The sequence below is a fragment of the Homo sapiens genome, chromosome 2 (assembly GCF_000001405.40).
Source record: "Homo sapiens chromosome 2, GRCh38.p14 Primary Assembly".
Taxonomy (NCBI): Eukaryota; Metazoa; Chordata; class Mammalia; order Primates; family Hominidae; genus Homo; species Homo sapiens.
In genome coordinates, this window is record NC_000002.12 from 164,382,667 (window position 1) to 164,653,271 (window position 270,605).

General features: G+C 37.0%; 1 protein-coding gene and 1 pseudogene across 6 annotated transcripts, besides 4 other annotated features; one reads left to right on the plus strand and one right to left on the minus strand.

Annotated features, from left to right (window-relative positions):
* Positions 75,958 to 76,825: an enhancer, noted in NCBI's record as "OCT4-NANOG-H3K27ac hESC enhancer chr2:165315134-165316001 (GRCh37/hg19 assembly coordinates)". NCBI's record gives its function as "activates a minimal SCP1, AML or CMV promoter by ChIP-STARR-seq in naive and primed H9 embryonic stem cells {active_cell/tissue: H9 hESC(naive and primed)}" and the evidence as "EXISTENCE:reporter gene assay evidence [ECO:0000049][PMID:30033119]".
* Positions 76,826 to 77,692: an enhancer, noted in NCBI's record as "OCT4-NANOG-H3K27ac hESC enhancer chr2:165316002-165316868 (GRCh37/hg19 assembly coordinates)". NCBI's record gives its function as "activates a minimal SCP1, AML or CMV promoter by ChIP-STARR-seq in naive H9 embryonic stem cells {active_cell/tissue: H9 hESC(naive)}" and the evidence as "EXISTENCE:reporter gene assay evidence [ECO:0000049][PMID:30033119]".
* GRB14 (growth factor receptor bound protein 14) lies at positions 109,751 to 238,816 on the minus strand. 6 transcript variants are annotated; one of them, NM_004490.3, is made up of 14 exons: positions 238,453 to 238,816; positions 237,021 to 237,153; positions 164,994 to 165,150; positions 144,348 to 144,469; positions 142,338 to 142,412; positions 139,314 to 139,451; positions 126,076 to 126,186; positions 125,789 to 125,884; positions 119,589 to 119,669; positions 114,708 to 114,824; positions 114,545 to 114,617; positions 114,342 to 114,429; positions 111,765 to 111,858; positions 109,751 to 110,516 (listed from the first exon to the last, which is right to left on the minus strand). In NM_004490.3, the coding sequence occupies exons 1-14, from the start codon at positions 238,641 to 238,643 to the stop codon at positions 110,370 to 110,372; spliced, it is 1,623 nt and encodes a 540-aa protein (NP_004481.2). In that variant the 5' UTR covers positions 238,644 to 238,816; the 3' UTR covers positions 109,751 to 110,369. The 6 variants fall into 6 exon arrangements, 5 of the variants coding, with proteins under 5 accessions (NP_004481.2, NP_001290351.1, XP_047299969.1 ...); NM_001303422.2 differs by lacking the exons at positions 237,021 to 237,153; positions 238,453 to 238,816 and adding an exon at positions 185,649 to 185,829; XM_047444013.1 differs by lacking the exons at positions 237,021 to 237,153; positions 238,453 to 238,816 and adding an exon at positions 157,100 to 157,231 and having other exon boundaries at positions 164,994 to 165,075.
* Positions 131,566 to 132,765: an enhancer, noted in NCBI's record as "BRD4-independent group 4 enhancer chr2:165370742-165371941 (GRCh37/hg19 assembly coordinates)". NCBI's record gives its function as "activates an origin of replication core promoter dependent on BRD2, P300/CBP, MED14 and CDK7 cofactors, and independent of BRD4, by STARR-seq in HCT116 cells {active_cell/tissue: HCT116}" and the evidence as "EXISTENCE:reporter gene assay evidence [ECO:0000049][PMID:35650434]".
* Positions 131,853 to 132,147: an enhancer, noted in NCBI's record as "tiled region #9133; HepG2 Activating DNase unmatched - State 1:Tss, and K562 Activating non-DNase unmatched - State 24:Quies". NCBI's record gives its function as "activates a minimal TATA promoter and a strong SV40 promoter by Sharpr-MPRA in HepG2 cells, with weaker activity in K562 cells {active_cell/tissue: HepG2 | K562}" and the evidence as "EXISTENCE:reporter gene assay evidence [ECO:0000049][PMID:27701403]".
* On the plus strand, positions 191,075 to 191,354 carry EIF3EP3 (EIF3E pseudogene 3; annotated as a pseudogene).

A 270,605-nucleotide genomic window follows, 5' to 3' on the forward strand; every position in this document is an offset into this window, starting at 1 on the left:
TTTGAAGATCTCACTTACATATAGGGCCAATTCATTTATTGATGTGAATCAAAGAGAGTAGAACAGGGAATAATCCCAAAGTCCCTTTGGGCTATGAAGTAAGTGGGTTTGGATATTTCCTTTTTTATATAGGAATTTTGTTTTTATATCCCTACTCTTGACAAACTCAAAAAGGAAAAAAAAATTGGTTTCATAATTCCTCAGACATATCTATTTCCTCTTTGTCAACAATACCATTGTGGACTCTGTACAAAATGAAATAGATTCAATTCAGAAAATGCTTATAAGCTATTCAGTTTTCCCAGTTGGTCCCATTGCTTGACACCTTCTTGAAATTATCTGTGCTGGGAATAATTAACTCTCATTCAAGCTGATGTTTTGTATGACTCTTTATCTTTCTATGTATATATCACAGGCACAAAGATCTCCGACAACATTTAAGCTTATAAATATATCGTATTTACTATGTCTCTCATTTTATCTTTGATGCAGAACCCATAATCCATTAATTCTTCCTAATTAATCTGTGGTTAGTCTCTATCCTTTTCCTATAGTATGTACAGTAACATTTTTTTCAGATATTTCAGACCCCACTCTCCGCTACATCCTACAGGTAAAGGAATTTCTTTGCCAAGCATTTTGATTCTGTTATTTCACTTCCCTAGGCCACTCTGGGGCTGTCCACCCTCTGAAATTCAAACTGAAATTTCAAAGGAAAGTGCTGTTTTTAAGTAGCACTCTTTAGAAAAGACTTTTGCAGTCTTCTCAAGAAAGTTAGCTCCTGCAAACTTGCTGAAATCATTTATTATCTCCAATAGGTGTTTTTTAAAAACTTAGGATTTTTTATATTCCAAACCAAATCTATACATAGATATAGATTTGTTTCTGCCTATTTAATCTGGATGGGCTTTTTTTCCTTGCCTAATTGCTCTGGCTACAATTTTCCCTACAAAAATGCTGAATCGAAGCAGTGAGAGAATACATACTTTTCTTGTTCTTGATTTTAGAAGTGTATATTTCAGTTACCACTAACATGATGTTAGCTGTGGACTTTTCATGAATATCTTTTATCAGATTGGCAAAGTTTCCTTCTATTATATCTCTATAAATCACCAACAATCTAAGAATAAAATTAAGAAAATAGATCCTTTTACAACAGCACCAAAAATAATAAAATACTTAGGAATAAATTTAACTAAGTATAATGAAATATGATTCAACCATAAAAAAGAATAAAATCATAGTGTTCTGCAGAACTGGAGGCCATTATCCTAAACAGAAAGTCAATACTATAATACATGTTCTCGCTTACAAGTGGCAGCTAAATTATGTGTACACATGGACACAGAATGTGGAATATAGTCACTGGAAATTCAGAAGGATAGGAGAGTAGAAGCTGGGGTGAGGAAAGAGAAATTATGGGTACAATATATATTATTTGGGTGATGGTTACACTAAAAGCTCAGACTTCACCACTACGCAATATATCCATGTAACAAACCAGCACTTGTACCCCTTTGATTTATACCAAAAAAGAAATATAAGAAAGTGTAAGACTTGTACCTTGAGAACATTGAATGAAATTAATAAACACTTAAATAAGTAGAAAGACACAAAAGAAAAAAGTTAGCTTCTTATTGCTCATTGCCATCACCATACCTTTTACACATCTCTATTTTATAACACTTTCCACTCAGAAGAGCATTGGTTCATTATTTGATGCCTCATTAAGCTGTCAGCTCCTTGAATAGAGGAATCATGGTTTATATATCTTATAAATCCAGAACCTAGTATTTTGCTTGGTGTGAAGTGGCACCCACTAAATGTTTGATCAATAAATAAATGAAGACTCTATTAATTGCCATCACCATATTTTTACATATGACAACTTTCCTTTCAATCCTATCCAATGAGTCCTGTATAAAAGACTCCACAAATTCAAATTTAAATTATCCTGCCTCCAGGTTATGGCAAAACATTCCCTCATTGAGAATGCAGAATTGCAAAGTGACTTGTAGAGTTACTCAAAATAAAAATCTTTCTAAAAGTGATTCCCATTCTCTTAACAGAGAAAATCAGAGAATCTAACTTCAATGACCTTCCCCTCCTATGTCAAGTCTGGCCCTTTCAAAGTGCTAATCAATATTAAGCTTATCTCTTTCAGAAATATTTTTATTTTAACTAACTCTACAAGTCACTTTGCAATTCTGGTTGAGGATAATCATGATGGCAAAGAATACTATTAATTAAGAGTCTACTATGCTAATCTCTTTATGTCAATTATCTCTTGTCTTTGCAACAGTTTTAAAATTTATGTAATGAATGTAATATAATCCCCCATTTTACAGATAAACAAACTCAAGCTGAAAACAGAATAAATAATCTGTTAGTCCCACTTTTTTTGTTACTGACAAGGACACAGTCTTGTATTAAAGAAACAGCAAGCACTTTAGAGTTTGTTACATCTCCTCTCAAATTCTACCTTGACCATTCATGACCTATAGGACTACTTAACCAGTCTGACCATCAGTTTGCTAACTTACAAAAAGAGGATAAGAAGCCCAAGAATTCAGTTTCCTTTTTTGTCATCCCCAACCATATTTTATTCTACATGCTAGCTATCAGTAAATGGCTTTGATCACAGGGATATTTGTAATAGTTGCTGTATTTTCTCTACATGAACAATACAAATGAAGAAAGCGGATATTGTGATTCTTTATCACCCCAAAATACTTACCAAGTTATTTTATATTTACCATTGTTCTGTATAAGCGCTGCATTATTTAAGATTTTTAAAAACTAATGAACTGTTGCAATTTCTAGTTAATCATGCAGCAACTAGGTAGACCTACTACTGCCACTTCAAAAAAATAAGCTAAGAAAAATATAACTGTACTACATTAAAAATGAGAGACTTTCCAGATAGAAAAGTAAGAAAAAAAATAGTTTAGAAATCATAACATTATTTCCATTTCATCAGGGGAGGCTTTACCAGGATAACAGCATTTAAAATAATTTTCTAATGGAATCTTTTAGTATATACCTGAATGGTCGTTTCTCGTCCTCAAAATCACAAGGGGAGATTTGACAACCTCAGTTTCTTAATGTAGCTATTTGAAACACTCCTTCATCACAGCCCTATCTCCATGCTTAGTTAATGCCCTCTGCAACCTTAAAATGGGAACCAAATGTCTCCTGTCAAGAAAGAGCCTTAGCACATAGTAATATAACCAAATGTTACAATTTATCTTTTGACTGCTCTGGAATTTTCCTGTCAGGGTGCTATTTCTAACTGATTTGGTGACATTCCCTGGTTTTTGCTTCCGACACAGTCAGAAGGGGCTCCTGAAAATTATTGATCAGCTGTGGCCCTGCAGTGAGAGTCTGAATGCCATTCAGTAACATCCCTTGCCAAGAAAGAGCGATATGCTGCAAGTTGTCGTGAAATTCCCACCATGCTGGTTTCCTTTAGGTTCATTGATGCCTCAAAAGGAAGCCTGAAAAGCAGAGAGACGACTGATGTGGATGGCAAGAGAAGGAAACGCATGTGGGATTTAAAGGTAACATCAAGAAACATTTGTTAAAAAACATAAAACTCTCTCGGGTGCATGGAGGCACCCTCTCTAGCACTGCTGTTTCAACACCGGCGCTCTGCAGTCCTTTATTCTCTGGTCTTCTCAAAGGGCTACTGAGCCATAAGCAATAACACAACAGGGAGTACTTATGTCAGCCCCCACACACATTTCTGTGAACTGAAATATGAGGTGTGGCTAAGTAGACCTCACTGTTGCCGGGGTCTACATATTTTATCTGCACACTCACTCCCTAGAATGGCTCTCCTATTACAGCCCTGATTGTAGCTAAAAACAATAAATGAAAATATGCTGAAAGATGACAGTCTAAAGTCATAATGGAAATTACAGGCACATAAAGTAGCACCGAGGTGCCTGGATGGCCATTTGACTAGGAGTACAGATGCCCTATCCAGATGAACCAGAACAGCCCGCGGCTCCCGCTTTGTAGCTGTAAAAGGTGCACTCAGCACATTGAAACCTGGAAACCTCGAGACTTGGTTTTCCTGGTAGCAACACCATGCCACTTCTTTAACTTGTACTCATAAAGTTCCTCGGACACTGTCCACCACAAATAAAAGCCACTCCAAGCTGAGGGTCACGCCCACGCTAGCATGACACAAATAGCTGAATATGTCTCATGTGGGACCTACTGCATCAAATAACACTGGTGGGACTGAGAATGTTGAATTCTCTCCTCTCTCCGAATAGGCTGTATGTCCAAGTCATTTCTGAGCCCTGTCATGGAAACTCAGTGGAAGAATGACTGTAATATTCTTAGAAAGAATAGCCCTGTTCTAAAATGTAGGAATTAGTATTCTATGACCAAAAAAAAGTGATTCCATAGTCAATACATTTGGAGAGTTCTTTGCCACATCCTGAAGATATGCAGTAATAAAGTATTGGAATGTATTTTTTATGAAATGCCATTTCATGTACTATTCCATGAAACATAGTTTGGAAATCACTACTTTAGTCATCTGAAATGACAGGTCTGATAGGTCTCAGGAAATTCTTGTGCCCCTCTTCTTTTTAATCTAAATTTTCCTTATTTTATCTTCATTATCTAACAGAAATACTAAGTCCAAACTCAGGTTATTCCAAATAAAATTGAGAAGCAATATGTTACAAGATAGTTATAGAGGTTCTACATAGGGCTGCCCTTAATTACTCTAGAAACCAAATAATTTAAAGATCTCTTAGAACTTGAAAAAAAAACTAAATCCTTATGCTAGAGAGCAAAGCTAATTCACCTTCACTAACTATTATTTTTATTTTGAGAATTATAGAATTTTTGGATGGTGATAAACATTTTTAAATTTTACTGCAGTTTCAAGACCAGCCTGGGCAACACAACCAGACCCCATTTCTAAAAATAAAAAAAAGCTAGCTGGGCAAAGTGGCATACACCTGTAGTCCCAGCTACTTGGGAGGCTAAGGCATGAGAATTGCTTAAGCCTAGGAGTTGGAGGATACATTGAGCCATAATCGTACCACTGTACTCCAACCTGGGCAATAGAGTGAAGCCCGACTCTAAACAAGAAAAATGAAAATTTTATCACTGTTGTAAAGGGGCCATGTGTAGTTAACACTATTGCAGTATTAACTACTACGCAAATTTATACCCCCAAATTCTGCCCCACCTTCACCAACATCAGTACCTCTGTTTGGAATGTCTGAAGCAAAACAAGCACTGCATTCAGCAAACTGCTCTTGCCATATAAGGATAATACTTTCCTACCCACTAATTCATTCAATTTCTTCTATTGTGGTTACTTTGCAGTGCATTGATCTCTAGATACCTGGATTTAAAACTTTCTTTGTGCCTTTTAGCAGCAATTGATGAATTTAAAATGCCATGAGAGTTTAGTTTCTATACTGAAACTAAAGAAATTCTTCACTCTTTTCCTCTCTTATTGCACTTTTTTTAATCTTCCTTTTGTCCTCTATCTCCTGCTTATCCCTCTCACCTTCTCTCCACCAGCCTCACTCTCTTGATCCATCAGACACAGCCCAGCCATCTGATAGCTATACCTTAAAGTAATTTTGGACAGAAGCAAAAGGCCCTGGAATCCTTAGTAATCCGCTTCAGATCCAGCTACTGAGCACTAGTTAGGCTCCTGAACAGCCAACCATCTTTTCGGGCAACTACCTTGGAAGTTGAAAACCTGTTAGAGCATCTGTGGAATAACATGAGCCCTGAAACAAAGTCATACAAATAAAAGAAAATGTGCTTTAGGTGTTACTTTAAGGCACCACTGAAACAATTGAAAGGAAGACAGGCTCTAGGTGATCTCTATTGATGGACCTCAAAGTGGCTTAGAAGCAGTCTGGTCATTTTGCCTGCATTTCCGGTGTCATTAGGCCTCTGCCCTGAAAACCAAGGAGCTTATTTAACTGCACAGAGCTTCCTGTCTGAGAATGAATAGCAAACCTGAGAGAATGCATATTTGAGAGTGACTCATGGGGCAAGCAACACATGCACAGAGCATTCCAGCCCAGCAACGCCTTCTACTTTGTTTAAGGGGAAGTTAGCTGTGCAGACATGCTTGCTATAGCTGCTTCCATCCTGCTTTCTGCCCCCAACTTCCACAAAAGCCCTCTCTGCACTCCTCCCTGGAAAAAAGAATGCTATGCTCTTACCTCTGCCCACCCACCTTTGACTCACTGTTCCCTGATTAGCTTTCCCTCACTAATTCGTCTACTTCTTTACTCTCTCCCCTACACCTGCTTCCTGACTATATTGCATCAAGCCAAAATATTTGACAAGGATCTGCAAATATGCAAAATTAATAATTCTGCTAAGCCCAGTTTAGAATTACATCTCTGTCGTTGAGATCATGTCAGAAATTATTCCAATGTTTCAACAATTTCATTTTTGCCCAGTGCAAGGAATATTTTTAAGCAGATAATTTTGTTTCTGCACCAGACTGCCAATATTAACAACTTCAAATGCACAAAATGTAATGCATTCCCAGGAAATCATGTAACATCATCCATTGCCTCTTCTTAACATAAGCCTCTCTTTTGTATCTCATCTCCTTTCTATTCATCACTTTACACTCCTCCATGACTCCCTTGCATCGCCATTTAGTTTCCAAGCCCCTCCCTCCCTCCCTCTCCTCTCCTCTCCTCTCCTCTCCCTTTCTAGTCTTCCCCAACTGAAAGAAATACCTCATCTGGCCATTTCTGGTCACCTTGCTACAACCTAACAAGGCAAGCCATCTTTCCTTTCCCATTTCCACCCTATTCTTCACCCCAGCTCATCCTCTGGTCCCAGGACAACTAAGCTGTGCAAGATTGGGACAAGGATCAGGAGCAGGAAATTTAACAATGGCAGAGCTGTGACAAGTTAATTCAACTCCTGCTGTTAAATTAACCAGCGTTCCAGCCGAGTTAACGCGTCACCCAGTTTCAAAAGGTTAAGCTCCAAGCTTAATCTTATTCATCATTATGAACTCTTCAAATTGGCTGAAATATTTAAAATTCAGTGAAATGAAAGGACCGCAGGAAACATTTAAGAGCCAACTACCCGGTCTTCAAAAAATGGAGAAATAATCTACAAAGATTAGGAAAAGAAGGCTTCAGAATGGGTGAATGGAGACACTTGAGAACCAGGTTAGAGTGAATAATAAAAGGACATTGAGGACAAGGGCATCTTATCTTCCCACTATCATGAAGAGATTCAGGCGTTAGGAAGAAATTTAATGGAGCACCCTGAAAATGCTTGTCCTATCTCATCATAAGCAACAGACCAAAACTGAATGCTAATGAAAAGGGCATGTACAATAATACCCACTGAGCTCTCTGTTTCTCTTTGGATTTCGGACACAGATGGGAGGTGGGTCACAGTGTACCCCTCCACTTATCACTGACTGGGAGGGAGATCTCAGCCCCCTGTGTGCTCTCTACTCAGGCTTCTGTGACAGTGTAGAGGCCATGTGAATTTTCAGAGAAGGAGCTGTGCAGTGGAAAATAACACTAGGAGCACTGAGCCTAGCATTTCTTATTTAGCACAATGTTTAGTACACAATAGGGCTTAATAAACGTTAGTTCTATTATTATTATTACTTTTACTATACACCTTTGATCTCAAACGTCTGCAAACTTTTGAACAGAATAACAACTGAGATAGAGGGAACTGATATTCCACATGCATCCCTTCCCCTTCCTCAATCTCTCGCCCCACATGGAAGCATATGGAGCTGTCTGAAATGTTCTTTCAGGTACGCATGAGCTCAAGCTACCAACTCTGCTACCCAGTACTTTTCACACAAATAGCTGCATTCTTCCCAAACTAGTCCTCATGTCTACATTTCTTTTTTACTCCTGCTTGCCACTTCATACGTGTTCTTACAATTTCCTTCATGCTTTGCCTCTTCTCAGAAGGTTTTTGTATTTGGAACATCTGTAATTACACCTCAGCTTCTTGAAAGAGGTATTTTTAAAAATTATAATTACATTGCTTTGTTGATTGTATATTTGGTCTGTTTTTTGCATATTTTATTAGATTATAGGTATCTACAGGGCATAGATCAAGCCTACTTTTAATATACACTCTGTATGCCTAGAACAATCATGTGCACCTCTTGAGTTCCTTATGTCGGTGAGCATCTATATAACCTCCATCTTAATTTTGTACATATTTACTTCTTTTCTCTCTCTTTTGTATACAGACACGCACATGCACATGCGCGAGATAGTCCTTTTCAGTTCATATGCTACCTTTAATTGTTCTGTTCTAATTACATTGGCAAAAATCCCCAATCCCCTGTTAAAGACTAGTGAAGATGGGAAGCATCTTGCCTTGACTTTGGCAGGTATACTTCTACTATCTCCCCACTAAGTAAGATGCTGAGTGTAACTGATTGCATTTTCCAGTAATTCTTATAGCACTATCTCCCATCCCAAATTTAGCTATGCAGTATGACCTTGTTACTCTCCCATCAAGGGATGGAGGCTAATTCCCTTCTCCCTGAATCTGGATCAGCCTAAGCAACTCAATTAAAACCAACAGGACACGACAAAAGTGAAGTTATGTGTGACTTTCGAGGCTATGTCAAAGGAAGCCTTCTGTCTGTTGAAAAGTTAGCTCTCCAGATATTCCTTCTCAGCATGCACCCTGTCACCACTCAGTCACCATGCTCTGAGAGGCCCAAACCAAACAGAGGCCACACATAGGTGTTCTGATCTGCGGTCCCAAGTGAGCTCAGTCTATAGGTCATCTCAGTCCAAATGCCAACCATGTAATGGAGGAAGCCCAAGAAAATTCCAGTGCCCAGCCTTTGAGTCATCCACAGCCATTTAGTCCCCAGATGAGACCCAGACATCAAGCTGCTGAGACAAGCCATCACCCTGACCCTGGTCAGAATCCTGGTCCACTCTCTTGGCTCTTTTGAAGAGGGTCAAAACAGAGGATGAAAAAGAGAAAGTCTCAAAGGAGAAGAAAGTCTCAAAGCCACAGAAGAGGAGAAAAGGAAAGAGGAGAAGCAAGAAGCCAAAGGGATCAAGGAGAAGATCAAGTTGGCCTGAGCAGACCTCTCCTGATTCATGGCTTCTTGCCAAGTCTCCCACCTTTTTCCCCTAACCCTTCAGATTTTATATTTTCTATTTATCTATTTTATATTTATATAAAAATTTATCAAATATAAGTATTCCCAGGGACTAAACAGAAACCAAGGCCCTGAGCCCATGGCAGCTATGCTGGGTGAGCTCTTCTAGGAGCTGCATTGCCACCCATCCCTCCCCAGTTTTTAACTTTGAACCATAAAAGGTGCCAAGTCTGGGTGGAAGTAATACTTTTATGCAACCATAAGACAAAATCCTGAAATGCCATGGGCCGCTTAGTAGCTTTGGAAAGGTGCCCTTATTGAGCATTCTAAAAGGGTTGGCTGGGTCTTTAAGGACCCACTGTTCTTCTCAGTCTCCTAAGGTTAACATCGCCCATTTTTAGGTTGGTTCTGTTTTCATAGCTCCCACTGGTCTCAAGTGAGCTAGGGAATTCACTCTGCCTGCCCTCTCTCTGTCTTGCCCCAGTTCTGAAGGGGTAGGGTGGTAGTCTAGTTTCCTTTTGAGATATTATTTTCATTTTTGTTTGACTCTTTGTGATAAAATGGTACATTTCCATACCTTCTTAAAAAAATCCTCATCTGCAGGATCTGTGAGTATAACATAGTTGCTTTACACAACTAATAGTGATGTTTGTTAATAAGTGTTTTTATTAGGAATTGTTACATTTTGTCAAATGACTTTTGAGCATCTGTGGAGATATTTTATTTTTTCTTTAAACATATTAATATGTTGATTTATATTGATAGATTTATTAATTGATATTACATGTAAAACAGCTTGACATTAATGAAATTAATCTTACTTGGCCATGATATATTGTTAAATATACTATTGGATTTGACTTGCTAGTATTTAAGATGTTTGCATTAATATTTATAGGTGATATTGGTCTTTGGCTTCCTTTTTTGAAATCTTTACCAGATTTAAATACCAGTTATACTGGCCTCATGTAAAGAATTTAGAAATTTTTCTCCTTCTCTGAGCTCTGGAATAGTTTAAGCAGCACTGGGATCATCTTATCTTTGAGGGTTGTACAAATATATAAGCCTGATGCTTTTCTCTGGGGGATTCATTGATTAACTATCTATTTCTTTTATAAAAAGTATGACCTTAATATTTTCTGCCTCTATTGGGGTCAATTTTGATAAATTATACTTTGCTAGGAAATTAGCCATTTTAGCAAGGTTGTCAAATTCATATGCACAGGATTGAGCAGCATTATCTCCCTTTTTAAATACATACCTTGTTCGAATGATGTTTCATGGTCATTTCTTGTATCATATATTAGTCCTTCTTGACTAATTTGCTAGCAATTTGCTTCTTTTGCTGATTTTTAAAAGCACTTTACTTGTTTAGTTCTACTGGGTTTTGTTTCCTGTTTTCTGCTTAATAAATGTTGGGTTTTGTCATTATTATTTCCCATCTGCTTTTTGAAATTTTAACTTGTTGCTGTATTCCTACATTTCTGAGTCAAATATTTCTTTTATTTTCATTTTTATTGACCTGATTATGTAATTCTTCCCACCACTGCTTTAATGTTATTCCAGAGATTCCATTATACAGTGTTTCCATTATCATTATTTTGGGATGGTTTTTGTTTCCATTTTGACCCAAGAATTTAATAAGGAGTTTGATATCTTTTAGATAAGAAGGGCCTCTAAAGATTTTTTTGATTAAATGCCTATTTTTACTGCATTTGACTATAGAATGTTGTTCATGTTATTTTTCTTCCATAGAACGGAGCTTTTAAAATGAATTGGTATAAGTCAGATTTGTTATATAGTTAAGATTCATGTGCAAAGTGAGGCACTTTAGTGCAAAGCCTACTTGGAACCCACAGCCAGAGCACTGAGTAGAGTTAGATGAGGACCTGAGATAATTAAAAGTTGGACACAAGGTGTTCAATACACAAGGTGCTTCTTTGCCAATATTATTTATTTTTATTGTTTCTGAGTCACTTTGTTTCAGATATGTCACATGCATATTGCAGAGGTGGGTATTGCTTTGTAAGCCTTTACAAATCTTTTTCAATACATGATTGATGCCATTTACATGTAATAATATGACTGATGTATTTGGTCTCAGCTCTTATATATACATAGATACATATATATGTATAATTTACTGTATTATATTTGTGTGTTTTTCACTGTTTTATTTTTATTTTTTGCATTCTTTTGATAGGAAGATTTTTATTTTTTTCTAGTGATTACTTTTGTACTAATACTCTTGTGTATTATTTTTAATCCTCCTTTTCCTTAAGCTTTTCTTATGTGATTTCTTAGCTTGAAAAAATAATTTTTGACTCCAAAATACGTGATAAGTTCATGGGCTTTCCATAGTTTTCTTTTCTCTTTCTCCCATCTCCTCTTGTTTTCTTTCTTTCTTCTTTCTTTTTTTTTTTTTTTTTTTTTTTTTTTTTTGATGGAGTCTTGCTCTGTCACCCAGGCTGGAGTGCAGTGGTGTGATCTTGGCTCACTGCAACTTCTGCCTCCCAGGTTCAAGCGATTCTCCTGCCTCTCAGCCTCCCAAGTAGCTGGGATCACAGGCCTGAGCCACCATGCCCAGCTAATTTTTGTATTTTCGGTAGAGACAGGTTTTTACCATATTAGCCAGGCTGGTCTCAAACTCCTGACCTCTAGTGATCCACCCGCCTCGGCCTCCCAAGGTGTCTCATTTTCTTCTATTTTGTCAAGCACATATAGAAATCACATGAACCTTTTCCATATTTATACTCACCCAAATGTTCTGAATTCTCACTACCAGTCCATTTGCCAAAAATTTCTCCAGCATCTGAAGGTGTGATGTAATATGCTCCATAGTGGATTCTTCAAGGAGGGCTTGGAGGTGTGCTATTTTTTGAGTTCTTGCTGTGTTGAACTGCTTTTCTTTAGCTTAATTCTTAGAAGACAGCTTGACTGGATATAAAAAGCTTTGTCATTCTATCCTTGATTTTCTTGAAAACAGTGCTTCATTATTGTCTTAATTTGTATGTTGATGTCAATAATTCTCATACCAACTTTAGTTTCCTTTCCTTTTTAAGTGGCTTTTTTAAAATTTAAACGTCTGAAGAAATATTTTTCTTTATCTCTAAAGTCCAGCAGTTTTACTAGGATGTATTTCAAAGTAAATTTTTGTCAGTACATGGAAGGCTTTCAGTACTGTATGTACAATCAAGTCTTCTTTTATTTTAGAAATGTTTTTTAGATTGTCATTTTAAGTATTAGTTCTGTTCCAATATTTTGTTTTGGTTCTTCTTGGATTCCAATCATATCAATCTTTATCTCTCTGCTCTTTTTTCATCTTTCTTTATTAATGTTATTCTTTTGCTATTTCTTCATATGTATTTTTTGTATCTTTCACTATTATCAAACATATCTACTTTCCTGTGGGCACCTTGTAATTAATCTTTATTATGGTATAACTATCTTTTTCCTCAGTTATTCATTACTACTAGTTCAGTTAGCTTTTATTTTACATCAGTCTGGTATTCGTGGTTTTCACAATTGGTCTAATTCACAGTGGAGCATTTTCTTGTCTCCATTAGCTCTTTATCTTAAAATGCTTTCACAACCAGGCTTCCAATTAATACCTCCCACTTCTATGATGTTGCTCTGTCTCCCAGATGTAGTGTCTTTCCAAGATTGCTCCTCTAGTCCAATACACTTTCCGAGTCTCTTCTCTTAAATTAACATGCCAGTTATCAGGCATCTTCACAATCTTTGCCCATTGAAAGTTTGACTAGCTTCTTCTAGGTTAAACCCTAGTTGATGTGATTGGAATTGTATTCCCAATAGGAACATTCCTCACTCTTCATTCTTCTGTTGACAATTTACTAGGTTCTCAAACAATTTAGAGCTTGATTCTGCTTATTTTGTATGTTTTTTGGGTATAATATTTTTTCAGTTCTCTCCAGGATAAACTGAGTTTCTTTAGGCTAATTCTCTGATTCTTAGTTTACTCACTTTATGTGAATTGTAGTTTGTAGGCAACTGTCTCCTAGTTTTGTCTAGCCATGGTGTTGGATAATGTTATTTACTCTCATTTATCTGCATGCTTTTTGGAGGCCGTGTGGAAAAATTTGACTGTAGGATTCAGCCATTATTTTAGTAAGAATCATAACATATCACATAATATACATATTTAAGTAGAATATAGTCCATTTAAAAATCCTTTATTGGGAGAATAACTATTTGAATATTAAGTGGTTTACATTTTGACCTATAAAAGGGAGTCAAAAATCTAACATCTTGCAATACTTTGAAAAAAAGTGTGAGCAGCAAATTAGCTTAACATAATCACATTTTTCCATAAATCAACTGACAAATTAATAAGTAAAAATGTGTGAAATTTAAAAATAATGACAATATTTTAATTTCATAAAAACCAATAAATCAAAATGGTATAGTATTATTATTTAATGGATTATACATAGTTTCTATTGGTACTAAAGGATTTATATTAGACATATAGTAAAAATTTCAGGTCGGGCGCAGTGGCTCACGCCTGTAATCCCAGCACTTTGGGAGGCCGAGGCAGGCGGATCACGAGGTCAGGAAATCGAGACCATCCTGGCTAACATGGTGAAACCCCGTCTCTACTAAAAATACAAAAAAATTAGCCTGGTGAGGTGGCATGCACCTGTAGTCCCAGCTGCTGGGGAGGCTGAGGCAGGAGAATGGCGTGAACACGGGAGGCGGAGCTTGCAGTGAGCCCAGATCACGCCACTGCACTCCAGCCTGGGTGACAGAGCAAGACTCCATCTCAAAAAAAAAAAAAAAAAAAAAAAAAAAAAAAAAAAAATTCAGCCACCACACAGAATATGTGATAATTAGTCTATTCACCACGAATGCATTGACTATACACTATATTTTGATAAGGTGTCTAAATATTGAATACATAATATCTAAATAAAGATTACATTGAAGACCAAACAACACTATTTGTTTTTCTTTTTATCTTCTCTAAAACATAGGCTAAACAAAGTGATAGGTTTCTGACACTTCCTCATTAGTGTTGTAGAAGACTTGACACCCAATTTTCACCCCAAGATCTGTCCCTTTCCCCACCCTAACTTTATAAGACAAACTTTGGCTGCACTCTGCTCCATCATTTCCAAGCCTCTGCATTTGCAATTCCTACTTCTCTGGAATTTTCTTTCATTCTTACTTTCCTGGTAAGTACTCACCCACACAATTTTTGTTGACATTTTTTCTTGATGTGTTACATGTCTGCTTCCAAAAGCTTTAAGGTTTTGCTTCTCTAAGAGACTTTTGAGATGAATTGAATTATTATAAAATTTTGATTAATGTAAGTTTATACTGCCCCCCTCACAAAATGCACTCTCCTAAGAATTATTATTTAGGCAGACCATCATATGTAAATGTAGCATGTAAATTGTAATTGATGTATTTATGCAAATTATGTCAGATAGCAGCGTTAGGATCTGTTTAATAATAAACAATTTTCCTTTTTTTATGCAATATTGAAGAAAAATACTCTAATAGAGAAAAAGCCATGATTATATGGATAGCCATGAGTCCCTGAGACTTTTAAAAACTTCATAAGCTTAAAGTACAGTTGGCGTGAGGTCACAGAGATATCATCAGCAGTTTGCTACAAACCTGTAGCTTATGGCATCACATTCTACAGTGGCCAACACTAAACATTAATTTATGAAGTATTTAAATATTATCCATACAATAGAATAGAAGCTATTCTTTAACATGCTGAGAAAGAACCTTACCCATCCCTTGAACTAAGTTTTGCTACCTCCTACAACTCTTCCTTCCTCCACCCCTACCCTACTCCCACCAAATAACTCAAGGGCCCAGTGTGTTGAGAGGCGTCTCTCAATTTCAGGTCGTTCTTGTTCTGATAGTGTCATAGAGCTAGCATGCATTGCAACCTCCTCCCTCAATGTGTGTCTCATAGGCACTTCTCTTTATATTGCTTTCACCATCAGCTCACATGTGGTTCCTTTACTAGAATGGTTCCCAACCACATCTCAACAATTTTATATCAGGTATTATATAAACATGGAATAAATAAACATACAGTAGTGTAGAAACGAATAGAGGACACTGACCAAACATTTCTAAATAGAGATTAGCTACTAGGAGGCTTATAGGCATAATACTGAGCCTGTCAATAAACACTTTAAAATGCTTCAAACCAAGAAGGAGATTAATCATCAATGAATCTGAGATCTTAGGGCAATAATGTAACTCAGGAGACTATCTTGCTTTCAAACAGGTAAGTACTAGTTTCCCCATTTTACAAATGTGTCCCTGGAACCTCAGAAAAAGTAAATAAAATGCCCAAAGCCCCACAGGTTATAACAGTAGTGGCAAAAGAAAACAGTTGTTTGTCTTCTGTGTCCTTTTACAATGCTATCACCACTTTATTGCAATGGCTTAGTTTAGAGATTTAGTTCTGTACACATAATCTTTTAATAAATTATAAAATAGTAACATTAACTGAATTGTGAGTAATGTGATGGGAAAAAGTAAAATACAGCAAATAAAAGCCATTTTATCAAATCATACTAAAGATCTACAGATCATACTAATGAAAAAAATTTTAATGTAAGCTTATTATGTACAAAGTGCAAATATTATGTAATAAAATCACTTATAAAGTTCATTAAGGAACAAGTAAGAGACAGATGATTCAACAGTGTGGGCAGAAAGCTAATATTTGAACAAAATATTACTGTATAATACCTGATGATTGTTTTTTAATTAATGTAGTAAAACTCGGTATTTGAAATATAAAGCATATTAACTCATCATATAAATACCTGAAAGCCCAAGAAGTTAGGATATTTTTATTTTGAAACATTTGAAGAAAGTCTTCAAAGAAAGCTATCAACAAAGCCAAAAGGTGATTTGAACAACAGTTGGCTAAATTAAGGCATTATGACTCCAAATGTAGTTAGAAAATAACATTTTTTTTATTCTCAATGATTTAAAAGGTACAACAAGCACAAAGCCTTCTATAATTGGCAATAATTCAATCATAATGTACAATTTCATGGAAAGAATTGTCATTACAATAAGATCTGCTTTATTGTTTTGGAACTAAATGCTAACAGGCATTATATTTAATGAGTAAAATGTATTTAAATTATAGATAAATAATATCAAGTCAAATAATACTATTGTTTTTGTGGGTTTCTTAATGTCAAAACAAACCAGAGAGAATTTTTAAGTATTATTTTTGAAAACTTCTAAAGACTTTGAATTTTTATTTATTTCTGAATATTTTACATAATTAAAAAATGCAGTTAAATACAAGTTTATTGCAGACATAACAAAATTAAAGACAGGACAATCCAGAGGAAAAAAAAGTCTATTTCATTCCATATAATGCAACCTCTAGCAAATGAAAACAATGAACTTTGTCTTGGGACTACTATAATCATTTACATAAGTGATTCTTAGAATTACTGGTAAATAAAAAAAGAACTTATCAAAACAAATGACTCTCTACTGAATATATCCATGAAACCATGCACTGAGGAGTGCTTCTTTTGAAAAAAAATATATAAGGCCATATTTAAAAACAAAAAAGAAGCCATGCTTGTAACTCTCATTTTTAATACTATAGTGGAAACTCATGATTTACAGCATAATTAAGAAGTTTATTGTTGACACTATGTGCAAAGCTCACATTTCTTCCATTCAGATTGATGTCACTTAAGCAGGCACTACTGATACATTTTAGTAATCTGCAAGAAAATATTTGAGGTCTACAACTAGATAAAAGCTCACTATAGAAGAAGGAGAAACGTACTGAAATTAAATAACATTTCAAGCAGAATCCACAGGATGTTCAACTAATACAGCATTAAATTCAAAATGATATGGGTGCATCAAACCCTGGAAGGGTTTATGTTATGGTGCTTAAATATCACCTTGAAGCAGTTTTCTATTATCACTTATGTGTACATTTTCAATTTGAGCATGATAGCATTTCCTGAGCTTCCTTTCATACCACCTCAGTGAGATTCTATCCACTCACAAACACTAACTAAGCACTCTGGTAGACCTGTTTCCTATTCTAGAAAAGTTCGCCTGAATGTTGTAAACCTGCAAACTCACCTTTTTCTTCAATGTTCTTGTTTAATCTTGTAAGTACTCATTTCTATGTATCGCACATTTGGCAAATTTGACCACATAGCCTATTAGATCTCGTAGTTTTTAAACACAGAAATTGCAAATAGTTTTTGAATATGATAAAGCTCTCTGCAAAACTGAACCAAGGCTTGATACTGTAGCTATTCTGTGAGAATATAAGAGTCATGGATTAGGCTCCCTGGACAGCTGATTGAGCGTTGCTAGGCATGGTCTGACCTTGTTGCTTAAGTTCTCACATAACAGATTTATAGCCAGTGATTGAGCTCCTATCTGATACCTCTAGTTCCCACAAAGAAAAAAATACCTGTCTTTGAAGACCAGTTTTGTTTTGGAGAACATTTGACTTTAAGACTTTATTCAGAGTTGCTCTTCAAGGCTTCTATTCCCCTAATATTACCAAGGATACTGCTCTCCAAATGCTTTTTCCTTTGTATCAGAATCAAAAAGCAAAGTGAGCAGTCTGTAACTAGACCTAGAGTTAGGCAAGAATTCATAAGACATAAAGCCAGGAGTTCCACATAAAATTCTGTGCCTGAAAAATCACGGTGAATATTTGGGGGGTCTACTTCTATGTCCTACATTGTTATATTGCTCCATGTTTATAATTTTGCCAATACCATGTTGTATTGATTACTTTGCTTTACAGCAAATACTGAAATTGGTAAGTGTCATTTTTGTGCTTCAGTATTTCATCAGCTATTCTGGGTCTTTTGTCTTTACACATGAAATTAAAAGTCAGTTTGTTGATATCTACAAAATATCATCCTTGGAATATTATGGGGATTTTGATGACCCTACAAATCAAGTTTTGAAGAATGACATCTTAACAATATTGAGTCTTCTAACCTCTGAACATGGAATATCTTTCCATTTTTTAGACCTTCTTGATACATTGCTTTGTATACGTGCATATCAAGGATACTTCTGTGATACAAACTAAAAGTGTTTTGTAGTTTTCTACATACAAGCCTTGTTATAGTATAGTATAGCCAAAGTTATCCTAAGCAAAAGAACAAACCTGGAGGAATCATAGTACCTGACTTAAAATTATACTGTAGAGCTATAGTAACCAAAACAACACGGTACTGACATGAAAGCAGATACACAGACCAATGGAACAGAATACAGAACCCAGAAACAAATTGACACCTACAGTGAACTCATTTTCGACTAAAGTTCCAAGAACATATACTGGTGAAAATACAGTCTCTTCAATAAATGTTGCTGAGAAAACTAAATATTCATATGCAGAAGAATAAAACTAGATATCTGGATCTTGCTATATACAAAAATCAAAATAGAATGGATTAAAGTCTTAAATCTAAGACCTCAAACTATGAATCTACTACAATAAAACATTAAGGAAAATCCCCAGGACATTTGTCTGGGCAAAGATTTCTTGAGCAATACCCTAGAAGCACAGGCAACTACAGGAAAAAATGAACAAATGGGATCACATCAAGTTAAAAAGCTTCTACACAGCAGGCCAGGCACGGTGGCTCATGACTGTAATCCCAGCACTTTGGGAGGCCAAGGTAGGCAGATCGCTTGAGCTTGGGAGTTCGAGACCAGTCTGGGCAACATGGTAAGACTCCATCTCTACTAAAAATACAAAAAATTAGCCAGGTGTGGTGGTGCACGCCAGTGATCCCAGCTACTTGGAAGGCTGAAGTGGGAGGATCTTTTGAATCCACGAGGCAGATGATGCAGTGAACTGAAATCACACCACTGTACTCCAACCTCGGTGACAGAGTGAGACCCATCAAAAAAGTGAAGAGACAATCCACAGAATCAGAGAAAATATTTGCAAACTACCCACCTGACAAGGCATTAATAACCAGAATATGTAAGGAGCTCAGACAACTCTATAGGAAAAAAGCTAATAATCTGATCAAAAAATGAGCAAAAGATTTGAATAGACATTTCTTAAAAGAAGACATGCAGGCAAGCTGGCATATGAAAAGGTCCTCAACATCATCATTGATCATCAGACAAATGCAAATCAAAACTACAATGAAATACCATCTCACCCAAGTTAAAATGGCTTATATCCAAAAGACAAGCAATAATTAATGATGGCCAGAATGTAGAGAAAATGGAACCCTTGTACACTCTTAGTGGGAATGTACATTAGTACAACCACTATGGAGAACAATTTGGAGGCACTTTAAAACACTAAAAACTGAGCTACCATATGATCCAGCAATCCCACTGCTGGGTATATAGCCAAAAGAAAGGAAATCAGTATATCAAAGGAATATCCATACTCCTATGTTTGTTGAAGCTCTGTTTACAATAGCTAAGATTTGGAAGCAACCTAAGTGTCTATCAACTGATAAATGAGTAAAGAAAATGTGGTAGATATACAAAATGCTGAACTATTCAGCCATAAAAATAAATGAAATTCAGTCATCTGCAACAACATTGATGGAACTGGAGATCATTACGTTAAATACAGTAAGTCAGGCACAGAAAGACAAACATCACACGTTCTCACTTATCTGTGGGATCTAAAAATCAAAACAATTTAACTCATGGACAGAGAGTAGAAGGATGGTTACCAGAGACTGGGAAGAGTAGTGGAGGGCTGGGAGGTAGGTTAGGATCATTAATGAGTACAAAAAAAAATAGTTAGAATGAATAAATACAACCTACTATTTGATAGCACAACAGGGTGACTATAATCAATAATAACTTACTTGTACATTTTAAAATAACTTAAAGAGTGTAATTAGATTGTTTGCAACTCAAGGGATAAATGCTTGAGGCAATGGATACCCCATTCTCCATCATGGCTTATTTCACACTGCATGGTTGTATCGAAACATCTCCTATATCCTATAAAAACATAAACCTACTATGCACCCACAAAAATTAAAAGTAAAATAAATTCTTTTGAAAAATCTCAGATGAATTAAGCCATATAGCCATCTCTGCTTAGGCACCAGTCAAAAGTGTGTGAAGTCATCTTAACCCTTCAGACCATCCTTCCACCAGCTGAATCCTGCCAAATGGCATCATTCAACATCATGCAGAGCAAAAGCATGGGCTAGCTGAGCCTTGCCCAAATTACTAACTCACAAAATTATGAGATATAATACATTTTTTTTTGTTTTCTGTTGTTTTTTGTTGCTGTTGTTTTGCTTTAGGCTTTAAGTTCTGGGGGAATTTGCTACGTAGCAATAGATAACTGGGACAGAGTTTGGCACCTAGATGTGTGGTGTTGTGATAACCAATAATATAAAAGCTATAGTATTGGCTGGTATGAAGTGGAGAGCAGGAACTGCAAAGAACTATCCATGAAACCTTAAATGGCCTCAGGGAGGCTATTAGGGCACCAAGGACAATGAGGAAAATGCTATTGGAGGCTAGTGAAAAGGGCCGCTGAGTTATATACAGACAGAACAGTTAGCAAAACTGTTGCCTGAAGCAATATGGAAAATAGAATTGCAGCCTAATAGTCTCAAAAATCTTGCTAAGGAATCCATAGGCACAGATTCTTCTAGCTCCCTATGACAAAATGAAAGATGGGAGAAACAAACTAAAGAAGAAATCTCTCAGTTTTCTAGCATAATTTGGAGGAAATACTAAGAGCTCAGGACAGTCTTTCCAAGCCAACAAAAACTGTTAAAAGTAAGAAATAGCCTCATAGAAAAGATCAAATCTAGGTCCTTCTTAGAAAGCAAGGTCTGAGGGTAAAGATGAAGTAAAGGATGAAAGTGTGAAACCTTTTTTTAAGACCTCAGAGAGATGTAAGGTGGTGTTTTATGAACACTTTCAGCTGGACAAAATAACTTCTAAGGATAAAAATCCTTCTTAGGCAAGCCCTGTAGACTCTCTTCTTTAAAAATATTGGGCTTCAGAGAATCTTGGAGGCATTGTCTTAGCCTCACAGAGTACCCTATGTATACAAAAGCCTATTTTGAAGATGTTTGTGGGTGTGGTGTTATCTATTGGTATGAATTATAAATTAATATACATGAAATCTACAAAGTTTTTTAAAAATTGTATCAGTTGGACAGAAAAATACAGTGATATTACAGAATACAAAAGGTATTTGGGTTCCTAATTTTCTTTAGGCAAAAAAGAAAGCTGAGAAACTATTCAGCTAGAAACATATGCTGTTTCTTACAGAAAGGAAAGATGAGTTCAATGTCAGAACAAAGTGCTCAGAGGGAGAAGCAAATAGGCACAGAGAATTATTTCCATGGAACAGTACTGAGTTCTAATTTTTTTTTAAATGACAACATCTGTTTGATTGAATTTCAGAATTGCTATGGACCAGAGATTGCCGTATGCCTCCTGCTTTCCCCCTTTTTGAACAGGATAGTCTATTGCTGTCATCCTATGCCTATCTCACCATTATATATTGTGTGTGGGAAACAGATAACTTATCTTTGGTTCACAAGTTAACATCAAGAGAAAGTATAAATGAAGGAGCCTAATATACAACTGAACTTGTTTTAAAGGAATGAGATCTTAGACTTCATGATAATATTACAATAGGATAAGAGTTTGTGGGATTTGGAAGAAGTGAGTGTATTTTCCATGTGGAAGAAATATAAGCAATTTATGCCTCAAAGCAAACCATGATGGACTAAAAATACTCAGATACAAATTTAAAAACTATAACAAGGCTTGTATGTAGAAAACTACAAAACACTTTTAGTTTGTATCACAGAAGTATGCTTGATATGCATGTATACACAGAAATGTATCAAGAAGATCTAAAAAAATGGAAAGATATTCCACGTTCAGAGGTTAGAAGACTCAATATTGTTAAGATGTCATTCTTCAAAACTTGATTTGTAGGGTCATCAAAATCCCCGTAATATTCCAAGGATGATATTTTGTAGATATCAATAAACTGACTTTTAATTTCATATGTAAAGACAAAAGACCGAGAATAGCTAATAAAATACCGAAGCAAAAAAAATGACACTTACCAATTTCAATATTTACTGTAAAGCAAAGTAATCAATACAACATGGTATTGGCAAAATTATAAACATAGAGCAATATAACAGAATGTAGGACATAGAAGTAGACCCCCCAAATATAGTCAACTGATTTTTTATAAAGGCTCAACAACAGTTCAATGAAGAAATGATAGACTTTTCAACAAATTATACTGAAAGAATTAGACATCCATACGCAAAAAAATGAATTCAGACACAGACCTTACACTAAAGCTAACTCAAAATGGATTTTACAGCTAAATGTAAAGTGAAAGACAAACAACCAAAAACCTACAAGAAGAAAGCATAGGAGAAAATTTATGTGACCTTAGTTTGGTGATAAGTTCATAGCCACTATGCCAAAATCATGACCTATGAAGGAAAAATATTGATAAATTCGACTTAATTAAATGAAAATCTTCTACTCTACAAAGACAGTGTTAAGAGGAATATAAAGCAAGCCATGGCTGGGAGAAAATATTTGTAAAATACTTATCTAATGAAGGAATTGTATCCAAAATATTAAAGAACCCTTAAAACCCAACAATAAGAACACAAACAACCCAATTAAAAATGAGCAAAATATCTGGACAGATACTTGCCAAAGGAGATATACAGATGGCAAAGAAGCATATGAAAAGATGCTCAACATGATTTCTCATTAGGAAAATGCAAATTAAAACAACCGTGAGATACCACTGTATACCTTGTAGAATGACTAACCTCCAATGATCTGAAAATAGCAATTAATATTTAGGGTGCAGACCTACAGGCACTCTTATTCATTGTTGGTGGGGAGACAAAGTGGCACAGCCACTTTGGAAGACAGAGTGGCAGTTTCTGACAAAGTTAACCATAGTTTTATCACATGTTCCAGCAATCATGCCCCTAGGTATTTACCCAACTAATTTGAAAACTTACATTCACACAAAAATATGCATGTAAACATTTGTAGCAAGTTTATTTACAATTATCCAATTGGAAGCAACCAATAGGGGACCTTCAATAAGGGAATGGATAAACAATTTTTATATATCCATACAATGGAATACTATTGCTGTCATTCAAATGTTTGTGTCTGCACAAAAGTCATATGTTGAAATCCTAACCCCAAAGTGATGGTATTAGAAGATGGGGCCTTTGAAAGGTAATTAGGTCATGAAAATGAAGCTCTTAAGAATAGGACTGATGCACTTATAAAAGAGGTCTGAGAGAGCTCCTTGCTCCTTCTGCCATGTGAGGTTCTAATGAAAAGATGGCCATCTAGGAAGCAGACACTTGCAAGAAATCGAATCTGCTGGCACCTTGATCTTAAAATTTCCAGACACCAGAACTTTGAGAAAAAAATTTCTGTTGTGTATAAGTCACCCAGTTAATGACATTTCATTACAGCAGTGTTAACATACTAAGACAACTATCCAGTGATAAGGAATGTGCTCTCAAGCCATACAGAGACATGGGTTAATCTTAAATGTGTGTTGCTAAGTGAAAGAAGCCAGACTGAAAAAAACTACATACTATATGATTCCAACTATATGGCAATCTGGCAAAAAAAAAAAAAAAATGTAAGGTAGAAAACTGATCCACTGATCACTGTACCAGGGTTTGGGGATAGAGGGTTATATAGGGGAAACTCAGGGGATATTTTTGGGTAGCAAACCTCTTCTGTATAAAACAGTAAGGGTGGATACATGACACAATGCAATTTTCAAAACTAAAAGAACTTTATAGCACAAAGAGTGAAGCTTAACATATGCAAATTAAAAAATAAGAGGTCACAGGGCTCCAAGATGGAATGGAGAATGTGACAAACAATCTAATTAGATTACACATATATGAAACAAACTCACTTGAAGGGATGAGGGAGAACTGTTCTGGCCTCAGTAACTTTGAAATAAGTGGAATCTGTAAGACAAATGGCAGAAGGAACCATGCATAAGCACTGTACTTTAGCTGACAAAGTTGTTTCTCTATGGGTAACAATTCTAAAACTACTACACAATCATACAGCAATTAAACACATAAGTAAATGAATGGCAGAAAGAACCATGCATAAGCACTGTACTTTAGCTGACAAAGTTGTTTCTCTAGGGGTAACAATTCTAAAACTACTACACAATCACACAGCAATTAAACACATGAGTAAATGAATGGCAGGAAATAGTAGCCACTTTTCTTATTGCTGGAGTAGAAGATCACAGATAGCAAGGGGAGGGAGCTAAAATGAACAGTCTAGAAATGGATTACAGTTGAAGACATCAGTATGCAAACTCATGTTTAGCTTAATAAAGACACAGATGCTTACATATAAAAATATTTATAGATATGTGTACACACGTATATGTCTCTTTGCTCTGTCAGCTGGGAGGGCCTGACAGCAATAATGCCACTATAGCAACAAACATACTTAGCTCCCAGATCTTGATTTCAAAAATGATTCTCTAGTAAAAGGAACCTGGGATTCTTAGAGAAATGGCTGAATTTAGGACTGGGACGTCCCAAATTCTGGAGAATCCTGTGGTGAACTAAAGTAAGAAAGTACTGAAAACAAATAAACAAACAAAGGGATCCCACAATATTAGGTATGTCAAAGGGTACAGAAGCCAACTGGAAGAGTTCTCAATGGCCAAAGCTGGAACAATTTGAGAAACAAAATAAACAAATTAGTATTTAATTATTAATGAAATTATAAAATAAATATCCATAAATCCATACTGATATTGATAAATAACTTTATAAATGAATAAATAGAGGAGAACATCTTGTGCAGAAAATTCTAAACAATTTATATAAATACGCTGCTGTTAAGGAGATAAAGCATACTTCAAATCAGGTAATCAAGGTTAACATCAGTAGTGGTAAGTCATTATTACATCACAGTACCTACTCTTGATATACATCAAGGTATGTATGGTACATACCTATCATATACCCCTGATGTGATAAAAATGGCCCTTCACCTCTGTGTATTCCTACTAAAAACACATTTCTTCAATCTAACCATGAGAAAAACATCAGATACATTCCAGTTATGACATATTCTACAAAACATACAATGTGTACTCCTCAAACCTGTCAAGGTCATTGAAAACAGAAAAGTCTGGGCAACTGTCATTTATAGCCAAGAGAAGCCTAAGGAGACATGATTGCTAAATGTTATATAATTTCCTGAATGGGATCCTATAACCAGAAAAATGAAGATTAAGAGAAAGCTGAACAAATCTGAATAAAGTATGTACATTATTTAATACCAATTTAACAATGCTATTTCATTAATTGGGACAAATATACCATACTAATGTCAAATGCTAATAATGGGAAAAACTGAGTGTGGAGTATATAGGAACTCTCTGTACTATGCTTTCAATGATTCAGTAAATCTAAAACTGCTTTAAAATAAAAAGTGTATTTGGCCAGGCGTGGTGGCTCTTGCCTGTAATCCCAGCACTTTGCGAGGCTGCGGCAGGCGGATCACGAGGTCAGGAAATCAAGACCATCCTGGCCAATATGGTGAAAGCCCATCTCTACTAAAATACAAAAAATCAGTCAGGCGTGGTGGTGAGCACCTGTAGTCCCAGCTACTCGGGAGGCTGAGGCAGGGGAATTGCGTGAACCAGGGAGGCAGAGATTGTAGTGAGCTGAGATCACACCACTGCACTCCAGCCTGGCGGCAGAGCAAGACTCCGTCTAAAAAATAATAATAATAAATAAATAAATAATAAAAAGTAAGTTTAAAAAAAGAGCAAGTGTGGAGAACTTACAATATGCAAATTGAAGCTAATGTAGACTATAAAGCTGTATTAATCAAGACAGTGTGATGTTGGAAGTAAGACACATAGAACAATTGAACAAAACAGGGAGTCTAGAAATATACTCACACTAACATAGTCCATTGATTTTTCAGCAAAGGTGATAAGGTAATTCAATGAGAAAAAAGTAATTCAATGAGAAAAAAATCTGTCAACGAATGGTGATGAAAAAATTGGATATCTATGTGCACAAAAACGAACCTCTTGTCTCACACCTCACAAAAAAGTTAACCTGAAATGGATCATAGACCTAAACACATAATTTTAAATTAGAATTTAAATTACTAAAATTCTAAGATACAATACAGAAAAATATTTTAAGTGTGCATAGAAAAGTGGATTGATACTCATAAATACCTCTATATATAGAGAGAGATTTAGAGAAAGAGAAATAAAATGTCACAAAATGGTAACAATTGAAGAATTTATGTGAAAAATGTATCAGTATTATTTTCACTATTCCTGAAACATTTTGTAATCTGATAATTTTAAAAATTAAAAGTTTTGGGAAAGAAGATAATAGAGTCAAATAAAAACTAAAAATGGAAATACTGCATTAGAGGACTGCTCCAAATGCCTTGAAATAATTAAATTGGACTATATTATTCTGGTTATAGCAACAAATGGCTTTAAAATAAAATAAAAGGCAGTGGTAAACAGTGACAAAGACACAAGAGATTCACGTAAGATGAAGACAATAAAAATTCATTGATGTTAGCTACATGAAAGACATCAGTGACTTAAATGAAAGTAGTTTCAATGGGGTACTAGGAATGGGAACCAAATTTCAGTAGAGTGAGGGTCAAATAAGCACTGAAATAAAACACAGCCTTGTAATAAACTTTTTTTGAGAAGATAAATGAAACTGCTTCCTTTATAACAGGACAGAAATAGAAGGAAATGGATGCAAAAGTAAGTAGGGTTTTACACTGTGGTGGGAACATCACAGATTTTGGCATCTCTTGGTTTCCATATTGTCAATTAATAATGAAGTGAATAAAGGTCTACATCGGAAATTTAATCCGGGGAAATTAAGAGACTTTCAGAGTTGGAAAGTTAGCTTCTTAGAGCATCATAGTAGGATTTCCGTGCTATTGTGGAACTCCATTTAGAAATGAATTTGTATTCATACAATATTCATGGCTGTACATAAATTATTGTTAATTAGGTAGCAGCATTATATTCTTTGCATTTATCTAAGAGAAATTAAAACTGTTCACTCAAAAAACTGTAAAGAAATCATTACAGTAGCTTTATTTCTAATTACTAAAACTTAGAAAGAACTCAAATGTCCTTCAACAGGTCACTGAGATATATCCATACAATGCAATACTACTCGACATCAAAGAGATAAAACACACTAATGATAGGTGCAGCAACATGGACTCTCAGACGCACTATGCTAAGTGGAAGAGGCCATATCTAAAAGGATGGATAATTATGATTCAATTTATATCATATTCAGGAAAAGGTAAATCTATAGCCTGGTAGTTTCTTAGGTCCCCGTGGTGAGGGGGAGTAGACTACAAAGGGATGCAAAGGAATTGTTGTACTGATGGATTTATTTTATATTTTTATTGTGGTAGTGGTTACATGACTCTGTGTTAGTTATATCTCATACAGCTGTACCGTAAGAAGGAAAAATGTTAATATATGTAAATTAGGCCTTCATAATTATTTTTAATTTAGTTGATAACAGGTAAGTGTGGCGGCTTAGACTTCTAACTTTGACTGAGTCAAACAATTATTTGAAGCATGATGAAAGTGGTCTTAACAGTTTCTCAAAGTAGAAATTCCCAAACGGTCTTCTAAGAATAAGTTACAGGTGGACCAGAGATGCTGCTCTCTTTTAATTGCAAGGGCAGGGAACAGGCCCTAGGCCCCAGAGCTCCTAAACTAGGCATTTCGGCTGGAAGCAGCTTCAACCATTTACCCCATTGAGCTGTAAACATGTTATTGTCTGTGTTAGTGTTATGTGAGAAGCATGGAAACCACTGTCGTAGAAGGAGATTGGCCCTTCTTAGAAGGAGATAGTGCTGTAGTTCTTACTACTTCGCTCATTCCTGCAAGAGCTTCAGAGAGAGTAGCACTGCAGTGATTAGGGCATGCTTCCTGCTCCAGGCTGTTACTGGAAAGGTAGTCTAGACAACAGAAGAAAACACAATTGCTATTGTCTATAAAAACTACAGTAAGACAAAAAAACTGAAGCCAAATCTATGGTTAAAGAAAATTAAGAATCCTAAAATGCTCTCATTATTTAATAAGGAAGAATAAAACTCAATGAACTTAACATGTCATTGAATAGCCTGGGGTGAAAAGTTGAAGAACAAAATAAATTTAATTTTAAAAATAAACAAGTGAAAGTAATAAATTAAGGGCATGAAATAATACATTTTTAAAAAGGAAGTTTGATATTGAAGATTCTGCTCACGCACACAAATAAATATGCAAGTATTAAAAAATTCCAAAGAAAAATCAGAAAATGAATTAACTTACAGTTACAGCAATAACTAAAAATATAAAATTTTCAATAAAAACAATAGGCTTCTAAGAAGACAAAAAATTACCAAATTGATTTTGTAAAAAATTACTAAAATTGATTCAGAAAACCTGAATAAACCATTAACCCATAAAGAAATGGGAAAAGGTATCAAATATTAAACTTAACTTCTCCATGCTATATATACTTTTCAAGAACATAAAAAAATTACATCAGGTCTATCTAGTGATAAATGGTAACTTTCTTTTTCTTTTCCATATATCCTAAATATTATAAGCAATATGCATCACTTTTGTAATTAGAAAGAAAACACTAAATTTTATTTTTAAAACAAATAGTCCCAACCAAGCTTCTGTTACTATTATCAATTAGTTACGGATTTGGCCTTTGCAATCCTGCCACCTCAACACAAGTTTTAAAAAATTATCTTCATTCTTCTAAAAAGTATTTAAGTTTTGCATCTTCTCAGTGAATATATGTCACAACTGATTAAGGAAAGTATACTTGCTTGGGAGTAGAGAACTAGTTTAAGAACATTTTAAACTGATCAATCTTCCAGAAGCCTGAATGATCATATGTGAACATGAATCATAGGAATTGTCAAATGAATCTGTTAAAAAACCTGCCTCCAAGTTCTCCCTCATCACTTAACCGTTTTATGAAAAGAAGAAATGTCAGATGACTTGAAGTGTTGAAATATAAACTCCCTCTGAAATCTAAGTTGTATTTTTGTCCATCCTAAATAGTTTCCCACATTTGTGACAAATAGGAAATTCATTTACTCTCTAAACATAATGAAAGTTTAAAGGAAAGGTGCTGCCGTATTTGCCCCATATATGCTGGCAGACAAGCCTCTAGTTGTCATCGATGGAAGACACAGGAATATACATGGCAGAAAAAAATACTCTTGTAAGGATTTGAACAGTATTGCAAAATAACAATGAGGGAGGTGAGAAGTCACTTGCTTAGCAGAGGAAAAAGCCAGGAAGAAAAATACAATAGCATGAAAAAAAAGAAAATGATGGAATCACCTAAAAGCACTCTCACTTTTTATTTCCTTTCTTCTCTATTAAAAATTTAAAAACTGAAAGATTTCAAAATTACCTAAGACAACAAACGCATTTGATTCAAGATAGACTCTAAAGATACCTGCAGCCATTGAAAAAGTGGAGGTGAGAACCATAACAAACAATGTGAGGAAGTAATAACAAGAGAACTCCTTAGATCTTTAGCAAATGTGAATAAAGTAAGAGATACATACTAGGGAATGAAGAAGCTTCAGGGGCATGAGGAATTTCAGTATCCATATACTATTCACTGAATAAGTATTGCCCATATGTTCTTTAGGTAAACTAAGTTCCTTTTCTATAAGAGAAAAGTAATGCCAATGGGGAATATGTAACTCATGGCTGCACATTTTTCAAATATCTCTAGATTTTTTAAGAGTTGGGGTTGGAATTCAGGGAATTAACAAAAGAAAAGGTAGCTAACTCTGTTCCTTGAAATTATGATTGGATTAATAATGGAGTAATGGACTAATAATTATGGCATTTGATTTTTATCACATATTGTATTGTGTACTATATATGCATTGTTTAAAAACATTAAGAGGAAAATGTATTAGAATAACATGGGGAAAACAAAAAGCAACAGAATAGCCAGCGATTACACACAGAAGGAGGCCATTTAAAAGTGGCTGTGTCCATAAATTTTCAGATAAGACCCATATGGGATGAAATTTAGTCATATTCTATTTCAGAATAATGATAAAATTCAAAATATGTGAGCAATGTATGAGAAATCACAGAATGCAAAGAAGTATCAAACAACGGAAATTGGCAGGTTTCTAATTTTTAAATCAGGGCAACATATGGGCTTATTCACTCACCAAATATTTACTCAGCACATGATACATATTACTTCATATATGTGGCAAAGAAAAATAAAGTTTATTCTCTTATCATTTGACAGTAGGTACCATGGTTCAGAGAAAATAACACAATTCATTAGGGTTGGTGTATTACTCTGTTCTCACGCTGCTATGAAGAAATACATGAGACTGGGTAATTTATAAGGAAAGAGGTTTAATTGACTCAGTTCCACATTGCTAGGGAGGCCTCAGGAAACTTACAATCATGGTGGAAGGCAAAGCAGAAGCAGGAACCTTCTACAGAGTGTGGAGGGATGGAGTGAGTACAAGCAGGGGAAATACCAGATGCTTGTAAAACTGTCAGATCTAGTAAGAACTCATTCACCATCATGAGAACAGCATGGGAGAAACAGCCCCCAATATTCAATTACCTCCACCTGGTCCCACCCTTGACACCTGAAGATTGTGGGGATTATAATTCAAGGTGAGACTTGGGTGGGGACACAGAGCCAAACCATATCATTCCACCCTGGGCCCCTTCCAAATCTCATGTCCCTTTCACATTTCAAAACCAATTATGCCTTCTCAACAATTACCCAAAGTCTTAATTCATTCCAGCATTAACCCAAAAGTCCAAGTTCAAAGAATCATCTGAAAAAGGCAAGTCCCTTCTGCCTATGAGCCTGAAAAATCAAAAGTAAGTTAGTTACTTCCTAGATATAATGAGGGTACAGGCATTGGGTAAATACAACCATTCCAAATGGAAGAAATTGGCCAAAACAAAGGGGCTACAGGCCCCATGCAAGTCTGAAATTCAGTGGGGCAGTCAAATCTTAAATCTCCAAAATGATTTCCTTTGACTCTATGTCTCACATCCAGGTGATGCTGATGCAAGAGGTGGACTCCCATGGCCTTGGGCAGCTCCACTCCTGTGGCTTTGCAGGGTACAGCCCTGTTCCTGGCTGTTTTCATGGGCTGGTATTGAGCGTCTGTGGCTTTTCCAGGTTCAGGATGCAAGCTGTCAGTGGATTTAACATTCTGGCATCTGGAAGACAGTGGCCCTATTCTCACAGCTTCACTAGGCAGTGCCCCAGTGGGGACTCTGTATGGGGGCTCCAATCCCACATTTCCCTTCCACACTGCCCTAACGTAGGGTCTCCATAAGGGCTCCACTACTGCAACAAACTTCTGCCTGCACATCCAGGCATTTTCATACATCCTCTGAAATCGAGGCAGAAGTTCCCAAACCTCAATTCTTGACTTCTGTGCACTCGCAGTTCCAAAGCCATGTGTAAACTGCCAAGGCTTGGGGCTTGCACCCTCTGAAGCAGTGGCCTGAGCTGTACCTTGGCTCCTTTTAGCCACAGCTGGGATGCAGGGCACCAGTTCTTGAGACTGCTCATGCACAGAGCAGCAGGGTCCTGGACCTGGCTCACAAAACCATTTTTTCCTCCTAGGCCTGTGATGGAAGGGGCTGCCATGAAGCTCTCTGACATTCCCTGGAGACATTTTCCCCATTGTCTTGGTGATTAATATTTGGCTTCTTGTTACTTATGCAAATTTCTGCAGCTGGCTTGAATTTTTCCCCAGAAAATGAGTTTTTCTTTTCTACTGCCTCATCAAGCTGCAAATTTTCCAAACATGTATGTTCTGCTTCTTTTTTAAACTAAGTTCCAATTTCAAACCATTACTCTCCAGTTCAAAGTTCCACAGATCTCTAGGGCAGGGGAAAAATGCCACTTCTCTCTTTTCTAGAGAATAGCAAGAGTGACCTCTTTTCCACTCCCCAAAATGTTCCTCATCTCCATCTGAGACCACCTCAGCCTGGACTTCTTTGTCCATATCACTATCAGTATTTTGGTCAAAATCATTCAACAAGTCTCTAGGAAATTCCAAACTTTCCCACATTTTCCTCTCTTCTCTGAGTCCTCCAAACTGTTCCAACCTCTGCCCGTTACCCAGTTCCAAAGTCACCTCCACATTTCAAGGTATCTTATATCAATACCCCACTCTTGTTACCGATTTACTGTATTAGTTCATTTTCACATTGCTATGAAGAAATACGCAAGACCGGGTAACTTATAAAGGAAAGAAGTTTAATTGACTCATAGTTCTGCATTGCTAAGGAAGCCTCAAGAAACTTATAATCATGCAGAAGGCAAAGGGGAAGGAAGAACCTTCTTCACAGGGCAGCAGGACAGAGTGAGTGCAAGCAGGGGAAATGCCAGACACCTATAAAACCATCAGATCTCGTGAGAACTCAGTATCACAAGAGCAGCATGGGGGAAACCATCCCTATGATTCAGTTACCTCCACCTGGTCCCACCCTTGACATGTGGGAATTATGGGGATTACAATTTGAGGTAAGATTTGGGTGGGGACACAGAGCCAACCAAAACAGTTGGCAATAAAATATTAGAATTTATCTTAGTATTTTTAACCTTAAGATAAAAAGACATGAAGCTACATGAATATTTAATATACAAATTGGCAAAGACATCCACATTGAGCCCAAATGTGAGACCATCAAACATGCTGTATAGTTTATTGGAGCATCCTAATGGAACAGTAGGAGTTCAATAAGACAGGTGGCCTTTGCTCATATTTGAACTATTGTAATTTAAGCACACCAGTTAAGTCGATTTACAGAGTACATTGTGTAGTTTTAATGAAATTCACCCTCACAAAATGAACAAGAAATTTAAAAAGACTCCCGCAAAGGAGCCACAGATCAAAGGCAATTCTATTAACATACATACAACTGAACAATTAGAAAATGGCAGTGCTAGGATCTCTATTCTTACTTGAGCACATTTCTCATCAGACTCTTATGAGTTAAAGATCAATGATAGTCTCATCAGATCTAATGCAGTCAGGAGACTTTCACTAAAATACTAAAAATAGAAGTAACATTAATATTGACTAAAATATAATTACTAAAATCTAATGAGAAAAAAAGTTTTTCACACTGAAAAGATAAATAATGTTGCATTCTACTTATCTTTATACTTTTTCAATTCCTATAATTGGTCAAGTTTTATAGTACATCTGTCATATTTGTATTATGTTTATATTTTAGTACAAGTACATAATTAGACATATATTGGAGTGCAAATGCATAAAAATATTTTACTGAAAGGGGTGCACTATCAAAAACATTTGGAAATCATTAATCTGGAAGACATGCATTCTCTAAATAAAAGTTCTACGAGGCTAACGTCAATAATCAGGAACATGCTGAAAGAGATTTTATAAAGAAATATAAATATAATTTTTAAAGTGTAATGATTAGAAACCAACATGACTTAAAAAAATAAGGCATGCAATTGACCTCATTTGTCTTTTTAATAATGTTACTCTGACATTAATATAATGGAGTAAATACTACTATTTTGAATTGAGCAAAGTACTCAGAAAATATCAGAATGTGAATAAAATAGTAGAACTTAGATGGCACACTCTAGGAGGAATAGTAAATATTATAGACAACCAGAACAATCTTTCCAGCTCACATCCTTTAGTACCACCAGTTCAAAGTCCTTTGATCACTCTGATAACGAGTCCTAATGTCCGTTGATCTATCACCCTTCACTGATTTCCCAGCCCCTGATGCCTTCACTACCCTCTTTAGCCACTTTAAATTCCATGGTCCTGTCATTATAACCATTGTCTTACACAGGGTCTTAGTTAGCTCCCTTGCATTTCCATTGAATTTCTACCCTCTACATCTAAGTCTATGCTTGAATCTAAACATGAATGCAACTAAACTAGTCATAACCATACTCTCTAGTATAACTTTAAGTTCAGGAAGAAGTAACTCTCAATACCACCAAGGATTATGTGATATTTCCCTGGACTGTTCACACCTTCACTCTCCTAAACAATTGTCTCACACTTTTTTGTCTTTTTAAGACATCAACACTTTCTCTTGTCCTCAGTACATTCTAATGGTCTTGCTTCCAATTTCACTGAAAAAAATGAAGTCATCACAGCCAACCACCTGCATCTATGTCCATAAACTCTATCCACCCTTCTGTACCCTTCTATTAACATGGAGAATAGCCCAGTTTCCTAGCTGTGACCTGTCAGGATAGAAAGGGTCTGAGATTTGACTCTACTTCCAACCTAAAAAGTTAGCTTACCACATTTTTGTGGATAACACCAAAAGCCATGACACTCCTGGGTTGTATACAGAGGGCAGTTTACTACTCACAGAAATTGTAGTAGCTAGAGTGTCATCATTTGCTTGTGATGGTTCCTATGAGGGTTGATTTTATGTGTCAACTTGAGGAGGCCACAGGTGCCCAGCTATTTGGTCAAACATTCTTTCTTGATGTGTCTGTAAGGAGGTTAATATTTGAATCTGTAGACTGAGTAAAGCAGATTTTCCTTCCTAATGTAGGTGGGCCTCATCAAATCCATTGAATGCCTGTGCCTGAATAGAATAAAGTGCTGAAGAAGAAAGAGTTCTCTCTATGCCGACTGCCGTTGGACTTCTCCTGCCTTTGGACTACAACTATACTATCAGCTCCCCTTGGTGTCTAGTTTGCCAACTACAGATCTTAGACTTCTCAACCTCCATAATTGTGTGAGCCAATTCCTCAGAATAATTTTATTCTTATAGATCATATATAACACAATATGTAATATATATGTGTATGTGTATAAAATCTCCTATTGGTTCTGATCCTCTGGAGAACCCGAATACAGTTCCCTCGACCTCAATTCTCACAGGGCAATGTAATGAGGACCAAGTGAAATCTGCATATGCAGCGGGTTGCATTACAGATAACAAAATTTGAGCTTAAGGAATTTGAATATTTTATAACAGGACATAAGCAACCTCATCTGATTTTTCCTTAGAGGAAAACATTATCTTTATTACATTTGGTAGTAAGCAAACCTGCTTTCTCTCCAAATGGAGATAGATAATATCTCTAACTTCCCAGGCTCTTTACTGTACAAACATCCTTAAAAAGAGAGTCTAGAACAAAAAGGCAATAAGTGACATTGTTCACAGAACATGTAAAGACATAATAATTTCATGGAGAATTGTCTCCTAACGTGGCCAACCCCTCCACTCATTGTACACTTTAGCCCATACCTTCTTGTCTACATTGCACTAGCTTTGGTCTGTTCTCAACAGAGCAGCCAAAATGATCCTGTTCTAAGGTAAAACATATCACGTCATTGCTTCTTGAATATGTTGCTTTAGCGATTTTCCCATCTCTCCTCTAAGTAACTGTTTTTCCTTCTCTATTGGCCCCTTCCCATGTACATAAATTTCTCTCATCTTAAAAACAAAACAGACACAGTTTCAGCTCGTAATTACTATCTCCATTTGTCTCCTATTCTTTACAGCAAATCTTGTGAGAAAAAAACAAACATAACAACAACAAAACTGCTTCTATTCATTGCACCTTAGTTGTCTTCTCCAATTGTCTCCACAACTCATTCTAATTAGACTTCTCCCTCCCATCACTCCAGCAGCCCTCCTCATATCAAGATCAATGTCTTAGTCCATTTGGGCTGCTATAGCAAAGTACTATAGGCTAAGTAGCCTATAAACAACAGAAATTTATTCTCACAGTTCTGGAGGCTAAGAAGTCCAAGATTAAGGTACCAGCACATTTGGTGTCTCAAAGGGCTACTTCCCAGTTCATAGAACAATGCCTTTTCCCTGTATCCTCACATGGTGGAAGGTGCTAGCTAGCTTTCTGGGATCTCTTTAAAAGGGCACTCATTCCAATCGTAAGGGCTCCTCCTTCATGACTTAATCACCTTCCAAAAGGGCCCACGTCCTAATGCCATCACCTCAGGGGTTAGGATTTCAACAAATGAGTTTTGCAGAGAAATAAACATCATTAAAGCCATAGCAATCACCAATGACTTACATGTTGCTAAATCCAATGGTCAGTTATTAATTCCCATCTTGACCTATCAGCAGCATTTGAGACAGTTGTGTTTCCTCTCCTTTTTCACCATGTTATTCACCTGGTTTTCAGGAAACCACTTTCAACACATTTCCCACTGACCTGACTACTCCTTCTCAGTCTCCTTTACCAGTTCCACCTCATCTCCCCAACCTTTAAATGTTGAAACGCCCCAGGGTTCAGTCCTTGTATTACTGCTATATTCTATCTCCACTCATTCTCTTGATAATTCATCTAGTTTTATTATTTTTAAATAGCATCTGTTGTACTATATGCTGTTGACTCTCGAAGTTATGTTTCTGACCTGTACCTTTCCTGGAACTCTAGACTTACATGTCCAACTGCCTAGTCAACATTTTCTCCTGGGAGAATCACTTGATCTCTCAAATACATAAGCTCCTGATATTTCCTCCTTACCTCACTCCTTTTGTAGTCTTCCCCATTTAGGTAAATGGAAACTCCATGCCTTTAGTTTTGGCTCAGGCCAAAAATTCTAAAGTCATTCACGACTTCTCTAATATTCTGCATCCTATTCTTTAACTAATCCTGCCTGCTCTCTACCTTTAAAAACATCCAAAAGAGAACAAATTTTCATTACTTGCCTGCTACATCCTAGTCAAAGTCACCCAAAGCTGCAATAGCAGCTTCCCTTGCTCCCAACCCACCTCCCATTGCCCCGAAAACCTGATTTCCTTCCTTTTGTTTATGGTCAGCTTTGGTCTGTTCTCAAGAGAGCAGCCAAAATGATCCTGTTCTAAGTCGCATCATGTCATTTCTCTATGCAAAATTCTCCAGGGTTTTTCCAAAGTAAGAGCTCAAATTTCTTGCAGTGACATGCAAAACCAGCTTTTTTTCTCTGATCTCATCCTAACCTCCTCTTTGCTAATTCCACTTTAGTTACACTATCTTCTTTTTGTCCCTTGAACATACCAGGCATATTTTGCCCTCAAGACTTATCCCATTCTTCTACCTGGAATGATCAACTCCAAAAAACTAAATGGCTCACTATTTTATTACCTTTACCTGGTGAAACTTTACTTGCTTACCCCGTGTAAAATTCAAGCACCTTTCCTCTTCCCCTAGATTTCCTGTCTCCCTTTCCTTTACATGTTTTCTGTAACATGTATTCATTAATATTCTATAAATCTTCTTTATTTATCCTGCTTATTGCCTACCACTCCCACACTAGAATGTCAGCTTTATAAGAGCAGAAACCTGTGCCTGTTTTTTTCATTGCGCTATGCTCAACACCTACAATAGCACTTGGAATATGGTTGGTACTCAATATTCATTTGTAGAGTGGATTAATAAACCATTCAGTGAGGAGAAGTTTAACAAACAGAGATGAATTAGATTTAGATGCAAAAATTATGGATAACCTGAAGGACATTATGCTAAGTGAGATAACACACTCACAGGACAAATACTGCATGATTCCATGTATATGAAGTATCTAAAATAGTCAAACTCACAGAAGTAGAGAGGAGAATGGTGGTTGTTAGGAGCTGGGGGAAAGGGGAATTGAGGAATTGCTGCTTAATGGGTATAAAGTTTCAGTTATGCAAGCTGAATAAATTCTAGAGATCTGCTAGACCAATTGTCCCCAACCTTTTTGGCACCATGGACTGGTTTCATGGAAGACAATTTTTCCATGGACTGGGAGGTTGAGGGAATGGTTTCAGGATGAAACTCTTCCACCTCAGATCATCAGGCATTAGTTAGATTCTCATAAGGAGCAGGCAACCTGCAACCTAAATCCCTCGCATGTGCAATTCGCAATAGGGTTCGTGTGCTCCTATGAGAGTCTGATGCTGCTGCTGATCTGACAGGAGGTAGAACTCAGGTGGTAATGTTTGCTTGTCCTTGCTCACCTCCGGCTGTGCGGCCTGGTTCCTAACAGGCCACAAACCTGGGGGTTGGGGAGCCCTGTGCTATACAACATAGTGCCTATAATTAACAATGATGTCATTCATTTTAAAAATATATTAAGAAGGTAGATTTCATGTTAAGAAGTGTTCTCACCACAAAAGAAAGATCAGCTACAAGGGAATTCTTGGAACTGATAGATGTGTTTATTACTTTGTGTCGCCATGGTTACAAGCTCACCAAATTGTAAACATTACATATGTACAGTTTTTAAAATATATCAAATGTATGTATTTCAATAAGGCTGTTTTAACAAATCAATTCTAAAAATAAAGAAGGGGGAACTTGATTTAGCTATTCTCTTGGAATTTCCCACACATATCTTGTTATTTGGACTCAGTGCCTTTGCATATGCTTTCTCTCATGCCTTACATTCCCTTCCCCACACCATTCACTGCAGGTGTCAATTGCTCAGTGAAGTCTCTCTTGTTACAAGACGTCTCCTTATAAATCTATTAAATCCTCTTCTACCCTGCCTGTGTAGTATGCTCATATTTCTATTTTCACCTGTGTTATACCATGTGGTAATTATTTGCTCTGAGTCTCCTTATAAGTTATGCATTTCTACATGTTAATTAAGACCCATGTTTGTGATATTCTGTCTTTCACACACGCACATCCATGGTATATCTATTTTTTTCAAATGTAACTCAATTTCTGTTTTTTTAAAAAATATAGAATGATCTAATTTTCCAAAAGCTTTAGTATAAGCCAAAGTTTTCATTAGTAGATATACATTATTTGGACTGTGAAAAGTGAATCCCAAAATTTTGCTGAAAACATGGCCACAGAGGGTGTGAGCTTCCCATCACTGGATGTAATTAGGTGGAGCCTAGAGACCAGTGCTCAGGGATCCTTGGAAAAGAGATTCTTCAATCAAAAAGGAAGTTAAATTTGTGGAACCCTCCGGGCCCACAGAATTCTGGTTACCTCATTCCCTGATTTTTCTGCTTTTGTTTGCAATTTATGTTAGCCTGAGTTTTTTAGCATACTATACTATCCTAATTTATTACAATTTGGATACAATGTATAGATAAATAAAAATTTGATCTAAATGTACAGTGAATACATTTGCTCAAGTATCTGAATGATTTTGTAGGCAAAATATATTTTAGATATAAAACTGTCAATCTATTTTCATGTCAAATGTTACTTTTTATTTTAGTGAGTTTAGCCTTCATGTTATAAACAATATTTTGCAATTCTAAAATATTATTACTAGGAATATTATTCTTTTGCTCTTATTCCTCATTTCTTTTCTTTCACCCTCCCCTCTTTTAAATTTTAAATGTGAATGCTTCCTGTATTTCTGTGGTTTTTTAATGATTTTAAGATGTTTGGAATTTAGGAGCATCATTTAATATTGAGTGTTTTCTTTAGAAAAAGTGTATTTAATCATTTCAGTGTTAATGCTTCAATAGTAGCAAGTTTAAAATATCTTAGGGAATACTAAAGACATAAAAAACAAACTTCTACTGATGCTTAATCACTCATGATATTTTACCAAGTAGTTATCATATTTCCTCACTTAATCTTAAAAACAATACCAAATGTAGAAAAGATAGATATTATTATCTTCATCCTATAATGAATATTCTAGCACATAATCATACAGCAAGTCATGGCAGGCATAGCAGTAGAATTTTTTCCTGATTCTAGCCCAGAGTTCTGTACATTTCAATCTGTATGTTTAACTTCCAGAGGCTGCTTGATGAGTGGATACATTTTTTAGAATTTTTTTTGTTTAAAACAGAAACATTCAATTTTATTTTTTTCAAACCAAGCAAAAATATACTTCATGTTTTTGAAGTTGAAATTTTTAAATTTATTATTTATCCAAAAAAATCTGACTAGATGCTTACAATAAATATCCTGTACTTGAAATGCAGTACTCCACTATATATTTCTTTCCTTTAAGTCTCCCTCACCTGCCCGTCATCTCTAGAAAGATGCCCTCACATAGGAATTCCCATCTGTCAGGAGACATTTCCCTCTCCCAACTTTAAAAGAAATAGATGTAATTTAAAATAATTCAAATTCCAAAAAGCACATTTAGCTTATTGGCCAAATATTTTGGCTTTTTATTATGCAAAAGTGCAATGCCTTGTTTCTTTTAACATAAAATAAGTCAAGTTACTTTCTGCACATTAGTCACTATTATCAACAAATGCACAAAAATTCACAATAACTAGAAGTTGCTAGCACAATAAGTATTCTCCGAGGAGTCACTTTTGAAGTCCAGAAACCTGCAGAAACTGAGAAAATGTTCCTTAAAAGAACATGTCTTGTGAGTTCAGATTCCATTTGCTATGTCTGTGATAAGTCCATACCTTTTTTACTAAGATACTTGCATCACACTAGTAATATATTTTCTTTGTTAATGTCACAGTAGGAATAAAAATGGTGACAGTGAAAATAAAGATTTTGAACCTGATATCTGTATATATTGCCATTCAGTAAATCAAAATATCCCATGGCATATAAGCAATTATTTGAGGAAATTAGTATAGGAAATTTGAATTAGCCTTAGTAACTTCGTAAGGATATACAGAAGTTGACAAACATATTTTACTATTTGTATTTAGGTGCAAAAGTGATTGCGGTTCTTGCCATTATTTTCAGTGGCAAAAATCGCAATTGCTTTTGCATCAACTTGATACAATATATAAATCTTTATTTTATATATATATATATCATTCTACTAATCAGTAATATATATGTATATATGTACATATATATGTGTGTGTATATATATATTTCTCCTAATCAATAAAATCTATCCACTGTCAAGAACACATAATGTTCCTCAGCTTTTCCTTCTTTATTTTGAGTCTACATAATAAAAATTATCCAGCAGGAAAATAGCAGTTTCCAAGAAAACAAAAATGTTAACCAATTGGTACATATCTTAATTCCTGCTATGTTAGCCCTTGGCCTCTGGGAGATAGATGAAGAGATAAATGTACATCAAAAACTGCCTCTTATTGGGAAAGTTTCTACTAAGATGTCCAATAGTTGCAACAAGTGATTAATCAGTTTCCTAAATGGTATCGACTCTCCACAGGACAAGCCAGGTTGGAGCATATTACATAAATTATCAAGACATTACTAAATTGTCCAAACAAAGTCTTCATATCTTGAACCTGAAGGAGCAGTCAAGGATATATGTACTGCTGACCAGTACCTACATAGCACGATCTGCTTTAATGATACGAATTACCAAATATTCTAGATCACCTCCAAAGATTATTTCAAAAAAATCTTGCCCTGATCCTCTCATCCCATGTTGTCATAGATTCATATCCAGAATAAAATTCAATCCATCCAATGGGCAACCCATCCAAATAGGCCATGTTAGACATTTTAGAGGCCCTACAGATCCCGAAGATAGGAAGGGAAGAAAGAAGGAACAGAGGGAGGAAGGAAATGGCTGACAACAATCTTCCAACACTTCTATATGCCTGTCTAGAAAGATTATACGCATGACAAGAATCGAGCTTGGGTATTCCTAAACTGAATTGTAATTTAAAAAATAGCATGTTCATCTAAGTAAGGTCTTATATGAAAAAATGCAACTCAAGAAAATGTCCTTCCTATAAGCTTTTATATACAGAGGTATATATATAGCTATACATATATATGTGTATATATAAATATATATGCATAATCTTAAGTATCCACATATGATATTTAAATATTTATATATAATGTTAAAATATCAAGTTTCAAAAACCTGTACCACACAATTGTCTCAAAATCTTCTGAGAAATTCTACGTGCTTGCCTATTTAAAAAATAATTTTGTTCGAACTTCTTTGAGCTTAAAAACCTTCTTCCCGAAATTTTCACTAAGCACAGAACATGTGTAAGTCATGTACACAATATAAATTAGATGGAAATAGGCATATGGCAAGTTTATATATTTCATAAAGCATAATATATATAGTACATACCTTTCAATTCCTCAGGTAACCACAGAAAAGAAATCTAGATTATCAAAGTGATATTTTTATGTTGTTTATGTCTCAGTAATGATGATGGAAACTGAGAAAGACAGGACTCATTCCTTGGATGTTTAAATCAACCGAAACATTCTATTTTCATGGTGTATTGTGGCACAAGTGAGGATATATCCTTAGCTTCGTATGTTTTGCTAATTTCCCTAGGCTTATTTCTTTCTGTTTTTTTTTCTTACACTTCCTTTGCACTTGCTCTCTCTCCGTCTCCCTTTCCCTCTCCCGCTCCCTCTCTCTCCTTTTCCCTCTCTTCTAATTAGGCCACTTCTTTCTTCTATCATTCTTGCTCTAAATATACTTGCTAAGTCTATTGCTGCTATTGCCTCTTTTCCACGTTATCTTTTTTTAGGCACAATGCCAGTGCCATTTTTCTCGTGATTTGTGAAAGTCTTTCTTTCCTCTGTCCCTGCCCAGGCCTCCTACCCCCTGCCTAAGCTTTTCCTTTTTCCTCTATTATCTAGTATGCTCTCTGTTATATTTCTAGCCCTTAAAGTTCACAGGGCTCGTGAGAAAAGAAAACTACAGCTGTGGTGAAACAACAGAGGTTTGTCCAAAAACTATCCTTGATTATTTGGATCTGGTTTACCGTGTTGCTTCTAAACAATAGCTTAATTGCATGTCTTGAAAAAACCTGCAAAAATCAAGCAAAAGCCCTAGAGAAAGTGCTTGCTGTAATATGTTTGCTCTCAAGTTTTAGAACCCTCTAATTTGCCCCCATTTCTCCATCCATAGGATAAAACAAAGTATATTTACATTTTCTCTTGTTTACAAGGGAAGTAGAACAAAAAAAGCTTCCATTCCCCCGATTATAATGAACTCTCAATACTAATATGACACACAATATATGCCATCTCAATAAGAAATATACATTTAATTTGGATAGGATGTTTGCAGTTTTATCCAGAACACTAGGAAAAAGGTGATTAAGTACCTGATGCCTGAACTCTTAATGACATGCAGAGAATCTCATGAGCTGAAGAAATTCCCAGAGGAAAACTGGAATATAATAGCCAGTTTGGGTTTCTACATGTGGATCACTTCTTTGCTTACATATGCAATGATTTGGAAGTCTTTAATTGTATCAGTGTTGTGTTTTGTTTTACTATAACAACCTTTTAAGTTTATTTTTATTGCCGGTTTAGTTCCTAAAAGCATTCCCCTTACTCCATAGGCACAAGATGCCAGGTGAATTTGCTTCACTACTGATCAGCATTTTTATTTTCATTTCACTGATAAATACTTTCTTACATGCTTTGAAAAAAGGATAAATATATTTAAAATCTTAATAGGGAAATTGATCATTGCAAACATAATTGGATCCCTTGACCTTCTTTCTTTGGTCCACATGCATCTGCAGTAGTGTACTGAGCTGCAGACCTATGGAGGGAAAAAAAAATCTTTCTGATTATAACTGGAAACATTTTTAAGTTCTATATTTTCAGAATCAAAATTACAAAAAATGATAGCACTGGGAATAGCAAATTAAGTTCTCTATAAGCTACCGCCAGAAGTTAACAATACAGAGATAGTTAACGCAACTGAACTTCTCAACAAAATCCTTTCGCAAAACCACACCTGACTTAGTCTCACGGGAAAGAAAGGAAGTAGAAAATATATGGATTCTAAATAGATTGTTAGGAAATCAAAGATGAACGGAATAGACAAAAAAATAGAGAAAAAGCAAAAACCAAGGATGCCACTATATAATTAACACTGATGTGTAATCATGAATACAGTATAGATAGAAATTCATACTCTTGAGTCTTTTAAAGAGAAATACTGCTGTGATAAGAGAAAAGGAAGCATTAACACTGACCAGCTTTTGAACAGTGATATTTCGTCCTATGAAGTTCTGTGAAAATTGCACTTTACCAGTAATATTTAATTGTAGCATAAAACTTAAACACCATTTACTTGATATAAAATCGGGATAGTATGTAAATTAAGTAAGTTTCAATTCATGTCTTCTTACTCACATCTGTTGGCAGTTTAAATAGTTTTAGTGTCATTAATTGTTATAAAAGTGCAAGATTTGCTGTATGCTTGCCACTTAGGACCAAAGGCACAAAAGTCTAATTGAACTAAGTAATTAGTAATTTGTCATTTCCTATTGTCAGCAATTACTTTCCATTAGAAATCCTCACTGAAAATTCTAATTTGAAGTGAGGTTTGCATTTTATTGCTGTCCATCCAAATTAGTTTAAAATTGACAGCTACATTTTCATTTAAAATTTTAAAGATATTAAATATGCTTGAAGAAACTGGAGCATACGCAGATCTACATAAGCGCAGGCGCGTGCACACTCACACGTACACATGGGTGTGTGTGTGCATGCACACACTCACATTCATTCAAAGGAAAAGACGGTGAACACCAAAGGAGGTGCCTTTTATTTCCCCAAAGGTGAGTTGCTGTGCAAATGTCACATCATCGTTGCTTCTATAAAATTCTAGGTTTCTGATTTTTACATTTGCACACAGACCCCTGAAGTGGTGCTCTCACCTGAACACAGATGGACAAGGAAACAGCACACTATTAGACTTCTTTCTGGGGTTCCAAGCTCCCTCTGGGATATGGCTGTTGGATGGTTTTTTATTTCGCTCTTTCTTCACGCTCCACTAGCCAATCAACACCTTTCCTCTCCTAAGTTCTGAGTACTGTAAAAAGCTAAGGGGGAACTTAGATCAGCCCTTCAAAATAATACTAAGGAGGTGATTTATAATTAGCATGGATCCACTGATCTACTTTAAACTAAGGGCAACTCAGTGAGTCAAGCTTATACTTAGCTCCCTTTGTAAAAGTCAGAGCACCACATGTTGTCCCAACTAGGTATTCTTCCTCTTTTAAAACTTAACAAGTCTGTTTCCCTTAAAGTAAAGCTGGGTTTCTTTAACAACTAAACTAGCTTTCCAATTTTCAAAATTAAAAATGTAGAATTAAACTTCACACATTTTTCTCTCTACCCCATTGTTTAAATCCTAAAACCGTATGACAAATCTTTAGCTGGAAGATTTCAGTTAATATACATGTACACAAATGTCCAGTTTCTTAGAAGAGACTAACAAAAATTGCTTGGGGAAAAGCATACTCATATTTATTATGATAAAGTTGGCAATGTCCATAAATAACAGATCTGATTTATTAACCTAGAGTTAGAATTACATTAAAGGGCAAAATACAATGAAATTTTACAATTACATGTCTAATAATTGAAGAACTAATAGGGTGGTGTTTAATGCATCTCTATATTAATTTAAATGATATGGTTTACTAATTTTTTTCCTAAGTTGTATAAATGCTAAAATTGGCTTGTAACACTGGAAATGGTAATGAATTTCTCTTATTTTTTAAATGACATTCTAATCATTACTCTAAATTAATATACTTTTACAGAATAAATTTTCTACAGTTACCCCTTTGGTAACTAACTACATATAGCACACATCTGTAACACTTAAGTGAACATTAATTAGTGCTAATTTACAATCAAATTCCAATGGAGAAGCAAATTACGCTTTCTTGAACATCAAAAGTCTTTATCATGACCATTATAATGAAGAATGCCAGAACATCTTAATTATTTCTGCTTATAAATAATGTTTTCCACAAACCTTAAAAATGCGGAGTACTTCAGAAAGAGAAAAAAAGCTAGTCTCATTATTATTTAGTTTCTACTTAGTGCTAATCCAGTTCATTTCATTGAGTATCTTTCTCTTTCCTTCATTATAATAGAAAAAAAGATCGCCTGAAAATTCACGAGTAAACTTTTTCCATTGGGCATACTGTTTGCAATCTTTTGAAATAGCTTTAAGTATTATGACACTGCTGCAAGACTTTGCTACATAAATCTAAGATTGTCCATAATATTCAAGTTTTATGTGAACCAAAAATTAAAGTGTAAAATATTTGCTTCCTTACATGTATCACATTTAAATAGATTCATAGTTCTAAAGTAATATGCTTCACAGAAGAAAAATAAGTAACTGACACATAGAAACTCTCATTTGGCTCATTCCAAAAATGTGAGTAATTGCCAATAAGGCACTGAAAAGAAGAGAGAATTAAATTAAAAGTTCAATAAACACTGATCAATATGCTTGTAAATACCAAGTCTATAAAATGATCTTCCCTTTAAATGTAGTTATACCACAGGTACATGTTCTGTATTTTGGAATTTGGCTGATCATTTTAAAATCTACTTAAATTTGTTTCTAATAGAAACATTCCAGAAATCTAGAAAGGCTGCCCAAGAAGATTTCTTTTTAAAAAAAGAAAGAAAAAGAAAACAGCAGCCTGGATTCTCTAGCTATCGCTATCTCCTGGTTTAGCATTAGCTCACAATCAGCTGAATAAAGAAGTCATCCCTGTCTAAGATGTAAATAAATCACAAGCCTCAGTTACTTTACCACTAGCTGTTTGTCATTCAGGAAAATAATGGTTAATCAATGTCTAATCAATGAAGATGTGTAACATATTAGTTTGCAGTCCTTCATCATCCTATTTTCTTCAATTGCCTGGGGGTTTGTGTTCAGTACTTACAGAATCGATTACAATTGAGAATGATCATTCAGCTCATGTTGAGAGCTGTCAGCTGTGCTTTCCACAGGGCAGCTTTACTCTTGTGTTTAATATGAGATGCTAATATTTAGCTGCATCCGACAACCTAGGTTCCATGGTGGAACATTTTATGAGAAGTGCTTAAGTAACTAATTGTATCACTACATGTCACTTAATGAAACTAAACTTCTCCTGACTTCACAATAATCATAAGCATTACTGGCTTGCTGTGGAAAATTAAAGAGAAATAGCTGCCTGCTTGAGTCTGATCATGCCTGCAGGGAAGGTCTAAGAAAGGCAACTACCAATGACGCCTTTATAAATAACTGCAGGGGGTGGACGGGGGTGATGATTCTACAATTTCATATAAAACAACATTTATAAGGATGCTGTATCCTCATGTGCAAGCATCCCTGGATGCCCACAATACCTCACAAATACCATGAGAAAAGTTGGACTGCAGACTCTTGATACATTTCCTTTAAGAAACAACCTTTTCTGACTCTGCGCATTTAAATTCCAAATAAAATGTTAATTGCCTGACAAGCCCGTTTTCCTTGTCATTTATAAAAATGTATACATCCTGAATAAAAAGTGGGAGAATACTTAAAAGAGTAGGAGAAGAATCTTGATTTTAACAACAAATAATTGTCACGCTACGGAGTTCTTGGCTTTAATTGCTGTTTTTGTGATTTGTTTTGGAAGTTGGGCTGATGACAATCACAGAGCCCAGTGTTAAAAACTAATAATGATATAGTATTTCATTCGAAACATTTTTGGATCTTGATAGTATTGATTTGAAAGAACAAGTTTAGGCCACTCATTGTTAGTATTAGTTCCAAGAGCACCCTCTAGTGCCCACAGCTTTGAAGAACCCTGTGGAAGGCAGAAAAGTCATTTGTATGCAGCTCAAGCTCATTGACACTTGCTTTATAGGCCAATATTAAGAACCTTTAAAAAGTATATCTGTCATCAAAAGTGACCTAAATGTGCTCTTAAACTTAAAAATGTTTTAATATTATTCTGTGATCAAGCATACTGAAGAAATTTAAAATGATCTAAGATTTTCTTTAAGTTATAATAGTGCATTAACTTTATTAGAGTATTGCTTCAGTAATACATTGTCAAATTTTATGGATATTTCAGGAGATGTGTTAATTGTATAAATTGCTGGGATAACTGAGAAAAACTTAACTAATGACAACACCTTAAAGAAAAAGGTTACTTCACACCCAAAGCCATAATGTACAATGAAAGATTGAATTTACATTGTTTCCAGTAACAGTGAAAAAGAAAAAAAAAAAAACTTTATCTCTGAATTCAAATTTTTAATTAATCTTATTTGTTTTAATCAATACCAGTTGTAAAGGTGAGCAAAAAAGACCCCATCAAATGATTAAATGATCACTTTTGTTTGCTCTCAGTTTTAACTCCCTTCATCTCACAAATAAATCACATAATAAACCTGCGTACAATGGGCCTGCTGAAAAAATGAAAGAGTATCTGTAAAACACTGGTTTTGTTTATATTTTGAAATAGAATTTCATGGTTGTAAATAACAAATACAGGAAAGACGTGTGTATTCAATTTTAAATCACAGATACATCTTTCCAGGTTGGTGTACTAAAGATGTAGTAGAGGAATTCAAAATTATGGATTTATAGTAATGCAATCATAAATGGCATTTATAGAAACAAACTACTTAGTTAACCTGACCTAAAAAACAAAAATCTCAGGCTTTAAGTACATCAAAACTGCCAAACCAACATAGTTTGTGCTTAAGCACACAATAAGGAAAGACTGAAGACAAAATTGCTAGAGGCACCGAATTCCAGAGAAATTCCCAACCCACAAAATTGCTATAATTTTATCAAAATATACATGATAGTGTTTTCCTCTTTTACACCCACATTTCTTATGGAGAAACAGTTTATACATTTACATTCTGAGATGTTTCAGCAAACTCTGTTAGATTATTTCTTATGTATCTTTCTAGTGACAAATAGAATGTTTGGAAAGAAAATAAAGCTAACACGTGCACAATACCTCATAGGTAAGTCTCCAGATTGGGCATTAAAGTATGTGTTACCTCACATAGAATCAGATCAAGCTCTGAATTAAACGTGGTCAACATTTTCTAGAAGTTACTTTTTTTTCCTATCACTCACTTTGCTCAGAATATGGGAAAACCTGTTAGCCGGATGTCTTACAAGCTGGGTTCGCATATCTGTGCAAATATTTATAGTCTTCTTAAATTACCTTTTTACCATCAGCAGTTCCTAAATCAAGCACATACACTATAAAAGGCAAACCAACAAAGAAGTATGTAAAAGATCTTCATCTACCTCTGCACGGCTACCAGGGGAGGTGAGCTTGCCCCACGAATGCCTACACTTTGATAGGAGAACTGTGATAACGATGAAAAGTTAATAGATTTTTATCTATATGAACGTGATGATCATAGACCTTGTTATTTTTATTATTTTTAAGAAGGGAATTGGTGCTGCATGAATATGAAGGCATATATTCACAGAATTTCTTAGATTTATAGGTACAGGAGCTACAAAGACTTCTCTTCTTTCTGAGGTAGATAAATTGAGTTCCATGCAGTTTACTACGTAGGGGTCTTTCAAATGAGACCACAAAACCTCAAATCCTTCCTCTTCTGTGTGGACATTAAAGATCTCATAGCAATTTTCATAAGAGTAGGGGTTTGTCACCATGCCACTGGGCAAATTCCTAGGACTTACCTTAAAGTCAAGCAGCCAGCTTCTCTCCACAGGATTTTAGTGTATTAGATACCTTGAAAAGTTCAGTATATTTACTCAATTTATTTAAAATGTTCTCCTAATGGTTCTGAAATATATTTTTAAGCAAAAAGGAACCAAAGGTCTCCTTAGGTGAAGTTACAGTAATGTTTGTTACATGAAATCAAACTTCCTTCCAAAATATTTGATTAGTCCCTTTTGAACACAAATGCCTACAGTATTAATTTTATTTTAAAAACAAAAACAACCAACATATAATAAAAAAATCTTATAATCCATGATCCATGCTTTCTGATACAGGTAATGTAAAATAAATGATATAATCTACAAAACAATGACAAATGAAAGACTTGGAAAAGGTTATGGTTTGACAAGGTAACATTTTTGAAATCTGGACACGAATCAAATTGATGTAACTATTGGTGATGCAACACTCTCTGACACTAAAGTCTTTACCACTGTCTAAAACATATAGAAGAGCCTATTGTGATTGCTTAATGTCAGCTTTTGTTCATAAGCTCTTTCATAAAATTGAAACCAGGAAAATGATTTAAAGCAGTTCAATTTGTCTATTTACCTTAATCTTTAACTATTCCCATATGTCCGGCTACATGATGTATGACTCTTCATAAACCAATTTTTCAAAGATATACACGACAGAAAAAAGTCAGGCTCCTAACCTTTTATGTGCTTAACTTTTACAGAGCTCTAGAAAACAAAATGCTTTTAGGTTTCAGAAAAGGGAAAAAAACGAGAGAGAAAGATTATTTTCTTTTTCTCTCTTGTTAGTAAATATTTGCATCAGTGAAAGTAGAGCATGCACTAATTTCTAGGTATGTGAAAAGTTCTTCTGGATGTCTCATTCACAGGCATCAATGTAAAGGTCTTTGTTTACAAGTACTACGTAATAAATGAGGATACATAAATTAAGATCATTAAACCCTTACAGGTCCCATAGTTGAGGTAGGAATATTGTGCTAGGTATAATATCACTTAGCAAGGGGGAGGAGAAAAAAAGAAACGCAGATTAGGGATTCCTCAGCACAACCTGAATCATAATCACAGTAGAACTGATTTAGCTTCAGTCTTAGTAAAAAGCAATAATCATAACAATAATTTAGTCAGAATTGAAATAGAATGTTCTGATTATTTTTAAAATACCACAAGATCATATAAAATTTTAATTTATGTACATGTCTTTGTAAAGATAAAAACAAAGGGAAAAAGTAGCATTTTGTTCATTCATGTAAAAAAATATTTGCTGGGCACCTATTTTGTGCTCGTTGCTGGATAAACAACTATGAACAGGACAAATTCACAGCCCTGGCCTCCTGGAACCTACTTAGTTGTAAACCAGAGAACCCCCTTAAGGAATATTACTATCAGGTTATGATTATGCGACAGTGTAGGAGTGAAATTTTTCTACTACTTTTAGTCCTCATACCCCCTTCAGCTCAGTCCTTATGCAAAATTTGCATCAGGTCAGTCTTTATGCAAACTTTGTTCTATAGGCTGTGTTATTTTCAATATACACTGTAATTTCTCAGGTGGTTTGTCCAAATTAAAAAATGTAGTCGTCTCTCATTAAAAAAGGGGACAAAACATTAAAATTCTTATAATGTAGAATGCAGAACAGAGAAAGAGAGTTAGCATTTGTTACACATCTAACTATGTGCCTAGCCCAAATCCAGGCACCTTGAATATATTACATAAAGATGTTTTCATAAGATGCAAGTATAAACATTTGTACTGTGAATATTTACATCTTTCATAAGATTAAGATCAGCTAAATCACTTTATAGATTAGTATAGTCTTTATCTTAAAATAGAAGAAATTCCAATAGAAAAACCAATGAATCATTACAATTAACTCTTATTTCAGTATGTGGATTGGTTAACTTGTATTATACCACCATTTCTCCATCTGTAATTAGCACTTTCCTTACGCAGATTTTGTGAAGAGGTCTTAATGAACCACTGTATTAATTGATAAGCCATAAGATTTAATGCAACTTCCCAAAGTACTTTATATGCTGAAAAAGGTAAGCCTGTCAACCAATACAGAAAAAAATTAGCATTCAAGTTATTATCATTATTAAGCACTTTCAAAATCTAACATAAAAATTGCATTATAAAAATCAATGAGATATTGTCTAAAGCTCATTAGAAAATTTTATTCACAGCACCAACATCACAGGATGATTTTATGATTTGTCTATGCCATTTGACCAAATAACCATAAATGCCAAACCAAGATTTTAGTACCAGCTTCTAAAGTGTGTGAAATTTATGTCTTGTTTATTTATTTACTATCCCCAAGTGAAACACTGAAAGTATATCTTTACACCTATGTATGTATACACAGACATTATTTACATATATTTACTGTAATTCATTCAAGTTTACTTGCAGTTCATAAAAAACAAATGTAGCTATTTTCATAATTTTGAAAATGAGAAACCTACAACTTCCAAAATAGGTGCTAAGATTCATCTGATGTAGTATTATTTTAATGTACATTCTCAATTTATTAAAGCTCTGCAAAGGAACTCTGAGTAAATGAAGATAACAAGACATTTTTGTAAACCTAAGTATATTCCAATTTCTGGTTTTTTTTCTACTAGTAGGAATTCTAATTCCTAATCTTACTCCAACTTCAGATTAACAAAAAAATTGTCATCTTAAAGCAATTTGGAATAACTACATGAATGAAACCAGTTAACAATTAGAAAATGTAAAATTGATATGTGTTTAGATAAAAAGATACTGGCAATTCTCAGAATGTAGGAAAAAGGAAACACATTTGTGTGACATTAGGTAAATGGCTCTAATCTGTTTACTTAGATACCTTGCTACTTATCTTGTTCTACTTATCAGTTTTCACTGATGAAATATAGGAAAAAATGTAATAGAAATCAGATAGACATCACAAAGGTGTGTGTTTATGTGTGACTATTTGTTGCTTGATAATCAGATTTTAAAAGGGTGAAATAGATGAACTATACATATAAAAATAGAAATATTTGTATGTAACTTTAAATTTTTAAAATTATTTTATTAAATTATTTTTAAAGTAAAATAATTTTAGATACATTTAAAATACAAATGATTAGATTTTGCTATTCTGCTCATTTGAACTAATAAATTTAAAACTATTTCAACAAAAAAACTCATTTAAAATCGATTTTTTTTAAATTCCTAGCTTTTTTTCTTAATGGCTCTGTTTGAAACTTCAAGTATGCTTGAGAAACTAACTGTGGATCATATATACAATGTAGGGTCAATGCTGTATTGAATTTCCAGACCATTTTCAGACTACCTTCTGGCAGTGGAAGCATTTTGACCACTGACACTCCCTATGGGTATATCTGACTATCCTGGTACAATGCACCATTCCCCATTATTGAATCTACAACAAACTGCTGTAGGTTATTCATTGATTGAGTGTTTAAGTATATTCTTTAGGAGCAAATAGAGAACTAATCTGTAAGCAATCACATAAAATAATGAAAAAAAAAAAACAGCAGAATTCCCGCGTCAAAGATGCTTCAAGCTATAGCACTTAATTATGTGCATTCTTTGATTATATTGTGTCACATTCAATAAAGATATACAGGAATTGTATTTCGTTATATCACCCTAGATTCTTCTCAGTGCTTCATTGTACCATGCAAGGGAATTAAGAAAGCATCTGCCAAACCAACCACACCAATTTAAAGCACAATTACTCTCTTTTTATACTTATATTTTTGGGGGGGAGGCCTGGATCAATCACAATATTCACCAGAATGTTTATTTAACCAATAAAGATACAGGCAGTGATTCTATATTTTCCAATACATGTAAAACTAAATATCAGGTAAACTGTTTCCAGCCTTGACATAAACGTACATAGGTGCTTGAGTCTTCATTCATCTTATCTAGACTGTATTTTAAGAATAAGCTTAACGACCCCTCACACAGTCTTCTTAAACAATGCAGAACCTGAGAGTGTGTGGTGGCATGTGTGAGAGAGCAGACAGCTCTACATCCCTTCACAGGGTCCCTCTGTGTGTATTTAGGACAGCTTTCTAACATGAAATCAGCTCAGCTGCAGTGTCGATTTCAGAGGGTTCTGAGAGAGACAGAAAGGGAGAATGCTTCAACTCCTTAAAATGCATTTGCTATTTCTCTTCTCTGAAAGCCTGAAAGTATTTTCTGATTTTTGCAAAGAAATTACTTTTGAGAATGTCTGCCATACCAAACTGATTTCTTCTAGTTTGCGTTAGCTTGGTGGGTTTTGAATATTTTAACAAACACACATTTAGAAATGTTTAAGAACAGAGGATAACACATAATACGTGCACACTTTAAAAAATATATAAAATATGTATACCTTAATACTTGGCATTTTCAAAAAAGAAAGGAAGAAAAATGGGGTGAAAATATTTTTTTACAATCATATGTCACATAATGCTTTATCTTATTTTTTAAGTGTATTTTTAGTTGCCTAGGTCTTCTTTGTTTTGTTGTGTTCTACTGTAAGCAAAGTACTCATTAAAGCCACCATCTGTGTAAAAGAGGGAAGAGAAGCTCAAAGTGTTAATATCAATAAACATAAAAATCAAAATTTTATCTAGATTATTTTTCTGAAATGCAACTGTAGCACTGCTTTGATGTCCATGCTTTTTATTTACTGAGTTATTTTCATTTTAATGGCAGCATAGAAGGCATATGGAAGAAGATGTCACTTTGCAGCCTTACTAATATAAGAGTTCAGTGAAACCTGGAGTTTATTCCAGCTAATGAAATGCTTCAGTATTTTGAGAGATTGCTAAATGTGGAAGTAGTTTATTTCTAATAAAACATTTCAGTAATATTGTTCTTCAAGTGGAAAATAACCAGAGAATAGAAAACAATTTTAAAATACAAGCTAACCAACAACGAAGAAAAGGAAATGCCACGGTCAATGTCACACTGCTACTCACCTCTCTGATCAAGTTTGTGGAGTTCTTACAGTGTAACAATTAACGATCCAAGTGAGTTAATCTATGTGATTATGCTGTAGGGACTTGAATGAGTAAAAAATGTGGCTCATTCACAAAGGACTTCACACTACAGAACAAGAACATAGAAAGAAAGTCAGTTCCTTATAAAATAGTAAAGAAAATATACTTATGATGTGAGAGGTTAAAAAAATGATTTCATACTATTTACTAGCAATCTTCCCTCAAAGTTATGGACAGTTTTTAAAGTCTTTTTTTAAAAAAGTGAGGAGTAAGTGTAGTGCAAGTATTTTTTACAATCCTTTTTACAATGAATATGTAAAGTTTAATTTTATTCTTTGGTAAGTTATTCTTCTGGTTGTTTAGGTTTTATAATGATACTGACAGTACTTTCAACGAGCTCAAGCTTTTACTTATATATCATACTTTTATGGATTTATTACTACATATATTATATTATTAAAAATGCATATATTTAAGCAAGATACTCAGAAAGGCATTGGGGCACTCTCCAATAATTTTTAATAGAGTCATTTTGATTCCTCCAAGGAAATGTCTTTCTTCAATTTAAGAAAGACTCTTTCTCTGCTAAAGGTTAATACATAAAGAAATGTCCATTATCAAACAAAATTTTAAAAATTCAAGTTACCAAGGAATCCCAACTAACATTGTCTTACCAGAAATTTTTGTTAAAACTATACTTATACACTCATAACACTGGATTATTATCTTTTATATATAGAGAGAGAGAGCGCCCTTAGACTATGACAGTTTTAAAGACTTGAATCATTATTTCATTCAGATCCTAATTCAGAGAGGAATATGTAGGAAATTTCCAATCAGTATTTGTGGATGAAGAAAAAAATGGAAGGAAAGAAAAAAAAGAAATATCAAAGAAAGGATGGGTAGACTTGAATAAGGGAGCTAAGTAACAGGAAAACCCAAAAGAAAAGTAGTAGTATAAAATGTATAAAAATATTAAGTTAAACAGCCTTTACTATCAGATGTGGAACAACATTAATCCATAATTAAGTAAAACAAATGTTAATATAGTTGCTGGGCTGATAATTTATCCATGATTAAAAATTTCAGCGTCTAATTTGTTGTTAAATAAGGTCACCTTACTTCATTATAATTCCCCGAGGAAACATTTTAGGAAGGTAAGTTTATGTTTTTGTTTCTAATAAAGAGATTGCATTCCACCTCTCCCTGCCTCAGTTCTGAACCACATTGTCATAATTAAGATTTCCTCTGCAACAAACTCCCATAAACCATAAACAAATCACCCCCTGGGAAACCACTGGACAGTAGCAGCCACCAGCAACACACCTAGGCTCAAAATCCTGTGATATGGTTTTGCTGTGTCCCCACCCAACCTGTAGTTCCCATAATCCCCATGTGCCCTGGAAGGGGCACTGTAGGGGGCAATTTAATCATGGAGGCAGTTACTCTCATGCTGTTCTCATGATAGTGAGTGAGTTCTCATGAGATCTCATAGTTTTATAAGGGACTTTTTCTCCTTTTGCTGTGTCTTCTCTTTCCTGCCATCATGTGAAGAATAATGTGCTTGCTTCTCCTTCCATGATTGTAAGTTTCCTGAGGCCTCCCCAGCCATGAGGAACTGTGAGTCAATTAAACCTCTTTCCTTTATAAATTACCCAGTCTCAAGTATGTGTTTATTAGCAGGGTGAGAACAGACTAACACATCCTGTCACATGGGGAGATTCTACTAGCAAGAGTCTCAGACTGACCTCAAGTCTGACAGAGAGAGTTGCAAACATCACCAATTTCTGCTAACAGAGTCTATCTACAACAAAAGAACAATCCTCACATATGTACAATATGGAAAGGATTACTCCTGATGACCTCAAGAAATATATTCTTTTTCATGCATTCATTTTTGAACTACAAAGATTAGCAGGGTCTTCCTAAAGTTCCTTTGAAATTTTAAAATTCTTAAACATCATTCAGTTGGAAATGGAAGTTCTATGTACTAAACTTTTCTGGTAATAAGCAATATATTTTCTTCTCAAAGCTAACAGGGATTTTAACTCTACCAACCATAGGACATGGTTTACATTATGATTTACAGCAACCATCTTTCATTTGGCATAGGTTCTGAATGCATTGCCTGAATTTGCATGATACAGCTCTCTTGAGCTTTAGAAGTTAATAGATAATGAATTCCAGTGTACTGTTATGCAGTGAACCTATTATTGTAAAAAGTAAAGACACTACAATTATAGAAAATAAAGGCTTGGAAAACAATTTGGGGATAATTCTACAAACTCAGAGAAGGAAGAAAAGACACCTAACATGTTTACTTCTATGAAAAAAGCAGAGTGGAATTTAATTGTATATCTGAAAAGGGAGGAAGACTATTTAATTTCTCTTGAATCTGCCTATTAGCAAATTTTAAAACAAATTGGATAATTTATAATATAAAATCATTTATTAACCTCTATTATTTATGTAAGTCGATTATATTTGCCTTGAGAACTGGGCATCTTTTCTTTCTCAGTATAAGGGCCTAATGCCATGTACATACACACAATATATCTTGCTGAATTTGTTGCATTTGTTTGAGTAGAATGAGACATTGTATAGCTTTCATCTAGTTCACAAATGATGATAATGCTAGCTAAAAAGAGTGAACAAGATTTTGAGAATCTGTTTGTGAAAAGAGAGAGATTGAAAGAAAATGATTAGCCAGTTAAGCCTTAAGCTTAGCTGAGAGAACCTCAGTAAAAGGTTTATTTGGTATTGACATATACATGTATTTCCCTCTCAGCTGGAATGACTCCAGAAGGGTTGTCATGGTTGGTTGAGTAAATAATACATGCTTTAAAAACAATTATAAATCTGTATTCACCTGATGGACTTTGTATTCATTCCAGTCAATTGGGCATATAATACTCGTTTAAAAAATAAGTACATATAATGCATTAAAAACTGCTTAAACGCCCATTTAACCGGAGGGGCCAAAACAGCTCTAAAATGGAGCATGTGATTAATGCTAATGGAAGTTATGCATATGTAATGAAAGGAGAACCCCAAACCCTTTTAAAGAGGGCTATGACAGGAGAATGACAGCTGGGAAACACCACAATTTGCAGCTTCTATTGCTTTGTAAAGCAGTCTCTGCCCTCATAGCAACCAACAACTCCCAGAGTGGTGAATCTTGGGGTTCAAGGCAATAAATGTACTGATATTTAAGGTAAAACAATGCTAAGGGGAATGGCAGTAACAGCCTGATGATAAATAATGCAGCGCTGTAATTGGATTGCATCTCCGTACTTAAACAGCTATTCACTGATGATGGCTCCCATCCCACTCAAAGGTCTTACCCAAGATTCCTTCTTTATAATATCAAACACAAGAAGGACATATTTTATGTTTTTAATGAGTGCAATTCGGAAATAATCTCACAATGTTTTAGGTTCACAATATTTTCCTTTTATAAAGGATGAAGGAAATAAGCAACAGTTGGCATAAAGAATAGAATTCTGGCTTATTTCTCTTTTGATCAGAGTTTCAAGAAAGTATTTTTCAATTAGTCACATGGAGGGTAAGATTTGGGAAGCAAATAAAGGTCTGCCTGTCAACAAAATTGTTTCTCCATTAACCCTTCTCCCAGCCCCCACCTCCACCAAAAAAAAAAAAAAGTTTGAAATTATCAATAGAAGTGCTTTGTAGGGGGTTGGGTTCAGATGATAGAAACTCACTGCTGAAAATGCAAATACATACATTACCTGGACAAAATATGCATCAATTCATTAGTGCTCCCCAGCCCATAAATTAACTTCGCAGGTGAACTCTTCACGACCTAGGGAAACTGGTCCTGTATGACAACAAGGCATAGCAAAGAGCAGTTCCATTGGGACAAAAGGAACAAGGAACATATATTGTACTTTGAAGTAACACAAAAGAATAGACTGTAAGCAATCAATGGGAAGAAGGAAAGCACTGGGCTGTGTCAAGGAGTCCTGAAAACAGACCTCCATGGTCCCACCCATTACTTTGCTGATCTCTTGCAAAGTAATATCACACTGGTAACTACTAGAGTTCCACCTCAAGTCTCAGTCTCTTTTCCATTTCCAATATTAATTGCAGTAGTTTGAATGTTGCTATGGTGTGAGTATCTTGAGGGCAGGGACTTTGATGTGTAGAGCATCTTAGATATTAGTAGTAGTAGTAGTAGTAGTATATCGGTATTATTAGTATTGCCAAGAAGAATTATCTGAAATGTACGAGATGCTCACTATGTATCTGTTGAATGAATGGAGTGAATAAATAAGTAAATATAATAAAGCTTTCCATAAGCACAGGATTAGAACTTAATTTCAAAGTCAAATGATGAGCTGGCTTCCTACTTCATCTTCTAAGGTAGAATGAAGACAATTTCACCTCTAAATAGATGATTTGACTAAGTAAAACCTTCCACATACAAAAAGGGAAATATGTAGTAGAAAATGAGTAAACCAGCTAGCAGCAAGAAGGGAAAAGAGAAGACCAAAAAGAAACAAAAAACCCTAAGAATGTCTTAAAGTGCCATTGACAGAACAGAGAAATGACCCATAAAACAAAAGTCTCTTAGATTTCCTTGAATCCAGGTCTATTCTCTGCAAAGAGTGGCATAGTATGTTTACTAGTTTTGTATTCCCATGAGATAAATGCTGCCTTCCTAACTGTCAAATACAGTCTTAAAATAAATCCCTATAACCTGACCCTGGGCAAACTCAAAGTCTCAATCCTCTGAGAGTCACAAAATACTGAGTCCCATGCGGAAGGCAGAAGTGTTTCCTTCCAAACTCTTTGCACACGTTATCACCTAGGTACAGTGCAGCCTTGAAGAATCTCACCACTTCTGCCTCTTTCTCTATAGTCATCTAAAGGTAGGCCCCAAAATGTGAGTTGGTGGTGGGTTGGAAAGGTGATTCCATTTTATCTCCCATCCTCCACTATGCTCCCTACATCATACACCAAATCTCTCCTCTCTAGTGATCAAATAAAACTCTCAAATGAAAGGAAACAAACCAATACTGTGGAAGTGGATGGCGAGGGGAAGCACAGTCATCTAAGAGTAACCTGCCAAAAATTCCTATTCTACATATGTCATTTCATGTAGTTCTCACCACCTCCCTAAGAAGGTATCTTCATCTTTGATATGTGGAAACTGAGGCTAACTTGAGAGATTAAGTAACTTGCCCAAGAATGTATTATCTCCCATGAGTTAGCACTAGAAGCCCAAGGTTCAACCACGAAGACATAGCCCTTGCCTTCATGAAGCATATTAGGTAGAGAAATGGAAAAATAAACAAGAAAAATTAAATATACTATAGAAGCACCTAAGGGAACTTCTAATGCACACCTGGAGAGGCAGATAAAGTGTTGGCTACTTTGAGATCTAAAAGATCAACTGGATTAAGCGCCAAGAAAAGAGGCAGTGAAGACAGTCCATGTGGAAGAAATGATATCTACAAAAGAGTAGATACATACAACCTAGAAAAACTGCAAGGGTGAAAAGTTGCAAAAAGTGCTACTGAAGAAATCAATAGAGACAAGCTCTTGCAGGACCTTGTAGGTCACAAAGAGGAATTTGGACCCTATCCTGGGAACAATGTAAAACTGTTAAAGGGGTTGAACAGGGGTGAGATACGCTTATATTTGTGTTTTGGGAAGACTTCTCTGGCCACAGTGTGAAACAAATGGATTTTTAAAGAGAAAGGAAAATAATTTAGGTTGAATTAAATAAATTGTCAATATCTGAGTATTTTTGTCTGACAACATTGACAATTTCATATGGTTCAGCCTAATGGTTACACAGCTGTTGTTTACACTAAAGCAATGGTAGGGAGAATAAAAAGATGTAGATGCCTTTCATACCTTCTGTAGCTATTTATGAGAAGACAGATAGCACTCAAAGATTGATTGAATATGCTAAGGGAGGCAAAACGGAGCACCAAGAATGACCCCCCAAAAAGCTTCTAAATAGAGCAACTGAATAGATAATGATGTCAACCATCTATGTAGAAAAAGAGGTGAAAGAATTAGGAGGAGAACATAAACAAGTCAACTCGTTGGAGGAGGTTACGTATCCCAAGAACTCTCCATACAAAGAGTAGAAAAAAATGCCTTAAAATGAAAATTCTGAATTAACAAAATAAAACTGAGTTTAAAATGGGTAATATTGTTAAAGGGTCTATCAATGCTTATATTAATAAATAAAACCCTTAAGCTAAATTGCCAATCTCCATCTTTCCATAAAATAGGTATCCTTCTTAACTGAAAAAAAATAGGCTTTTATTTTTGCATGGATTCATAATCTGACCTTCTCCAGATTGTCAAAGCCTAAGAAATAGCTTCAAGACTATAGATTAACCTTTATAGGGTGTACTTGACATGAATTTTTAAGAGATATAGTGTCTTCAACTAAATGATCTCAATCCAAATTTAAGATTCAATCAGCATTAATGGTGGTATTAGAAATGATAACTTCAATTATAAGCATAATGCATTTTCCTTTGGGATATTAATTTATGTAGAGTACTCAGAGTTTGCCCTGGTATAGTCATACTTCAAACCTCCTTGTGACCAAGAAAAGGCATTTGTGCTAGTTTGATTAGCTAGTTTGATTATACTAGATAAAATATAATATTTTCGATGATTAATTTAGATAATAGCAAATGTTTAAAAAATAATGTTACATAACTCATTTTCCAGAAATTTGTTTTTCTAATTATCTGAGAAAAAGGGTATAGGTTGAAATTAAAACAGATAAGATATGGAATTCATAAAAGTAATCTGTGATTTGGTCCTCACGTGAATTTTATATTCTACTCAATCTATAACTTTAAAAGGAATAGCTATAAGAATATTGTGCTACATGAGAATAAAATAAGCAATTTCCCTCAGTATTCTTTTTCATCATTTCACTTTTTGAAAGAAAAAAGTTCTCTAAGGAGATATGTGACTTTAAATCTATAAAGTAACTTTTAAGGTTGTTGACAGCTATTTTTAAAATGAGAACATTAAGCATTCTCTTGAAAATGAAAGTGAAAGTATCTATAACATCAAAATTATCTTAAGCTGAAAACTCAAATGTAAAATCTTCTTCTCTTGGTAATTTAGAAAAAATCTATATTATTAAAAGAAATTTCCCTGGGGACTTTGTCAAGGTATACTCTAGAGTACAGTATATAGTATACAATAAAATATATGGATTGATATCCATATATAATATCTCTAAAAACACATTAAATTAACATAATTAAAAGTTATTTTAAAACTTTAGAGCCTAGAGTGTTAATAATTACATGTGCTAACCGATTTTTATATGCCATGCGAAATATATCTGTTGCCCTAGGTACTTAGATGTAGGTATAATTATAATTCCCATTTTACAGATGAATAAGCAAAGCTTGAGGTTTAAGTTACTCATCTGAGTTCTCCCAGCTAAGGAGTGGCAAACACCACTTGCATGCCTCTAAAGCATGAGCTTAACTCTAGCATGCTATGTATTAACTCTCTAGGAAGATGTAAGGTGACCTCCCTCTTATCATTATATTTATTTTAGATTAGTGTGTCTTTTCATTAGTAACATTTAACTAATGGGGAAGAAAGTGGTACTCAACGGTGAAAATAGGCTACACTTCTGGCTTGATCACTGAGTTTATACCAATTGGATCTTTTTTTTTTTGAGTCGGAATCTTGCTCTGTCACCGGGCCGGAGTGCAATGGTGCAATCTCTGCTCGCTGCAACCTCCGCCTCCCAGGTTCAAGCGATCCTCCTGCCTCAGCCTCCCAAGTAACTGGGACTACAAGCGCATGCCACCATGCCCAGCTAATTTCTGTATTTTTAGTAGAGATGGGTTTCACCATGTTGGCCAGATTGCTCTCGATCTCCTGACCTTGTGATCTGCCTGCCTTGGCTCCAAAAGTGCTGGGATTACAGGCATGAGCCACCGCACCCGTCCTGCATCATTTATCCATTCAGTTTTTCTATCTGCAAAATGAGAATTAAACTGGATTAAACAGGTGTACCATTCTAAGTACTGGTATTTCTGATGTTGGTATTGATGGTTATGTGGAGTCATCATATAATTTTAAGCATTTAAATTAAAAGCCCCTCATTAAAACTTATTTTAAATAGTTCAATATAATATTCATACATCCAAAACACTTTGGTGGGTACTTTGAGAAAAACAGAAATCAAAGGCAGTCTATGCTTTCCATGATATAACAATCTACTTGGAAAGATACAAAACACATGCAATCAGCATAAAACTGCTAAGCAAAATACACAAACCAGTACAAAACAATGTAGTAAAAAATATCCACCCAAGAAATGAAGGCTAAGGAATAAAGCAACAGGTGCAGCTTGGAAAGAGAATGTGAAGGATGTGTTTTAACCCAAAGAATTAAGAAAGTGATGAAAATGATGCTCAAAACGAAAAGGTAAGTAAGCATAAAAATTTGTATTTGGGGCTAAGAAAAGTGTACAAGAAACAAGAGCTGGAAAGTGGAGCGAGGGAAATTGACAGATGGCCTGGAAGATCACACAGCAGATTTAAATGAAATAAAAACAACTTTGTTTTGACTTGGTTCTTCAACTTACTTTTATAATTCAGGGAAACAAAAATTCTAATCTAATATACCATTTGCCCAAAGTGTTTGCAATGAGCACCTGTCAAATTAATGTTTTTATAAGTTACTCTATGAATTTTACTCTACAATTAAATAGGAGGACCAAATCCAAATATTTCCAATACAAGTTGAAAGGTGGGTTTTCTTAGCCCAAAGATTTCTTTAAAAAACAAATATATATATATATATATATATATATATATATATATATATATACACACACACAAAAGCTTTTAAACAAAATCTACATATGTATAAATGTATCTTTTGATGTTTAGAGCTTAAAATACACATTTTTCTCCAGCTCTCTTCAATGTGGTCTTAATGCTAGTTTTATCTTTTGTTTTAATTTAATCCCCCTTGTGTAACTTTTAATGCTTCTTGCAAAATTCAACAATTCAATCTGGAGCCAAAGAAATAAAACCTTGATGACTCTTAAAGAGTTTTAAGATTAATTCAGGAAGAAATTACCTTGGTTAGTCATGCCTATTCTTATTAGTATCCTGAAGTTTGCTTTTGCTGAAGAAGTGGTGAGAGTTTGATGTGAAGCCAGGACTTAGTGCACGATGCACATTTGGTTTCTAATCACTGAATGCAAGAAGATAGAATAGCATTTGGAAGGATGATATTATTGTACATGCTATCAAATAATAGCAAATGAGATAAGACATTAATGTGCATGATAAACAGAAATGAATATCATTCTTCCTGGTTAGATTATGTCAACGAAACAAGTGAATATTCTATGGTTCAGAAACAATATAAGTAAATTTTTAATGGAAGCCTACATATAACTGTCATAAATGTCTTTGTGAGTCAGGATATCGTGAGCAACTACTCAACATCAAGACATCTATTACGTTGGGGAACTTGTAATTGTTCTTCCAGAATATGCTATGAACACTGCCGTGTTTATCAATTAATCATGCAGTTACTGTTATGCAAACCCTCTGCCAGGTGAGCTGTGAGTGCATCTGCATACTGCACATGAACTAAGAATGAGAACACACACAAAAAATGGTCTTTTTCTTAACCTGCTTCCTCTTGTTCAAAGCAAAAGGCACCCAAGCCAGTTGAAACTCTGAATTAAGAATATTCACATGTGTATGGAGAGAGTGATTGGCATCACCTAATATCTGCTTTATTTAGTATCAAATAAAAAATACTTCTCATATTTTTATAAATGGGTAAAAAAAAAAAACCCAAATATCTATTTAGCAATCATTATATGCTAGATACTATGCCGAGTGCTTTGCATAGAACTTCATTATTCCCACCTTAAAACTATTGTAGTTGTTTTCAGCGATGTCCATATTGCCCACTGGGGATATTCGGCAATGTCTGGAGTCATGTTTTGTTTTGTTTTGGTTGTGAGAACTTGTGGGCAATGGTTGTTCTATTGACAATTGAGAGGTAGAAGCCAGGGATGCTGATAAACATTCTTCAATGCACAGGACAGCCCCTACATTGAATTGGGGGCTTTTAAATTATCCAGTCCAACAGGTCAATAGTGCTGAGGTTGAGAAATCCTGCCCTATTTTAATCTTGGTTTAACAGATGAGAAAAACGAGGTTTAAAGTAGTTAAGTAAACTGCTCAAGGTCACAAGGCTAATGAGTGGCTGAGTTGGGACTCAAACCCAGCACAGTCCAACTGCAAAAGCCCAGATCCTTGCCACTATCTCACACTCCGGCTGCTTTGCACCTCAGTGTAAAATCATTTGCTTCACTGTACACATTTCATAGCACTGCAAACCTGGTGCCTTGAATCAGAGGCCCTCCATTTTGGTGTAGGTAGAGCTGCTCTCTACCTCTTTGATCTTCACGAGTCATTCAAATTCTTATCAGTAAGCAAGGAACCTACAGCTAGAGGTTTCCTATTTCTTCTTTCTATGATTCCAACCATGAGCCATCTAGAAAGGTTACCTGATTGCCTCTCCGTTTCTCCACCAGGTGTTAGCTTAGGCCTCCCTAAGGCTTTGCCCTTATTCTGTTCTCTGCTCTTAGCAAGCAGCAAAGGAGTCCCCAGAGTCGCCTCCTGCGGACTTTTCCATCTGCTCTGTGGAATAGAATCCTGCCTTCAGTTGTGCCAGGGGTGACTTTTTCTTCCTCCAGGGAACAACCCGAACTCCTCTGGGGCAGTAAGGGGGATTTGGCACTGCCCTTTCCCTCCAACTGTCTGTGGAGTATCAGTTATTCTGCAGGGAAGCCACTAAGAGTTCACTCTCTCCTACTCTGTAGTAGTAAAGATTCCTAGGGGAGGGGATCCACAGCCTGACCTCCAAACCAAATAACTGAGGACTCAATGTATGTTGCTCAGTTACCTGTGTGCACCCTGGGGACGAATCTAAAACAGCCCAACCAGCGTTAGCTGGCAGGTAGCTTTGGGGGATTCTCATGACCCCAAAATAGCCATTTGGCTAAACCACAGCATAAGGAGCTGTAATTTGTTTCTAAATATAGACTTGAAATAAAAGAACCAGTATTTTCTATTACATGCCCTTTTAAGGGACCAGACTTCTTTCTGTAGAAAATGGGATAGAGAACATGCAAGAATTGCAGTAAGATATCAAGCAGAACCCAACCCACTAATGAGGACTCCATTGCCTCCTTTTATTGCCAGAAAAGGATTTCTGGCTCTTGAAACCTGCCTATGCGATCCAGAGGTGATTTCCCAGTTGGAATATATCACTCTCACACAAAGATCTCAGTTTTGCAAATAATAGTAGATAGGCAGAACATAGATTCGTCATCATAACCAGGTAATTGAAACTCACATCAGGGCCGGGCGCGGTGGCTCAAGCCTGTAATCCTAGCTCTTTGGGAGACCGAGGCGGGCGGATCACGAGGTCAGGAGTTCAAGACCATCCTGGCCAACATGGTGAAACCCCGTCTCTACTAAAAATACAAAAAAATTAGCCGGGCGTGGTGACGGGCGCCTGTAGTCCCAGCTACTCGGGAGGCTGAGGCAGGAGAATGGCGTGAACCTGGGAGGCGGAGCTTGCAGTGAGCCGAGATGGTGCCACTGCACTCCAGCCTGGGCGACAAAGCCAGACTCCGCCTTAAAAAAAAAAAAAAAAGAAAAGAAAGAAACTCACATCAGAATCTAAACTTTAGTAATTTCTTCTTAACCTTCCTCTCCAAGGCATCTCTCAGTTGTGCCCATAAAGATCAAAATTACTCAATGCCAGCTACTTTTCCCTTATCTCCCCTAGACCAGCTTCTCCCTGCTGATGGTTCCAGTCATGATTAAATTCCACGTAGCAGAATGAGAGAGAAACAAGAACACTACAATATCAAGAAACTTGAAATATCTTGTGAATAAGTACAAATAATCTGCATTTTAACTACCCGTGTCATGAAATTGGGCTTACCTTACTCCTACCCCCACCCAATTCTGCCTGGCTTGGCACAGTTTCTGCTTCAGTCCCTTCTGGGGGAAGCAAGGGATTGCTTGTTGGAAAGGTCAGCACAGTTCAGAAATACGGGCATACTCCCCATCAGAAAAACAATCAAAGATGATGAGGTGATAAGAACCCCATTTCTGGCCCTGTTGCTTATGGCACTTGAAGCAATGACATTCTCTGCATCCCACAGTCCGGAAGGTAGTTGGTGCTGAGTGTAGCACAACTGGTTAGACTTAAAGTGGCCTTCCCATAATCTGAAAGCAAACCAAGGGTCTTATCACAGTATCTTTCTACTCTTTGAGATTTGAATACTGTAGAAATGGAATCAGCTGCTTCTAATGGAGATTTAACCTAATTTGATTTTAAATCATTATCTGTTTTCTGGTCACCCCTATCCAACATCCTACCTGAATACACACACACAAAAAAACATGCACACACATACACACTGTTTATTCCATGTATTTCCAAAGATTTAAGCGGGATGAAAGTGAGAGAGCTAAGCCAGGCTAGAGCTAGGGCAGCTGAAGCTGTCACGGAGCTCTCTCCCCCTGACATATAAGTCTGCCAAATTGAACAGCCAACTAGCAATCATTTATCTTTTCCCTCATCTCCTCAGAGCAGAAGCTGATGTTCAGGGTAGTTTTAGAATATGGACAGGGGTCTCCACGGCCAAGAAAAGACATCTGACGCTTCCCCCTCCCCTTCCCCAAGCCCTGCTCAGCGGATGTAACTCCTCTAAGGCTTGGATGCAGGTCTCCAGAGGTGAAAGGAGCATGGACCAGCCCACTATGCTGCCTTGCCCACAGCATAGTATAATATTAATTAGTCACCTTCCTTATTATTCAGTCAAAATATGCCAGACTGAAATAAATTACATTCTTAGCACATATTTCACACCCCTGGATCAAGTCTTGCAAGGTTTTTCTTTTATTATTTATAAGATCATGTGCTGTCTTCCTGCAGAAAATGAGATGGTCTGCATGAGGAAAAAGGTAAAAGAAATGCAGAGAAATGAAACAATCAGATATTCCCTAATGATATTTAAAAATAGAAAATTTGCTACTGTTACATACAGCATGTTCCATCTTTTGAGATTTAATGGCTCTCTTGTGGTTTAATGGAGAATTACTTTCAGTAATTGATTATTAAAATTTAAAATTGCTAACCATCTTCATTATTAGATGAGCGAACATGTTATCCTTGTAATTAAAAAAGCCTGAGACTCACTTTCATCCTGTTGACAGAGCGGGCAGACTGTCTCCACACTCAGACTTGATGGTTTCAGGCTTCTTGTTTGACAAAAATAGCCAGCCAGTCATTTGATGATGAAAATGCAGAACATCCACAGAGACTCAGCAGAAAATATAATGAACAAAAATAAAATAATAAAAAGCCCTACAAGCAAATTAAAGTTTTCAGTCCCGACTCATTAAATGCTATGCATCACTTATGTGATATTTCAATGTGCCGGTGCTCAGGTAACACAGGGCGCTGTCAGATTTTTCTCCAGCCTCAATCAACGTGCCGTTTAAAAGCAGCACAATCTCCCAGCACTTTGGGAGGCCGAGGCGGGCAGATCACGAGGTCAAGAGATCGAGACCATCCTGGCCAACATGGTGAAACCCCGTCTCTACTAAAAATACAAAAATTAGCTGGGCGTGGTGGCACGTGCCTGTAGTCCCAGCTACTGGGGAGGCTGAGGCAGGAGAATAGCTTGAACCCGGGAGGTGGAGGTTGCAGTGAGCTGAGACCATGCTACTGCACTGCAGCCTGGCGACAGAGTGAGACTCCGTCTCAAAAAAAAAAGAAAAAGAAAACAGCACAATCTTTCCTCCTCCAACTGCAACAGCATTTCCCCTTTGACATTTAACCTCAGATATTTACCATTATAAATTTTTGGTTTTGGCAACATATTACACGAAGTGGACACTGGAAAAATCCAGTGTGGTTCCCTGTTCTCTTGAATGTGTATAGGATGTCTCCAGCTTCTTGTATGGAGGGCTCCAAGGAGTAAGCCCCTGCCAAGTGAAAAGAGCCCTTCCTCAAAATCCCTCACCGTGTCCACATACTGAGAGATGCAGCTTTATCAGTCAGTTATCCACACACCAGGGGTGAGGGATTTGTCTGTGTGGGATCTTGCATTTCCTTGAACGTTTTCATCATATTAGAGTGTTCATTTTGTGAAGGCAGTACTCAGTGCTTTCCAAAAGGAAATTTTGTAACTGTCAATGAAAAGAGCCTATCAAAAGGGACATTTTTCACAACTCAAGTATTAGACAGATGTCAGCCTTCAGGAAAGGAAAATCCTGCAGACTCGAGGAGTACAAACATAAATGAAGCAAAGATTTTTGTACATGAAGATTTCTTCTAAATATTAAGGAAAGCCATCTGTGTATCAGCATTCCCACAAAATCTCAATAGTTTAGCTCATAAAATCTCTGCTCAAATGTCAATTTTTAAAAATTGACTAATCAATGACTTGCCAATATTTCCTTAGGATCTAGATTCTCAAGGATGTCCTCTCTAATTTAGCCCAGCCGACCTTCATTATTCCTTAATGCAAATTAGCACCCTACACTTTGTACACATTCATAGACTATGATGTCACTGGGCAGAATTTAGATCATGCTATAAAACTGTTCTTATGTATTCGTCCTTGTGTTTGCCTTCCCAATTAGATTACATGACCCGCAAGGGTAAGAGCAATTCCTTTTATTTCTTTTTCTATTTTACCTTACCTACAGCCTCTCACCCAATGTCAAGTTCAACAGACATCAGGCCTACCACCATCTTGTTTGCTTAGGGAGTTAGATATGGAGGTTTGACAAGGAGCTGAACTCTTCTATTCTAGTTAAATATAATGTTGAATTTCAGTTATACATAAATATAACCTTGAATTTAGGACGCATAGAGACTGGATTAGCCTTTCTGAAGCATGGAAAAATTTTCGTAATCCTCCCAAGGATGGTATATAACTAATCCCTTTCTAGCTACATATAAGTAAATGTGTTACATACAATGAGCATTGGGGCTTAATTATCAGAATTTCTTGAGAGTCTCATCTAGATTGTTCTTTCAGATTACTTTCAACAATCTCATAAAATCATTAACAGATAGGAAAATGTCTTTCCTCTTTCATGGTCTTTCTGGCTTTGGTGATGTGGCAACCTTCATCCAGGAATATAAAATGCCAACCTATTTTTAAGGTCATCTCATAGGGCACTACTCGCCATAGTCACTTGCCTATATCCAAATATCATGGTACTTTACCTGTTTTAATGAATCATCTTTCTACCCTCTATCAGGTACCACTAATAAATTATATGTGTGCTGACAATATAATTCACATATGAACAATTTTCTACCTCTCCCAGCACCTAATTGGGTGATTTTAATGTGTAAGAGATTGCAGTACATATTAACTAAATTAGTAAATGAATGCATGAATGAAATTAAAAGAATGGCTGAGTCTTAGATTTTTTTCCCATTTCTAAGTTTCCTTTCTAAATTTAAATATGAATGAAAATAATTACTCAATACAGGTTTACTGAGTAAGAATTTAAGAAACATTTCTTACTCATCCAGGCATCAAAAACATATCTGAAGACAAATTCTTCATATTCTCATCTCAGTTGATAAAAATTCCATAGTTTTAACTTCTCAAGCCATAACCTCTGTGTCATCTTGGGCTTCTCTCTTTCTCTCATATTCCAATTTATCAACAAATTATGTTAGCTCTTTTGTCAAAGTGGATCCAGACCACTTATCAACACCTCTACCATTACCACTTTGTTCCAAGATATCATCCTCCTTCCCCGGGATTATTCTTATTGTCTCTTAGCTGCACTCCCCATTTATTGCCAGAAATATCCTATTGCAACAACACTTGGAAGTCATTCCTCTGGCAAAACCCAAATGAGTCCACATTTCATTAATGCCCTACAAAGTCCTACAAAACCTGCCTTCCCCTCCTCATCTTCAACCATCCTCTCCTACTTTTTCTCTCTCTCTCTGACACCAGGAATACTGGCCTTTTTGCTATTCCTGCAACCAGATACTCTCCTGCCTCAAAAAATACTTTTAGGCTTCTGCACTTGCTCTTCCCTCAGCCTGATGCTCTTGACCAACATAGATGGGAATAAAGTCTTGCTCCCTCAACTTTCTTTACATTACTATTCTGATATCACCTCATTATTCAGACCTTCAGAGATGTAGAAATTTATTTTTCTCCAACTAACTTAAACTAGTTAATTTATCAAGGCAGTTTTAAAATGATCCTATTTTTCTCCAAGGAATAGGGCTCAGGTGGTAAGGTAGAAAGGAAAGGGGAAGAAAAAGTTAAAAGAAAGAAAAAACTTTCATTTACTACTTCTTTGTAGTCAGATAAATCAGACCAAAAACAAGATTCATTGAGCAGCCAAAGATTTCCCCCCAAGCTTTTGTTTTTATGTTTTTTTTACTGGTTGTTCCCACACATTATAATGTCTTGGCAGCAACACAGATAACAGCCTGTTGGCATTGAAACAATTTCTGGAAAATTTTCGAGTTTTCTGAAATTCTGACAACCTAACATGTTATGCGAGCTGATCCCAACTAATTTTTGTGGTTGAAGCAATAACTTTGCAGTAGGAACTTTCCCTGATGAGAGATTTCATATAAAAAAAAACTCTGAAAATTGGAGCTGAATGTAACATTGGCCGATTCACTTTCTCATTTTACAGATGAAGACTCAAAGACCCAGGGAGATTAAATGATTTGCCCAAGGCACGTGGATTGTTACCAGCAGAGCTGGGAATAAAATTCAAGCTCCTTGGCTCCCAATTCACTGTTCCTTCTGCTTTGCTGTGTGATGTGCCCTGTTCATGATTGTGCCATTTAACTACTCACAGTGAAAATCCCACCGATGTCAGCCCTACTCTCTGGGAATTTGTAATCCAAAATGTGAAGCCAAATGGATAACATGAAAATAATCATAATCATAATTATGATGAAATATATCTTCCAGCTTCCAATCCTCAAAGTATTTTCATATCTATCTCTTCATTTTATCCTCAAAAGAATACTCTACAAATTATATAATGTGAAACATTGCATAAATATTAATAGGTAATATTTAAGTAATCCAATGTGCTCTCTGGGGGATGATCAGGGAAGAAAAGCCACTACGGTTCTTTACATGTGTGAATGAGATGGCTCTCTCACCACCTATGCTAGATTCCTCTAAATTGGTTTGATGGACCAACATTTACATAAGTATATATGTTTATACATTTATATGTAATTTTATATATCTGTACATATAGATAATTTCTGTTCTCTGTTATCATATTCATAATTGGAATCCACTAATGCTCTTCACTATATTCTATGTGTCAGCACAGACGAAAGCCATCTCAGGTCTCTGGAAATGGCAGAGAGTGAATAATTAAGATCAGGCATCAAGACATTGACGTGTCATTCTCTGATAACATGGACAGACGGGATGCCAATATTACTTTCTAAATATGCCACCGAGGGAGGTATTTCCTAGATCCTTAATAAAATTGGCCCCCATACATAATGGATACTACCAGTCAGTACCTATTTTCCACTGCATAGTTTATGTCAAAATTATGAAGGGAAAAAAGAAGAAAAGGATATTGTCCATTTGCTTATGGGGTAGACAACTGTCTTTTGTGAAATGTGAATGGTGTCAGCAAGGCCTCTGGCCAACAGTATATCCCCCTCAATACCTGTCATACTGCCTGAAATCCCAACCTTATTGACTCCAGTCCTTTGTGTCTTGAATCTTTTTTAGGCCCTGAGCAAACCCATTAAAATGCATATACCCCTAAAAGGAACACAGTCTTCTCACAGATCAGGCCCTTAATTAATGGAACCCAGGATAAATCAGGGATAAGGAGAGTGATAGTAAAGGAGCTTTTTTAAAACAATGGAGGGGCCGGATGCAGTGGCTCATGCCTGTAATCCAAGCACTCTGGGAGGCCAAGGCAGGAGGATCTCTTGAGCCTGGGAATTCACGACCAGCCTGGCCAACCCAGGGAGAACCCTGTCTCCATGAAAAGATAAGAAATTAGACTGTCATGGTGGTGGGTGCCTGAGCTCCCAGCTACTCAGGGTGTTGAAGCAGGAGAATTGCTTTGGCCTAGGAGTTTGAGGCTGCAGTGAACTATGCTCACGCCACTGCACTCCAGCCTAAGCAATAGAGTGAGACCCTGTTTCAAAAATAAAAAAAAAAGAAAATTAAAGCTAGTTTACCCTTGCTGGTTAGGGGTAGGTTCTGATTCTTTTTCTATTAGACTTCCTATTTGGATCCCACATACCTACCAACAAGTTTTAAGAGCCAATTATGCAATTACATATATCCCTATTTTTTTTCTTATAAAAGTCAAATGTTATGATAGGCTCACCAACTGGGAAAACCTAACTCTAGCTGACCCAGTATCATTAATGCTCAAATTCTAAAATCTACCAGGTTTAACTAACATATGAGAGCTTAGACAGTAGCCAATTAAATCATCTAGTATGAGATTAAGAAGATAAAGTGGAAAAAGCAGCACTACTGTAGGAGAACTTCCTGAGCGGGAAGTGGCAGCAAAGTGATCACAAGAACTGCTATGACCACCAGCCATCCCACACTATCCAACCAAACTCCACATGCCTCCCGAGGCCATGGTCTGAGGGGTTTGTGCAAGAGGACTGCGGAAGACAGAGGGATACCAGCAGCCTACTCTGCATGCCAAGGAAAAGCCAAGGATAGACTTTTGCACGTTTAATCGTATTTCTTCATTTGTCCACCAGTAAATGTGAAGGAAAAAGTTGTCCCAGATCCTCCATAGGAAATTCTTACTTATAATTGGATTAAACCTTAAGTTTGAGAACGACTCACAGTATTGCAGAGGAAGAGGGAAAAGGTAATAAAAATTCAAAATGCAATGAAGCCTAATATGTACTCTTTCTTGCAAAACCCCCTTAGTCGTACTGAACTGTGATGCATCCCAGGAAGTAGCAGCTCCTTCGGAGAAAGGATATTCTATGCCCCCAAAGAGGACAGTGCTAACACCAGGGACAGATTCTACAAACCTCAGTAGACAGAGTGAGGAAAGGCTCTATTCGCTCACTGGAATTTCCTGGTACTTCCATAAATGTCAATAAACACTGGTCTAAGGGGCATATGATGTTCCAATATATTTTGACATAAAAGCTGTAACCAGGAGAGTCTTAAAATAAAAGTACTGGAGGGAAATGTATGAGTCAGTTGGGGAAGTCTAAGCCATTCTCAAAGGCAGCATATGACTGCAGAGGGGGGCTACAGTCTCCCGAAGCCAATTGAATAATCTGTTTCATTGACACAATTATTAAATCATTGATTAGTGTGCTGAGTGGTTGGTATTGGTTGTCTTTATTACAGGTGAATTGCAGCTATTGCCAGCTGTTTCTGTGGCAAGTTCTTCAGCTGCAGAAAAGCTGGCATTGTGCCCAGATGCAGCCTGGGAGTCCCACCGCTTCAAAGTGCTTTTTTTTTCCCCCAGCGAGTGCTTCTCCCTGTCATTACATGGTTTCCCTGTGCTCTCATCATTACAATAGAATCCATAAAACCAAACACAGAAACAAAGGGATAACTTATTGGCAACTAATGAAACACAGAGAGATTGTTCAAGCAGTGTAAATGCGAAAGGGCTTTAAACCAGTTTAAACAATCTACGTGTATTCCATCGCCCCATTGTTAACACAGGCGTGAAGGCAAGTGTCTCAGCTTCATAAAAATTACACCATCGTTGCCTTAAAGATCTGCTCTCTTGTTGCCTCTGCCTCTGGCGCTCTTTTTAGAGGGCTGGTTTGCTTTTTGTCCACTTATTCAAATTCTGCCCATTGATCAAGACTGGTTCATCTTCCAAGTTTTCTGAGAAATTGTCCATGAACACTGCAGACTCCACTGAGCTTTCCTTGCTTTTCTTTTCTCCAATAACTTAGGTGTGTGCCACTTATTTAGCCAGCCAGAGATAAGGCAAGTATAGGCAATATTGAGAATCCATGAAACAGCACAAGTGGACCAAGGCACCTTCCTCTGATCCCAGAGGTGCTCTGAGAAACATTCTCAACCAACTTTCCAAGTAGAGCCCCATCAATGACTCAGCTTTGACAGATGGCATGGGATGAAATGTGTGTGTCATCCCAAGTGCTGTGGGAATGAGACAGGTCTTGGTGTCGGATCAACCAGGATTCAAACTTCAGATCAACAGTTTACTAGATATGCCACTATGGTTTTTGTGTGTTTCCTTTTTTAATTCCCTTGACTCAGGATTTTAATCTACAGAACAAAAATGAGGCCACCTACCTCAGAGAGTGAAGACTGCCCAGTTCCTGGTACACAGAAAGCATCTAATATATGAATATTTCTCATCCCCTGGGCCCCTACTAAGAGTGCTTATTGTTGAAGTCTTACCTGCCCAAGCAAATTATAAGTTTCTGGAGGATAAGGCTACAGAAGGTGATTCATGCTAAGGCTAAAATTGTATGCATCTAATGCAACATTTGTAACCTTTTTCCTGAAACACTAGGTATAAACTGAAAGAAACTTAGGTGATGTTATGAATAGAAATAGGGGATTAATGAGCTAACACTTTAAGGTAGTTGATTCCAGCAATATGCTCATTCTCTATAGATGCTATGATATTAAAAAAATTATAGAATAAAATAAAGCCCTGCCCATTTGTGGCCCAAATATATAACAGCCTTAATAATCTGCTTAATAATCTGTCTGAAAGGATTCTGATCCATTTTTTTACTGTCTGTAGGGTCTGCTCAAGTCTAGAGATAAACATTCTGATTTGGTCAGGCACAGCTTTGACAAACGCCAAGTGTGAACCACAGCTGCCATATTAGTTTGATGTGTTTGTGCCAAATTGTGTTTGAGAAGCATTTTGAAAGAGGATTGGAGTTAGCACAGATAACACGTTATTTTCCTTGGTAACCTATCATGAATATTGAATTGCACCTCTAACCTGAGCCAGAGGGGTTTTTGAATGCTTTCATGCTCCCCACAACTCTCTCAGTGTGCTACTAGACAGGCAGGTGACTATATGTAGTCTAAAATATAGTAGACATCAATTTCTTGAATTCAAACATTTCCTTCAAAATCAAGCTTGTGATGCAAATAAAATTCAAACTTTCCAAGTTAGGTTTCCTTTGTTTCATTTCTACATATGGTAAATGCAAAACTTCCAGTCACTAGGAAATAGATTAAATAATCATAGAATCATAGAATTTTCAGTGCTGGAAGGGACCTTAGAGATCATCTAGTCCAACCCCCTCATTTTAACAGATGAGGAGACTGATGTCTGTGGAGGATTATAGCCTCAGGGGGAAACCAGAGTTCATTAACTCATCTCTGGAAAGACTTGGTTTTTTTTTTTTTCTTTTTTTTTTTGGTTAGAATAAATGATTAAATCATTCCAATTTCATGCTATCTCCTTTATTCAGAAAGTTTACATTTGCTTTCTCCTTTTGTCCATGTAACCATGACAATAGTGGGGAATAATAGAGCTATCAGTATAAAAATAGCCTCATTAGCATCAACAAGGGGCTCGCCAATCAGCTTGGACCTATTACAGGACTGATAACTACCTCCCCTGCCTTCCAGTTTGCAACAAACACACTCTCTGGACTCCTCCCACAGGCTGGCTCTTTCCTCTTCTGAAGCTGTGTCCCTCACAGTTTGACAGCTGGGATTTACAAGTGGAATCATACCTGAGAAAGCCCTGTTCTCAAGCAGGATCAGCTGGATCTGCCCTGAGATTTCCAACCTGCCTCTGCTTTCCAGAACCCCTATTTGTCAGGCCTCTGAGCCCAAGCCAAGCCATCGCATCCCCTGTGACCTGCACGTATACGCCCAGATGGCCTGAAGTAACTAAAGAATCACAAAAGAAGTGAATATGCCCTGCCCCACCTTAACTGATGACATTCCACCACAAAAGAAGTGTAAATGGGCGGTCCTTGCCTTAACTGATGACATTACCTTGTGAAAGTCCTTTTCCTGGCTCATCCTAGCTCAAAAAGCACCCCCACTGAGCACCCTGTGACCCCCACTCCTGCCCACTGAGCACCTTGCAACCCCCACTCCTACCCGCCAGAGAACAAACCCTCTTTGACCGTAATTTTCCTTTACCTACCCAAATCCTATAAAACGGCCCCACCCTTATCTCCCTTCGCTGACTCTCTTTTCGGACTCAGCCCGCCTGCACCCAGGTGAAATAAACAGCCATGTTGCTCACACAAAGCCTGTTTGGTGGTCTCTTCACACGGACGCGCATGAAATTTGCTGCCGTGACTCGGATCAGGGGACCTCCCTTGGGAGATCAATCCCCTGTCCTCCTGCTTTTTGCTCCATGAGAAAGATCCACCTACGACCTCAGGTCCTCAGACTGACCAGCCCAAGAAACATCTCACCAATTTCAAATCCGCTATGCGGCCTCTTTTTACTCTCTTCTCCAACCTCCCTCACTATCCCTCAACCTCTTTCTCCTTTCAATCTTGGCGCCACACTTCAATCTCTCCCTTCTCTTAATTTCAATTCCTTTCATTTTCTGGTAGAGACAAAAGAGACATGTTTTATCCATGAACCCAAAACTCCGGCGCCGGTCACGGACTGGGAAGGCAGCCTTCCCTTGGTGTTTAATCATTGCAGGGACGCCTCTCTGATTCTACACTCACGTTTCAAGGGTGTCAGACCACGCAGGGACGTCTGCCTTGGTCCTTCACCCTTAGTGGCAAGTCCCGCTTTCCTGGGGCAGGGGCAAGTACCCCTCAACCCCTTCTCCTTCACCCTTAGCGGCAAGTCCCGCTATCCTAGGGGGCAAGAACCCCCCAATCGCTTATTTCCGCACCCCAACCTCTTATCTCTGTGTTCCAATCCCTTATTTCCGCACCCTGACCTCTTATCTCTGTGCCCCAATCCCTTATTTCCATGCCTCAACCCCTTCTCTGCTTTTCTGGAGGGCAAGAACCCCCCATCCCTTCTCCGTGTCTCTACTCTTTTCTCTGGGCTTGCCTCCTTCACTATGGGTAAGCTTCCACCTTCCATTCCTCCTTCTTCTCCCTTAGCCTGTGTTCTCAAAAACTTAAAACCTCTTCAACTCACACCTAACCTAAAACCTAAATGCCTTTTCTTCTGCAATGCCGCTTGACCCCAATACAAACTCAAGAGTAGTTCCAAATAGCCAGAAAACGGCACTTTCAATTTTTCCATCCTACAAGATCTAAATAATTCTTGTCGTAAAATGGGCAAATGGTCTGAGGTGCCTGACTTCCAGGCATTCTTTTACACATCAGTCCCTTCCTAGTCTCTGTGCCCAGTGCAACTTCTCCCAAATCTTCCTTCTTTCCCTCCCGCCTGTCCCCTCAGTGCCAACCCCAAGCGTCGCTGAGTCTTTCTAATCTTCCTTTTCTACAGACCCATCTGACCTCTCCCCTCCTCCACAGGCCGAGCTAGGTCCTAATTCTTCCTCAGCCTCCACTCCTCCACCCTATAATCTTTTTATCGCCTCCCCTCCTCACACCTGCTCCGGCTTACAGTTTCATTCCGTGAGTAGCCCTCCCCCTCCCGCCCAGCAATTTATTCTTAAAAAGGTGGCTGGAGCTAAAGGCATAGTCAAGGTTAATGCTTCTTTTTCTTTATTCCAAATCAGATAGCGTTTAGGCTCTTTTTTATCAAATATAAAAATCCAGCCCAGTTCATGACTCATTTGGCAGCAACCCTGAGACACTTTACAGCCCTAGACCCTAAAAGGTCAAAAGGCCATCTTATTCTCAAAATACATTTTATTACCCAATCTGCTCCCGACATTAAAACTCCAAAAATTAAATTCTGGCCCTCAAACCCCACAACAGGACTTAATTAACCTCACCTTCAAGGTGTACAATAATAGAAAAAAGTTGCAATTCCTTGCCTCCACTGTGAGACAAACCCCAGCCACATCTCCAGCACACAAGAACTTCCAAACGCCTGAACCGCAGCGGCCAGGAGTTCCTCCAGAACCTCCTCCCACAGGAGCTTGCTACATATGCCGGAAATCTGGCCACTGGGCCAAAGAATGCCCGCAGCCCAAGATTCCTCCTAAGCCGCATCCCACCTGTGCGGGACCCCACTGAAAATCGGACTGTTCAACTCACCTGGCAGCCACTCCCAGAGGCCCTGGAACTCTGGCCCAAGGCTCTCTGACTGACTCCTTCCCAGATCTTCTCGGCTTAGCGGCTGAAGACTGACACTGCCCGATCGCCTCGGAAGCCCCCAGACCATCACGGACGCCGAGCTTCGGGTAACTCTCACAGTGGAAGGTAAGCCCGTCCCCTTCTTAATCAATATGGAGGCTACCCACTCCACATTACCTTCTTTTCAAGGGCCTGTTTCCCTTGCCTCCATAACTGTTGTGGGTATTGACAACCAGGCTTCTAAACCTCTTAAAACTCCCCAACTCTGGTGCCAACTTAGACAATACTCTTTTAAGCACTCTTTTTAGTTATCCCCACCTGCCCAGTTCCCTTATTAGGCTGAGACACTTTAACTAAATTATCTGCTTCCCTGAATATTCCTGGACTACAGCTATATCTCATTGCTGCCCTTCTTCCCAATCCAAAGCCTCCTTTGCGTCCTCCTCTTGCATCCCCCCACCTTAACCCACAAGTATAAGATACCTCTACTCCCTCCTTGGCGACCAATCATGCACCCCTTACCATCTCATTAAAACCTAATCACCCTTACCCTACTCAACGCCAATATCCCATCCCGCAGCATGCTTTGAAAGGATTAAAGCCTGTTATCACTCACCTGCTACAGCATGGCCTTTTAAAGCCTATAAACTCTCCTTACAATTCCCCCATTTTACCTGTCCTAAAACCAGACAAGCCTTACAAGTTAGTTCAGGATCTGCGCCTTATCAACCAAATTGTTTTGCCTATCCACCCTGTGGTGCCCAACCTGTACACTCTTTTGTCCTCAATACCTTACTCCACAACTCACTATTCCATGCTTGATCTTAAAGATGTTTTTTGCACTATTCCCCTGCACCCCTCGTCCCAGCCTCTCTTTGCTTTCACTTAGACTGACCCTGACACCCATTAGGCTCAGCAAATTACCTAGGCTGTACTGCTGCAAAGCTTCACAGACAGCCCCCATTACTTCAATCAAGCCCAAATTTCTTCCTCATCTGTTACCTATCTCGGCATAATTCTCATAAAAACACACGTGCTCTCCCTGCCAATCATGTCCGACTGATCTCTCAAACCCCAGCACCTTCTACAAAACAACAACTCCTTTCCTTCCTAGGCATGGTTAGCGTGGTTAGAATTCTTACACAAGAGCCAGGACCACACCCTGTAGCCTTTCTGTCCAAACAACTTGACCTTACTGTTTTAGCCTAGCCCTCATGTCTGCGTGCAGCGGCTGCCGCTGCTTTAATACTTTTAGAGGCCCTCAGAATCACAAACTATGCTCAACTCACTCTCTACAGTTCTCATAACTTCCAAAATCTATTTTCTTCCTCATACCTGACACATAGACTTTCTGCTTTCCGGCTCCTTCAGCTGTACTCACTCTTTGTTGAGTCTCCCACAATTACCGTTGTTCCTGGCCCAGACTTCAATCTGACCTCCCACATTATTCCTGATACCACACCTGACCCCCATGACTGTATCTCTCTGATCCACCTGACATTCACCCCATTTCCCCAAATTTCCTTCTTTCCTGTTCCTCACCCTGATCACGCTTGATTTATTGATGGCGGTTCCACCAGGCCTAATCGCCACACACCAGCAAAGGCAGGTTATACTATAATACAAGCCACTAGCCCGCCTCTTAGAACCTCTCATTTCCTTTCCATCATGGAAATCTATCCTCAAGGAAATAACTTCTCAGTGTTCCATCTGCTATTCTACTACTCCTCAGGGATTATTCAGGCCCCCTCCCTTCCCCACAACAGTGGGTGTGGTTGGTCTTTTTAATTTCAGCCATTTTAAGAGTGATGTAATGGTATCTCATTGTGATTTTATTGTTTATTTCCCTAATGGCTATCATATACTTCTTCCCAATCCTTATATCCTCTTCGATAAAGTGGCTATTCACATTTTTTGCTCTGCTTTCTTATTGAATTCACAAGCAGGTCTGACTGCAAACCCCCCATGCCCTAAAATGTGCAGTTCTTGCTGCTTATTCAGAAAATAAAAGCGATATATTGCATGTGCAATTAATAGCAAGTTCTCTTTACTTCATGAGTGTATCCTCTGAAGGGGCTGCCCTGTTCAAGCACATGGTCTCCCCTTCATGCAGCTCAACAAAATGTATCCTACTCTAAAATGAATCCTTGTCAGAGTTTACTCTTCAGGGCATGAGCAGACAGGAAAAGCTTGCTTTTCCCTGATAGTAAAATTTAAAGACATGAAATCACGGATGAAAATAAGTGGAGATAAGGTGAACTCAGATAAGTAAGATGGAGCAATGAGACAGAGAGCCACTAAAGGATGCCGTGTATAGCTGTGAAATTTGTTCATTGCACAGGGTAAGTGGCTGAAGGAGCAAGTGGAGTTTGTACCTAGACTCCATTTACTACTCCCAGGCTTATCCCCTTGCCCAGGGCTTCACTGACAGAGGGCGCTTAAAAAAAAAAATTGCACAAAGCTACAACATGAACTAGGGGTGGCCTCGATGAACAGATTTCCTTTGTTTGTCTTTTGTTCTTTTACTATCTTCCAAACTCATAGCATCACATTACCATGCTGGATTCTGCATTATTCATGTCAAATAATCTGCTAAATAATGTGTCCTAGAAGGCATGATATGAACCAAGGTAGCTCACATAAAAAAAGAAAAAATAATGGCATAAATGATAAATGAAATACAGATTCTTAAAGAAATTTTATGGTATTTAATTAATCTACCAGTTTTACTAAGTTGCTTTCAAGTGAAATGGCTCTTTACCAGTGCCTTTTGAAAAGGTTAGAAGTGAATTCCCTGAGCTACAATCATTAGCATATAGATGTCTCTAAGTGTTAATTTCTGTTTTCACTGAATGAATGTAATTTAAAATGAGGCTCTTTCAAATCAGTTAACTTCGGCCATTTGAGAAAGATAAGAAAAATGGACTCAAGCATGAACCCCCAGCAGAACCTGCTTCTTCGGGATAAGTACTATATGCCACAGTCACGCACTACTTTGGGAAATTACAGATCTTTTCAGAAAGAGAAAGAGAGTTTGAGGTGAGCAGGTTAAAAGGACCCAAAACATTTGCTTTCGATTTAGCTAATCATGAAAAGGAAATTGAAATTGAATGAAGAAATCAATTTTGAAAAATATGGCAGTTCTGTCCCCACAGAAAAGCCCAGTAATATTGTAGATCAAATCCTGCAACAATAACTTTCTGTTTTTGCACAACGCTTGCCATGTAGAGGTTACTCAATACACTTTTGCAGAGCTGTGTTATGTAAATAGAAAGATGAGTCTAATAGTGATCATTAAAGACAGCTAAAATTTTACTCATACTCTCTTTACAACCTGTCTTTGTTTGTGATGCTATAAGGAAACATCTGAGACTGAGTAATTTATGAAAAATAGAAATTTATTTCTCAAAGTTCTGGAGCCTGAGAAGTCCAAGATCAAGGTGCTGGCAGGTCTAGTGTCTCTTGCAAAGACCCTTTCCTCATAGATGGGGCCACCTAGGGAGCCCTTACATGGTGGAAGGGCTCAAAAGGGCAAAAAAAGGATAAATGCTGTGATGTCACATGGGAGAAGAACCTAGGCTAGTCCTTCCAGCCCTTTCATAAGGGACTAATCTATTCATGAGGGCCTAGCAACTTCATCAATTCCCAAAAGACCCCAACTCTTTTCTTTTTTAACTTGTGTTGAAGTGTGGGATACACGTGGGATACACGTGCAGGTTTGTTACAAGGTAAATATGTCATGGGGGTTTGTTGTGTAGATTATTTCATCACCCAGGTATTAAGCCTAGTACCCATTAGTTATTTTTCCTGATCCTCTCCCTTCTGCCACCTTCCACCCTCCAGTAGGCCTCAGTGTGTGTTGTTCCCCTCTATGTGTCCATGTGTTCTCATCATTTAGCTCCCACTTATAAGTGAGAATATGCAGCATTTGGTTTTCTCTTTCTGTATTAGTTTACTAAGGATAATGGCCTCCAGCTCCATCCATGTCCCTGCAAAGGACATGATCTTGTTCTTTTTATGACTTCATAGTATTCCTTGGTGTATATGTACCCCATTTTCTTTATCCAAGACCCCAAATCTTAATACTGCCACAGAGGATATTAAGTTTCAACATATGAATTTTGGGACACACTTTCAGACCATAGCACAATTCCTTCTCTTTACTTCTGAAGTAACCCTTTAATAATACAAATCAGAACCCGTCAATCCCATGCTTATAATACTTCAACAACTTCTTCTTGTCATTCTTTGGATAAAATTTAGGATAAAATTCAAAGTCCTAAGCATGGCCACAAGTCCAACATGTTCTGCCACATTGACCTCCTCTCACCCCCATCCCCACTAGGCTCAGCTATACTGACTTCGCACAGTCTTACACACACAGCTCTGTCCTGCCTCGAGCCCTGATTTTTGATGCTCTGTGAATGCGAGGCTCTTCCTGCAGCTCTCCTATGGGCAGCTCACGCTCATCCCTCATGCTTCAGGTCCGATGTCACCTTCCCTAAGGAAGTCTGTCCTCATCAGCATACCTAAAGTGATCCGCACCATGCCACTGGTTCTAAATCTCACCACTATCTTTCTATCATAGTACTTATCAAAATCTGACATTATCATTCTTATTTAACATCTACCTTTCTCATGAATGTAAGGGCATTGTGAGAACACAGAACTTCTTTCTTGTTTATAGCAATATCCCTGGTACCTAGCACAATAGGCACAGTGCCTGTTCCTTTGTAGGAGACTGAAAAATATTTTCTGATATAATCAATAAGTGAATGGTGAACAGGTGGATTTGCCAGCTCCACTCTAGATGTTTTTCAATGGTATATAGACCCAAAGATACATAAGCCCATTGATTATACAGAATGGATTAAATCAGAGCATGAAATCACTGCCTTCAAAATACTACTTTAAAAAGCCAAATCGTGTCTATGTTCCCCCATAGCACTTATAGCACCCAGTAGCACAACAGCACTTAACACATGGTGCTGGACTGTCTACCACATTCATGTTATACTTATCTGCTTATAGGACAACTCTAATGTCCTAAACTGTAAGATGAGTCAGGAAACAGATAACGACTTTTTTTTTTTTTTTTTTTTTTTGAGACAGAGTTTCGCTCTTGTTGCCCAGGCTGGAGTGCAGTAGCGCAATCTTGGCTCACTGCAACCTCTGCCTCCCGGGTTTAAGCGATTCTCCTGCCTCAGCCTCCCAAGTAGCTGGGATTACAGGCATCCACCACCACACCTGGCTAATTTTTTGTATTTTTAGTAGAGATTGGGTTTCACCATGTTGGCCAGGCTGGTCTCGAACTCCTGATCTCAGGCAATCTGCCCGCCTCAGCCTCCCAAAGTGCTGGGATTACAGGCGTGAGCCACTGCACCTGGCCAAGACCGCATCTTGTTCAACTTTTTATCCCCTAAGTTCCCTTGAACATAACAAATACATAGTAAACATTCAATTTGTTCCTACCTTCTCTAGAATTCAGACACACTGCCAGGTGAAGTCCTTCTCTAAATTGGCTTCACACTCACAATTCTGCCATAGCAAAGAGAAAAAGTCAGGGCCATTAATTGTTGGATCCTCATGAACATAAGAAGCTCTTGGCTTAGGGCTCCAATCATGTGACTAACTCATGGAACTATCCATTTATTTGCCCATTCTTCAGTCAACAAATGCTACTGAATACCTACTCAAGGCAGATTAGGGTCCCACTTAGAGCTCACATCCTAGTAGAGAAGAAAGACCATAAGCAAGTATAAACAAACTAACGAAAACCTATAATTGAAATTGCAAAGTGTTTTATGAAAGTATGAATAGAGCTAATGATAAAGAATAGAAGGTGTAGGGGTTACGTGGCCAGGAAAGGCCTCTCTGAGATGGTATTTAAAAAGAGACCTTAAATATGAGAAGGAGACTGGGCATGGTGGCTCACAATTGCAACCCTAGCACTTTGGGAGGCTGAGGCTGGTGGATCACCTAAGGTCAGGAATTTGAGACCAGCCTGACCAACATGGTAAAACCCCATGTCTGCTAAATTCAAAAAATTAGCTGAGTGTGGTGGTGCATTCCTATAATCCCAGCTACCTGGGAAGCTGAGGCAGGAGTATCACTTGAACCCAGGTGGCAGAGGTTGCAGTGAGCCAAGATTGTGCCATTGCACTCCAGCCTGGGCAACAAGAGCAAAACTGTCTCAAAAAAAAAAATGAGAAAGAGCTATTTATCCGTAAATCTGTGGGAAAGTATGTGGCAGGAACAGCATGTGTGGCAACCCCCAGGTGGAAAGACACTAGGTACATTGAGAGACTTTAAGAGGCCCTGGGTCTGGGAGCATGCATAGAGAGGAGAGAAATGCATGGCAATGCAAAAGGGAGCAGAGCTTGGATCATAGAGGATGTTGTAGGTTGTAGCACTAACTTTCTTTGTATTCATAATGCAATGAAAGTCCAATGATGGTGTTTAAACAGAGGCATGACAGGCTGTATTCTCATTTTTAGAGATTATCCTGGTCGATATGTGGAGAATAGATTGGTCATGGAAATTCACAAGTGTCTCTCTGCCACATGCTACTTTATATTGTGCCTGAGAAAAACTTTTCTTAGCTAATGGGACCTCCTCTAATCATCTCAGAAGACTCCATTGGGGTGCCTCACTTATCTGGGTATCTGATCACAGTGTCATGCTCATCATAACTTCAGAGTGAATAGGGCCGTTGACGCTGCAATATACTGGTGTATGTACATACTGCTGACTCCCTTGTGCTTTGACATTGGATCTATAATGGGTTTCCTCCTGAGGGGCTTTATTCTTTTGAGAGAAGGTCATTTCTTCATGCTTATTTGTCTGCTTCATGCTATTTGCTTGTTTGTCTACATAAGCTCCAGTGTTACAACTATAAGGCCATATTTTTAAATGCAGACATTTCAGATACTATGATTCCTTCCTCCCACTGCGGTTTTCTCAGCCAGCAATCCCTATCCTTATCAACAAAGACAGTGTGAGGGTCACACTTCTGCACACACAGACATACACAGGAGGGCCTATGGATGAAGAAAGCCAAGAGTTTTGTAGTTTTGTTTTCCTTTTTTCAAGGGCAAAAGTAGAATAAAACCTTGCAGGTCATGCAGCAACTTAGTGGCTCAGATCGCTACAATAGCTCCTTCCATCTGCTTTAGGAGCTGTTTAAAAGACTTGATGCTTCAATGCCCATCCTTCTTCAGTTCAGGAAATACCCATGCATAAAAAACATATCCATTCCCTATGCTCTAAATGATATCCTAGGTAGCCTGAGTTGATGTGTCAACTAAGATGGCAGAGGGAGGACCGTAAACTGCAAGATAGCATAGCTAAATGAGGGGTATTTCTCTATATTGAAAGTTAATCTTCAGAGTTCATGAAACATATGTGTCACTAGTTAGTAAATTCAGAATACAAGCTGGTTTATCTATGTCCCTTATAGCCCTATTTGTGCAAAAAAAAAAAAAAATGCATCTACCACTATGACAGTACTCAACTTAGAGAATACAGATAATTATAATAGCTAATTTACATTGAACAATTATGTATTGTAATGCATTTAATCCTTCTAATATAACATTCTGAAGAAGCAAATATTATCTCCATTTTACAGATGATAAAAACAGAGCTTCAATAGGTCAAGTAATTTGCCAAGGCCACACTTTGAATAAGTGACAGACCTGGGATTCAAATCCAGGTCTGTCCAATCCCAGGTCCAAACTCTTAATCCTATATAATGCTGATTTTTGCTGTCAAGATACTCACAGTAGGAGAGATAATAATGAAATCTATTAATATTCACCATGGAAAGTGCTATGTATGTAGCAAAGTCTTGTGGATACTCAGAAAACAGACTCCCTGAGTGGGAGAAGAGTTGCAAAAACAAGTGAAGTTTGGGTTGAATCCTGTGTGGTGCCAGTCTAACACAGAAGTCAAGATATCCTGCCCTGAAGATATACTTTAGGTTTTAATCTGGTAATCTGGCTTCGCCTTCTTTAACAAATTACATAATATTTCAGTGTTTCAGTTTTTCCATCGATCAAATGGTGTTACATATTTTGGCAGATCGATATGACGATTTAATGAGTTAAGTCATGTCATGGGCTTAAAACAGTGCTTGGTAGATAGTAAACATGCAATAAATGTCACTAATTCTTGCTTTTAGCAAAGAAAATTTAGGAGGTTATCAGGGTTGATTAGATGGTGGCAGGAATGGCATTCTAAGCTGAAGAAACATTTTCAAAAGCTAGTAAGCAAGAGAGTGTGACAAAGTCAAAGAGTTTTCAGACATTCTGTAGGTTGGAGTTTTTGGGTTTTCATACATAGAGGAAGGAGGTATCATCATATGACAGGAGAAGGAAGCAGCACCTTGACATTAAAATGATCTTGTATGTAACCTTTGAATTAGAGAATATTTCTTACTTGGTTCTTATCAATAAAATTGCAGAATTTGATGAAATGACCATATAGCCCCTTGCAGTTCTAATAATTACCAAAGTCTACAATTCCTATCCTCTCCATTGTCAATTTCTTGCAGAATTTATGCTTGGGTCTTTTAAATCTAACTGTTCACTTGCCATTCTTATTACAGAATCCCTAATCAGTTGATGTAAATAGTTGACTTAAATTTAATGCCATCATTTTTAGTAGGGATAATATCCCCGTAAGTAGACAATCTTGAAATTCTGATGATTTTTGTATTTTTGTCAAATATCTGGTAATTAAATATGTTTTCATTTAAACAAGTCTGAAAAAACGTAAGTGTTCTTCAGAAATGATAATAAAGAGAAACACTAGCGACACAAAATATTAACATTAGTTAATGCCAAACAGTAATATTTATCTAACAAATAAGTGCAGTGTGCTTGACATTTTTCCTGTTATCAATTTGTTTTATTTAGGATTTTTGTTTCACTTATGGCAGCACAAGTATATTTAAATAGTAAGTTTGCCTTTTACCTAAAATGTTCACAGTCATCATAAAATTATATACGTCTTGTTTTAATAGCTTGTTGACACATCTGTTAGAGATGAATCCAGCACCCATATCCATACAAAGCCCACTATTAGGGAAATCACTTGTTTCCAACCAGCCCAATCACTGCAAAAATAGGAATTGCCATTGTACTGTATCTACTGTGCAATGTTATTTATGAAGTGCTGCAGTGGAGCACAGCAATGCCATTCATCAGTATCCAATCAACAACAAAGCTGGCAGGGAAGTGGGGTGTACAAGAATGCATTGGCACAGATCATTTAAACCAGGAGATTCTAGAGCTTGAACTTGGCAATAGTTATTGCAACTAATTTATTTGTTATTTGCGGGAAAGGGTTACTACTTTGAAACACACTTGAAAAGTTTCCAATTTCAGGACACGGAAGGGTCCAAAACGCAACTAGCATTCTTGTGTGATTTCCTCCCAGCACTCCCTTCCCCCATCCACACACCTCATGTCATTTCATTCTCTGCCATGGTTACATTTTTTTTTTTTTTTTTTTTGCTCATTCCCTATTTCTGTTTTTAAAATTGAATCCTCTCCAAATTCTTTTCCTTTTTTAAACACCACCTGCTCTTCTTTCTAAAGTACCTCCAACACAGGTTCACATTTCTTGAGAGTGCCATTAGATTCGGAAGTGATACATACATGCTGTTTGTTGCTTAGCATTAAAGGCTAGAGTATGGATCAAGTCTTTATTCACATATATTAGTACTATGTAGATGAGTCAAAATGCCATGATCATTTATAAATACAATGCAATTCAAATCCAAAGCACAATAGGATTTTTCATACACCTTGACAAACTGATTCTTAGCTCTATATAGAAGAACAAAGCTCTAAGACTAGTCAAACATTTTTCAAAGTACAAGCAGCAAAGAGGTCTTGCTTCACTAGCAATGAAGATTTGTATGTAAAGCCATGGTAGTTAATACAATGTGGCTATAGAACACAAAAAGACAAATTGATCAATGGAACTAAATAAGAATCTCAGAAATAGAAGTACGCATAGAGGTAAACTTGTTAAATAATAAAAGAGGCATTGAAAATATGTTAACAAACTATTCAAAAATGGCACTGAGATGTTAGCTTCTGATACTAAATAATAATAATAATAATAATAAAACTCAACAGTATACACATACATAAATTCCAAGAGGATTAAAGCTTACATATAAAAAGACAAAAATGGCCGGGCGTGGTCACTCACACCTGTAATCTCAGCACTTTGGGAGGCTGAGGCGGGCGGATCATGAGGTCAGGAGATTGAGACCATCCTGGCTAACACGGTGAAACCACGTCCCTACTAAAAATACAAAAAATTAGCTGGGTATGGTGGCGGGCACCTGTAGTCCCAGCTACTTGGGAGGCTGAGGTAAGAGAATGGCGTGAACCTGGGAGGCGGAGCTCGCAGTGAGCCAAGATCATCGCGACACTGCACTCCAGCCTGGGCGACAGAGTGAGACTCTGTCTCAAAAAAAAAAAAAAAGACAAAAATGTAAAATGTTTGTGGCCTTCGGATGTCAAACACTTATAAGTTATGAAGGAATGGATGATTTAATTTGGCCAGATCAAAATTAAAGCCTCTGAACGAAAGATACTATAAACAATGTTTAAGGACAAGCCCTACCCTGAGAGAAGACATTTGAAACACATATGACCAGGAATTAGAATTTTAAAAAATTGTTTAAACTCCTCTAAGTGATGATACAAATACGACCAAATAGTAAAATGTGCAAAAAATTTGAACAAATACCAGAAGAGGAAACTTGAATTTTTAATTAACACAATCCCATGAAAATAAATTCACATCCATTAATATTATTAAAATACTATTTCATAACAATCCAACTGGCAAAAAAAAAAAAAATGTCTGTAACAGTAGGTGTTGATGAGGATTTAGGTAATCCCCATACCTAAGTTCTCATACCCCTGCTGGTAGGGGTGTAAAGTATTAGGACCAACTACAAAAGCATTTTGGCAGTACATGTAATACAGAAAATTTACAAAATCTACAATCCAGCAATTCAACTCCTAGGTAGATAGTCTAACAACACAAACAAAAACAACATAAACAACACAAGCAAAAACTCTCATAAGAAGGTACAACTTAGAATATTTTTGCAGAATTATTTGTAATAATGCAAACTTCATAAAACACAAATAAAAACATACAGGAAATAAACTTCGATATAACCTTAAAAAGCAGCAAAAGTGAAATATGCACACACACACACACACACACATAGCTAGATAGAATTATAGAACAATACAGAGATAGATACCAATATGGATAGACTTCAAAAATACATTTTTTTTGTTTTTAAAGCAAGTTATAGAACAATATGTATAGGATAATAACACTAATTTTTTTTCAAATACACAGAAAATAACATATATCATTTATGGGTAGTTACATAAGTAGTAGAAATATAAAAATAGACATAAAATTTGTGAATGTTATTACCTTTGGAAAGGAAAGAAGGGAGAAGGCTATAAAGTTTTATTTCTTTAAAAAAACAGCATGAAGTAAATGTGACAAAATATTATTTATTAATTTTGGAGAGTGTGTAAAATGTCTGCTGTGGAAAATAAAGCAGAGGGGAGGAAGTATGTAATATTTCTGCCTGTTACATACTCAGGAAGTTAAGGTCTTATCTCATTTATCACATGTTTTACCTTTCTGAACTAGAGCTATGGTTATTTTTCACATTAACACTTGAATAAATTTAACTTTAAAAAATATCTACCCTTTAAGAAGCAACTGATTTCTGAGCTTAGATGCACATGAGCTAATGGAGAAGGTTTAGGTGTTCAGGAAGCACTAGTCTTTATTGGAACCACAGACAAAAATAAGTACGGGCTTTCACTCTGAATTACCTTCCCCTATCAGTCAGCTGTAGGGCTACAATATTCCGCCAACAGTTATTTCCTTGGGTAACAACATGGCTTCTCATCGCCTCTTTCCTACCACCAAGGGGTATCTGTATCTATGCATATTTTCGTATAAGTGAGATTTTTAAACACCTTTCTAATCTAGTAGAAGAGCTAAGATGAAAACAGTTTTGATAGGAAGAGTGAGAGTGGAAAATATCCTGTGTAAAGACGTTTATTAATTTGGTTGGACTAGGTTTTGGTTGGCAGAAAAGAACCCTAAAACAACTCCAAAAATCCAATTGGTTTAACATAAAAACGTTTCTTTCTCAATCATATAATATGTACAAAGCGGACTGGTGGAGGGCTCTTTTACACCCAAGAACCCAGGTGATAGAGGCTTACCATCCTATACTATCAGCTATACTATCTGGAAGATGTCATCTTCTCAGCAGCACCTTTGTCGGGTCAAGAGCAACTGGAAAAAAGCACACAAGCTTTTCACCACCATACTTTGTCTTTTGGCCAGAAAAAGTTCCAGGGCCCTTTCACCCGGGGATCTGTCTTCCATATGCCTGACATTAGAGAAAATTGAATGTTAGTGACCACTAGTAATATCTACCAAGATGTAGAACTGGGGTGCAGCCAGGTGTCCTAGAGAGGAAACCTGGAGAAGATAGCAAGTTTAAGGCTAAAAGAAAAGATTGACAAGGTACAGAAGGAGCAAACTATCAAAGCTTTGCCTTAGAGTGTCAATAGATTCAAATATTTGATTAACATACAGAAATTAGGGGGAAAATAACTTTAATGCTTTTAGTGTAGAGATTGTAGTATGTGCAAGATGCCCTGAATAAGAAATACAGAACTTGCATATTTCAGGTCTTCATTTTTTCAAAAACTCAAACCAGTTATCTTTTATTTTGCTGGTGACTGTAATTGTCAATTAGGTGCTAGGTCTTTTGTAATTTGAAATGTTTATGAGAAAAGACAAAAATCAAAGAAGGAGTATTTGTTCTCATTCTTTCACCTCTTTTTGTAGGATCCAGTATAAGACAATAAAAATTTGTTCATGTCCCACATACACTTTGTACAGACTTATTAGAAAACCTCTTGAGAGGATTATATTGTTTATCTTCAGTGATGCCAGGGTTTGTGCAATTACGCCTAAAATTAATCTTATTAGGATGATTCTCTTTACCAAATTCATTTATTATACTGTAACATCCATAATATATTTGATTCTCTTCTAGCTTAGCTAAATTTTAATTATCTCTACTGGCAGTTGTCTACGTGAAGTTGCACACTAGGTATTCTTAAATCCAACGCAATTTAATGCCAAAATGTATCCATGTTCTGTAACAAGAAATTCTAAATAAATCTAACAGAGCTTGTCTGCTTCCTTTATCTTTTGTGAAAACTACTGGTAGTTGCAAACATAATGTAATCTATCCTCAAGCATAACATTTAATTATTGGCTCATAATTTTATTAACTTCAATGCAGCAACTATAATGAGTTTGTGTTCAGTTTTGCATTCAGAATCAAGATCTAGGGATTAAATAATCTTCTTATATTCTTATTTGTCACTAAAATCCAAAAGCACTATATCAATTTGATAAGATGTAAAACCTCAAGAAAAGTGCTGTGGTCAGCTGGATCTACAGTTTTAATTTTGATAGCAGAGATAATTTGATAAACTTTTTTAGGAATTTTTTTCTTACAGTTAATTTAGACATACTGTACTTATTTCCCCACTCCTTTCCCCTTTTTTGGTAAAGAAAGAAAACATAGTCAGGAAGCATTTTTTCCCCTAGAACAAGAGCAGCAGGGCCTTTTAAAGGATCTTCATTATTTTATGGGGTAAATATTCACAGCTCTCAAATTTATTGGTACAGCTGTCAACATGTATATTCAGTTTGATAATAATGTTCCCGCTTAACGAGGCCTCTTGGAATTATTTATTATTAAATTTCATTACTTTCTGCAAATGTTCATGCTGATTAAGCCCACCCTTTCAGGCTCTACCACACTTAGACCAATCACAGTGTGATGAGATGGTGAAATTTAAGCTAACTTGCTTTCCACAGGACTTGTCTTGTCAAATCTTTAAATATAATTTAATGAAATGTCTGTTGATGTAACAATGGTAAGTGGAAAAACTCATTTATAAAATCAACCAACCATACCTGAAGTACATTTGCACTCCTTGACATGACAAGAATTATTTAAACATTTTGGACTGCCTTTGTGTGAAAAGAATTGCCACGTATAGTATTTGCCAAATATTCTGAACATTGTACTCTGCAATGAACGTGGCACATCTTTCCTGGAAAATGTTACTCCCAAAACTCAGATCTCTAATAAAAAATGCCTTCAAAAGCACCAAGTGGTATAGAAATATAATCATTATCATCTTTATAGATATTGACAGAATAGATCTTGTCCAAATTCTTGGTTATTTTGCAAGGTGATAGGGGCGTAATAAAAATATATTATCAGTATTGCCATAGGAAGGAATCAAGAGAGTAATTCCATACATAAAATAGAGAAGGCCTGTGAATGGAATATACATACACAAATGTATATATGTGTGTATGCATATACATATACATATATATACACACAGAGAGACATATACGCACACGTACATATAATTTTCAACATGGAATATGAAAATCTTAAGATTTTCTGAACTTAGTAGGTAAAAGAAGTGCAGAGATACGAAAAACGGTACAGGCTAACTAAACTAAAACCTTCATGGGCAAGCTATGGGATAAGAACATCTCATTTTGAAAATAAAGGCAGCTAAAAGCACGTTAGATTTCCCCATTTGAGATGCTTCCATTATTTCTATGAGTTGCGTCACTGCACTAACCGCGTTTTTATACTTATCTGTCAATGGGTTTGTTCTCACTTTCTGTGAGATCTTTGAGGACAAGGACCTTATTCATTATACGTTTCATTTCCTTAGTACCTAGAACAGTTTCTAAGACATAATAGACAACCAATAAATGTTAGACTGATGAATTGAAGGTAGAAAAAACAATCATGGCCAAAAACAACTTTGGAAATCTCCTTACATATAAACTGGTTTAAAATTATTTTCATATTCCTAAAAAAATAAAGAAAATAAAAGAAAAAGAAAGTACTGGCAAAGATGGAGAGAAAAAAATAGGCAAAATTATTTCTAAAATACTATAGAAGGATTATTTTATCTTCTGTCTTTCTTATATGGTTTGGTTCAAAATGTATCTATTATTCAAATCAGCATATATTTCAGCATCTAGAGGATAGAAAGTAACATATAAAATACATTCCCTGCTCAAGAAGACCTTATAATCTGTTTCAAACACATGCTAATTCGAAAGAGACCACTTCAACCTATCCTCAGAAATGTAAAATTTTGAGAGAACTGTTTGCCATGTGAATCTTTTTTTTCTTCTCTTGGAAGGTTTTATGGAAAGCATATATTTTAAGTTACGCTTTGAAGCATAGCAAGATTTGAATAAGTGAAGGAGGACTTGGGTGAGAAAAAAAGTCTACTTTTAGGGGGAGTAGATGTGAAAGGGGACCATGAAATCCTCCAGAATCAATGCAGTAATCAGCAGTAACAGAACCCAGAGAGGTGTTAGCGACCACAGAGTCATGTTTAGAGAAATTTAAAAGGTAGGATGCTGAAAGATTATGAAAAAAATGATGATAAGGAGATGATAATTAACAAATTGATTTAAAAGTTGCTTATACAGTAGCAGTCATTTATCCTTTAATGAAAATTTATTGAATGATTATTATGTTCCCAAAGAGAAAGGGAAAAAGAAAAGGATTTTAAAAATAGTATGTATTGATCTATTTTGTTCCAGGTTCTAGGCCTTGTGTTTTGCATGTATTCTGTCAATCTTTATGACAGTTCCTTTTGTTAAAGGAAACTGAAGAGCAGAGGAGTTATTTATTTGTCCCAAAGTCACAGAGTTGGTAAGTGAGCTTGAACCCCCAGTCCTTCCCTACCTAAAATTATGGTCTTTTCATTCCACCTCCTTCATGCAGACTCTTTCCCATGGGTCCCTTCCAAATGAAATGTCTGCAACAGAGTTCCTATACAAATAACTTTTGGTCTAGATTTTATAAGCTATCTAACTAGATAGATGATAGAAAAATAATAGATTATAGGTTAGATACATGAAAGACAGATGATAGGTAGATAGATGATAGATAGATAGATAGATAGATAGATAGATAGATAGATTGATAGATAATAGCTAGATGCATATTGTTAGAAATCACCATTAAACACTTCAAAACAGCACATGTGAGCGACAGCAAAATAAAACCGCTTTATCGAAACCTTAGAAACAAACAAACCCTGAAATATGAAGGAATAGAAAACAAGTTATCCCATCAACATATTTATTCTACAAAACCAGAACCATCGTTTCTTAAGCATTTAACCTATTTTAAATCATTTCAAAGTTGCTATTTTATTTATTCACAATGTTTACCCACAGATATAATTGGGTCATGCTGAGTTTGGGATGATATTCAAGCACATAGTTAATGATAACCCAGCAAAAACTGTAGTTATGGAAGCAATCTTTGGAAAAATGTCTCCAACAGGAGTGGGATTGATAATCCACTTCAAACCATGAGTATCCAGGGCCTAACATGAGAAGGGTTGGTCAATCGTAGAATTAAGTCCAGATTCCTGTAATGGCCTTGAGGCTACTATTTATATTCACCATGGCTTTTCATCTCTAAGTTAAGATTGAAAATATCATCTTCAGTTTCTTGTCTTCTATGATAATGCTTCAAACCTTAACTTATAAACATTAATGTTCTACATGGCTCTGACTCCACAGTCTCCAAAGTGTAAGTAACTGGATTCAGTCCCAGGGGTCAGCACAGACAGAGCCCACTTCAAAGAGTCCTGGAAGAGGCTTCGCAGATACCTCTTGTTCAGGAGCGTTGGACTTTGACATCAATGACACTCATGTTAAGGCATGTACTGTTGGTCAATGTACTACCTATGGGGTATATTCAGTGCAATGCCTGGGCCTTAGAAAGTATGGCAACAGCATTATCTATTGAAAAGAACCCTTTTGAAAAATATCTTAGGCATTTGAGTTAGACATCCCATGATTTAAAAGCAAGCTTCAGCACTTTACTTCTCTGTTCTCTGTGACATCAGAATAGCAGAACTTTCCTTATGGGATTTTTTCAATGATTAAAAAAGGTAAATTGTGCAAAGAGCCTAGGGTGGTGTCTGACATTCAGCAGAGTTCCCAAAATAATAGTTATTTCTGCTATGGGTATTTTTTGGTTTGCCTTTTAATACAGGGGGGAAAAAAAGGAAGAAGAAGAAGTATAAAGCATTTAAATGTCTTTTCCACTGTTACACAATGGAAAGACCTGGACAGACTCCAGACTCATGTTCATAACAGAGAAGAATCCACGATTTGGAGAAAAATGCATTTTAAAACTTAGAATTTGGGGGTCAGAGCTGCTTTGGGCAATTTTATAATTAACTAAAAGTAGCTTTGTTGTAAGCCAAAGGATCTCAACAGCAGTCCCTATTTGATCTGGACATCTATGCTTCACTGCTTACACTTCACAACAAACCTTCAAATGGCAAAATTCACTGAAGTAATTAAAATTTTTAATTGGAGAGAAAAGTATACAATTCACAAAATGTATTTAATTAGCCCTCAGACAACTCACTGATCCAATATATAATTTCCAAAACAGTTGTACAAGTCTATAACATGAAATTTGCTGAAAAGGGAGCCACATTTTTAAAACAAAGCAGCTATTACTATCTTTTAGGGTAAATGTTTCTTAATCGAATGATAATCTTACTTCTTAGCATTTAACCCCATTCCCTTTAAATATCTCACTTCTTTCTTAAATGCTTTCAAACTTGTTTTTTATTAATTATACAAATCATTTGTATTAAAAGGCAATGTAGTAGTTTCAAGAAGTAGCTTCACAGACTATCTGCATATTTAATCAACTGCCTCTAAATTTTTAATCATTTGAGTCCAGGTTCTTGTCTTGAAGCTTAACTTGATAACAAACCTACCCACTGGTAGAACTAATTGGTACAGAATCAGTCAATAATTTATAAGGAAAAGAAAAAAAAGATTGTATGTTAAGAAGGTATAAGACCACCAGCCAGATATTCCTGAGAAGTAACAGCAAAAACAACACTTGCTTCTACAAATCCGTGGCGCACTGGTGACATCCACTGGCTGTTCCTTAGCATTATTCTGATACTTTGGATTTTTAGTTCAAGACTTGTGAAAAAGAATCAGTAGGTTTTACATATTTGTGCCTTTCCTTAATGTTAACTTCAGTTGGATTAATCTATATGTCTGTTACACTTAGTGCATCCTGTGTCTAACATTTTAAACCTTGAAATTCATTGATACATGAGAATCACTTCACGTATTCAGAGTTAAAGTGACTTCAATAAACCTTGTTACCATTGTGGGTTTGAAAGAACACAAACCAAACTATAGTGAGAAGAGAAAGCATCATCACTGGTTACATGATCAGTGGAAATTAATACTGTCATTTTACACTAACAGGAATTTGGCAAATTGCCTTGCTACTATAATTGTGAAAACAGTGAAGCATTTGGAAAGGACTAGTACTAGGCAGTAATAGTCAGGTGGACTAAGATGGTGTTTCTCAAAGTTTAATAAGTATTATAAACATCTGGAATGTCTATTACAAATGCAGAATTCTGGGTCCCTTTACAGACCTGCACCAGAATCTTTGAGAGAAGTTTTTGATGCATTTGGCAACAAGGGGAAGAGCTTCAACTTTATCAGAGGGACAAACTCTTCAGAAAGAATGCCTTTTGTATGAAATTTTATATTCTTAAAACTTCATCATCAAATCAATTAAAACTTATTTACAAAAGGAAAAATCATTTCTCCAAATCTTCCAGACCATGCATTTAAGATAGAAATAATTTATGATTCTTTATAAATAAAAATCAGATGCCCGGAAAAACTAAGATCAAATGGATAGGGGATAACTAGTATTAAATGCTCGTAGACAATACATAATTTATTCTCATTATACATATTGGTGCATTAGCAGTACTGTGTTATTTGCAGGTGGCAAAATTACAGATGTCTTGGCTTTTTGCGGTTTTTTTTGTTTTTTGTTTTGCTAGTGTTGCCTAATTTTTCTACAATGAAGATGTGTTACTTACATGATTTTTTAAGTGTAAATAAACATACCCTACAAGTTCTGAGGAAATAGTGCTTGTGCAGATAGCACTCAATGATGCATTCAGCATTCTTGCTAATATTTAACCAGTCATCATCATCATCATCATTACCATCATCATCATATCGTCATGATCATCTCTCTAAATCCCACAACCAAGCTTTCGATCAACCAGAAGCTCCATGGATAATTTGAGTTACTGCAGAAAGTTTGGGTATTTGCTTGGAACTACAATGTAATAGCCTTAAGTTAATAATTGTGACATGGAGTGAAAGACAATTTTGAAAAACACCAAGAAGGTAAGAGATACAAGGGCAAGAAAACACAAAGGCTAAGCTATTTTCTACAAGAAACCAAGAAAAGGGTATTACAAGGGTGGGTTATAAAATGGTAAGAGTAGGAGAGGTAGCATCCAGCACTTAGGGGAAAAACTATTTTTTTTTTTTTCTGGAGGGGCTGACAATTAACCAGGTAGATAGCAATTCTAGGTAAGTTATTTCCTTTTACTGTAGTAAAATGTTACTATATTTCACTTAACAGCAACAGGGAAGTAATGTTCTTTCAGGAAATATACTCAAACAACCTTCAGACTCCCAAGGCCCTGTGTAGGATTCATGTATGTCTAGAATAATGCCACTGGAAGAAGACTGGGGAGTTTGAAGCTGAAACCACTTTGTGATCTTTACCAGTCCTTCAGGATGAAAAGCTGGGAGCTAGCCTAGCCTCAGAAGATAAAAACAGGTCTCTTTTATTGAAAATTCTCTAGTTCCTTTGAGTTACAAAGACCACAGCCTAGGGAGAGAGCCTAAATTTAGACTTCTCTTGTTTCCTTAAGGAATAGGCAGGAATCTGCCAAGGTGTGTGTTCATTGTCCATTGAGAACTAACAGGAAATAATGAACCCACATGTTTTGACAGAGGAGTAGCATGCTCAGATTGAAATACTAGATTAGATAGAAAACATAACTAACAATTCAAATGTGTATTGTATTAGAAAAGAATGCCAGCTCACATTAAGAAATGGCAAACATAGTCAAATTTAGGAAAGTGGAGAGTGTAAGATGGCTAAATAATATTCCCTTGCCTTTTTTCTCTAGAATGAAAAGGAAATTATTTGTATTCCTGATTATAAATAGTATGCTCAATCATAAAATGTTACATAGAAAAAAAGATAAAGCAAATTATAAAGTCACCCCAACACCTCACTAATTTTATATCATAGGGAGAGCAGAGTCAACTACTTTTATCATTTTTGTGAACATCCTCCTAGCATACGTGTACACAAGAAATACTTGTTCTCAAAAACTGTATAAATTTTTCCATATCAGTGTGTACAGATATATGATCATCCATCTGGTTATGACAAATCCCTATTGATAACTACTTGTTATTTATAATTTTTCACTATTATAAATGATGTTGTCTATCCTTGCCCACTTCCAAACCATTATGCACAAAACTTCAAAGTGACGTTGCCCAAATGTAAATCTCAATTTATCTTTTCTGTTTGATTGTGTATAAGCCATCACTGGCTTTCCATGGCCCTTGGGATAAAATCCAAACTCCTTTTCCTGTCCTAACAGGGGTCTGTGTGGTTTGAATGTTACTAGTATCTTCACCGTCATCTGTACCACCCCCTTCTTACCCACCATCCCCAATCATCCTGGTCTCCCATGTGTTATTTTTGCCTTTGGGACTTTTGCACACGCTCTTTCCACTGCCTGAAAAGCTCTTTGCCATCATGGCTCTCACATGGTTAGAACCTTTTAACTGTGTCTCCACATAAATGGAAGTCTTCTCTGGACCTCTTGTTTAATATACATTGCCCATTCTATTATGTCTGTTAGTACTTCCTTATAAGTAACTTGGAACTATTTTTAAATTTGTTTTTATGGGTTTTTTTGTCTGTATCATTTACCAAGATATAAAATCAGTGATCATGTCTTGCATGTACCTGAGTTTTTCCCAGTCAAACATGTACTGGGCATTAAGAAAATATCTACTGCATGAACAAACAAGTAAATAAATTGAGAAATACATCATGATACATTACCTAATGAATTTTCTCCTGAGAACAAATTTCTAGAAATAGATTTTGGGACTGGGTGCGGTGGCTCATGCCTGTAATCCCAGCACTTTGGGAGGCCAAGGCGGGCAGATCACGAGGTCAGGAGTTCGAGACCAGCCTGGCCAACATGGTGAAACCCCATCCCCGCTAAAAATACAAAAATTAGCCGAGTGTGGTGGTGGACACCTATAATCCCAGCTACTCGGGAGGCTGGGGCAGGAGAATTGCTTGAACCTGGGAGGTAGAGGTTGCAGTGACCAAGGTCACGCCACTGCACTCCAGCCTGGGAAGAGCAAGATTCTGTCTCAAAAATAATAATAATAATAAATAAAAAAAATAAAAAAAGATTTCTAGCAAAAGGAGAATTTACCTTATCTCGTTACTATTAATATTGCCTAACTGTTCTCCCTAAAATGCGTAACACTTGAAATTCTCACCAATGACATGGTGGGAATGTTTAATTTTCCCCCCACACCCTTAACAATACTTAGTAACAATGTATTAGGCCAAAATAACTGATTTAAATTTTAGTTGTTGGATATTAATGAGGCTAAACATCTTTTTATATATTTACTTGTGATATTTACTTCTTTTGAAATAGCCAGTTCATTTCTTTGCCTTCTTTCTACTGGAATGCATGTTTTGCTTACTGATATGTAAGGCAGTTGCATAACAAAAATATTAACCTTATTTATTGTTAATAATGTTATAAATATTTCATCCAAATTTTTGTTTTGTCATTAAGTCTTATTTATTGTGGTATTCTTTTTTGTATGTATATATTATGGTATGGTGTGTCTGTGTCCCAATCCAAATTTCATCTTGAATTGTAACCCCCATAATTCCCATGTGTTGTAGGAGGGACCAGGGTGGGGAGGAGGTAATTGATGGTGATCTGAATAAGTCTCATGAGATATGATGGTTTTATAAAGGGGAGTTCCCCTGCACACACTCTCTTGCCTGTCACCATGTAAGATGTCTCTTTGCTCTTCCTTCGCCTTCTGCCATGATTGTGAGGCCTCCCCAGCCATACGGAACTGTGAGTCCATTAAACCTCTTTCCTTATAAATTACCCAGTCTTGCTATGTCTTTATTAGCAGCGTGAGAACAGACTAATACAATATTTTAATTTTGTATTTAATTGTGTATGTTTCAATACTTTGTCTCTAGCTTTAATATCATGATTAAATACAACCACATTTTTAAAAAATATGCATCCATTATTTTTCTAGTTCTTTATGACTTCATATACCATGTATTATTTTTGACCTATCTGAAATTTATTATGGCATAAAGAGTGAAGTAGAGTTAGGAAATGATAGTTGTCCCAACAAAACTTAAAAATCAACTATTTCTTTATTGATATTAAATTCCATGTAAATTCCTGATTCTTTTACTGGTTTCTCTTTTTTTTTTTTTTTTTCCATTTGAAAGAGATGAATTTGCTCAATGACACTTGAGTGTAACAGTGTTCACCTTTATAGAAATTCAAGGCATGGTCCCAGACAATGAGGGCTGTGACTTGATCTTGCACTTTGGTGATCAGCACCATTTGATCCTTTTGCTAAAAAAAAAAAACAAAAAAACAAAAAAACAAACAAAAAACACTGATGTCAAATGAGTCTTCTGCCATCGGATCACACTTGATGTTCTAAAGAGTCTACTTCTGAATACAAGTTCTGCCACAGAAGCCTTGTCTCTGCTCTAAAATATAAAATGCTTAGTCTTGTCTTCTGGGCATCCTCGAATCATCCACTCAACAACAGAGCTGTATATAAGAGGGGCACAGATTTCTGATCCTCATGGAAAGCTCCTAACAACCATCTGTTTCTTAATTTCAGCTGAACTAGACTACTCTCTCTTCTGGTTGAGCCACTTCCATTTCTTACAGTGTAGTAATACACTTTCTCCTCTTTGGATAATCTACCTTTCAATATCCATAATCCTAAATAACAAGAATTTACCATCTCTTTCGAGACTGGTAGGAGACAAATGTATATGGGTAGCTCAGATGTTTATAATCACAAAGTTGGTCTATGCTTCCTGAAGTCAGGGTAGAAGAAGGATGAGATTTCTTCTTCTCTGGAGAGTCCTCAGCAGTTACAACAAAAACAAGTCCTGTTAGCTCAATTAAACAATGATCATATCAGTGTCTTTATTTAAACACTGTTTTAATCACTCTTATTTTACAATACATTTTAATATGTGTTGTAGTAACACCCCATTATTTTCTAAATGTTCTTGGATATACTTGTATGTTTATTCTTGTGGACAAAGTTAGAACCATTGCATTAAGGGAATAAATATACTAGTCATTGTTAACAAGGGTTGTATTGAATTTATTGGTTTTGTGAGTATTGAGACTCCAGCTATTTTTAAAAGCACAATGGGGAAGACACTGTGCCACTGGTCCAGGAAAACAATGGAAACTTCTTAGGTGTTTTCTACTGAATTTAATGTAACTGTTATCTTTAAATGAGTTTTAGTTCAATATAAATTTTCAATAAAGGAAGATAAAGTAAGAGGATACAGTAGTCTCTCTTATCTGTGAGGGATAAGTTCCAAGATCCCTAGTGGAGGCCTGAAACTGTGGATGGTACCAAACCTTATACATATTATGTTTTTTCTTATACATACATACCTATGATAAAATTTAATTTACAAATTAGGCACACTAAGAGATTAAGAGATTAATAGCAATAATTAATAAAATGGAACAATTGTAATTGTATACTATAATAAAATAGGTAGATATGGTGTCTAAAAATATTTTATTGTACTATATTCACCCTTCTTCTTGTGATAAGATAATAAAATGCTTACATAATGAAGTGAGATGAAGGATGTAGGCATTGTGGTGTAAATAAACAATTCCAGAAATCAGCAACTCCTAAGTTTTAAACTGCACACTCTTCTGAGTAGCATGATGAAATCTCACACTGTCCCACTCCCTCACACCCCATACACAAATCACCCCTTTGTTCAGCATCTCCACACTGTACATTCATTACCCACTTGTTAGTCACCAAGTAGCTGTCTCAGTTATCAGATCAACTGTCGTGATATCCCAGTGTTTGTGTTCAAGTAAGCCTTATTTTATGTAATAATGGCCCCAAAATGCAAGAGTTATGATGAAATATTTTTAGACTGCAGTTGGCCATGGAAAACTGAAACCATGGAAATGAAAACCATGAATGAGAGGGGACTATTACTGTATATTTGAATTCAAATTTTAATCTTACAATGTCTGAAATCGTATGTATGTGTATATATATATGTTTTCCACTGTTACAAAAGTGAAAAACTTTTTCACTATCACAAATCTGTGGAGGAAGTGATCAACATCACTTTACCCTCAGATTTTAACCTTCTTTTTTTTTTAAACTACATTATATTTCTTCCTTTTTTGTTAAGCTTCTAATTTACATTTCCAAAGGATTGGTGTCACTTCCTCATATATTGATTCATTTGACAAATCTCTATTAAGCACTTACTATTAACCTTAGGCACTCGACTAAATTCTGAGGCTATAACTATGAACAAGATACTCCTTCCTTGCCAGGAGTTTACGCTTAGTAGGAAAAACAAAAATTAACACGAATTTCATACAGTGTGATAAGTATTACAATGGAAAAGCTGAAAGAATCTATAGTATGGCAAGTTAAACTAGCCTATAGTCAAGGGAATTGTCCTGAAGGAAGTGGTGTATTTCACGAGCTTTTGAAAAGGAAAAGAGTTGATAGAACTGGAGACAAGGAAAAGGGATATGTTGGAGATAAAGGGAACAGTATGTGCCAACCCTAGGAAGAATAGACTTTATCCAAAGGCACTGGGAAGTCATTGAAGCTTTTAGGTAAAAGAGTACTGTGATCAAATAAGTGGAAAGATCACTTTGTCTTAGACTGGAGGAGGGAGGGTAGGTGTGGAGAAAGACCAGGGGATGAAAGACCATTCAAGAGTCTTCTGTAGTAGTGGAGGAAAGAAAGTGGCCCAGATTTGTGTAATGGCAATAGAGGTGGAGGGCAGCCCACAAATATAACAATGATATATATAGAACTCAGTATTATTTGGATGTGGAAGATGACAGTCTCTTGATACCTTTCAAGGTTCTATTTGGGGAAACTGAATGGTCATTCTCTGTTTACTGAAGCTCTGGAGGTCAGTTTTAAAGGGAAGACAGAGATCCATGGAAATGTAGAGTTTGATGTAACCATAAGATGTACAAATGGAGATGTTGGCAAATGCCTGAGTACCTGGATCTAAAGTTCAGGAAGGAGGCAGAGATTTAAAAGTCACTTAGTATGTGAAGCCATGAGAATAAAGGAAAGAGTCTATAGGGATGGAGAAAAATAAAAAAATAAAAAGGAATTGAGTGTATGACCTAGCTAAGCATTGCAACATTTAAAGGGAGTAAAAAGGAAGATGAGTATGGAAAAGACACCAAGAAGAGGTACCCAGACGGACAAGAAAAATATAAGCACTCTTTTGACATGGAAATCAAGGGAATAAAGTAATTCGAGGAGGGAGTGATCAAAGCACCAAAGTTGCTGAAAAAGCAAATAAGAAAAGTCTGAAGTTATCAGTTTCAGTGAGGTTGAAGAGACATCAATGATTTTGAGTAATAGGAAGTAAAGAAGGGGTGATGTGCAAGAAGGTAGATTATGAGTGAGAAAAGCAGAGAGTGAGTTAGAATTTTTGCTAAGGCAATGAAGTGTTCTTTTTTAAAAAATGATTATTATAAAAAGTGCAACTTACATGTTAGCTGAGGGCAGCTTGGTTTTTGGTTTTTGTAAAATGAAAGTATGTCCACTTGGAAGGCCGATGATGTCCAATTCAAAGTTTCTGACAGTTGGTTGGATTTTCTATTTCTGCTAAACTTGTATTTGCCTGTATTCTACCTTTACATGCCACCTAAATTTTGGTGTGGAGTATGGCCCTTTCTTTCCCTGGACTTTCTGTAACACCACTCCTCCAGGTCAGTTGTATGTGCGGGAGCTTTCTTTCAGGATTGGAAGGATGAAGGGTGGCTAAATTGTAGAACCACATAGTAAACATCATTAATACTGTGTATTCAATACCTATGTTCTTAAGAGTCTTTTTGCCACCTGGTCTCTTTACTTTCTCAATGACCATCTTTCTCCTCAGGTTCCTGCCTCCCACCATCTAATTAGGCCTCTTGACTATTCTCTAACTGCCCCACTTCTTCACTTCTGGGCCCTAATTCTTACTGTCCTGTACAAAATAAAATTCTCTGTGTTTAACTATTTTCTTCAGCATGGATCCTTAAAGGCTCACTTTCCTGTATAAAAAGGTTCTGAATGAAGACTTTTTTTCTCTAAAAATTTCAATGACATCTGTTAAAATTATTGTTTTTTGTTGTTGTTGTTGTTTTTTACCACCATAAATATCAACCCTCCTAGTTTCTCTGGCCCTAAACCTACAAATCATATTTTACTCCTCTCTTTGCTCCCTCTTATCCCTCTCAACCAATTGCTTATGACATCAGTGATGATTAACCCTCCATAAAAATCCCTGTTTCATGCCCATGGCTTTAGAACAGGCTCTCCTGATTATTGTCAAGACTATTACAACCACTCTTTGCTGTGCCACCCTCCTTTGATTCTTTTCTTCATCTTTAATCATCTTATCCACAGTTGCTCGTACAACTCCAGAAATTATCAGCCTACTTCTACCCTCTAGATTGAAGAATAAATTCACTCATTTGTTTGATAAACAATTGTTGAGAACTTATAATGTGCAGGGTAGAGATTAAAAGGTAAATAAAGTTCATTCCAGGTAGAAATTTAATGGGGTAAAGCATTGAGGTACCTGGCTATGCTTTTCCTTAACTAAAATATAAACTGCTTTGCCTAGCATTGAAGTTCCCCCTAATGCCGCAGCCACTTGCTTTTCTAGTCCTATTTGCCACGACTTTCCTCTGTTATAATGAACTGTATATTGAAGTCACAATGAAGTTATCATTTGCAGAAAAACTCTTAAATTCAGTATGTGTCCTTTCCACGCTGCCTGGCATTGCCCCTCTCCCTTTGATGAGACCATACAGTCCTTTCTCCAAGGCTTTGTAAATTGAACTCCTACAGGCCTTCCGGGAACCCACTTTATTCCTCCCATCTTTCAGCAAGTGTAAGCAATGTCTCTCTCCTATTGTATTTATAGTATAACACTTACCCATCCTAACTTCTAGGATAGATACTTGTGTATCTATACTGTATTATTCAATTTTGCATCTCTAAAAGTTCCTTCTACATAATAGGTACTCAATACATCCTGAAGTGAACTTAACAAGCATACAAGACAAGAACATTCAGCTCCTAATCAGATTGCTAACCACAAAAGAGCTTCTGAGGGGGGCAGGGTATACTGAGTGTATAATCAGCCAGAAGAAGGATACATTCATTTAGCTAAAGTCTATTAATTTTTCAGAGATGCACCAATCACCTAGGAAGAGCTTTTTTTCATATTCCCCCACCCAGCCATGCACCATCCCATGCCCTGTACTGTCCAGGCATGAACTCTAAAGCAGGTTTTCAACCTTCTGTATTCCCCATCCTATCAATCACTGTAATTTGGGGAGAGGGGACAGGATGAATGTGAGAATCACAAATCACACTTAATCTTTTTAATCAGCAGGTTTAAAATCACAAATAACACTTAATCTTTTTAATCAGCATGGTGATCTGTATGATCTTGTACAGACGGGCACAATATGGTTTTCCACACAGTCCCTACTGATGGACTGGGCAGCACCCTATTGTGGAACACATGGTTACTTCCATAAAAGCATCCTTATAGAAAGAATTGAAATAAGGGCAGAGGCAAATATGTAATGTACAATATATTGTTCCTGGCAGGAAGAAGAGGTAGCAATGCAATGGCACTCAGTGGAAAGAGCAATGTCCCTGGGAGGTAGAGGACCTAAATGTATGATCGCTAATGTAATAGACGTATATACCAATGAAGATCTAAGCCAATGATTTGACTGGCAAGACAACTTAATAAGTGGTGGTTATGATGGTGGTGGTAGTGATCCCGTCTAGAGATGAAGAAATTGGTTTGACCAAGGCTACATAGCTGCTATATAATGACTTGGAATTTGAATCTACAAGGTATAATACCAGAGCTATAATCTTAACTCTAGTTTCTAAAGTTTTGTGTATTGTGTGATGTTGAATTATTCACACTTACAAAGTATATTAACATGGCAAAGAACTAATCACATGATATCCCAATCGCAGGCAAGTACTTATGCCGGTTAAATTCAGCTGGGCAGATCTCTGCAATGAGCTCTTAGCTGAATATCGTTATGTGCTCAGCCAAGATGTCTACGCAAATAATGTGTCGTGACCTGAGGAGTATGAGATTAGCAACGTTACAAGCAGTGCCCCAGTTATGAGCACTGCGGCTCATATCACCACACATTCCTGTGAATGTCACAGACAGTCAAGCGTGGGAGCCAGGACTGGGCTGCAGTGATGCATCCCACAAGATATAGGCATGGAGGTTTCGTTGAGTGAATTTTCAATGCTACAATAATCTTGTAACAACAAGGTCCTTGAAACAAGTACCCTGAATCTCAAGCAAACTACTTTGTGCCCCACAGGTATTGTAACACCAGGAATCACCCACTCTGTTCTCTAAAGAACTCAAGATGGAAAACTGGAGGTCTTATATGGGCAAAATCAACACAGCCAGGGACACAGCAGGTCACAATATGGCAGCATTTCTACCTTCTGAGAAGGAGGTCCATAGGCTTCACCTGGCTGCTGAATGGATCCAAGACACCATCAAGCTTAAAAGTGGCTGGCAATATAGAGAGCATTTTAGATGGTGGAGCCAGGTTGAAACACCAAGCTGTAACCATTACCCACGACAAACATTTCCTCTTCAGAGAAGTTATGATCCAGGAAATAATCCGACATCACCACCAGAATACAACTACCATGTGTAGAGTTGTCATGATCGGTGTTCAAAAACCAGAGACCATATGAGGCTCTGATTAACTGATGTCACCCACTGTAAAACAGCTAAAACAAAAACATCCATCTAATCTCCTCAAATCAGTCAGGGCTTATACTGTTATCCACATGAAACAAGTAATTGTTCTGAATTGAAGCACTACTAATAGTTTTTATCCTGTAAAAACAATATTTACTAGAGAGTCTACTGTGCTAGCTTCTTTCTGGGAGAGTGAAGCATATTACCTCCAACATGAACAGAAATGGAAGAAAACAGAGACCATTTGTCTTCATCCCTATCCCAAATGGTGCAAGATAACAGAACATGGCTAAATCAAAATGGAAAGTAATCCAAAGGTAATTCACATTTTACTAGGGAATGCACTTTAATACTGTAGTAACCGTGAATGTGTCTGAAATTCTCAGATTTCATGTCATATTAGATTTACACACAGACACACACACACACACACACATACACACACACCCAAGACCCATTTTCAGAAGGAAACAAGAAAATAATGATTTCCCTTTGTCAACCTTTCCTCAATAATGTTTCTTCACTCATACTTTAAGATCAAATTAAGCAATTACATACAAAATCTGAGCCCCTCAATAATACACTTAGATTATGAAGTTAGAGACACAAACAAAGATAAGCACAAATTGGCCAATTTGTAAGAGTTTGGTATTCAAGATAGTACATTTTCTGATATTGTCTGTTTAAACTGGGTACAACCTGAGAAAATGTATTCAAATTCAAAACACAAAGTCTTTTTAAAAATCAAAATTAAATCAGAAATACTCAGGGCCATTCTGAGAGGTTGAAAAAGGCAAGTGTGTTTACTCATGCTGTTCTACTTAGAAGTCCTGTGTGCCTTCCAAGCCTTTGCGGAAACCAGACCAGTATTTTATAACATCAGATTAATGTTCTAAGTTTCAGTGTTTTAGCAATTAGGCTTGCATTAGCTAAAAGTAAGTTAAATCTTTAAAAATTCAATAAATAATTCTTTTTCAGTTATTATTTTATTAGCATTTCATGAATGCTTTCATATACTTTGTCACCAAAAAATATACAGCTTTCATTTAAAACTAAAGTATGCATTTATGAATATTGCTTTAAAAATCTTTCTCGCAATGTTGTCATAAAGGTCAGTTAGAGGAGATGGCCAATAGTTAGTATAATTGTAATGTTTATTTGATGTTTTGTTCCTCATTTTTTAGGAACAAGTAAAATCCTTCCTACAAAAAAATGGGAACAAAAGAATCACAGAATCTAAAAACTATTCCCAGATGGTCTCGAAGAAGTGATAAGGAAGGTTAGTATTTCAAGTTTCAAAATCTTTGGCTTCCTTCTTGATATTGCCTGGTAAGAAACTGAAAAGGGGGAAGGCAAAGAGAAAAAAACAAGGATTTCACTATTAGTATCCTTATAGATTGTGAATCTTTGATTTCACCTATATTGATTTGGTTAATGATCTATTAGTGAAAAGAGCTAAAGAGTGTTCTGAAAGTTAGAGAATGGAGCAAGTGTGAAATGTTAAAGTAACAATGTCACATTGTCATAGATTATATACCATGAGAAGGTGTATGCAAATTACATATATCTCTTCTACATTTCAATTACTTCTTTAAAAACAAGTAGTATTAGCCAATCATTAAATGAATGGAAGAAAATACAATGAAAAACATGCCACTAATGGGTACAATACCAGTATAAATTTTATAATTAACTATTTAATAATATTTTTAAATTACCTGGAAAAAATCAACATATTTCAAAATGGTTTAAAGCTACTATCTCAAAATATGATTTCATTTTAAGATGATCATAAACCCGGAAAATATATAATTCAAAATAGTTTTTAGTTTCATTAACAGGTTGTGGATAGTTTCTTTTAATTGATAAGTTATTATCATATTTCTTAACATTAAAAAATAGTATAATTGAAATTTAGTGCACAAATAATTATTCCTGACTCCCAATTTATTTCATATTTTGTGTTTCAGAATTCTGATGTTGCTATATGGTAAATAAGGGAGACATGTTTTAAATATGCATATTTGAAGAAAATATTATAGCAATGTAAAAATCACACAAGAACACACCAAGTCATTTTTTTCCTAAGGTTTAATTTTAACTAATGAATTTTAAATGATGAATGTAAAGTCAATCCAAGTCTTTGCTTATTTGCAATGCACAAACTATTTTTTTGTAACTTGCAGGTGAAATACATTCTTTTCACATGGTAATGTTTTCGCCCTTATTTATGGTCTTTTATTATTTTTCTTGAGTCCTTTTCCTTCAATAGTTTAATAAGTCACTTCTGGCTTGTCTAGAGAGCAATCCTAGCACAATAATGTTTCAACTTGCAAGGAAGAACGCCCTTATTGAGTTGATAGAACTCCACCAGCTGTATTAGATCTGTAAATCTTGTGTGGCCATCATCCAGTGTGTGGAACATTTCACCGTCATCTTCTACCTGCAAAAAGAAAAGCAACAAATAAGTAAAGAGGATAAATTACACAGAAGGACAATCATATTCGATTGCAAACTATCTCCACATGCCAAAACTGCCAAGTTTATAAAACTAAAAGACAGTGAAAAGAATGTTACGGCATATCTACTTGTTTTTTTTAACATCACTTGCATTTAAAAGAAATATCAGCTGATCCCTGAGAAGCACTGCTACTCTACTTCATCTAGTTCTAATTCTCCCAGCATTCTGTTAGTAAAGACAGTATGAATATTTTGAATCAATGAAAGAAATCTACAATATTCAGAGTAAAAGTAAATGAAGATTTTAATGCTCCCACTTGAGAAATTAATTTCCTTTTCTAAATGTTGTCTACTTAGCCACAAAAATGAATATTTACATAATTTTATGAGATTTATTCTGAAGTAATCACATATTATGCTAATGGAATGTCATTCTGTCAGTTTTCTTTTTTTTAAATCAGTGAAGTCTTCTGGTACTAAACAATTCGTATTTGCTGGGGACATTGATCACAAAATAAAAGAAGTAGGGAGGATATTTTATATAGCCTTTGGATAACTCCAAAAAGAGGCAATTCAAAAGGACGCACTAGTAATTTAGCAATACTATGGAATACCTTTCCAAAAAGACTGAATCTTCACTCCCCACCATTCAGTTCCAATATACTATACACATCACATACATACATGCACACCCACACAGACACACAGCAGAAGAGGCAACAGAAATCCCAAAGCAAGTTGTGTGTCACAGAGAAGCCGAATCACAGAACTTTTAAAAATGTGTTCAGAAGTCTTCACCAGTTCCATAGAATCTCTGTTTCTAGCCATAGCCATTAAAAACAAAACAAAACAAAAAAAACATTTTTGAGAGAAGAGAGGAGAAAAGGCTTTAAAGTAATGTTTTCTAAAGAGCCGTTAGTGGAATTCAGGAGAAAGAAGCTTTAGTGCCCTTTTAACAATAGGTGGCATGGGGTCTATACAATATTGCTAAATCATATTTCATAGAAAAAGGAAAATTTAATTTTTACAATTCCTGTATTTCTTATATTAATTCAGGCTCATAAAATCATTTCTGCCAAAGTTAACTCTAGTCAAAGCACAAGCTGCCAAATTATATTTAATAAAAAGACCAAAAGAAAACCAAAGTTTCCAAAAGCTTATGCATTAAGATCAAAAGCTTATGCATTAAGGTCATTTCTAATACACAAATGTGAAATCACGAATTACTTACTGGTATAATTTGAAAGTGCTTTATTTTTTGTCCATGACTCATTGACAGTACGAAAGTTTTGGGGTTACTCTGACTATCCCGTACCAAGAAAACTCTAAAGAGAGAGAAGGAATTTCAATGTTTCTATATTTACTCATGGATTTCATAGAACTATAGCATTAATAAATCCAAGAAGTGTATGCATAAATGTAGCTGGGGACTCCTTTACTATGTATTCAATGGGTGGGATTATCCAACTTGGCAATCAATATGGTATAATATAATCTGCACTATAAAGCTGTCATCACTGCTACTGTAATTTTAATAGGCTAAATACACAACCCATTAGTCAGATTGTTTGTTTGATCACAATAAACAATACACTGTTATGTCTGCATCAACAATTGGTGCTACGTTCTCTTTGCACTGGGAAACTGGGTATTCACATGTAACTGTTTTGCCTAAAGATTAAGGCATTTTCATACTGTTATTTTACCTTCTGGGTCATGTTAAGTTTTGAAAGAAGGTAAGAATTTAGAATGAATTTTTTTTTTTCTTTTGAAACAGGGTCTCGCTCTGTCACCCAGGCTGGAGTGCTCTCGGCTCACTGCAATCTCCGCCTCCAGGGTTCAAGCAATTCTCCCACCTCAGCCTCCCAGGTAATTGGGACTACAGGCACATGCCACCAAGCCCAGCTAATTTTTGCATTTTTAGCAGAGACAGGGTTTCACCATATTGGCTGGGCTGGTTTCGAACTCCAGACCTCAAGTGATCCGCCTGCCTCGGCCTCCCATAGTGCTGAGATTACAGGCATGAGCCACCACGCCTGGCCTGAAATTTTATTTTATTATAACCCCCTCTTCTATACTGGATACCCTTTCTTTTGATTCTGGTTTCAACTGTTCATACACAATAGCAAGAAAGAAATCAATATATTGTTTTAAAAAAATCTTGAAATTATTTATTAAATATTTAAGCAAAATGCTTTAAGTAAAAAAAATCATCCAAAAAACACATACTTTAACCTTGAAGAATGCAGCAGAAAAGCCTCTATAATGTCAGGCTAGAAAAACAAGACATGGCCTCTAACAGCCTAAGAGAAAAATGCTGCCAGAAGTGGATTCTTATTCACTGGCAGTGCAATGCAAAACCAGTTTTGTATTAACTGCTGGTAAATACACCGTGTAAATGATCCCCACTGGTGAATCCAATATGAATCTCACTGTGCCTGGGCAAAGAGGCAGCCAAATTTAAAGCATCACAGATGTCTGACGAGTTTATCCATTTCATTTGTGCTGTGTGAGATTCCGACATTACATCACTGGGAAATGGGACAAAAGGGCGTTTCACTGGTAAATCAAGCTGTAATTCTTTTCCCATTCCCAAGTAGATCACCACTACCACCTAGTGGATCACTTGGCACCATCACATCTCTCCAAAAGAATACCAAAAATACTAAAAATAAGATAGTATCTTTTTTTATACGATCATTTCATTCACTTTATAAATACTGGGCTCAGAAATAAAGAAAATTACAATCTTTCAAAACATTTTAATAATTCTTTGTGACTCATTTATTTTCTTGGTTTCATCAGATTGTAATTCTACTGATTGTTCAAATTTATTTCCAAAAAGACTGCATTCCATGCAAAGAAACGTATTAAAATATCTTATTTACAGTCTGGGGAAATGCTGACTTCCTATTAATAATCTTCCATGTGAAGAAGCATTGTTATCCAAATTTCAGTATTAAATCACCTTGAAATCTTGTCATGATAATGACATGATTAGCCAACTTTTGAAGATAAAAGATCCCATCACCACTTGTTTAAATTGATAATGATTTCATTACTCATCTAAACCACAATACAACCTCCCTCATTTGTACTGCATTTGGAAAGGGAATTCAGCCAGTATTATAGAAAGTATCTGAAACACTGAGTAATTTGAGAAAAATAAAATTCTTCACATTATAAATCTTTCATAATACATTTTATATTTCTCTTTTGTATTCCATGGTACCCCACTAAAAGACAACATGAGAAACAGTTGAAAGGTACTCTTTTCACGGATCTATATTACTTTAAGATGTTAAAATTTAGAGAAAGGACAATAGGGATGTAAACACACAAAAAAATAAGTGTTCAAAACACTTAAGAAACAGCTTTTTACTTAATACATGTTGCATCATACCTAAAAAAATACATTTGACATAATGTCATAATATAAACCATACTTCGAAATCATATGTTCAAATCAAAATATTGACACTTAAAAAGAAGTTCATTTTCCCCCATCAATTGATATCTGAGATGCTAGAATCAGGACATAATGGGTAATATTAGTGATCACTGGTTAAGAACAAGATACTCTATTCCGTTATTTGTCCATTTATATACAAATACCAGACACACACTATGTACCAGGTATAATATAGATACTGTTAGAATACAGTGATGACCTCATTTATAGAACAATGTCACTTCTGTTTTATGATAAGCCCAAATCAAGAACTCTTTGTGGCTATGGAATAAATAATTTCTGCTTATAGGAGAAATCCAATTCACAAGTACTCAAAATTAAAAATACCAAACTTACCCATCCACAAGTCCTTGCTGAATAATCAATCGCTGAGCCTCATCTCTAGAAATTTTGTGGTGAAACCATGGCTGGGACCGGTGGATAGCTAAAGAAATAGGATGGATGAATGCAAAGCTTTGTTTGAGATGACTGCAATTTCATTACATGTCCTTTCCATGTCTATCCGTCTACTCAGTGGCAATGACTATGAACAGACATACCCATGTTTGTGGCAGAGCTCTGTGAAGAGGCAGTGGGGCTACCGTGAGTGCCCAGGCGTAAACATCCTTTTTTCTGAGCAAGGAAGGAGAAAACAAATCTCAAGTTTTTAGGTGAAACAAACTGAAATCATAAATATTTTGAAGCATGTGAAGCTACTTGTACCCTCCAAGCGAGTCCTTCTTCAACCGCAACTGAAAGGGCTTCAGTGGGATTTTCTATAACTCTGCTTTTCTGGCCTGAGAAGTCCATTGCTACCAGGGAATTCTCTGATATACTTCTCTGGAAAAAAGAAACACATTTGAGTTATGAAAATTTCTTTGAAAGTTATCTTTCAAATAAATTGAAAGTGTTTTTCAATTTCAGTGTTTTTCTCTCAGTGTTTTTCTGGCAGTACATTTCCATTCTAGAAGGTGGTGCCTGAAGGGGCTAGCAGAATATTTAAAGTGAAAATACATATTCAAGATATAAAGGTGCTAAAAATATTTTTGTTAAAAAAGCTAAATAGTAATTTGTTAAGGTAATTGAAGAGTTGAATAAACAGATTAAAAGCTTTTAAAGTATGTCTTTCTTCTAAAACAAACTTATCTTTTCACGTTCTCTAGTAAAATGGGAAAACTTCCATTTAGAAAGGAATAGCTCTTCCTCTGGTTAAAAAGATACATTGTTTCTGAATTGATGTCTCCATTAAGCTTTGAGATCCGTCAGTCATCAATTAAATGTCAAATCCATCTACTTATGAAGCAACTAGTTTTTAAGATTCAAGATACCCAAAAGTTATAACTTAGATTGACATATATCTCTTGAGAAATAATACTCATTATTTTTAATGAGTTTTATAATGGAGCAAACTAGAATATGTATTTTAAAAGTTTATCACATCAACTTTCATCTTACTTAGAAAATAAAATTTAGTGAAAGAATAATCCTGATAATTCCATAACCTTAAAATTTCCATGATTTAACATATGAATACATTTTCATCTTGTGAGAATACACTTGGCCACATGAGGGCTGCAAAAATAAGCCTGAATAAGAACTGATAGAAGGCAACTTTAAAGAAACTTAGTTTAAACAAATGATAAAGTCATTGTTTTTGCTAACTACTTCTTGTATTTATATTCTTTGAGTTGAAAGTAAAATATGCAAAACCCGATCTTCTTTTTCTTTTTTGTTTGTTTGGGGCTCTACTTTACAACCATCTTTTAACAAATATGCCACCCCACAACAAGTCATGAATCCTAAGAAAGACCATTGTCAAAATCTCTAGTCAAGAATCCCACTCAGTTCATAAGTTCATACAACATCAAGAAGGAATTAAAATTCTCCAAAAGAAAAATTTTAAAACACCCATGGAAAATAACAGTTATTTTCTACTAATTAATAGAAGAGCAAAACCCAAAGTGGTGTTATAATAGTAAACTACTAGCCAGCCTGCATCTGGGGCCCCCTGGCTTAAAAGCATTTTATCTCTCTTTATGTAGATTCAGCTATACCTGGCTTGGTTGCATAGACTATAGTCAAATGTAGGCTTCAAACAAAACCTTATCCACAGATAACTATAGGACTCCTTTATCACTGCTTCAACATATCCCACTTTATTAGCATTTGTAATTTTCTCTTCAAACTATGCTGTAGTGGCCTACAATCTTATTATGGTTCATCTATATTTCTAAAGATCTGGCATGCAATCTTTCATTTGTTACAGGAGCCTTTATAACTGACAGCTGCTCTTTCCACACAGATGCTGTCTCTGTAATCTCTATTTGCTGTCACACCTTAGTTTGCCCTTCTCACCCCGTGATCTTCTGTGCAGGTCTGTAGACCAGTCAGATATACTTGTGCTTTGCTGACATTAATGAAAAGCATCCACCTGCCCAAACCACAGAGTAAGCTTCCTCAATCATAATAGCTTTATCCTTATAATATCTCTCCGTTTACATGCCAAGGTAGGTTCTGTAATCTCAACTCCCTGGCAACATAAAAATACCATTATATTAAGAAAAAAATAATCAGCTGTCCTATTTTTCTCCCTCTAGTATAGCAGGCCAGGAAATAAAACAAGATCCTGTGTTCCCTATTTACTTGACATACATAAGAAGACGACACTACAAATAAGGAACGTTTTCATTTGCTACATTAACTAGATTAACGGAAAACACAGGACTATAGCAAATGTCTTCTACTGAATGGCAGGTGGTAGATAGAAAATTAATAGTTTACCATTGGTGGACAAAAAAATGGAAGTAAAGCAGAGTCTGACAAACTCAAAAGGTCATTTTCAGATCAATTTCTTTCACATAGAAAAGCAATGTTGATAACATTCAGAATTGGTTATATTTCTCCAACACTTCTCCCCTTTTCTAGCTCTTCCTTCTTAGGAGATGAACAGAGAAGGCCCTAAAAAAGGGGTCCATGATTTTAATGGCATGACTTTCTTTCTTTTTAAGAAAAAAAATAGGTCTGGGTATACCCTGGATTATCCAGCCCATACTTTGAGATCACATCTACTAATTCTTAGTGAGGCTGCACATAAAATGGTTTTTCAGGAAGTTTGGCTAGGTGACAACCAGTATCATCCCATTTGAAGGATTTAGATAAACTTACAGTGCCATCATTAGCAAAAGGGCACACAATTTCTTCAGATATTTTTCTCTCATTTGCTTTATACAAAGCTACAGACATCAGAAATGTAATGGTTTCTAGATTATACAACCATCACCCTCATTTTACACTGCAGGATACCAGTGACTTGACCAAAGTCACACAGGCAGCTTATGGTAAAAGCAGTAACAGATATGTCTGTTGTAGGGTTCTTTTATGTTCCATAGAGTGGGAAATACAGTGGAGGAATTGCAGTTTAGAATGTCTATCCTCAGGTCAAAAGTGAAGCATAAAAAGAGCTTGAGTAGACTCGCCTTCCCCAACCCTCCGTCCCCTCACTCCAGCCAGGGCAATATTGATAAATGCTCCTTTAAATGAATCCTTTGTTTTCCCTAAAAAGGACCAAATATATTTGGCTTCCTGAAATGTCTGCTGCTGATTGATTCTCACTTCAAAGGCTGATGGGGTGGCTGTTACATCCTTTATATAGCTAAGATGTTCATTATGGTTTGAGAATTTTTTTTCTCATTTCCTTTCTCAAAATGTATACCTGGAAAAGTTAGGAAAAGAAAGAAAATAATATTGTTCCTTTAAAAATATAACTAAAGTTTTATACTACAATATATACTAAAAACTTATATGTTAATCGCTGAAAATAGTCCCCGGATGAAAAGCAACAAAGGCTGGTAAAGAGTACTGGCATCTTTTAGGCCCCTGATTCTTCCCAAATAATCTGGAAAAGTGAGATTTTATAGAGACACCAAAGTCAACACAACTACTTCCCAAAACAGATTCTAAGTTTCCTTCATGTAAATTAATAATATTAAAGATGTAATTCTCACATACTACTGTATCTGATTAGGACAAGTGCTAGACAGGATGGTTCTTTACCACACAGGCACCTGCATCCTCCAACTGCTATTCCCAACCAAACTCACTCAAGGAGTATCTCTTCCTTTACCTGGCACTGAACAAGGAAAGCTACACTAAACTGTTATCCACATCTAGATCAATAGCAGCATCACCTTCAATGGAAAAAGACAAGGGTAATACCATACATGTATGCTGACAGTGATGAGAATAGGAAGAACTTCATTTATAACCATTTTTCCTATGATTAAGAGGACATTAAATAATTGCCTCCAAATATTTGGCTGCTATTAACATGTTCATCCTAATAATTTTGGACTCTAAAAGAAATTTGGAGGAGTTTAGGAAAGGATTAATATAATAAAATTCATTATTATTTTTATATACATATGAATTGAAAGATAAGAGTAAGCTGAAAAAATGTAAAAACATTCATCTTAACATGATTGCTTTTATAAAAATTCACTGTGCCCCTTAGTTTCTTATTTTAGGGCTTAAAAGTAATACCATACAAAGATGGAAAGTTATTCTTCCATAAGTTAAAGTGACGTAACTACAAAATTGGAGTTCTTTTTCTATATAGTCTATCAGGTTTCATAATCAACATTATTTCATGCTTCATTCCTAGAACTGAGCATTTCATCTACTACATTACATGTGGGATAAATGCACCTTCCCTGGTCACATACATGAAGAGCATATTTTTAACCTAAGTGAAAATGTAGATTAAAAAAATGCACATTAACTGATTTGTAACACATGTGCATACATCTGAATTCCTAATATACCCTATCTTAAGGAGTGCAGCAAAAATAGCAGAACATAAATCTTAAGTTCAGAAATACATTTCTTATGTTAATGCACACAAAATTAAAATTAGATCCTAAAGAAGGAAAAAGATGTGTCTGTGTGTGTCTGCAAATAAATATCCAAGTTACATTTAGTATAAGTCTGAAAAGCAGTGCTAGAGTTAATGTAACACACGACCTATATTTTGGCTTGCAGTTTTTGGGTTTCCTGGAAAGCAGTCTGCTTTTAAAGGACCTGGAACTTAAAAAAATTATTGTTAGCCAGAATGCAAAAGAGCTCACATGTGTATACTGTAGCTTTTAAAATTCAAATCACTGGCATCTTTATACTAGATTGTGACAATCCCAGAATCGGTATTAAAATAAAATATGAAACCACAATCAAAACCAATAATTAACAAAACACAATCTACAATGCCAAGGAATATGTTCTATAAATTATATTTTTAAGATCTAATCTTCAAATGTTGTAATGACACAGAAAGACACATAATTGTTTCAAATATTTAAAACTTTAACATATACTATTATATATTTTATTAAATACTTTATGTATAATGATATGATTTTATCACATAGATTGCAAGCAAATAAAATCCAAAAATAAAAAATTCAATGTAACATTATACTAGAATGGTGCCAAAGAGTTACTTTACCAACAGAAAATAACATAAATTATTATAAGATACTGTTATGTAGTGTAATTTAAATTAATATAATGTGAATGTAAAATAAAACACAGGCTCAAAAATTTGGTCCTTACCATAGGTGATATGCTCTGTGAACTGCAGCCACTTCTACCTTGATATGGATGCATATAATTCTGGTACAGCTGCATGCCATACTGCAGAATAAATAAATAAAACACATTCCCACCACTTTTACTACTCTGATAATCTATGAAAATCAACACTTTCATCAATTATACAATATAAATATAAAAACAATTAAAGCAAACAAGTAAAGCAACCAAAATTTTGAAAGATGAACTTTTAGTGCCCTGCAACAATACATTTAAAAAGACAATTGAAGTCTTTTACTTAGACCTACAACTTAAGGTCCAGCTCACCAGTACAGACTTCAGGAGCTGACATATCTACTCATTATTCTTAGCACCAAATTGTACCACAACTATCTGGAGTAGTACACTGCCTCATGATAAAAAAAAAAAAACTCACTTGGGAAGGGCGATGTGCTTTCTGGTACAAAGATTCCAAAAACTTCACACACATCCTAAGCAACACTGTGCAAAATTTATTGTACCTCTCTGATGAATGACTAATGATTTACTTTCCCTCTGGTAAATCCATAAACATGGGCCTATGTTGAAAATTATTGACAATATAGCATCCTTATATCAAAACTATTAATGCCATTATTAATTTTTTACTTCAAATTCCTGGAAACCAAAATAGTGAGGAATCAAGCTGATTTCAAATGAAAGCTTTCAAGGTACAATATAAGTGGTAGAAGATAAGAATTTCAGTGTCTTCACTTTCAGGAGGCAGCATCATATGGATTGAGCTGGCAGGACAGAATTGGAAAACCGGTCTGGATTATAACTGGATTATTAGTTTGAAAAACAGTAAGAATGCCAACTGCCAAAACCAAACTTGTCCTGGAGGTTTCCACATCTGAATTTGGAAGCTAACCTCCTTTAGGTTTAAGCTACTTTGTTAAAAAAAAAAAAAAAAAAGAAAAGAAAAATAAAACAATGGAATAAACAGCCTTTTTTCCCCTAGATTCTGCAATTCTGTCCATTTCATAGAGCCATAATGAACTTAAAAGTTAGGTTTTATATAAAAGAGATTAAATAGACACCATGGAATCAAATCTTACCTGAAGGATAAATTCTATTTAAACATTCCAGCAGAGCTGTTTTTCTACTAAAGAAAAATAGTCATTCCCTTAAAAGCAATTCTAGCACAATGGGTATATTTGGTAATTAGGCAAAAAAAAAAAAAAAAAAAAAAAAAAAAAAAAAATCAGAGGAGGTCTAAAGGAGTCACTGTTTTCAAGATTTTGCTTTTAACATGAATGCAAACCCACATTCATTTAAAATTCTCTGTGTTGACTTCTTATCCAATTATTTCCCAACTTCTAAAAATTATTTTTTAATTTAAGGTTTGATTGACATTAATGGGACCTAATGAAATTTATTTCAAATCAACTCTAAGCCTACAATAGCTTTAAAAAGAAGGCAAAGGAGCTTAATTCCTAGTCAAATTCATTTTGGAGAATATATAATAACCTCAAACCAACACTTTCACAAGAAACATGCTGTTTGGCCACCTTTTATTAATCTGCATTGAAAAGCCAGCTGCCTACTAATAAGTCTGTTTTCTTCAAAGATATATTGTCCCTGGTACCTGCAGTGTTAGGTAGTTGCCTCTGTGCTTCTGAAGGTCTTTAGTAGGCATTTAACTCTGGACAAGAGGTAGGGCGGGGGTCACCTTAACATTTCCCCATCCTATGGAGGGGCAGATAAGGGACCAAAATATGTTAGAGAGGACCTTGCAGAGTTCTAATTGAAGGGAAGGAAAAGAGACAACATGTAACTAGGACATTACATGTGAGAAAATCTCCCATTTTCTAAGTCTCAGATATTCTATAATTCTATATGTAATTAGAATTTATCCAAAGAGAAAAAGAGAGTCTCCATCTGATCCATATGAAGACTTTACATATATATAAAAGAAAAGGACGTAAGAATAAAACAAGTGGCCAAATTCTTGGTGGGAGGCTGTTTCTAACAAGTGGTGTGTGATGAAAAAAGAGGGCACTCTCGGTTTAGCCAAGATAATATCTCCTTGTTCATTCCCGCTAAGTACAATGGTAAACGCTGGAAATAACACAGTAGACAACAAAAGAAAACAAAGTAGGTGTTAAAGACACTTCTACCATCAGGTGATCCCAGCTGCACCAGCCAGGGGGATCCAACAGGAGGAGCCCTGCTGACAAGAAGTTGCCAGGGAAGCCAACTCACTCCACCATTAGAATGCCACAAGCGTGTCTGTGTTGTGAGACCTGGAGCAAGCCCTGGCTTCCTGTGATCTGGGTATTTTACAGTGTAAAAGAGATCATATCATGTCTCTTTCCTGTTTGGGTTCTCACAGGTTCCAGATAAAGGGCCTCACAGATGCCTCCTTCCCTCTTCAGCCTCATCTGGAAAAGCTTCGCCATTATTGAAATGAACAGGAAACATGGATGTGGTAGGTAGAATAATGGTCCCCCAAAGATGTCCACATCCTCATCTCCAGAGCCTATGTTAAGCTACATGGAAAAAGGGAATTAAGGTTGTCAATCAGCTGATTGTAAGGTGGGGTGATGGTCCTGGATTATCCATGTGGGCCCACTGTAATCACAAGGGGCCTTAATAAGTGGAAGGGAGAGGCAGAAGAGGCAGTACCAGGGAGATGGCAGTGTGAGAAATACTTGCTGTGACAGTGTTGGCTTTGAAGATGTTGAAAGGGCCCCCAGACAAGACGTCTGGGTGGATTTTAAAGGCTGCCAAAAGGCAAGGTAACTGGATTCTCCTCTAGAGCCTTCAGTAAGAAATGCAGCTCTGCCAACACCTTGACTTAATCCAGTAAGACTCATTTCAGGCTTCTGAACTAAAGAACAATAAATTTATGTTGCTTTAAGTCACTACCCTGGTGGTAATTTGTTACAGCAGTCATAGAAAACCAACACAATGACGCATCTTTGAACTGGGAATCTGATTGAAAGATGCCTTAAGAACAGTAAGATGAGAAAAAATAGTGAGAAGGGAACATTATTCCAGAAAATAAGCCTCATTGAAATGGAAGAATTAAAGAAAGCTTTTAGTGTATTTCACCCATTTTTAGATGTGCATTTCGAAATTTAACATCTATAAATTCAACTGCATCCTATAATCTATAACATCTTACATTCACTATGGACCCAGTGATTTGTCATTGCCCGAAACCTTTGGTGGGATCAAGAAATCACCAGCATCAAACCTTGCACACGCAATATCAGTGGAACACAGCCCCATGCCATATCCTGTGGAAAATACAGGTATCTGTGACTCTGAGATGAAAATGATTCAGAAAAGCCAGGCTTAGAATAAGAAGAAGTTTTAAAGATACCTCAATTAATGTATTCTACTTATATATTTTATTTTATATTTATGTGTGTATATACTTAATGCATATATATGTGTATGTGTAAAATACATTTATGTCCATATGTATATACATCTGAGTGTATACAAACAAAAGTGATTAAATTACAAAAATCTAGGTTCAAATAAACCTAACAAAACTATCTGAATAAATAAAACAAAAATTGTAAGTGATATGAAAGCATCATATCATCATTTTATTGGCATCATTTTTTTTCCTTTTAATGCTAATAAAAATAGTGATGTCTCCTGGTAAAAACCAATGGCTTCTTAGATTAAGTGAAATGCTGATTAAAGGAAGTGGGCTTACCACCTGCTTCTGTTTTGGGTGTCAAACTTTAAGCCCAAGTTAGAAGGGAGGAAGATGGGTTAACAAGGTTGAAGAACATCCTCTTTGCAGCCTAGCCTGATTTCCAGTTTTGAAAAACAGAGAAAACCAAAAACCACAAGAAATTTTCTCTACCATAACTCTTGATGGAGTAGAGCCTTCCAAAGAGTACCAGCCTCTTTATCTGTAAAACTGGAGGGCTGGACAAAGTTAGTAGTTCTTATTCAGAATCCTTAAGGATGGGGCGGGGACCACATGTAAATTCAGAAAGCTTCTCAGGTGACTTTAACAGCAGAATATTTGAAAAACAAGCAAACCTCTCATAAAGAAGTAAACATGGTGGCTATCTGCCAAAACAGCAAAAGAATGTAAATTTCAGTTAAACAAAAAGCTTCATTTAAATCATTTGTTAAAACTTTCTTCCAATACCACTTCACATCCACTAGAATGACCATAATTGACAAGAACAAGAACCAAAAAAAGTAAATAACAAGTATTGACAAATATATGAAGAAATTGGAACTCTCATGCATTACTGGTAGGAATGCAAAATGGTTCAGCCACTGTGGAAAAACATTTTGGCAATTTCTCAAAAAATTAAATGTACAATTACCATACAATAAGCAATTTCATTACAACATGTATTCCCCCAAAATCGAAAACCTGTACTCAAACAAATACATATACACATATTCATAGCAGCACTATTCACAATAGCCAAAGGTAGAAACAACCTAAATGTCCATCAGTGAAAAAATGGATAAACTGTGTTTATCCAACATATAGATAGATATAGAGAGCTATATATACAATGGAATAGTACACAGCCATAAAAAGGAATAAAGAGCTAACATATGCTTCAATGTTGGTGAACCACAAAACACTATGCTAAGTAAAAGTCAGAAACAAAAGGTCACATACTGTATGATTCCATTTATATGAAATACCTACAATAGGTAAATCCACACAGACAGAGGCAAATTGGTGATTGCTAGGGTGTGGGAGTAGCTGCTTAATGGGTATGGAGTTTGCTTTTGAGGTGATTAAAATGTCTTGGAACTGAATGCACTAAACGCCACTGAATTATTCACATTAACAATAGTTTGATTAATTTTATATTTTGTGAATTTTACCTCAATTTAAAAATTGTAAGAATACAAAATAAAACTTTCTTCTAAACCTGGTATGATAATGATTCTGATTATTACTATTCTGTCCTTCTTTACCCTGATATCTCTTAAGTTGGATGCTAGGAAAAAGTCAACAGAGAGCAGAAGAGGTAAAAATGGCAAAGGCAGAAGAAAAAAAGTACACCTGGAAAATATACAAACTGCAAATCAATTGAAAAGTTTACTTCATCCCCTTCTTCAGGGTAAATGAAATGGGGGAACCTAAGGACTTCACAGTGCTCCAGCTTCTCTGATTTTCATTTCTAACTATATTGAAAAGCTAGTTTTAGTACACGCATTGTTAATAATCTAAATCTTCCTGTGGTAAGAAAAGGATTATATATATCTAATACACATATAATATGCATAATCAATATATTGGCAAATTATATTAGTGCCTAGGCATAAATTATAAAGAGTACCTTAGAAAATGTTAATGCTCTTATTTTAAACCAAAAATTTAATAATAACAATAAATTATGTATTTTGTTGGCTTCAGCAGCAGCAATACTAACTAATGTGGACGGGCACTTTCCCTGGATTGTATCTTTTCAACAACAAAATTTTGTAATTTCCTCCCTAACTGTGACTACCAAATCAGTATCTTTAAAAGGAAATAGTTGATAAGTATACAGTTTAAGTTTTGCTCAATTTTCTGGCAAACAGTTTTTGAAAATAAATATGCTTTCTATACATTCTGGAAGACATCAGTTCTGCTTTTATTTCCTATGAGAGTCTACCTTTAGAATATTGTTACTCATTTCAAAATTGCTCAGCAGCAACAAATTATGCTTACGGAAGTTGTAATTTCTACTTAGCACGAGAGTAGATGTTTAAAAAATATATTCATAGTAAAATTGTACAATAATTTGAGTCATGCTTATTAAACTAGAAAGCAATTTATAAAACACGAATCGAACACAAAACAGTTACATTAAATATCTCAAGGGTGGGCACATTTTAAAATACACTTTACCTTGGATTGTTGGCAACGTTTTAAGAGTGCAGACTTAGTCATGTATAGGAGACATTTCATTCAGTTACACTGGCTATGTAATACCTTCACAAAAGTGAAAATCAGAACATTTCTAGAAATGGAATACTTACTCCACACACAAAACAGAAATGTATTAGGTTATTCCACTCTACTCCGAAAATGTTTATCATTTAGAATTTTAAAAACATACACATTTGGTGGTTATTTTTCTTCTTTCTCATGTAGCCACCCAGTGAGACTTCACGTTCTGAAATACAGATATTTTCTAACTTTTATGGTACTCACAGCAGTTAATAGAAATTCATGCCTCCGGCGAGATTACCTTAAGCAATCTAATCGCGGTCACCCAGCACGTCCTACTCTGCTCTTCTTCTGCACAGAGCATTTTCAGGTCTCGGGGCCCTCCCGCTTTGTTAGGCTAGAAGGCCACAGCACATTGTTTATCGTTAATGCATATCTTGAAGGTAACACCTGTTGAAATAAAAGCCACTAAAATTCTCCTATATATAAGAGAAAGCTGTCTCTTTTCAAAAGCAATTAAAGGAAACTCAAGCTTACCTAAAAGGCTGAGGCTTGCTTTATTCATCTATCAAAATATTAAGCCTGTACCTTAAAGCAGAATCCATAGTTAGTCGGTGCTCCATGTTTTTTTTTGCCTGCCAGTGACACATAAATATCACTATTGCCAAATTCGCTGAAAAACTGCAAATGCCGCGGTTCCTTAAAAAAAAAAGTATTGACATGGATACATATTTTTGCATTATCTTTTTTGTGTGTTTATATTATATAATTTATACCTTGGGCAAAAACTTATGACCAACAGAAGTTCAATATGATGCCACAAAAATAAAAGGAGAAAAAAAATCTAAGCTGCCATATCTTTAATTAACCAGGAGCTGGATACAATTTTATTTAATTTGAGAAGTGAAAATTTTGTTTATAATTTAATTTCCAATAATATAAATAAATTCCTGTTTTAAACTTCCGATTCTCTTTAACCACCATTTCAAGGAATCTGAGAGAGAAAAAAGTTAGCAAAGATTGGCTTTTGGAAACGTATTCCTCATCCAGCTTTCAAATAATGGTAGCTCAACAAAGGGGAGAAGGTTGGTTTGAGCTTCCATAGCAGTTAGAGAAGATAAATGAGAACAAGACAATGATTCCTGCTTCATTCACACACAGTCATCCCTCACATTTGTGTACAGTGGAACACACCACAGGAAGCAGCGACTCTAACTTTACAAAAGGAAAGAAAGAAAGTCTGTACAGATAGATGAGTTCAGGGAAATTAGCTGGCAGAGGAATGTTTCTGATTTTCAACGCAAAGTGGAATCATGAACAGCTATTTCTTCTCTGGGAAATCCATGAGATTTAAAACTGGTCATGGGAAATCACTAGGTCATATTATTCTGTGATAGGTTAATAACTTGGAGAAGTGCTTAATTCTGAGGTTGAATGTATAATCAAATCTGACCAAAATGCATTTGTTCTCTAAAACCTTGCTGCTAGCAGTGTGGTCTCAGACCAGCAGCATCAGTATCACCTGGGAGCTTGTTAGCAATGCAAACTTTCAGGGCTCATCCCAGACCTCCTGAATCAGTATCTGCATTTTAACAAGATCCCAGGTGATTCATAAGCAGTAAAATTTGAGAAGCAGTGGAAAAAAAAAAAAAAAAAAAAACACCCCACAGAAGAACACACTGAGCAAAACGGGCAACCCCATTCAAATCCAAAAACCAAAAGAATCTTTCATTGTCATTTACCGGTGTTATTCCACCTCTGATAACTGGCAGAACAAGAGTTTCTCTGTATTCACTGTTCTTAAGCATTTTAATCGAATGAATGACTGTAGTTTCTAACACCATTGGAGAATAAGACAGGAAAGAAAATTGCTTTAAAAAGACCCAGAATAGGACCCTCGGAAAAAGGTAGGAGGAAAGAGAAAGGTAAGCTTATTGCCCTGGCTTTAAAAATCTTATTCCTGGATAAAAATTAATTTGCTGGTAAAAATGTTTGATTTCTAGTAAGATGGAATAAAACCATTCCTGTCCACTGATGCTGTAGAAGTCAATATAGTTCAGTTATTCAAACAAGAGTAAAAGGTAGCTTGAGAAACACTGGAAGGCAATAAGAGGTATGATGAGTTTTTTTCTCTTGATTTTTGTTCCACCACTGCTAAGGCTTATGGCACTATAAGGCTATGAAGTTGAACGGGCATGGTTAGCAAAATCTAAGTATGTGTACATTTGTACATTTCCCCATGTGTACGGACATGGGGAGGTGGAGAGAAGCGTACTTAGAGATTTCTCTGTAAATATATTCATGACCACATCTTTAAGATTTGCAGCAGTAGTTAACTAAATTTAGAACTAAAACCAATCAAGACCTCCTCAGAGAAAAGGATAGGAAATGGTTTCTTTGCAGGTAGAAATGCCATATGTGACATTAGGAGGGGCAGAGCAAGATGTCTGAACAGAAGGCTCTACCTATCCTCCCCCAAGCAGGAACACCAAATTTAACATTTACACCAAAAAAAAGCACCTTTCTAAGAACCAAAATCAGATGAGCACTCACAGTACCTGGTTTTAGAAGGGAGCCCACTACCATAAAGGGTGAGTCTCAGTCCTGGTGCATTCACCACAAGATGACTGGAGAGCCCTTAGGCCTTAAGTGAACATCAGCAGTCCCTGCAGTACTCCCTGGGGACTTCATATCACTGAAAGAGGCACTGAAGGAGGTAGGAAAGACAGTCTTACATTGTCAGTACCTCCCCTCGCCTGTTCCTTAGCAGGAGAAAGAATCTGTGTACTTGGGAGAGGGAGAGCACAGTAACTATGAGACTTTGCATTGAACTCAGTGCTGCCCTGTCACAGTGGAAAGCAAAACCGAACTGAACTCAGCTGACACCTACCCATGGAGGGAGGATTTAGACCAGCCCTAACCAGAGGGGAACCGCCCATCCCAGCAGTTGGAACTCGAGTTCTGGCGAGCCTCCCAACTGCGGACTAAACTGCTCTGAGCCCTAAATAGACATGAAAGGCAGTCTAGGCTGCAAGGACTGCAACTCCTAAGCAAGTCCTAGTGATGAGCTGGGATTGGAAGCCATGCACTTGGAGGGCACACAAGCTGGTGAGCAACAGCTGGGGTGGCTACGGGAGTCCTTGCACTACCCTTCCCACAAGCCCAGGCAGCACAGCTCGTGGCTCCAAAAAGAGATCCCTTCCTTCCACTTGAGGAGAGGAGAGGGAAGAGTAAAGAGGATTCTGTCTTACATCTTGGATACCAGCTTAGCCACAGTAGGACAGGGCACCAGAGTTGTGAGGCCCCTATTCAGAAAGTAGCTCCCAGATGACATTGTTAGACACACCCTGAGCCAGAAGGGAACCCACTGCCTTGAAGGGAAAAACCTAGTCCTGGCAGGATCCATCACCTGCTGACTAAGAGATCTTGGGCCCTGAATAACCAGCAGTGATATCCAGGCAGTAATCCATGGGACTTGGATGAGATCCTAAGATAGATCCTAAGACATGCTGGCTTCAGGTGAAACCTAGCACATTTGCAGTTGTGGTGACTATGGTGAGAGATTCCTTCTGCTTGAGAAAAACAGAGGGAAAAGTAAAGGAGACTTTGTCCTGTATGTTCAATGTATGTTCGATGCTAGCTCGGCCACAGATGGATAGAGCACCAGGATGGTTCTGAGGGGTCCCCAGTTCTGGGCCTCAGCTCTTGGATGACATTTCTGGACATGCTCTGAGTCAGAGGGGAGTCCACTACCATGAAGGGCGAGTCCCAGACCTGGTGGCATTCACCACAAGATGACTGAAGAGCCCTTGGGCCTTAGATGAACATCAGCAGTTGCTAGCAGTACTCCCTGGGGACTTGTAGTAATAGTGGCCAGAGGTGAGGCTCCTCTGCCAGTGAAAAGTGGGGGGAAGAGTGGGAAGGCCTGCGTCTCATGGTTTGAGTGCCTGCTAAGCCACAGTAGAATGGAACAACAGGTAGATTTCCAAGGTTTTTTGTTTATTTGTTTGTTTGTTTGTTTTTGTTTTTTGAGACAGAGTTTCACTCTTGTTGCCCAGGCTGGAGGGCAATGGCGTGATCTCGGCTCACTGCAACCTCTGCCTCCTAGGTTCAAGTGATTCTCCTGCCTTAGCCTCCTGAGTAGCTGGTATTACAGGCTTGTGCCACCACGCCTGGCTAATTTTTGTATTTTTAGTAGAGAAGGGGATTCACCATGTTGGCCAGGCTGGTCTCTAACTCCTGACCTCAGGTAATCCACCCACCTTGGCCTCCCAAAGTACTGCGATTACAGGTGTGAGCCACCACACCTGGCCGATTTCCAGGGTTTTTGGCTATAGTCCCTGGCTCCCAGATGGCATCTCTAGACCAACCCAGGGACTGGGGGAACTTGCTGCCCTGAGGGAAGGACACAAGCCTGGCAGGCTTCACTACGTGCTGACTGTAGAGACCCAGGGCCTTGAGCAAACATAGATGGTAGCCAGGTAGTGGTTCATGAAGCATTATACCACAAGGAAATACATGCACACACATAAGACCCACACACAAGAACAGCAACAAAAGAAAACTGTGTATGAGGGAAAGAAGGAAGCTATACAAGAGCAGTTGGGGGAAAATATGGGAAAAAGTCAGGTATAACTATTTTGCAGCTCCATATCTCCTATCAAGACCATTACCCAAACATCTGGTCTCCGTCGTTAGCTGTTTTGAGCATTGCCATTTGTTTGCTTCATCCTCAATAAAACATATCCAGAACTAAGATCACTATTTGTCTTCTAAGAGAGTTACCTTCTAGTAAATATGCTATTCCTGTTTATTTTTATTTTCTATTTCTTAATTTTCTTTTATCTTTAAGAACATTTTTAACTGCTTCCTCTTCTTTGATATCAATCAGCCACACAAATCTGGCCTTTTGCCATTTAATCTTGTGGCCCCTCTCTCTCTACTTCTCTCTCTTTCTCTTTCCTTCCCACTCCTCCCTCTCTGCCTCCTTTGCCTTCTTCCCTTCAGTCTCTTTTTCTCTCTTTCACTCTCTGTCTCCTTGATCTTTTAAGCTCCCTGTGACCAAACTAATCTCAAGATACTCTTTTGGTAATTTCACTCCCTTGTTCAAACACTTCAATGGCTTTCTGTAGTGGATTGAATAGTAGCCCCCCAAAAAATATGCTCATGCCCTAATACCAGGAAATTATAAATGTAACCTTAATTCAGAAAAAGGGTCACTGAAGATATAATTAAGTTAAGGATCTTGAGATGAGATTATCTAGGTGGGCCCAAAATCCAATGACAAGTGTTGTTATAAGAGACATACAGAGAGAAAGGGAGAAGGCCCTGTGAATACAAAGGCAGAGACAAGCCATGGGACATCTGAAGTCATAACTAGCCAAGACAGAAAATCCTAAGACAAATGCAAAAGATCACATAACAAGAATAGAAAAGAAGTAGTCAAATAAATAATGGATGTACATTTCTAGTATGAAAAAAAGATGAGTTTGCAGATTGAATGTGTGTGCTAAGAATCAAGCAAGATTTAGCAGACTATATTTCAACACACCTAGTAATATAGCAGGGAAATTACTGCACACCAAAGCTTATAAGAATGTTTGAAAAACTGCCAGAGAAAAAAGACAGTTTAACCCATAAAGAAGCAACAGTGTTGTCATTGACAACTATAGATGCATGAAAATAGAATAATAATAACCTCCCATAAAAATTCTCAAAAGAATTTTTACTTGAAAGACACCAATGCGTTGCATAAAATGTCAACACTTGTATGCCAAAGACTATATAACATAATGGACATAGACTAGACACAGAAACCAGGCAGCACTGTAGAATACACATTTATGTTTAAGTGATAATGTATGTGCATATAAACTTCTGCACATGTGTATCTATGTAACCATTATATAGGTAAACATATAAGCATGTAGACAAATATATCTATTCATCCCTGATGACAGCATCATAACTTCCTCTAGGAATTTACAATGTATGTAAGGAGACAAAATAACACACACAAAATAACTAAAGAGAAGTAAAGGAACAGGAGGCAGGACTAACTTGCAGCTCCCACTCTGCGGAACAGCATGAGGAGATTCACATTGTGAACTTTTGCTCCAAGAACCACCACAGGAACATACAAGGAAAGCCAACAGAATCCACAGACCCTTTGAAGGAAATGAATTGCTGCTTCAGGGCCCCCAGAAGACAGCCAAAAAACTGTGAGTACCCAAAGTGTGAAAAGGGGGATCGTCCACCCCTGAACACACACCCTCACTGCGGAACCTGAAGGTCCAGATCACAGGAGAAGGATTTGACATTACCTACAGCTGAGACAAATTTAGAGTTGAGTGAAATACAGGGTAGAAAAAGCAGCAGGAAGAGCCTGTGGGCACTCTCGGTCCCTGGGGAAGCCTTTTCTGACTGTCTCACAGGGGTCCCTGGGGAGGGCTGCCAGAGGAACTTGGAAAAGACCACAGAGAGAAGGAAAATTCCAGCTGAACTTTGTAACAATTTCAACTGACTCATTGTTTCCTAGACAGAACCTGGGGGAGGGGGTGAATCAGGAGTGCAAACACAGTACAGAAGCCTTGGCAGGTAGGGAGGTGCAAAACCTGAAATCCCTGCTTGCCTCCTCAGTTGGGAGGCTGGTTGCCTGAGGCAAGTTCTCAGCCCTGTTCACCTGCTGCCTGGAAAAATACTCAGTGCTGTTGGCGGGGCATGGAGTGAGCTAAACTGAACTTCTGGGCTGCACAGGAGCTGCGTGAGGCCTGTAACTGCCGATTTTCCACCACTTCTCTGGTAACCTGTATGATGCAGCAGAGGCAGCCATAATCCCCCTGGGAACATAACTCCATTGGCCTGAGAACAACACTTCCATCCCCTACAGCAGCCGCAGCAAGCCCTGCCCAAGGAGAGTCTGAGCTCAGACATGCCTAACCCTGTCCCACCTGATGGTCTTTCTCTACCTGCCCTGGTAGCCAAAGACAAAGGACATAATCTTTTGGGTGCTCCAGGGCACCATCCACCACCTGATCCTCCTTGTACTACTGCAGCTGATATGCTCTTGACAGTGCCAACTCCGGGCTGCAGGCCAACCAACACAAAACGAGCACAATAAACAAAACTACAACTAAGGACCCTCACAGAGTCCACTTCACTCCCCTGCCACCTTCACTGGAGCAGCTGCTGGTATCCATGGCTGAGAGACCTGAAGATGGTTCACATCACAGAACTCTCTGCAGACACTCTCCAGTACCAGCCCAGGGCCCGGGAGCTCCACTGGGTGGCTAGATCTGAAAGAGAAATAACACTCACTGCAGTTTGGCTCTCAGGAAGCCACATCCCTAGGGGAAGAGGGAGAGCACCATATTAAGGGAGCACCCTGTGGGACAAAAGAATCTGAACGGCAGCCCTTCAGCCACAAATCTTCCTTTTGACATAGTTACCCAAAATGAGAAGGAACCAGAGAAACAATACTGGTAATATGACAAAACAAGTTACTTCTTACCCCTAAAAGATGACACTAGCTCACCAGCAATGGATCCAAACCAAGAAGAAATCTATGAATTGTCAGAAAAAGAATTTAGAAGATTGATTATTAAGCTCATCATGAAGGCACCAGAGAAAGGTGAAGTTCAACTTAGTGAGAAAAAAAAAAAAAGCCATGATACAAGATATGAAGGGAAAAATCTTCAGTGAAATAGATAGCATGAATAAAAAACAATTACAACTTTTAGAAATAAAGAACACACTAAAAGAAATGCAAAATGCTCTGGAAAGTTTCAACAATAGAATCAAACAAGTAGAAGAAAGGACTTCAGAACTCAAAGTCAAGGCTTTCAACTTAATCCAACAAAGACAAAAAAAAAATAATTTAAAAGATGAACAAAGCCTCCAAGAAGTTTCGGATTATGTTAAATGACCAAACCTAAGAAGAACTGGTGTTCCCGAGGAAGAAAAGAAATCTGAAAGTTTGGAAAACATATTTGAGGGAATCATCAAAGAAAACTTCCCCAGCCTGCTAGAGATCTAGACATCCAAATACAAGAAGCTCAAAGAACACCTGGGAAATTAATCACAAAAATCATCACCTAGGGAAATAGTCATCAGGTTATCCAAAGCCTAGTCAAAGGAAAAAAATCTTAAGAGCTATGAGGCATAAGCATCAGGTAACCTATAAAAGAAAACCTACCATGGTGGCGTGCGCCTGTAATCCCAGCTACTTGAGAGGCTAAGGCAGGAGAATCACTTGAACCTGGGAGGCAGAGGTTGCAGTGAGCTGAGATCATGCCACTGCACTTCTGCCTGGCAACAGAGGGATACTCAAAGAAAAAGAAAAAAAAAAAAAGAAAACCTACCAGATTAACAGTGGATCTCTCAGCAGAAACACTACAGGCTAGAAGGGATTGGGGCCCTATCTTTAGTCTCCTTAAACAAAATAATTATCAGCCAAAAATTTTGTATCCAGCGAAACTAAGCAGTCTTTTCCAGACAAACAAGTGCTGAAAAAATTCGCCACTACCAAGCCAGCACTACAAGAGCTGCTAAAAGGAGCTCTAAATCTTGAAACAAATCCTCAAAATACACCAAAATAGAACCTCTTTAAAGAATAAATCTCAGCATTTTGGGATGCCGAGGTGGGTGGATCACTTGAGGGCAGAATTTCGAGACCAGCCTGGCTAACATGGTGAAACCCTGTCTCTACTAAAAATACATAAATTACCCTGGCATGGTGGTCCTTGCCTGTAATCCCAGCTATCTGGGAGGCTGAGGCAGAAGAATCACTTGAACCCAGGAGGTGGAGGTTGCATGAGCCGAGATGGTGCCCCTGCAATCCAGCCTGGGTGACAGAGCAAGACTCCATCTGTATTAGCCTGTTTTCATGCTGCTGATAAAGATATACTTTATCAGCATGAGACTGGGCAATTTACAAAAGAAAAAGGTTTAAGGGACTCACAGTTCTTCATGGCTGGGGAGGCCTCACAATCACAGCAGAAGGTGAAAGGCACATCTCACATGGCAGTAGACAAGAGAACTTGTGCAGGGAAACTCCCCTTTATAAAACCATCAGATCTTGTGAGACTTATTCACTATCACGAGAATAGCATGGGAATGACCTGCTCCCATGATTCAATTATCTCCCGCCAAGTCCCACACACAGCACATGGGAATTATGACAGTACAATTCAAGATGAGATTTGGTTGGGGACACAGCCAAACCATATCACCATCTTACAAAAAAAGAATAAAGCTCACAGCTCACAAGACCTATAAAACAAAAACATGATGAAAAAAGAAACAAGGTATTCAGGCAACAAATAGCACAATGAATAGAATAGTACCTCAGTACCTCACATCTCAATACTAACATTGACTGTAAATGGCCTAAATGTTCCACTTAAAAGATACAGAATGGAAGAATAAATAAGAATTCACCAACCAAGTATTTGCTGTCTTCAAGAGACTCACATAACACATAGGGACTCACATAAACTTAAGGTAAAGGGGTGGAAAAAACATTCCATGCAAATGGACACCAAAAGAGAGCAGGAATAGCTATTCTTATATCAGACAAAACAGACTTTAAAGCAACAGCAGTTAAAAAAGACAAAGAGGGATATTATATAATGATAAAGGAAATTGTCCAGTAGGAAAAAATCACAATCCTAAATATATATATGCACCTAATCCTAAGGCACCCAAATTTATAAAACAATTTCTACTAGACGTAAAGAAATGAGATAGACAGCAACACAATAACAGTGGGGGATTTTAATACTCCACTAACTGCACTAGACAGGTCATTAAGACAGAAGGTCAACAAAGAAACAGTGGATTTAAACCATATCTTAAAACAAATGGACTTAACAGATATTTACAGAACATTCTACCCAACAACTGCAGAATATACATTCTATTCATCAGCACACAGAACATTCTCCAAGGTAGACCATATGATACGCCACAAAACAAGTCTTAATACATTTTTAAAAATTGAAATTATTTCAAGTACTCTCTCAGAACACAGTGTAATAAATTGGAAATCAACTCCAAAAGGAAACCTCAAAATCATGCAAATACATGGAAATTAAATAACCTGCTCCTGAATGATTGTTAGGTCAATAATGAAATCAAGATAGAAATGAAAAATTTCTCTGAACTGAACAATGATAGTGACACAACCTATCAAAACATCTGGGATACAGCAAAGGTAGTGCTAAGAGGAAAGTTCATAGCCTTAAATGCCTACATCAAAAAGTCTAAAAGAGCACAAATAGGAAACCTAAGGTCATACCTCAAGGAACTAGAGAAACAAGAATAAACCAAACCCAAACACAGCAGAAGAAAAGAAATAACAAAGATCAGAGAAGAACTAAATAAAATTGAAACAAATAAAACAATACAAAAGATAAATGAAACAAAAGCTGGTTCTTTGTAAAGATAAATAAAATTGATAGACCATTAGCCAAGATTAACCAAGAAAAGAAGAGAGAAGACCCAAATAAGGTCAATTAGAAATGAAACAGGAGATATTACAACCAATACCAGAGAAATACAAAAGATCATTCAAGGCTACTATGAACACCTTTATGCATATAAACTAAAAAACCTAGAGAACATGGATAAATTTCTGGAAAGATAACCCTCCTAGATTAAGCCAGGAAGACATAAAAACGCTGAGCAGACCAATAACAAGCAGTGAGATTAAAATGGTAATAAAAGAAATGATCAACAAAAAAAAAGGTCCAGGACCAGATGGATTCACAGCTGAATTCTATCAGACATTCAAAGAAGAATTGGTACCAATCCCATTGACACTATTCCACAAGACAGAAAAAGAGGGAATCACCCCTATATCATTCTATGAAGCCAGTATCACCCCAATACCAAAACCAGGAAAGGACACAACAAAAGAAGAAAACTACAGACCAATATCCCTGATGAACATAGATGCAAAAATCCTTAACAAAATACTAGCCAACCGAATCCAACAGCATATTGAAAAGATAATCCACCATGATCAAGTGGGTTATATATCAGAGATGGAGGGATAATTTAACATATGCAAGTCAATAAATGTGATACAACACATAAACAGAATTTAGAACAAAAATCACATGTTCATCTCAATAGCGTTAGTCAAAATCCAGCAACACTTTATGATAAAAAACTTCAGCAAAATTGGCATAGAAGGACATACCTTAAAGTAATCGAAGCCATCTATGGCAAACCCACAGCCAACATTATACTGAATGAGGAAAGGTTGAAAGCATTCCCCCTGAGAACTGGAACAAGAAATGGATGCTCACTCTCACCGGTTCTATTCAACATAGTACTGAAAGTCCTAGCCAGAGCAATCAGACAAGAAAAAGAAATAAAGGGCATCTAAACTGGTAAAGAGGAAGTCAAACTGTCATCGTTTACAGATGATATGATCGTATACCTAGAAAACCCTAAAGATTCCCCCAAAAACTCCTAGAACTGATAAATGAATTAAGCAAAGTTTCAGCATACAAAATTAACATACAGAAATAAATAGCTCTGTTATACACCAATAGTGACCAAGCTGAGAATCAAATCAAGATCTCAATCCCTTTTGCAAAAGCTGTAAAAAAAATAAAATAAAATACTTAGGAATATACCTAACCAAGAAGGTGAAAGAACTCTACAAGGAAAACTACAAAACATTGCTGAAAGAAAACATAGATGACACAAACAAATGGAAACACAGCCCATGCTCATGGATGGGCAGAATCAATATTTTGAAAATGACCATACTGCCAAAAGCAATCTAGAAATTCAATGCAATTCTCATCAAAATACCATCATCGTTCTTCACAGAACTAGAAAAAAAAATCCTAAAATTTGTATGGAACCAAAAAAGAGCCTGCATAACCAAAGCAAGACTAAGCAGAAAGAACAAACCTGGAGGCATCACATTACCCGACTTCAAACTATACTACAAGGCCATAGTCACCCAAACAGTAAAGTACTGGTATAAAAATAGGCACATAGACGAATGGAACAGAATACAGAAATAAAGCCAGATACTTAACAGCCAACTGGTCTTTGACAAAGCAAACAAAAAAAAGTGGGAAAAAGGACACTCTAGTCAACAAATGGTGCTGGGATAATTGGCAAGTCACATGTAGAAGAATGAAAGTGGATCCTTATCTCTGACCTTATACAAAAATCAACTCAAGATGGATCAAAGGCTTAAATCTAAGACCTGAAGCCACAAAAGTTTCTAGAAGATAACATCAGAAAAACCCTTCTAGATATTGGCTTAGGGAAAGACTTCCCGACTAAGAACCCAAAATCAAATGAAACAAAAATAAAGATAAATAGATAGGACTTAATTAAACTAAAAGCTTCTGCACAGCAAAAGAAACACTCATCAGAGTAAACAGACAACTCACAGAGCAGGAGAAAATATTTGCAATTTCTACATCTGACAAAGGACTAATATCCAGAATCTACAAGGAACTCAAACAAATCAGCAAGAAAAAAAACAAAGAATCCCATCAAAAAGTACGCTGAAGACATCAATAAAAAACTCTCAAAAGAAGATATACAAATGGCCAACAAACATATGAAAAAAATACTCAACATCACCAAAGATCAAGGGAATGCAAATCAAAATCACAATGTGATGCCACCTTACTCCTGCAAGAATGGCCATAATCAAAAAAATCAAATAACAGTAGATGTTGGTGTGGATGTGGTGAAAAGGGAATGCTTTTGTGCTGTTGGTGGGAATGTAAACTAGTACAACCACTTTGGAAAACAGTGTGGAGATTCCTTAAAGAACTAAAAGTAGAACTACATTTTGATCCAGCAATCCCACTACTGGGTATCTTCCCAGAGGAAGTCATTATATGAAAAAGATACTTGCACATGCAAGTTTATAGCAGCGCAATTCACAATTGCAAAAATATGGAACCAGCGCAAATCCCCATCAATCAACGAGTGGATAAAGAAATTGTGAGATAGACAGACAGATAGATAGACAGACAGACCACGGAACCATAAAAAGGAATGAAATAATGGCATTCCCAGCTGCCTGGATGGAACTGGAGATCATTATCCTACGCGAAGTAACTCAGGAATGTAAAACCAAAAATTGTATGTTCTCACCCATAAGTGGGAGCTAAGCTATGAGAATGCAAAGGAATAAGAATGATACAATGGACTTTGGGGACTCAGGGAAAAGGTGGGAGGGGGTGAAGGATAAAAGACTATACAATGAGTAGAGTGTATTCTGCCTGTTGATGCGTGCACCAAACTCTCAGAAATCACCACTAAAGAACTTACTCAGGTAATCAAACACTACCTGTTCCTTAAAAACCTATTGAAATAAATCCATCAATCAATAATAAAAGAGCAATAAATGACTCAGAAGAGACATTTTATTAACTGTTCTATTATTAACTGTTCTGTTGATGTTGATCAACAGAGATTCAGAAGTAGACAAGATCAGCAGTATGACCTGGGGTAAAAAGAAAAGGTATACACTACATCAGGCTTCAAACTCTGAAGCCAAGGATGAGGAGAAAGGAGTGAATTCAGAGTGAGGACAAAGGAGTAACATACGTTGTACTGAAATAAGAGTATCCAGACTCCATCAAAGATACTACACTTTGAAACCAGTGTGAAGTAAAGCTGAGTAGTGTTTAAATAATCAAGGCAAACGTTTTAAATCAAGAAAATCAAAGACCAACCTTTGACATCAAGTAATAAAGTAATAAATACAACAAAGTCAACGTGTTTTAACTTACAGCTTAATATGTCAGTCATAACACATCATGGATACTTCAATTTACCTTTGATGTTCCTTTAGTAGAAAAATATAAACCAGATCTTCTTAGAAAAAAGTAAATTTTTTTCCAAGACTTCTTTCCCTGTTCTTTCGCATGTAAGAAACCATGAATTTCAGGATATGTGCTTGAACTCAGAAACATCTGAAAGAAAATTTATATATTTTCAAACTATGATTAAATCAATGATATGGTAGCCTTATACTAATCATATTAAGATTCCAAATATAAACATGTAAAAATCACACAAGATCATAACATATAACATTATGGTAATTAACTATGTGTTTGTGTATACTGCATTGCTTTGATAGTCCTTGGTATATCTCTCTCCTCTGTCTCTCTTTCTATCTCCGTGTGTGTATACACACACACATACACACACAGAAAATAAATCAGTCTTCCAAAAACCTAAGATGTTTCAAATGAAAATGAGTTCACAAAATATACATTCTAAGTGATAGTACATAGTTATCTAACTACCAAAATTATCAGCTAATTGAATGTCCATTCAAAAAGTTGGACGTCATCTATTGCGTTAAGTCCTGATATGCTTTTCATCGTTTTCCATGGTTTTCCCTGAGATTACAGGTTTACCTATTAACTTCATTATGGTATAAGTAAGACCACAATCCTGACTTCAATTGTGAAGCAGGAAGTTGAGCCAAGTTCACCTCCTTGAGGCGGGTAAAGCAAACAAAACTATCTCTTCTTTGTCATCTGTGGTTCTCAGTTGTGGGTGGATGTGGCAGGTCATGTTTTCCAAAGAGGACAGCAACAATGTCTTCCATCCCACATGCTCTTCTGTAATGTCATCTTGCCACTGAATCACAAAAAGGTGGAGTCTTTCTCCACTCCCTTGAATGCGAGCAAGCCTGTCATTGCTTTGACCCATACAATATGTGGAAGTGACCCTTTGCCAATTCTAGGTGTGGCCCTTAACTAGCCTGGTGATTTTCGTGACTTGGCCCTTGGAATCCAGCTGTCACATAAGAAATGTGACTACTCTGAGACCATCACAGGTAAAAAGTCCAATGCAACTGGAAAAGCCCTGCAGGATGAGACACCATGAGACAGACAGAGAGAGACAGTAAGTGGGGGGAAACAGGGGAGAGAGACAGAGACACCAAGGAGTATCAAACGACATGCAGTCAAAAAACTCTCTTAGAAGGGGACCTTCAATCCCCAGCACTGAGTCAACGTGCCTCAGAGATGACCCACCCAGCTAAACTCTTCCCAGATGCCTGTCCCACAAATTGTTGGCAAAATGTAAATGGATACTTTAAACCACAAAGGCTTGGAATAGTTTGTTACATGGTAATAATTAATTGAGACAGTGGGCATGTGTTGGTCAAGAAAATGAGAATGAAAAGGAATAGCTCAACTGAGCGTTTGTGCTCAGCATCCTTAATAAGACAGTGGAAATGCATTAGTGTCTCATTTAAAAAAAAAAAGAAAATAGAAATCCCTCTGAATAAACAAATGGAAAAAATTTGAAATAAGGGAATTTATTAACTAAAATAGTGTAACACATTTTAAAAGGCTACTAAAGGAAATGCTGACAGTAGATATTTATGTTTTTTAAAGTAAATTACTAAAAGAAATTTAATTTAATGAGCCACAGATATTAATTAATTGACATGCAAAACAGGCAAGTAGGTTTTTTAGTTTGAGTGCTTTCCAAGTTATTAAACCAAACCAATTAAATTTTAAAAAGAGAGTCATAGAGGTCACACTAGAAAAAGAAGAAACCTTTTAAAAAGGGGAAACATTGCCTCAGTGGAGAGAAGAGGTCAGGGGCACATGCAGGACTATCTGATTCCAAAGCCTGTGATTTTTCTTGTTTTTATAATTTAACATTAAAGCAACATAACTGTGCTACAGGAAGACTTGCAAAAGGAGGCGGAATAAAAACTCCATCCCACCACTGTGTTGTAATACAGTGGTGAAGCATTCAGAGGGCTGAGATCTGAAAGTCCTGGGGCACAGCTGCTGCTGCCATTTACCTAACATTTTGACAGGGTGTCTCTGTAAAAACCCAGGAGCACAGAAGCAGCTTTTAGAAAAATCTCTGGGGACTAATCATGTTTCAAAAATATTCTGAAGCACAAAAATGAAATATAACCTATTAAAAAGCCCACAGAAAAATCCATGATAGCTCTGCCAACCTAATATTTTTAAGGTCAAACAATACTGGAAATATTAAAAGTTGTCTTCATTAAAGATCAGGGGATACTGAGTGGGTTTGGGGATGCATGGGGCTGAGCTCAAACGGCAACCATTATAAAGACATTGCTCAACATTAACCTGTAAAAAACAACTGTAGAGCTTCTGATGTAAAATCTACAAATCTATCGAAAATTAAAGAAAATAACTGAAATTATTCATTTATTGTAATGACAATGTCTTTGAAAATAACCATTTCAAGCCACTGCCAGTTTGGAAGAAATGAGTCCAATAGACACAAAAATAAGGAGATTTTTAATTAGATAACTAGTATTCTTAATTCAGCTAAGAATATTTCACAATTCTATGCAAGGATTTCCATAACAGCTATTACAAACGCTAGTGAATACATTTGCATCCTGTATCTTTTATCTCCTTTCATTTATTTGCTAAACATTTTATTACAAATAGGATTGAGGGTGTTTATTATGAAAGCTGATACTGAGTATCTATTGGTAAGATATCTGTATTTTACAAAGAATTCTGATTTTTCTAAAGACTAACATAATATTTACACACATCACAGAACAAAATTGCAAGTTTCCTTTTAAGACACACATTTTTAAATATGTAAAATCCTTTGACAATTGGCTAAAACTGGGAAGAAGAATATTGTTAAAGAGCTTTATTGATTTAGGACATTCTTTGCCTGGGTGCATTTTTTTTTTAGTTTTACCTCCAGCAAAAAATATTAATAATAATTCAAAGCATAACTTTTCAAAATCTGGGCATGTATAAAAAAGGACTTAAAAGTTTTCCTTCATTATGCTATTATTTATATATGTTAATAAAAATATATTTTACCTGCAAAATCTGTGTGGGGGATATTTCACCATTGGTTTCAGTTGCAAAAGATACCATATGCTCTGGAAAAAAATACTGTCAAAAAGACACAGTTAAATTATCACAAAATTCATGCTAGAAAAGATTCAATTATGACCAATATAGTAATCAAAAGCAAAAGTTCTTTAAACTGGTGTGACTAAAATTCACCCAAAAGTGCTTTTGAAAATGCCCGTCCTTAGACTCTACTCATAGGTACCTTAATGAGAATGTCTGGAGTTGGGCACAAAGATTAGCAAATGCCCCCAGATAATGCTGATGTGGATGGATTCAAGTATCTGGAGTTATAAAACACTGCCCTGAAGTTGACAATGTGCTTGCTCCCACATCTTATTCCTGAGTCCCGCAACCAGCCTATCAGGTCAAAAGGACTATCCATGACATTTTACAAGGAACAGGCTCACAGAAGTACAGAGTTTAGGGTATGCCCAAGGTCATAGCCCACAGCACAGTGGAGGTCAGGACTTAAACTGGGCTGGGAGCTAAAAGTCCAGTTCTTTCTACCTACCATTTTTCCAAACTTTTTAATCATAAAATTCACCCAGGGCAGTTGTTTAAAATAGGAATTCCCAGGCCTCATTCCTGGAGTTTCTGATTCAGTAGATCCGGGCAAGTCCTGGATTCTATGTTTTTAATAAGCACTCTCCCCTCAGTAAATTTTATGATTAGACAAGTTTGGGAAAATATATTCTACTATATTTCCTCTAGGACAGGGTTTTTCAACAGTAGTTCTACTAACATTTTGGTCTAATAATTCTGTGTTGAGGGGGGGCACTCCTGCATATTATAGATGTTTAGAGTATTCCTATCCTCTGCTCACTAGCAGCCCTCCCCTCTACTGCCAGTTGTGACAACCAAAAATGTGTCCAGACATTGTCCAATCACCTCCCAGTTAAGAACCACTGCAATAGGTCTACAAAACAAATGTCCAGCCTTGTTTAAATAAAAAATAAATAAAAAACAAGCATTGAACAATATTTCTTTAAATATATCTTTTTAAATTCTTGTCTTTAATAAGGACTCACAACAAAAAGAAACACTTTCTCTTCACAGTTGAATTTATTTAATTTTTATTATGACTAATTTTCTTTGCCAAAGATCATCCCATTATGTTTCTATTAATAGGTTAAGATAAAAGACAACGTGAGAGGTCTTTCAGGGTTTGAAAATATTCTATTATGGTGTGTATCATATATTTTTCATAAAGAATCATTTCAATCCAATTATCATCCAAAACTTAGTGTAAAAATATGCTTCAGCTGCAGAGACAAAAACAATTTAAAATAATGAGCCCAGAGGCTATTCTGACTTTTCTAGATCCCTAGTCTTCATTAGAATGTGACACACATTTATTTTCTTTTAAAGAGAACTACAATGAAAGTAGTATTTACTAGATAATGCACTGGTCTTTATCTCATTTCTACTTAGTTCAAAAATTACTGCACCGAAAACAAAATAATTTGGAATAGCAAGATTCATGTCAATCTTAATTTCTGGCTAAGTTATAATACTCTCAACAATCATTAGTCTGCTTTTACTTTAGAAAGCTATTTAAATTTCCTAAATTCTATAGAAAGTGTTAAGATATAATATTTTGCTTAACACTTGTTCCTAATCTGGGTGAGAACCTATAGAAATTCATTTCCCACATCAAATGTATAATTGTTACCTTTTCACAAAAGGCAAAACTAGGTTTCCTAATACTTTTAAATTAAATAAACCAAATTCATCTCAATTCAGACTTTACCAATACGGCTTTAAAAAGTTTTGCACCTGTGTATCTGAACTTCTGTGTATAATGTTCACTAATCATTGTTAGCATAAGAAATATGGGTATAATTTCAAAGGACCAGAGTCTTCATCTACAATTTACCGAATAGGACTGTATTTTATTTACAGTGACTATCTTCTTCACATAAAATTTAACGGGTTCATTTATTTTCCGTAACTATTAGGAGGGATTTCACTTACCATTGGGTTTTTAAAGAACTCATATTTGGCATAATTTTTTCTAAAGTATAGTTTGTTTTCTTCTTCTATCCCCCAGTTGGATAGCACTTCAATCACCAGTTCGTGGTCTTCTATTGTTCTTTCTGTAAAGAATGTTTCAATGAGTATGTTGACAGATAGACAAATATATATATATATATATATATATATATATATATATATATATATACACACACAGACACATACAAACATATAAAATGTATTACGCATCTTTGTTAAACATAGCAGATTTCAACTTAATTATGAGATAGCCAGATTGATAAAATTTGTCATCAATTTTCAATTACTAATGTTCATTTTTATACCAAAGCAGACTGTTGTCTAGAAAGAAAAAAATGTATAAAATATCATAATGTACTTTTTGTTATCTCAATTTCCTTTTATTACTGTGTAAATAATATAAGTTTGATAACACATCTGCATTAAGTATATGGGAACTATTTTTTTCTCTGACTCATCATGGTGCCAAAACTAAAGTATTTATTTCAAGGTTGGACAATTCACCTCATTAAGAGATGAAGAATTTTGACAGGTTCATGTGCATTTAAGACTGTCCAGACTAATCTGGATAGCTGAGAAGAATTAAAATAAATGCTTTAAAGGAAAATTTTAATACAAGAAGATACAGGTTTTTTTTAAGAAGCCCAATTCCTTGGGGCACTTTATACTTTCAAAGCTAATACCAAGGAAAATATATTTTGTATTAACAATGAAGATAATTAAGTGGGTGGGAAGGCACTTGGCAGAAAAGGCACTTAAATGAAGTAAGCAAAGGCAGTTTTAAAGAGGTGACTATAACATGCGAAATTCCTATTTTTATAAGAAACTGTGAGGATGTTGACAGTAGTATTATTCATAATAGCCCCAAACTTGAAACTACCCAAATGCCCACTGACATGAGAATGAACAAGTAAATTGTGTAAAAGCACACAGTGAAAATATACTACAACAACCCACAACAGTATGGATAAATACTGCATTTCATGAACACAATATTTAATTAAAGAATCCAGACACAGATAGTATATACTGCATGATTCTACTTACATAAGGTTCAAAACAGCAAAATTAATCTACAGTGCTAGAAAGGGTTTTGGAGACATTAAGTAAGTGGGGGCATGAACGGAATCACTGGGGTGAGTACAATACTGTTTCTTGATCTTGGGGTTGGTTACTCCAGTATATGTAATATCTGAGAGTCCATTGAGTTGTGCACACTTGGTTTGTACACTTTTCTTAATGTATGCCATACTTCAATAAAAGGTGGAGAAAAGAAAAGAAACTGGAAATTACCAATGCAAAATAGGAAATGGAGAACAACCAAATAAGGAATATGGAAACTCTCTGCTGTTTTACTGTTTCTAGGATGTTTTTAAAAAGCATTTATGTCTCAGAAATTCAACATTCAGTAGTGATTTGTGACCTACAACACCCAAACTCTTGAAAGTAATATCATTCTTAAATAGACATTTATTCATCCAAAAAAGAAGTTCAGTTAAGAGTGTTCAATGAATATGGATGAGTTTGAGCTAAGTATATATCAACACTTGGGGTTCTATTCCTAACTCTGATTGCTCCTTTTCTATCCCATCGACTGGCTCCACTAGCTCCTTCTCCTCCTACAATCTTGGTTCAACTCTTTTCTTTCTCCCCCTATAAATTAATCCATTCTCACCTCTTCAACCATCTAATTTGTCAGGTTTTCTGAAGTGAAATCTCTGGCTATAATTGTTCTCACCCATGCTCCTGTCCTAACTACTATACTGTGCACCACCTCAAATACAGTATGTCTAAAACCAAAGTCAAAATATTACACATAAAATTACCATAGGATCAGCAATTTCACTTCTGGCTGTTTACTCAAAAGAAGCGAAAGCAGGGACTCAAACAGAAATTTGTATACCAATGTTCATAGCAACATCATTCACAATAGCCAAAAGGTGGAAACCTAATGTCCATGTCCATGAACAATGAATAGATAACAAATGTGGTATACGCAGTACCTACAATGGAATATTCAGCTTTAAAAAGGAATGTAATTCTGACACATGCTACAACATAGATGAACCTTGAAGCTATTTTGCTAAGTGAAATAAGACAAATACAAAAGAACAAATGCTGTATGATTCCACTTATACAAGGTACCTAGAATAGTCAAATTCATAGAGATAGAAAGTAGAATGGTGGCTGCCAGGGGTAGGAGGGAGTAGGGAATAAAGGGTTGTTGTTTAATTGATGCAGAGTTTCAGTATGAGAAAATTAAAATATTTCAGAGATTGATGGCCAGTCGTGATGGTTGCACAACAATGTGAATTCATATAACGCCACTGAACTGTACACATACAAAATTTCAAATGGTACCAAAAAACTTTTTAAACTTAAAAACGAAACAAAGTCATCTACATTTTTCCCTTTCAAATGACTTTTTCTTCCTAAATTATCCCGTCTCCATTACTGTCATTTTTACCACATTCCGTCAAAAAAAGTAGACTACAACTCACCTTTGCAACTTTCTCTACGTCTGCTCCAATATCTTCTACTCCTGAAATTCTCAGATAGCAGGGATTCTTTCTCTGAGTGTCTCTTACACAACAAACAACCCCCACACCAGGTCCCACTGTCACCATTTCAATTTAGACCTTTGCCTTTTGTTGTTCAGCCTAACTAATCTTCAAGCCTCTACTTTCTCATTCTTCTAATCCAACGTGGACACCGATAGCATAGCAAACCTCCTAAAACATGTGTATGAATGTGAACCCTGCCCAAAAAGCTTGTCTGCTTCTGCCTGTTATAGATAAATGCATATAGTCTGGCAGTTAGTTATAACTTAGTCATTTGTTCATCCATTCAACAAATATTTGTTGAAGGTTCACAGTATGTCAAAAACTCATCTTAGGGCTAAAAATTTTGTAGTGGAGAAGACAGTAACAAAATAACTGCCCTCATGAAGCTTTCATTCTAATGGGAATACATGGACAATAAATAAAATGTGAATCATAAAAAGTAGTGGTCTTAATCCATTTTTTGTTGCTGTCAAGAAATACCTGAGGTTGGGTAATTTATATAGGAAAGGGGTTTATTTGGCTCATGGCTATACAGGAAGCATGGTAGCAGCACCTGCTTCTGGTGAGGTCTCAGGAAGCTTACAATCATGCAGGAAGGTAAAGGGGGAGCAGGCGTGTCACACGGCAAGAGACAGCAATAGACATGCCAGGCTTTTTTGAACAACCAGCTTTTGTGTGAACAAATAGAGTGAGAATTCACTCATTACCACAAGGATGGCACCAAGTCATTCACAAGAGACCTGCCCTCATGACCCAAACACCTCCCACTAGGCCCACCTCCAACACTGGGGATCACATTTCAACATGAAATTTGGAGGGGCATATATTTAAACCATAATAGTGGTGATAAACCTTACAGGGAAAAATAGAGCAGCGAAGAGAGAGAAAGTGCTGAGGACAGGGGATAGGAATCCATTTCCATCAGCTTATCAAGAAGGCCTCATTGAGAAGGTAATGTTTAAACAGAGACCTAAAGGAGAAGAGGACAGGAGCCAAGCAGATAGAGAGGAGAAGCAAGAAAAAAAAACCCTTGAGGTGAGAGAAAGGCTGGTATGTTTGAAATACAGCCAGGAGGTTAGTGTGGCTAATGCTGAACAAGGAAAAGGGGTTATCCCAGGAGAAGAAGTTAAGGAAATAATGGGGATGAGATAGTGGGTTGTAGAAAGCCCTGCAGTCTATAGTAAGGGCTAGGCTTTTCCTCTGTGTTAGATGGGAAGTCATTTTGAACACAGGAATAACATGAACTAACAAGTTTCAATAGGATCACACTGTGGAGCAGAAAACTGATTTTAAAAGGCTGAAAGCACAAAGACCATTTGGTAGGCTATTGGAACTAACCCCAGGAGAGATGATGCAGCTTACATTAGCATGGTAGCAGTTGATGTGGTTAAAAAAAATACACAGAATCTTGATGTATTTTGAAGGTAGGGACAACAGAATTCACTGACAAATTGGATATGGAGTGAAAAAGAAAGTACTTGAGGAAGACATCAAGGTTCTCAGCCTTAGCACTTGGAAGGATGTGTTACCAGTAATAAGCTAGAAAAACTGCAAGACAAACTGGAGGGACATCCAGTGATCACTGAGCTACCAAGGGGGAAGTTGCATCCTTAAAAATCTGTCCTTACTTCTGTTTACTTTTCACACAAACTCAGCTGGTATTTTCAAGATTATGAAACACAGGTACACATTATTAAATGCACTATGTGCTAAGCACGGTATCTGTATTCTTTGCAACTGCAGTGGGAGACAATTTCAAGATATCAACAAAGATGCTTGTTTGTTTGTTTGCTTTGCCAACCTGTGTTTCCTTGGACCCATTACCTTCCTCTACCTCTAAGAAAATAGTATGAATTCTGCCCTCATACTACACTATAAAGAAAGGAAAAAATAGCAAAGAGGCATTTTGTTGTTTTTTTGAGTGTCACAGTAGACTTTATCAATTTTTGACAAATATAATTATTTAGGAAGAAGCATGCCTAGTCAATCCTCCATTGTCACTTGTGGGGACCCACCCTCTGCCCTCTGAGAAAGGAGGCAGAGTTAAAGGGTTATTGAAGGAAACTGGTGGAGTGGATGGAGACTGTGAGGGAACTAGATGGTAACTGGATGGTGTAGGTCCCAAGTGACCCCATATCCTGCCTCCTTCCTGAACAGAACCCTCTATGAGTTGTAAGACTCCGGATAGGTTTAACAGTGGTATGTGGCTCAAATCAGAGCATAGACTTAGGAAAGTCTATACCCTGCCCTTAAATAGAAGCCCTTCACCAAGCATGACAGAGAAGCAATAGCTAAGTACAATGTCAAGTCCACAGCATCCCAGTACGGGGCAAGAGTATTGTAGTGCCACATTCCTGAGAAGAAATGTGGAAGGACTAAAGGAAGACCATGAACCTAAGGGTCATCATGATATAAGCAATAAGCTTAAAAAGCAGGAGTTTCTACAACATGAAGACAACAGTTGGATAAAAGTTAGACAGATATCCCTCTGGGGATTTACATGTCCCAACAGAGTGCTGGAGGAGTGAAGGTAGGTCTAAACCTTCAACTGAACACATTTCAAACGTGTATGGAACTCATTGATAAAAACTGCATTGATTATTTTCCCCAAAAAGACTAAGAACAATCCAGAGAACAAACAAATAATAGAAGAATAACCTGTCTGTTCTTAAGCCAGGTTACTCAGTATCAGAAACTAATTCAAAATACAGTAATTTCTGCATGTCTGAGTCTGACAGCTGTTTCATTATTGTATTTAATTCTTATAATACCTATAGTAAGCTAAATAATGGCCCTAAAGATATCAGGTCCTAATCTCTAGAACCTGTAAATGTTGCCTTATGTGGTAAAGCCTCTGCAGATGTCATTAAATTAAGGATGTTGAAATGGGGGGAATATCCTGGATTAAGGTAGGACCTAAATCCAATCACATATATCCTTTTAAGACAGAGGCAGGTGATTTAACACAGACAGAAGAGGAAAAGCAATGTGATCAGGGAAGCAGAGGTTCAAGTGAAATCATCACAAGCCAAGGAATGCTAGTAGCCAAGAGAAGCTGTTAACGGGCAAGGGGTGGAATCTCCCTAAGGTTCTTGGAAAGAATGTGACTCTCCAGAACTGTGAAAGAATACATTTCTATTTTTTAAGCCACCAAATTTGTAATTTGTTACATAAGCCTTAGGAAATCAATATAATAATGTAATAAGCAAGTTATAGTTCCATTTTACAGATAGAAACAGAGGTTCAGAATAGCCATGTATATGGACCCACCCTCTGCCCTCTGGGAAACGAGGCAGAGTTAAAGAGTTATTGAAGGAAACTGGTGGAGTGGAGACTGTGAGGGAGCTGGATGGTAATTGGATGGTGTAGGTCCCAAGTGCCCCCTCTTGTAGGTCCCAAGTGCCCAGGTTGAATGACAACCACATGTCTGAGCCCAAGTTGATGTTCTTTTCCCTGCACACATTGCTTCAACTTCATGGAAGTTCTCACCCAAGGGACATTCCCTAGCGCCTCTGCTGGATCTATTTACATCCTGCACATTCTGTCTATATCAACTAAAATTGCTCTTTCATGCTCCTGCCGTTCTCTACCTTAGTTGTTTCCAATTCTTTTTTTTTTTTTTTTTTTTTTTTTTGAGATGGAGTCTTGCTCTGTCGCCCATGGTGGAGTGCAGTGGCGCAATCTCGGCTCACTGCAAGCTCCGCCTCCCGGGTTCACGCCATTCTCCTGCCTCAGCCTCCCGAGTAGCTGGGACTACAGGCACCCGCCACTGCGCCCGGCTAATTTTTCCTATTTTTAGTAGAGACGGGGTTTCACCATGGTCTTGATCTCTTGACCTCGTGATCCGCCCGCCTCGGCCTCCCAAAGTGCTGGGATTACAGGCGTGAGCCACCGCGCCCGGCCCCAATTCTTTTATTTTGAAAGGTATTCAATAAATATTTGCTAATTAACTGAAAGTAAATCACATTTTAAGTGTAAGGGACAAAACAGTAATGGGCAAGATTTCAAATTATGTCAATCTTCAAAGTACAAATCATTTGAATTTGGACTGCATCAAAAAAGAAAATAAAACAAAAAAGGTTGAAAAATCAAACTACATTTGAACAGCTATGACAAATGTGTAACTAAAGAACTAAGCAGGTTCGGTGGCTCATGCCCATAATCCCAGCTACTCAGGAGTCTGAATATAAAAAAGAACTAGCGTAATGTGTATGGTTACCAAGAAGTGGAATCTAGTCAGGGGTTTTGTTGACTACATGCAAATAAAAACCAGAATACCAATCTTGAAAAAATAAAATAAAGGATAAAAGATTTGCAGAAAATGTCACAGAACTATAAAACTGAGTATTTACATACTGCAATTACTAGCACTAGGAAAATAATCTGGTAATCTTAAGAAAAATACATCTTTTAAAAAGCCATCAAGAAATAGAGTATGTGAGAAAGCCAAAGACATACATTCCATTCCTTCGAAAAAAGATTTCTAGTACTATTCTATCAAAAATTCAGATAACATATTAAGGAAGCTAATAAAAGTCAAGTGGATTGAATGCAGCTATAGTTTTTTACCTTATATACTAGCCTGGTAATGAAGATATAATTTTCTTATTGTAGAAACTGATTTTTAGAAATTATATTACATATTCTTTTTAAATTTATATATCACCATCCCAATTTGCATGAATTGTACCTTCCCCCAACCAATCTCATTATGTTAAAGGATTAATGTTACAATAATCCAAATAACCCTGGGAGGCATAATTGAATATCAGTTAATCACATCTCACATAAAATTAGCATTTCTTTTTTCAATGCAGATATCTGACTAAATACAGGCCCTAGTAGACAGAAAATTCAACAGGAATATACAAGATGACTAGATGGACTACTTTGAGAAGAAAATAAAAACGCTGCAAAAGGAGGTGAAATGTTGCTGAAGACCAACTTTCTCTTGCCTTGGTCTAGCCAAAAAACACCATCACCAAGACCTAAGAAAAGGGAAAACAAAACAAAACACTAAAACAAAAGGCCTTTAATAAACTTTCTTGGACCTTTCTCCTACCAAGCAAATTTTAACCAAGTAAGTAATCCTACTAAGTTATTTATCATTTATTTCAAATATCAAAAAGGAACAATATGAATTCTACAACTAGGGGCTCTTTGCTGCTATGTTCAAAACCCAGAATGAACTCAGGTACTTTTTGAATTACCATTTGAGAAGTGACCACAGGTAGGAATCACATGAATTCAAAATTATTATTTTAGACTTTATTTTTAAAACTTTATAAAATCCATCTAAAATACTATAATAAAACATGTTATTAAAACTTCACAGATACAAGTCTATTTAAAATAAAACTTTCTGACGTTATTTTTCGGGCATTGGAAAGTAAATTACAATTGTCAACTACCACTCATATGTAGGTAGAAAAATAGGAGGGAAGCCCTCTTAAATTACTTCAACATAGCAATCAAGAAGATGGAAAAAGAAAAGCTTCAAAAGCATTTTAAAGGCTTTTTCAAAACAAAAACAAAAATTTCCTATTGCCTTAAGTTGTGTTTTTTGTTTCTAATAGGTCAGTGAGGTCTTATGGTAATAAAAAGAAATATTACCAAATAATGATAACTACATGTAATTCTGTTTTTGAATTTTCAGAAACTCTTTCTTTAAAAAAAGAAAAAGAAAAGAAAAAAGAAGAAGAAAGCAAGAAGTTTCTTCTGAAACTGTTGATTTAACATCAAAGTCTTTTTAAAAACCTCAATCCTCCAAGAATGGAGAGTGCTCACCTGTGACCTTCTGCCTGGATTTCTTTGCTGAATCTACTGCCAAGTACAGCGTGGAGCTCAAATAGAAACCTGAGTCCCTACTCTTCTCTCACTTGATAAGAGAAGAAACAAAAGTGGCTTTTACCTCTAATTCGCTCAGAAAACAATTTTTTGAATACCTTTTTTACAGGAAACTCCAGGAGACAAATGGTCCTTGTACTTCTCTATGCTGGGTAGAAACTACATACATTTTGTCAATCTTATTTTCAGATAAAAATGAACAGCCTCTGGCCAAGCAAAACAAAAACTGGAGAAGCAAAGAATAAAACACAGCTCAATTTCTAAAAGGTTCCTTAACCTAAGAATACTACTTAATACCAGCAGGATCCCTCAGAAAATTGCCATCAGACACATTCAACTCCCCAAGTGCAATAATAGGAAAATTGTGACACTTCAGCTTGATGGCTATAAAGCCCTGCAGTTCATTCTTCTGCGAGGGGAAATAGTCTCCAATTAACTCCGACCCAACCATTGGAACTTATATTCAGAGGCAGCCTTATTTTTCCACAAAAATGCCTGCATATATATGATCTCGAGTTGACTGGGTAAATATCTGAAGAGCTTACAGACAGCTTCCATTAATTCGAAGGTTCTCACAGCATTCTTTGAGGACTCAAGAGTAAATTCTATCTGAGCACAGCATGTGATTTCTTTGGCTTCTTTTCCAAGCCTATTCCTTCTATGTACTTTGTAATCCATCCTTTTAATTTTTTGATATAAATGCCTTACAGTTTAGTATGACTTAGTTCCAAACACATTTATTTGTCTTAGACCCTGGGTTACAAAGATGCAGTGTACAGAGAGTCCCAGCTCCATGGAATTACTGTCTAATTTTAATAATTTGATCACTGTTAAGATAGTTGTAGAAACTGTTACAGCAGCAAAGAAGATGTGTATTTTGTCCAACTTGGGGCTTCAGAAAGATGTCTGAGCTAAGGCTTTAAAAATCTCTTTAAAAGTTTTTAAAATTGTGTTTATTTCTTTTTTCTGATTATTAAAATAATACATTCCATTAAAGGAAATTTTACAAATACAGATAACTTACAATCACAATACATCTTTAAACCTGTCAATCAGGAATAAGCACCTAACCTTTCAGTATATTCCTTTCTTGTCGTTTTCTCTTGCTCTATATGAGTGTATGTGTATATACTTTTTATAATATTAGAAAACATCATATGTTTATGCACTGATTTTATTCAATCGTCACCACAACCTTACATTTACCCACATCAGTCTTCAAAGGAAGAATAAAAGCATGATCAAAAGCTGCATAACATTACAACCTATGGATGTACTATAATTTATAACATTCTCCTTTTATACTGAGGTTTTACTTGTCTAGTTAATTGATATTATAAACAATCTACTTTGAACAACCTTGTATCTAAATCTTGTCCACACGGCTTGTTTCTCACACCCACCTATATAGTATGTCCTGTGGAAGCATCACCTCCCAGGACACAATTCATCACTAACACTCTTAGTGCCTCCTGCAGCTCTCTGCTGTTTTCAGGATTTGCAATTGCCCAAGGGGTGTATGAGTACGGACGGTGGCAGCAAGCATCCTGATCATCTCAAGGAACAGCCCTGGAGCAGCAGCAGCAGTTTGCGCCATGCAGTCAGGCAAGTGTAAGAGGCAGGTGTGTCTCCCGGCCTGCTGTCAGATAGATGGAAAGGGTGATTCTACTTCACAAGGCTGAGCATGGGATGCCTCCAACTGCTTTTCTCTCTCCACTCTCCCTGGACAGTGGCACTACGTTACCTATCAGTCAGCTTGGACAGCTCAGAGTTTTCATCTTTATTGCCATAAGTATTTTTAAGAAAAGGCTGGGGTTTTACTTTCCTGACATTTTTAACTAAAATAACTAAGCCCTGGAAGATACATAGCAGTTAGCCAAGTAAAGATGGACAGGAAGGGGTTTCCTGTGACTCTTAACATCACAAACAAGAAAACTGAGTAGAAACTGTAGTATATGCAGGCATCTGCAGGCAGTTCTCTAATGTATAAACTAAAAGGAGGGAGGGGTGAGACATTAAGACTGCAGCTATGAAGGGCAGACAGGTCACAAGATGCTACAAGCCCCACAGAGGACCTTGGATCCAAATGCAAAAAGAATCAGGTCTGCATTCAGATGGATAATGTTGGTACTACCAGAGGCAGGAGGACCAGTTGTGAGGCTAACATAATACCTGAGGGGAGAGATGCTCGGACCTGAATTCATGTAGCCGAGGCTATAAGAATATGTAGAAGAAAAAATCAGCTGAATCAGAAGCAGATTTAGTTGTGGGCACTTACTATCTTTGCTAGTTACATATTGCCCATTTCCGGTCTGTGCGTGCCACCAGGACACCATGTCTCCTGAAAGCCCAGAGGGTCAGGGCACATGGTTCTCTTTATGGAAGGAAGCACAGTGCCACATGTCCCAAAGGCTTCACAATGATTTCTGCTGTGATGAGGGTGGTCACAACTCTGATGGCTGGTATGTTATAAACTGCACAGGAAGTCCAACTACATGTCAGCTCCAGAAGAGGAAAAACACTTGTACTTCCTTTGTTAAAAAAAAAAAAGAGCGAAGGAGCAGCTTCCAAGCAGGAGGCTGTGAACCATTCCCTCACTGTCACTGTGCATCGCTTCTGTCTTAAGGCGATCACGTGGGCATAGCTGCACACATTAAAATGGTTTCATTAAAAGCCTCCAGTCATTCATTTTGCTTATTAAAGCCACTCCACAATGATATTCACAATGGAAATCTCAGCTGTCCCTAGCAATGATACTAAAATACAATTAATTCCTCTTCCCGAGGAGTCTGTAGGTATGCGCTTGAGGTATTGTGTTAATTGCCACTGCTTCATACCATGGCTTCAATTAGGAATCAGAATGGGAGCAAGACAAACATGGATCCCATTAAGTTTCAGAGGACTTGAAGCTAAAGTTTTTCCCCCACCCTACTCTTACATTGATTATAACAGCACAGAGGATTCTATCTGGGGAACTATAGTGACATCCAGTGGCTGTGAAGCAAACCACACCAGTTGCAAAACCTGGTTTACTACATCATGAAAGGAGAAATATTTGTTGATGTGCTGACATTTTAAATTCAATGTCTGTCAAAGTGTGTGTACAAGTAGAACCATATAATAATATGATCCAAAATCAGGCCATTCAGAGATTCATAACAAAATCAAGATATTTAGTTGTCTTCCATGACTGACTCTGCCTATTAAAATTCTCAGCAGCCATATATTAATAATTACAGGTAGAGGATATGAAACATGGACATTGCATTCAAAGTTCCAAACATAGTATTATTATACAATTCATGTTTTGTACAAATTCAAAAACAGGTAACTTTTAGCATGATTCTCTCTCGCTCAGCCAAAATAAATATCTGGCTCTGCTATAAGGTGAACTGGGTTGGCTCAGTTCAATCTCAGTAATTTCATTACCACCTGGGTTAGGAACGTTTATACGAAAGTTTTCCTGGTGGTTTGCAATTTAAATTATAGCATTCCTGAGAGAGATGTAGAGTGAGACAGAGGCAAACCGACCGCAGAATCTCAGGAACATTTGCTTGAAATATTGTGGTGGGAAGAAACCAACTTGCTTCAGTGGAAAATGCAGATTACAGAATCTAATGGAATCTAGATCTTTGTATTCCTGCATGTAAATGGATATTAAAATACATACTCTATGCACACTAGTAGTAGCTATCACACATATGCATTTATATTAAAAATACTAATAACGGTCGGGCGTGGTGGCTCACGCCTGTAATCCCAGCACTTTGGGAGGCCAAGGCAGATGGATCACTTGAGGTCAGGAGTTCAAGACCAGCCTAGCCAACATAGTGAAACCCCATCTCTACTAAAAATACAAAAATTAGCCAGGCGTGATGGTGCACGCCTGAAATCCCAGCTACTCAGGAGTCTGAGGCGCAAGAATCACTTGCAGCTGGGAGGCGGAGGAGGCAGTGAGCCAGTATCACATACTGTACTCCACCCTGGGCGACAGACGGCGACTCCATCTCGGAAAAAAAAAATACTAATAAGATTGAAGTTTCCTTTGCCACAGAAAATTTAACTCTGAAATTAGACTTCAGGTTCAGGAACTTACCACATTTTGAATTTCAAGTATTCCCCCTTCTGCTTTTAGTAGCTTGTGATATGGTTTAGACAGATGAGAAGCAACGATAGTAGCATATGTATTCACAACTCGGAATGTCTCTGAAACTGGCCTAAGCTTATCTTGGTCACTAAAAGTGAGCTAAAGTGCAGAAAACCCTCAACTCTCATCTATCCTATAAGTCAAAATATCCTTACCTATGAGGCCTCAGGATCTCACAAACACTAAATCTCATAAACAGACCACGTGTGAAGATGGTACAATGGCTGCATGTACAGCTAGTAGAAATGACAGATAGGTGGGGATCATTCCAGGGAGCCACAGGTAGTCTGATGGAAAAGCAAAATAAAAGGTCAAATCTTGCATTCTGGTCTCCTTAGTAGTATACTTTTAAAACTAAATCACATCATATTCTTCTCTGACTCAAAGACCTCCCCTTGCTTTTTCTCTCACTCAGTGTAAATGCCAGGCCCACTTCTTGGCCTATGAGACCCTACACGATCTGGTCCTGGGGCAACTCTGTGATGTCCTCTCCCATTACCTTCCACCTTATTGACTCCACTCCAGGTGCAATGGCCCCTAGGCTGCTTCCTGAACACAAGCACACTGCCACGTCCAGGCCTTTCCACTTGCTGTTCCCTCTGTCTAGAACAATCTTCCACTTAATTGCACAGCCTGCCTGCTACGTGCTTCATTTCTCTACTCAAACATCACTCCGTCAGGGAGGCTTTCTCTGATGCCTCTTTAAAGTGCATCTCCCAGCTGGTTGTGGTGGCTCACACCTGTAATCCCAGCACTTTGGGAGTCCGAGGCGGGTGGATCATGAGGTCAGGAGTTCAAGACCAGCCTGGCCAAGATAGTGAAACCCTGTCTCTACTAAAAATACAAAAATTAGCTGGGTGTGGTGTCAGGCTCCTGTAATCCCAGCTACTTGGGAGGCTGAAGCAGGAGAATCACTTGAACCTGGGGGGTGGAGGTTGCAGTGAGCTGAGATTACACCTCTGCACTCCAGCCTGGGGAGCAGAGTGAGACTCGGTCTCTAAATAAATAAATAAAAAATAAAGCACATCTCCCTTCTGCTCTAGCACTCACTCTCCCTCTTTCCTCCTGCTTTCCCTCCCCAGAGCTTATCATCCTCTACGGGATAACAAATATTAGGCCTTGTTTCCTGTCTCTCTCCCAGTGAAAATGCAAACTCACAAGGGCAATACTTTTTGTCTGTTTTGCTCATACTGCATCCCCAGAATCTACAGCAAAATATAGGCTTGGTACAAAATTGTCAATAAATATTTGCTAAACTGTTTGGGTAACGCAGCCAGAGAAGGCAAGAGGAGTTACTGATTTTTGTGGAATCTGTAAAATGACAAGTAAAAAACTACAAATACTCAAGATATATTTTAAGTGCACAAAAGAAAAAAGAAAAAGAAGGTAGTCTATAAGAGTTAATACATATAGCAACTATGTTAAAGTAGAGAAACTGATTAAAGAGTTTTAAAAAATGTTAACATTAGTTATCTCGGTCTTGAAATTATGAATAATTTTGTTTACTTCATGATTTTTGAGGTATTTACAATGAGATAGATTATTTTTGTATTTAAAATATTTTTTAAAATAATAGGCCAGTCGTGGTGGCTCTCGCCTGTAATCCCAGCACTTTGGGAGGCCGAGGTGGGGTGGTTCACCTTAGGTCAGGAGTTCGAGACCAGCCTGGCCAGCATGGTGAAACCCTGACTCTAGTTTAAAAAATACAAAAATTAGCTGGGCGTGGTGGTGGGTGCCTGTAATCTCAGCTACTTGGGAGGCTGAGGCAGGAGAATCACTTGAACTTGGGAGGCGAAGGGTGCAGTGAGCCAAGATTGCGCCATTGCACTCCAGCCTGGGTGTCAAGAGTGAAACTCCGTCTCCAAAAAATAATAATAATAAATAATAATAATAATAACAGAGGCTGAGGCTGGAGGATTGTTTGAGTCCAGGAATCTGAGGCTGCAGTGAGCCATGACTCCACCACTGCACTCCACCTCAGGCAAAAGAGACCCTATCTCTAAAAAAAATTAAATAAATAATTTAAATTTAAATAAATAGATACTATGCCCTTCCCTTTACAATTCTATTTATTTATTTTTTATAATTTCAACTTTTATTTCAATTCAAGAAACACACACACATATATATATATGCAAGTTTTTAACATGGGTATACTGTGTGATGCTGAGGTCTGGATACAATCGCACCCGTCACCCAGAAAGTGAGCACAGTACTCGACAGTTAGTTTTTCAACCCTTCCTCCCACCTCTTCCTCCCCTAGTAGCCCCCAGTGTCTATTGTTGCCATCTCTATGTCCATGAGTATCCAATGTTTAGCTCCCACTTAATACGGAACCCAAAAAGAGACCAAGTAGTCAAAGTAATCCTGAGCAAAGAAACAAAGCTGGAGGGGTCACATTACCCCACTTCAAACCATATTATAATCCTACAGTAATCAAAACAGCATGATACTTGTACAAAAACAGACATATTGACCAATGGAACACAACAGAGAACCCAGAAATAAAGCCATACTCCTACAGCCATCTGAGCTTTGACAAAGTTGACAAAAATAATCAATGAGGAGGGGACTCCCTATTCAATAAATGGTATTGGGAAAACTGGCTAGCCAAATACAGAAGAATGAAAGTGGACCCCTACCTTGCACCACATACAAAAATTAGCTCAGGACGGATTAAAGATTTAAAAGATTAAAACCTAGGAAACACCATTCTGGACAACAGCCTTGAGGAAGAATTTATGACTATGTCCTCAAAAGCAATTGCAACAAAAACAAAAATAGACAAGTGGAACCTAATTAAACTAAAGAGCTTCTGAACAGCAAAGGAAACTATCAACAGATTAAACAGACAACCTACAGAATGGGAGAAAATATTTGCAAACTATGCATCCAACAAAGGTCTAATATCTAGAATCTATAATGAACCTAATTCAACAAACAAAAAACAACCCCATTATAAAGTGGTGAAGGACACGAATCAACACTTCTTGAAAGAAGACATACAAGTAGCCAACAAACATGAAAAATTCCTCCACATCACTAATCATCAGAGGAATGCAAATCAAAACCACAATGAGATACCATCTCCCATCAGTCAGAATGGCTATCATCAAAAGTAAAAAAAACAGCAGATATTGGCAAGGCTGCAGAGAAAAGGGAATGCTTATACACTGCTGGTGGAATGTAAATTAGTTCAGCCACTGTGGAAAGTAGTTTGGAGATTTCTCAAAAAATTTAAAAAAGAACTATCATCCAACCCGGCAATCCCATTACTGGGCATACATCCAAAATAAATAAAAAGACACCTGCACTCTTACATTCATTGCAGCACTATTCACAATAGCAAAGACACAGAATCACTAACAGTGGACTGGATAAAGAAAATGCAGTACATATAGGCCAGGCATGGTGGCTCACACCTGTAATCCTAGCACTTTGGGAGGTCAAGGTGGGTGGATCACCTGACCTCAGGAGTTGAATTCAAGCCTGGCCAACATGGTGAAACCCCATCTCTACTAAAAATAAAATTAAAAAAAAAATAGCTGGCTGTGGTGCCATGTGCCTGTAATCCCAGCTACTCTGAAGGCTGATGCACAAGAATAGCTTGAGCCCGGGAGACGGAGGTTGCAGTGAGCTAAGATCGCGCCACTGCACTCCAGCATGGGAGACAGACCAAGACTCTGTCTCAGAAAAGAAAAAAAAAAAAGTGGTACATATAAATCATGGAATACTATGAAGCCATAAAAAAAAGAATGAAATCATGTCCTGCATAAAAAGAAATAAAGCCACACTCCTACAGCCATCATGGATGCTGGACTCCCTATTCAATAAGGGCATTATCCTAAGCAAGTTAACACAGGAACAGAAAACCAAATATAATTTTATTTATTGAAAATTCATCATTTTGGACAAAAAGAGTGCAAGAATGGTTCTTAAACAATATGCAGAGCCGACTAGCTGATCACTAAAGTTCTGGAAAATAGTTCATCCTTTGGTTCTTTACATCAGTAGCACTCACAGAAGACTTGCAGTAAAGATGTCAGCGGTTTATTCTGTTAACAAAGAGTATCTGTAGCTGCATATCACATTTAAGGAGAAAAAAACCACTGTAGTTCTTTCCATTCATTTAAATATGCAAATTAAATTGAACATTTTACTTCCTACCACAATTAGACTGAATAGATATTGCAAGATTATAATAAACTAAGCAAAAAGGCAAAACTAAAACAAAAAACATTTTAAAGACAAAACTGTTTATATTTTGTGCTGAGGAAGATGACAGTACCTCAATAGTGATTACTCTCCTCTTACATCGGTAAAGAACTGGAAGCTATTAAATCTAATACATGTTAGTTTTGGGGTAGCATTAATGTTTTCAATTGTTCTGTTTAAACATATAATCTGAGTGAAAAACCAAAGGAAAACAAAAACACAAGAAGGCTCTGGAAATAAAATTCTTTCTTATGAGCTTTGGTCTAATGCATGGTTGATGAAGTCATGAGAATATGCTCATATCTTTGATTTTATTTCAGCAGTTTCCAGAAAATACAGTAATAAAGAAATAAACTTCTATTGCTACTTGATGCCTAAAAGTTTAAATTTAGTATGTGGATCAAATTAATTCCCAGTGTTCCACTTTCAGCTTTTGCATTAAAAGACCTGTGTGTTTTATTCCTTAATACAAATAATTTGCAGTGTTCTCAGGGAAAAACACTTCTTGATTTACAGAGCAGATTTTTATTACTGAACTGCAAAGCTATTTGTTAGAGATAAATGGTAGTGACTATAACAAAAAAAAATTTAAGTCCCCCCGAAAGAAAAATTTAAGAATATAAAATACTGTAATAATATATTATGCTAATTAGGAGCTAAATGAAATAGCTTGGAATAGGGCAGATATCTATTGAGAATTAACACCATACTTCTAGGAGATTAATTATCATGTATAGAAGTTAAACTAGTCACAAGTGGCAATGAAGAAAATATATGTTGAGCCTCTTCTGTCCTAGAAGATGAGGCAACAAGTCATATTGGCCAGTATGACATACCTTTAGAAGCAAGCGTCCTTGGCAGGTTGATAACTATCTAGGCTGAGCTGTCAAAGTCAGTTGCACTATTGTAGCTCATCAGCTATCAGCTGAGGATACCGTGGAACAATTCTAGCTTCCTCTCCACAGGCCTTACTCTATCCCCTTCACGAGGTTCTGACATGTCCTAGGACACCAGTTGTCAAATCAGAAGTACAAACATTTTCTAAATGGTTCAGGGAATGCATGTAGTGTTCAAAAAAACCACTTCCCAAATCTTTAAAAAATGAATCCTTCTAAGAACACACCTTTTCTGCCAAAATCATTTTTAATTCCATTTCATAAGAGAAAGGATGTTCATTTGAACAGAACCTTTCATTGGCACATTGCTCTGAGGCATAAACTCTTGAATGCATCAAACAAAGGGACGATTTTGTATATTGGCAGCTATGCTAGAAAGTAAATGACTCTAATGACTATGTATAAAATTCTTTCACAAGTCTGAACAAATTGAAGCAACTAATGGAGCTGTCACTGATAAATTATTTAAAATGATTTTGATGATTTCTTACTAAAAGTTGTTAAACATATAATGCAATGAAGTTTGTGGCAGGCTGAACTATAGCCCCCGAAAGATAACCACATCTTAATTCCTAGAACCTGTGAATGTCACGTGGAAAAAAAATTTTGCAGACAGTATTAAATTAAGGATCTTGAAATGGAGATTATCCTGAATTATCTGGGTGGGCCCGAAATGTTACCGCTTTTATAAGAAAGAGGGAGACTTGACACAGACAGAAGAGCAGAAAGCAATATGACCACAGTGGCAGAGATTAGGTGATGCAGCCACAAGCCAACAAATGCTGGCAGCCACCAGAGCTGGAAGAGGCAAGAAATTAGAGCTTCCAGAGGACACACATCCCTGACGACACCTTGATTTCACTCCAGTGATATGGATTTCAGTCTTCTGGCCTCCAAAATGTGAGAATAAATTTCTGTTGCTTTAAGACGAGTTTGTGGTAATTTGGAACAGCAACCACAGGAAACTAATAAGGAGTTCAAAGAATCGAATGACACTGCCATAACGAACTCCTTCCTGTCTTATCTACTTATATGTAAACATGTTTTGAAAACAAATCTATAAAAATAAGAAATCAGGGGACAAAATTGTTGCCAAATCCTGTCTCACTCTAGTAGAACGAATTCTTTAGAACATACTAAAAGAATATTTTTAAGCCCTTCACACTTCACAATAGAGATGCATTTCCAAATAAAACATTTTAAGAGGCTACTCCTTGTGTTTATGTCTTAAAAATGTGAAGGACTTACTTATTTCTTCAAGAAAAATTTAGGGTCTACACTACCATAAAGAGAACCACTGCTATGGATATTTGTACCTGTCTGTGCTACAATTGACTCAAAATGTGGTCCAAATGACAGCTTACTTTTTTAAATAAATCAAACACTTTGCATTGTGCTAATAAAATTATTATGAAATGTATTCTTCCATCAATTTGAGCTGTTTTAGGTCTAAAATTCCCATAGATCTTTAAATGAAGAGGGGTGGGTAAATTATAAAAATTTCTAGGCTTGTTTCTACTTTGCGCTACTTTCTTTCTCTTGTGACTACAAATAACAAAAAATAAAAGAATAAAGAAATGATTATTCATAATTCTTTTCTATTTTTGTACCTCGGAAGAAAATCTTCACCATAGGATCTATACTAAAATAAACAGAAAAGCAGGACTTCCTGAAAAATAATGGCAAAGAAGCCACTGGCTTCACTCTCCCCAACAGAAAACCAAAACCAAATAAATAGCACTGAGATTTTCCCCAGAAGTATCCCAGAACTCAAATATGAAGATGAGGCAGTTCCACGGGCGACAGGAAAGTAAAGAAAAGCTCCAGATGGTAAGAGAATCAAACTTCCATATCCACCACGATGCCCCTCCCACAAGCTTGTGAAAAACTTTCCCCCAACTCACTGTGTTTACACCAGAAAAAGTGAGATTAAGGTAGACAACCTCTTACCCCATCTTGGGTTCCCTGGCAGAAGATCTGCCTCTGTCTTAATCATAGGAAGCATCGTGATTGCCTGATGGGAGAAATATCCCTGAGGACAGGCAGAGACATAAAAGGGGGCAGGACAACCATTCCCAGCCCCAGAAACTCTGCTCTGCAACCCAGCCAAAGGAGACACCAAATCAGAGTGGCTGTTCAGCAGCACCACACGATAGGAGGTTCATCCCACAGGTCCCCTGGCCATGGGTCCCTAGCCAGCTGTCCCAAACTGTTGGGATATCCCCTTTGGGAACCTCTCCCATTTGGAAAGTGCAGTGCTCTGACCTTCACTAGAGCCAAGGCGAACCTAGGTTTAAGGCACCACCTAGAGCCAAAAAGAAGGCAATGACCTATGGGCAAAAACCTCTAAGGAATATATCCAATAAAGAACAAAAGAAGCCAGGTAAAGAAGGCTCGAATAAATAACTAATCCTTCAGTGCCAAGATACAGACACACATCCACAAAAACAACAGCGAACAGGGAACCTTGATCTCTCTAAACAGACACAAGGAACCAGTTAGTGACCCCAGCAAGACAGCGATATGTGAGCTCTGACCAAGAATTTAAAATAGCACCTTTAAGGAAATTCAGTGACTGCCAGGATGAAACTGATAAAATCAATTCAGATATTTATAAGATAAATTTAACAATGAGATTGAATTTTTTAAAAAATACAACAAATTGTGAACCTGAGAACTACATTTTCTGAACTGAAAAATTCATTAGAGGCTCTCAACAGCAGAATGGATCAAGCAGAGGAAAACATCAATGAGTTGGCTATCTGAAAATACATGATCAGAAGGAAAAAAAGAAAAAAGAATGAAAAGGAACTGGGATCACCTACAAGATATAGAAAATTATCTCAAAACACCAAATCTAAGAATTATTGGTGTTCAAGAGGGAGCTGAACAAGAAATAGAAAAGCAATGATGTGAGACAATAACTCCGTATCCTTACCTACACCTATGTGAGGCAGGTGCTCAAAAAGGGTCCAGCTGTGGTCATCAATGTAATGATTCTTCAGGATCAACAGCTGACAAACATCTCGAGCCGTTATGTCACTGGGTACATCTAAAGCCCTGCTGGTTTCATCTTCACTGTATACTTTAATCACCTGTGTAGGTAGAAACAAGAAAAAGACCTAAAATATTCCTGTTTGTGTTTTTAATAAATTTTATTGTATATATTTAAAGTATACAACACGATATTATGAGATATATATAAATAAATAGCAAAATGGTTATATAGTAAAACAAATTAACATGTCTATCACCTCACATAGCTACCCATTTTCTTGCAAGTGTGGCAAAGGCAGCTAAAATCTACTCATTTCTCAAAATTCCAAATTCAATACACTATTATGAACCATAGTTCTCATGTTGTGCATTAGAGCTCTAGATGTGTTCATCCCACACATCTGCTACTTTGTATCCTTGATCTACATCTCCTCATTTCCCTCCACCCCACCACTGTCCTTGGTAACCACTGTTTTGTTCTCTATCTCTGCATATTTGACTTATTTTTAGACAGCACATCTGAGATCATGCAATATTTTTCCTTCTGTTAGAAAAGAAAGAAGGACTTATTTCACTAAGCTTAATGTCCTCTGGGTTCATCCATGTTGTAGCAAATGGCAGCATATTATTTTTTAAGGCTGAATAGTATTTCATTGTGTGTATCTGTATGTGTGTGTGTGTGTGTAATGCAAATATAAAATAAATTATGTATATATGCTCCAATATACACCCATCAGTGGGACATGGTACTTAAGTTGTTTCCATATCTTAGCTATTGTAAATAATGCTGCAATGAACATGGGAGTGCAGGCATCTCTGTGACATGCTGACTTAAACTCCTTTGGGTATATATCCAAGAGAGGGATTGCTGGGTCATATATGGCAGTTCTATTTTTAATTTCTTTACAAATATCCATACTGTTTTTCAGAATGACCGTATCAATCCACATTCTCACCAACAGTGTACTAGCATTCCCTTTTTTCTACACTTTCACCAATACTTGTTATCTCTTGTCTTTTTGATAACAGCCATCCTAATGGGTATGAGGTAATATCTCATAGTGGTTTTGATTTGCATTTACCTGATGATTGGTGATGTTGACCACCTTTTCATATACCTGTTAGCCATTTTTATGTCTATTCAGGCCCTTTGCTTTTTTTATTTTTTTTGAAGGAGTTTCATTCTTTCACTCATGTTGCACAGGCTGGAGTGCAATGGTGCGATTTCGGCTCACTGTAGCCTCCACCTCCCAGGTTCAAATGATTCTCCTCTCTCAGCCTCCTGAGTAGCTGGGATTACAGGCATGCGCCACCACACCCAGCTAATTTTGTATTTTTTTTTAGTAGAGACGGGCTTTCGCCACGTTAGTCAGGCTGGTCTCGAACTCTGACCTCAGGTGATCTGCCTTCCTCACCCTCCCAAAGTGCTAGGGTTACAGGTATGAACCACCACACCCAGTCCTTCGCTCATTTTTAATTGGGTTAATTGTTTTTCTGATATTGAGTTGTATGAGTTATTTATAAATTTTGGATATTAACCCTTATAATTACATGTGGTTTGCAAATACTTTTTCCCAATCCACAGGTAGCCTTTTTATTAAAATATTTTATTAAAATATCATTCTGGTAAGTCAGCAAAGATTAATCAGTTATAATTCCTTATACAGTGTCTTCTACATTTAATTTTCTTATACACTGAATGAATGTTATCTATCCAAGACTTGTTTATGTGCCAAAGCTACTTTGTCCGACAACTTTCATTCTCTTCAGTGTCTAAACTAAAGGTCATTCAATAACTATTTAGTATTACTTCCCCACCACTTTGGTCTATGAAAAAGCTATGTATCTCTTATCAATATTATAGCTGGGCACAGTGGCTCACATCTGTAATCTCAGCACTTTGGGAGGTTTAGGCAGGCGGATCACATGAGGTCAGGAGTTCAAGACCAGCCTGGCCAACATGGCAAAACCCCATCTCCACTAAAAATATAAAAAATTAGCTGGGCATGGTGGTACATGCCTGTAATTCCAGCTACTTGGGAGGCTGAGGCACAAGAATCACTTGAACCTGGGAGGCGGAGGTTGCAGTGAGCCAGGATCGTGCCACTGCACTCCAGCCTAGGTGACAGAGTGAGACTCCATCTAAAAATAAAATAAAATAAAATAAAATAAAATAAAATAAAATAAAATAAAATAAAATAAAATAAAATAAAATAAAATTTCATATTCTATATTTAAATTCCGTAAATAACCCTAGTAACATGGGTGATTTATTGCAGATATACTCAAGTAGTACAAGGAGGGAATAGAATCAGACTTTATGAAAAGATTTCTCCATCTCAGGTATGAATATTTCAGTAAAAATTGGCCAGATGTTCACCCAATCCTTTCTCTTTTCTCCCCTGCAATTAGTTGTGGCCAAAGAATTGAATTTTAGTCAATGGAATGTAAGCATATAGAATGTTACACTTCCTGGCCCATGAAAATCTCCTACATATTGTCCTCCATTGCTTTTTGCCATTCTCCCACTGAACAGAATGACTACAAAGGCCTAGAGGAAAGGAAAGCCATAAGACAGAATGAGCCTTTGTTCCTAAATAACCACATAGAAGACGCCTAACTATGAAAACCCATATAAGACTCTGACATGAGCAAGAAATAAACTTCTATTCTGTTAACTCACTGTGAATTAGGATTTATCTATTACAGCAGCTAATGTTATAAATTAAAATGATATATCAATTCTGTCCTATCTTTTAAAAATTATACTTAATGACAGTGCAATGAAATAGTTGCTCTCTCTTACAATGATATAAAGTGGTAAAACTATTTTGTACATCTATTGGAGAATATTTACCAGAAGTATTAAATGGTCTATTCCTTTGACCCAGCAATTTTTCTTAAGCAAACTACTTTAAACATCTGAACTAAATATGGAAAATGGCTTTAGGCATTACATGTCCAGCAAAGCATTATGTGTCATTCTATTGACCTAAACATCCAACAATAAAAAAAAAAATGCAAACTACAGTATTTTCACAGAATGGAATATTATATGGTCCCTAAAAATGTTATTCAAGAAAATGATATAAGAGCACTTAAAAATTCTTCAGTGGTACGTGCAAAATTACTTGGCTTTGTCTACCAGTCGCCTACTCCTCTTCTGATAGATAGATACATTTCCTTTTAGAGTACCACTCCCTCCCTCACCAGCAGACTTGGTGCTCTGGTAGCTCCACCTTCAGCTCAGTGACAGTTTGCTGGAGCTGCTGGAACTGGCTTGCAAGAGCTGATTATTAAATATTCAGGAGCTCTAAAAGCCAGGCATCTTAAAATCAGCCATGATGGAAGTATTTATATGATAGAAACCAGTAAATTTTACATATAAGGTCTTTTTAAAATTTTTATTTTTAGAGCCAGTTTATCAGTGCACCATCGCCTCAGCTCCAGGGTGGAAGATGTTTTCTATATTGACTAATCAGTACCCAGACAACAGTGATTATTTAACAGATGAGCATGTGACTTAATCAGAAGCAGTTAGAGCCAATTTAGATATATGTTCACATAACCTTGGCACACACTTCCTTTTCTACTGGACCTAAGCCTGGGAAAATGTAGGCTGGAGCTGCTACTGTTACTAAAAGAACAACTGTGGGCAAATGGGGCCCACACAGAGTAAGTCATAATGCAATAGACTGAATGTTTGTACCCTCCAAAATTCACATGTTGAATCCCTAGTCCCAGATGATGATATCTGGAAGTGGGGCCTTTGGGAGGTAATTACATTATGCAGGTGGGGCCCCTATAAATAGGATTAGTGTCCTATGGAATAGATCACTATGTGACCCAAACCAAATAAGACAAACACTTGCAAACCATTCTTTCTTAGTTGCACGTGTGATTCCTTCTACCTGGAAGAAATTTCAGTGCTCCGCTCACAAACAACATGCTTTCTCTGGCAAACTTCCACCTAAATTTGGCCCTGGTTCCAATCACACTTGCTCCAGAAAGCCTTCCCTGACTGTCCAAGGGTTCATAATGCGCCTCTTTTATGTGCTCTCATTTTGTAACTTTTTGTTTGCATGTCTTTCTCCCCAGCTATGTGTCTTAGACTGTTTTGTGCTGATATTAAGGAATATCTGAGGCTGGGTAATTTATAAAGAAAAGAGGTTTATTCGGCTCATGGTTCTGCAGGCTGGAAAAGAAGGATGGTGCTGGCATCTGCTTCTGGTAAGGAGCTCAGGATGCTTACAGTCATGTCAGAAGACAAAGCGGGAGCAGGGGTGTCACATGGCAAGAGAGAAAGCAAGAGGGAGGGGAGGGCGGTGTAAGATGCTTTTTAACAAACAGATCTCTTGGGAGCTAAGAGTGAAAACTCACTCAATCCCATGAATATAGCACCAGGACATTCATGAGGAATCTGTCCCCATGACCCAAACACCTCCTGCTAAGCTCCACCTCCAACATTGGCGATCAAATTTCAACATGAGATTTGGAGAGGACAAATATCCAAACTGTATCACCCTCCTAGCAAAAACTCTTTTAAGAAAAGTCTCTCTTTATTCATAATTTATCATTGTATCACAGGAACCTACCCCAGGGTGATACATGACTTAATACAGATATGTGGAGCGAGGGAACTTTGTACCACTTACAAAGCCTATCACAGTGCATTGTAAATGGTAGGTACTCTATATAATGGCAAATTTTAATAGAAAAGTATTTTCTGCCTTTGAGTATATAATTAATTCCCATTTTTATGCTCAGAAAATTAAAAATATTCTCAATGAGTAAGAGACAAATACTTTCTCATCATACAAATTCCTAGGTAGGAACTGACTCAATATGGCAGTTCTGAGTTTTTGAAGTCATTGAGGCTGATACTAAGTCATATGAAAAAGGTCATAAAAACACACTGTCAAAATCAGATGCTATTCTCTCTGAATTTTCACTTCATTCAAATTTTGGTGAATACATGTCATGCCCTATGATGTCAAGGTCTATTTGGAGTCTCAGTGTTTCTCATGTTTGCATCTTGGTAGGCCACTGCTCTTAAGGATATATCTTCAGTATGTGCATCTATACTAGAAAACTGATGGAATTCTGAGGCATGCTGCTGTGCTTACAACTGCCTGGACTAAACACTCGTGGGTGCTTCTGCCAAAGATGATGTGAAGATGACCACTCCTGAGAGAACAAGAGGAACCAACTCTGGGACTGCTCTTTCATATGCAGCAATAACATCACTGTTTCTGTTCCCTGCTGCACATTCCATGCCAAGAAATGGGGGGCCTGAAGAATGATCTAGGGGTTGCTGAAAATGTTCTCTGCACCTCCTGACTACCCCCATATGTTTTCCTACAGTAAGCTCTCATCACCTGGGGTAACAGAAGTATGCCTCTTATTTTGCATGTTCTATCTCTTATTTCAGAGAAGCTAAGAAAATGAAAAACTAGAGACATTCTGAAGGCTAAACCAATTTTTTTTAAAAAAGGGCTAGAAAAGAGCAAGAGGTAAAGTTGGATAAAATGAGAAAGTGACTAAATAATCAGGATATGCCACTATTTTCTTCAGACTATGTCACTGCAAATTTAGACATAAGTTGACAAGAATTGAGATGCACAAATTTAGAGGGGCTTAGGCCAACTTGAATTTCTGGAATAAGTGCATATATTTCATTGTTAGAATGAATAAAACCTGCTGAGAGAAAAATTTAATATTTTTGTTTGAAATCCATTTCAAGCCCTTATTTTTTAAAAATCCTATTTAATGCTCACACTTATCCAAAATACACGTTCATCTATGAATAACGGAATTATATTTAGGTTGATATTCCACGCAGTAAATCTCTGTCATCTCTTAGATATAGTCTGTAATTATCAAAATTCCTTATACGATGAATGGGATGCCTTTGTTAAAAAGTCTCATTTAATTTCTATTTATTCCTCCTTAAAATAAATGAAAGGGCCAGTGCGGTGGCTCACACCTGTAATCCCAGCACTTTGGGAGGCCAAGGCGGGCAGATCACCTGAGGTCAGGAGTTCGAGACCAGCTTGACCAACATGGAGAAACCCCATCTCTACTAAAAATACAATATTAGCCAGGAGTGGCTGTAATCCCAGCTACTCAGGAGGCTGAGGCAGGAGAATCGCTTGAACCCAGGAGGCGGAGGTTGCGGTGAGCCAAGATCGCGCCACTGCACTCCAGCCTGGGCAACAAGAGCAACACTCTGACTCAATAAAGAATATATATATATATAAAAGGAAAAGACAACTGAAGCCTTAACTCTCTAGTAGAGTTGAATATGCCTCTTGCCCAAAGAATTACTACACTAAACCTTCCTATTTAAGAAGAATTCAACTCATCACAAAAACTGCATGACTATATGGGTTAAAACTAAGTTAAAGACTTTTGTGATCATGTAAAAAACAAATAGCAGAGCTGTTCTTAAGAACCACTGAAGCAAAATATTAGTATTCTATTTCCTATACATACTAAAAGGTAAAAAAAAATTTAAACATTATATAATCATGCTATTTAATAAAGGGATATTATACATTTCTTTAATAAAAGGATATTATACATTTCCAGTGCAGTGGCCCAAATTCATAGCTTGCTTTAGAGTGAGGAGTATATTATTCATATCAATTTATTTACAAGATCTTTTGAAATTGGATGCCAACAGGAAGAAATTCTTCCTGGACCCTAAAGAAGAATAGGAAGAAATTTTGTTCCATCAAAGGATTGAAAGTTGACTAGCAAAAGAAACATAGCACTGATAATGTTTATCTATAACAACCCACCAGCATAAACAGAGCGTCCAAAGAAGGCCAAGATTGTACACACTGCCTGTGTTGGAAAGCCCTTCTGTGTCACTCTAATCCTGACAATCACAACAACCTTGGCCTTTGGAGTAGTTTACAGCTTCAAAAACTGCCCTAGGAGCACATGGCACCTAGCAATGCAAATTTAATACGTAGTCACTGCAGCCCTTGCAGGGATATGCTGGAATGTGGGTGAAGCAAATCTCTGTTTTGGCTGACATTCTATCAAGGCATGTTTATACACTTTACACATCAACTCCTCCCCTAGACTGCTCTTCATAAAAAGTAAGTGGAGGAAAGAGATTAAAAAAACTAACACAACCCATTTTTAGAATACTAGATGCAACAATGTTAAAGCACAAGAAGAAATGGTAACTTTTCAGAAAAAAAAACTTGAGGCCTTTTAAAGCCTCTAGACTAAAAGCGACAAAATATTTAAAATGAAAGTCAAAGGCCATTTCTAAAAATAAATAAACAAAATAAAGTCAAGTCAGTATGTATCACCTTGCTCCCAAAGCATACTTAGTATTTCTCTGCATCACCTGAAATTCTAAGAACATATTTGGAAAGCTATAACTAAGGAAAAAAGTGAGCAAAGGCTAAGCAGTCAGCCTTTCTCCTCCTCCTTGCTGACTCCAAGGAATGGGATGGCATGGGATAGCCAGATCCTTTTCAATGTGAATTCATTCTAGAATATTTGAAATGAATTCAGCATTGTCAATGGTCGTTTGAGAATGTCACGGAGCAGAAGAGGGCTTTGGATCTGCCATGACTGGAAAGTCATTAATTATGCCATAGGTTTGCCCCACTTATTCTTTGTTTCTTCAAGAATAGAGAGAAGAGAAATCATCATTCAGCAGGTAAAATAATGAGCATGGATTAAACATAAAACAATGAGTAAGAATCCATAAGATGAAGCAAGAGAAAGAAAAAAAAGAGCAAAAGTGAAAGAAAAAGATATTTGGGCATAGTTATCTATGGTTATCTTCTGTGTCAAAGTTTCTATTTTAGGAAATTTTAAATTCAATAGTTAAACCTAACTAAATTACTATTAATTAATTAGTCTTCAATTTAAAATAATTTAAATATTATATTTATTTTAAATTTATTTTAAATATCATATTTAAATATGACCTTAGCATGATGAGACATATATAATTTTTAAACAGAAATATAAATTCATTAATTTATGTATTGTATCTATTAATTATATATGTATAGTTAACATATAGTTAATACAAGATAAAAGAAACAAGGCTCACAGGAATTTGCTCTGAACTGTGTCCTAAAGCTAAGCTTATTTCTACAGCTCTTTGAAAGTTTATCATCTAACCACAGTAAAATTATAAAAGAGCTTATAATGTTTCAATATTTTTCTTTATTATTTTTAATAGATAGGCAATGTACTAATAGATAGGCAATGTACTAATATTTCATGAGAAATATTTTTATATCAGGGTCAGAGTAGTCCTGAATTTTTACATTCTTATAAATAAGAAACACAGTGTCCTAAGATAACAAGAGACATTTTTAGATATCTTGAATTAAGCAACTCAGTAGTTCCCTTGAAAGAAAAGGAATGGGAAGCAATGTAGTCATTATTACTTATTCCAAATCTCTAATTGTGTTTTTAAAATTTTGCATTTTAAAAATAAAGACTGCTCCAAAAGACCCTAACAGCTCAAGAATATCCACTGCTTTCTTATTGCTATCCTGTATTATTTTGCTAGCTGTCAAATATTTACTAAGAGAAAAACAGTATATAGTTTTGAGAAATCAGGTTGCAAGAAAAGCCTCCAATCCTCTCCACTTGCGAGGGATAGTCAAAAACACATTTTCCTTGAGCATGAACAGTACATGTTAAATTAGTTATAAGACATTACTTAAAACAGATACTGTCACCAATATCAGAATTACAAGGATTGACACAAACAGGTTTATTCCACATCCTTGTACCCCCTTTCACTTTATTCCCTACAATCCTGTCCTCTGACTCCAATCCTACATTTTTTTCTGTTTCTTGAAAAAGTCATGCTCCTTCTCAACACAGGGCCCTTGCACATGCTACTGCTTGTGCTTAGAACACGGTTTCCCTACCCTCTACTTTTTCTGCTCCCTCATATCTTAGGATAAACCATTATTTCTGGGAGGAAGCTTCCAAAGACCCTCCAGCTTAGGTCCAGGCCCTTTGTTGCAAGCATGCAAGTGTGCAACTATAATTACTACGTGTTGCCCTTCACCATAAGAACGATGTATGACATCAGGGACCACTGTTTTCTCCTCTTTATATCCCCAGCAGTGAGCAAAATGTGGGGCACACAGCGACAGTCAAAACGATTCCTTCAGTGATGAAAGAAACCATCATGTACACCCCTGTATGAGACAGTATTAGTGAATTCCAAAATGGTAGTGTTGACACCTCACGGAGTTTGAAAACCTCTATGGGAGAAAAGACACATGTGAACCAAAGAGAAAATTTAGGCAAATTTTCATGAAACTTATGGACTGAACAAAGGTGGCTTAGGTGACTGCTGAGAGCCATTTCATATCTGGGATTCTGAAAGAATAAGGAAAGAAGGTAAGAAAACACCTGTGTGGGACAAACATGAGCAAACATACTGAGGAAGAAAGGAGTGAACAATACTCAGGAAAGAATAACCAGACCACACTAAATGGAGAGCAGAAGGGCTAAGTTATGAGGACAGGGAGTAAGCATGGGTGCCAGGCAGCCTGAGGAGGGGGTGCCTTCACCCGGTACTGTGGTACACTGGTTTCCATCAGTGCAAACTAGCCAGGGGCCACCACAATAGGAAATGCTTTTCAAGATACACAAGTGATGGGTAGCTTTTTAAAAAGTTGGCAACGTAGAAATAATTCTTAAAAATTAAATGTTATTTAATAATAAAAATGACAGTTTTACATGAATATGATTACAAAGTGGTAAGAGAATCAGGATAAATATCCACATGATGACTTAATCACTTAGGAAAGGGTTCAGCTACAATAACAGAAAGTCATTCCTACCTACAATGGGTTAGCCAGATTGAGGTTGACTTCCTTCTCACATTTGAAACCAGGGCAGGCAGCTCAGGATTTGGTGAGGCAGTTCCATCAAGTCACCCCTGACCAAGGCTCTTTCTGTCCTTTCACAATCTTTGAGGTATAGCTCTTATCATTAAGGTCGCAAGATGGATCATCTCCACACCAGCTCTGTAAAAACCCAGCCCTGGTATAGATTTGTATGATATTACATTTCTGCAGTAAATTATAGGGTCATGCCTGGCTAAAGAGATTCAGAAATAGAGAATTTGTGTTCCTGGGGATCCACAGAGAGCTTCCAGGAGTCCTGGATATGAATTCAAAATCCACAGATGATGTTTTATGATGCATTAATTTCCCATCCAGCAACAGGCTAAAGAGTAGTGGTCTCACTACTGGAAATGCCCTAAACTTGGCACAGAAGGGAAGTTAGCACTGTCACACCAGATAGCCTGGGGCACTGACACTGCAGCAGCATGCCGCATCTAGGGTTCCAACCAAGAGAAAAAAAGCCTGCAGGCAAGAAGAGGCTCAGGACATCTCCTTAAAGCCCCTCCATTCACCTTTATCCTCCTACTCTATTATTTACCTTTTCTGCTCTCCTTGTCTCAGGCCAAGAGCCATGAAGAGTACTCATTCTTTGGGCCTCCTTTCTTCCTATTAGGTAGAAAGAAGGACTCCAACTCAAGTGGGGGTTCAATTTGACAAAGAGAAATTCAAGCCCTTTCAGTTGGCTCTGTTATGTGGCAGAAAAAAAGATAAAAGAAACTGCTCCAATTTCATTATAAAAGAAAGCAAACATTAACAACTAAGTTAGAAAATATCCTAAGTTATCACATACAGACACACACACACAGACACACATGTTAAGACCTAAATCCAATATGAATAATAAAGAGGTTCAAATCACAAATCCCACACTAAAGTTTCCGATGATTTCATCAAAGCTGTGTTCTCTGAAGTTTCAGTGTTTTTAATACTCATGCAATTCCTGCTAAGATGCCAGGGCTAATTCATCTTTGAAACAAGAAAACCTCTGCAAGTGCTAATGCTAATTCATATTTAAAGCAGAATACCACTGGCCATGCTTATGTTGGACACAATGTTATTTCAGGATCTCATTTCAGTTTTTAAGCAATAGTTTATTCCCAGAACAGCCATAAGACATGTCTAAGTGAAAAAGTTAAAAATTGATTCACACAGTGAGAAAGAAGAACAAGTAGTAGGGCAGAGGTGGAATAAGTGTTTAGAAGAGAGGGAAAACGTGAGGTGGAGAAAGATACTGTTTGCTAGAGCCCAAGACACATCAGACTTTATTGCAATTATTGAGTTGTCTGGCATCAATTGAAGCCCTTTTAGGAACTACCTTATTTCCTTGATTTTTTAAAAGCACATTTTTTTCACATTTAACTTCTCTGAAACCTGGATGTAACTTACCCTTAATGGTATGTTATAGTTTTATTGGAAGTATATAAAATAATGATGCTTCTTACAACTTAAAGTGCCATACAATCAATAAAATATGCTATGTTCAACCTTCCCAGGACATTTGGGGGTATTATTTCATAAACTTATAATAGTGTACAAAACATCACTTTCTAGATCCTAACATTCCCATGCAGTAACAAACACTGGGAACAACTGATGTATACCCATTTTGTAATTTTACTTTTCCTTCATTTTTCTAAATATTTATTTATTTACTTTTCTTATTTTATTTTATTTTTCCATGAGTTATTGGGGTACAGGTGGTATTTGGTTACATGAATAAGTTCCTTAGTGGTGATTTGTGAGATTTTGGTGCACCCGTCACCTGAGCAGCATATACTGCACCATTTGTAGTCTTTTATCCCTTGCCTGCTCCCTCTTTCCCCCCAAGTCCCCGAAGTCCATTGTATCATTCTTATGCCTTTGCATCTTCATAGCTTAGCTCTCACATATTAGTGAGAACATATGATGTTTGATTTTTTATTCCCGAGTCACTTCACTTAGAATAATAGTCTCCAATTTCATCCAGGTTGCTACAAATGCCATTACTGCATTCCTCTTTATGGCTGAGTAGTATTCCATCATATAAATATACCAGTTTGTTTACCCACTCGTTGACTGATGGGCATTTGGGTTGGTTACACGATTTTGCCATTGTGGATTGTGCTGCTGTAAACATGAATGTGCAAGTATCTTTTCGTATAATGACTTATTTTCCTCTGGGTAGATACCCAGAAGTGGGATTGCTGGGTCAAATGGTAGTTCTACTTTTAGTTATTAAAGGAATCTCCATACTGTTTTCCATAGTGGTTGTACTAGTTTACATTTTTCTAAATATTTATTTTACATCAGTGAAAGACATGCATAGAGCACAGTGTTGTAAAAGAAATGGAATCTATACTGTTTAGAATCATAAAATACTAAAGGTTAGAAGGGTTCCTGGAGAACATCCACTGAAATCCTCCCATTTCACAAATGAAAAAGCTGAAGCTGGAGTCTTGACCTGCTCAAGGACCTCCAAATGGTCACCAGCTGAGCCAGCCACAGAACCCCATTTCTGGCTCCCACCTGATGCTGTATTCTTACCATTCTGTTCGTCCAGTATTTAGGCTGCTTTAAGCTGCTGCTTCTACATGACATCTTGGATAAAAGTATTAGATAAATAAACACTAGAACATAATTAGATGTATACATACATATATCCCAAAGCACCTAGCTTTTTGAGTGTCAAAAAAAGACTATTTTTCTTCATTTTGTTTTGTTTTTTCACTTTTCATAGCTTCTCGCCAGAATAATTGCAAATACTGAAGTAGCCAGCAGAGGGAGTCTTTATTTCTCAGTTTGTGCAAATAGAGAAAATATCATGTTTCGAAAACTGCAACCTTGTTAAAACTATGGGGTTTCTGTTTGATACAATCACAAGCTTGTGACAAAGTTAATATCTATTTTTTCAGAATTAGTAAATATTTGAATTTTTAAGATAAATGATTTCTACATATTAAACATTAATAAGAAGGATTGGGGGGGCATATGTATATATACATATGTGTCACCTCACCAGGAACCTTTCCTGGAACTCAAACTTGGAGTTTTCGCTGGGATTTCGAACAGTTATATCAAATTTTTTCTTCAAATATTGATAAAACTACCCAAGATAATTTCAGTTTTCAAACTGCAAAATAATAATTCCTGGTATTTTCCCAAACAAAGCCTGAATGTATACGTTCAAATATGCATGTCTGATTAGGAGGCTTTCTGACAATGCTGTTCTTGCCAAAACAAATTTTGAATTCCTCTTTGAGAATTATCATAATAGCAAGCATTATTAATATCCTACAGGGGTAGAAAATCCTTATCCTTTCTAGGGGTTTAGAATCTGAAATTACCAAAAGTCTTGCTTCTTTTTTTTCCTGCCAAAAAAGAGATTATTATTTTTAATATTTGGCTTAGAGTTCTGGGGCACAGCCATGAGAGCCAGCCCTACAGACCGCCCCAAGCAGTAGTCTGAGACCGTTCATTAGCCCAGCTATTTTTAATCAGCCTTCACTGCCAAATGTGGAACATGCAGTACAGTGTGCAAAATCATGATGCCCAGCAACTGTACTCATGGGGGTTCAGCCCAGGTGTTCACAGTGGACAGGGGATCCTGGAATCTGCTGTGATCAGATCTCAGACCCCAAACTTATTATTAGCCATGAGTTTTAGACTCCTCATACTGTAAAATGGGCAAAATGCTGGCAAACTGATAGCACTCAACTAATGTTAGCAATTATTATTATAAAATTTTGAAAGCAAAATAAGGCATTTCTGAATAAGTCCCAAGAGACCCCTACAGTCCTGTTGAGCTCTAAGAAACTCTGACCTGATGGTTGAATCACTATGTCTTTGAGGCAAAACTGAGTGCACAGCAAGGAAAAGTAACTAGGAGAGCAAAAGGCAGATTGGCAGAAAAGGTGAGATTCGTCCCATGAAAAGACTACAGGTGAGAGGACAAATTACTGCAGCTACACGGTGATGAGTAGCTATGCAGTACATGTGCCCAGGCAATTCTGAGGGACAGCCTCCTGTGCTAGGTGGAGCAGAGGCCCGGACCTCTGTCCCACCTCTGTCATTTATGAGCGAGGTGCTTTGGCCAAGACACTTAACTCTCTAAGCCAATTTTCCTCATCCAAAAATGGGTTTGGCCACCAAGCTTTTAGGGTTCTTATGAGGGTTAAAGTGAATGTGTAATCAATGCTGAACATGTTGTAGCTGCTATTTTTTATTGTTCTTTGTGAAGGGCAATACTCTGTGTGAAGGGTATACCAAATTGCCCACTGCAGCAAGTTGGAGCTAGATAAAGGTAATGAAAAGGCCTGAGCATTACAGCTTTTCATCCCAAAAGATGAGAAACTTGGCAAAAATTAAAGAAAAGCAACAGAGACAAATATTAGGAAGGAAATAGCAGGTCAGTATCTAAAGAGCTCAATCTTGCCTTTACAAAAATTGTTTTTATCCAACTAATTGGTAATTAGATACCAACTTTGTGCCTTCTATGTGCTGGGCATTGGGGTTCAATGATGATCAAAAGTAACAAGTTCTCACCATCATACAGCTAAGGTTCTATTAATAGTAACACCACTTGCCTACTGAAGCAACGTCTTAATACTAGACCTACTTTTATCCCTTTCAAATATACAACCCAGAAGTCCCCGTCTAATACTCCTTAGGACACTGAAAGGAGGAGTAATTAACCACCTATCTTGTATTTAAATCTACGTTCCCAAAGATTTTAAAAAATATATTCATCAGCGTATATAGTTGGATTCATTTTTTTTAATTCAAATTAGAGACCTTCTAAAGTTACAGAAAGGAAAGCAGTGGGAGCAAGCATTTGAAAGATATATTGTCTTTCTCTCCCTGGCTGAAATCTATGAAGAAAAACCACTTTTTGTTTGACTCACTTTCTACTATGAAATCTTTGGATAACCACTTTAGGAGAATAGGGCACGGAAAGTTTAAATTCTCAGTCACAGGGAAATTTAAACTGTTTATGAAACTAGTAAAACATGCCATTTCACAGGTGGGGAAAAAGGGAAATTCATATTTGTTAGACTTCTACTATGTGTGAAATGCTTCTAAATATTTATTCTGTTGAATCCTCACAACTGTTCTGTGAGGAAGCATCATCATCCCCAAGATAGAGAAACTGATTCTCAGAGGGTTTTGAAAGAATGCTCCCAAAGCCAGGGCACTGGAGAGTGATGAAGCTGAACTCAAACTCTGGGTTTCCTGGCTCTAAAGCATACATATAATCTGCTACAACACACTTCCTAAAAACTCACTTCTCAGGAAAAGAAACATTTCACTAAAATGCAAATACCATTCATCTGTGTGACACCCTTCCTGGTTGAGTATGCAACTAAGTTACTCTGTACAAAAGTAAAAAGGGCAGGAGAAATATCAAGGTTTAGCAAGAATGAGAACTCTGGATAAAAAGCAGTAACAATGCCCACTACCACTTCACTATCACCTTCCAAGCAAGTCCACCATCTAAACTAAGACCACCATCCATGGCCTTCCACGACCCTCTTCTGCACAGGAAATCTGCTCTCTCCCCACTTATTACCATACCTACAATCCCTATACAAGTAATAGAATATTATTTGCTCAAAAAGCATAGCTACATTTCATATCTGGCACCAGAATAACAAAAATCCCAGACAAATATTTACTAAATGTCTAATATGTCCAAGGCACTTGTAGAGGAGATGGCGAGTTACCCACCAATATCCACCCTTCCTCTCTTCCTTCCTGATGAATCCTGATTCTGGTGAGGAGGGCAGTGTGCTACACTCCAGGCCCGCATTTCCTGACTCCTCTTGTATCCAGAGTTGGCCAACAAGATGTAAGCAGAAACTCCTGGTTACTCCACAATGGCACGTTAACTGGTATAAAACTCACGAGCCTGTTCTTGGTCCTTCACATTCTCTGTGCAAAGACTGTAAACAGGATGACTGGAAATTTACATTTATCTTTCCATAAAAGGAAAAAGGACCCACACTAGAGAAGAAATAATAGAAAGCGAGAAGGAGTTCAGTTGCCTGAGGACATTGTGGGGCTGCAACATTAGCTTTGGACTTATCCTTGTAAAGTGAAAGAAAAATAAATCTCTTTTCCTCCTTAATCCACAGTCCTTTGTGTTTTTTGGTTACATGAAATTACATTCTGCCCATAAATGACAAAACATTTTAAAGATTTCTTCCTTTAAAATACTAAGATCTAGTTGTAAGACCAAAAATCAAAAGACAACTTTTGGAAACCAAATGGTGGTCCAAGATATACAAAAATAAACAAGATAGAGCAACTGAAAGTCATATTGTACACACCTATGGACGGCAATATGACTTAAATATTATTTAAAAGGTAATAATAAAATTGATGTTACAGGGCTGTAGTGGTTGAATTGACAAATGAGTAATAAAGGTGGGTCCACTGATACTAAATCAAGGCACCTTGAAGATAAAGGTGAAGCAAAAGAGTCTTAGAAGGCTTTAGGATGAGAACACAGCCTGAGCCGACACTTAGGCAATAGACAGCATTTGGGAAAGCAAATGAGCCTGGTGTTGTCTATAGGCTGCAGAGCACAATTCTGGGAGCAGAAGTGCAGATATACAGATTTTAAAAGCCGTTTGAAGCCCAAGGAGGCAAACGATATGCTGCAGTGAAGGCTTCAAGGGAAGCTGGGCAGGCTGAGGGCCAGGCAGGCCCTGGAGCATGGCAAATGCTAAGGAAGCCTGGACTGATTTTGTGCATGTTTAAAAGATTCTGGGAAAAATAGTGATGTGATGATGTGTTCTTTCCTCCACTAAATCACTTTTAGAAAATCATAGCAATTAGTCTAATTGTATGAGGAAAGAAATGATTATAACATGAACTATTCTCTTATATGAATGGGGAATTAGATCTTCTCATAAATGGCATTGCTCCGTATTACACTCATGAATTTACAATTTTCAAAAGGATTTGAATCTTAAAAAAATATATGTCATTAAAAGTATCCCTTTTTTTCTCTGAGATTTCAGAAGATACTTCAGGATCTTGTGTGCTTATGAACATCTCCTGTAATTGTAGCATGGATGAAGAATGCAAAAATGTTTGCAAACATAACTTAAAAACAATGTTGGCTGGGCACGGTGGCTCATGTCTGTAATCCCAGCACTTTGGGAGGCCGAGGTGGGCAGATCACAAGGTCAGGAGATGGAGACCATCATGGCTAACATGGTGAAACCCCTTCTCTAGTAAAAATACAAAAATTTAGCTAGGTGTGGTGGCACACGCCTGTAGTCCCAGCTACTGAGGAGGCTGAGGCAGGAGAATCGTTCGAACCCAGGAGGCAGAGGTTGCAGTGAGCCAAGATGGCGCCACTGCACTCCAGCCTGGGTGACAGAGCAAGACTCAATCTCAAAAAACAAACAAATAAACAAACAAACAAAAAATGTTAATCTGATAGAGACATGAAATATGCCTGACCCACCGAATCAGGATATGGATGTAAGGCCTTCTGACCTGGTAGTGTTTCCATAAAAGAATGTGAATTTTATATTATACTTAGTTTATACTTTACAATACTTGAGCCTTATGTTAACTCTCCGGGACCTTAAAATGTTTTCTTTATGTAATGTGCCAATCTGGAGTTCCAGGTATAAACTGTCTTTCTATCACACACTCACACACACACACACACACACACACTTGGCTGCTTACAATTGCTTTCTGAATAAAATGTTTTCTATGCTAGAGCATAAGGGAGTTGGTGGAGGTGCAGAGGAAGATGAAAGGATTTGCCTAAGCTAATTCCAGACTTGAATGGCAATTATACCCACCATAAGGCAATTTCATTTCCATATTAATTTCAGGAGGTAACACGTATCTAGGAGAAGCATACTGGAAGTCACAAGATCTAGATTCTATTTCTAGCTCTGCCACTGACCTTCTGGGTGACCTTGCATAAGTCACTCAACACCCAAGAGACTCAGTCTTCTCATTTGAAAAAGTAAAAAGCTACAACCTAGTGATGATCTGAGAAAAATGCGATGAGGTAAAAGATTCATTCACAATGTTTGCTGAGGATGTGATCGTTTCTGAAGCACATGAGGAACGTTCTTCACCAGAACCTTAATTCACTTAAATCAGAGAAATCAGATCCTAATAGAATTTGGAAGTGAACATTTTCTTTCCAATTTACTTGATAGAGAATCTACCAAAATACCTTTCTTCTCAAAGATCAAGGCGTACTTTCTCTGCTACAAAATAGATCTATACCACATGAAGGGCCATGTTTAAAATTCAAGTTCCTAAGCACTACCAGAGACACTTACAGCCACTTGGATCAGACACACTACCTGATAAGAAAATTACTCCCTATTGCTACGGAGCATTTTCAGAATGCTCTCAGCCTTTTAAATGATTAGGATTCCATTTGATAAATTATTTGTCAAGGGCCACTCATTCAGGATGAGTGAACTTTACACCAAACCTGTGGAAAAAGCACCTGCCTTCATGGGAAAATAAGTTGCTCCCCAAATTCTCTGAGAAATGCTTGTACTGATTTATAAGATCATTTAAAATTATGGCATATATGGAAAATAAATTAATTACAAGTATGAAATAACTTCTTATATTGGAAGAAAAAATTAATCATGGTGTGACCAGGGCAGATGGATGATTTTTAAATCAGAAAATACCCAACTCCTAAAATAAAAGACATTAAGATCTTCAGAACAATCAAATGGGTATTTTCAGAGTTAAAATATCAGGAGAAGCACATAATGGTGTGCTAAATTATATAAACACCAAAATATGTGCACTCACTGAAAAAAATAGCATAGACTTGAGTCTAGGGAATTTTGACTTTTATAAATATTATAACAGAAACTTGACAAGAAGCTTATTATTAAAATACCACGATAAATCACAATGAGGTGACCATTGGCAGCTCAGATGTAACATCAATAATAACCACCGCTTTCCAGAGTAATCTTGTTTTCCTACTTGGCAAACAGTGCTAGAAGTTATTTTTCTAGCCAAGTTTTCCCATAACCAATTTCCCCTAGGCTAATTGTTCAAACTCCTTGAAAATTACAGCATTCTTTCCTAATGTTTTATAATAATTCTAAAATAATAAAAATAATTTACATATTTTACTATAACCATGAAAATATAAAATATTTGGTTCACAGAATTATAGACACAAATAAGACTGAAGATATTATTTACTGAAAACTCCTCAGTTTGTTATACAGATGAGGAAGTAAAGACTCCAAGAGTTTACTGGATTTGCCCAAAGTCACAGGGCTAGTAAATGGAGAGTCCAGATAGTACATTTTCCATCATACCAACATGTCATCAAAAACAAACCATATGATAGAAGTTTCTTAGTCAATCTAAACTGCAATATTAACCGGATAAAGAAGAATTCAAACATGAGAACATAGACTTGATAAATGTTAATATGCCTTTTCACATCCTCAGTGAGTCCAGGAACCTATATTGTCATTATTAATGCACTGCTAAGTCCAATTCCAAATAAAAGTTAAAACCCAAAGCAAAATATTTTTAATTAAATTTGCTTACAATTAGCAAAAGGCCTCAAGAAAGATAAAGAACTCATGTTGGCAAAATTATCATATAGCTGTTCCAATGCCAAATAAAATATTCTCAGTAAATAAATGGTTGACTGGATAAGAAAATAAGCTGAAAATCTAAAAATTAAAAATAGTAAAGAGGCACTTCGTTTTTAAAAACTATAGCCACTTTAACTGTTAGATTTGCCATGTTTCAAATAAATTGCAACATGACCTTTGACTTAATGGAATGCACTGATAGTTAACAGTTAACTATTAAAAGTTGAGTTCAAAAATAAACACTACAGTTTCTAGTGTCACCAAAACCATTTGGTAAGCATATTGCCAAAACTGAGTTTTAGTGCCTTCCTTCTCAATGCGACAGATTTGATTCTTTAAGAAGTCCAGTGCAATGTTCTTATTTTGGAGAGTTACAAGAAAAGTTTACTATGACTACATGACATGGTTGCATATACCACCTTGTAAAATGCAATGCTGTAAGTGAGACATAAAAATAATCTTTACAAAAAACTAATAAATAAAATATTTTCATACACAGGATTGACTGCATTAATAATTAACAGAAAGCCCTTTCACAGGGGAATTTAATGGAAAGTTTTTCTTAAGCAAATACGCAGAAGCTCAATAGAAATGGGTAGAAACCTGAGAATAAACTGGTAACACATGTTTAAACAGTAAAATAATTGTATAGTCTATTCAACAATGAAGAGATTGATATATTATGAATTATGGTGAAACAAAGAAACTATTCCTTAGTAAACAAATATAAGACATAACAGCAGATTTCCTACTGAGCTAAAAACAAAGAGGCTTGAAGTTACAGTAGAAAGAAAAAAAAGGAAAAGTTTCAATACAGTCTCTAAATCACAGTGACCTGAAATCGAGATCAAACTTCTTTTAGGTGAAAGTTTTTAACTATAGCGATGTCCTAGCGCAGTATTATTTTTCCTAGTTCAATTCCAATAATATGTCCTTTAATTTTACCTACAACTTTAATGAATTATAGGCTCTTTCAAGGGTATGTAAGTAAAGCTTCCTATGTATTAATAAACACACAGTAACAGGGGAAAAAAAGCAGCAAGAAAAATTAAAGAAAAAAAGGATAAAGAAGTCACATACCCTTTTCTGTAGAATTATTGGCGTTATTGCAGGCAGAGTGACTCTTCTTGCACTCAAACTCATGCCTGCTCTTCTTAGAATGATCCTGTCTCGTAGGTCATGGACAAAATAAAAGAAATCTTTTATGGTTACTCCTTGGGAATCTCAGGGCTCAGTGCAATGAAACAACTAGGAAAGTAATAAATGTCACCCTGCTTATGTGATTCCAATCTACCCAAAGCCAATTAAGGATGGCTGTGGGACAGGACAAGGCAGCAACCAATCAAAGCCCGGAAAACCCCGCCTTTGTCCTTGGAAACACATTCTGATACTTTTGTTTATGATATTTAAAGAACCAGATTAACAGGCATCTAGTTCGCTCAACTTTTTTTCCAAAACAGTGCAATTCAATGCCATCTTTGTTGACTAGGCAGTTATGTCTTTACTAAAGCATTTCAACATATGGCAGATAAGAATCTGTTTACATTGGTCTATTTAAAGTATATAAATATATTAATGAACTAAATTTACTTATGCTATTCATAAAATTGATGAAGAGATCAACTGGAACATACACAAGGCACAAAAAATAATCCTGAGGTTAGAATTGGCACAAAGTGTTAATTTCTATGGTATAATAAAAGAGTTTTAATATATATTAATATCTTTCATTTCCTAAACATTAAAATTTTTGTATTATAAGCCTTCCAGCTATCCTTGATATCACACACTGTTAAATATTATTTTAACAATAAACCTAAATAATAGTATTAAATACAAAGAGGGGATTAAACTACAATATATCAATCTCAAATACTTATGTTTTTAAAAAGCACAAATGTGTGTGATGTAGCATATTTCATTCCATTAAAAGCATTTAAAAAATAACCACTGCCAAAACTTTCTCAAAATTTTAATGACCATTTTGCATTTCTTCTCATAAAAACTGAAAAGTTTATTCTAATGTTTCTAGGGGAGGGAGGCTGGAGGAGGTTTACAATGGAAAACATCTATAACTAACAAGAAAAATTTCAATGAAGTCTAAATAAAAAATGAAAGAAACACTCAAAAATGACAAAAAGGATTGCAACGTTAAAACTAATCTGAGCTTTTACAATTGTAAAATCTCTTCTGGACTGACATCTGGACAAGCTTCACTGAACTGCTCAATGCTCTTCAATCCTGACCCACTGCCTTCAGCGGGAGAAGAACTGGTAATTTCCAGATTACAATGTGGTTGTTGTAGTAACAAGGCAAAATGGAAGATACTCAGCAACACAGACACAAACTTTCCATTTCGTTATCTTGACTGCTACTAGGCAGTGTTCACTTTACTGCTTTATACATAAGTGAGTTTAATATGCATGGTGAGCTCATATTCCTCAAAAGAAAAAAGAGACACTACAACTCCAAGGATCCCTGCTTTGAATTTCAAAACCAAAAATCCCTCAGAATGGTAGTTGGGAGTGGCAGTAATGCGCTTAATATAAAAAGTCACAGATCTATTTTGGAGGCATTAATTAATTTGATCCTTATCCAGTTAGGTTTATCATGATCTTTTAAAAGAAAATTACCAAGAAAGCAAATACCAACTAATACAGCGATGGGGGGTTAGCATTTGTGAAGTAAAAGATTCTGTTCTAACCTTGAGCTACTTTTCAGCAAGCCAACAATAACAAAGACCATGGTAACAAATAATTTCAAGAATATCACCCATAATATTTGGCCTTATCTGTCTTCTTTTCTCAATTTAGCCTTCAAATATTACAAAGTGTTATCTCTGCATCCTGGCTAACACTGTGAAACCCTGCCTCTACTAAAAATACAAAAAATTAGCCAGGCATGGTGGCACGTGCCTGTAGTCCCAGCTACTCGGAAGGCTGAGAGGCAGGAGAATTGCTTGAACCCGGGAGGTGGAGGTTGCAGTGAGCCGAGATCGCGCCACTGCACTCCAGCCTGGGTGACAGAGCAAGACTCCATCTAAAAAAAAAAAAAAAAAAAAAAAAAGTGTTATCTCTGGTCTCAAAAATTTTACTGGGGTTCCATCATAATGAAAGTAATTCATTTCACTAAATTATCAAGCAAAGTACTATTTGCCAAACCCTGTATCAGGCAGTAGGAACACACTATTATTAAGACAGTTAAGGTCACTGTCTCATAGTGGAATAGAGATATTAATTTTTAAGTTAAAATATCCCATTCAGTGGTAAGTTGAGACTAACAGTGATTAAATGCTAAGTATCAAGGGTGCACCAAGGTAGAAGCAACTGCACAATAGGGGTAAGATCAGGGCAGGCTGCAAGAAGGAAACGGCACTTGCTTTGAAAAGTGAATAGAGGTGAGGAATATGCAGAACTTGAAAACTGATGTGAACACAGGGTCAAGGTCTCAAAGTTTACTCTGAGGTTTGAAGTCTAGATGATGGGGAAGTTAGAAATGCTGTTTTGTATCACACCATAAAGCCTGTTAAACACTATGTATAAAATGAACGCTTCAATTCAAAACAGTATCCAGGTCCTGTATAGATTACAGTGCAATATATACATGCCCTAAAAGGGCTTAAAAACACTTAATAGATGACTAGCTGTTTACGTGTGTGTGATAGGTCATCCCTTCAGAACACTGGAAAACTAAGTTTCTAAATTTTCAGGGAAAATTATGAAGAGCAAAATTTGGCATTTTGTGACTATGTTATCAAAAAGGCAAATGTCTTTGAAAAATGAAGCTTACCGATACTTTTCATAGTCAGCAGACTGAACAAGATAGCACCCTGCATACTTAAGACAGGTGGAATCTCATTTTTCTGTAATCCTTTGCAGGTGCTCATATTGACTGTGCTTTATCTTACTTCCTAGTTATTTTAGACACTGATTCCAAATTTAACTTCAGCCTATTCTTTTTTCTCATTAATTATTATAAATGACTTTGCCACTCACTAACCTTGTCACTTGACCCTTAATTTTCTTCAGTTGCAAAAATGAGGATAAAAAACTATGACCAAAACTTTCAGAACTGCTGTGAGGATCAAAGGAAATCAAGTTTGCAGAAGGCCTGGAAGAGCCCAAGGCAGACACTAACAAAACACTCCTTAAACTCCCGCTGCAGAGAATTGGTCTTTTATCTCCAAAAACGAAACTAACATTATAAGATGTTTTTAACACAACAGAGTCAACAATAAAATATTACAGAATAGCAGTGTACATTATTTAGAATTTTATTTGATAATTGGATAGAACAAGAGTAAATGTGTCACTTAAAATATTTTCATATCAATATTTCAATTAGGAAAAATAAAAATAACTATTATTGTGATTATCAATAATATTTATGTGAGCACCCATTATGTGCCAGGCACTGAGCTAGTTTTCACTTAATGCTCACAACTCTATAAGGTACTAGCTATTGAATAGATGAGGAAATTAAGGCCAGAAGAGCAGGCAGCTAAGAAATGGTCTTGGGTTTAAGCACATACTGCAAAAGAACTTGACCAAGTTCACAAAGTCCATAGCCACTAAGCCAGGGAGAAAACTGTAATCTGGCTCTCTCCAAGGCACCCCACTATTCCACTCTACAACATGTGTTTCCACATTTTATTATTAAATACATAGCTTGATACATTAGCATAAAATGTCACATTCATACAGCCCTTGTTCCTGACGTACCCAAGCATTTGTTTGATTAACCTGCTTTATAAATATGTATTGAAGACCTTACTATGTGTAAAGTGCTGTGCTGTTTATTATGGAGAATTCAAAGTTAATCAACTCATGACTCCTCTTTACCAAAACAGCTGATGCAGGGTGACACATAAACCATCAGTTATTATAGTATACAAAGTGGAATCTGGGCAGAAGAAAAATGCTATTAGGTTGGTGCAAAAGTAATTGGGGTTTTTATTATTGAAAGTAATGACAACAACCGCAATTACATTTGCACCAGTCTAATACAAAAGTACCATCCAACCTCTAGGTTTCAAGTCCCCCTTTCAAATCTCTTCTCCCACTCAACTTCAACGAAGCTCCCAAAAGCATGTTCTGTATTCCCACCTCTTTGTTCATAATGTTCCTCAGTTCATTAAGCCCCACAATGAAGGCCCAAGGCCAGTCACACCTCTTCTGAAAATTTCACTTCTGTGCATCTTTCAAGGATCTCTCCTTTTTATATACAAGTTATGTCAGAATTGAGAGGTGGGGAAGGAAGGAAAGATGACAAACACATATCAATTGCCCATTAAGTGTTAAGCACTTTGCATATGTTATTTCATTTTATTCTAACAGCCCTGCAAAGTAAGTATTATTTCATCTCATTTTACAGATTCAAACCCTACCTGTCCTTGCAATACTACCACTTTATTCTTTCTCATACACCAGTTTATTCAAACTTCAGCTACTGTCTCCTATGTGGATGCATTCTATATTATTTAGAATGGAGGTTCCTTGAGGGCAGTGGCATGTCTAACTTCTCTCTGACCATCTCAGTGTCTATCTGACTGTATAAAGCCCCCAGTGGCTTTATACAGAGAAAAAAAAGCAATAAGGAGATGTTTCTTGAATATCAAGTCCTACAAATACTTTTTTAATCCAGCCAATCTCCTGCCTCACACAAAATACAACTTGCACTGTCCTTTCATCTTTCCCTGTATCTCACACTATTGTGCTGTGCCCCCTTGGGATAACTCATTGCCTAGCTAGGTTCATCATCTCTCTCAAAGACATAGATCAAAATTTATTCCATCAAGCAGCCATCCCTCCATATAAATCATATCACTCCCTGTTTTGTAATTTTTTTTAGGACTTAAACTTTTCCATTTCTCCTTTCTTGCCTGAGACTTACTAATGCATTGTTTTGATAACTTATAAATCCTTCAACAGGCTCTACTTTTTCCACTCAACACAAATATAATCCTTAAGGTTAGGACTGAGTCTCTTAGTTTCTCTGCTTCTCCCAGAATACCTAGCAGAGTGTTCTTTGTACACAGTAGGCCTTATGTTCACATACAATCAATGTGGAAAGACTAGTCACTCCGGTTACATAGTGGACAAGCCTCCTTTCTCATCTTAACAATTGTTAGCCTTATGATTTTTTTCTGAACAAAAGCACAAAGTCTTCTTTACAGGAAAATGTAGATATTCTTTCACTATCTGACACAGCTCTATTAGTGACCACTAGTGTGAACACTAAATCTAAATGTTGTCTTGAGAACACCAGTCTCAGAAAATTCTTTTTTTTAAATGAATCAATTTTATTCCAATTCTTCAAAATTTATACGTAATATGTTGTTTCCAAAATGTAAGTCACCCTTTATATAATAGTTTTATTATTTCATCTTTCTTTAATAGTTTTTTTTTCATCTTTTCTTTATGGTTCTTCAGTAGAAGCCAGAATCTTGAGTTGCCCAGTTAGGAGCCTCTGACCTGCTATTCTAATTAAGTTTCTTCTCAATATTCATGCCCGTCTCTTCATATTTGAGACTTTCTGTCGCATCCACCAGTGTATCAGCATTAACATGTTGGCAGATAAATTGAACATGACTCCAGAAGAAGCTGAAAGGTGGATTGTAAATTTGATTAGAAATGCAAGACTGGATGCCAAGATTGATTCTAAATTAGGTCATGTGGTTATGGGTAACAATGCAGTCTCACCCTATCAGCAAGTGATTGAAAAGACCAAAAGCCTTTCCTTTAGAAGCCAGATGTTGGCCATGAATATTGAGAAGAAAATTCTTAACATAGATTGTTGCAGCAATAAATATGTAGCCTAGATCTTCAGAGGTAAATTCAGAAACTCTGGTTTTACCAGCTCATCATACTCTACTATGAATTTTCACTTCCTTAAGTAAATGACATAGAGTCAGTCTTTACAGTTGATGAGCTGATCTGATCCACCACTAGCCATTTTTTCCCCTCCACTCTAACAGTGAAGTAACCAAATTGAGAGGAAAAATTATCTTTTTTTTTTTTTTTTTTGAGACGGAGCCTCACACTGTCACCCAGGCTGGAATGCAATGGTGCGATCTCAGCTCACTGCAACCTCCGCCTCCCGGGTTCAAGTGATTCTCCTGCCTCAGCCTCCCGAGTAGCTGGGACTACAGGCATGCACTACCATGCCCAGCTAATTTTTGTATTTTTAGTAGAGACGGGGTTCACCACGTTGGCCAGGATGGTCTCAATCTTTCGACCTGATCCGCCCACCTTGGCCTCCCAAAGTGCTGGGATTACAGATGTGAGCCACCATGCCCAGCCAGAAAAATTATCTTAAATTTAAGAAACATTAGACAGAAAATGAAATCCGCACAGAAGAAAACCAAAACAGCAGAAAAGAATAAATAAAATATAAGACTTTTTTGTAGTCAAAACTTATTGATCGTTAGGCATGGTGGCTTATGCCTGTAATCCCAGCCATTTGGGAGGCTGAGACAGGAGGATGGCTTGAGGTCAAGGAATTTGAGATCAGCCTGGACAACAGAGCAAGACCCTGTCTCTCTACAAAAAATAAAAAAATACGGCCAGGTGTGGTGGTGAGCACCTGTAGTTCCATCTATTCAAGAGGCTAAGCCAGGAGGATTGCTTGAGCCCAGGAGTTTGAGGCTGCACTCCACTGAACTCCAGCCTGGGGAACAGAGGGAGACCCTATCTCAAAATGAAGAAAAAAAAAAAAAACTCAGTGAAAGTCACATAGTTCCCCAGAGAAACAGTCAACACTAAGACACTTCCTAGTAAAATTACTGAAACATTTTGAACAGCAAGGCAAAAGTTTTCTAGTAGCTTGTTTTAAGGCAGGAATCAGTCTGTTGTCAAATCTCTCCACAGCAACATTCAACAGTCAGATTCAGTGGACACCACTGCCCTCTAGATACACCACTGGATGCAGTAATGTGCATGAAATCCTTGAAAAAAGAAAATACAAATGAGATTTTTAAATTCAATCAAACTCATTAATTATAAAGGCAACGGACAATGTTCAAAATTTTGAACATATTACAAATATATAAAATCTTGTTTTCATAGGATCTTCTTGAGGAATTTACTAGAAGATAAATTTTAGTCATCCAAGTGATTGTAAAAACCTGAGTGAAATAACTGAAATAAACACTGAAATCAATCATGGTACTAAATTCCAATCATGTATGTGATTATGTTGCTATAATAAAACGTAAGTAATATGAGCCATAACAATTTAAGAATCGTTATGAAATTTCAATATGAAAATATGAATGATAAAATTTTTCAAAAAGATGAAAGCTGAGGGAGCAAGGACATGGTATGCAGTATATACTATATAAACTGACTGCTTTGCTAACTAAGATCAAAAAGATATTTTAAACTGATAAATCATAGGAGAATTCTAAGTAATTTATTTTATAATGCTAAGGTCAGCTGGTAGAAAAGGGAGGATGAAGAGGAAACATCTGCAGAAAGGAATAATAGATCATTTTTAAGGAAATAAGAGGATTAAGAACTTTCCTACAGTTACATTTATAATCATAACAGAAATATAAACTTTTCTAATAAAAAGAGCAAACACAAAGCTAAGAAAGCAGAACATCTTGTGAATTTTTTTCAAAAATCTATAAATTGGAAAACATAAAATAACAGTACTAATGCTAAACTTTTATGTTATCTCAGAGATGTTGCAGAGCTAAACTCACCTATTGAAAGAAAAACATTCAGTTGAATCATAAGACAGATTCTGCTCTATTCTATGGGAAAGAGAACCCTCTATAACCAAGTGTTTCATCAAGTTGCCTGTTCATAAGAATAGGCAAAAGCAAATAGGACAAATAAAAATAAAAAGGAAGAAAGGAGCAAGGAAGAAAACACTATAATGCTAAATGGTGTAATTCACAGTAAAAATAAAATGATTATAAACGTCTCGGTGTCATATAGTACACATTTGTAAAGCAAACTCTAAAATAGGTATAAAGATAATCAGATGGAAACATACTATTAATTGACTGTTATCCAACCTTCTCAAAGCCTGAATAACAAGAGAATTAAAAAGTAGGTATAAATATAAAATATATAAATAGGGTAACATAATAAAATAGATTTAATTGCCATATATTTAACTTTAAGGTGAAATCAGAGAATATCCCTTCTGTTTAAGAAATTGGTTTAAAAAAAAACTTGATCACATTGGACATCAAAGATAAAACCCCAGTAAATTCCAGAATACAGATAATAGTTACTAATCACAATACAGTAAAAGGAAAAATCACTAATCAATCTGGGGTTAAGAAGCTCCTAGCATCTGAAAATTTTAAGACTCTTCAAATAACTCTTCTGGCAAAGAAAACAATGAAAATTGAAAGTGTAAAATGTCTATGTAATAATAATAAATATAATAAACACTATATATCATATCTCATACTGCTAAAACAATTCTCAGACTCTAATTCATAAGCTTAAATACAGGTATATTAAACAAAAATAAATTTACTAACATCCCAAAATTTTAAAAAAATTATTAAATTAAACCTAAGGAAATCAGAAAGAATAAACTAATAAATATAAAAGTAGAAATTAAAACTTGAAAAAAAAAGGTAAAATGATAAAACTAATAAGTTCTGAATCTGGTCTTTGGGGAAAACAATAAAACAGATAAATACTGAAACAAATCTAGGGGGAAAAAGGGAGAAGGTACCAAAATATACAAAATAAGAAATAATACCAGAGAAATGATAAGAATCATAAGAGACTACTTCCCCCAATTTTATGCAAAAAAACATAATGAAATAGATTATTCTCTGGACAATATAATTTATACAAATTGACTCCATAAAATTCAAAGAAATTAATTGCTATAGAAGAAAGACAGTTGTCAAAGAGATACTGCTAAAAATTGTGGCCAAATCCTAGACGGTTTGATTTACAAAAAAATTCTATATAACCTTTAAGGAACAGATCATTTCAGTGCTAGCCAAACTATTTCAAAGTTAAGAAAATGTACAATTGTAGCCAAGAAAGGCAGACAAACAAGATCAATGAGGGGGATCTTCACATACCTGGTGTACCTAATTGATACGGTTTGGCTCTATGTCCCCACCCAATTCTCATGTTGAATTGTAATACCCAATGGTTGGGGAGGGATCTGGTATGAACAGGGCGAATTTCCCCCTTGCTGTTCTTGTGATAGTGAGTTCTCATGAGATCTGGTTGTTTGAAAGTGTGTAGCACTTCCCCTTCAACTCTCTCTCTCCTGCCATCATGTGAAGACATGCTTGCTTCCCCTTCACCCTTCTGCCGTGATTTTAAGTTTCCTGAAGCCTCCTCAGCCATGCCTCCTGTACAGCCAGTTGAACTGTGAGTCAATCAAACCTCTTTTCTTTATAAATTACACAGTCTTTGGTAGTTCTTTATAGCAGTGTGAGAATGGACTAATACACTAATATATAATAAAACTGTAGTTAGCCAATTTTTAAAAAGGTGCTGACAGACTCGTGTGTTCGTGTGTGCATGCATGCAACAGATGCCACTGAAAATCAATAAAGAATAAGACTTTCTAAAAAGACTAACTATACCCGAGTAAACAAAATATAGATTTTTTTACCTAACACCATACTCTAAAATAGACTGTAACATTAGACAACTAAAAAGAAATTCTAAAAAATTAATTAGTTTATAAATATGTTAGAAGAAATAACTCAAGAATGCTTTAATGGCCGGGCGTGGTGGCTCACGCCTATAATCACAGCACTTTTGGAGGTGGAGGCGGGCAGATCACGAGGTCAGGAGTTCAAGACTAGCCTGACCAACATGGTGAAACCCTGTATCTACTAAAAATACAAAAATGAGCTGGGCTTAGTGGTGTGCACCTGTAATTCCAGCTACCCAGGAGGCTGAGGCAGGGGAATTGCTTGAACCTGGGAGGTGGCAGTTGTAGTGAGCCAAGATCGTGCCACTGCACTCCAGCCTGGGCAACAGAGCAAGACTCTGTCTAAAAAAAAAAGAAAAAAAGAATGCTTTAATAATCTTGTAATATGAAAAGTCTTCCAAAGTAAGGCCTAAAAGGAATTACAAAAACAATTTTGACTCATAAATATTTTAATGCTATAGAAGACTCCACAAATAAAATTCAAATACAAAACACATATTGAGTAAGTATATATGCAATATATTTAAGAATAAACTAATAATCCAAATACAGAAAGCATTCTTTAAAAATGAAAAGTTTAAAAAAACCCAAAAGAAAAATGAACAAAAAAAAGGAACGAAAAGACAATTCGCGCGCACACACACACACACACACACACACACACAATATACCACTGGACATAAACACTTAAAAAGATAATCTCATCAGTGATACGAGAAACATACATTAACATAAGGCATCTTCATGAGTTGGACAAAAATGTAAATGACTGATAAAGCCAAAGGCTGGTACAAGTGTCAAGTGAGAGAGTGGTATTCTCTAATACTGATAAAAAGCATATAGATGGGAACAGATGTTACGGAAGGAAATTTGGCAGCACCTGTAAAAATCTTGAGAAGCCATGCCCTTGACATAGGCACTCCTTTTCTGGTTCTCTATAGACTAAGGAGCATAAATGATTAGAAAAGTATCTGGAAGAGTTCACTGCATCGCTGTTTACAAGAGAAAATGTGGAAACACCATATATACTGGAAATGGTCACATATGAATAAAATGTAATATATTCAGACTGTGGAATACTGGGTAGGAATTAAGAGAACTAAAGTATGGACTAACGAAGAACTGTTAAAACACAGTGTCCAATTTAAAAAAAAACAAATTATACAATATTACTTAGTATGACCCCATTTGTGTAAAAACAATAAAATATCCTATACTTCTATATAAATAGTAAATCCTTACTTAACATTGTCAATCATTTCTTAGAAACCGTGACTTTAAGCCAAAAGACATAATAAAGATTTAAACCAGTTTCACCATGGGCTAAATGATAAAATACATAAGTTAAGGTCCTATGGCACATTTCTGGTCATAAAAACATCACCAAACTTCTAAATAAAGACCCAAAACACTTCTGATATTAAACACTGAAATAAATTTGAGCTATATATACATTTAAGAAAGATGAGTAAAAACAAGTGAGATAATGATTTAATGATTTATCTGCTTATTCCAGTTCAGGGTCACAGGTGGCCAGAGCCTATCCTGGCAGCTCAGGGCTCAAGGTGGGAACCTACCCTGGCCAGGACCTCATTTTATTACAGGGCACACTTGCACACACACACACACACACACACACACACACACACACTTACTCACACTGGGACCATTTAGACATCAAAATTAACCTGACCTGCACATCTTTGGGAAGTGGGGGGAAATGAGTCTCTGGAGAGAACCCACATAGACATACAGAGAAAGTGCACACTTCACACAGACAGTGGCCTAATCCCGGAATAGATTTTTTTTTTCCTCAACCATGTTAGATAAAAATGATGTTGAAGAAAATGACCTTATTGGAGGACCAGCTATACACATGAGCATAGGTAAGCCCATAGAAAAGGACCTCCACGAATCTATGCCAAATTTTTAACAATCTTGATCTCTAGGAAGGAAAACAAGAGAACAGAGGAGATCATAAAGTGGTTATTTTTAATGTATCTATTTTCATTCTTATAATTTTTATAATTCCTTTACTATCAGTGGAAAAATTAAATTTTAAAAAGCTATCAGATTACTCAAGTTAAAGGGCAAGTACTTAATAGAGTGCCATGAGCTCTGACTACACAAATATCTGGAAAAACTTCTTAAGAATTCTTACTATATCTTTACTTCTGATCAATTATTTCTAGTAGCATTCTATGATACATTTTTTTTTTTTTTTTGAGACAGAGTCTTGCTCTGTCGCCCAGGCTGGAGTGCAGTGGCGTGGTCTCGCCTCACTGCAACCTCTGCCTCCCGGGTTCAAGTGATTCTCCTGCCTCAGCCTCCCAACTAGCTGGGATTACAGGTGCCCAACCACACCGGGCTAATTTTTGCATTTTTAGTAGAGACGGGGTTTTGCCATGTTGGCCAGGCTGGTCTCGAACTCCTGACCTCAGGTGATTTGCCTGCCTCAGCTTCCCAAAGTGCTGGGACTACAGGCGTGAGCCACCATGCCCAGCCTTATGATACATTTCTTTAGAGTGTATTCTAGGCTGGGCGCGGTGGCTCATGCCTGTAATCCCAGCACTTTGGGAGGCCAAGGTGGGTGTATAACTTGAGGTCAGGAGTTCGAGACCAGCCTGGGCAACATGGTGAAATCCCATTTCTACTAAAAATACAAAATTAGCCAGGTGTGGTGGTGTGCACCTGCAATCCCAATTACTCAGGAGGCTGAGGCAGGAGAATCGCTTGAACCCGAGAGGTGGAGGTTGCAGTGAGCCAAGATTGTGCCACTGCACTCCAGCTTGGGCAACAGAGCAAGACTCCATCTCAGGAAGAAAAAAAAAAAAAAGTGCATTCTATTTAGAAAGTATGCATTACTTACACAATTAGCAAATATTAGAACTGTCAATGAAGTCATCTTTTGTAACTCAGCACCCAGGAATACTTACTAAACTTTTCCAGTGAAATGTATATTTAACATGCTTTGAAAACTCCCAGTGACAGAAAGGTAATAATCACCCTGTGCTGGATATCTTTATATCCCTCTACCCATTGGGCTCCTGGCACACAGCAGGCTGTTCTATTAGCGAAGTGAAAACATGCTCTAGTTGTTAGGATGACACTTTCTTCTACGGATCTACTACCAGTGCCTCTTCCCTCAAACAAGTGAAACAACCTCTACTTTAGTGAAATAGGAAATACATTGTATTTCCACTATGACATATACAAACCACCCATATTTCTATTTTCTACCTTCTTTCTCTTCAATTAAATTAGGAAATTTTCCCTTCTTTCCTTTAGGGCCTGCCCTTCTAACTGTGCTTGGTCTTTGTAGGAAGCTGAATAATTCCCCCGCCTTCACCCCATGTCAGTGTCCTAATTCCTGGAAGCTGTGAATATGTAATCTTACATTGTAAAAGGGATTTTGCACATGTGATTATGTTAATGGTCCTGATCAGGGAAGATTACCCTGAATTATACAGGGGGTTCCAACGTAGTCACAAGGGTCCTTAAAAGAGAGAGAAAGAGGAGGATCAGAGTGAGAGAAGCTAATGTTTCCGTGAAAACAGAGAGAGAAAAAGAAAGGCAAAAACCAAACCAGGAGTCAAAGCGATTCAGGACCAACAGCCAACAAATGCAGGCAGCTTCTAGATGCTGGACAAGAAAAGGAAACGGATCTCCACACCTGCCCTGCCACCCAAACCCACCAGAACAAATGAAGCCCCGCTGAGATCTGGATTTCAGCCCAGTGAACTGACTTCAAATTTCTGTCCTCCAAAACTCTGAGATAAATATGTGTTGTTTTAAGTCACCAAATTTGTTGTAATTTGTTACAGCAGCAAGGGGAAATAATATATGCCTATTTCCTTCCCAGCTTCTTAGAAGTTCTATATTATGATCTCTTCTCTTTCCTGGATAGTTAACTTTTCTCAACCAGATTCCTCTCACTGGCTTTTATACATATTCAAGCCCCTTGATTTAAAGAAAAAAGACACTAAACTTTCCCTCCAGCTAAATTATCTTTTACCAATAAACTCCTCAATTTTAAGGACCCTTGTCTTCATTCTACTTGTCCTTCAGCATCATATTGGCATTCTTGACTGGCCTCTCTCTGTTGACTCTCTTTTGTCCAGCTTATTCAGACCCAAGACTTCAATTAACAATTTATAGAAAGATGTTCCCAAATTTTTATCTTCTGCCCAGATATCTCTGCACAGCAATAGACTCATATATTTAATTGGCTATTTGATATCCCCATTTGGATGACTCACATGCAATTCAAACTCAAAAAGTCTAAGCCAAACTGATGGTGTCACCATTTGCCACCCAAACCTAGTCTTCCTCCATCCAGCATTTCTAGTTCAGTGAATGGCCACCATATACATCAAGTTGCATAAACCAGAAATCTGGGAGTCATTTTTGACATTTCCCTCTATTCACATCCCATATCCATATCCACTCTGTCACCAAGTTCTGCTAATTTTACTTCCTAAGCATCTCCCAAATCAATCCATTTATTTTCAGCTCTTATTTATTTATTTATTTATTATTTTTTTTTTTTTTTGAGAAGGAGTCTCGCTCTGTTGCCCAGGCTGGAGTGCAGTAGTGCAATCTCGGCTCACTGCAGCCTCTGCCTCCCAGGTTCAGGCAATTCTCTGCCTCAGCCTCCCGAGTAGCTGGGATTACAGTCACCCGCCACCATGCCTGGCTAATTTTCGTATTTTTAGTAGAGACGGGGTTTCGCCATCTTGGCCAGGCTGGTCCTGAACTCCTGACTGCGTGATCCACTCGCCTCGGCCTCCCAAAGTGCTGGGATTACAGGCGTGAGCCACCGCACCCGGCCTATTTTCAGCTCTTACAGTTCACTCCCTAAGAATGAAGTGGAACCTTCAGGTCTCCATAACCTAATATCTTCCCTGGTCTCCACACCGTCATGGAAATAGCTAAGAGGAGAACACAGAAGTTAGTATGGTGGTAGAAACAGTTTCCTCTTTACAGTTTCCCTGTGATTGCTTGTCTTGAGTCCTTGAACACAAATGTCTTTATGCCCTCTCCCTTCCCCATTTATGTCAGTCACCACAGGTCCAGAACTCCCAGGTCATCCATTCTCAGGCCCCAGACTCTCTACTGAAGAGCAGTCCATTGGCTTATTTTACTTCACCATCCACACTTCCCCAGCTACTAAAATTCTTTTACTATGCTTCTGAATCTCACAGTTAATCAGGAACAAAATCCCACAAAATTCAACCTCTTCTCTCAACTTTCCCTTCATTCTAATTTAACCCTGTTTATCACTAAATATCACTGTTCTCCCTATGGCCCTCTTACATTAAAACCATTTCCATACAAAGAAAACTGGAGATAATTTGTCACTAGCAGAATAGCACTAAAATAAACATTAAAGAGAAATATTCAGGTAGAAGAAAATTAACCTCAAAGAAAGAAAAAAAAAGGAGAGTAAAAGGTAGAGAGAATCAACAGTTGTAAAAAGAAGTTAGGGGGGAGGTAGAACAGTGAAAAAAGTAAATATACTGCTAATTCAAAGTGAATATTGAGTGGACATATTAATGTCCTGTGACGTAGAAGATCTATGTAGAATTAAAAAACATGACAATATTAACATTAAGGGTAGAAAGTGAATGAACAGATTTAAGTAGTGTTAACAATATCATTTCAATGAATCAAGGATGCACATTACAATATCTGGAGTAACTACCAAAAAAAATCCAGTAAAATAGTGTATAACTACAAGGTAATAGAGTAAAATAATAAAATAGTTTTAAAATACTTGATTAGTCAAAAAAAGGCAAGAAAGCAAAAATAAGAAACATAAAACTGGTGGGACAAATAGTAAAAGAATATAAGATAAAACATCTGAAATTGTAAAATATCATACTCATTCTTACATTAAAATAGAAATCATTTCTTCATAGATTTTCTGACTGTAAACATTGCGGAAAAGTTCGATGAAATTGGACTTTTCTTACTTGAGGGAGTCTCCTTTCCTGGTGCTGAAAATACTTATTTTGTCTTCTTGACACAATTAGGTGACCTCATATGCACTTAGGCATTATAATAAAATCCTATATTATTATGCAGAATTTAGAATGCATTGCTTTTTTTTTTTGGAGACAGAGTCTTGCTTTGTCACCCAGGCTGGAGTGCAGTGGCTCGATCTCAGCTCACTGCAACTTCTACCTCGCAGGTTCAAGCAATTCTCCTGCCTCAGTCTTCCAAGCTGGGACTATAGGCATCCACCACCAGCCTGGCTATTTTTTTTTTTTTTTTTTTTTTTTTTTTTTGTATTTTAGTAGAGACAGGGTTTCACCATGTTACCTAGGCTGGTCTTGAACTCCTGAGCTCAGGTAATCCACCTGCCTCAGCCTCCCAAAGTGCTAGGATTACAGGCGTGAACCACCGCACCAGGCCAGCATTGCAATTAATTCAATTTATTGGCTATAGTTTAACCCAATTTCAATTTCTATCCTATATTTATTTTAAATGAAAATCTGTATTCAGCCCAATAAAATTCAGTTTTATCTTCCTATCTGCAAAATGAGGTTTTTAAACAAAATTATCTTTAAGTACTTTTCCATTTATAAGAAGAAAAAACCATTAATATACACTTGAAAACAGTTTCATTTCCTGAACAAAACTAAAATATTTAAATATTTAGGAGATGTGTGGCTAAGAATAAGTCCCTACGATGTAAAAAAAAAAAATACTTTTCAGGAGACTTAAGTACTGTTCTCCTAAATATCACCATTGCAAAAATACAAAGGAATATGTTGACTTGCCACAAATCAATGTCATTCTACTGACTAAAGACACAAAATTATGGCTGGTCTTCCCCAAATATTATAAATCACACATAACAAACCACCATACAATGTCTTGTTCTACTCTTTCTTATATTTATCAAGAAACTGCTAGTACCTTTATAAAAGTTACACATTTCCTTACAAGGAATTCTCCAATTTAAAGATTGGATTGTTCAGTATCTTTGATTTCATCAGTGGAAAAGAACTAGAAGAGAGAATGCATTTGGGGTTGTTTTATATGTTTTTGTTTTTGTGGTTTTTTTGAGATGGAGTCTCACTCTGTTACCTAGGCTAGAGTGCAGTGGTGTGGTCTTGGCTCAACTGCAACTTCCTCCTTTTGGGTTCAAGTGATTCTCCTGCCTCAGCCCCTTCATACCACCATGCCTGGCTTTTTTTTTTTTTTTTTTTTTTTTTTTTTTTTTTTTTTTTTTAGTAGAGATGGGGTTTTGCCATGTCGGCCAGGCTGGTCTCGAACTCCTGACCTCAGGTGATCTGCCCACCTTGGACTCCCAAAGTGCTGGGATTACAGGTGTGAACCATTGCACCTGGCCATGCATTTTGAAATAAATCTCAACACTCAGCACACTTACTACCATCAATCCCAAGTAATAAGTTGGTTTATTTTCAAATAATGTTCAAGAGCAAAACAAGCTAAATGGTACAAAAAATTTCATTTAAATGCACAATGTTTTCAGTTACAAGCAGCATTATATTTGATTTTCATTTTTCTTTATATAAACTTCTGACAGGAAATAGACTGAAAGCTGAATAACTATTTCCCAAATATCTGACAATACTCCTGTGTCATTAGCAAGTGTTTATCACTATTTGTGGAAACCCATACTTGAAATTTGCTAAGAAAGTAGATTTTAAGGATATTTACCATACCAAAAAAATGATAACTATATGATGGGATTAGCTTAGTCATGTTAATCATGTCACAATATATACATATATCAAAACATCACATTGTATGCCTTAAATATATGCAATTTCTACTTGTCATTTATACCTCAATAAAGCTGAAAAAATAAATAAATATTAAGAAGTGATCATATAGATAATATAAAAACCTGTAAAGTCAATGTAGTCAACAAAGCACAGTTTTGGTCACCAGTCAGCTCTTTTTAAAAACAAAAACAAAACAACCTCCAAATTTATTTTCTCAATATAAAACATTATAATGCAGCATGACTACAATGCATCCAGTCACTTAGTCAACCATATTTACTGAGCACAGATTATAAGTGAAGTACTGTTAGACCTTAGTAGATCACAGATGAACATGACATAGATTATGCCTTAAGTCATTTCAGTGCAGTATGTTACACATAAGAGATGCACACAACATGTGCTTTGGGGCATACATAGAAATAGAACCTCGAGTTATAGAGATTGGCAAAGGTTTTTTAAAGGAAGAGGTCATGAAGTTGAACCTTAAAAGAGAAGAATGTCCCGGTATAAATGGGAGGAAGTGAAGGAATCCAAGGAAAGAGCATGGGATAGATCTGGGAAGCATAGAGTAACATATTTGGATTTGAGTGAAGGAATATATAGAGAATAGTGGGATATGATAGTAGAAAGTTGCATTGGAGTTAATCTTTCCTGGACAACTCAAAAATTAAGCTGAGGAATCTGATGGTAATTTTGTAGGCAGTGGGGATCCAGTTAAGATTTTTAACAAAGAATATGACATGATGAGAGCTGTTCTTCTGGGAAGATAAATGTGGCAGCCATTCATCAGATGAACCCACATAAAAATACTATAGATCCCCCTGTTGTCTTTTATAGACTTCTACCTTAAAACAAACTCCAAGAGTTTCCTTGTTATTTAACATTATGTGTCCCCTTTCCATATATGCTTTGACTCGTTTCTATGTGCTGATCTCTGCATTTGCCACAAAACACAGGCTACAGTGTTGGAGCTTTCAGAAATGAGCCAGTGCTACCTTGAGGAAGACCAGAGTCATGCCCAATAACCTTCATGCTAAAAACAGCCTAGACATCACTTTAAGAGCCAGAAGTCTATATTTAGATTCAAATCCCTTGATCAAAATGATAAGCTTAGAGAAGCAAGACATCTGAAGGAGAAAGAATAATTACCATACTGGGTACTGGCCTACTGGGGATTATAATTTCCACTTTATAATAATGCAATTGATGATCAAAGATGTTAGAGGTTAACTTGCTGAAAACCACAAGGCTGACATAATGCTTGGCAAAATTTGGACCCAGAAGGAGAAAACAGAAGAAAGAAAATAATGAAACACATAATTTTCTCTTTGCTGAATAAAAGACCGTAGGCATGAGATTAAATGAGCCTATTAAGTACAGAGCAGAAATAGTTATTTTTTAAAGACAATTTTTTAACATATTTTAATGAACTATCATAATAGCAACAATAAGAGAAAAACTGCACAGTTTCCAGAGAGAAAGTTAAAAACCAACAACGAATCAAAACAAAAAAGTCTTATTTAAATAACAAGAAATCAGACTGGCAAAAAAACTTTCATTTGCAAAACTGGATGACAGATGACAATGGATCAATGTCTTCAAAGTTGACTTTAGAATTCTATACACAAGCAAGTGATTAAGCAAGAGTAGGGGTCAAGTGAAGACATCCTTAAATACAGAGCCCCTCAGTAATCAACATCCTTTATGTCTCAGGCACTGTGCTGGATGTTCATTATCTAAGGTGAATTACTTTGTTCAAGATAGTTCCTCTGCCTAAGGAAGTTGTCTTTCAGTTAATAATTTGTTTTAAAATGCAGTTTATTGGAACAATGTAGCCCCTAAACATGCTGAACCCCCATGTCTCTACAGTCATTGTCTTCTTTAATGTAGGAATTGTCTTTAATAATGTCATATTGCTTATATCTACCAATTTTCATACTACATACTAACAAATAATATTACTGCCAATAAGGAAAGGAAGGAAGGAGGGAGTCAGGCCATCAATTACTTTAAACTCCAATAAAGAATTTAAGGCAAAGATCTTCACCCATTTTTATTTTTTCCAATGCAAGATCTGCTAGGCTTACTAATCGAAAACTGACATTTAGGATTATCTCCCCAAGAATTTTGTCATTCTTGATATCAAAACCAACGGGAAAGAAAAGTGCACTGGACATAAAGCTTTTCTCACAGAAGTAAAACATCACATGAAAGACGGGGTGAAATGGCGTCACTGTGGTCCACATTAAAAGGAGGTGAGCACTGGAAGGATCTTTTCAAAGGCAGTGTTTGCCATGATAATTTCTGAAATAAACATGTGGTTCTAAAGGACTGCATTCCTTCAGGACTTCCCAACTACCCTTTCCTATCTTTCCACATTGGAAGCATGGTGGTCATCAAAACATTTCTCAAGCTAAATGAGATAATCAACTTCTTGTCAACTGTTAACAGATAAATGTGTTTCCAATCTTCTAAAACTCTCTATAGGAAACAGGATTTAAACCTAGAACTCCTCTTTAAAATATTATGTCACATGAAAACCTTTTTATTATTTAAATGATTCATTTGATGGTTTCATAAAGATAAGAAAACTAACAATATTGCCCAGCCAAGGGTGGGAAAGAAATGCAGAAATGTTGCCAATGTACCTCATCTTAACAGCAGCAGCCTTATGTTCTCTCATTAGACTCTCCTGAGCAGATTGAGTAGAACAACTGAATTAAATAAGGGCCAAAGAATTTCTCTACTTAAATCAACGGACCATCTGGTAGGCTATGCTGTTTCTGCCAGTGGTCACAGCAGAAACATCGAGAAAGCAAATGTGGACATCATTATAGAGTCATACGTAGGTGGAGAGAGAAAAGTACTCTTAACCGTAACTATAGGAAAATATGAATTTTTTTTACCTCAAGTTCAAATATTTATGATGTGTAACTATGCAATAATTATGCTTATTTAACAAATATGCCAGGACATATATATGCAGCAAGTGAGTGAAATCTTCAAAAGTGATTGTCTCAGAAGTTATTCAGGTAGACCTCCTTATGTTGAGCCTCATTCTCAATTGTTTAAAATCAGCCTGTATTTTCATTTTTAGCCACCTGTATCTATTTGACAGTTTATTAACAAAAGAGAGACCATTATTTTCTGGCATAAATAGGAAGAACCTGCAAGCAATTTTAAGTAACATCGTTCTAAAATCAATGCAATAGTTTTAAATACTCAGCTTGCTGCAGGGAAGGCTATTTTGAGAAAAAGATGACTTCTGTTTAAACCTCCAAGACACCTTTATTAAAATTCCCAATTCGGAGAAAGAATTCCAAAAATTGCTTTTGGATAACATTCATTTAATGGTAGTTATGGTTATAAATCCAGCATATTAGTTGCAAGTAACTTTGATGAGGTAGGATTGTATTTTTTGTAGGTTGAATGTACATATCACAGTACATAGAGTACTCTTGTAGTCAATGTGTACATTTACAGACATTTTAGAAAAGTTAAAATATAAGATTAGTATTCAACTCTTATGGATAAAGGTTTATAATTATTATATTTTTGCTTTCAAGAAACTGTCCTATGTGAATGCATTTAAATTACAACTACAATAATACTTTATTTATCCTTTTACAAAATCCTATAAGCTCTACTTTGCAGTTTCACAGGCAATGTCACAGAAAAAGTTTTGATATCCTATATCCTTTGTCTTAGTCCATATATGTTGTTACAAAGGAATACCCAAGACTGAGTAATTTATAAGGAAAAATGGTTTATTTGACTCACAATTCTGCTGGCTGGAAGATTAGGCATCTGGTGAAAGCCCCAGGCTGCTTCCACTAATGGTGGAAGGCAAAGGGGAGCCAGCATGTGCACAGATCACATGGCAAGAGAGGAAGCAAGAGAGAGAAAGGAGGTGTCAGGCTCTTTTTACAACCAGCTCTGTCCAGAGCTCATGGAGAGACAACTAATTTGCCTCCCACTCAAGAAGGGCATTAATCTATTCATGGGGACTTCAGTCCCATGGCCCAAACAGAAGTAGGCCCCATCTCCACCAATGGGGATCAAATTTCAACATGAGGTTTGGAGGGGTCAAAGATCCTAACCACAGAACTCTTATTCCAAGAATAACCTTGTCTTACTTCACTTGGACCACTATAACAAAGCACTACAGACTGGGTGGCTTATAAGCAACAAAAGTTTCTTTCTCACAGTTCTGAAGGCTGGAAGTCCGAAATCAGGGTGCCAGCATTGTCGAGTTCTGGTGAGAACCCTCATCTGGGTTACAGACAGCCAACTTTTCACTGAGTCTTTACATGGTGAATGAGAGCTAGCTAGCTCTCAGGTCCCTTTTATAGGGGCACTAAGCCTGTTCATGAGGGCTCCACCTTCCTTACCTCCAAAGGCCCCACATCCTAATGCCATCACATAGGGTAATTTCCACATATGAATTTGCAGGCAGTGGGAACCATACATTCAGTCCATACCATAACCCTCCACAAGCAATTTTCATATTTTTCCTAAGGAATAAATGTGTCCAGGTCACATAAGGAACTCAGAGCCTCATTACTTTCTTCATATATTCTCTAGTTTGAGTGTTTTACTTCATTTCCTAGAATTGGCTCTAAACAACTTTTTGCTCATTCTCAAAAGCAGATACTGTCAAGGAATTAAGACCAGTCACCAATGGGAATGCTTAAAAGATAGTTATAAATAATGAAAAAAAAGTTAGTTGTCTCAAAATTACTGAGCAGTAACTATAACAGTAGAATTAAAGTTATCTCCCAGTGAGTACCGTGAATGAGAACATACTTACGTGGATGTATCAATTCAATTCTGATATAAAATAAACAAATAAATTTCATGACCTTATGCCACACTCAAATAAAGCAAGTTCAATAGTTTGGGGGAAGGAAACAATGAAGCCATTATTCAGATTATAATCCTACACAAATTGATATTCAGTTTATGCTTTATATACAGCACATAGCACCCTGACACTGGAGGAATTCTACAAGCCTAATCATGTCTCTTCCGCACTATCATTTCATCTAAACCTATGGTTGAAATCACTTTGATAGTGCTTTGTACAAGTGGTTTCACCTTTTTAAATTTTCATAAATAAGATACAATCATTTTCTTCATTATTTGAATAGAAAATATTAACTCCATTATTTTCATATTAAAATGCTCTGAATATACAACTGCACTGGTCCCGCTATTCTAAATCATGTTTGCAAAGCTGCCACTTGATTTATTTTGAAAACAGCTAAGTCACATGTGGAATAACATGCTAATACTTGGCTGCAATCCTAAATTGATTATACAGTTTGTTAACACAGCAAAATTATTTGGCCTAATGAATGTCTGTTAGCACTAAGAAACTGTTTTCAGTTCTAATATAAAGCTGATTGGAGATTATGCACAGAAATTCTGTCTGTGTATTTAACTGAGCTTTCCTCTCAAAACAACAGTTAAATAGATAAATTGGCAGTTAGAAATACTCTTCCACATCAATCATTTGTGTAGAATATAAAGACTTTCTAAGACTAGGGAAGGAGAAAGAGCACACAGGAAGATTAGACTAGCTTTTGTTTCTATTGTCATCATACCACAGAAGTACCTTCCACTTCAGTCCATTAAGTAAGGGGTTTTGACCAAAACATTACATTAAAAGTGTTTACTGAGTGACAAAATCTTGAAGGTCAAAAAGAAAAATTGCTATTCTCTTTCTATCCCCCAACCAATAACACCTCATGTAGAGGTGCCTGTAATTAGAGTATGCCTATAATAGACCCTCAGGCCCAGGGTGCCTTAATAGTACTGTGTTCTTCAATAAATGAGGTCAAGGGAAAAGGCTATTCTGTTCAGGTCCAACTGCATCCTACAATATCATTCTGTTAATTTGCTAATTTTCAGAGTACAGGTCTAGGGAGACCTGATCTTCTCTAATTCCCAGGGTTGTTGGTCTGAGGGCCATTGGTTTCCAAAGGCCTTAGGGCAGTTAACTTCCCCATGATTCCTCACTAATCCTCAAGAACTATTTCTTGAGCCTACTGCCTTGTCCAAAGCAGTATCTATTGCTCTGGGAGGCTGAGCTGACACACTTGGTAAACTTGACCCAGAGCCTGCTTCATAGACTACTGATCCCAGTGATATGGTTTTGCATTGTCCCCACCCAAATCTCATCTTGAATTGTAGCTACCATAATTCCCTTGTGTTGTGGGAGGGACCCAGTGGGAGATAATTGAATCATGGGGGCAGTTTTCCCCATACTGTTCTTGTGGTAGTGAATAAGTCTCATGAGACCTGATGATTTTATAAGGGGAAACCCCTTTTGCTTGGTTCTCACTTCTCTCTTGCCTGCCACCATGTAAGATGTGCCTTTTACCTTCCACCATGATTGCGAGGCCTCTCTAGCCACGTGGAAGTGTGAATCTATTAAACCTCTTTTTCTTTATAAATTACCCAGTCATGGGTTTTTTTTTTGTTTTGTTTTGTTTTGTTTCAGATGGAGTCTCACTCTGTCTCCCAGGCTGGAGTGCAGTGGCACCATCTCGGCTCACTGCAAGCTCCGCCTCCCGGGTTCACGCCATTCTCCCGCCTCAGCCTTCCAAGTAGCTGGGACTACAGGTGCCTATCATCACGCCAGGTTAATTTTTTGTATTTTTAGTAGAGACAGGGTTTCACCATGTTAGCCAAGATGGTCTCGATCTCCTGACCTTGTGATCCGCCTGCCTCAACCTCCCAAAGTGCTGGGATTACAGGCGTGAGCCACCATGCCCAGCGAGTCATGGGTATGTCTTTATCAGCAGTGTGAAAACTGACTAATACACCCAGTGAAACCTTTGGGAACCACCCTAAACAAGCCAGCTCTGACATGGAGGCCCTACCTCTTGGGCACCACCAGGCTGGGATCCAAGTCTGTGGCCAGCATCAGCCACTAGACACATAGTATTCATATGGCCTTCCTCTTCATTGTCTGACATTCATGTGCATGGAAACCTACTCACAATCTAAAAAACTGAAAGAAGAGAATCATGACTAATGACATTGTAAGACTTCTCTCTCTGCTTACTTTGTATGTGCTCCACATAGAGTAAAGCACTCTATCATACCAACAATTTTTTTCAAATGTGGAAATACTCCTCAGTTTATGAAAGTTGTTCTACATAACCACCTCCATGTCTCTTATTTCCTTTTAATATTGCTCTGCTTTTCTCAAAGCATTTCAACTCTGCCTCCATGCCCTTACCTTTCTGATCAGTTATTCCCATCTTTGTCATTCCCCATGATAAGCCTTTTGTTTAATCAACATGTAGTTGCAAGTGTGCAAAAACCCATCCTAAATTATGAGTTAATACAAATTACTTTATGTTACATAGCGGTCTGTACTTCTTAAAGTGCTTTCCTGTAAAGGCACCAAGAAACCATTAAGCCAAAAGGCAAAGCAAATAGAATATGCTTATAATAAACCTATAACTACAATTATTTATATTTACATAAGTAAGTACATGGGGATGTATAAAAGACATTAATGGAGGCAAATCCCTGTAGGTATTGAGGGAGGTGACACGTGCTGATAAATATGAGAACAGGAGCAAGACTTTTCAGTGAATAATTTTAATGTATTTTAAATATTATTAAACTATATATACATTCTGACTACTAAAAAAATAAAATCAAGTAAATAAATGAATGAATATGTTTTCATAGGATTTAAAGATTCAAGATGGCAAGCTGGAATTGAGAATGAATTGGAACTCTTAACAGTATATAAATAAAAGACAATTTTAAAATGCCTTGAGCAAAAAATGACTAGAATTCTATATTCAGCAAAAGTATTTCTGAGTTGTAAACTTAATATAAAGGCATTTTCAGACCAATAAAGACTCAGAAAAATTACTCCTCCTTCCCCCAGTTAGGTACACCACCACAAAAAGAGGAAAAGGAAGAAATCATGAGACCCTGGAAACAGGGAATCCAATACAGGAGAGAGAAAAAAGGAATTCCCAGAACAAAGGCAAAGCAAAATCCCAAGGTGAGGACAGTACCGTGGCAGCCCTAGAGAGCAACGTCTCTCGGCAGGGGCAGAACAGAGGCAGAAGAATGGAAATTTCCAGGAGGGATGCCTTCAGGTGAAGGACAGAACTAACAGAGTCCCTGCACAGTTGGCCACTTGGAAGTTTATGTTAAGACTGTTTTACGTTTCTTGGGAGAGGAGAATAAATTTGGAAATAGAATCAAAGAAAATGAAGCAAATGGAACAACAAAGCAATTATTAACTACAGGAAAAACAGAATGTTTTCACAACAAAAGAGCATAATCATAACACATTATGCAGTACTGAATGATATTTACATAGTCATATTAACAGAATTAACAAAAAATTTTGATGTGACCATATTGTCAGTAGGGGAGAAGGGGAGTCTATTCAAAAACTAAAAATCTTCAGCTTCCATCAGTAGATAGCATCTAAAGTATCCTGTTACAGTCTGTCTAATAAAAAAAAAAAGTCTATCTTGTGCTGACTCACAACACAGTAGATGAATATTGATGAAAACCCTCTGCTCAACAAAAAAAAGGGTTACCTCCTTTGGCAGTATTTGCCCTGGATGCAGGAAGACAAAAGAGGCTTTCCCTCATTTTTATAAGACTTATTTCTGGACTACTTAAGCAAGCATTATTTTGAAACAAAATAATTTGATGCATCCACATGGCTATTTTCATATTTAATCTTCATGATACTCTGTGAGATAAATGGAATGGCTATCATATGTATATTACTGATGAAGAAACATGTAAAGTGTCTGTTGATGACTGTCAAAGCCATGCGTAGAGTTACGTTTCTGGCCTCTTCCTCCAGGATGCTTTCCCCTATATTCTGTCTTATAAAGTACAGAGGTTGTATGTAATTATTTACTCAGAAATTTTTAAATAATGCTCATTATCTACCACAGGTGCACAGAGAACTTTGGACTCACCCATAACTTGACAAGCTCCAGGGTGTTAATGGAAGTCGCCACATTTAAGAGCAGAAAGATGTAATCCATTTCTTCCTAAACCTCTTCATAAGTGATTCTATGGCTAGACATTTTTTACCATAAGTATCGTGTACACATTTTAACTTACCCACTAAATATTTTCCTTTAAACTTTTATAACAAAAGGAAATTGACAAAAATAAAAACAGCATTTCAAGAAGAGGCAAAGAAAAGTGTATCCCTGTAGTTCTTCAAGGTCAGACTTTACAGTAAACATCAAAGTCTGTTTCTGCCATAACTCAGCTAAAGGTTCTTCATGAAAATGGTTTTGCCCTTTAACAGACAATATTAGACCCTGGTTTTGCCCTTTAAATCAGACAATATTAGACCCATTAATAGGTCCATGTCTGTTTCATTCACCAGTGCCCAGCTCAGTATCTGTATTTAGAGGGAAGAAAACATGTGTTTATTAGATAAATCAAAGGAAGAATAAAATAATCCAGATGATCAAATACTTGAGAGCATGCAAAGGATTTTGCAATAAACCAATGTTTATGTAGTCAAATGGACATTAAGAATTTTCAGTTTGGTAAGCCTACTCATGCTTTCATCCAACTTTTTAAAGGTTTACTGTGCCAAAGGCTCAGCGCTAACAATGGGTAAGACACAATCCCTATTCTCAACAATCTGAGTGTCTAGTGGCAGACAAAAGCAGATATAAAAAACTATTGGGGCACAGATGTTATACATGCTATGAAAACAAACAAACACAATGGACACAGTGAGGCCTAAGGAGTATGTGATTTGTTTTTCTTGAGGACATTAGGAAATGCTATCTAGGAAAAGGGGTAATTCACTCTGGGACAGCAAACTAAGCCTGACGGGGAAGTAAGATGTGGAGTAGGATGAAACAGAGGCCAGGGGAAGGCTATCAGGAGTCAGATCACAGAGGGTTTTGTAAGAAACAGTAAAGAGCTTAGGTTCTATTCTACAGGCAGTGGGGAGCCATTCAAGAATTAATGTCATTAAGATGTCCCTCAGCTATGACTTTCATAGATGAATATCAGGTTCAGATTTGAGTTTTTATAGACAGCACTCTAGCAATAACAGAAGAAGAAGAGACGGGTATGATCTGGCAGAACAGTTGGTGGCACTTAGAGACTATTGCAATAGTGCAGAAATAAGATCATGAATCTAATTAGAATTTGCTCAATGGGACCAGACCCAGAGGCTCAAGCCTGTAATCCCAGCACTTTGGGAGGCCAAGGCGGGCGAATGACAAGATCAGGAGATCGAGACCATCCTGGCCAACATGGTGAAACCCTGTCTCTACTAAAAATACAAAAACTAGCTGTGCTTGGTGGCATGCGCCTGTAGTCCCAGCCACTCGGAAGGCTGAGGCAGGAGAATCGCTTGAACCCAGGAGGCAGAGGTTGCAGCGAACCGAGATTGCACCGCTGCACTCCAGCCTGATGACAGAGGGAGACTCCGTCAAAAACAAAGAGATAGAAACACAGACTGAATTCTATATTTGTACTTAAACGTGAACCCCCAACTTAGAATATACTGTAGGCATTCTGCTTAACATACAATCACAAATAAGTCTTTCCCAAACACAAGTGACCATACAGTGATAGAAGTAACATAACCAGCTACTTTTTAAATACGTAACAGAAATGAACCAAGCATCAATAAAGCAGTAAGGGTTGTTTTGTCTTTTGAAATATTGTTCCTAAAATATTTGTGCACCAAGGAAAATCAGAGCAATCCTGAACCCTAACATGAGAAACAAGTAATTATCCCTCAAGTCATTAAGATGCCAGCTTTCTCAAAAATAAAGGACAGAGAGAGAAAGGACTAAAAACCAAAGTCCTTTTTAAAAAGTTTCCTTACATGTTATTCTAATCTTATTTTAAAATTACTATGTAGGATTCTCTCATAGCTGTGTTTTCCCTCTTGATGACTTGAGGAATTACTTAAAGTACATTTGGTCTAAGAAGATAAAAATAGCAAATAGTTTAGAATGGCTACAGTAAAATACTGATAAATACACAAAGAAAACATTTTGTGGAATAATATGTTCTTCAACTTGGGACTTGTTAGCATCTTATTTTTACACTTCAAATCAGGCTCAAGCAAACAATAAACTCAAACATTACCTTGAACTTTTTCACCACAATTTTTGTCTTATCCTTGGGGAAAGCTGGAACCGTCACTCACTGTGCAAATGATTCTGTTTGAGTAAAGAACTATAGTTCATTTGTCATCAAAAAACCAGCTTTAAAAAAAAAATGATTCCTAGATCTAGTCTTTAATCCTTGAAATAATCTACAAAACCTTCATTTATTTAATCTAACTCTAAGGAACGGAAGGATTAAATGTCAGATATCCTATTTATGACTAGTTAATTGACCACATCAATCCATAACATTACACAGTTCCACTGTTTGGTTGTATCCCAAGAAGAAAATTCCTCAGCATCATGAATATCAGTGAAAGTGAATTCAGTGAAACACGATCAGTAAAAGTGAAAAATAAAGCTAAAAGAGAAAATCAACAGCAAAATTTGACTTTATAACCTCACATACACTTACCATATACAATATACAAACTAGAAACACAGGCAATGTGCAAGGATTTACAGGATGTCAAAATAATTTTCAGTGCATTTCACCCTCTTTCATAGTGCAGATATATATTAATAAAAAGAAGCTGTAGCTATAATATTTAATTTGCACAATAAATACTGCTAAGCATTTCAAAATTATGTGATAGGGATTATAAAGAAAAATTAGATGTAGCCCCTCCTTTCAAATGCCTATAATCTAGTAGGAACACTTACAATTTGTCTTATTTATACAAGCAACAAAGATACAGAGCAATGCCACTCACTTTCCCTAAATCTAAAAATAAACTGAGGAATTTAATTAACTATACTAGCTAACAATTCTCGAACCATTAAAGAAGCTGGGTTGATTTTAAGAAAAATAAGACAATGGGTAGAGAAGAAGAAAGGCAGGGAGAAAAAGAATGGAGGGAGGGATGCAAGGACAGGAGGAGGAGGAGAGGGAGACAGAAGGAAGAAAGGAGTGAGAGAGAGGAAGAAGGAGGAGGAGAAGTGGGAGGAGACAAGGAAAGAGAAGCAAAAAATAAAAACACTTTCTTAGTTTTAGAAACAGGAACATAGGGAAAAATGGAAATACTTCATCCTGTTCTCTAATGAGTTTCAAAATTGATACCTTGGAAAGAGGAAGCTGTTGGGCAGATAGAAAGGAAAGCAAGTAAACCAGTCCCTAGGATACTTAAAATAGGGAGCGGAGGGGAATCACCAAGAGCTGACTTGAACTAAGAAATTTAACCAACAAGAAGTCCTGAACCATGCTGTTTCTTCACCAAGCAGAGGACATTCTCTCACTGCATTGAGACCCTAGAACCTTCTCTCCCTTCATCCTGAAGCCTAAGAAGACATCTTCTGCAAGCTGGTCCTGAGAGCAAGATATACGGTGCTATCCTCCATTGCTCAACAAACAGGAAGTCCTTCTGCCAAAGCCAAATAAAGGGAAGGGTTGGACTGATGGGTCCGTAGATAACAAGTTGGCATTCAGAAAGCATTTCCTCAAAGAAATCTGATAATTATGGTGATAACTTCAAGTACTATACTTTAGGTATGTTAGGTATTAAATTGAATTTTGAATAGCATTGTTTCTATGGGAAAATGCATTCCAAGCTCCCAAATTTACCACAGAATTTTTGGCATACAAATTGCCTAAATGTTGTGATTGTTTACATATGATAGCATACATCTGTGCACATGATTATTTTTCTAGTATCTTTTACTATATTTGAATGTTAAATTAAATGTACAATTACACTGGAATGTAACTTTTTATAATCGTTTACATAGGACAAAATTGTTGGGCAGGGTATTCCTGGAACCTGGTATTTTTGAGACTGCAAAGTTCTTTCTGGCATGGTAGGAGGTCTTCAGGTGTCTCTAGGCTATATTTATTGGTCTTCGCTTACTAGTTTTAAAGTAAAAAATTCAACGATCTTACAGGATGTTCTAAAGGCAAGGGCAACAAAGTCAGATAAGAGTCCTAACAGTGACCATAGCCATCTAGATGACCTTGAGCATGCCACTTCATCTCTCTGGAAAACAGTTTTTCCCTATAAATGGATGTGGTTAAATAAGATGTTCTCCAAGTTTCCTTCCAGTTGCCACCATCTACTTTTCTCTCCAGAACTTAGCCTGTGTTATGGATCTCTTATTATCACACTAACAAACTGCTCCAAAACAGTGTCTTAAAACAATAACGCTTACGTTACATCTCATGACTTTGTGGAATTGGAGAGAAGGGTTTATCTAGGCAATTCTTCTGTTCTACATGGTGTCAGTGAAGGTCACTTTCCCTAAAAGGCACGCAGCTGGTGTAGGAGCTAGTCTAGACCATCCAACCTTGCTTTACCATCGTGTCTAAAACCTTGGCAGAGATGGCTGAAAAGATGGGAGCAGCTGAATCTACACATGGCTTCTCCAGCACGGTGCCTCGATATAGTCAGAGAGGGCTCAGATAAGGTAGCTCAGGGTTCCCAAAGAGAGTATTCTAAGAAACAGGAAATGGAATCAAAGCCAATCAAAGCCTTGGACCAGAAATGGTCACACTATCACTGCCAAAGTATCGTATGGGTAAAATAATCAGAGCCTTCCAAGAGGATAGGACATAGATTTCCTCTCTCAATGAGAAATGTAGTAAAGAATTTACAACCATCTTTAATCCACCACAGACTATATCTAGGAACTGACACCAGCAGTGACACTCATTACTCTATCCAATGTTTCATAGCAGAAACTGAAGAGATAAAAAAGAATAAGGAACAGTCGCTACCTTCAGAAAACTTCACAGTTTGACAAAAAGAATGACAAAGTAGGCAGTGCTTTTCTGATTAACCAAGCTCAAGTTTATTTATTCTACTGTAACTAATAGAGAATTGATAGAAGCATATATGGGAAAATGCTACCTAAAAAGAACAAGTTTTAAAGAAAGTATTTGCATATGCACTAAGTCTGGAAGGAAGGAGGAAAAATAGCATATTATGATGTGAATGACATATATCTTCAATTCTCAGGCAAAACACTATAAAATATTACACAACAAATCATCTGTAGAAGATATCTGTCTGTTGTAGATTTATAATCAACTAGCACTTTTGCATATCAGAATCTTAATTCTTATGACTAAAAAAGAAAAGACCCAACATAGAAGAGATGCTACTTAGAGCCACTGTTTATAATGTAATGCGAAAACACGAAGAAACCAGAATAATTTGAATACATGTCTAAATTATTAACTTATAAAAACTTCACATGATCCTTACTTAAATAAGTTTCAGCAAGTCATATTTCTTTAATAGTCTAAATTAAATTGATAATGCAACCTAGAATAATTCAAACTAAAACAATCAGGTCACAGGTTCCTTGTGTCATTTAAAGCATGCACCCTCTGCTGTATGGATTTGGAACTATCCACAGACAAAACATATTTAAACAGCGCCCCCCTGTGTGATCTACTTCAGCAACCACTTTAGGAGTCATAGAGAAAGGGCAATTCCCGTTGCCATAGAGGTTGTTTGTTAAACAATAAATATACTTTAATTTTAAAAGCAATGCAATTTAAAATTCAAGCAATTTCTAATACCTTTGAGATGAAGCAAACAGATGTAGACAATGGTTATCCTTTAAAAAATTATAGAACTTCACATATATAAAGCATGTGGATGTATGAGTAATAGCTCCTCCTGTATTGATTGACCACTCCTTCTGTAGGAGAAATGTCATTATTTCAAACCCTGATTCAATCAGATTATATCAGGGTTTCTTCAAAAGTGGTATAGAGTCAAGCTGCCCCAGAATTATAAGAATCTCCCGGCAGGTACTTGTTAAAGGTTTTAATGTTTCAGCCTATGGAAATAGAGTGTCCAAGGATGAGACCCAGGGATCTGCACTTGTATCAAATACTCTAAGCATGTGATATGCCCACTGGGGTTTGAGAATTGCCATCCTAAAGCATTACATGTAAAACAACTTTTCTAAGATGGAAGGATAATTATATTGACAAGTAAAATAAAGATTTATTAATTTCTTTTTTTAAATGGAATTTAATTCAATCTCTAAATACTTAAATCATTTTTGATTCCATGCTTTTAAGACCCAGTATTCTCTGCACTGATATTTATAGCCCCACATTTATTATAATGATGAGTATTTGGCTTGCTAATAGTGACCACACAACAGCAGGACCAGTCCATTGCCAAATCTCTACCGTCTCTGCAAGTGACCTGGGTTCTTTCCAATGGAAAAAAAAAAGGTTGAGAAAATACATTCCTCTCCACTTCATCTACTTTGTCCAATTGTTCTCTAGGCCACAGGGCAGAATTTTTACTGACTTAAATCTCAGTTAAATCCCAGACAAGGATCTGTCAATGAAAGTTAATTTTAACACCCCAGAGTACAGCTAAACTCTTTCAGTAAGAATACATCCTGATCTTAGAATGATCCAATTTCCCTAGCAGTTTCTGAAAGTCATTCAAAATCTTATAAATTGAAAATAATAATAATAATAATAACGACAATGATTTCTGACATTTTCTGAAACAATAATACAAAGGATTTTTGATATTTCATAAAGGCAGTATACCGATACCATAAGAAAAACACTATGGAGGTAGAGGGAGATCAGAACATATTAAGGTTGGTTTCATGGGTGGTGTAAAGGACAACTCTTTTTATTGTTTTCACTATATAAACATCTACAATACTGAAAGCACAGAGAAGGTATTTTGAACGTAGTTTCTAAATAGAATTCTACCTGTGAATTTTGTGTTAGATAGGCAGGGCTGGGATTGAAATCTGAAAATCTGGGTTCAAGTCCTGGCTCTCTCAGGCATAATCTGTATATTTAACCCTTGATCTTTGACCCTGTGTTTTTCCATCTGCAAAACTAGGACAAAACTAAGGATTCCATTTATTACATTCAGATATTAAAAGAATAAAAATAACATATTTGAAATTATCTTAGAAACTGTGTCATCATTAATATAAAGGTACGATATATGCACCCTTATAAGCCAGTGAAAGAGAAAATAAATCACACTACTTTACAACTGCAGACCTTCACAATTCAGGATACAATCTTAACAGTTTTGAAGAACTGTTTTTCCCAAAGAAGTAAAAAATATTTTTATATTTAAATTTTGTTTAATTATTATAATTTTACATATCTAGAAATAAACTAATCAAGTCCAAGGTAACATTCAGTGAAAGGAAACTTTATATAAATCTAAAACCGGTTCTGCTCCCTTCAGGCACACTGGTTATACCATGTAAGAGTAATGTATCAGAGACGCCCACCTTTGGAATTCTACTCTGCAATATTATCCATAGTATAGGCCTGGCCTATTTATAAAACAAAACACTTTTTGTGTGTCTCCAAATGTATTTTTAAATTTAAAAAAAAAAAAAGGAAAGGAGGGAAGGGAAGAGAAGGGAAGAGAAGGGAAGGGAAGGGAAGGGAGGGGAGGGGAAGGGAGATTAGGAGTCTGCAAACCTTGCCTCTGCCACTTCCTATCTCTGTAATTTTAATCAAGTAATACAGTCTTTCTTTTAACTCTTGAATGAAGACACTAACATCTTCTATACCTATGAACATATAAGGAAATGATGAGAGAGATGATTACTGAAATTACCAAAATTCAATAATATCTTGACATGCTGGAATAATAGGTCAAAATTGAGATTTACATAGGGATGGAGACAATATCCTGAAAAAAATGTGCAATTATTTTTTTCCTTACAATTACAGACAAACTTGGTTTACACGTACTTCATAAGAAAGCATTATAAAAGGATTTTATTGATTATAAGCTAATGAGCTCACTATCATTGAAAATGCTCAAGAGGAGATTATACAGATGATCATCTAACAAAGATTTTAAAAATGAATCCTACTCTAGGTGAGAGTGTTATCTGAAACTTCAGTTCATTCAGCAAGTATATACAGAAGACTTAGTATGTGCCCGGCACAAGGCTAGAATCCAGAATCCAAGCCAACTGATCCCTATTGCCCCCAGAGATTCCTGGATTGTGGAACACTAATAATGTAATGTAATTGACCTGGTAGATTATCCCTAAGCAGGGCACCTAACATATATCTATTATGGGAAGAGAAGACTCTTGCAGCTGAGTCTTCAAAGATATGTTATTTGAAGCTAGCTATTTAAAGATTAAGGAAAAGAGATATGCAGGAAGATTGAACATCTATCTCATGTAAAGACCAAAGTCAGGTAAGAAAAAGAAAGACATTGTACAAAACTAAAAAAAAATTAAGTGTGGTCAAAGCACAGAGTATGAGATGGAAAGGATTAGAGGCATGATTAGAGAGGTGGTCCAGCTGTATAGTACCTCAGGGTCCCATTTAAATCAGTATCTGAAGAGTGAGGGGTATTCATGGAATGGTTTTAGGAGTAAGATAATTTGATTAGCCATTTAGCATTATTGCTTCCACCTATGAAAAGGGGAACTTAATACATGATGAAAAAATGTTAAAAAGCTTTGGGAAAAGAAAAGATGATTAATAAGTGGTGCTAGTATGAATGGATGGTCATTGGATAAAAAATCAAATTCCTATCCTAAAAAAATAAATTGTGCTATGTCAAAAACCCAAGTGTGTAAAGTAAAACATAAAAATGACTACATGAGGCCGGGTGCGGTGGCTCACACCAGTAATCCTAGCACTTTAGGAGGCTGAGGCAGGAGGATCACCTGAGGTCAGGAGTTCGAGACCAGCCTGGCCAACATAGTGAAACCCCGTCTCTGCTAAAAATACAAAAATTAGCTGGGTGTGGTGGTGGGCACCTGTAATCCCAGCTACTCTGGAGTCTGAGGCAGGAGAGTCACTTGAACCTGGAGGCAGAGGTTGCAGTGAGCCAAGGTCGAGCCACTGCAATCTAACCTGGGTGACAGAGTGAGACACCACCTCAAAAAAAAAATATATATATATTAACTCGACGAAAAAATATTCAGGACAGAGAGGGAAAAATTCTTAAATAAGACACACAAAAGTACAAAACTAGATTTAACTAAATTAAAACAAAAATATTCTGTATCATAAGAAACACTATAAACAAAGTTAAAGCAAGTCACAATTACTGAGAAAAGATAATTGCAATGTTTACAGTTGCAAAAAGATAGCTATCAATACCATATAAAGGATTCTTACAAGTCATTTTAAAAAATGCAAACAATGCAACAGAATAATACAGGTAATTCACAAAGAAGAAGTAAGAATGGACAGAAGCAAATAAAAAGATGCTCAACCTTACAAATAATCAAGGTAATGCAAATGAACACAGTAATTAAATCTCATTACACTCACCACATTGGCAAAAACTTTAAATTCTGAAAATACCAGCTGTTGATGAGAAAGTGTGGAAATGGAGACGCATATAGTGCTGGTGGGCACAACCACTTTGGAGAGCAATTTGGCAATACCTAGTAGAACTGAACATGCACCTGTCTACAGCCAAGCAATTCTACTTCTAAATACATACAATAGAGAAACCCTTGCACACAGGCACAAGAATGTATATTATAGTGTGGTCTTTAATGATGGAAATTGAGAAATTCTCAGTTTTCTTCAATGGGTAAACAAAAAATTGTGGTACATGCATACAATGAAATAAAATTAAAATAAGTGATTTATATTTATTCATATGGATTAATCAAAAATGTCAAACGAAAACAAGTTGCAGAGATAGACATACAATATATTTTTAAATAAATCATTAGGACACATTATAGTATTATATGTGTAAAGGCATAAAAACATGGAAAGAAAGGATACTCACCAACCTCAGAACAGTGTTTCCCTCACAGCAGGAAAAAGGGGAAATAAAATGGGATTGAGAACAAAGACACAAAGCAGAAGCAATCATGTATGAACAATCTCTTCTTTCTTAAAAAAAAAAAAAGTTAGTTCTCTAACTGTTTGGAATTACTTCACGGTGAGAATCCTAGTATTACATTCAACAACATGGATAAACTTCCAAAACAGGCTGAGTGAAAGAAACCAGATGCAAAAGGTCACATACTATATGATTCCATTTTAATGAAATATCCATAATAGGTAAATCCATACAAACAGAATGCAGATTTGTGGTTGCGAGGGGCCGAGACGGAGAAGAGAATGGAGAATGTCTATTCAATGGGTATAGAATTTTCTTTGGGGGCAATGAAAATGTTTTGAAACTAGACAAAGGAGATGGTGGTACAACACTGTGGATGCACTTATGTCAGTAAATTGTAAATGCCAGTAAATTGTAGATTTGGGAATGGCTAATTTTATGCTTAATGAATTTTATCTCCTTAATAAAAACATGTAAGCATACAACACCTCTAGGAGTAGAAAACTACTAAAAATAGAGTACCAGTGAGGAGAGTCTCAAAGTAATTATGTAAGAGATGATTTGACCTGAGCTGTTGCAATAGCAGAGAAGTTTTGAAAAGTGGATAAATCCAAGAGTTGTTCTTCCCAAAGGACTTGGTACCCAACTGGATGAGGAGAGAGAAATAAAGAGGAGCCAAAGAAGAGCTAAGATATCTTATTTTCTAGTACAGGAAGAGTATATTCTATTTCCAGGGAAGGAAAACATGAGAGAAGAAGCAAGTTTAAGAGGAAGAGTATTCACTTGTTTTGGAATCTGCTGAGTTTGAGATGTCTATGGACCGTATAAATGAAGATATCCAACAGGCAGCCCAGTATACAGATCTAGCCTAGACTTACATGCACACTGCAATTGAGGCCGTGGAGGTAGATGAGATCATCCTGGCAGTAAAATGAAAACAAGAAGTTCTAGGACAAAACCCTAAGGAATACCAACACTCAAATCCTACAACAGAACCTTTAAGAGGCAGAAGTCAAGAAAGTATTTCAAGAAGGAAAAAGTAGTCAAAATGTCTAAAACTGCTCAGACATCAACACAAAGACTCAAAAGTAGGTCTTCAGGAATAAGGTGGTCTTCAGAGACTTTAGTTGAGAGCTATTTCCTGCCAAGCTGCAGAAAAGTAAAGTAGGAAAATAGTTCAAATGTTTAAAACCCAATATCTTTACTGGTAGTGATATAGATACCAATAAAATCAGAGAAGCTCTAGAAAGGACTATGGCTAAAGAATAAAGAGATATCCAACCCTCATGAGAGTCACAAGGAGCCACTTCCCACAGAAATGAAAACTACACTAGCACTTCTCAAATGTTTCCACCAGAGATACCCAACATGCAAAAGAAAGTAATTGTACAGCCTTTGCCATCTCAGGGTAAGAATATCTGAGGCGTATAATTTGTTCTTAAAAATTCATGCACATTATGTATTCTACTCATAAATACAGGAGTGTTTATTTTAATATAAGAATGTTTTTCCCATATTTTCAATTAAAGTTAACGTTCCAAAAAGGTGTTCCATGTTTATCATGCAACTTCCCATATGGCCCTCCCACAATCCCCACACATCCCATATGCATATATGCATCTTATACTCCCACTTTGAGAAATATGGAGGAGGTCCATCATTCCACAAGAGTGATTGCCCCTAGAAATCCCTTTTAGAAATCATTTGCCACGACACAATACCCATAAGCCCCTACATGATGTGTAATCATTTCTTCTTTCAATTTTTCTTAAAATTACATCCTTCAACTTTAAAAGTATGTTTCAGATATCATGGAACTTGGCGGGTAAATCTGTATTGAAGAGACTTTCATTACGACTCCTCTTTGTCTTTCTTGACTAAAGAGTCAATTAATTTATAAAGTACTTTATACATGGAGGTTGACCCAATACCTTTAAATATTTAGTCATTTTTCTCTGAACCTCTTCTATATCTTTCCCAAGGTGCAGGCATGGTTTTGTAAAGGGCCCCTTAGGCTTCTGGGACAAAGGCAGATTTCGCCTAAATGAGGTCATTAAAACAAAACATCAAGTTCCCAGTGCCCTAAGATTCCAAGCCAATGACCTACAGAGTGTTCCAGCTGATCTTAATTTCCTTGGCACAGCACAGTAAGACTACTGTAATATAATGCAAAATAGCTCTAAAGAGAAACTAGATACTGGCTAGAGTCTTGCCAATACACAGTTAAATAATACCAAAGTAGCCCTTTCATCTGAATACTGTGTTTCACACGCATATGTCACCCTTCCCAGGAATGAAAGTAATCTTCCACTGTGAATGTGGGTTGATTGAAAAGCTTTTACTGGACTCAGCCCTATAAAGTATGCATGCTTTTTAACTGGCATACATGGGCTGCTAAGACTGAAAATGCTTACAAGGGAACCAAAGAGACAAAGAACAGAACCCATTCTGACCAAGGGTAATCCAAATTTAGAATGTGCTTATAGTGGTAAATCAATACTCAAACATTTATCCTGACCAGGCTCTTTTTTAACATCAAACAATATCAGACTCTTCCTGGAAAATAAACTAAATTTCACTTTTCAAAGTTTCTTTACACATTTGATATCATTTATATTAAAATATCAGTACGTTTCCAAATATTCTCTCCCTTAATAACAATGACTTCCCAGCTCTTTATCCATTCATTTCTCCATTTATTTATTCTTTCATTCAGCAAAAATTTACTGAGGGCCTGTGAAGTGCTAGGCATAATTCTACATGCTAGAGATTGAATAAATAAAGCTTACTCAATTAACAAATAGTTCCTGTCTTCACAGAGCTTATGTTCTACTGGGAAAAGGCAGTAGATGAATCCATATATATGTGAACATAACACATGTCAGATAATAATAAATGCTAGTTAGAAAAATTAATCTGAGCGAGGGAGAAGAGGAAGCACACAGGTGGTGGAAGGCAATGTTAATCTTTGAACTCCATCAGAGCTAAAATAATCTTTAATAATCTGTTAACCAGCAAATCAGTTAAGGACCTCATATAATACAACTGAAAATGACAAATTAGAAACCATCTGACTTGATAAAGATTTGTCACCCAGATTCATTCATTTTATCAATTTCTGGATAGTTTCAACAAAGCTTTACCATCAACAAAGCTTTACCATTAGCCATTAATGATTTTTTACCCTTCAACTTAAATGTACTTTGTTCAAATTAATACACTCGGAAAATGTGTTAATTTTATCATACCTTGGCCAAACCAAAAGTACGAGGCTTCTGCATGATTGCTTTCCAATTTTTTTCCTAAGATGCTTTTGTCTTATAATGTGTCTTATATATATGTTCATCAAAAGTTTAAGGCTTCAGATTTAGTTTCTAAAGAAAAATGTCAGCCATATAATTGGAAAGTTAATCCTCACTCTCAAAAGCAATTGGCCAAATCAGACTTATATTTTATCAAATAAAGCCCAACTTTACTTTTCAATTCAAATTAGTTACATTTTGGCCAGGCACAGTGGCTCACACCTGTAATCCCAGTACTTTGGGAGGCCGAGGCGGGCAGATCAACTGAGGTCAGGAGTTCAAGACCAGCCTGGCCAACATGATGAAACACCATCTCTACTAAAAATGCAAAAATTAGCCAGGTGTGGCGGCGAGTGCCCATAATCCCAGCTACTCAGGAGGCTGAGGCAGGAGAATCGCTTGAACCCAGGAGGTGGAGGTCGTAGTGAGCTGAGATCACCCACTGCACCCCAGCCTGGGCAAAAGAGCGAGACTCCCTCTAAAAAAAAAGCAAACAAAGTTAAATTTTGAGAAAAAAAAATTTAAAACACTGAAAAATAAATTATGAATTGTATCTTAGAAGAGAAATAGCTGAAAGCAGTCAAAATTAAAGTAATACATTGATGGTGCCTATCTCATATCAACTAGGAACAAAGCAAAGTAACCCCTTATATATCCCAGTAGCCAATGCCTCGTTCATGCCTTGGACAAATGGAAAAAAAGAAAAAAGAAAAAAAGTTAAATTAATACAGGACTAAGAGTTCTGGGGAGTATGATGAAGTGCTAGGAAGTACATAGAATTCCTTTGGCAATTGTGTTACTGTACATTTTCACCATTGGGTTTCAGCTTTTGGATATAACTAAATAAAAATCAAGTATAAAATTAGAAATAGTTCTATTAAATGTAGTAGTCACCATGACAAATATTTCTTATGTTTTTCAGGAATGCAAACGGTACATGCACATTAAAAAATAAATAGTCCAGTAGCTGGCATATCATTTTTTAGGTATTAGAAAATATTAAAATATTTTATGATAAAATAGGATGGGAATTGACTGGAATTGGAATAAAGAGTTTATCGTATGATTTGCCAAAATAGTAAGTACAATATTGAATAACACACACAAAATTTGAAAGAAATCATGTATATGTTTTATTCTTGAGTTTTAACCAATTTATCTTGAAAACTTTGGTAGTCCCCAAAATGATTTCTATTAACATTTTAAAAGATCAGTTACTAACTATGGCAGATACTGTGGCACAACATCCAAACCCACCTCCTTCAAGACTGAAGCACTCATTCTCCCAGCTGTTAGAGTATCAGCCACTAAGACTTGTGGCTAAGGCCTCCTTGACTGCCATTGCACTATGCTAAAGAAAGCTGCCATGCCCAAGTTCTGACATTTCCTAGACAGCCCAGCACCTGTGCCCTAATTCTGAACAATTCTGTAGGGCCAATCCAGCTCCAGAGCTCTCCTACGGGATCAACTGGACCTTTGCTGTGGCTGTGCTGCAGCCCAACTTCTCCCTGTGTCCATTCCTACAAGTATTGTTTCCACGGGCTCTCCCCAGCAAACTTCCTGAAGGCAAACCTGTGCTCCAAGTCTACTTCCCAGGTAACTTCACCAGCAGCACTAACCTATATCATATCAGGTGTTTGTACGTGCATTTTCTTTCAGCTTTTATAGGATTTCTTTGCATTTATAAATACATATTTATTATATAAATTACATAAATTCAGTGCTTTTATAGTATTTCTTTCAGCATCCTATACATATGTATCCAGAATAGCAGATAGTACATTTAAATATATGACAAAAGGCCATTTCAGCAATCAATATTTCTCACTGATGCACTCCTTGCTTTGCTCTTAAGAAGTTATCCCTCAAGGGTTATTATATATTCTTTGACAACAGTCAGGACATGGAAGAACTGAAGTCAAAAACTGAAAAATGAAAATTGTGATTACTTCATCACACCATCATCTATCTGAATTCAAAATATTTCAACACTGGTCAAAATCCTCATTTCCACCATGATTCACCCTTAACAGAAAGAGGCTTAAGACATTAAAAAGGAACTCCTTCTTATTTGTGATGCTTTGATTAATCACTAAAGGAAGCTTTCCCTGTGTGTGATGCCCTGGATGTTTACACGCCCCAGGGTAATGCACCAAGAGGAGCTTACTGGGAGCACAGGTGGGTTCTCAGGAAGTGAAAACTGATTCTCTTAAATCTATGTTTGACAACCCTTGGAAAGTCTTCATGTATTTTCAAAGGGTATATGTCTCCCCACTTCCATCTGATGAACACTGACCTAAATAATTCACCACTGATATTAATTCTTAATAATTAAAACATTTGCTAGCATATACCTCTTGCTCTGAGAGACTCATACTATAAACCTAACTAATATTTCCACTTAATCTTTTCTAAAGCTGTGGATCTTATGAACACACAGTAAACTTAAAGAAAGTATAGCAGTTCACTGGGCACTCACTTATAATTATACTATATAAAAAATAATGTATAAAATCAGAAATATCTTGATTACACGGATCAAATTTTCATACGTGTTAAATGAAAGCAAAAGATACGTACTTTTAAAATCCACTTAGTCCAGGATCTAGATTCAATTTTATTTTTGCATTACAAAGAAATAATTGTCAAGAAAAAATTTTAAAAAATAAAAATATAATTTATTTTGGTAAATAGAGTCTGTTAATCAAATTTAATTTTATTCTAATTTAATGAAGATGACTGAAAATGATTAGAATAAACATGTCAAAATATAATTTGTTAAATTAGTTTTAACTATGTATCTTCAATAATCCATTTACTCATTCATTCTTTCCATGAAATAACCCAAGAACAATAAAGCCAAGATAATTCACATAGAGGGAAAAAGAATAAAACAACTAGACCAAATAGATAAATGAGACAATTCGGATTATGGTAAGTGCAGCCAAGGAAACAAACTGAGAAATGTGATGGGAAAAAAAAATTAAAAAAAAAAAAAAAACAGGCTACATTTAGGCTGGTCAAAAAAAAAAAAAAATCTCCTGGATGAGATGACCTTATACTGAAATCTAGAGAATAAAGAGGAATCAGGTATGTCAGGAGCCAGGGAAATAGGTTCCAGACTCAGAAAACAGCTACGATAAAGCCTTGGAGATAGAAAAAAAAGTTTGCTAAGTTCACAAATAGATAGGACTGTGGCTGGAGTCTAATGAACAAAGGGTAGAATGTACATGAGGTTTAAGAGGTAGCCAGGGACAAAGCCATGGAGAGTCCTGTCAAAGGAAGAAATGTGGATTTCATTCTAAGGTATTAAAATTTTTTAAACCAGGAAATTACATGCCGCGATTTACCTTTCTGAAAGTTCCCTATAACAAGTGTATGTAGAATGAACCAAGATAAGCTAACACAGAAGAAAGGAGGCCATTTATGGGGCTCCTGTAGGTGAGAAGACAATGGCTAAATTAGGATGGTGGCAGCAGAGATGGGGAGATGTATATAGATTCAAGCCTACTTTGATGAAAGATGAAGCAGTACTTAACAAGAACAGAAAGTGGACTCCTTAAATTTTGGCTTAAGTAATCAAATAAATGATTTGAGGGTGGAGAAAGATAAATTTAGAGAATTCAGAGGTTACGACCACCCCGTACCTATTAAACCAAGTAGAGCCAAATGTGTATTGGACCTATGCCGGCCTCAAGTGGTCACATCTTATCTCGTATCCTTATTTCTAAGTTTAGATGCTTGGTCCTGTACTTTAACTTCACCACTTGAGCTGGCTCCTACTAGATGTGATTCCTTTTCTGATTCTTCTTCTAATATTTGAACTATGACTTTGCTGCAGTTTCTAGTTTAACCAGACCCTTCTGCCCCAATTATTTCCATGAATGTGACTCCTGTGCTCTTTGTCCTATGACACCCCAAACATACTCTTTATCACAAAAAAGTGTGGTCACTATATGGGAATACCTGAACAGAGGCTAAGAGGGAGCTTCTAGGGCTAGTGGAACAAAAGAAACCCTGCTTTCCACGACTCCTGTATCTGCTGCACAGGAGCCATTACTGCTTCTGGAGCCATCAGAATCACTTGCTCTAGGAATACAATAAAATTGTAGAGCTCTCAGGTACAGAAAGGGTGAGCAATGGGCTGATATAACACCCCTCATCTGTAGTAGGACTGTATTAAAAACTAGGTTTGCTGATTCCTGTTCCAATATCTTTCAGTCACATCATATTGACACATCTTTCCACAGAAGCAATTTTAAAAACGGTACACGCAATGTTGTAAGAGCACTATACTTTGGAGCCATTATGGATTTTAAGGCTTTGGCCTGACCACCTAACCACTGCATGTAACAATACGTCTATGGAAAAATGTATGTGAATAAATGGCCAATTTATTAAAGATCTTCTGGAATACAAGCATTTGTAAGCTGGTTAAGAATATTAAACCTCCTATTTGTGTTTATTTTTTCTGTGGCTTTGAAAAAATGTTAAATGAGTGGGCCAAAGAAAAGGACAAGAATTAAAGGATGGTCTCCCTATGTCAGTCCTGCCATTTCTCTTCTAAATTAATCCTGAACCCTTTCTTTCTACTCCCTTGCCTTGGCAAAGACTTGTGGCCATTCTCTGGGGTCTCCCTTGAGCTGACCTTTATCTGTAATGTCAAAAGGACAATTCTCAGGTCTGCTTACCACCATTGAAATACACATAAGCATATACTTATACAATAGAGTTTATTACTATTTGACATAAGCTGACGTTTTTTCAAAGCAATATCCATAAGACTGCAGAAATCTTTTTTATATTAATTAAAATCCACACTTATATTGAACCATGATGACTCCAATTTTCTTTCTCTTGACAGAACATATTATATGCCCCAGGGAAAAACAAACCAGAAGCTGAGATTTCAATAACGTTAAAAAGAAAACCCATATTGTAGATAAAGCTTGGACTGCAAATGTACCCTGCAAATTAACCAAAAATTAAAGGCAACCTTCAAACTAGAAATAAAACCTTGACAAATAGAAGATCTGCTAGGGGATTTAAGTTTTAAAATAGGAAAAGAAAGCTAACTTCTCCTACAATGAAGGTAACTAGCATAAGGTGGGAAGGAACCTGAGTTGGTAATTCCTGTCATCAGGGGTTAAGGGACCTCAGTAAGACGTAAGCTCAGGAAAATGGACAAGGAAGCTGAGCATCCCTGAAGGGTGACATCAACTGAAACAACTGCCCAATAAGTATGCTTCACGTACATTAAGTGAATTGAGACAAAGGAGCTGAACACTCTGAACTGGGTACGTTAAGTCAAATAAACCAATTGGTGGATCATCATATATCATACAAATATGATTAGAATTAGTTTTTGTGTCCTGTTTGAGATCTTTTTTTTCCCCTAGGACACTAGCTGCCCCTAGGACATAGTGCCTCCATATGCCATACCTACTAAACCTGTACCTCTTTCTCACATGTTACCACACCCTTGCAGACTGAACAGTGGTCCAGGGCCCACTGTCCCCTTGGCCACATCTGATTGAATAGGATCTGGACACACTGGACTAACATACCTCTCCAGATACAGTTCCCAGTCAGTTACCAAGTACTGAACCACTAATAGGTGGAAAACTTGGGAGCAGCCACTTGAGGCCGCTGGCACTGACATGAAATCAGGGCAAGCAACACTGCAAAGAAATCTCAAAAATGATGTGAATTTGCAAGGAGAGGCAGAGACTATGTGGTATGTTTGTGGGAGAACAAAAGAGAGAGAATAGAGAAAGTGGTTGACTTGATTTTTGCTGACTTTCTTGCTCCCAATTTCAGCCTCTCATGAGACCAGTGACCTTTTGGCCTTCAGGTACTACAACACAGCCTTTCAGGCTGGTTCATTTGAGGCTCTGTTTTGTCTGAACAATCAATACCTGGCTAAAATACCAACTAAAGGCCATTTGTAACATACTCACCTTTGTCAACAAAACACAACTGTCCTCAGTTTTGAAAGGTCCAATTGCCCCAGTTTGAAAATGGTAGAGATTAAGAGTAGCACTGATTTGTATACATATCAAAGAGAAAAAAATATAAAAAATCAAATTCCTATAACCTCCCCCAGAACATTCCTATTCAGTGGGTTTTGCAAGAGGTCCAAGTATCCATATTTTTAATAAGCATCCCTGCTGATTCTGAAGAAGGTGATTTAATGACCACACTTTGAGAAGCGCAGCTGTAAAGCCTGCTTCAACACTGCTACAAAGATCTGCACGCTTTCAAATTCTCCCAAAAAATTATATTCATCAAGTGACAGCACTCAAAAGTAGCAAATTGCCGTTGGAAAGATAGATTTGTTTGAAACCCTAATAGGAGAGAGTATTGTTTCTATCATTCTTTCTGCATATATGTTTTGTTTCCAATTAAATGGGATTTTGTAAAATAGCTCAGAGGGCCTAAATACAATTTATGATGTTGTTTCCATCTAAAAATGAATTTAAACTTCCAAAGAGCTAATTTTCAGACATTTGAAAGCTAAGCAGTTTGTAATTTGAGAATTTCATGAGCCATTCCAACTGAGAAAATTCAATTATGAATGGTTTTAGACGATATCAAGGAATTGCTGTTATTTATGTTAGGGAATAATGGCATTTGGGATATAAAAGAAAATTCATTTTTCAGAGATGAATACAAAACTACGTAGAGATGCAATGATGGGGTGTCCAGGATATACTTCAAAATACTTTAGCAAAGAAAATAAAATTTTTAAAAAAGAAATAGATGGAGTAAATGAGGCAAAATCTTGATAATTGCTGAGTCTGGAAAAACTACAATATGTACATGGGTTTCTCTTCTTTTACTTCTATGTATACTAGAAAAATAAGTATATGAAATTTCAGTTAATGTAGCAGCCACACAAGATTCCTATAGGACCACACATACAAGTTCAGCATGTCCAAAGTGGGGTAATTACTGGCATCACAAAGGAATGATATAAGAGGCCCTTTAATTTGGGGACAGAGATCTGCTTATCCTTTGAAAGTCCGTGACATGGTAGAGAAAAAAGAAATAAAAGGCCGAGCATATGGAAAACTAATTTTTTAATTATTTGAGATAAATTTTTATTTTTCTGAGACATACAAAAAAAGGCTTAATTTAATAAAGAATACACTAGAAACAGTGTGGTAAGGGACAGGACACATTGAGACATGATACTCTTTTTGATCTCCCTTTATTTAAACTGTGGAAGCATGGGCAAATCCCTTCCAGTTTTTGCATACTCTTTTTGTAATCTTAAAATGCAGGTGACATACTCATTTTCTTGTGTTCCCATGAAATAATATCCTGTGGACCGTAAACCACACACAAAAGCTGGTTATTAATAATACTAATAAATCTTATTTGATAATAAAATCAAATATTTGATAGATTTCTCAGACCAATTTTAGGGAGAAGATGGAGAAGAAAGCTAGAAGAAAAAACGTAGTTACATTTCGGGAAGAAATAAAAAGAGGAATTCCAGGTCCTTAGATGAATATTAACAAATGGCGTTTGTCTCCCCTGTTCTTCTTGTGTTATGAGGAGAGTTGTAACTAACAACACTGGTACACATGTATTATTATACTACTCTTATTTACAGTCCTTGCTTTCTTTAGAAATTGTACCTTCCTAAAAAGGGACTGTCAAAGCCTCAAGAAATCCAGATTTCAGGTGCTGGCTGTGCCACATAGCATTCCTTAAACTCAATTTACGTATCACTAAAGAAGAATATTGGAATAGAAGATCTGAAAAATCCCATCCAACTCAAACATTTCATGACACTGGTTTTCATAGCATTTTTTAAATCTCTAAAGCCTTCAGAGGCTTTATTCTTACTTAGTTGTACAACATAGTCCTGGGAAGCAATTAACCAGAGCTACTACACAGGCTATGTCCAAGCACAAAAATTACCTAGGGGTCAACAAAAAAGACAAGAACTGATTCTGCTGCAAGAGCTAAATAAAGATTTCTAACTCTTTGCTTTCCTTCAAACAATAGGTGTTTAGGGTTCATTACTAACAGATGATTTCCTTATAAATTTAAATCATAAATTAGAAAAAAGAGATTAAGTTCATAATGGAAGTCACTTTTAATATAAGTAACTTTTCTGGACCATGTATGTAAGGGAAGGTATACTTTAAATTTGCTTTATTAGTAAACACAAAGAAAGATGCCTAGGAAATCTGGCCATCATTATAAAAAGAGGGAAAGGGAATAAAGAATATGAATTCTCGCGGGGCACAGGGGCTCATGCCTGTAATCCCAGCACTTTGGGAGGCCAAGGCGGGTGGATCATGAGGTCAGGAGATGGAGATCATCCTGGCTAACACGGTAAAACCCTGTCTCTACTAAAAATACAAAAAAAATTAGCTGGGCGTGGTGGCAGGCACCTCTAGTCCCAGCTACTCGGGAGGCTGAGGCAGGAGAATGGCATGAACCCAGGAGGCAGAGCTTGCAGTAAGCCGAGATTGTGCCACTGCACTCCAGCCTGGGCGACAGAGCGAGACTCCGTCTCAAAAAAAAAAAAAAAAAAAAAAAAAGAATATGGATTCTCTCTCACTCTAGCTTTCATTTAAAAATAATGGTACTGAAAGCCTACAGTATTGTACACTTTGGGACATTTTATTTGCAAAAAGTGATAAAACATATCCCATTTGTGGCTTCAATGCACTTTACCACTCATGCATTATGTAGGCATCTCAAATAGTAAACAAAATTTATGACTTGTAAGATGGTTTTTGACTGTGATTTTGAAAGGCCAGATGAAATTTAACATTTTTAGTCTGGATTCTCTCAAATTTTCTGGTCATTGATTTGTAAATAACAAGTACAATTATTTTCTTCACTTTTTCTGTGGAGAGAAAAGAATCACTAAAATGACTGGAATGGTTAAACAGGACAAATGAGAGAGAATATAAAGTAAAGAGACATCTTCTCCTATAATATTTCAACCATAAATAATACTCAGTAGAACATATCGCATAGTCACTTACATCATCTCAACTGAAGGTTACAGATAAACTGGGCCAAAAACAGCATCTTGTAAAAGGGTAATATGTGTTGCAAAGCTACTGAGTTGGGGGACTCACTTACATAGAGTCATCTATTCTCAAAACCTTCCTCATTTCAAAGAACTGAGTGTGTATAAAGAAACTAAAGCAAAAGGATCAGTTCTAAATGCAAAGTCTAGGTGGGGGAAAAAGGAAGCATAAAATAAAGTAAAAAGCAGCCTCCCTCCTCCTCAACTTTGGGGTACCCTTGTCTTCATAGAGATCTCAACCATTGGGCCAAGGAAGAGATCAGCAAGAAGGGCCCTTCAAAGGTAGGGACAGCCCTCTGGGATGGATCTTTAAAAATCAGGCGGGGACTCTCTGCTCAGGGAACAGTACAGGTGTGTGTGTGGGTACAGTGTTCTTTGAGAAGGTCATTGTGGACACAGGATACAAGGCCAGAGCAGGAAACCTATTGGGGTCAATAACAATATCACCTTTTCCCCATTTCCAGTTTGCTATTTTTTTTTTGCCCATTTTCCAGTTTAAACCTGATCTGAGGAAATGTCATCAATCTCTAAGACGTCTTACTCTAGTCTGATGACTATCCACACTTAGGGCACATCCTGCCTTAACCCTGGCACTTTACCCATTCTTTCTCTTTTGTCCCCTATACTAACATAAGCATACCAACACCTCTTCTCACTTTCTATTCAAAACAAACCCTGCATCATCAACAAATCTCTCAGACACAGGCATTCTGCAAGTGTCCATTCATAGCATTAAAGTGAGTCAGCCCAGATATCCTTCCCTTTACTTTCCTTCTGGTTCAGGCTCCACCCGCTACCACAACCCCAAATCAAAGCCCCATCTTTTAAATATATCTTGCATGGTATTGTTGCTTAGCTAGGGTCCTTACTGCCTAGGATTTGTGAGAAACATAGCAGGCCCTTAGTAATTTGGGAACTACCTATTAAATTCTTCCAGATGACCATTATGTCATCATCAGACATTTCCTTTTCTTACTCTGGCTCAAGGACAAGCCAGAATCTTTTTTTTGGGGGGGGGGGGGTAGTGTCAGCGGGGGACAGATTCTCGCTCTGTCGTTCAGAGTGGAGTGCAGGGGCACAATCTCAGCTCACTGCAGCCTCCGCCTCCTGGGTTCAAGCGATTCTCCTGCCTCCGCCTCCCGAGTAGCTGGGACTACAGGTGCAGGCCACCACACCCAGCTAATTTTTGTATTTTTAGTGGAGACGGGGTTTTACCATGTTGGACAGGATGGTCTCAATCTTCAGACTTCGTGATCTGCCCGCCTCAGCCTCCCAAAGTGCTGGGATTACTGGGATTACAGGCGTGAGCCACCGCACCCGGCCTCTTTTTTTTTTTTCCACTACCATGGCACACAGTCAAATCTATTATCCTTACTTCCATTTTCTATCCAAACCAAAAAGTCAACTCTCAAAGAGCTTGGAAGTTTCACTAGGGCTGTTTTTTCCTTGGGATCTGACTTTAAACCTCATCCTGATAATAAAGGTCTCAAGAGAGTCTCCTCTTTGTCTCCCCAAACAAAGTTACAGTCCCACCCACTTAAGGGTTTATTCCCCCTTTCAAAGATGCCAATTCAGAACATAGTTCTGCTTCTAGAAAAATTTATTCCCATTTTCTCCAATCCTTACCCAAAAACCTGTGTACCAAGTGACTTCAAGCCCCTCCCCCCAAAAATATATACACAGGGCTTCCATCAAACATATTTCCTACTGTCTCTATCATTTCTGTATATGATCAATAATTCATCTGCTTCCTAAGGTATTTCCTCCATTCCTAAAAATATAAACACACATAGTTGAACCCATTAGAAGCAATAAAGGTGCAGAAATAAGAAAGAGAGCAATAGACGCGGAAAAATGGCCAACTGTCTTGTCCTCGCTGTTCATTATCCTTCTCCCATTTCAAGTACCTGGCTATTTCAATGTATTGTTTCCACCCTTGTAAGAATAAGGTGCATTTTGTCTAGTGAGGCTTCTCTTTGTTTTGCTGGGTCAAAACTGGGAGAAAGTATATGACAAGAGATGAATTATTCTATGATACACTATTTTTTTCCCCTCCAAATGTACAGCCATGATGTATTTTCTGTTAGTTGCTTGGTCCTTAAAATCTAATTTGCTTAAGTCAATCCCAAACTAGAAAAGGAGAAAATCATAAAGATATGGTCCTTAGTCTTCTAATTATCACTACGAGTCATCTATCTTCTGCAGCCAGAGCCTCCAAACTGAGGAATCCACTGAAATGAAGACATGTTGACCCTAAATTCTAAATACCTTTTGCCACAGCATCACTATATCACTTTCCTTAGGTAAATGAGGTTGGCTTGGGTTGAAAATGTGAAAAATTAAAGAAAGTATTAAAGGAATCAGTCAATCCCCTTCTCACCCCACTACTACTGCCCACCCCGTCCCAGCCTCTGCCCAATTCCTGGCTTAAAAATGATCATCTCTTCTACCTATCTGGTGAATGATTATTGTTCTCAACCACTGCACTTTATATATATTCTCTGTTTTAATCCATCCCAAGACCCTCGGAGGTAGGTTTTAACATTCCCATTATACGGCTTAGAAGAATAAGGCCCTAAATGGAAAATAATGCCAAAGGACCATGTCAGTCAACAGAGTTATTTAACAGAGCCCATGCTAATCCTTTGTTAATACTGTAAATTACGGAACACCTTAAAGACTGTATGGATTCAGAACTCCTAAGATTTTTGAAATTTAAAATTTAAAAATGCATACCTGTTTTTTCCTTGAATTTGCTTTGGGAAATAGGTCTGCTGACAACACAGATGTAAATGGAGAACAGCATAGCTCAGGAAAAGGGTTTGGAATAGATGGCATTTCCGGAACATCAAGATCTTTCTTTTTTCTCCTACAGTAAGAGAACATAGGATGTAATTTACATAAAACAGAATGTAAAATATAATTGCTGTCAGGAATAAAAAGTGTGCTAAGGCGAACATGTACCACTCTGTGACAAGGCTCATATTATATAAAGTATATAGAAAAGGTCTGTGATGTACTTTCTATGGGTCAAAATACAGTATGTTAATTAGATACAAACAAATCTCCTATAGTTCCTCTCTTTCTGTCTCTCTCTCTCTCTCTCTCTCTCCCCTCCCACCACCCCTCCCCCCCCCACCGCCTTCTCTCTCTCTTGCCTTTAAATCACCAGGCATAGAAACTCCATCACTTTTGATAATTTTCCTGAAACAGAAAAATAGACTATACAATTACTAATCCAAACATCACCTGAGAAGTCATACATTGTTATGCATCCATGATATTGACAGTCTCTAAGTTGCATTTAGTGCATTCATCCTTATGATATTTTACTAATCACTTTTGGAAGTTATGATTTATTAATTATAGCTGTGGTTCATCTCACTTCAAATTTCATTCACAATGTTGCCCACACACAGTCTGTTGATTTTTCAAGCGCTTATAGATATTAAACAGCAAGGCAGTGTTTTGAGGCGGTAAGTTAATAGAACTTGCTAGTATAAATGTACTATAGTCCACTGGAGAGTAATTTTAACTTCACTGAAGTTGGAGCGCTTTGAAAATCAGGAAAAAAAAAGTAACATTTAAATGTATGAATATAAAGGACTATAGATTTTTGTATTGCTGTAACCCTTTTTCTTTCCGAAAGTATGTGCAACTCTAAAGGCACTTAGTGCTGAATGCTATGGAGATTGGGAAACCCTTTAAAGCCTCTATTCTTTCCTGCCGAACAGCAAGACTGCTCGAATGTCAATCCATGCTTTGCTTCTACAGGGTCGCTGTAAGACTCTATGTGGGAGGTGAATACATTTATGCTACGATTTTTTTAAAATATATAAAATAAAATAGAGTTTACTTTGTGAAAATGCATGGCCACGAAGGAACAGAAGGTGATCAGCCTGCAGCCTGAGCTCCTAGTTTCACCACCGATGGGCAGAGGCGAGAGAGATGAGAGCTCTCAATGAAACGGTGATGCTATTTATAAGGCGCTGTGAGATCGCAATGTCCTGCTGATCCGGTAGGAGCCAGCTCAAAGGGGATTGTCTTCAGAGACTTTTACAAACTTGGCCCAGCTCTGGGCACATGGCTCACCCCCTAGGACCGCCTCCTCACCCCCTCGCCGGCTGCCCAGCCAGGACACTCCCCCGCGCCCTCCAGGGTTGCCTACCTGTCTGCAGCACAGCCGCGGGTCCCGTCCGGAAGGGGCAGGAGCGCTCGCGCGTGCAGCCAGGGGGCCGGCGCCAGGTCGTGGGCGTCGCCCCTCCCCTGGGCAGCGCCACACACCTGGGCGGCCAGCGGCGAATCCCGGGCAGCCGCCCTGCTCGCGGCGCTCTGCCCATCTTGCAGGGAAGTGGTCATTGTCGCCGGCCGGGGGGCTCGGGCGTCATGGGAGACTCGGCGCGTGGGGAGAAGGGGTTTGCGCGGCGGGAGGCGAGGTGCCGGCTAGGCAGCCCGAGCGCTCTGCAGGTGTGGTGGCCTCGCCGCCTGCGCTCGGGGCCCCGGCGGCTGAGACGCGCGGCCGAGCTATCTGCGAGGCGGCGGGGGAGGGGAGGGGGCGGAGGAGGAGGGTGGGGAGAGGGGAGGAGCGGCCGGTGGGTGGGGGCCGCGGGCGGCGAGGCAAGGCGCGGAGGGGGCGGGGAGGGCGCGAGAGCGGCTGGCCGGCCCCGCGCGTGGCCCGGGGCGCTCGGGGCCACTGGCATTGCTCCCGCGCCGTCCCATCCGGGACGCGAGGCCGGGACCGCTGCCTCCTCAGGTGGGCACCGGGGCGCGAGGCTGAGCCCAGGGTCTGGGCGGCCCCGGCGCCGCTGGAGGCGGGGACCCAGCCGAGCGGGCGCTCCCGCTGGGCTTGCCGGGAGGACCGCAGGCGGGATAGGGGTCCGCGCAGCCCTGACCCTCATACCCTTGCATTCTTTCTGCTCTGCCATCTGAGATCACCTAAGCTGTTGCTGGGCCGCCATGACAGTCCCCACCGGGCCAGGAGGCCAGGACACCAGAGGGTTTGCCCCAGTCCTTCCCCACGTGCCTCTTCTTCCATCCACTCCGCAGCCAAAGATTGGGGGGTTGATAGGGAGCAAGGAGTCCAATCATTATAGAAAACTACTGAGATTTTGAGAATTCTCAGTAAAGCATGAGTAAACCTGAAGGTGTCTGGAATTAGAAAGACTATTAGTTTTATGGTAATGAGAGAAGCTTACATTAATGAATTCCAGGTTGCCTTACGCTACCTATTCCATCCTCTCAACAGCTCCATAAATTAGATGTTTATCTCATTTTACACAAAAGGAAACTGGGGCTCAAAGCCATCGAGTACCTTGCACTAGTAACATAGCACTAGTAGCTGGTGGAGTCAATATTCCAACCCAGAAGCTTCCTTCTCAAAAACCCAGACTGTTCGAAATAGTAATGACATTATTATGCTCACCCTCTGAGATGCAGCAACCCTACTCTGAAATGCTGGGTGATCCTGTTTCTGCTCTTCCAGTAAGTGTGCCCGTCCCTATGCACCGTTGAGGATTTCCAAATGTTTCACAGGGTCTTTGTTCTTTGACCAAATTAGGTAATATCTGTCCCTGGCATCTGCTTTACCAGGTTTTCTTAATTTCAACAACCTCTGCCCAGGGAAAGGTAAACACTGCCTCCAGAAGAAAGCAGCAGCTCCCCTCCCCCATCTCAGTGCATTCTCTCCCACCGAGGCACCGACCACTGGAGAACCCAGGGGTCACTAATTCCCAACCTGTGAGGAAACCTGGGGCACTCCGTGAAGACAGAAAATCCTTGAGTCACAGTTCAGGGAATCCAAGTTCTTTATTTTCCTAATGTCAAAATTAAGGCCCAGAAGTGACCTGGGTCACAGCGGGTGTGATCTCTGGGATCTTTTATACCAGGGGTCCCCAACCCCTGGGCCCTGGACCACACCATACCAGTCCATGGACTGTGAGAAACCAGGCCGCACAGCAGGAGGTGAGCGGCTGGTGAACCAGCATTACCGCAAGAGCTCTGTCCCCTGTCAGATCAGCTGGGCATTAGATTCTCATAAGAGAGCGAACCCTATTGGTGAACTATGCCTGCCAGGGATCTAGGTTGCTCCTTATGAGAATCTAACAAATGCCTGATGATCTGAGGTGCAACAGTTTCATCCCGAAACCATCACCCCCACCCCATCCGTGGAAAAATTTTCTTCCATGAAGCCGGTCCCTGGTGCCAAAAAGGTTGGGGACACTGCAGTTTATACAATACTTTGGCTAAGCTAGGACAAAATGGTGATTCTCTTTCTCAGGAAGAAAATAATAATACTAATCATGGTGATAACTAACATTTATTGACACATGTGCCAGACAAAGCCCTCACTCACATCCAGTTCTCTGAATTACAGATTCTATGCCTGAGTTTAAGTGAATTTAATTTAAAAGCATACAGATATACTGAGGTTATTCCAGCAAAAAACAAATGAGGTATGTAGTTGCAGACAACTTGAACTAAAGAAACAAAGAAATAAGTAAACTTTAATCATTAACATCATTATCCCAATTTTATCCAGAACTCTTGCAGGCAGTCACTTCTTCTAAGAATAATATAGTTGAGCACATGAATTAGTGGCTGAAGTTTACACTGTCTCCACTCCCAACAACACTCTCTCTCTATCTCTCCTCCTCACCTCCTCTCTCTCTCTCACACACACACACACACACACACACACACACGGCGGGGGTGGGACAGAGAGAGAGAGAGAGAGAGAAAGAGAGCACACTTTTGATTTTTTTTTTTTCTTGGGGAAAGGGATAGGTGGAATCTGTATATGTCTTTGGAATCACTGGAAATGCTATTCCCCAATGGTGCATCCTGCTCCACATCCTAGCATAATTGCCATAATTTCTTAACCTCAAGAAAGAGTATTCCTTGGCTGGAAATATATCTCTATTTTGTCTCCCCTTTCCAAGCATTCTCCTATTTAGTGGAAATCCAAGGAGGGTCAATTTGCAGGCTTTATGCTCGTCCTCTGACCCCAATGGGTAGACATTGTAATCCTTGAGATTACCAGGGGCAAAAAGAAAAGGAACAGGTCTCTGAGAATGAGAAACTAAATAATTTTTTCTTGTAGATTGGCACTAAATGTTAAATTTACTCCCAGTAGTACCTTGAGAATCTGTACCAAGAGTTTTTAGAATTAGCTCATTCACATTTTTGAAGCAAGTCAATAAAGGAACTAGGTTTTTTTATCCAAGTGGTTTACAAGAAATGATTCTAAATAAAGAACTATGCAGTATAAAAGGTACAGAATCCTGTCAGACCTGCTACAGCCTAAGAAAATAGAGGTATTTTTCTATGAAAGAGAAGTTTTAAAAGAGAAATTTTCATCCTCATAATGGACAGATTTCTGAAACAATAAAGCAGATATGTGGGTATCAAAGAGCAATATCAGTCCCCTGGGTGGCTGTCCGCCTTTTGGACTTGGGCCTGTAAAATTGCAGAGAAGCAGCTTGTCCCCTGGCCCCTTTCCTCTGAGGGCCTTTTTTACTCTTTGTCCCTCCCTTTCCTGTCTTTCCTCAGGAATCCCAGTCTTCCTACCCCTCCTGGAAAATGTGTCCTCATTGCATTCCTCTCTCTCTCTCTGCTCATCAATTAAATTTCTTAACCCTTTGTATTGTGAAAGATAACACACATACAGAAAAGAAGTTCATAAACAACAATGTATAATGGCTTATCACAAGGAAAATACTGATGTCAGGCCATGAAACAGATTCTTGTCAGCCTTCCGGAAACTCCTCTTTTGCCCCTCCCTTCAATTAAAAGTTAGTTTCTTTCTTGCTTGCTTGCTTGCTTGCTTTTCTTTCTCTCTCTCTCTCTCCCCCTCTTTCTCTTCCTTTCTTCCTCTCTTCCTTCCTTCCTTTCTTTCTTTCTTTCCTTTTATTTTGCAGTGTCTCTATTGCCCAGGCTGGAGTGCAGTGGCAGGAACATAGCTCACTGCAGCCTTGACATCCCAGGCTCAAGCAATCCAGCCACCTCAGCCTTCCAAATAGCTGAGACCACAGGCACATGCCACCACATTCAGCTCTTTACTTTTAGTAGAGATGAGGTCTCATCATGTTGCCCAAGTTGGTCTCAAACTCCTGGGCTCAAGCAATCCTCCTTCTCCAGCCTTCCGAAGTACTGAGATTACAGGCTTCAGACACCACTCCCAGCCCAATTCAAATGTTCAGAATAATCAAATCCTTCTTTTTGTTTATAGTTTACACCTAACTATCCATCCCTAAACAAAATAGATTAGGTTTTCTAGATTTGCTCTTTATATAAATGGAATCATACTGTTTCGCCCTTTTATGTTTGACTTGGTTCCCTTAATATTACGTTTGTAATATTCTTCCATGCAGTTGCAAGTAGCTGTAGTCTTTTTGTTTTTCTATTGTATGTAATACCACAATTTACTGATCCATTTTACTGCAGAAAGATATCTAGGCTGTTTCCAGCTTTGACTATTATTAATACTGCCACAATGCACATTTTGCACACTTCCCTTGGTATGCATAGGCATGCACTTCTGGGAGGTATACATGTAGGAGTGGCATTGTGAGGTCATGGTATATATATATGTATGTTCGGTTTTAGTAGATATCGCAGTTTCCCAAATTGTTTGTATTGATTTTATCACTACCAGGAATGCATAAGCTTCCCCAGTTCTTCACATCCTTGACAATTAGTATATTAGAATTGTCACAGTAGATAGACATTCTGGTGAGTGCATAGCAGTATCTCATTGTGGAATTCAACTTTTCTTTATGACTAATGAGTTTGAGCAATTTTTTCTATGATGAGTTGCCATTTGGACATCCTCTTTTTGTTTTTCTTTTTTGTGAGTTGGAGTCTCATTCTGTTGCCCAGGCTGGAGAGCAGTGACACAATCATGGCTCAGCTCACTGCAACCTCAACCTCCTGGGCTCAAACAATCCTCCCTCCTTGAGTTCCCAAAGTGTTAGAATTATAGGCGTGAGCCCCAGAGCCTGGCCAGGACATTTCTCTTTTGATGGACCAATTCAAATATCTTGCCCATTCTTATGATGAGTTGTTTGTCTTTTTCTTACTCACTTATGAGTTATTTTTAAGTTCTGTTTTTATCTTATGGTGTGAAGGTATATAGGTTGTTTTTATTAATATGAATAAGTGATATCACAGCCTCACTCATAGAAAAGATTATCCTATCCTCACAACTTTGCAGTGGCTCCTTAGTCATAATTCAATTGCTGATCTACCCATAGGTCTGCTCTGGGCTCCCTCTTCTATTCCTCTAGTTTATTTACCAATATTTATGTCAATATCACATTGCCGTAATCATTATGATTTATAACAAGTCTTAATATTCAATGAAGCAGGGCTTTTCATTCTGTTCTTCAAGATGGATTCTTCAAGATAGTCAACAGCACAGATCTTAGTCTTAGTTCTGATCTCAAAAGGATGGGTATTAAATATGATATCATATCTTTATCACAGATATCCTTTATCAGATAAGAGAGGAGAAGGGTTCCCTCATTTTCTTTGTTTGCTAAGAATTTTTATTATGAATGAATACTATTAAATCAACTTTTCTGCCTCTAGAGTTGATCATATGGTTTTTCTCCATCATTCTATGTATTAAAAAGTAGTTATGATGACTTTTTTTTTTTTTTTAGATGGAGTCTTGCTCTGTCGCCCAGGCTGGAGTGCAGTGGTTCAATCTCTGCTCATAGAAGCTCCGCCTCCCAGGTTCATGCCATTCTCCTGCCTCAGCCTCCCAAGTAGCTGAGACTACAGGCGCCTGCCTGTAGTCCCAGCTAAATTTTTCTATTTTTAGTAGAGATGGGGTTTCACCGTGTTAGCCAGGATGGTCTTGGTCTCCTGACCTCGTGATCCGCCCGCCTCGGCCTCCCAAAGTGCTGGCATTACAGACGTGAGCCACTGAGCCCGGCCTAACTGTGTTGACTTTTTTAATGGTAAACTAAGTGTACATTCATAGGATAAACCCTACTCATATCTATACATATATTTAATAAGATTGCTAATATTTTGTTTAACATTTTTGCACCTATGTTCATGAGTGAGATTGGCCTGAATTTTTCTTTCTCATAATATTCTTCTGAGATGTTTGTATAGGGTAATGATGGCCTTGTTAGAAGTGGAGAGTTTTCCCTCTTTTTCTTTCTTTAAAGAGTTTATACAGATTATTTCTTATATAAACTGTGTTATTTCTTCCTTAATAGTTAATAAAATTTACTTGTTAAGCCATCAGACTTTTTCTTTGTGGTCGTTTTCTTTGTGGAAAAGTTTTTAATAAATGATTCAATATCTTTAATAGTTATAGGACTATTCCAAATTCTTATTTTTTCTTTTTTTTTTTTGATGGATAGCATAGCTTTATTCAGAGTGAAACCTTCCTTTCACAGAAGAATAATAAAGGTAAAATAGAGGTACTCTTGTAGATCTGAAAAACAGCTTTCATGGGCTAGTCCAGGGGGAATAACCACCGGGAGCGGGGGTTCTTACCTGAGTGTTAGGATGCCGGATGCCCTTGTCTGAGATTGCAGTGTGACTCTCATTTCCTCCCAGGGAGCTGCTAGAGATTAGGACATGGGTGACAGGAAAGCTAATTGCCTCACCTTACCAAGTGGCTCTCCATAAAGAAACACTTACGGCAGACAAGATCACTTTGGGGAACAATAGGTCTTTCCCACTTATCCACACCATCTCGAGGAAAGGCAAGAATCTGCTGGGGAACATGCATCTATCCTGCTACCCCTTCCATCCTCAAGAAGACTCTTACTGGCCCTCATGAAAGTCCTCCCTTGTTCTTGATGCAGAGAAGTGTCTGCAGACATTTATTCCTGTGGTCTTCTGCTTCCTGCTCACCCTCCGGAACCAGAGTCAGGGGCTATTCAGACTGGCACAGCCAATGTGTCCTACTGAGGAGCTCCTTTGCTGCTGTGTTTTGAACCCATGACCCTCACCCTGAGCACAGCCAGTTGGCCCAGGTAAGGGTGGTGCTGATGCAAATGCAGCATCAAAAGGCTGGCCAATCACCTCTCACCTACAGATATTAGGTTGGTGCAAAAGTAATTGTGGTTTTTTCAATTACCACAAGTACTTTTGCACCAGCCTAACACAATCAGTCCTAAGCCTGAGCAATTCTACTTCCTAAGTATTTCTCCCTCTTTTCTGTTCACATCTCTTCTTTTTTATTATTATTATTATACTTTAAGTTTTAGGGTACATGTGCACAACCTGCAGGTTAGTTACATATGTATACATGTGCCATGTTGGTGTGCTGCACCCATTAACTCGTCATTTAACATTAGGTGTATCTCCTAATGCTATCCCTCCCCCCCGTCACCCTACAACAGGCCCCAGTGTGTGATGTTCCCCTTCCTGTGTCCATGTGTTCTCATTGTTCAATTCCCACCTATGAGTGAGAACATGCGGTGTTTGGTTTTTTGTCCTTGTGATAGTTTGCTGAGAATGATGGTTTCCACCTTCATCCATGTCCCTACAAAGGACATGAACTCATCATTTTTTATGGCTGCATAGTATTCCATGGTGTATATGTGCCACATTTTCTTAATCCAGTCTATCATTGTTGGACATTTGGCTTTGTTCCAAGTCTTTGCTATTGTAAATAGTGCCTCAATAAACGTACATGTGCATGTGTATTTATAGCAGTGTGATTTATAATCCTTTGGGTATATACCCAGTGACAGGATTGCTGTGTCAAATGGTATTTCTAGTTCTAGATCCCTGAGGAATCGCCACACTGACTTCCACAATGGTTGAACTAGTTTACGGTCCCACCAACAGTGTGAAAGTGTTCCTATTTCTCCACATCCTCTCCAGCACCTGTTGTTTCCTGACTTTTTAATGATCGCCATTCTAACTGGTGTGAGATGGTATCTCATTGTGGTTTTGATTTGCATTTCTCTGATGGCCAATGTTGATGAGCATTTTTTCATATGTCTTTTGGCTGCATAAATGTCTTCTTTTGAGAAATGTCTGTTCATATCCTTTGCCCATTTTTTGATGGGGTTGTTTTTTTCTTGTAAATTTGATTTTTTCTACTGTCAATTTTGATAAGTAGTATTTTCTAGGAATGTATCTCTTTCATCTAAATTTTAAACTTTTTAATATCTGAAGGATTTACTGTGCTTCCCTATGCCCATTCCTGACATTGGATATTAGTGCTTTCTCTCCTTTTTTCTTGATTATATTCACCAGAGTTTATCAAGTTTTCAAGCTTTTCAAGAATAACCTTATTTTTCATTTGTGTTTTATTTCGTTAATTTCTATACTTTTTTTTTTTTCTGAGATGGAGTCTCACTCTGTCACCCAGGCTGGAGTGCAGTGGCACGATTTCAGCTCACTGCAACTTCTGCCTCTCTGGTTCAAGCAATTCTCCTGCTTCAGCCTCCCCAGTAGCTGGGATTACAGGCACCTACCATCATGCCCAGTTAATTTTTTGTACTTTTAATAGAGATGGGGTTTCACCATGTTGGCCAGGCTGGTCTTGAACTCCTGACCTCAGGCAATCCACCCACCTCAGCCTCCCAAAGTGCTGGGATTATAAGCGTGAGCCACTGCTCCCAACCTCTATCTTTTTCTTTCTTATTTCCCTCCTTCTTTTTCTGGTTTTATTTGTGATTATTTTTTGTTGATATTCTAAATATTTTACATGGATGCTTATAGCTTATTGATGTTTAGCTTTCCTTATTTTCTAATATTTACATTTAAAGACATTCATTTCCCTCCAGGTATGATTTTTAACTGTATCCTTGAAGTTTTAGCATATTGATTTGTATTAGTATTCAGTTCAAAGTATTTTATACTTTCCATTGCAATATTCTCCTAGCTGTCGATTTTGATTCTTTTTTTTTTTTTTTTTTTTGAGACGGAGTCTCGCTCTGTCGCCCAGGCCGGACTGCGGACTGCAGTGGCGCAATCTCAGCTCACTGCAAGCTCCGCTTCCCGGGTTCACGCCATTCTCCTGCCTCAGCCTCCCGAGTAGCTGGGACTACAGGCGCCCGCCACCGCGCCCGGCTAATTTTTTGTATTTTTAGTAGAGACGGGGTTTCACCTTGTTAGCCAGGATGGTCTCGATCTCCTGACCTCATGATCCACCCGCCTCGGCCTCCCAAAGTGCTGGGATTACAGGCATGAGCCACCGCGCCCGGCCGATTCTTTAAAATATTTAATTTAACTACCTTATTATCACAGACTATACTTTATGTGATTTCAGTCCTTTGATATTTCTTGAAACTTACTTTATGGCCCAGACTATGGTCAATTTTTAATAATATTCTATGTATGATATAGAAGAAGAGGTTTTCTCAAATTTCTTCACTTATGTATGTGTAGGTCAATTAAGACAAATGTGTTAACCATGCTGTTTAAATTCCTTATTCCTACTGATTTTTTGTTTATTCTATTAGTTCCTGAGAGATGTTATATTAAAATTTTATCACTCAATCACTTTCTATTAGCAATCACTCTCTATTTTACTCCAACCTACCCAGTCCCAGGTAACCATTAATTTACTTCCTGTCTCTATAGATTTGCTTATTCTAGATATTTCATATAAAAGGAATCATACAATATGTGTATTTTTTATGAATGGATTTTTGCACTTTGCATATGTTTTTAAGGTGCATACATATTGAATCATGTATCCGTACTTTATTATATTTTTAGTGAAGAATAAAGTTATATGTATTTACATTTTTTATTCATTCGATTGATGGACATTTGATTGTTTCCACTTTTTGGCTATTGTGAATACTGACACAATGAAGATTTGTGTACAGGTATTTGTTTGGACATATGTTTTGATTTCTCTTTAGAATTGCTGGGTGATGTGATATCTCTACATTTAATAATTTGAGGACTACCAGAATGTTTTCCAAAGTATTTGCACCATGCTACTTTCCCATCAGCAATCTATGAAGGATCCAGTTTCTCCACATCCTAACTAACACTTGTTATGATCTGTCTTTTTTATTATAGCCATTCCAGTGGGTGCCAACTGGTATCTCATTATGGTTTTGATATGCATTTTCCAGATGGCTAATGATGTTGAGTATATTTTCATGTGCCTATTGGCCATTTGCATATTGTCTTTGGAGAAATGTCTGTTCAGATCCTGCCTGCTTTTTAATTGAGCCATTTGTCTTTTTATTATTGACCTTAATTGTTCTGTACATATTCTAGGTACAAATCGCTTATCAGATTTATGATTTGCAAATTTTTCTCTCATATGGGGAGTTGACTTTTCACTTTTTTGATGATATCTTTGAACCAAAAATGCTTTTAATTATGATGAAGTACAATTTATATTTTCCTTTGGACACTTTTGATTTTGTGATCCTATGAAAACTTTTCCTATGCGAAGGTCACAAAGATTTACTCCTATATTTGTTTCTAAGAGTTTTATAGTTTTAGTCCTTACATGTACATTGTGATAATTTTGAGTTAATATTCGTGTATGGTATGAGGAAGGAGTCCAACTTATTTCTTTTCATGTATATATCCAGTTGTCCAGCATCGATCAGTAAAAACACTATTATTTTTCCATTGAATTGTCTTGGCACCCTTGTCAAAAATCAATTGACCATAAATATGAGAGTTTATTTCTGAGTTCTCAAATCTAGTCCATTGATTTGTCTATTCTTATGCCGAACCACACTATTTTTATTATTGTAGCTTTGTAGTAAACTTTAAATTTTGAAATCAGGGGACCAGGGACGGTGGCTCACAACTGTAACCACAGCACTTTGTGAGGCCAAGGCAGGTGGATGGCTTGAGCCTAGGAGTTCGAGACCAGCCTGGGCAACATGGTGAAACCTCATTTCTACAAAAACAATACAAAAGTTATCCAGGTGTGGTGGTGTGTGCTTATAGTCACAGCTACTCATGAGGCTGAGGCAGGAGGATCATTTGAACCTGGGAGGCAAAGATTACAGTATGCCGATATCATCGTGCCACTGTACTCCAGCCTGGGCGATAGAGCCAGACCCTATCTCAAAAAAAAAAAAAAAAATTAGATCAGAAACTGTGAGTCCCCCAACTTTGTTTTTCTTTTTTAAGATTATTTAAGCTATTCTGAGTCCCTTGAATTTCTGCATGAATTTTCAGATCAGCTAATGCAGAGGAGCCAGCTGGGATTTTGGTAGGGATTGCATTGAATCTGGGGTTCAAGTTCGGGAGCATTGCCCTCTTAACCATATTAAGTTTTCCAATGAACATGGATTACCTTTCCATTTATTTGTGTGTTCTGTAGTTTTGTTTTAAAATGTTTTATAATTTTAAGATTATAAATGTTGTACTTCTTTTTTAAATTTATTCCTAAGTGTTTTGTTCTTTTTAATGTTATTATAAATTGATTGTTTTCTTATATTTCCAGATTGTTTGTTCTTAATATGAAAACAAAATTGATTTCCATATTGACTATGTATCCTTGCATCCTTGCTGAATTAGTTTATTAGTTCTAATAGTTTTTGTTTTTATTGTTGTATCTTTTAGTAGATTTCCTGGGATTTTCTATAGGTAAGACTATGTGATCTGCAAACAGAGACAATTTTAGTTCTTTCTTCCTTCCTTCCTCCTTTCTTCCTTCCCTCCTTCCTTTTTTTTCCTAGAACCTCCAACACAATGTTGAATGGAAGTGCCAAGAACATAAATTCTTGTCTTTTTCTGATTGTAAGGGAAAATAGTCTTTCAGCACTACATACTATGTTTGCTGTTGGTTTGTTATAAATGCCCATTACCAAGTTGAAAATGTTGCTTCTCTTCCTAGTTTCTAGAGTGCTTTTATTATGAAGAGGCATTGGGTTTTGTCAGACTATTTTTCTGTTCCTCTTAGTATTTAAAGGATGTTTTTGTTGGCTATAGAATTATTGGTTGGCACTAATTTATTTCAACATTTTGAATATATTCTTTCATTTTTCTGGCTTAATTTTTTGTATTGAGATATCACATGTCAGCCTAAAATTAACAAATGCTCCTGGGAAGAGGGAGGCTTTTCATCAAATCATAACATAGTCTATACTTTATTCCTTTAAAACAGGACTTCTTTAGCCCCCTAGCTTATTGCTAGTCATTCTACCAAAGCAATTTTTAATTTAATTGGGCCAGGCTTAAGCTTCTTCAAACTTATATAGTGACCATACATTTCTTTCAGTGGCTTTTAGAAGAAAAAGTTCACACCTCAGTAAAATAAAGCATAGGAGAATAATGGTAAGAGGTTAAGTTCCTCTAAGATGGAAGGATAGTACTGCGGCCAACTGGTGCAGACCCTATTTTATAGGACCACAATCAATTGGGGATCCTAGTATCTTCTGTTAAGTGGTCCTCTCCCATGAAAGACCATTTAAAATAATATTTGGGCCTGATTAAAAATGAAACTTCTAGGAACACTAATCGAGTTGACAGACAAAGCTACCTATACTTCTTATGAATTTATTTATTGTTTTTTTTTTTTTTTTTTTTTTAGATGGAGTCTCACTCTTGTTGCCCAGGCTGGAGTGCAGTGGCGCGATCTCGGCTCACCACAACCTCCGCCTCCCAGGTTCAAGTGATTCTCCTGCCTCAGTCTCCTGAATAGCTGGGATTGCAGGCATGCGCCAACCATGCCTGACTAATTTTGTATTTTTGGTAGAGACGGGGTTTCTCCATGTTGCTCAGGCTGGCCTCAAACTCCTGACCTCAGGTGATCTGCCTGCCTCAGCCTCCCAAAGTGCTGGGATTACAGGCATGAGCCACCATGCCCAGACTATGAATTTATTTATTTATCTTCTTTTTTGTTTTTTGTTTTTTCTTTTTTGAGATAGAGTCTTGCTCTGTTGCCAGGCTGGAGTGCAGTGGTGCAATCTCAGCTCACTGCAACCTCCGACTCCCTGGTTCAAGCGATTTTCCTGCCTCAGTCCCCCAAATAACTGGGACTACAGGCACACGCCACCACGCCCAGCTAATTTTTGTAATTTTAGTACAGGCAGGGTTTCACCATGTTGGCCAGGATGGTCTCGATCTCCTGACCTCGTGATGCGCCTGCCTCAGCCTCCCAAAGTGCTAGGATTACAGGCATGAGACACTGCCCCCAGCCTATTCATTTATCTTCTAACACAACCTTCAGATGCTCAAACTGCTTCATGTAAAACTTTTAGCATGCTTATGAATTCCCGTAATGCCCCAATTAAATCCCCTAATTCTTGGTAGTACCAAAAATGTTTCAGCATTTGTAATATTCCTGCTTGTGATTGCTTTGTGAGAAGAAGAAATTTGGGGCCCAGTCTGTCAGTCTCTCAGTTTTATGAGCTATAGGCAGCACAGTATCATTTATTTTAAAGTGGTAAAGAAAACCACAGCAGTACTCCAGGGAGTGTGATTTCTTCTCCAGCCCTTGAAGCACAACTTTTAGTGAGTGCCTCTCGGCACACCTATGCATGCCTGCCCCTATTAGATCAAAACTGTGCATACTCTTAGACCTCTGAGCTCCAGATGGCTCACAGTGATCCTGCCACCAGCTTTAATATGGAAGTGTAAAGTATAGCTATTTCATATCTCAACTTTTATTACACTCAGTAGCTGGATGTAGTTCCAATCTCATTGATTTTATTTAGAAATATAAACAAATTAGTTATCTGTTATTTACAACAGCAGTGCTAGTAAATCCAAGGACTAGCCTTGAATGAATGTGTTAGAGAAGCAGCAGAATTCGATTTTAAAAAGATAAAAAGAAGTAAAAGGATTGGGATTGTGGCAAGATAAAATAGAAATGGAAATTCCTTTAAAGAACATGCTATAGGAATTGAAAATCTCTGGTAACAGTTTTTAAGTGTTATACCTAAGGAAATAGGATGGTATAACTAAAGAAATGCTATTATATCCCTTCCCTACAGATTCTCTTTTGGCTTTCATGTTGTAAGGAACTTGGATTTCCCAAGGAATTAGAATATACCAGCAAAGATCAAGTGCTTATATAAGAAAGCTCAGTATTGTGGTTTTGTACCCCATTTATAGCAAGTACACAGATCCCTAAATCCTGTGTTCTGTGGGTGAATAATAACCTTGGCTTTAGTTTATTTTCTTTTCTTATTCTCAGCATTGACCTTGACTTCCTTCTATATATTTTATTTGCATCTATTATTTTTATTGTTATCTTGCTGTATTTGTGCAAGCCACCTCAAATCCTTTTTGGAACAAACTTAGTGATGCATAGATGGACATATAAAAATAACAGTTAACAACTTACTATGTTTACTGTACACTCTACAGTTTTGTGAGGGGATAAATAACCTGCACAGTGAGTGTGGACAAAGCCAGAGAAACACTATTTTGGTAAGATTATTTTGACTCTATAGTTTCCCTTTGAGTCATGCCGAGGCAGTATGTCTTAGAGATTTCTCTCTTACTGGACACTTGAATATCAAAGGGATAGGAGGAAGTTAGAGATAAAATTTCAACCTCCCTTCTGATGCCAACCTGGTACTATTTAAGTCTCATGCCATCTAAGGCCTGCATTTCACATGTCCCCTTCCAACCCCCAAATATCTCTCTCATAAGGGGGCTTACTCAATGTACAAAGGATGCCTAGATAATTTGTATGCTCTTTAAGGATTAAATGGATCATTCATTCATTTCTTATGCATCAATTCAGAGTCTGTTGTCTATGGGGTATGGCATTCTATTAGAAAATCTTGTCTCAGCCTTTAAGAAACTTAAGTCATATATTAACAAACACATAACAATCCGCAACTTAAAAATCAGTGTGGATATAATGACACTTCTTTTGGCTGGACACTGAAATCTAGTCTTTGACTCTGATTTGCTACGTTGCCTAATGGCAGATACTCAGTCGAGTTCATTCCCACTTATCCAGTGATTTATCTTGCCACATGATGATTCCTAGGCCCTGCTCAAAATTTAGTTCAAAGTTCCAGCTCTTCCTCTCTGCAAACACTCCCAGCCTCACCATGAGGTAACACCTTGTGCAGCGATCTGTAGCAAACATTTCCATCCCTACCTTTAAGATTTATAGGAACATGTGGAAACCTCTTCTGCAAGTTCTTCAGAAAATGAAGGAAAATAGGAGAGGGATCACTCCAGGGCCTCTCTTGGGCTGGATATTCTAGATGCCACATATCTACAAACATGTATTAAGAAAGAAAGTCTACCCTCCTGCTTTGGAAATTATCTGTCTGGCTATCGTAGCCCAAGTCTATCCAATATTTGAATTTGTTCCCCTTCTAGTTCTGATTTTATATGGCTATGTGGGTAGACCAATGTTGGGGGACCAGTTTGTTTGACCGTTGCATTTTCAGGATAAATAAGACATTGTTGGACCAGGCACAGCGGCTCACGCTTGTAATCCCAGCACTTAGGGAGGCTGAGGCAGGAAGATTGCTTGAGCCCAGGAGTTTGAGACCAGCCTGGGCAACATGGTGAAACCACGTCTCTACAAAAAATACAAAAATTAGCTGGGTATGGTGGTGTGCACCTGTAGTCCCAGCTACTCAGAAGACTGAGAGGTGGGAGGATTGCTTGAGCCTGGGAGGTCAAGGCTGCAGTGAGCCATGATTGTGCCACTGAACTCCAGCCTGGGTGACAGAGCAAGACCTTGTCTCAGAGAAAAGAAAGAAAAGAAAAAAAGAAAAGAAAAGAAAAAAGGAAGGAAGGAAGGAAGGAAATACATTGTTATTCTGGTTTCAAATATTAGTCTCAAGGATATCATGTGCAAGAGTCACATCCATTAATCCAATCATTTCGAGGCCAAGGCCAGGCATGGTGGTTCACGCCTATAATCCCAGCATTTTGGGAGGCCAAAGTGGGTGGGTCTCTTGAAGTCAGAAGTTTGAGACCAGCCAGGCCAACATGGCGAAACCCTTTCTCTACTAAAAATACAAAAATTAGCCAAGCGTGGTGGTACATGCCTGTATTCCCGGCTACTCGGGAGGCTGAGGCAGGAGAATCGCTTGAACCCAGGAGGCAGAGGTCGCAGTGAGCCGAGATTGCACCACTGCACTCCAACATGGGCAAGAAAGTGAGACTCGGTCTCAAAATAAATAAATAAATAAATAAAAATAAAAATTAGGTCAAGTTCCTGAGTCTGCAAAGTAGAGTAGACCCTGGGCTCGGGTGAATTTATATTCTTTTTTTTTTTTTTTTTTTTTGAGACGGAGTCTTGCTCTGTTGCCCAGGCTGGAGTGCAGTGGCGCGATCTCAGCTCACTGCAAGCTCCGCCTCCTGGGTTCACGCCATTCTCCTGCCTCAGCCTCCCGAGTAGCTGGGACCACAGGCACCCGCCACCACGACCGGCAAATTTTTTTTTGTATTTTTAGTAGAGACGGGGTTTCACCGTGTTAGCCAGGATGGTCTCGATCTCCTGACCTCGTGATCCACCCGCTTCGGCCCCCCAAAGTGCTGGGATTATAGGCGTGAGCCACTGCGCCCAGCCAGGTGAATTTATATTCTAAGGCTATTAGCTTGAAGCAGGCAGGGACTGTGTTTAGCTCACTCATTATTCTTTATTTTAAAGTGCCTGATCCATAGTAGACATCTGATGTATCTGAATGAAAGAAAATTCTCCTTTCTCAGGCTTCTTAGAAGTCACTCTACTGACTCTCCTGGTGATATCAATCACATCACACAAGAAGTTCCTTTGAACTTCTTGGTAAGTTGTATTATACCCATTCTATAGATGGAAAAAGCAAGATTTAAATTAATTAAATATCTTTTCTATTATAAAAAATTTAATAGAATGACTTTGAAACCTAGCTGTATACAATTTCAAAGCCCATGCCCCTTCCATTACATCATGGTGCTCATCAGAATAGAGATTACAGCTAGCTAGAGCTTGAACCTGGGAGTTCAAGCTTCTTGGAAAAGACATAATTTGAACTGGGTTTTTAAGGTTGTGTAGTACTTCAGCCTACAAACAGGATACACAATATCAGCAAAATATGAAGGAGCAAGAGATTGCATGCTATATTAGGAAAATATTAAGTAATAAAGTTCAACTTGAGTATATAAGCTATAAGTAACCAACTGGATGGAGGATGACCCCCAAAAAGTTTGACAGATCTTTAAATTCTTGAATGCCAGATGGAGCAATTTTAACATTCTTCTATAGATAATCAGAAGTAAACACAGGTTTTCAAAGAACATATGAAACATGATTAAAGCCATGCTTTAGAGTGATGATTCAAGTTGACATGTTCCTTAATTGGAAGTAAAGAGACGATTTAAGAAGCTATTGAAAATAGTGCATGTGATGATAGTAAGGGTAGGACAGTGGGAAAGGAGAGGGACAATTCAAAGAAGCCCTGAGCTTCAAGGCCAAGGTAGGTAGGGAATGGAGCATTAACAGAAATGGAGGAGTTAAATTGAGAATGTAGGTCAATCATGCTTTTGGTTTTGTATACATTACATTGGCATTGCTTGTAGTATATCCATATGTAGATGGACAGCAGGAAGTTGGAATGCCTGCCTGTAGTTTGAAAAGTCTCCTCTAGAGTCATCTGTTGGGGATTTTTCTGCAGAGAGACAATAATTGAAATCATAGAGCAAATGAGATTGTCAGAGGCAAGGGTATGAAAAGTAAAGACTTGAACAAACCTCAGGCAGGAACATTCAGGGGGCAGAAGGAGGAAGAAGAAGCCTCAAAGTAGACAGAGAAGGCGGGGTTGGAGAGGTAGGTGGCTATTACTTCCCTCAAGGGGTTATTTCTGCTACTTTCAAGACTGAGGACTACTGTCTTAGTTAATGACAGAAGATGATGAAAATAGCTAGGAGGAACTAAGTTGGTAAATATGGATTAGGCTAAGGTAAATTTGATGAGCCGAATATAATTTTTTTGTGACCATTGACTTTTAAAACCTTTTTTTACAAAGGTTTTAAACCTTTGTAAAATGTTACTTCAAACCTGGTTTATTTTTCCAGCCTTCCCCCTGCCTCCTTTTTGAATAAAAGTAGGATGGTAAAGTCTAGGCAATACTGACGGACAATGGGTTTCTAGGAAATCGTGACTAGAAAACATTTAGGAATACCATTCTAAGTTAACTTTCAGACTTGCTTCAAATGTGAATTGAACTATCAGCAACTGAAGTTATAGAACACTTTGAACTGAAAATAAAGTCAATTAATTGTATAACTTTATCTCAACTATTAAGGTGCTCTTTTAGTTTTCTAATATTTTGTCTTTGAAATACTAATCCTTCATTGCCCTCTGGTTTTCAATTTTTAATAAGTTAGATAATATCATTTTACTTTTAAAATTTCAATTTAATATAAGTAACATTTGCTTCTCCATCCTTTCATAATGCTAAACACACAAAAAATTCTGCTATCTTTGGATATTTCTGGTTGATAAGCATTCGGCATATTTTTGTTGTTTCAGTATATGAGACTTTTGTAAAAAGAAAACAAAAGGTAAGTGAATAAAATAACTTCATTGCTGAAGATCTAAATTTGCTTGCCCAGTCTTTATGAGATCATGTGATTTCATAGCTCTCTGAATATTTTCTGCTAATCTAGGTATGTTTAGTAAAGAGAGGCTTTGTAAAATTTCTTCTTAATTACAGAAATAATTTTTTCCTTTTTTACAATTTCAACCTTTATTTTATTTTATTTATTATTATTATTATTATTATTTTGAGACAGAGTCTTGCTCTGTCTCCCAGGCTGGAGTGTAGTGGCGTGATCTCGGCTCACTGCAACCTCTGTCTCTCAGGTTCAAGTGATTCCCGTGCCTCAACCTCCCAAGTAGCTGGGATTACAGGCACATGACACCACGCCCGGCTTATTTTTTGTTATTTTTAATAGAGAAGGGGTTTCACTATGTTGGCTAGGCTGGTTTTGAACTCCTGATCTTAAGTGATCCGCCCACCTCAGCCTCTCAATGTGCTGGAATTACAGGCATGAGCCACCACGCCACACTCAACCTTTATTTTAGAATCGGGGTACATGGCCGGGCGCGGTGGCTCACGCCTGTAATCTCAGCACTTTGGGAGGCCGAGGCGGGTGGATCATGAGGTCAGGAGATCGAGACCATCCCGGCTAAAACGGTGAAACCCCGTCTCTACTAAAAATACAAAAAAATTAGCCGGGCGTAGTGGCGGGCGCCTGTAGTCCCAGCTACTTGGGAGGCTGAGGCAGGAGAATGGCGTGAACCAGGGAGGCGGAGCTTGCAGTGAGCCGAGATGGCGCCACTGCACTCCACCCTGGGCTACAGAGCGAGACTCCATCTCAAAAAAAAAAAAAAAAGAGAATCAGGGGGTACATGTGCAGGTTTGTTACGTGTGTACATCGTATAATGCTGAGGTTTGGGGTATGATTGATCTTGTCACCCAGCTACTGAGCATAGCACACAACAGTTAGTTTTTCGGCCCTTGCTCTCCTGCCTCCCTCCCCACTGTAGTAGTTACCGGTGTCTATTGTTGCCATATTTATGTCCATGAGTACCTAATGTTTAGCTCCCACTTATAAATGAGAACATACCATGTTTGTTTTCCTTTCCTGAGTTAATTCACTTAGAACAGTGGCCTCCAGCTGCATCCATGTTGCCACAAAGAACATGGTTTTGTTCTTTTATAGAAACAAATTTTTAACTAACTTTTATTATTAATTTCAATTGATATGAGAAACCCTGAAAATAATCTGCATAAATGTGTAGAATATTTGGAAGGTGTCTGTAATCTCCATGTTTATTTGTTGTCATTAAAGCACATTGGTTGGCAAAAATAAGAAAAGCAATCCATGTCATAGTAAATATTACGTTAGGAGAAGGCAAACATAAAGTTTAAAAAGATTGGAAACAATAGCAATTTAATAGAGTGGCCTCTAAAATAAAATAATTTGTTATAGTGCAAGATGAAACTATCAAGCCTCCAATTTATAAGTATTTCTTGCCTAAAAAATAGAAAAGAAATTAAGCTTTACTTATCATTAATATAGATATTTACATTGGCACCTTCACACCCTCTGTATATTAGCAAAGTTCAGTTCATACCAAGTGTTTAAGTTATACCCAGGGCATATTATAAGAGTCGATGCTGTTTGAGAATTACTCTAACACTCTTGGGTTCCCTTTCACTGTTTTGCTATGGATTGTGATTTCCCTGTCCCATTAAGTCACTTTTAAACCTTATTATTTTCAATATTGTAAAGTTTAAATACTTTGTAATGAGGAAGACAATGACCACGAAATTGTTGTGTTCTACTGGTTATCTTCCCAAATTACTTGAAGTGGTTGTTGAAATAAAAAATTGAGTTTACATTGCAAATTAGTTAAGTGCTCCAAATTTGCTGAACTTTGCTGCAATTACAGATAGGCCTCCGTAGAATGCTACCTGGTAGATACTTTTTAAAGACAGTTTAAAATTGATTCCATCAAGATAAAATTGGTATTTTATCAATGAGTGATTCATCAACTGTCTTTTTGAAAGAAACTCACAAAAGGAAAAAGCATTTTGAAAATGAGTCTTTAGAAATATTTCTATTGTTATGTGATTTTGCTTCATTTTAGCAGCAGCTGTAAATATGTCACCTATAAGTACTCTAATAATTGCTTCTTAATTAAAAAGACACAAACAAAAGAAAAATTCTTAAGCCAAGCACACTAACGGGTGCCTGTAGTCCCAATACCTCAGGAGGCTGAGGTGGGAGGACCGCTTAGTCCCAGGAGTTTGAGTCCAGCCTGGGAAACTTAGCAAGACCTCCTCACTAAAAACAAAACCCAAACCAGCAACAAAAAACTTGGTAACATTTTATACCTGTTTACAAATTTTCTAAATAAAGAATTTCAGTGGGTCATGAACTCATTGCTAAAAATGTAACAGTTCAACAACTTTGATTAGGTGTCAAAAACAAGTATTTAAGAAGACACCACGCTGATGAATTTCAACAAAACATTTGCATAATTTTTAGATAGGATCGAAAAATTAGTATCATGATTTTTTAAGTGCCATCTTTCCTGTACTCTTTCTATTAGAAATACAGATCTTTGTGAAGTATAATTTTCAGCCAAGTTTAAGAAGCTGAACTAAACTCTCAGGTTACAAAATATTAAAGTAAGACTTTCACACAATTTCAGCATATGCAATTATATAACTTTCACTAAAAAAATAATAATTTTATTAAGAGCAAAGATTTTATATATCATTAACTTGAAAATTATATAAACATTATTTTCCCCTTTTAATCTAGTCTTTAAAATATTCTGCTTATATATCTATAATTATTGTTAAAATAAAAACTTCAGCTGAATTAAATTTAAAAGAGTTTAATTGAGCAATGAACAATTTGCAAATCGGGCAGCCTCCAGAAACATACCAGATTCAGAGGGACTCCAGGGGTGCCTTGTGGTCAGAACAGATTTATAGACAAAAAAAGTAAAGTGATGTACAGGAATTGAAAGTGAGGTACAGAAACAGCTCAATTGTTACAGGCTGTCATTTTGCGTTATTTGAACACAGTTTGAACACTCAGCAGGGTATAAGTGGTTGAAGTATGGCTGCTGGGATTGGCCAAGACTCGTCTATTGTTAGAAGCACATACTTCTAAGTTAGGCTTTCAGTCTTGTCTACCTATTAAGTTAGGTTGCAGTTCATCCAAAAGGACTCAAATATAGAAGTACAGAGTCCTTCTCAGGCCATACTTAGTTTGCTTTAACACTATGCATATGTCATACCATGTATAATACAATGGTACAGTAGTCTATTATTCAAATAGTTGAGTCCATTAATTTAATAAGCTAAAACAAGCAAAATAAAATGTATTTCTTTCAGAATAATAATTCTATTGAAGAGTACACAGTACGTTAATGTCTCTTATTATATAAGCAGTAACATGGGTGGTATCATGACTTCCCTATGGGTCCTTTTGCTTCCTCAGTCCCTTCCTCCATAAAAATATTTAAATTATATTTTATGAATGCTTTGGTATAAAGGTGAATATATTATTTAATTAAAAGTTACTTTTTTATTATTAAAATAATTAAGTCACTTTATGTACCCCTAAAAGTATTGTGGGCCCAAAGTGCTGTGTCTACTGAGCCATATGAATATGTTGGCCCTGGGACCAACACCGCAAGAGGCGACACGGAGCTTCTAAAGGGCACTCCATTTTACCCATCCTCACATTTAGGTTTGTTTCATAACTAGTATTCTGTTTGTTACAAAAATAGCCACACATGAGGACCAGGTGTACTTTGAGAAAGGGCTAATGAGTCACAGAATATGTGTTTTCTCCAAATAATCCCTCAAAGACATGAAGCCTTCCTGTTTGAAAGATGGTGGTTTCCTCAAAACAGCAGCCAGGACAAGAAAAGGGAGAAAACATGCACCCGAAGCCACCAGCTAGGAACAGGTGGACACGGAGGCAGACTGTACACAGGTCCTGCCAGAATCAATAAAACAGGACGTCAGTGCTCCAATCTTCAACAGAATTAAAACCCAAGCTCCTTGCCATGGCCTACAGCCTGGCCCCATGCCATTCTATCCTGTCTCATCTGCCCCCTCATTTTGCCTTCGTCATGCTGGCCTTCCTCCTGTTCCTCAAATACAAACATACGAAGCTCACTGGAGCCTATAGGCCTTTGCAGGGACATTCTTTCCCCACATTGAGGAAAAGCTATCTCCTTTGTGTCACTTAGGCCTTTGATACATGTTACTTCCCCATAGAGTTTTTCCTCCACAACCCTTCCCTCACTGGTACATCACCCTGTTTTATTTTCTTCATAGAATTCACTGCTGCCTGAAGCCATCATGAACATTTATTCATCTGCATATTGCCTATCTCCCCAAATTGAATGTATGCTCTATGGTTGTGGAGAGCAAGTCTATCTTGGATCCTTGGAGCTCCTCGGTGCCTAGAACAGCACCTGGCATTCAAGAAATGCTTATCCAATGAGTAACTATGCTCAACTGAACATCTCCCTCCCAATCCTTTCCTCCTCTACTTCCACTCCTTCTACTTCCACTCAAGTTCAGTTCATGGCCCTGACTCGAGCATATGACCTTTCATTTTCAGAACATCAAATCTAATTCAGCACCTATTTTAACATATTTGAAAATAGCAATTTTGACAGGGTACAATATAGTGTTGTACAATCAGGAAGCTGAGAAAAATCTACCTACACATCTTAAATCTTTATACTTACTGGTACCAATGCACTTCACATGAGTATGCATCACATTATTAACAGACTGAAACATTGTTACATAAAACCTCTTTGTGCTACATCCAGAACTTGGGTGACAGTTTGGGTGAAATGATACAATACATACATTGTACCCAGTGATCATGCATGTTTTTCTCAAAAGTGGAGGCAATAGTAGAGAATATAGTACTTGATATTTAAAATATGAACAGTAGTAACATTCCCAGGGCCTCTTTCTACAGCCACACAGAGCTACTTCCAAGCAGGAAAGTTTCTGAAGTGCCTCACTGCATACTTTCATTCTCTATGGAGCAGTTGTGGTAAGCCTATTGTTAAATGGTCACTAATTGGTAATACTCAACTAAAAAACAAAACTGTGGAAGACAATTTTTAAGTCCCCCGCTGCCTCCAGAGACTGATTCTTCAGCTGCTAGACTTTCTGCTAAAACCACTTCAATTTTCCACTCTCCCTGCTCACACTTCATTACCCATCCTTCTCCACACACACTCACAGACCAGCCAACCAAGAGGAATTTACTTACTGCTGGTGGTGTGTTCAGTACTGTGCCAGAGCTTTGAGGATAAGGAAGTAAAGTGTAAAAAAAAAAAAATCATTTCTGTTCTTGGAGAGTTATAGTCCAGAAAAGAGACAAAATTGCTAGGCATACAAAAATATTGAATCCCGGAGGACAAAATACCACCACAGGAAGCAGACGCAGAGCTCATTTTCCAAGTAAGAGAGAAGAGCACTTCAGGCAAATGGGTAAAGACATAAAGAAGGAATGAATGTGGCTTGTTTGTGGACTTTGAGAAGACTTGGTTAAAATGAAGTCTATGTTGGGAAAAAGTGAGAAATGAGGTTGGTTAGCAAATCAGAACATATCATCAAGATGTGGAATATTAGGCAAAAGTTTTTAGATTTGTTTGAGCAGAAAAGTTGGTATTATATTTACTCTCATCTTTTTTCCTATGTCCCATTTTGTAGAGAAAATAAAAGACTTCTTTTTGTTGAATAACCCCTTCCTGGAAGTCTTCAAAACCCTTTGAAGGTATGTTAAGAATAGTGACTGAAACCTGAAGCTGAAATTTTTAGCATTGATATGTTTTTTCAATGTTCTTCTGCTATTTTAACACTTAAATAATTTGGTCTGGAGGAATGAGAGAAATGATCTTTAATGAGATGTGACTTTTTATGACAATGAATGGATTTTTTATTTTAGCTCATCTTAGGACACAGTTGCTTTCTCAACTATTATAGCAGCTTTTGGTTTGTCTCAGAACCTGGAATAAGAATATTGTATGCAGCTGGTAATACACAGCCTAACTTTTAATACTTTTTAAAAACTTAATGGTTATTTCTAAATTATTGTCAAAAGAAAGAAGAAAACTGACATTTGCAGAGCATGTTTTATGGACCGGTATATTAATTAGGATAGATTAAGATAAATTGCTGTGAAAAATTTACTCTCAAATCCTGGTGGCTTAACAAAACAAGGCTTTGTTTTTATCATGTGGAAAGGACCCCTTTGGCAGAGGTTCTATTCCACATAGTTGCTGGGGGATCCTAGATGACACAAATGTCATCATCTGCAGCTCTACCATCTAGAACACATGGTCTCCTCGGTCCCTGCAAGGGGACAAGAGTGTGAAAAATCACATGCTGGCCCTTCTGTGCTTTCACACTTTGGCCAGGACTGGTCACAAGCCTCCCCCTAACTGCAAGCAGGATTCTGGGAAGTGTATTCTTCTATTTCCATCTGGGAAATGTCTTCCATGTATCCAGGACAGGGAGGAAGGCCAGATTTGAGTGGGCACAAGTAAGGTCTACCATGATCAGACATTGAGACAATGTGCTTCCTATTTCTTTTAATCACCACAGAGCTTTAAGGAGTAATGTTATCCTCATTTTGCAGATGAAAAAAACCAAAGGAGAGGTAAGGTAGAACGAGGTTTGGGTTTGAATTTAGTTCCGGTGTATAGTAGTTGTAGGACAAATAAGCTATCAGTTCACCCCGTGATCACTTTCCGAGCCTCTTGTTGGTGTTAGGAGCTCCTCCTTTGTCTTATAGCAATCTGTGCTACCCCATCATCATCACAGTTACTGTATTAGAACTGATTTTATAACGGTAACTTTCTTGAGGAAAAAGGGATTTTCTTTTTCAGTTTTACCTCTTGTGCCTAGTCCAGTAACCGGTACCTGGTAAGTCCTTAATGTTTATTGAGGTAATAAACTCAAATACTTACCTTTCTGGTCATCTCTTGGAGTAAGAGATCAGAAGATGGTGGAGATGTTGATAATGACACAAAGTACCTTGCTATATTCCAAAGAGGCATAGCCACAAACATGTACTTTTAAAAATTCTTGGGTTTTAAAAAATCCATAATAAGATTATTAATATGATATGGTGGCAAACAACATATAAAACTCACAGGTATGTTTACTTACTATGGCATTAGTTTCACAGGACTGCGATAACAAAGTTCCACAAATTGGGTACTTAGAAAAACAATAGAAATGTTTTGTCTCACAGTTCTGGGGGCTAGACGTTTGAATCAAGTTGTTGGCAAGGTTGGTTCCTTTGAGGAATTTGAGGGAGAATCTGTTTCATACCTCGCCTCTGGCTTCTGATGATGCTGAGAGTCCTTGGTGGTCCTTGGCTTGTAGATGCTTCTGTTCAATCTCTGCTTCAGTCTTCACATGGCATTCTCGTATGTATTTTTCTCTTTTCTTCTTCTTATAATGGCACCAGTCATATTGTATTAAGGCCCACCCTAATGACCTCAATGTATCTTGATTACATCTGCAAAGACCTTATTTCAAAATAAGGTCACATTCACAGGTATTGGGGTTAAGTCTTCAATATACCTTTTTGGGGGAGACATTCAACCCATAACAACTGTGAAGAGTATTTTTAAAATATTTGCCCCGATATAGGTAAGATCAGTAGATTTCAAATGAAAATGCAAATCTTTACTTCTCTGTAAAAATCAGAAGATCTTGAGAGGATGTGCATTCCCACATAGCATCAATCCCCTGGAACTATGAATAGCTACCCCTTTACCTGGGCCCTATGCTCTCCAGTTTGCCACACTTCCTACTGAACCCCCATATCTTCCTAGCACCAAGGCTAAGTTTCAACGGTAGTATTAAAATGCTAATGCCAGAATTCTTATACCCAGCCTGCTTCACTACACTGTATTACCTCTCTGGCCCTGGGGATTCATGATTTTGAAACTCCCATTATATAAAGGAAATCAGCTCTACAAATAGAGACAAAAGTTTACTAAATTCATTTTACCATATAGTACTTCTTTTAGACTTCCAATATTATTCACTACCAAAAATAATTTATTTACGACAAATCATTTCAGAATAATTTATTTAAAGAGTCTGGAATATAATCAAATAGAACTCATGAGAAATGAAAAGGTACTGTGAAAAGAGAAGATATGGTCAATAATCACTTTTGTACAAAAGCAGCTTAAATGATGTTAGCAATAATTAAGAAGAAGAGATAGAAAATCAATTGTATTATATGAACCACCACAGGCAAGATTAGAAGATACTGTATTCAAAATCATTTTAATGTGGTCAAAACATAGTAGAAAATTTACGATTATAACCATTTTTAAGTGTGCAGTTCAGTGGTACTAAGTACATTCAGAATGTTGTACAAATATCACCATCATCCATCTCCAGAACTCTTTTTATCTTACAAAACTGCAACCTTATGCCCATTAAACAATAACTCTATTTCTCCCTCCCTCTAGTCCCTGGCAATCACCATCCTATTATCTGTTTCTAAAAGTTTGATTGTTTTAGATACTTCATATAAGTGGGATCATATGGCATTTGTCTTTTCATGACTAGCTTATTTCAGTCCACATAATGTCCTCCATGTTGTATATCTCAACAGGGTTATTCCTTCTTTCTTCAGGCTTAAGGATATGGTTTGGATCTGTGTCCCCACACAAATCTTATCTTGTAGCTTCTATAGTTCCCACGTGTTGTGGGAGGGAACCGGTGGGAGATAATTGAATCATGGGGTAGGTCTTTTCCGTGCTGTTCTTGTGATAGAGAGTAAGTCTCATGAGATCTGATGGTTCTAAAAAGGAGAGTTTCCCTGCACAAGCTCTCTCTTTGCCTGCCACAATTCATGTAAGATGTGACTTGCTCCTCCTTGCCTTCCACCATATTTGTGAGGCCTCCCCAGCCATGTGGAACTGTAAGTCCATTAAACCTCTTTTTCTGCCCAGTTTTTGGTATGTCTTTATCAGCAGCATGAAAATGGATTAATACACTGAATATATTTTTTTAAAATCCATTCATCTGTTGGCAGACATTAATGTTGCTTCCACTTCTTGGCTATTGTGAATAATGCTGCAATGAATGTCAGTACACAAATATGTTTCTGAGTTCCTGTTTTCAATACTTTTGTGTATGTACCTAGAAGTGGGATTGCTGGGTCATGTGATAATTCTATTTTTAATTTTTTGAGAAATCTCTGTACTGTTTACATTCTCACCAATAGTGTACAAGTGTCCTAGTTTCTCCATGGCCTCACCAACACTTGTTATTTTCTGATTATTTTGACAGTGGCCATCTTAACTGGTGTGAGGTGATATCTTACTGTGGATTTGATTTGCATTTCCCTAATGATTACTGATGTTTAGCATCTTCTCATAGGCTTGTTGGCTATTTCTACATCTTCTTTGGAGAAATATCTATTCAAGTCTTTTGCCCATTTTTTAAATTGGGTTGCTTTTCTTTTTCTTGTTGAGTTTTAGTAGTTTTTTATGCATTCTGGATATTTACCCCTTATAAGATATATAGTTGGCAAATATTTTCTCCTATTTCATAAGTTACCTTTTCACTCTGTTGATTGTTTTATTTGCTGTGCAGAAGTTTTCAAGTTACATTAGTCCGATTTGTCTGTTTTTGCTATTGTTGCTTGTGCTTTCAGTGTCAAATCCAAGAAATCATTGCCAAATCCGATGCCATGAAGATTTTTTCCTGTGTTTTCTTTTAGGAGTTTTATAGTTTTAGATCTTACATTTAGGTCTTTAATCCATTTTAAGTTTTGTATATGGCATAAGGTAGGGGTTGAATTTCATTCTTTTGGATATAGATACACGGTTTTCCCAACATCATTCGCTGAAGAGACTGTCTTTTCTCTCTTATATAGCCTTGGTGCCTTTGTAGAAGATCATTTCATCATTGTCCTTTGAGATTCCATATGAATTTTAGGATTCTTTTTTTCTATTTCTACAAAAAATATGCCATTAGGATTTTGACAGTGATTGCGTTGAATTCATTGATTGATCTGGGTAGGGTAGATATTTTAACAATATTGTTTTGCAATCCACAAACATGATGCATTTCCATTTGTTTGTGTCTTTGTTGATTTCTTTCAGCAACGTTTTATGGTTTTCAGTGTACAAGATTTTTGCCTCTTGGCTTCAGCCTATTCCTAAGTATTCTTTTTGATACTATTGAAAATCATATTTTTTCTTAAATTGTTTTCAGGTTGTTTACTGTTAATATATAGAAATGCAACTGATTTTTGCATGTTGATTTTGTATTCTTCAACTTTGCTGAATATGTTTATTAGTTCCAACAGGTTTTCTTATAGGATCATTAGGGTGTTCTACATAAGATATCATGCCATCTGTAAACATAGATAATTGTATTTAGTCCTTTTGTGTTTGGATTCTGTTTATATCTTTTTCCTGTCTGATTGCTCTGGCTAGGTATTCCAGTGCTATGTTGAAGGGAAGTGACAAGAGTGGGTATTCTTGCCTTGCTTCTGATCTTAGAGGAAAAGTTTTCAGTTTTTCACCATTGGCATGATGTTGGCTGTAGGCTTTTCACATATGGCCTTTATTATGTGGATGTCATTCCCTTTTTATTTTCCTTTTGTGTTGAGTGTTTTTATGATGAAAGTTTTTGGAGTTTTGCAAAATGCCTTTTCTGCATCAATTGAGATGATCACATGGTTTTTGCCCATCATTCTGTTAATGTAGTGTATAACATTGATTGATTTTCATATGTTGAACCATCCTCACGTTCCAGGAATAAATTCCACTTAGTCATGATGTATAATCCTTCTAATGTGTTATGGATTTGGTTTGCTAGTATTTTGTTGAGGGATTTTGCATCAAGAGGCAGTGTTCTCCCACTTCCATTTTTCTGAAGAGTTTGAGAAGATTAGTTTGTCAATTTTGTTGGTCTTTTGAAAGAATGAGCTCAGTTCTGCTGACTTTTTTCTCTTCTGTATTTTATTAATCTCTGCTCTACCCTTTATTATTTCTTTCCTTTAGATAACTGTAGGTTTAGTTAGAGCTTCTTTTTCTAGTTACTTAAGGTGTAAATTTAGGTTGGTGATTTGAGATCTTTCTTCTCTTGTAAAGCAGGTGTTCCTGCTGAGAGATCCACTTATAATCTTATGGAAGTTCCCCTGTATGTGATGAGTTACTTTTCTCTTGCTGCTTTTAAGACTCTCTTTTTGTCTTTGTCTTTTGACTTTATAATGTGTCTTAGTGTGGGCCTTTTTACATTCATCAACATTATAGTTCCTTGAGCTTTTTGAATTTGGACAACAATTTTCTTTCTCAGATTTGGGAATTATTTCTTCAGATAAGCTCTCTGCCCCAGTCTCTCTCTTCTTCTGAAACTTTTATAATGTATATATTGCTCTGCTTGATGGTGTCTTATAAGTTCCTTAGGCTTTCAACACTTTTCTTTGTTCTTTTGTTGTTGTTATTCTCTTGATAATTTCATGTGACCTTTGAAATTTCAATGTCTTTGAAGTCATTGATTCCTTCTTCTGCTTGATCAAGTCTACTTTCATCTGTTCTAGTGAATTTTTCAATTCAGTTATTTTATTTGTCAGTTCCAGAATTTGTTTGGTTCTGTTTTACTAGGTTTTTAAAAAATCTATTTAATGATACTCTCAATTTGTTCATGCATCATTTTTCTGATTTTGTTTAGTTTTCTATCTTCTCTTAAAAGCACATTGAGCTTCTTTAAGACGATTATTTTAAATTCTTTGTTAGCTACTTTCACAGATCTTGTTGTTTCTTTAGGATTGGTTTTGGGAAATTGGCTTTATTCTTTTGAATTGGCCATGTTTTCTTATTTCTTTGTATGCCTTACGTTTTGTTGTGATTTTTGCATTTAAAACACAGCCACTTCTCCCAATCTTTGTGCACTGGTTTTGTACGGGGAAGATCTTCATAAATCAGCCTGCATAGAGATTCTAGTGGCCTCACAAGCCTTTTATGGGAATGTATCTTCCCTGAACTTGTGCATGTAATTTTATAGTGAGAGGTTTGCCAGTTTATTTTTCAGGAACTTGTCATCTCTTGCTCTCTCTGATGTCTGTCTGTAGTACTGCAGTTTCTCTGGTGCTGCCACAATTCACTGAGCTGCATTTTGTTCTCAGGCATCCAAAGCATCCCGGTTCCCTGTTAATGCTCCAAGTTAGGAGAGATAGAAACCAATCTCTCAGGCAGTGCCCTCCTCCCACCCCAAAAGCTGAAACTTGGACATACATTCCAATCTTCTTCTTTCCCCCAAGGGAGAAGCTGTACATTGGGGCTTTTCATTCAGATTATGAACTGTAACAGCTTAGGAGGAGCTTGCTTCTCCTTCCCATTTCAATGGGGCTATTCTTGACTTTGTGTTTGCCTGGTGTACTTCAACTTTCTAACTGAATTCTACCATTGTCATAAAGGCTTTTTGAGCTGTGTATTGTTGTTAAGTCAGCGTTTCTGTTGGGGAGCAAGGTCTAGGCACCTTCCTCTGCCATCTTGCTGGCATTATTCCTAGTACTATTAAAAGTCATAACACCCAACTTTAAGGAATACACAAAGAATTTACAAATGAGAAAATGAAGTCACTCAAAGGACTCATGAAATGATGCTAAAATGTTAATTTTTTTCAAAATTGTTGTTTAAATTTATTATAAAATATGAAGTAGCCACTCTATGTAGCATTCAAAGAAAATTTACTTAATAATAGGGAAGCAATAATAGATCTTTAAACCTAGAGTGGCCCTGGAAATATGTCCCTCAGTCATTAAATTTTCAATGTTCAAATTCATTTTGTCTTCACTTTTTACCTCCTCCAACAAATCAGAAACTGTTTCTCCTAGTATAACCATTATCTTGAGTAAAAACAACATTACCAGTCACCAGAGCAATACATTTTCCTGTCTCTCTTCCCTTTTACCCTCAGCCACTTATGATCAGCGATTTGGTTCTGTCATTTGCTTTTTCTTTTTTGTTTTTGTTTTTCTTTCTTTCTTTCTTTCTTTTTTTTTTTGAGACAGGGTCTTGCTCTGTTGTTACTCAGGCTGGAGTGCAGTGGCATGGTCTTAGCTCATTGTAACCTTGAACTCCTGGGCTCCAGTGATCCTTCTGCCTCAGTCTCCCAAGTAGTCAGGTCTACAGACACGTGGCACCACACTCGGCTAATTTTATGTAGAGATAGGGTCTTGCTATGTTGCCTGGGCTGATCTTGAACTCCCGGCCTTAAGTGATCCTCCCTATCTCAGCCTCCCAAAGCACTGGGATTACACACATGAGCCACTGAACCTGGCCATGGCCTTGTCACTTTTTACCTTACAAATATATTGGGAGAAATGTATTTCCTTTTTCTTTTTATCCTCCCTGTTTTCCCTTTCATTAGGCCCTCTCCACTACACCTTTTAGAAAACTCAGCTATGAATAATCACATGAACACATTAAAGTAATTCAGGCCTTCATTACCTCCTAAGTGAACTGTTGCTCTTCCTGGAAACTGGTCTCCCTGTACATGACTCCCCAGTGTGGGATTATTTTTCTACACTCACACCATGGCAATTCATACCTCTGTGTTCTATATAAAATAGTGCCTCTACTCAAAGACATTTAAATGCCTTCCTTTGCATCTTTTGTTACTCATCCTTCAACTCCGTCTCATTTCCTCTTTGGATGCTACATAGTTCAGTTAGTTTCTTTTCTTCTGTGCTCCGATAGCATATCTCTGTTTATATTTTATTACAATCACTTCTCAAACTGTGATTCACTGATCAGCAGTATCCATAGCCTGGAAGCTTGTGTGAAATGAGGAATCCCAGGTCCCACTCCAGACCTAGTGAACTACAATCTGCATTTTA

What these genes read in the sequence shown, in the direction of transcription:
- GRB14 (NM_004490.3), bottom strand. Translation starts at nt 238,643, where the DNA reads ATGACCACTTCCCTGCAAGATGGGCAGAGCGCCGCGAGCAGGGCGGCT. An exon ending in CTACTAAAGGAACATCAAAG is followed by an intron (nt 126,187 to 139,313) that starts GTAAATTGAAGT and finishes TTTTTTTTTAAG; the next exon opens with GAACCGCGGCATTTGCAGTT. An exon ending in AAGAAGGACTCGCTTGGAGG is followed by an intron (nt 114,618 to 114,707) that starts GTACAAGTAGCT and finishes TTCCTTGCTCAG; the next exon opens with AAAAAAGGATGTTTACGCCT.